The 233,346-nt window shown below is 40.0% G+C and overlaps 2 protein-coding genes across 3 annotated transcripts in view; one reads left to right on the top strand and one right to left on the bottom strand.

Moving 5' to 3' along the window:
- The first annotated feature begins 23,311 nt into the window (after positions 1-23,311).
- Positions 23,312-219,361, top strand: tmem8b (transmembrane protein 8B). The gene is made up of 13 exons (XM_057353725.1): positions 23,312-23,524; positions 71,312-71,501; positions 82,621-82,828; positions 111,085-111,218; positions 114,016-114,284; positions 181,655-182,034; positions 190,105-190,201; positions 197,760-197,883; positions 197,998-198,140; positions 202,052-202,230; positions 202,484-202,630; positions 204,276-204,392; positions 218,080-219,361. Exons 1-13 carry the CDS (start codon positions 23,440-23,442, stop codon positions 218,413-218,415), a joined length of 2,409 nt encoding a protein of 802 aa, XP_057209708.1. The 5' UTR covers positions 23,312-23,439; the 3' UTR covers positions 218,416-219,361.
- Positions 219,362-222,059: 2,698 nt separating this feature from the next.
- si:ch73-337l15.2 (glutathione hydrolase 6) overlaps positions 222,060-233,346 on the bottom strand; it is a 13,544-nt gene continuing 2,257 nt past the window's right edge. The window contains exons 1-4 of one of the 2 annotated variants that reach the window (XM_057323739.1): positions 227,346-227,353; positions 226,558-226,892; positions 226,281-226,394; positions 222,060-225,248 (exon numbers count right to left, since the gene is read on the bottom strand). In XM_057323739.1, the coding sequence (XP_057179722.1) occupies positions 223,987-225,248; positions 226,281-226,394; positions 226,558-226,840 (1,659 nt within the window). In that variant the 5' untranslated portion in view covers positions 226,841-226,892; positions 227,346-227,353 and the 3' untranslated portion in view covers positions 222,060-223,986. Of the gene's footprint in view, positions 225,249-226,280; positions 226,395-226,557; positions 226,893-227,345; positions 227,354-233,346 lie in introns of those variants that run through there. The other variant, XM_057323730.1, reaches the window with a different exon arrangement.

The raw sequence follows: 233,346 nt of genomic DNA, 5'->3' as shown, positions 1-233,346 counted from the left end.
TGGGGTGGTTTTACAAAAATAACATTAATGGGAGGGGATGATGTCACGGATGGCAGTGAGGAGACCCCAATTGCATGCAGGCGGGTTTGCAGGGGTTAACAAGACAGGATTTATTATAACAAAAAACAACAAGAAACCTACGAGGGGGTGTAAACGAGAACGAGAATACAATATAAGAAAACAGGGACGTAACTAACTAAACACTAAACTAAACATAACTTGACAAACTAAACTAAACACTTACTAGACTAGACAGGACAATCCAAACTGGAACACGAACATGGGAAAATAGGTGAGCACAGGATATATCAAAACGTAGAACGTAGCAAAACGCAGCACAAACAATCAACGAGCACAGGACAATGAAACAAGAGGATCTTTTAAAGGGAACACAAACGAGAAATAATAACACAGGGCAGGTGGGAAACATTAGACACGGCAGGGAGGCAATACATGAAACGAGAGGGGCGGGGCCAATGACAAGACACGAGAAAGCACATGAGATGTAAAAACATAAACAACTCATGGCTTTCTCACAAAAAACCCTAAGGGCTCTGTCCCGATCCTGCCACATGACTAGAAGTTCAGAAACAAGAAGGCAGAACCGTGACAGATGAGGGGGAATGGGTTGACCAAAACTGGGGACACTAGACAAGGGTGGGACAGAAGGAGGTGGCTTAGGAGGGACAGGGGCTCGCTTTGAAAAGCGGGGAGGAGCAGTAGGGGCAGGACGGGAAAGGCTAGGCTTAGCTGAGGAAGACTGGGGAGAGTGTCCAAGGGGAAACGTGCTTGGGGAGATGCCGGCTGAGGACAAGCCGGCTGGACTGCCAGCTGGAATGTCGGCTGGAACGTCGGCTGGGCGGCCGGCTGGATGCCCGCCGGACAGGACTGGATACCGGACTGGATGCCGGCAGGACCGGCTGGACAAGGCTGGATGCCGGCAGGACCAGACTGGATGCCTGCGGCTGGACCAGACTGGGTGCTAGCGTCACCGCCGGACTGGGACTGGAAACGAACACCGGCTGGACAGAGCTGGACACCCGCCGGACAGGACTGGATACCGGACTGGATGCCGGCTGGACCAGGCTGGACAGGGTTGGATGCTGGTGGGACCGGACTGGATGCCTGCGGCTGGACCAGACTGGGTGCTAGCGCCACCGCTGGACTGGGACTGGAAACGACACCGCCGTTGGACTGGATACCGGCATTGCCGCCGGACTGGGACTGGACTCTGATGCTGCTGCCGGACTGGGACTGGATACCGGTGCTGCTGTCAGCAATCCCCTCCTCCGCCTTTTCTTCTGGAAGCGAGCCACCGCGCTCATGGTTGGCTGCAGCGACGCAGTGGAGAGCATGGCCTGCTCCGAACCAGAGGAGTCCGACGCCGTCCACCAGGATTTTCTCTAATGCCTTTTCTCCAGAATTTCATTCTGTCATGAATTATAGACAGAATCCAGGTGCAGACAACAAGGGGTTAACGGAAAAACTTTTATTTACAAAACACAAACAAAAATCCATGGGGAGCAAAAACTAACTAAAAACAAGACTTTAAACAAAACACTTCCCACAAGAGGGCAAAACAGAAGGAGAACAAAATAACTAAAATAAACAAACCAAACAACCCGGCAGGCAGGACAGGACTAGGGAACTCGGACATAGAATATTTCATAAGGACAAGGTTTATAAAATTTACAAAACGAACAGGCACGGGACAGAGGGAACTGGGGCTTAATAAAGGGGAACACTAACAAGGGATAATTACACGGGGCTAGTGACGGGCAGGTGACGGGAATCAAATACAAAAGGAGAGATAACGGGGAAACAAGGGGGTGGGGCCAAAGCACGAGACAGGAGGACACGTGGCACAATGTCATAACAACAGTGTCTCCACACAGGATGCAACACACACACACACACACACACACACACACACACACACACACACACACACACACACACACACACACACACACACACACAAACACACACAAGACATGGTACTCTCATGACCCTGTCCACAAAAGTAGAAAACTCCAGACAAGAAGGACAGGATCATGACAATAACAACAATTTACAGGTATCAGTGCTTTGTTTCAACATACAACATTTGTTGTTGAGCCATAAATAAATGTAAGCTGTTAGTCATGGTGACCAAATCTGCTTAGAGCCATAATAAGGTCTAGAATAGATAACTGCCTTATCTAAAAGCTTTTAGGGGTTTGGGGATCAGTCCATCTCTAACTAAACTGTCAATAGCAGACTAGCAGAAGTAAGACCAGGTGCAGGCAGACTCAGAAATATATAGTATTTTCATTTTTCATTTTTTTTAATTACGTGTTTAAAGCACAACAATTTATTTTATCAGCATAGCCATTTGAAGGAAAAATGTTTAAATGAAAAAACATGTGGTTCAGAATGTTTTATTTCTCATATTTGAAATGTGTCTTTAATGACGGCGTCCATCAGAAACAAGGGAATCTGAACTTTTCTTAATAGGATTCGGTGCAACAAACTGTCTTTTTTTATTAGTGAACAAAAAGAGTGCAGAATATTAAATATTATTCACCATGTTATATAATAATTCACTCCTTTTGTTATATAATTTTTTTATTTTACATTTTTAAAAATCTGAAAAATGTTCATTCTAAATTAGGTTGTAGGTCCTTGAGTTTCAAATCTTAAAATGGAAAGCTATGATGAGCCTCTTGCCTAAAAACACTATAAAAATCAACAGAAAACCCCCCAGAAAAAAACAAGGCCTTGGCAGCAGCTTCATCCCCAAAAGACATGCATTTAAACACCAAATCCATCCATCTTCTAAAACCCCTGCTTAGTGCAGTCTTTATTTGGACTAATATAAAGCTTAGTTACCATAGCAATGAGTCCATAACAGGGCTAAATGCCCAGAGCTTGTTTTACTATTATCCTTTTCAAAACAACATGTACAGTGACAACTTGCAGATATCTGAAATTTTTTTTTCAGTTTCAAAAAGATTCTGAAAGGAAGTGTAGAGGTTTAAATAAAGAATGGATGGAAAATTCTCTATAGGAATGTAGAGGGTATAGGTCTTCCACCATGAAATGTGACTTCGAAGGGTTCGGCCAGCCATTCATTCGTAGCTCTCGTGAGTTCACTGGGCAATTGATGTTACCTCATATTTTACAGAAACCCCTTCAGTGGGTTGGGGTGGCCAAATAAAAGCCACATTCATTGGGAAAGAAGTTGTTGCATTTGATATACAATGGTCCAACACTAGTGCGTCTTTGTGTGGAACTGTTTTACACCAAATGTTGGAGGGTAATGAATGAGGCATTATCAAAGACATTTCCTTTAGAGAAGATTCCCAGTGCTGCTTTATCACAAAGGATCTGTTAGACTGTTATTATACAAATATAACAAATCAAATAACAAATATGTACAATATACAGTATGTATAGACGGTTTCAGTGGCAACAACATAAACAAACGTTATGTGGCCCAAACAATGAAAATTCTGTCATCATTTACTCCCACTCTTTTCATTTCAAACCTTTATGACTTACTTTCTTCCACAGAATACAAAATAAGATATTTTGAAGAAAGTTGGTAACTGAACAGCTCTTGTCCCCCACTAACTTCTATTGTGGGTGAATTCATTAACTTCTGGTAGACCTCTGCAAAGAATCAATAACTGTTGTGTTATTTTAATTTAATCAAATACAATGAATATACAGTAAAATATTATTATTATAAATGAATATTAATATAAATTAAATATAAAATAAATTGTTATATTATCAACCAAACACAGACCTGAAGTTAACTTCGGGCCAGGCGCACACGTCTTATGAAACTGTCTATATAGTACAGCTGTGGAAAAAATGAGAGACAATTCCTTTTTTGCCTTCAATCAGCATTTCTGCTTGTATTCCAGTATTCGAGTTCCATATCTGCTGAATTTCAACAGAAACAAACCTCAGGAATCACATACTGTAAAGTTGCCCAACAGCAATGTGAAAGAATGCAAAGATGCATGAAACATTTGAAATAAATCAGGCTGACTCCATCATACAGTATATTCATTTTTGAAATTTTCTTAAAATACATGTAAAGATATTAGTATTGTGTTGTTTAAACATGCTTTCCTTGCAGGATTCAACATCTGCAAACAGCATCATTTTTGTTACTTTGACAGAGTTTGTCACGTTTCAGTTTTCTTTAAATAAATGAAAAAAAAGATGTAGAATTTTGGGAAATGTTGTAACTAGTTAACAGAATTGAACAAAAATGATCATTTTACTTAAACACATACATATATATATACATTACATATTGTAACGAGCTCTCCGCCGCAGCCAGCCATGCCCCCCACATCAGCGCTATCTCCCAGTTTCACCTGTTCCCTTTCACCGGACTTTTAAACTCATGGACTACATTCCCCCATAATCCTTTGCACCCGTTCACACCATGATTGCACCCCACATGATCTTAATTCCCTGGACACTATATAACCCTTGTGTTTTGTTGTAGTCTTTGTCAGGTCTAGTTGTATAGTTGTGCTGTATGTTTGCTAGTGCAGAACTCTGTTTACTTACCCGTGGATGTACCCGTGGAGCCTACTAACCCGTCCCAGATCGACAACCCATGAGCACCACCACACTCATGAATGCATAGAGGATGCCTCTATATGTAATCAAGAAAAATTCTGAAAGATTTATTGCAAGCAAGATTTCAAGAGCCAATGACAGCTGGGGGGGACTTGCTGGTTTTGTTAATCACTGTCTCTCAACCAGTTAAGAGTTACATTTAGCCTTAGATGGCATATGTAGGCCTATACAATCCCTAAAACACAGGTTTTATCCTGCACATCTGTTATCCATGTAAAAACCTAGCTATAAAGTCATTTATTTGTGATATAATATTTCTACATAAACCCATCCTGCTAAAAATAGTATTACATAAGTTCTAGTGGTTTCCATTAAAATACCATATGGAACTACACATTTTTTCTATTACAAAATAAAAAAACTATGTTCCCATCTGCATCTATTGTGTTTTGGGCAGGGTTCTATTATTATTTTTAGCATGGCAACCAACATAATGTAAAGAATATCCTGTGAAAGTATAATCTTTATATTTTGACTGACTAAGACCATGTCAAAGACTTGCAGTAAATCATATTGAAATAAATGGTTAAAGGTGCAGTGAACTATAGGACCACAATTTTAACCCGAGCTTTTGTTATATAAGAGGGAATCGTATTTAAGCGAACATCCTGTAAGTGTCAGACCTGAAAACGCCCTTGTTACTGAAATAACAACTGTTATTGACACGAGGCTCAGTGAACGGCAGGTTCTGGAATGCACCTATATCATAGACAGGTTGAACACCGCCTCCCCAGAAGAATATCAACGCCTACTTCTCGAGCCCTGCCCACTGGTTCGCGCATGACAGCACTGAACACAAGCTGCCCGGAATCAGATAGAGCGAGTGTAAGCATCATGCCGTTAAATATCGCAAAATATTGTGCAGTGCCTGGTTGTGGAAGAACACAGTCGCTGCATAACCTTCCTTCAGATTTCAACAGTAGGAATGCCTGGTTGAAGTTCATTTTTAAAGACGTTCCAGCTCACGTGGGGAAAACATTGAGCGTTTGTTCGCTTCATTTCAATGCGGATTCCTTAAACAAGTCTTTGCGGAGAGACTAAAATTAAAAAGCAGTTCTGTGCCGTCAATATTGGATCCGATAGGAATGGCGCAGCAATCTTATGTGAGTAAAACATATTTGTATTATGCGTCACTATTGCTTTGTTAGAGATCGCTTGATATGCCCTGATAGTATTACCTGGGGACCTCTAGTCATTTTTAATAATTGTAATCAGCATCTCTGTGATTTGGTGGGCTCATATATCATTTTTCAAGGTTTTATCCACCGTTTGCGAATAATGGAGGCTGTTTTGAAGTGTTTTGATATTATTTCTGGTGCTGGGTCATTTTGGGAGTCTACCGTTTGTTTATTTCTCATGAAAACTATAACATTTGAGACCCGCGATCGCGGTATATATTCTGTCCGGTTCGCGGGTCTTAAATGCTGACATGTACGTCATATATCACTAAACACCATACAACTATAGGCTATACAAACTATACGCAAAGCCTTGCCATCACATCCAGGAAATAAGTCCGTAAATTTGAGTAAAATCACGTTACGTGTCTAACCAAATTCACAGAAGGCTCCAACTCAGTCAACTACACTGTTAACGATTTCCTTGTATTTTTACAGTAAGTTACTGGCAGCACGGTTGCCAGCAAGTTACTGTATTTTTATTTACAGTGCTGTACTGTAATACATTTTACAGTACAAAAAATATTACTGTATAGCTACAAAACAGTCTTTACTGTATTTTTACAATATTTTGTAATTTGTCTATTTTTACTGTATTTGTATTATACTGTAATTTACTGTAATACCTATATTGACACATTATTACTATTTAATACTTTTGGCAATAATTACTTTATTAGTTATTCATATTACAAAACTGCTATACTTGACATTATGAATCAAAAGGCAATCCAAGCAATATTTGCATCAAACATATTTTTTATTGAATCATTTCATTGAAACAAAAAGCATTAAAATATTTTTAAAAAATTAAACATTTGAAACAGTATTGAAGTATTATGTATTATATTAATAAAAACTGAATAACGACTATGTATATATTACAACATTTAAGTGACTAGAAATTTAAACATTACACATCAAAAGAAACAATAGCAACAAAGTAACAAGTGTCATTTAACTCTGGCTAAGAGAACACTGGTCTGTAGTTTAAAATGTTCCATTTAAACTTCATCAACGACTAAACTGTAACATTTAAATCTCGCAAAGAGAACACTGGCCCGTAGTTTGACATTTTCTATTCAAAGTTCATCAACGACTAAACTGTAACATATTTAACTGAGGTAAAGAGAACACTTGCACATAGTTTTGAATATTCTACTCCAATTTCATAAAGGACTGAACAGTAATGCATTAAACTGTGGCAGATAGACCACTGGCCTTTAGTTTGAAGTCTTCCATTCAAACTCCATCAGGGACTGCATGAAGCTGTTCACATGGGGGTTAATGGCCACTGCCTTTCTCTGCACCACCTTCCCTGTCTTTTTGCTTACTCCCTGTCTGGATGTGCATTTTTTCCCATCTTCAGGGTTGATTCTGGCCAGAAACCTGTTAGCAATATCATACACATTAAGTCAACAAATATGCCTATATTTATTATATTTACAAATATGCCGAAGATTCAAATACACAATCATCTGAACTCACCGTGCTCATGAATTTACTCACTCACGTGAGTAGTGTAGGGTGTGTGAGTGTAGTGTAGTGTGTGGGTGGTGAGTGTGTGTGTGTGTAGGTGTAGTGTGTGTGTGGGTGTGTGTGTGAGTGTAGTGTGTGGGTGTGTGAGAGTGTAGTGTAGTAGTGTGTGTGGTGTAGTGTAGTGTGTGGGTGTGTGAGAGTGTAGTGTGTGGGTGTATACATGGGTATTTAAAGAAACTGTAGTGGGAAAGTACAAACTTACCGAGCATAATGAGTCTGGGTGTCTCTGGTATCTGGTATGACCTGTGTGCCTCCACATCTGCCTGGGTTGCAGTGACCTGTAACATAGTAAAACAACATGAAGCAATACACAAAACTTGAAGTAACTACAGAAAACATGATGGCATCAGGGTCCAGTTCTTCAATCTAAAAATTAAAGGTAACTGCAAATGTTCTCTGGTGCTGCAGGCAAAACAAACAATGAATGTGTTGAGATAAAACAATACTTACATCAGTTAAGATGAACAGGGAGTCCATCGCCTCTCTGAAGAAGGCCATCAAGAGCAGGATGACTGAAGTCGCCATTAAATCTTGATCTAAATTGATTGATTTAAAAGTGTATTGCCAAATGTTAAAATGTATTAACATCCTATGTTAACAAATAGAACCTTATTGTAAGTGTTACTAAAAAGTCAGTAGTAAAACCAAAAACAAATTTGAATAAAAAGTTGTATTATTATGGTCAATACTTACAGAAAACCCATAAACCCAGGGTGCAAAAAGGGACCAAACTGTCACGCTAGAGCTGAAAGGAAAAAAATATGTTACTTGCTAAAATTTTGAAACCATTCTGTTTATTATATACGTTTAAGATAGCCAAGCAAAAATGTAGCAAAATTATCATTTAAATGTTATGCATTAAAATTAAGAGTTTAGATATTTGGGATTGCATTTTCGGTTACACACCGAAATAGTATGGGTGTAGCAAAATTCAATGTGGTTTTGAAAATGCTTTTTCAAGCTGATCTTCAAGCTCTCTCCGACGTACAGCGTCATTACGTAAAGGCGGAGCCAGCATCGCTCCTTACCAAAGTACGTGCATTGATTTGAGGCGTTGGAAACTTGTTGGAAGTGTTGGAAGCAATATTGCTACAAATATGCTACCACACAATACTTATTGGCCAACTGAATGTAAAACACTCTAAAGAACATCATCTCTGCTTTTGCTGATATACCGTAATAAGTAAACAGTAATAACACCGCGAACCCATTTATTCACCTGTTAGTGTATGAAAACAGCAGTAATCTGTATAGATCGCACTCATCGCAGTTAAATATTACGTTTCACTTCGTGTGGAGCAGATTGGTGCTGTGTGGGCTAACGTTACTTTACAGTGCCTTTGTTATTTCACATGAGATTTATTTGGGCCGAGTGAGAGCGTGAGATATAGAACCTGAAAGCGTGTCAAGTCTGGTCTATTTACAGACAAACTATGTTGATGTTCATATATCCGAACAGTATTTTTACATTTAAAAGAAGACGCAAATACCGATTAGTGATTGATATGAAAATGTTGTTTTAGCACGTGCACAGCTAATTCACGAGTTAGCCTGTCATACGAACTGAATACTGCTGCTGCTCCTCCCTAACCCTAACTGAACAGAGGAAAGCCAAGATAAGCGATCCTAAACTAGGACAGCAATACCGCACTCGCGAGGAGTCTTAAGCCTGGCTCAGACTACAGGAGTTTTAAAATCCTGACAGCACACACATAAGGAGAATCTTAACAGATTCTCTTATTTAAAATCTTAAACCCGGCTCAGACTACAGGAGTTTTAAAATTCGGAAAGATTAAAAATTCTGGTTGCAGCACACACATAAGGAGAATCTTGACAGATTCTCTTATTTAAAATCTTAAACCTGGCTCAGACTACAGGAGTTTTAAAATCCGGAAAGATTAAAAATTCTGGTTGCAGCACACACATAAGGAGAATCTTGACAGATTCTCTTATTTAAAATCTTAAACAAGCTCACACTCATCAGTGTACAACTAAATTACACATTTTTTACATATCCATAGGATATGCAGTTTTGTAAAAGGAGCTAATAGTAACCGTTTTAATGGGTTTACTATTTTTAGATGTTGACATCACATCTACATTTGAATCTCTTTTTCAAGTACTACAAAAATAGGTTTGCCCTTTGTAAACTTGCATTTATGAATGTGAAATGTCCAGATAAGAAAACGTTGGGGCGTAAAGTTGTGTTTATAAATAAGTCTAAAGGTAGCAAGTGCAAAAATAAAAATTTAGAAAGTTTGATTGTAAGTTTTTTTATTTCATAATTGAACATCAAAAGACATCCTAAGACACCCAAACTACAGGATAATATTAAGATTATCATACCAGAGGACGCCTCTTACGTCATCTCACCAGGAAACAGAAGTAAACAAAGGGACATCGCAAAGTTAATTTCACGTGATCTCACCTGGCAGCGGTTGTGTAACGTCTCTGTCGCTCTCTGAATGATTCTCTGTCTGTCTGTCCAAAGCCGCGGGAACGTATTTTGAGCAGGGGGTGCTATAATGCTTTTTGCTAGGGCTGAAGTTATGACTGTGGTTTGGGCGAGCCGCTCAAGTTTAATGTTAATAAATAACGGAAGAAAAAAAATAGTTGCTGCCGAGAATAAAGATGAATGCCAATGTGATTATAAGATACAGCATAAAAACAAACACATAAACGCATGTTATCTGTATGCCTATAGCCAAATAACAATCTGTTGAACGAAACTACAAGCTGCGCGTTAGCAGTTAACTTACCCGGTACATTTAAAACCGACGCGACTTCTCCCCCAGCTCTTTTCCTTATCTGTGCGGTTGTGGTATGTTTTGGAGGATACATTATATAGACAATCATGCTGTTGCCACAAGTTGTTCTTCCATCTCCGCTGTCCAACGTACCCTTGCAGGAGCTTTCGCGGTCGACATTTTTAAAGGTCTGTCAGTCACCTTGCAGATGTGCCTCTCATTGGCTGTTGCGAAAGTACCAACGTCATCACCCCGATTTAAAATCCTAAATATCAAACATGTTTGATATGATCGGGGCGGCCCCGATCTCTCTCGGAGCAGATCGGGAGGTGTAAGATTCGATCTGTGAACTCCTCACATTACGTGATAATCTGGGCCGAATCTCGGACCCGATCGAGGTTCTAGGACCCGATTTTTTCAAAGATTCTCGGGAGGGGAAATCGGGGTAAATTCTGGCCGAGAATCCTGTAATCTGAGCCAGGCTTTAGTTCAATTGGTTAACGGGAGTTTATCTATTGCCAAATACAAGTCATTTTACCTACCTTGCCATTGTAAACGAATTTAAACAATTCCACAGAAAATAAATTCACCAAAACCCTCATGATTAATTAAGTGGGATGTGTAAATCGGGTTTAAGCAGTGGGTAACAGTTAGACATCTAACGTAGTTTAATTTCTGAGGGAGACTGCAACGTTTGTTGGCGACCTTTTCTCTCATTCCACGTTTAAAACAACATTGTGACAAACTGTTGTGCAAAATACTAAAACTAAATAATAGCTTTGCATGAAACATAAATAAACCAAACTGCAAACTTACCGAACTGCCAGAAATCGAATCGAATATCCTCCTCCAGCTGCATCCAGGAGTTTTGCTCTGTGTGATTTGACGTTGTGGCGCACTTTCGCTACACCAATCCTGTATTATTGACTAACACATTACAGCAAGGCTACAGCTAGGTTACAGCGAGACCAAAATATACTGTAGAAGTTTCCCGCTCAATCAAAATTACCCATAATGCATTATGAACTGCAGTATTTTACTGTAATATACACATGCAGTATTGTACTGTGGATTTTTACAGTAATGTGCTGCTAAATCTACAGCGACATCTAACAGTGTACGCAAGCTGCTATCCAATCATAGCAGTGGTCGTTTACTTCCAAGTCTTCTATGCGGCCCGCCCTTAAAAACCGAGCGTTTCTCCAGCCGGCCTCAAAACCAGGGTAGAAAATAGCCTATTACTTATTGATTTTGATGTTTTCGAATGTAAAAACCATGCGAACGTCATAAGTAGACATCAGACAATTATATAAAACAATAAAAATGGCCAGTTCACTGCACCTTTAAAATCAAACTCTGATACTCGTCACTAATAACTAGATTTTTAGCCTAGTTTTCACACACTGGGTCACACTTATGAGTGCAAGTTACACCTATTATTGACATTAATAGTTAACTATAATAATCAACAATGAACATTTGTGCAGTTTTATCAAGCACCCGTTGCACTTGTAGATTGCTGGCAGTGTCTCTAGCCTGACTTTCACAAGGCTGGCCAGGAGTTCTCATTTCTTATCATCTAAAACAATTATATACATTGTAGTATAAGTTTTCTCTCCCTTTCTCCCACGTTTATTGATTCAACACACAAACTAGCGTTTGTGAAGTTGGCTAGTTAGATACAATTTAATGTGCTAACACTCCCCTGACAGTTATGTTAATAATAACAAATATGCTAATTTTATTAAAGAATACGCAGTGGTTTTAAAAGTGGGGGTGAGTTATCAGCAGAAAGTATAATACACCGGCGAACAGAGTATGCGACGGAGGGAGACCCCGCGTACAGTGTAGCATGAGCCTCGTCGGGCTCATTTTCTGTAACACCTGCTGCAGCTGCAGGCATCAGTAGCTTGCCGCTCCTGCTGCCACAACCACCTAGCACCCGATCCCCCTGTTCCAAGCCAAGTATCCAAGAACTCACCCGAATCTCCTGTTTACAATCCTGTTCCCATGAACTCTACCATGGTGGAAAGCCCTGAAACCCATCTTGATACCCAGATCCCCAAGGAATACGGGGCATTCCAGGACGTATTGTCCAAACAGCTGGCAACCAAACTCCCCCCTCATCGGCCATGGGACTGTGCCATCGAGCTGCTGCCTGGGGTCGTCGTTCCCAAAGGAAGGATCTACCCCGTATCGGTCCCGGAATGGAAGGCCATGGATGATTACATAGGCGAGGCGCTGGCGCAGACCTTCATCTGACCATCCACTTCCCCTGCCACTTCCATCTTCTTCTTTGTGGGCAAAAAGGATGGAGGTTTGAGACAATGCATCGATTACCGGATTCTCAATTCACACATCCGGAAGTTTTCTTCCCCTCTTGCCCTGGTCCCCGCTGCTCTGGAACAACTTAGGAATGCTACCATCTTCACCAAACTTGACCTCCTGGCTGGAGGGGGCAAAATATCCTTTTTTGGTGATAACGGACCATTGAAACCTCAAATAGCTGATAGACTGCAAGCGTCTGAGTCCCCGACAAGTAAGGTGGGCCCTGTTCTTCATGAGGTTCCAATTCACAGTTACCTACCGCCCGGGGACAAAGAATGTCAAGGCGGACGCTCTCTCCCGACAGTTTCACTCTGACCCTGAGTTTGCAAGCCCGGATCCCATTCTCCTTCCAGCCATCTTCCTGAGCCCCATTCTGTAGGAAATAGATGAAGATATTGCTGCAGGTAACCACCAAGCTCCGCCGGGAGGTCCTGAGGGTCAAACCTAAGTGCCCCAGAACATCGTGTTACCCTCATCGACTCTGCTCACTCCGTTCCGGGATACCCAGGCAGTCAGCAAACCCTCTTGCTCCTGTCCACCCGTTACTGGTGGCCAAAGATGTCTCAGGATATCTCCCAGTATGTACAAAGATGCTCAGTCTGTGCCATCTCAAAAACTCCACGCCGGATGCATGAAGGAAAGCTCATGCCTCTACCCATTCCTCACCGCCCATGGTCTCACCTTGCAGTAGACTTTCTCACAGATCTGCCCCTGTCCGATACCTACACCTGCATCCTAGTGGCCGTAGACCGGTTCACAAAAGCCTATAAGCTTATCCCCTTACCTCGTCTTCCCACACCCTTTAAAACTGCGGAGGCACTTTTCAATCACGTGTTCCGCAACAATGACCTACCTGAGGACATAGTGTTGGACAGGGGTCCCCAGTTCATCTCCCAAGTCTGGAAAGCATTCTTCCAACACCTTAACATCACTGTCAGATATCACCCCCAAGCCAACGGCCAGGCTGAGCATAAAATTCAAGATATTGGGAGGTACCTGAGATCCTACTGCCACGATCATCAACAGGGCTGGCAGTATGCACAGAACTCCCTCCGTCAGTCCTCCACCGGATTAACCCCCTTTCAGTGCATACTCTGCTACCAACCCCCCATGTTCCTCTGGTCAGGGGAACCCTCCACGGTGCCAGCCGTGGACCACTGGTTTCAGGAGAGCGAGACGGTATGGGACTTAGCTAACCAACACCTGCAGCAGGCTGTCCACAGAAGATTAACGTGGACACCCGATGCTCACCCACTCCCCAATACCAGCCGGGACAACTGGTATGGCTGTCCACCCGGGACCTCCGCCTGCAGCAGCCTTGCAAGAAGCTGAGTCCCAAATACATCGGCCCATTCCCCATCCTGCACCAGGTCAACCCAGTCACCTACCGTCTTCAACTCCCACCTCATTACATAATATCCCCTTCATTTCATGTCTTACTGTTGAAACCTTACCATAACCTTGTTTCTGTTCCCTCCGTAGAGCCTGATGCCAGGGATGAGCCGCTCTCTCCTCCATCCCTCGACATCTCCCAGCACATCTACTGAGTGGAATATATCCTTGACTCCAGGTGGCGAGGCGGCCACCTAGAATACCTTGTGGATTGGGAGGGGTACGGACCAGAGGAACAGCATGGGTGGCATGTGAGGACATTCTGGATCCCACTCTCCTCGCAGACTTTCACGACTCTCACCAGAACTTTCCGGCCCCTCGTCCCCGCGGCCGACCTCGTCGACCTGTGAGGTCCACTGGAGTGGACCGTGGAGGGTGGGTACTGTAATGAGCTCTCTGCCGGCACCAACTCCCAGTTTCACTCGTTCCCTTTCACCGGACTTTTAAACTCATGGACTACACTCCCCATAATCCTTTGCACCCATTCACGCCATGATTGCACCCACACCTGATCTTCATTCCCTGGACACTATATAACGCTTGTGTTTTGTTGTAGTCTTTGTCAGGTCTAGTTGTATAGTTGTGCTGTATGTTTGCTAGTTCCGACCTCTGTTTACTTACCCATGGATGTTTTATTACCTGTCGTTTGTTCATCTGTTGGCCCTTGCATTAATCCACTAGTTCACCTTACTCGTCCATCTGTAATAGTGTTACATATATACTGTATACGTATATGTACAGTATGTTTAACTATCATAAAGTTGTGTTAGTAAATTATTCTTTAGAATAAGTAATCTCAACATCTTTACTTCAGAGGATTATGACAAGTCTTACCAAAAGCTCTCCACACCTCTGGTCTTCTCACAAAGAATGTTACATTTCTCAGAATGCTGATTGTTACATTCCAGGAGAGGAACAGCTCCTAAGAAACAGACATGTGCCAAGTTTATAGAACTCTATTAAAGTGTGTGGGAGAGTGGGAGCTCATCATGGGGACTGCATTAAATCTAAGCACTTAAATTTAACAGAAAATTGCGTAGAATATAGATTATGCACATATACAGTGCAGTTTCATTGTTAGGCATGATAAACAAAAATGTAAATAATGTAAATACCGTAAATGTAAATATATAAGAAAAAATGTTTTTTTTCTCACTACGTCTTTTCCTCACTTCAAAAGTGACACAAGCGAGAAAAGAAAGTTTTATTCTCATAAACTATTCAACGTTTCCCCCACAATGCTGATGATGTTTTACAATGAATGTCCTGAAGGTGTTAAATCTCATTCACGGCAGATAGACGAAGAGTAAAAATGACAGAGAGGAATAAAGAAAACTCCCAAGAGTATAGGAGGTTGGCTTCTACATTACATCCTTTCCCAAATCTCTCTCTTCTCACTCACCTCTCAGAAGAGTTGTAACAAATACCCAGAAATGTTTTCAAAATGTTCTGTTCTTATTATTCGGGACATGAAACAAGATCATTTCCAGTATGTCCTGTGATGTTTTGTCATAAATTGCTGAAATCGTTGCATGTGCGTGTCAGTAAAAATCTGTGTTTGTTTGCCATCGTCATTTCCTGAAAAGTCATCACACAAGTGAACACTGAACAACCACACAGCCTGTGCCAAACTGGTGAGGAAAGACTTTACATCACAATTTCCCCTCACAAACACAAGCAGAAGAGTTTAGTAACAGCTCTCTTTCCAGCTCCAAAGAGGCTCTCTGTCTCCACAAGTGTCTTTGAGCGTTCTTCAAGTCACTTAGTGTTTTCATTTTCTTGTTAGAGGATAAAGCCGTGGTCTTTTCTTCTTTGAAGTACTGTATAAGGCCCGGCGGTCCAAGAATCCTGGCTCGAGTTGCCGATCTTACACAGCGAGCACAAAGGACTTTAAGCATTTATGTGTTTTTGTGGGTGAGAGTGTGTTCAAATCTAGTGACAATGCTGGCCAAACATGAGCAAAGTACCTTTTTACACCAAATAGGGGCTGTATTAGCGTATTAGGTAGAGACGTCTGGCTTGCTGCCCAGGCTACAACAGAGGCTGCCTTGTCAATGCTGAATAAAGTGTACAGCGTGCAGTGCGTCTCTCCTTCTACTCCAGTAAAATATTTCCGTGCTTGTTGGTGAAAAAAATCATGCAGGCCCACATGTGGAACTTGTTAGTGCTATAAGAAATCCATGAGAAATGCTATTGTAGACCTAGAGCACAAATTCACAAAGAGATATGAGACTAAAAAAGTGAGCGATGGTGGTTGTTCGATATTTACATGCAAATGACAATGCTAAATAAGGCAAAGTGGCATCATGTTTTGAGGAAATGTGTCAGGAGATTAATGGTTTTGCTGCAGTACCATTGACAAAATTTTGAGTGCCGACATTAACATCTGATCTGATGACAAAAGAGGCACCCAGAGACTTGCCGAGATCATCATGGACCAGCCGGGGACAGCAACTACAGATACATTTACAACAGGACTGCACCATCATTCATAATCCTAATTTTGCCTGTTATCACCTTTGAACAGTCACAACCCTCTCATAACAACCTGCAAAGAGTATTCCATTATAAAGAAACAGGATAAAAGCTTTCGTGATAGCAATGATTAAAAACAGACACTGTGATTTACTCCTTGGTGTAAAATGCCTTTCTTCGTTCTTCAGCAAATCTCAAAGTCTGACAAAGTTGTTTGTGGGTAGACTGTGACATTAAACAGTGCACTGACAACTATTACTATACTAACACCATAAATACCCCCAGCACATTTAAGAAGGAAACTCTTTCAAAATACCCATTTATAGTGTTACTGTGCTGTTTTCAGAAGGATTCAACTCAGGTTGGCAAAAACAGCACTAATTGACAGCTTGAGAAGGAATATTTGAGAATCTTGCCCTTGGTGGTCACAATAATTACAGTTAAAACATACTATGTGTGTTTTTATGAGTGATTTATGACACCCCCTTTCTCCGTTTTCATCTATCAACTATATCATCTTGTCTTGAATGTATTACAGAGAGACAGGTCATGATCAGGGCTGATTTGATATAAAGTTCTTCATGAGTTTTTGACGTTTACCTATACAGCAGGTACAGTAAGATTCAGTATACACTGAATATGTAATATATTTTTACTTTTTTTTATTCGCTAGAAATGCTGGGTTGTTTCATCCCATGGGATAAAACAAGCCAGCATTTAGACTGAAACAACATGACATAGGTTAATATAAAACCAAATGTTGAGTTTGTGCATATTTTATCCAACCACAGGTTGAAAAATCCCAGGTTTATTTACCAAATTTACCAAGTGACTCAATGTGATGCCAGCATATCTGCCCCAAAAAGCAGTGTTGTAGTGTAACGAAGTAAAAATATTTAAGTACAGTACTTAAGTATTTTTTGGGAGTATCTGTACTTTACTTGAGTCTTTATATTTCTGCAGACTTTTACTTTTACTCCACTTAATTTCCTGAACAAAATGTATACATTTACTCTGATACATTTCCCCTAAGCATGTTCATTTCTACAAAATAAAAGCATAGAAACAGAACTGAAATAGACAAGTTGGCGATCCGGTGTTGTGCCGAGAAATGCACCCCTGACAGATTATGCACCCCCCTCCCCACAATGGTTAGGGTGAGGATTAGGTGTTAGGGGAGGGGTTAGTATTAGGTGTGGTGAGGGGAGGGGTTAGAATTAGCCAATCGGACAGCGTGTTATTGAAGGAGGTGCATAATCTGGCAGGGGTGCATTTCTCGGCACAACACCGGTCACCATGACAGTGCTGAACCAATCATTGGTTAAAGCTCAATGTGCAAGTGCAAAAAGGTGCTCTCCGCGGTTAATTTCAACACAAGGTTTTAATGTGCTGCTTCTTTTAAAGATAAACAGCAAATTTTTCAGTTTCAATGAATTATCAAATGACTGGGTTGTTACTGTAAGGGAAATGCAAGGAAAGGAAGAAGTAAGGGCCAGACAGATATGTTACAAGTTGTTCTCTTAGAGGGAACAATAATATTAATCATAATAATATTGGGGGTTTGAGGGAACTATCTTTTTATAAAGTAATAATTTATAAAGTAAAGATATAAAGATGTGGTTTCTGGACTTGCATTTTGATAGTTTAGCAATTTGGCAACATGTTGTTCCAGATAAAACTACTGAGCTTGAGACAGAGCTTTTTCAAAGTTGTAAATGTCGATGTAAGCACCATTTTTGCATAAAATGCATAAATGTAAAAAACATTATTGACAACGTTTGCTTTAACTTTACTTTAAATACTTAAAGGGATAGTTCACCCAAAAATAAAAATTAATTTACTCACCTTTGAATTATTCCAAATCTGTAATTGTCTTTGTTCTGATCTGAAAAAGATATTTGGACGAATGCTTGTAACCAAACAGTTCTTGGTCACACCATTGACTACCATAGTAGGAAAAATAACTTTATATTTTTTTTTGTTCTGTTGAACACAACATAAGATATTTTGAAGAATGTCCATTATAATTATACGGTAGTCAGTGGGGTCCAAGAACTGTTTGGTTACAAGCATTCGTCTAAATAGCTTTGTCTGTGTTCAACCAAACAAAGATATTTATACAGCTTTGGAACAACTAGAGTGTAAGTAATTCATGACAGAATTTAATTTTTTAGTGAACTGTCCCTTTAAGTAGATTTAATATAAAAAGTACTTTTGATTCTTAAGTACAATATTTATCTGTTACTTTGAGACTTTTACTCAAGTCATATTCTAAAAGGTTACTTTCACTTCTACAAAAGTAATTTTCTGGCAAGATATTTGTACTTTTACTCAAGTATTGCTTTTAGGTACTTTATACATCACTGCAAAAAACACAATCAGCATGCACATTTCTGAAATGCAGGATGTTAGGCGAAGCACTTTAAAGGGATAGTTCACCCTGTCACGATCGTGGTGAGACACAAAGATACAAAGAACTGAGGACCCAGACGCAGACAGCGGGTAAGGGGTTAACAAGACATTTAATAAAATATAAATACAAAACAAAGACCCACGTGGGGGGTAACATAACAAAACAAGGGAAACTACAACAGGACAGGACTAAGACTAATTACACCTAACAAGACTAAGATTAACATATGACATAACTACAAAAGACTAGACTAGACTAGACTAGACTAGACTAGACTAGACTAGACACGGAACAGGCACTCACCATACAAATGACAATGAACCAGCACAGGACAGAAAACACAGGGATCTTATAAAGGGAACAAATCAAGAGGGAACAGGTGTGGGGCATGAACTAATTAACAAACAATAATGAGGCAACGAAAGGGCGGGAACAGAGACGCGACACCGGAGAGAAAGAGAATGTGGAAGGCCGAGTGGGCCAAAACTTCTCTCTCCACGTAAAAGAAGAGGTTCTGTCATGGTTCTGCCACTAGGTCAAGAAAAGCAAGACAAGATGGGGCAGAACCATGACACACCCAAAATGAATGAATTCACGACAAATTCTGTCATGAATTACTCACTCTCTAGTTGTTCCAAACCTGTATAAATTACTACACAAATTACTACACAAAGACGAATATTTGGACGAATGCTTGTAAGTTGTAACCAGTTCTTGGAGCCCACTGACTACAATAGTACGAAAAATTACCATGGTAGTCAAATGTGCTGCAGAACTGTTTGCTGTCCTATATTCTTGTTGTGTTCAACAGAACAAAATAAATATAAAAAGATTCCTACTATGGTAGTCAATGGGGTCCAAGAACTGTTTGGTTATAAGCATTCTTCCAAATATCTGTCTCTGTGTTCATCAGAACAAAGAAATGTATACAGATTTGGAACAACTCGACGAGGAGTAAATGATGACAGAATTTTTATTTAAGGTGAATTATCCCTTTAACACCACAGAAATTTGTGTCCCATATGAATGGACATCATTTAGATGTTTGTTTCCCAAAATGTTGTTAAACTTAAATTATATATGTAAAACAATTACAGAAAGAAAATGCTGAATGAATGTTTAAACACAGAATGTCCAGTATCAGTACGGAGTATTTGCAGTATTAACAAACCAGACAGTTGGTATCCTAGTGACTGCAAAGAGAACATGATTTTTATTCAAACTGGTAGAGGGCGCTCCAAACCACTGAAATGTTCACTTTGTAGATGCAGCGTTGAAGTGTAGAACAAATGGTTGGTGTCATCAGGAACACATCAGGAAAAATGTTCTTTAATCTTGTGTTTACAACTTGTCTGTGAGGTAAGATATATTACACTATCAACTAATGCATAGACAGACAGGCAGAAAAAAGACATGCAAGCCAGCAGGACTAAAACCATTATACAGTAAATTCAGAAACAAAGCCAATAATGGAAAACTGTATTTACTTTAAATGCCAAATGTACTGAAAAACTTTACTGTTGTATATGAGTCATAAGTTTATGTAGACTTACCAGGGAGGACAGAAGTGCTGAACAAGCATGCAGATGATGTGGGTGGCCTTACATAAACACCATGCGCACATGCACACATACACAGAGATTCCCACTAACCCCCATTCCATTCCACGGGCTGAATTCATGCAGGTCTGAAAACAGTCTGAGCACATGGGCTCTAAGCAGCGGGGTTGGTTTGGGGGTGCTGGGGTTATTGGTTTACTTTACTGGCCAAAGTAAACCAATATGAGAAAGATCCTCAGGCTTACAGAGAAGCATCTGGGATTTATTAACATTGATCAAAACCAGTGATGTTGTTTGACAGATAAACAATAACTACTCCAATGCTTTATGTATTCTAAACAAATGCATAAGAAATTCACTTATTTGCTCTAGAAAAAATGAACAGATCAAATATTAGTGTTAGCTGTTTATCTTTTTCATGTTCTATTTCCATTTACACTAGTGTGTTTAGTAATCAGTCCATAACTGATCCATGTTACACAGATGCAAGGCATTCCTATAAGGCAAAGAGAGAGCAGTGGCCTCAGAGTAAATGAAAATATCCTGGATGAACAGACCAAGCAAGATATCTATTAGCTTGAAGGCAGCTGAAATAAACAAATAGGTATTTATTTTTCCTTTATTGTTTTTGTTAGCATTAAATGAATGTGGATAATACAGCAGTGGCCCAAAGGGATGCCGGAGGGCATGCTTGCACATAATTTGATTTTAATGACCCCTCGGGTTTATTAAAATATCCAAATATGGGGTTGGCACAAAATGGAAAAAATCCTAAATGTGGTTAAGGTATTTATTCAGAAATCTGATTTGTATTTTAATACACAAAAATGCATAGAAAAACAAAAGTTTAGCAAAATCGGGGATAGTTCACCAAAAAATGAAAATTCTGTCATCATTTACTCACCCTCTTGTCATTTAAAACCTGTATGGCTTCCTTTCTTCAGCAGAACACAAAAGAAGATATTTTGAAGAATATTGATAACCGAACAGCGGTGGCAGCCATTGACTTCGATTGTATGGACACAAAACCAGTGCAAGTGAATGGCTGCCATCTCTGTTCGGTCAACAACATTTTTCAAAATGTCGTCTTTTGTGTTCTGCGGAAGAAAGAAACTCATACAGGTTTGACATGACAAGTAAATGATGACAGAATTTTCATTTTTGGGTGAACTATCACTTTAAAGTAGGCCTATAAGAATTTTAGCAGTTGTTAATATTTTATTGATTCATTGGACCAATTATTTTTAATTAAATTATCCTGCTTGGGCCTTTTATTTCAAGCTTTATTAAACTGCTGTGTGTAATTTTCTCGTAGCTGATTTGTGGTTTAGCCTAGAATTTTTTATACTGTTTTTTTAACATACAATATAACAACAATACAGAAGAGTAGTATTCTATGATATAATAATAATAATGAATAAAATATCATCAAGAAAGAAAACAAAGAAGAGTGTATGTCTACTGAGTTTAGTACACGAATGTAAAGCAACAGGTTTTTTCATGTCACTACAAATTATTGCTGGGCGAGTGCGACATCTTGTGGTGAGAATTAGTAAGTGCAGGCTGTGGATGACATTTACATTTACATTTAGTCATTTAGCAGACGCTTTCATCCAAAGCGATTTACAGAGAGTTCAGACTGTATGTTTATAAATCTTATTAATGTCTGTCCACTTTTTAAGGCTCGTGGCTGCGCTAAACATGGTTACACTGATAAATAATATTTTATTGATAATAATTCAAAACAGCCATATTCAAAATCATTATTTTTGCTTAACGGAACAAAAAAATAGAAGACAGAACAGAAATGTAATAGTTGTTTTATTTATGAGTTGGTTCTATTTTGTAACTTGTTATATATTGTGCTATCTTTACACTGAATTGTGTCTAGCCATGTTTATACCAATGACTTATTGTCTCACATTTAAAGACCAGTTGCTCCCCAAGGAAACGGATTACTATTTTTTTGCTGCATTCACTGCTTCTCACTGAACAAACCCTCTGTTTACGCAGAGGAGTAAAAAGATTGCTTATAATCAAGACATCTTCCTGGTTGCACATTTCTGACCCTGAAAGTGATCTATTGGTGACACAAGCTCATTTTATAAACATTAATCCTTGTGAACTCAAGGTAATGTCCATATATCTTCTGCTCGCTCACATGGTTGCCTCTTCATTACACACCTGGACTATACATATTACATCAATGTAAGTGGTCTTTCTATAGAATCAATCTAGCACAAATAAATCAGTTCTTTCCCAGGAGCTAATTTCGGGCTTTAAATATTATCAAAATTTTGCCAAGCTTTTGACTGGCTAAAACATCTTTTTATCTGTTTTTAACAATAGGCTAATGAATATTTACGTAACATTTTAACATCAATTCAGAAAAAGTGTTACTTTGAAATGCTGAAAAGAGAAATTTACACACAATTATTAGAACTAAACAGGAAGATTTACTGAAGTTAAGTCAAAAGTAAATGCTTCAATAGAAGCTAGTAAATATAAAGAGTTTTGTAAGTCATATTTGATAAGTTTATATCAGCAGTCAATAGGTGGCAGTATTTGCCCCCTCCTTGATATTACAACAGGTAATAATAATGCTTCAAAGATTATTCTAAATAAGGGACAATTTTTTGCTTTATAGTTAGCTACCTGGTCAGCAATAAAAGTATAGAGCCTACCATTATGCTATTGTAAAAATACAAACGCATAAGCGAAAAAAAATATCTAGCACATTTTTTTCATTGATTAAGATAATATTATGATTAGGCTAATTTAAAATTATTTTTCAATTTCTAAGAAATTTACGATTTAAAAATGAAAAGAAAAGAAACGAAACACTGTTGTTGTAAATTGTCTCGATAGAGGAAGCAAACTTGCGATGCTGCTTATTTGTCCGACAAACCGCTCATTTCTCCTACCAGGACAGAGAAGATAACAGTTCTCTTGACTGACGTTGTCATCGTCCAATGAATTGAATGGATGTGTGCTAAACCTCAAATAACAGCAGAGAAAGGGCGGAGCTTTCTCGGAATAGCCTCTTCAATATTACGTCATGCGGGAACAGCTGGTCCGTTGCGAGACCTGAAAATGTGGGCAAGCATAGCGATATAAAATCGCGTTCGTGCCGTCGGGGCGTAAACAGTCAGTTTATCACGATGTGGTGGCTGGACGGGTTTAGGACGGGAATGGGCCGCCTGGAGATCCTGTTGCTTGTTTACACCTTGCTCTGCTCTCTCGGAGGTGAGTCGTTCAGTGACGGTTCAAGTGTGTTGATGCAGTGGAGCTGTCCTTTGTGCTGGTGCTGAACTATTTCACAGAACGGCTTGGCCAAGTCGATTTCATTAACGCTAGTGCACTTCGAAGAGATGCTGGCCACGTAGCAGGTGGAATGCTTCTCTTCTTTTCGCTGTTGTCTTTTTTACATGTAATGTTGTCCTATGCACACCTATGCCGAGAATAAAGCGAAGACCACGGTGTAGTATTCTGCAGTGATTCTTGAGAAGATTCGCTTTTCGAGTGTGTGTGGTGGGAAATTCCGAGAAGTGGTTGATTCTGCATATCAGGGTCTTCTTATCTATAATATGGCCAAACTAAAAAGCAAAGTAAATGTGATAAACAATGAGTCTTTTGGGAAATATGGTTACTCACGAGACTGCTGCATTATCAAACATTTCATACGTCCCTCGTGGATAGCGCTCTGTACTGTTTTAATTAAACGTTGTTCTAGCCAATATGCAGTTTTTAGTTTGCCCGTGATTCACCAAGCATAAACGTGTTTGCCAAAGCGCATCACTTGCCTTCGGGAAATATGTAGGCCAATTATCCAGTTATCGCTTTTTAATGTCAGTATGTAAGTCTAGTGTCTTACTCTAGTCATCAAATGCTTGATAGCGCTAAAAGAGCAGCGAGTTGTTTCTTGTTTATCTCGAGACGGTGTGCATTTGTAGATCACATCGATAAGGAAGTTAATCTGGCTGCCAGAGCAAGACAATACCTGCTTTCGCGTGCCTGAAAGCGCATCTGATGGATTGTGTGCTTTATTCTTCTCCGTGTCAGGCGCACTTGATCTCCGAGACTGAGTTCAAATCTCGACCGCCGTTTACACTCTATTCTTTTTTGCTCTATAACAAAGATGATCACATTTAAATATCTTATATTATTTATTTGTATTTTTTCTTAATAAAAAACAACAATAACTGACAAGGCTGTATTTGTTGCCTAATAAACGTAAAACAACTCCTTGTAGACAGAGAGTGTGTTTTTTAAACCTATAGTGACCTCATAGTTCACTACAATATGCATTGAGCTATAATTGTCACAGCAATATTGTTGTTTTATCTCCGATGTTCTTATTGCAAATGAGATTTATATTGAACAAAATCCAAACATTACCTGATATATGTAACACTGAGATATGGCAGTCACAGGACTTTGCTGAAGGCTCGCATTGATCACATTATTGACGTGAGGAAGGACCGGAATGATGCTCTGAGGCTAGAACAAAGGAGCAAGACCAATGAGCCATCTAGTCTCATGGGAGTTTGAGTAAGAGCAGACCAAAGAAAACAGTTCAATGTGACAGATAGACAAAGAGCTGGACTGTGACTGTGAAAGCAAGAGAGGACCGCCTCAGCTGAGCCGCTTCTCTCTCTGTCTGAGTTGTTCAGTTTCAAATCTGCCTCTTAATGTGTTAATTAGGTTTGATCTGTTTCTGTCATTTTTTAACTTTCTTTACAACAAAGAAGAAAGCGCATCTGATATTGTCTTGCTCTGGCAGCCAGATTAACTTCCTTATCGATGATGCTGGACAAAAATAATGAGAAACAGCAGATCTATCGATCTATCTATCTGTGTGACATAGTGATGTCAAAAATATTCCTCACCTTAGTGCTTTAGGTGTGAGAGTGACATTTATGTTACGTAAAACAGAGCGTGCCTGAGGCCATTACGCAGATACATGGCCCGTGAAGGGATGCTTTGCATTGAGTGGTTGTACATTACTTAACGCTTACATTTACTGTGTAAGTAGGCGGTGTGTTATTATTGAATTTAACTCAGTTAAAGGGATGAGGATGACAGCAGTTGTTTCAACTAGCTCAGTTTAAATGAATGATCAACTGAGAATTACTTTTATTGTGCAATTGATAGAGAAACACTACTATGACCATAAATAACGTCTCATTTCGTTTTTTTGCGCAACGTTTTTTTGTATGACTTTAAATCACCACAAAGATTTCGAGATCATAAATTATCGTTTTAGGTAAGCGTCACCGATATTGTAATAACCCAAAACGATCTCTGCGTGTCAGTTTCATCAACTTAGAGTCTCGGGCCGCGCAGCATCGCATATCACCTTTACTCGTGAGCGAGTCCGAAATCAATTAAAACGCGGGAAGATGAACGGCGCCACAACAACCCCGCGGGGAGATTTAGGGCTTCATTACTTTGCGCAGTCCGATGAACACGCATCATTGCTTTCTGACGGATGCGACGCCATCGCATAATTCAATATGCGCCGCACCGAGCTGCTAATCTCAAAGTCTTTAATGGAAGTCTGCTATTGTGATGTCTAAATTGTACACGGGCTGAAAGTTCTTAAGATGGTTGATAAATGTTAGTTAGAGCTATGAGTAATGATGGGAAGGGCTTGAAGTCAGCAAAAAAAATATGGATAATACAATTTTCCATAAACAGTATGTGGGTCCCTGCATAAACTTTTATTTATTCAAAGTAAATAGTACGTGGGTAGTTGACAAATCAACTGTACACTTGTCCTATGGTGTGACAGCAAAAATTTAGATAAATTAAATAAATCTCTCCTTTATATTATTAATGTTGATAATATAAATAATATATTAATAACAGTTTGTTTTCTAATGTTTTTTAGCTGTCACACCATAGGACACATTTACAGTGTTCAGATTCACTTTCAGTTTTATCTCTCTGTCTCTTTTGTGTTTGGAAATCTTGTGTATGGGACAACCTTTTCTCTTTATTGAGAATAAAAATGATCTTCATTTGTCTTTAATGTATTGAATGCTTACAGTACAATAAAATCTTATTGCTTTTCCAAACCACTGAAGAATAGTAATCATCTGTCTCCTGAATATAAGGCAAAAACTGTAATTAAAGATTAAATTAGCTGATTCTGAAGGAAACTAAAAAATGTACACACAAGCAGGTGTGGTTTAAATGTGCATTTGGTAAACAGGAAAGTCTCCTAAAGCCTGGCACAAAGCTGATGGCACTAAGATGACTTTAATTAAGTCATAGCTAATATAGATTTATTGTAATTTGCTGATTTTCATTTGCTTCACATCTTTAGTTCCAGTGCAGTGAGGGACAAACAGGTGCCAAAAATGAGGAATTTCTGGTATTAGAACAGACATTTTCCATGGGCCATCAGAAACCTTAGAGTGTGAGATCAGAAGTTCATCCCTTCCAATGTTATTAAGCAAAAATGAATAATTATGAATAAATCATCACTGTGCTTAAATTTAGGCCAAGTTAGCTCTGAAGAATCCTTGGACATAGCTGACAGCTCTAAAGGTCAGCCCGACAGTGAAAATAAAGATCAGCTTCAGTAAAAATCCATAAAAAAAAATCTAAAAATAATTTACAAAATGTCATTTAAAAAGTTTTTTTTTTACCAACTTTTTGCCAAGGAAATTATATTCTTTGAATAATGCTGGCATTGACATACAGTATAAAGCATAATTGACCTTGTCGTGTTACATTATTGCACGAGTACCTTGATTTCAGTTACTGTTCATACACATAACAGAGTTCTGATACATGTTTGTATAGAAGACCTCGTTAAAAAGAACGCATAAATTGCAGAGAGAGAGAGAAAATTAAAATACTCAGATCTTTTCACTCGCTGCGTCAGCTGTAATGGCTGTCAAGGAGTGCAGTAGGTAATTGATGTAGCTGAAGACGTTCTTGGTTTAAGTGCGTTTTTTGAAGATGACAGTTTTATGACCTGGACTTTATTTTATCTGCATCAGATACTCTGTTTGTCATTCATTTCGTTTGTCATTACTGCCAAGCTATCTTTGCCATGAATCACTTGCCAGGTTCGCAAAAACATTGAAAACCAAAAACGTATTATAAATCCATACGTCGACTGACACTGATAGTGCTTGAGCAAGTGAGATCTCTTGAAATGCCTATCAAGTTGTTGCATACAGGAGGACAAAATCTGATTGATTGCATTTGTTTTGAGTTCATCATTTTGATGCAGCGCGTTTGTTCAATATTCTTCTTTCTATCGTTGGAATGACAACACATAAGGCGTGATGTTCCACTCATGCACCACATGGAGGCTTGTGTTATTCTGCTGAGGGCTGGTCTGTTGGCCTCTGCTCCTCTCGGTGTGATTTTTGGCATTAGGGCCACTTTGCTAATTGCACTCAGCTCGGTGCATCCGTTTCCTTACTGAGTCGCCAACTGCTACCAGGGGAAAATAGCTCTCCATTTCTCATCAGGATCTCTTCTGCCTGCTTATTCACTCGCGCTCACGCTCTCCACGGCACCATCCTCCAATTCATGGGGCGCGCTTCGAAAGGTTACCGCGACACATTTCTCTCATCCTCGAGCAAACATTAATTAGTGGAACTGAATGGAGAGGAAACTTCTTGCTTTGAATCTGAAAGAATCTGTTCTTGATTACAGAACATGTCGAAAATTGAGAGACTGTTAACAAGCGGCTTTGCCTCCAGAAAAAGAGCGCTAGGGCAAATTCCGATTTGAGTGAGTTGGGTTATTGTGTTTCCCGTTCAGTTCTTCTTGTTTCCGATGAGAAGGATTGATGGGAATTAGGGGAGATCAGGAGCCATTAGGAACACTAATCCATAAGTAATCCAGCACCAGCCAATCTAAAGTTTGCTCTGGGATCATTGTGATCGTTCTTGGTGGGGAAAAATGCACACCTGCTTTTGGTGTATATACAGATGGAATGAGAGAAGAATATACGGTCGGTGTGTGTGAGCTTAAAGGGAAAAATGAAAATGACTCACTCTCTAGTTGTTCCAAACCTGTATAAATCTATTTGTTTTTCCTACTATGGTAGTCAATGGGGTCCAAGAACTGTTTGGTTATAAGCATTCTTCCAAATATCTTTCACTGTGTTCATCAGAACAAAGAAATGTATACAGATTTGGAAGAACTTGAAGGTGAGTAAATAAATGATTACAGAATTTTTATTTTTGGGTGAACTATCCCTTTAATAATAAATCAGCGATATAAACAAGGGTGCTGCCACTCTTTTATTAAGACTTCTGTAAACAACATCTTTTCTCAGAAAGAAAGAGAGAGAGAGAGAAATAAAGAGAGAATGTTGATATGAATGCTAAGAGAGTGACACGGACAGGAAGGAGAAACAGAGAGAGACAGAGTAAGAAAAGCGAGAAAGCGAGGCTGACAGCTGCTTTGCCCGCGGCCATCCTGAACGGCTGGTTGCAGAGAAGCCGGTTTTTGCGCAACTGAGGCTTGACAGACAAAATTGCGGGCAGATAGTCTGGATTCTGAAGGGATAGGGACGAATCACTCAGAGCGGAAAAGAAAAACAAGAAACTTTTCTGCCGCCTATGCTCGCACAGTAACAACATCATTCATCATACATCTTATTATCATTAATTATTATCAACGCACCAGAGGCCCATTAACTTTAGGCTCACAGAGGGGATTCCTACACAGTCACAGAGCTGCTGCAGTCTGTGTGTGTGCGTAGGAGAGGGTGCCAAGTCTGTCTTTGTTGTGTCTTTTTGTGGAGGGTGTTGAGCTTATTTCCAGCAGGCCTAGGCAGGGCAGTGACATCTCCTCTTCTCTCCTCCTGTTTTGATTGCTTATGCAATGCCCATGCGTCACATGGATTTTCTGCTGCAGCCTTTTAAAAGGGCAATTCATAATGTCTGAAACAGCCCCAAGAGGGCTTTCTGAACTAGCCGTGTGTTAGCATATAGGCAGACCTGCCATAGAAATATATGTGAGTATTGAAATGTTTTATCGCTGTAATGCGATACTTGTCATACTGATTACAGATGCATCATTTATGATCATTTTGCAAGATGCTTAAAGCTGAAAATTTGTAGTTTACTTTTTTCTGAAGCGTTAGTCATGTAAATCTATCTTGATCGCTCTCTCTTTTAGCTTTGCTTTCTATAAATGCTAATATTTTAACAAAATTTTTTTCTAAATGTACATACATTTATATGCGCTGCTTACCATAACAATCCTGCATACTTACAATAACAAAATAAATAGGCTTATACATTTTTAATGGGAAGACAAAATACTTTTCATATCTTGTGCTGTTGATGTCAAAGGCTGCGCATGTCTAATCAGAATCCGTGGCTGCAAATGCATCTGTCAGCATGGACAGGTTGCATGACATGCCTTCTTCATGAACCATGAACAAAACTACTCAAGGCGAAACCCGTTACGACATAGAATACATTAAATATCGGTTCACTTGCAGCAAGGATAAGTATAGTTAGTGCTGACCATAATTTTCTTAGTAGCTGCAGTAGATATGTCATAAACAGAAATTTAAAAAACACGTAAAAACCTGAATTGTAATATTTCAGCCTATATCTAGTTAATGTTACATGGTTTGGTAATATATTGATGAGTAATATTAATATATTTGACTTTATTTGATAGTAATTGAGATTAAAAACATTTTCACTTACTTGTATTGTGCATCATAAACAGTATTGGTACTGTTTTAGTTAATACTTGACCATGCTGTAAAATCTGGTTACTTAAATGAAACCAGGTAGGAACCATTTTCTTTAAAAGTTTTACAATTACTTTTACAAAATATATTACCTTTAAAACAAAGAAACAAGATTAAAAATCGAATTCATCTTGTCTTTTTTTAAAAGACATTTAATCCATACATTTTAAAGCAGATCCAACCAGACTTTTAAACCTGTGCGGCCTGTTTGCGCTGCAGTCGATGTAGGTCTCTATTCAGCAGATGATGCCCTGAATGATTCATGACCTGAGTAAACTACGGGGGGCACCTGGGCTTGAGGAAACTCCCCTAAGGGGGTCTGCATGTGTCAAAAGAAGGCAAAAGAAGAAATCAATAGGGGGAAGATTTCTTTGGACTCTGAGCATTAGGTCCGAGTGCACTGACTGCATCAGGGAGTGACTGAAAATCAAAGGGAACTTTAGTATTGATTTAAAAAGGGGATATCTAAGAAGAGGCTCTAACAAAAAAGGATGTAACCCATCTCTTAAGAAGAGAACAGGTATTTTAACAATAAAATGGTTTGATTGTGTTGTCTTTAAGTGTTATTAGAGAACCGTCTAAATTTGTATTAATATTATATTGTTAGCATTATATAATTATAATATTATTATTAAACATCTTTAATCTAGAAAGCATTGATTTCTGTATTGAATGAGTATTTTATTCCTATATTAAAACATATAGCTATATTAAAACTGTGGCCTTATTTTTACAGTGAGTATGGCTACAGTGGATGTGCAACATGTGCAATGTTTAAATTTTCATCCCATTTTTATAGCATTTGAATATTGAATGATTCAAGTGCTTGGGTATTTTGCACACTCGCTAGTCACACAATCTTCAATCAGCCAATAACACCTACACTCAGCGTACACTCAGAACAGCCAGACCCAGCAGGTGAAGCGTTCTCCAATCTCCAGTCCTCGCTGACACCTCGTTTCATGGGCTCTCTGAGTGCTCTCTCAATTGCTCATACCTGATCCTACATCTCCATTTTCACCCTTGCTAACATTAATATTAAAACTTCACATCTTTTTTATTACGATCTTTTACCTTTCAGCAAGGCCACACCGAACTCTCGCTGCTGCTCTGCCAAGAAGCTGAAATTGGCTCTTGGTCTTTGCCCTGGGTCCTGTCAGGTGCAATATGCCAAACGCCAGAGACAAAGCTTCATTTTTGGCAGGAGTAAATGGGCCTGGCAGGACTGGTCTTTTTATAGGTTTGACGGATAAAGAGTGAAGATTAGAGATTTTTTTTACAAGCTTCATCTGTGAGTTTGTACTTGAAACAATTCTAAAATGCTTTTATAAAAGGCTATTAGTATACAACGGCTGAAAGGAAATGTAGTGTTGAGAGCCAGTGTACTATTACACTGTGCCTTCATATTGATAGAAAGTGTTCCTTATTTAATAGCTGGTGTATATTTACCTTTGTTTATACAGTTAGCATGTTTGATTAAAGTAAAAAAATTCTTCAAAACAGTTTGAAAGCAAAGCTTTTCTATTGTTATTTTTATAGATTTTTCACGTATGCTGTAAAGAAACTTAAAATTTTACAGAATTATTTTTTTTATTTCTTACAGATTTTAGACATTTTTGAAACACTTAAAAAACGTCAGAAAAATTACAGAAAAAAGACTGCAAATTTACAAGAGAAACGTGGAAAAATATGTAATTTTACTCGACAAAACTCTTATTTTATGGTATTGTACTGGCGCCCAAATTACTGTTTTATATGGGATTTCTATCTCAAATAACTAATAACAAAAATGTATGATGTTATACTGTTCAACCAAATACTGCTTAAATTATTAGTATACCCCAAAATAAAAAAAACTTCTTTCATTTACCAACACAATCTCACAGCAATTCGTAACTATTTTCATGTGAGTGAATTTTCTAATTCATGTGAACTCATACAATCTCATTGGTACTATGTGCTTTCACGCCAGTGATGTTAGATTTGTGGGTGGGGTTAGGGGAGGGGCTACAATATGTACTTTTTTAGTCGTATTCACAGTGTACGAATGGATATGAATTTGCCACCTTGTAAAACAATTGAGATGAAAAATCGTAAAATCCTGTGTACTTAATTTTTTCACTTTTGTCTGTGGTGCAAAATATGGATAGTCTTGTTGTTGCTATTCTTTTCTCCATATTGTACAATAAAATGAACAGGGCTAATCCAACGTGAGTAAAGTAACGTGAGTTTTCATTTTTGAGTGAACTACAGTATCCTTTATAGGTTATGAATTTTTATACACTGTGGAAGTGCATACAGTTTCATAAAGTGAGAACGGTGCATACTGTGAACATTTACATTTACGCATTTGGCTGATACTTTTATCCAAAGCGACTTACATTGCATTATACTATACAATTGTTTTTGAGTATGTGCAATCCTTGGGATAGAACCCATGACCTTGGTGTTGCTAGCGCCATGCTCTAACCACTGAGCTACAGGAATGCAAAGTAATAGACTCTTTTTCATTAAAGCTTATCCACGGATCAAACAGAATAAGAGCCCCACAACATAAGAAAAGCGTCCTCATTTGCCATAGATCACTAGAGTGTGAGTGGGTGTCTTTCTGCCCCTGCAGCTTTAGAACATATTACAGCCCTCATACCACCTCTGACAGATCTACATCTGAAGTCAACGAGTTGAGAGCCACTGGAAAATAACAAAAAGAAACCTCCCTTGTAGTCATCTAATTACGTTCATGAAATGTTATAAAATGCCTAATGACCTGCTCTGAACCCTAATAAAATTCTGAGCTGACCTTCCTCTAGGGATCTATTTAATTGGATTACTTTTCACCCCCATCATCTGCTTCTCATTTCTATGAAAAACCCTTGTCCTTCATTATCTCACATTTTATCTTTTACTCGCTGCTACCTTGTAATTTTATTAGATAAGTGTGCTCATCTTTCTTGATGGCCATGGCAGTTTCATCCGCATAGCTCCAAATACATCACGAGTGCCTGAAAAACACCACTGTGAAAAAGTGCACTTTTACAGAAAATGGAGAGAAATGAGAAAATTGAGCATGATTGGTTCTAACAGCTGCCACTCATCCCAAATCAGTACTGCTGAAGAAATGCTGCGATTAAAATAAATTAAAACCATACAATATACAGTATAACCGCAACTTTAAGGTAAACGTTTAGCTAAATGCTTTACTGTACTTTCCACTCTAAAATGTATCAAGTAAAACAGATTTGATCAATATTGTTTATTATGTCAATTTTTACCCAAGGTATAACTAGAAAGATGTATATTCATTATAGAAATAACCAAACACAAACACTTTTAGCTTATTTGAATGCTTGCTTTGTTTTATTTTATCAGTCTTATTTTATGTTACAAGTCAACTTGAGGCCCCCCTAAAAAGTTTTTTTGTTTTTGCTTAATTTACTAAAAATGATTTCTGATGGCCAGTGTCGTTGTCTCAAATATAACTTCGGTCTTCAATTTATCGCCAAGTCCTAAAATAAATAATATAGTAAATGCTGCAATTTTAATATTTAAATTACAGTTGACATGTGAACACACATGACAAGCTCCAACAGCTGCCACTCCACCCAGATCACTTTTTAGAAAAAGATCATAATGGCAGTGACCTTGAAATCTTGAAAAGCAGACCGAGAGCTTTTCCCCCAGAGTGAATGTTCGTGCAAACTTTATTAGATGAACAGCTGGAATATTAAAACTGATTGTTCCATAAAGTTTATTTACAGAGCACTGGGTCAACGCCAGTGCTTAACATAAAATCAAATTTACCCTTGGTTTTACACCAGCTTTGAGAGCACTTACCACTGTGTGCTCTGCGTCGTCTACCCCTTGCACAAGGTGCGCCTTAATGAATCACTTTGCCATTAAGTATAAAATATGGTCCTGTGCCGATCTGCGGTAATCCTTTAGGGTCTTAAAAGATGTTATGTCGTAAGTCCAAATCAATATATCCTCACCTCCTCTTTTAAAGTGCTGCATACGCAGACTTTCACCCTGCACATGTACTTTAGTTACAGTAATGAATAACTAAATCTTAACCTTTCTTTTGCAACTGATTTTGTTATTGCTGAATGTAGGAGCAGCAGGCTTGGGTCGAGTATCTTTGTCTAACAAAAACACAAAGACTTTGAAGTAAATTAAAAAGCCAGCGTCCTTCTCTGAATTAGAGATATTGCGGCTGGTCTTTCAAAGAAAAGTAAAGCTCTTTTTTATCCTTGCACAGCTTTCCCTGTCAAAACACTTTAGGTAAAAAGGAATCTAAACACGGAAACATAAATCTGACCTCTGCTCAAAGCTGTGACTCGCTTTTCTCGCTTCTACAGAGGCACTGACTCTTGATATGTCACAGAAAAAGCCCCTTTCCATCTAGTCAATTCCTCCATGTTTTCCAATGCCCTTATCTTTACCTCTCTCTCTCACTCTCTTTTAACTAAGGCTATATATCACCACATCAATTCTGAGCAGGTTGCCATGCAACACAAAGGCAAGGAAGGTTCCTCTATGTATAAGGCTTTGAGAAACAGCCAATGAAGTGTAGATTCAGACTTCTAGCAATTCGATATAAATGATGTGTTGCAGTCTGAGGCTAAAGCTTTTTCTGTTAGGTCTGCTGCTTAGCGAACATTGAAAAGGTGATAAGAAGCTTCGAGGGTGCTATGCATTGGCCTGTTTATTTATTTTCTTACTACATTGAATAGCAGTGATTAAAATTGTTCTCATAATGAATTCACTCACAAAGAATTTACAAAAGATACAAATAAAGTGTAAATAGGCCTGCTATAAGGATCTATACAGATTGTATAGCTACACTACATGTAGAAAAGAAACCAGTTTGATTTCAACTAGTTTTTGACATGGTGGTATTGAGGTTATTTTGAAAAGCAATGCATTGTTTGTAATGACACATTTCTTTGTGTATTTTGACCACATAGGGGTTGACACGTATAGCAAAGGCCTCTGATTTGATTTAGCAATTGGGTAGGCAATACTTCATTTTCACTTCTTAGAATTAATTACTGTTGCAAATATCTACAGCAAAGGTCTTCAGCTGCTAGCCTTAGGAGGTTAACCATGCTAAGGCAGGAGGTCCACCAATTATTCTTAGATCAAACATTTATAAAAAGATGTTGAACAAAATAAAACAAAGCTAAAGTTAAGAAGCCAAAGCAAAAATAAACTAACAACAACAACACAACGTCTAACAAAATAGGCAAGGTAATGTAGGTAATTCACAGGGTCAAATAGTAGTCGTGGTACACAGCACAAGACACGGTAACATCCAAAACGAACTCGCACAGGACAGCAAAAACAAGGGCATTAAATAGGGAGACGAACAAAGGATAATTAACAAGTGACAGGTGTGTGTAATGGAACACGCAGGGAAAGCTGAACGAGAGAACGAGGGGACGGGGCCAATGACGAGACCAGAGAGAGAGCATGGCAGGTCAAATCAAACAATGTCATGTCTCTCTCTACACTAAACATGAGGGATCTGCCATGATATTGCCACTAGACTAGAAAACCATGACCAAGGGAGGCAGAATCATGACAGAGCCCCCCCCCCTTAATGAACACCCCCAGGTGTTCACCAAGGGGCAGACTAACGAGACAAGACAGACTGGGACAGTGACAAGATCAAACAAAACATGGAAAACAGAATCAAGGGCAAACAGGCAAGAATCAAAAACGGGTTGGGATGGGATAACAAAAATAACAAACATGGGAGGGGGTGGGGAAACAACAAAGTCTGTAGGGGGCAGTCCAAAGGGATTGGGGCTGGGTGGGGAAGTCTTGGCCCGGGGCGGCGCTCGGGAGCGCGGAGTCCCGGGGGCTTGGTAGGGGCCGGGGCAGGCTTGGCTGCCGGCCGGACACGGCTAGGGGCCGGGCAGACTGCCGGTTGGGGTGCCGGCTGAGTAACTGGCTGGAAGGCCGGCTGAGTCGCCGGCTGGAAGGCCGGCTGAATCACTGAATTGGACACTGGACTGGACCCTGACTGCGCCGGCCGGGATGCCGGCTACCCCGGACGGGACATTGGACAGGACGCCAGACTGGATCCCTGCTGCGCCAGACTGGGAGCCGGCTGGACCGATGCTGTGGCTTGGGGTGCCGGCTGGATGGGGCTGGACCGGAGAGGAAGAGCCCTTCCGTCTCTTATTCTTAGACCGGACCACCGGACTTGTGACCGGTTGGAGAGGAGCGGCGGAGAGTACGGCTGGCTCTGGGATGAAAGCATCGGATGCCGACTCCCACGACTCTCTCCTACTGCTCTTGCCACGAAGACCAGTACAGGACCTGCGGATCCAGAGGCGGATGAAGCTGAGTCCCCCAAGGTTACAGTGGCCAGGATGCGGTTCTCCGGGATGGCAGCCAAAGGTTGCGAGACCCACGTTGGGACGGTGGGCCAAGGCTCATCCCGGTTCTCCACATACCTGACCATGTCCCCAAAGTACAGGGGCCTCAGCATCCTTGTCTCCTCCCGCTTGAGGGGTTCATTGAGGCAGCCATTAAAGATGGTCTTGCGCTCTGCCTCTTTGAACCCCATCTCTCTAGCCACGGCCAGAAACTCAGGGGCGAAGGCCCGAACGCTACGATCTCCCTGGTGTAGCCTGAACAACAGATGGGCCTGACGAGATCGTGCGCTGTCCATTCTGCTGCCTGCTGGGTTCAGTTTATTGGCCAGTTTGTTCTGTCAGGGATTGCGGAGAAGAACCCAAGTGCAGGCAGGCGGTGAAGGGGGTAACAAGATTTAATAACAGATGGAAACAAAACAAAAGCCCACGATGGGGTAACAAAGACAGGACTAATAAATAATATATAACAACAAGAAACAAAAACCTTCACACGGGGGGAAAAAATAAACTAACAACAACGACACAATGTCTAACAAAACAGGCAAGGTAATGTAGGTAATCCACAGGGTCAAATAGTAGTCGTGGTACACAGCACAAGACACCGTAACATCCAAAACGAACTGGCACAGGACAGCAAAAACAAGGGCATTAAATAGGGAGACGAACAAAGGATAATTAACAAGGGACAGGTGTAGGTAATGGAACACTCAGGGAAAGCTGGACGAGGGGGCGGGGACAATGACGAGACCAGAGAGAGAGAGCATGGCAGGTCAAATCAAACAATGTCATATCTCTCTCTACACTAAACATGAGGGATCTGCCATGATACTGCCACTAGACTAGAAAACCATGACCAAGGAGGCAGAATCATGACAAATATAGAAATTAGGGCTGTCAAATGATTAATCATGATTAATCATGTCCAGAATAAAAGTTTGTGTTTATATAATATACGTCTGTGTACTGTGTATATTAATTTTGTATTTATAAACACCTACACATACATGTATATATATTTAGTAAATATTTAAATGTATTTATTTATATTTATCAATAATTATAATTATATGTAATAATTATATATACATGTTTATTAATTTTTATATTTCATATTTTCTTAAATATGCATGTATGTGTATGTTTTTATAAATACAACATTAATATGCACAGTACACTGGCATATATTATGTATACACAAACTTTTATTCTCAAGAAGAAGACTTAAATAAGACAAAAATAAGTCTTAAAGTCAAAATTAAAAAACAGAGAGTGGTGTCAGCAGACTATGTGTTTCAAAACTCCCAAACCATCTCTAAAATATGATAAAGGATTCAGACACTGGGAATTCATATCCTGAACTACTTTAGTAATATTTCTAATGCAAAACCGTATGCTTTCACAACCTGAGAAAAATCTCCCGGCACTGACGAACAATTCTTTGTTCTATGAGGACATATACATAGACATTTTCATCCTTCTGTTTATTTATTTGGATTATTTATTTATTCAATGTAGTTTTCTCTGGGATGCAGAAAAGGCAGTCTTTGTTGTCATTCTATAATAAGCAAATATGCTTTCTTTGTCTTCAGAATAGTACAGTCTGAATAATTCAACTGGCACATGAAGGTAGCACTGATTTATGGTCCTTTCCTAAACAGTACACAGTGAAATAGCTTACACTGCATTACATTGAGTTTCTATCAGTACACTGAGCCAGGTGGCTGCCCTGGGTTGTCCACTCAAAAGGCTACACGGGACACGGGACATACTTTACTCTGTATCGTAAGCTTTAATAGGAAATGGAAGCAGTATTAAGCCAAAGAGTAAAACTTTTATTCTGCATGTCATGTACTATAGTAGGACGGTCATTGTTTTTCATGGAAGATTTCTGTCACGGATGTGGTGTGAAGAACCCAATTGCAGGCAGGCAGTGAAGGGGTTAACAAGACTTTAATATTACAAAAAACACGCAAAACAAAAACCCACAGTGGGGAACAAAACACGATAATGAATGGAAGAACAGAACAGGCACATAAACTGACTAAACTAAAATACAAGGACTAAACACCACACTGAACAAAACTACAAAGAACTGACAATAACTAAACTCACACAACAACCAGGAACAGGACCATACAGCACTAGGCACGGTGGTAGTACACAGACAAGAACCATATACATACAATGACCGAACACAGGACAAAGAAACAAGAGGGTATATATAGGTAAGACAAACAAGGGATAATGACATGGGGCAGGTGTGGGTAATTAAACACTCAGGGGAAGATGACAAGGAAACGAGAGGAATGGGGCCAATGACAAGACACTGGAGAGAACGTATATTATTGTCAAACGGTCAACAATATGTTTCTCTCCACACATAACCTAAGAACTCTGCCCCGATCCCACCACACGACTAGAATTTCATAAACAAGACGGTGGGACCGTGACAATTTCATAGAAGTCTGTAAGTCCGTAGTCAAATGTCTGATGGAAGGACTTTGAAAGACCAGAGGTATTTGGCTGTCTTTGAGCTTTGCTGACCAGGGATGGCACGTGGGATTTCATCCAGGTCCCACTGTTCCTCCATGTGTTCTTTCTTCTAGACAGTTTAGCTTTATCCCTGTGTGCTCTCTGACCTAGTTTGAAACTTCGACTCGACTTGATTCATCTCTGTGTGAGCTTTCCTTGCTTGTTGTTTACCCTCAAAAAGAGAAGCCACATTTTTTGGAAGCAGTGAGAAATAATTACTTATTTGACAATGCCACTTTTCACATGAGCCTTAAATCGTGCTGTTTAAACAAGCATGATGTCTTTCTCACAATGTACTTTTACATGTATCATTAATTCACACAGGGTGCAAATATTATTTTTAGGGTATTTTAGGGTAGTTTTGTAAAGCTAAATGCTTGCCATCCAGTTATGCAGAATGTACACTGCCTTTGGTGTAAGGTGCTTGTAAGGATCAAGTCGTTTTAATTTACCAGAAAAAATGTTTCTTCCCTATATAATAATGCATATAGGCTATCATACTTTTTACTCAACTACATTTGATAAATACATGTCATTTTTTTACAAACACATAACAATATACTTGTATACAATATAATGTAGTGAAGAATACTTTTCTTGAAAAACGTAATTGAGTAAAAAGTACTTTTACAATATTTTTGTATATTTGCTAAATATGTTTTTATGATTCATCTTGACAGAATGTAAACCAAAACAGAATTCATCTTTGATTAAACAAATTTGACAAATTTACCTTACTGTGCACATTGCAAAATTAACTTCTAAAGCACTGAATAATCTTGCAAGCTGTATTCTGAATGGCTGACTTTATGCAATCATTTGTAGCACACTGATTTGATCAACGTTACAAAATATGAATACAACTTAAAGGGATAGTTCACCCAAAAATGAAAATTCTGTATTAATTTACTCAACCTCAAGTTGTTCTTTCTTTGTTCTGCTGAACACATGAAATATATTTGGAAGAATGTCAGTAACCAAACAGATCTCATCCCCCTTTAACTGCCATAGAGTAAAAAAAACTATGGGAGTCAATGGGGTATGAGAGCTGTTTGGTTACTGACATTCTTCCAAATATCTTCCTTTGTGTTTAGCAGAACAAATAAACTTATACAGGTTTGGAAGAACTTGTAAATCATTTACTTGGAACAACAAGTAAATGATGACAGAATTTTCATTTTTGGGTGAACTATCCCTTTAATACAATGGATCAACTCAATAAATGATATTTAGAGTTTTTTTTTTGTGTTAACAGATATTCCCTATAGTCCTCTTTTTTTGTTTTGAGTTATGTCTGTAAAGTTATCTGTTTTTATTTCTTTGGACAGACTAAAATTCACATCCACAAAGTCACACATTTTACACTTGTTTTTGGTAGTCATTCTTGGACGCAAGCTGCAATGTGGATCCGACCTTTTGCCATTAGGTCAAATTTCTGGATGAATCCGCTGACAGCTACCCATGGGCATGCATGCAAAATATGAAGTGATGCTAACTGAGGTCAACTACATGCAGTATATTTTTGCCTTAGACATTTTGCTCCTCTCTAACAAACCACAACACACACTGTAATGGCAGAGGTAGCTTGGCATGTCTTCATGTTTGACTGTTATTATAGTAAGCCACAACCACAGTCATATATCCTCATGATGGTCACTATCGATTTAAAGAAGGGATGGAGTGAGACTGATGGCCGTTCTCATGTCAAAGCCCTTGGCCCGACTCTGCAAGCAGTGCAATAACACAGAGGGTCCAGTTTATCAAACCACCCTCCCCCTTCATATCATGGCCTGTTTATCACATTGGCCAGCCTCATAAAGACAGAACTTCATCCTCTCTTTCCTCAGCCTTCTCAGTTCACTGACCTCCAGCTCTCAGTGACAATCACATACAGTTATAGGCGCATTTAAATAAGGAGCTTTTAAAACAGCACAGGCAAGAAATCAATGGATGTTGTCCCAAATGCATAATAAGTATACAAGTATTTACATACGGCAGAAAATATTTTGAGAGCAGAATGTGAAAATCTAAATAAAAATGCTGGGTAAATTTTATAGGACTATAGGAATACAATATTTGTTGTTTATCGAGCTATTAGAGGCTGTGCATTACAGTGAATTTACAACGTTGTGCCTGTAAAGAGTTAGAACACCTCTTAAAGGTATAGTTCACCCAAAAATGAAAATTCTGTCATCATTGACTCACCCTCTTGTCATTTCAAACCTGTATGACTTGCTTCTTCAGTGTCAAGGTTTCAGGAAGGACAGAACCCAAGCGCAGGCAGACAAGCAAGGATGACACACGGGTTAGGGTGGTACAATAAAAATAACAAAACATGGGAGGGGGGGTGGGACAAAACAAGGGTTCATGGACTCGGGGGAACAGTCTTAGTCCCTGGGGGCGCTTGCGTGGGTGGAGTCCCCAGAGGTTTGGTGGCGGCCGACTTGAGACGCCGGCTGGAACGCCGGCTGGAAGGCCGGCTAGGACACCGGTTGCACCAGACAGGATGCCGGCTGCACCGGCCTGGATCCCGGCTGCACCGGGATGGATCCCGGCTGCACCGGGCTGGGTACCGGACTCGACACCGGACTGGACACCGACTGGGGCGCCGGCTGCTGCACCGGCTGGGATGGAGCCCGCGCTGCCCGCCGCTGCCTCTTTTTCTTCAGCCGAGCCACCTGCCTGGAGGTCGGCTGAAGAAAAGAGGCAAAAGGCATGGCTGGCTTCGGCTGGGACTCCTCGGATGTGGACCCCCAGGATTCTCGCCTCCCCCGCTTGCCAACGAGGCTGGTGGACGGTGGAGAGGCTGCAGAGGGTGAGGAGGATGGTGTGGCGGTGCCCACAACCCCGATCTGCAGGGAACCATCCTCAGGCATTGTGACCAGCAGAGATGGTTAGCTGTTAGACGGGTAGACCGTGGACTCGGCCTTGGCAAGGCAAGGTAATCCAGAGAACGTATAAACAAACGATTCCCACACGACTTGGTAACAATACAAACACAACGAAAGAGCACAAGACAATGAACACGAGGGCACTTTATAGGGGAACAAACAAAGGAAGATAACGAGGGGCAAGTGAGGAACATAAGACACGGCAGGGAAACAACACAGGAAACGAGAGGGGCGGGGCCAATGACGAGACACGAGAAAACACATGGAATGTCAAAAGATAAACACCCCATGGCTTTCTCACACTAAATATAAGGGATCTGTCACGATCCTGCCACAAGACTAGAAAATCCTGAACAAGAAGGCAGGACCATGACACTTCAGAACATAAAAGAAGATATTTTGAAGAATGTTGGTAACCGAACAACACCAGTTTCTACACAGAAATAAATGGGTACCACCATTGTTCGGTTAGGAACACTCTTCAAAATATCTTCTTTTGTATTCTGATGAAGAAAGAAAATCATACAGATTTGAAATGACAAGAGGGTGATAAAATGATGACAGAATTTTCATTTTTGGGTGAATAATGGTAAAACCATTGTAATGCATACAGTACATTCATTAAAATGTATTTAAAAATATTCAGAATAAACATGTCTTCTACATTTAGTGGATACATTGAATATTTGTATTTTAAAAAATGCAGGTAAAAATAAACTTTCCAAGAATGTTGGTGTTGATGACCATAGACACATGTGTCAACCGTACCAACAATAGAGCATTTTGACTCCAAACAACATATTTAGTTTGTTTATCTTATGTTTTTATTAAACTTGGTTTTATTTGGGTGTTAAAATCCATCTTGAAACTTTTCAGTTCTGGGTGTCCAGAAGTGATGCAGAAAATCAATTGCTTTTTTAAGAAGTCAATTCCACTATCTATTTCAGCATATTTGTCGATAATTGAATGGCCATGGACTATTTCTGCACCAAACAGAGGCAACACTATCCAGTAAGTAACCATATAGAGAAGGACACTCTAGTGTATTTTTCAAGTAAGCCAATATGTCTGTGTTGCATGACTAGTGGGTTTGGAGAATGAAAAAAAACCCAATCCATATCATCCTAAAATGTTAAACAGTAATAATAAAGAATGCTGTCACTGTAAAAAATGATTCTTGAGGGTTAGTAAATACTACCCATGCAAATCAGTTAAATTTTATTTAAATATATTAGGTAGCAAAGTAAACTATATGCAAATTTACTGAATCTACTCAATAAAATTGAGGCAACAATTTGCACTCAATTAGATTGAGTAGATTTTGGTCCATGTTTTTAAGTAAAGTTTACCTAAATTCAGTCATGACACACTAAAAGAAATTATATAAAGTATACCTAATATTTCTAAATATTAATTACTTGTAAAAATTGAGTAATGTTAGTTTATATAACAGACAACAGTTCATCTACTTATTATGAATGATAAATATTGAATAATGAACCAATAAATATGACTTATTCAGAGAAGCTTGAATTTACCTAAAAATGGTCGGAAACAGGAGATCGCATCAATTGCTTTTATTGACCAAATAACAAACGTCTAAAAACCCTTTTTGACAATGAACACAAGATTAATTTGATATCACCATTATTGTGATCAGTGTTCACTTTAGTTGAGCTCTTGACTCTTACATATCAAAGCTTGTTCATCTCTGACTGTTTAGATGTAAAAATATAGAATAAAATCTACTCAGTCTAATTGAGTGCAAATTGTTGCCTCATATTTATTGAGTAGATTCAGTAAGTTTGCATATAGTTTACTTTGCAACCTAATATAATTAAGTAAACTGATTTGCAGGTAGTATTTACTAACCCTCAAGAATCATTTTTACAGTGCATTTAAACGGCATTTAAGTTTTTAATCAGTATGTGTGTTCTCTGGGTGTCAAACCCATAACCTTTGTACCGCTAAACAATGGTCTACCAGAAGAAGTAGTGGAATGTATATGGATTTTTATTTTATTTTATCCACAGTCAGGAAGAAAAAGGATATTTTCACACACCTTGTTCCTTGTAATTGCCATGTTGTGTTTAAAATAAAAACAGTTTCTTATGATAGCTCTTTATGCTGTATTGACAGAGTAATATCCATAGATTGCGAGCTCAAACCCCTCAGAAGATTAAACAGTTATGCACTGTCCATCTCCACAAATCAATAGGACTCTGTTAGAAATGTATGATTACGTAGATCAATAGCATGGAGATAAGAAGAGGTGAGATGCAGTAAGCATCATCAATACCTGACACGTATAAACTATATATGAATCATCCAGGATAACTCATTATTTTTATTTGTGCAAGGCCATGCACATTTCATATGTGCAAATGTAATAAAATGCTGCACGGTCAACCTAGATACTGTATAACTTTTTTGTGGACAGTACACTAATATACGGTATATGTATATGTATATATATATATATATACAAAGTATATATATATATATAATTAATTAAAAACCTTGCAAGTTTTGCCTTTAATCATAATTTCTGCATGTACTGTATTATTGTGCCATGTCCAGTCTAGTGTCTGTCGAATTTTTTTATATACCCACCTGAAATTATGAAAAGATTTAGTTTTTCCCCAATTCAGTAAATAGACGCTATATATTTCTGCCTAAAACAAAATACACAACAAGGACCTGAGGGACTGCATTACATTGAATACTTTTGGCATTGGTGCATTATGTTTAAAGCATGTTTTATAGCATATGCATTTGTATCTAAAGGACAAAAACAAATAAATAAAGCTTGTAGCATTAAATGCCGCTGTCGCAGTCATAAAAGTCAAAAGCAGAAGTAATGTTTGGAATTGGAAGAGGGAAAATGTCCATAAAATCTGTTTTCGCAAGTTTTTAAAACTATAAGAATTGCATTTTATGAGGCCATATTAATTTAGATTTAGCAGATGGGTGCGCAGTGAGAATGCTAAACATTAGCTGCCTCCACAAATATTCATCTATCCTATAACACTGCTGAGCCATAATTATACGCTCTGAGTGAGCGCTGCACTATTTTTGGGGTGAGCTAATAAGTACCACATTAGTAATGATCCATTTACTACCAGACAAGCAAATGTTACTGTGCTAATAGTTGTTAGCACGTAGCTGTAAAGTTGTTTTTGACTGTTGCTGCTCGATGTTTTTTATAAGAGCAAGAATATAAAGCATTTCCTTATATTTCAGCTTATTCAATATATAACCATAGTCATAATAGTTAGTCACTTGGTTCTGATGTAATGTTAGGCTAGTTATTGGCTAGGCTAATGTGTTCTGTTGGTGTAGTGCACAACTTTGGTGTAGTGCACAACCTTTCTTAGCTAAAAGTATTGCTGTTTATCAGTTACAATTTATATAAATCTGCTAAGCTAAAGTTATTATTTGAATAATTAAAAAAATTATGGTATGTATAATCAACTTTATTTAGCTAAAATTAAGTATAGCTGTATCTGTTGGTATCAAACATGGTGTGAATGCCAACCAATATTTTACAAAAAAGGGCTGTGGTTTAACCATGCATGGTTTTAGCTTTAAATCTTATTTTTTGCACTCATCCTAAATGATGTTATTGTATTTTATTATATTATGTCTACTAAATGCACTATATAAATAATACAATTGCTTTTGTTGTTATGTAATCATTACCCTGTAGTTCTGTTTTCATCTGTTATCAGGCGTACATGGGCTTTCTGTTAAGAATATACCACGTTTCTCTTTCTCCTCTATTTGACCTGCCACACACTTTACAACAGAAACTTGTGTGTGCATGTGCGTAAGAATGTCCCTTATTTCCCCTATCTGACACACAACATTGGTTATTTTGACATGCAGTGATGCCCTTTGGCATTGTGCCATTTTTACCTGCTAGATCTTCATACCCCTGACCCCCTTCTGCCAGCCTCTCTAACAACGTGTCTATACCGCGCCATGACAAAAGACATTAGAAACGCATTAGAACCCTTTATAATTTCAAATTTTGTCCACACTGGATGCAGTGCGATGCAACAATCCCATTAGAACAAGCGGTGTGTCGTGTCGCATCGCGTCCGGTGTAGACACGGTGTAAGCACTTACATACCGGGTCAGTTGGGCTCCGTTCCCATTGCATTCCCATCCTCTTAGTTTCTGCACGAGACTGTACAGACGGTTACTGAGAGGTTATGGAAATCCCAAGCTACAGAGAGAATTTGTCTTTTCAAGGTTAGTGTGTGAAGTGGATGAGGAGAGTTGGGCATGTCATGTTTGCTCAGAGAAGTGTCTACTTCAGCCACTCTGCTGCTTTAATCGAGAATGAGCTGTAGAAATGCTTCTGGAGGAAGAGAGAGAGGGAGAGAGAGAGAGAGAGAGAGAGAGAGAGAGAAAGAGAGAGAGAGAGAGAGAGAGAGAGAGAGAGAGAGAGAGAGAGAGAGAGAGAGAGAGAGAGAGAGAGAGAGAGAGAGAGAGAGAGAGAGAGAGAGAGAGAGAGAGAGAGAGAGAGAGAGAGAGAGAGAATTTAAAACACAAATGAAAGAAATGTAAAAGAAAAAATCTTTTGGGTTAAAATAAAGCGCTGTGAGGTCTTGAATTCAGGGTCATCATAACAATCCTTCAAAGGACACATTCATTATCAAATTATTTAAGCCTTTTCAATCACATTGACCTTAAAACAATGCATAATAATTAAGAATAAAACAAGCTGCTATTCACACATGACATTTTCTCTGAGATTTGAAGTGACCATGTAATGAGCTTTAATTACCAGCTTGTTTGTGTGTGGTTGTGTGTGTTTCCAGAGCTTTTTAAAAATCTTCAACCTCTGAAGGGATTTAAATATATTATTTTGCTGCCTACTTTTATTCTAGTCTAACAAATGTACCTTGTATAATATATTCCTTTTTCTACATGCACACATTGTGCAGTTTGGATCAATGGAACCTTAATGCATATTAAACTGGAGGTGTCACAAATAATGGCTATATGTGACATGTTGTTAAAAGTCCTTCACCCTGAAGCACAGAAGCAAGTTTTAGGTGTTTAATCAATTCCGAGGGCAAAAGCATGTAATTAGTGAGTCTCTTTTGTTTTCAGAGGATGACCTTGCAATGCATGTTTACAAGCAAACCGTCTCAGAGGGGACAATGGTGGATTTAAGGCAGTTTACCTTGGAGGTCATTGTGCGTGTTTTGTGCCTCTGGGGGTTTGAGTTAGAGACAAAACTACATATTTACAAAATTGGCTTGTTTGCAGCGCGTAATATCAAACAAATCTTAAACCAAAGGTGATCAAAAGTGTTTCTTACTGGGCTATTCGTATAGCATCGGTTGTATTCGTATAGCAATACGTTTTGTTTTGACAAAATGGGTAATGACTTATACCCATAAATAATAATGTCTAAAACTAAAAACTATATTTGTAAAACTTCATTGTTAGGTGACTAGATCATTGTAATCTTTTTCTTATCTTTTGTGTGTGTTTGTACTTTTTAAAAAACTTTTTTAAATAAACATAATTTAGTTTTATTTATATAGCGATGTAGAGTTATCTTCACTGTAGAGAATATCTACATGGTAAATATATATATATATATATACCGTAAAAATAACATTGTTTCCCTGTGAAATTAATTGTTTACCCCCAGGGCTGGCCAGGACTAAAAAAACGGCCCTGGACTTCTCGGCCCAGAACAGCCCTCCGTCCGGGGGGTTGGGGGGCTGTGTTGTTGTGGTGCGGCGCACCGTCCGTCGGGGGGATGCGGTGGCCCATTTAGATGACTGGTATGCAAGATGGCAGTCCGCCCCTGTTTATCCGTTTTTCTTGTAAATTTACAGTCATTTCTGTAATTTGATGGTTTCTGACCCTATTTCAAGAATATGTGTAAAATCTGTAAAAAAACAGTAACATTTCGTAAAATTACAGTGCGTTTTTTTACAGTGTACTGTAGCATTATCAACAACCCCATGGTACCTAAGTCTTTTCGAGATGCACATATATTCTTTGCATGATGTTTATAGTTGGCTTTTTCTTTTTGAGATCTTAGATTGATGAGTGCTATGATAGATAGTGAGAGAGGGCGAGACAGAAAGAGTTTGGCAGGCCTGTTTGTTTGCCCTTGCCCTTGCCCAAGCCAAGGCTTGTGTTTACAGCCACTGCTGATCCACTCCACAGCACTGCATAGATGAGCGATATGAGACTCATTAGCCCTGATTGCATTTATCCACTTCTGTGCTCCACTGGCCAGTGACAGCTGCAGGCTCAGTGATTGATAGAAATACAACAGAGGTCAAAAGCAGAGAAATTAGACCCTGTTGAGTAAAAGATGTAAACGTTTTGTCAGTCAGCTATGTGAGTGTTGCACTGTGTCTGACAGGAATTTTGTTTTATTATGTATTTAAACAAGGGGACCATTGCATCTGTATGTAAGGTATATTGTAGCCTGCTGTAACCTACATTTGGATGAGTATCAAGGTTATTTTAGTTTACTAAAATTAAAACTTTAAAAGTTAAAAGTTTTTGTTTATTGAAATAAAATAAAATATTGGCCTGTAAATGAATGGGAAAAAATTTAAATTTAACTAACAAAAAAATAGAAATGTTGCTTCAGAAATAAACTGAAATAAGTTTAAAGCACTAAAATTATAATAAACAAAACAAAAAATTAAACCAAAGTTAATTAATCTTATATAGCAGCATAAAAAATAAACAAATAAATAATAAAATATTTAATATATAATGCTAAATATATATTATATAACTAAATATAATATATAACTAAAATTAACATATAAACAAAACATCTAAAAATAAATTTTAAATACATTTAAAATATTAATAAAAATGAAATGAAACTAAAATCAAAATTATAATAACTCTGATGAGTATTACTAGATATTTGTGCATTGCATCATTAACTTACTGCAGTTGAAACACGTTCCTCTATAAAATAACATTTTATTGAAGTTTCAGAGCAGGACTAGAAGTTCGATTAAAATAACAGATTATTGAGCTCATGTTTTGGGTGACACACTTTATTTCTTAAAACATGTGAATGTGATGTCTAGTGAAGTGAAAGTGAAGTGAAAGTGACCTATTTGTCAGGTATGGTGACCCATACCCGAAATGTGACCTCTGCATTTAACCCATCCAGAGAGTAGTGAACACACGCACAGCAAGTGGTGAACACACGTACACCCGGAGCAGTGGGCAGCTATCACTGCAGCGCCCGGGGAGCAAGTAGGGGTAAGGTGCCTTGCTCAAGGGCACCTCAGTCATTACCCGCCGGCCCTGAGGATCGAACCGGCAACCTTCTGGTCACGAGTCCGACTCTCTAACCATTATCTCAACTGCATGTATGTGTCAAAAATATATTTACTTTGCTTGTGCATGCCAGTTTTTGGAACTGAACTGAATGTGTCATATACTGTCCCTGATTCATTTTAGAATTGTGTCATAAGGTTAAAACCAAGATGAAATGCATAGCTTGTCCAAACGTGTTTACAAATATAAAGGCTGCTCATTGGCTCAAAAACATTAAACATCATACAGTATTTCTTGAATACACACTACACAAGGTTGCTAGGACTTGACCTAACTCAATTCAAAAACTTAATTCCAATTCTTTCATATAGTGTTTTTTAAAAAAATTGCATTGTTGCAAAGCAGCTTTAGAGAAAATACATTATAGAAACAGTAGACGAAAAATAAAGAAATCATAGAAAATAGGAATATTTAGATTTAATGAAAAATGGTGCAATTCATCACTCCCATTACTGTGCAAACTATCACCATTTCTAAAAATAACTTCTCTTAACTTCTTTTACCTACACCTAAAAGTTTTACTTTCACATAATTAGAGCAAAATGATTCTGGGGAAATCTGTATGTGGAGACTGTAAGTGCTCAGGCAATTCCAGTACGAATCTCAATTAAAAGCGTGGATGTATATTACATGATCTTGCAAACGCTGTGACACAACCTCATGATTTTAAGCAAAACCCCAAGCCTCCAGTGTTCATGCTTTTGGCTGGAAACACATCTTTTCATGTCAGTCTGGGTCAGTCATTCTTGCATGTGGAGCCTAGTATGAATGCTGTCATGTCAGGCAGAATGTAAAGGGCAAGTGACAGAGCCGTGGTAAAGAGCTCCAAGACAGGAGTATGTGCTTTTATCAGGGATAGAGACCCAGAAACACATGCACGGAAGGCAGACAGAACCGCACTCTTCTCACTGCCATTAATTATGGAACAGACAGCGATGGTGTGCGCAGACAGAATGTGCTTAAAGCAGATAGAATAAGTTGTCAGTCTCTGGGCTGCACGTTACCGAAACCCTGGCAGCACTGGCGGTTCCCGAGAATTCATGAAAAGCACTTTCCACGAACTTTAACAAGGTGGTTTTATAGCGAGCAGAAAATTGCTGCCTAGGTACAAGGTATCATGACTGCATGATCAGGGTTCACCAAGGAGTAAAGTGACTGATGCTTATGGGGCGTTTTTTAATGCTTTGTATCGCCTTGTGCTCTCTCGTGCATGCTCTTATTGACTTATTTGACAAGAGCCTGCACACTTTCAAAGTCCATTTTATGTTTTCATGCCTCTTATAAGCTTCGTACGGCATTTGACATCCATTTCAACGTTTTACTCTGTAGGTAACCAGAGACTGACCTGTGACAAAAGTAGTAATTTCTCCTGGGAGGAACACCCTTTACACCCCAACAGGCTTTGTTATTTTTCTGGGGGTGACTGGAGACAGTGTGTGATGGACTTCATCTTCTTTGCTCTACTTCTAGTTTCTCGTAAACTGGTTTTCTGTGGCCTGTGGCCGCCTCTGTTTAATCTGTGTAATGAGTGTCACTACATGGCCAGACCTATATGGACACTTTCTTGCAGTTAATGAGTTTTAGCTACATTCATTAACATTGTGTTCTTGTAGCTCGATTGGTAGAACATCGCTTTAGCAGCACAAAGGTCATGGGCTCAGTTCCCAGAGAACACTATGACAGTTTCCCTCAATGTGTACATTATGAGGTCCATAATGAAGTGGTTTACTGTGTTTGTTTTGGAAGTTTTGGAAGTGTAAATTTCTGGGGGTAATTTACTAACAAGGCACACATTAAAAACACATGCGCAATATCTCATTCCCATAATCACCAACGCAATCTACTAAGAGCAGTGCAAATTAGCGCAGGGTTTAAGTCATGTCTTTTTTGAGTGTTAAATAAAATAGCAAATACCAGTACAATGACGAGCGCAAACCTTAGTAAATCATGTTGCATGATTCATTTAAATACTCTCCTCCCATTAAGTTTGCGTCTGAAGAGGAAACTCCCTTAAATGCATATGCAATAAGGTCAGTCGCAAAAACAGCTGTGTCCACGCATTTTCAGTGCTAATTTTCACTGCGTGTCTTTAGTAAAAACAGACAGTAGTTTTTTTAATGCCAAAAGAGGCGTTTGCGCTGCCGCAAGCTCTTGTTAAATCTGGCCCTTGGTGTATTTGCATCTAAACATTGGCTGAGAAGCCAGAAGGTACCTTAATGATGTATATGGGTAAATTCACTGCTATTTAAATGTTTCAAGTAAGATGATTTTACTCAGAAGAAAAAAATAATAAAGCTAAGCTTGAGGTAATTTTCCTTTTTGACAGGGATGTGTTGAAATACTAGAAGTTTAGGTGTGTGTGTGTGTGTGTGTGAGAGAGAGAGAGAGGGGGGGAGAAAGACCGGATGATGTTGCAAGAGCAGATTACACCAGACTTTGCTTGGAGTGTCTCTGTGAGCATCTCTTTGAAGGTTGTAATCCATGGATTTGGGCTCGGATGTGGGAGATGAACGGGGAGAACGCAAATTGAACTCTGGGAGGAGCATCTACCAGGTTGACCTGCCTCTAGAGCTTAGTCTGAGAGATTCAGACATTGCTTGGAAGGTTTGAAGGATGCTACCCACACACAAATATTTGTTTGATGCAATACAGAAATCTGATTGCCAAAAGCCCTGAAGCAAAAATTCTTTTTTTTCACGAAACCACTTAACTTTGAAACATGTAAGGCTGGTGTCAGCTTTTGCTGCATGGTTAAACTGGAAGGGAAGCTACAGAGGGTCTGTGACCACTGTCAAAGCTTTCTCTATCTAGAATCAGTAAGAAACATGCTGTTTATTTGTCTTTAAAAAGTGAATATTGAGCTGTTTCTTTTAAGCGAAAAAAGGAAACATATTGTCAATATTAAATCAGAGTGTGCACTATGGTATATTATTAAGAGTTTTATTTAATTATAAGAGATTAAGTACATTTCATTAAGTAACATTATTCATGTAAAGGCTCTTTTCTTATTAAAAGGTGCTGTGTGTAATTTTTTGGAGGATCTATTGACAGAAATGCAATATTATATACTTAACTAGGTCTTTAGAGGTGGATAAAGACCTTACATAATGAAGCGTAACGTTTTTATTCCCTTAGAATGAGCTATTTCTATCTACATACACCGCGGGACCCCTTGCATGGAATTCGCCATGTTGTTTCTACTGTCGCCCTAAATAGACAAATTGCTCTTCGTAAAAACGTTAACTCCTTTGACAAAGAAGTGAAAACGTGACAACATCTTAGCATTGTGTCAGCCACCGTGGTTTGAAAAGGGAGGGTTGGAGTGAGCCGTTGGTTGGTTCACAATCTCATCGCTAGATGTCGCTAAATTTCATACACTGGACCTTTAAAAGTGCACTTATGAAAGTACTTTTTGTAAATGTCAAATGAAAAAAAAGACCATATTCATCAGAATCAGAATCAGAAGAGCTTTATTGCCAAGTGTGCTTGCACACACAAGGAATTTTCTTTGGTGTTGGAAGCTTCTAGTACAGACATTCAACACAATGACAATACAATATAATACGATTCATCGTGCAACTACTGCAACATATACAATTTACTGAATTACTGTCATAAAAAATGGCCAAAAATTAACCCAAGCTGTCGCCCTTTTAAAAGGTCCAGATATAATATTTACTGTATAGATATGTTTACATTTGGTGCCAAAGTGTACCTTTGTGGTCAGTGGTGGCGTTTCACCAAAACCTAGGGTATGGCAAAATTGTCTCTGGTCATACAACAACCACATTCCAAAGTAACGGAACCATAAATTTTACCACATCATATCTAAATAAAACGTGTACAAGAATCCACGAAACTGAAAGAATGCACGAACATGCACAGAGACTTACAGATAACAAACCCTACCCTCATATCGTTTAAAATGTGCTTTTTAAAGCTCTAGTTTCTGCAGCAAAAGGGCGACACCATTTGTACTGTGTGTGACAATCACTTCAAACCCACAGCCATGATGTTGTCATTACAACCACCAACGACAACGTTAATGGGGTACGAGTCTAAAATATTGTCCAAACATGAAATTAACAGCAAACAGGATTAAATATAAAACATGTCTTACCTTGTCGCAGTGCAGTTTATTGCATAAGTAGCGGCGAGGTTGAAGCAGTGCAAAATCTGTGACATCCAAATAAATACAGGTAATCCAAAAGAGGCGCGGATACAGTGCAATGAACTGCGACTGCGCAACACTGGCACATGGAGTAACGTTACATTTTTTAATTATCCACAGAACGTAACAAATAATATTCATCTTGCAATATTTATACATCTGGCTTGGGCAGATGAGATTGTTATGTGACTGTTAAATAAAAAATAATAATTGCCAATTTATTGGCATATGTCGACAATAAACACATGCCTACTACCCCTTACCTTACTATACATAAGATATACAGCAGTCTAAAATATTTTGATTATCTTTAATGAGCATCATTATGCACACTTTGTTTCCACTGTTTTGTCTGAATGCTGTTTTGCCATATGCAAACTCTGTTTGGGGAACTTAGTTGCACTCTGTAAGTAGTTATATGCACTCTGTAAGTGCAGAAGTGCACTTACAGCTTTCCTGTGGCTCAGTGGTTAGAGCATGGCACTGTCAAGGTCATGGGTTTGATCCCAGGAGATTGCACATAGTCAGAAGCAAATGTATAATACAATGCAATGTAAGTCGCTTTGAATAAAAGCATCTGCCAAATGTATAAATGTAAATGTTTTAAAAGGGTACTGCACTAGTGTCAGCTTGGATACATTTTTTGCCCATTTGTTCTGACAGCGATGGATTTAAAGATACAATGTATAGGCGAATTAAAGGAATTACTCTAATTTATTCAGTTGTGTTTAATGAGAATGATTATTTCAAATATATTTCACCAGAGCAGAGCTTCAATTTAGAATTTTTTCCTCAGTGTACTACTGTAAACACACTTTAGACCAGTGCCCACACAGGTGTACGTTCATCCACTATACTGTTAAAGAGTACTGGCTTCCATCACTCCTAATGTAACTGTAGCTAAAGAGAAGCATGTGCCTCTTTTTATTGTGTCAATTGCACTTTAGAACAACAGTTCCCTATACTCTGCATAAATTAGTCATGTTTCTATCAGTCTGTATACCCCAATTACACATGCACATCCTCTAATCTCAAATGCTCTCTTAAAAACACTTTCTCACTTTCTATTCTCTATGCTTTTGCTAAAAGCAACATAAGCAGAACTGCAGGGTCAGTGGTTGGATCACTTTTCCTCTGGAGATGCGATGCGAAGGTAATTCTATGATGCATATGTCACAAGCCATCTCTTCATCGCGACGTTGCAACATGATAAAATATGACTGAGCAGCTTCTGCCCTGATATGATATTCAGGAGATGTTAGAAGGGAATTAACACACTGGGACTGAGTAACCTTGGGGAGAGGAATGATTTTCTCTCCTTACAGCGCATTCTGTGTATAGAGAGTCCTGTTTATGTGTGTGTGTGCATGTGTTCTCCTGCTAAAAGCTCTGTTGAATGTTGGCTGTTTCTCCTGGATGCGTTCCCAGTATGGCATCTTAAAAAAGATGTTTGAGAGTTTCTTTATCTATCTAAAGCATCCTTCCAAGAACTTCAGAAGTCTGAGATTTCGTCGCTGCCTTCACATTCCCTCCATATCAGGTCAGGTCAACTTTATTTGTACCCGGATTTGTAGACTTGTTTTGCAATGTGAGTTCACATATAAAGACATCACAAACATTGAATATAGGGAATAAAAATTATTATAAAAAATTGCTGAAAACCGCATGGATTAAGAACATCATATAACAATATAAAAATACATACATGCATTAAATACAAAGACCTATAATTACCTATAACCTATAGACCTATAAACCTGTCCTTATTCAGCTGAGTAATAGCTGCCGACACAAAGTTGTTTTTATACCGCTTTGTTCTACAGTACGGGACTGCAAATCTATGTCTAGATGGTAAAAGTTGGAATTCATCGTTTAGGGGATGAGAGTTATCGTTTAAAATTGAATTAGTCACACGCTATAACTGTCTAAAATGCAGGGATGCTGTGCATTACACATTACACACATACTACACCGTGGCTCCCCAATCAATTTACTAGAGTATGTAACAATTTGACTCTATTTGAGTTTCTATTCTTAACAGACAGGTTTACAAACCAGGATACCAGAGAAAATATTAAAAGTGACTCAATAAAAGCACTATAGAATAAGATCATAATGGTTTTGTCAATGTGAAAATGAGCCAGTTTTCTTAAACAATACAGACGCTGATGCCCCCTTTTACACAGTGCTTCACAGTTTGCTTCAAAGGTCCATTTTGAATCAATGATGGTTCCAAGGTAATTGTAGGCTTGCACAGATTCTATTCTCTGACCCTTAATATATGTATCTTCATGTGATTGGGCTTGTTTCCTAAAGTCAAGTATCATACCTTTTGTCTTAGATAAGTTGAGTTGAAGATAAGACTGTTCACACCACTTTATGAAGTCATTTATAATCGCGCCATGGCTAGTCTCATTACTATTAAGCGCACTAACAATAACAGTGTCATCCGCATATTTTAAAATAGTCCTGTTTTTCCACTTTGACACATATTTGTGTAGAGAATAAATAATAGTGGGGAAAGCACACATCCTTGTGGGGAGCCGGTAGAGGAACAAACTCGATCAGACAAGATTCCGTTAACACTTACTCTTTGTGTTCTATTAGTTAAAAATCCAAAATCCAGCCCACCAAATTATTACTTCATGTAAATTGTTCTAACAGTCTGCTAATAAGGACATGGGGCTGGATTGTATTAAAAGCGGACGAGAAATCGACAAATAAAAGTCGAGCATGCAACCCATTCCTTTCCAAATGTTTAGCAATTAAATTCAACAATGTTACTGTCGCATCCTCTACTCCTCTGTATGACCTATAAGTGAACTGCATAGGGTCAAGTATGTGTTCAGTTTTCCTCAGGATTTCTGCTCTTACCAACTTCTCAAAGGTTTTCATTAAAATTGATGTGAGGGCTACTGGTCTAAAATCATTTAAGGTACTAGAACTACTAGACTTGGGCAGCGGGACTACCACTGCGTCTTTCCAAACCTTAGGTATATGTTGTGCCTGTAAGGACTGATTTAAAATACAAGTAAAGATGGGACTAAGTTCCTTCACACAGGATTTAAGCAAACGCCCACAAACATTATCAGGCCCGCAGCTCTTATTTACTCGGATTAAAAAGAGGGCCTGTTCCACATCATCTTGATCTATCTCAAAGTGCTGATTATCCCTAAATGTATCACTCATTTCCTGGATTTCATTACTAAAATCAGAAATGTCAAAACGATTAAAGAAAGAATTAAGAGCATTTGCATATTCAGTATCTGAGTTAAAACCATCCAGAGTCACCAGACTGCTTTTCTGTGCATTGAAGCCCTGTTATAGTTCTCAAACTATCCCAGGCTGAGCCATGGTTATTTGCAGCCATTTTGTTCTCCAGTTCGGTTTTATAGGTTTGTTTCGCTTTCTTAACTTCTATTTTCAGTTCCTTGGTAGCTATATGCAGATCAGAAGATATTCCCTGCTTGAAAGCCAGTTTCTTTTTGTATATGCTTGACTTAACAGATTTAGTCACCCATGGTTTGTTATTAGGGTAGACCTTAACTCGCTTACAGGGAATAATCATGTCTCTACAGAAAGTAGCATATGCACACGTCACATCAGCAAGGAGATCTAAATCATCATCACAGGATTGAATAAATCATAGCATTCCTGCAGACAGAGCACTGCTTCTGCAGTCCAGACTTTAATGTTCCTTGTTTGCACCTTTTCTCTCCTTAACACAGTTTTATATATAGGCAGTAAGTGCACACAATTATGATCTGAGGAACCCAGAGGAGGAAATGGAAGTGCTTTATAAACATTCTTTACTGTCCCATAGCAAAGATCCAATGTCTTATCCCGTCTAGTTGGACACAACGCGTATTGATAAAAAGTTGCAAATGTCTTTTTTCAGCGATACATGGTTAAAATCGCCCAATATGAAGTTCGGTGAGTTGGTTGAAATCGACTGCAGTCTTTGCACCACTTTAAAAATAGTATCGGAAGCATTTGCCTTCGGGTGAATATAGACTACAGTCATAAACAGTTGCGAAAACTCCAGAGGTAGATAAAATGGGCGTAAGGATACTGATAAAAGTTCGACATTCGGCGTGCAAACTCATTCTCGAACCCTTATAGTGCAAATCCATCCTCAGATCTACAGATTTCATCTTCACTGCAGTAATGAAGCTGTTGGAAAAAATAACAATGCTGTTGTTTATACCTATGGGGTTCCAAGCCTGTATGTTCTTTGGAACACAAACGTATATGTTTCTGAAGAACTGCTGCACAACTCGTAACATTAAATAACAGATCATGGTGACCAGGGGTTGCCAAGCTCTTAAATGGCCAAAAAAGCAGTTTTTGAGCAAAAAACGTTTTGTCATTATTCCCAGATATGCTTGTCCTCGTCTGAAGGTCATATCTAACCTACTATACGTTTATGTTCAGAATTACAATATAATGTCATGTTTAGTTTCTATACAAACTAGGGCTCCAACAACTAATCGATAAAATTGATAATAATCGATAATGAAATTCGTTGTCAACGAATTTCATTATCGATTAGTTGGTCTGTGACGTCACTTGCGAGCTGCGCCGTTATAAATCAAGCGCATCTTCTTCCCTTTTAAAATTACCATTTTAGATGTGTCTCTCGTGCAGCATGAGCTGCGCAGTTTTAAAGTCAGACGTGGTTCTCCGTGGATGCGCCTCTTCGTGCAGCGCGAGATGCGCAGTTTTAAAGTCAGACGTGGTTCTCCGTGGATGCGCCTCTTCGTGCAGCGCGAGATGCGCAGTTTAAAAGTCACACGTGTCTCTCAGTGCAGCGCGAGGTGCGCAGTTTTGAAGTCTCTCCGTGCAGCGCGAGGTGCGCAGTTTTGAAGTCTCTCCGTGCAGCGCAAGGTGCGCAGTTTTGAAGTCTCTCCGTGCAGCGCGAGGTGCGCAGTTTTAAAGTCACACGTGTCTCTCCGTGCTGCGCGAGGTGCGCAGTTTTAAAGTCAGACGTGTCTCTCCGTGCAGCGCAAGGTGCGCAGTTTTAAAGTCAGACGTGTTTTCAGAATCAGAATCAGAATCAGAAGAGCTTTATTGCCAAGTGTGCTTGCACACACAAGGAATTTTCTTTGGTGTTGGAAGCTTCTAGTACAGACATTCAACACAATGACAATACAATATAATACGATTTACAGTCTAAAAGATTCTAAATTGTGCATATATAAAATAAAGACTATTTTACAGAAAATGGGGGATAATAACATATAAGAGACATTGTACAGGGTAGTATATAGTAGAATAAACATATTGACAGATTGTATGTACACTTGTGCAAATGGATAATTTAGTAAGTAGAGGTAGTGTTATATACATGTATACATAAGATGTAGATATAATAAGGCACTATAGTGCACACTATAGGAGTAGTGGAAGTGGAATATTGCTCTTAAGGAGCAGTTATCTGTTTAGGAGGGAGATTGCCTGGGGGAAGAAGCTGCTTCTGTGTCTGGAAGTCCTGGTGTTTGGTGCTCTAAAGCGCCGGCCAGAGGGCAGCAGATCAAAGAGTTTGTGTGCTGGGTGTGTGGAGTCAATGATGATTTTTCTTGCCCTGTTTTTCACTCTGGAATCGTACAGGTCCTGAAGTGTGGGCAGAGGAGCACCAATAATTTTCTCAGCACTACGAACTGTCCGTTGTAGTCTTCGTAGGTCTGATTTGGTGGCCGAGCCATACCAAACAGTAATTGAAGTGCACAGAACAGATTCGATGACCACTGAGTAGAACTGGGTCAGTAGCTCCTGTGGTAGGTTGAACTTCCTCAATTGACGGAGGAAGTATAACCTCTGCTGGGCCTTCTTTACAATGGAGTCTATGTGGGACTCCCACTTCAGGTCCTGAGAGATGGTGGAGCCCAGGAACCTGAATGACTCCACAGTATCCACAGTGCTGTCCAGGATGGTGAGGGGAGGAAGTGATGGAGGGTTCCTTCTGAAATCCACTATCATCTCCACTGTCTTGAATGCATTCAGCTCTAGGTTGTTTTGACTACACCAGGCAGCCAGCTGAGCAACCTCCTTTCTGTAGGCAGATTCATCACCGTCTTGAATAAGGCCAATGACTGTGGTGTCATCTGCAAACTTCAGGAGTTTGACAGAAGGGTCTGTAGAGGTGCATTCGTTTGTGTAGAGTGAATATAGCAGTGGAGAAAGAACACATCCTTGAGGAGCTCCGGTGCTGATGGTACATGTGCTGGATTTAAATTTTCCCAACCTCACTAGCTGCTGCCTGTTCGACAGGAAGTTAATAATCCACTGACAGGTAGAGGTTGGCACAGAGAGCTGGGTAAGCTTGGGCAGGAGGAGGTCTGGGATTATGGTGTTGAAGGCCGAGCTGAAGTCTACAAACAGGATCCTGACGTAAGTCCCTGGTCTGTCTAGGTGTTGTAGGATGTAATGCAGTCCCATGTTTACTGCATCGTCCACAGACCTGTTTGCTCGGTAAGCAAACTGGAGGGGATCAAGAAGTGGTCTGGTGATGTCCTTCAGGTGGGCCAGTACAAGTCTCTCAAATGACTTCATGACCACAGATGTTAAAGCAACAGGCCTGTAGTCATTAAGTCCAGATATTTTGGGTTTCTTCTGTACAGGGATGATGGTGGAGCGTTTGAAGCATGAAGGGACTTCACACTGCTCCAAAGATCTGTTAAAAATATTAGTGAAGATGGGCGACAGCTGCTCCGCACAGACTTTCAGGCAGGAGGGTGAGACATTGTCTGGGCCTGGTGCTTTTCTGATCTTTTGTTTGCGGAAAAGCTGGCAAACATCCTCTTCGCAGATCTTAAGTGCAGGTTGAGTGTCAAGAGGAGGTGTTAATGGTATAGCAGAGATAGGGTCAGGGCGGGTGTGAAGGGTGAGACTCTGCATTTCAAAACGACAATAGAAGTCGTTCAGGTCGTCAGCCAGTCGTTGATTACCCATAGACTGAGGGGATGATGGCTTGTAGTTGGTAATGTCTTTCAGGCCTTTCCACACTGATGCAGGGTCGTTGGCTGAAAACTGGTTCTTCAGCTTTTCAGAGTAGCTTCTCTTAGCTGCTCTTATCTCCTTTGTCAGTGTGTTTTTGGCCTGATTATACAAGACTTTGTCCCCACTTCTGTAAGCATCTTCTTTGGCCTGACGAAGCTGTCTCAGTTTCATTGTAAACCATGGTTTGTCATTGTTGTATGTTAAGCGAGTCCTGGTGGGAATACACATGTCCTCACAGAAGCTGATGTAGGATGTCACTGTGTCAGTTAACTCATCCAGATCAGTGGCTGCAGCTTCAAAGACACTCCAATCCGTGCAGTCGAAACAGGCTTGTAAGGCCCGCTCTGTTTCGCTGCTCCATCTCTTTGCTGTTCTTGCTACAGGCTTGGCAGATTTAAGCTTCTGTCTGTAGGTCGGAAGAAGATGAACCAGGCAATGATCAGAGAGACCCAGAGCTGCTCTGGGAACAGAGTGGTATGCATCCCGTATTGTGGTGTAACAGTGATCCAGAATGTTGCTGTCTCTGGTGGGGCATGTGATATGCTGCCTGTATTTTGGCAGCTCACGGGAGAGGTTTGCTCTGTTAAAGTCCCCAATAATAATAATAAGAGAATCCGGGTGTTGCTGCTCCGTGTCAGTGATGTAATCCGCCAGCTGTTGCAGCGCCGCGCTCGCACAAGCATGTGGAGGAATGTAAACATTCACGAGAATAAATGAGGAAAACTCGCGTGGCGAATAAAAAGGTTTGCAGTTGATAGAGAACGCTTCTAAGTACGAAAAGCACATCTTCTTCAGTGTTGTTATATCTCTGCACCAACCTTCGTTTATATAAAAACATAATCCACCACCACGTGTCTTCCCTGTTGACTCGGCAATGCGATCCGCTCTGAACAGCTGAAAACCCGGCAGATGTAACGCGCTGTCCGGTATGGTGTCATTGAGCCATGTTTCTGTGAAACACAGCGCAGCGGAGTTGGAAAAATCTTTGTTTGTCCTGGTGAGTAAGAGTATTTCGTCCGTTTTGTTGGTAAGGGAGCGGACATTCGCCAGGTGTATACTCGGCAGCGGGGTCCTAAATCCGCGTCGTCGGAGTCTGACGAGCGCACCCGCTCGCTTTCCCCGCTTGCGTCTTTTAGAGCGTTTGTACAGAGCTGCCGCTCCTCCGAGTAAAATGTCCAGTAAGACGTCTGAATTTTCAAAATTAGGGAAAAGATTGATAGAAGGGCATTGCTTAATGTTAAGCAATTCGTCCCTGGTAAAGGTGATAGAAGAAGAGTAGCTTAAAACAAGCTGCGCAGTTTTAAAGTTTAAAGGGTAGTTTTAAATGACAAAATTAAAGATTATATTAGTAAAACCCAATTTGTGGCGTTTGCACTTTGCAAAGTACATAATAGTCTAAATACCCTGATTTGGTGGTTTATTTAGTTCAGAGGTGGGTAACGAATTTACTTGAGAACTGAACTTAAGTACATTTTTTGAGTATTTGTACTTAAGTATTACTTTTTCTGTTTACTTTTTACTGTACTTCACTACATTTGAATGACAAATATCTCACTTTTCATGGCACAAAAAAATGATTTCCGTCCCCTCGCTCCCACGTTTGGGAGAGACTATTGTCAGTTGCTTCTAATATGACACACATGAATCAACTCACCAGGTGTGTTAATTATGGAGACATTCACAACATTTTGGGAGAAGGCTAATGAGTTCAGTTGTGTATACTTTCCCCATATCTGATTTACTTATTATAAGCAAAAGATGTAATTACATTTTATCCGATTAAACGAAAAAATAATTGCCCAACTAATCGATTATCAAAATAATCGTTAGTTTCAGCCCTAATACAAACAAAAAGTTGTTTTGGTGTACATGATGCTGCAGAAATGGGCTTGATTCCAGTTTCAATGAAGAGACGAAGATTTTGTTATTCAGTGATGTGATTCCAGTCACATAAAGCTGTTGTATGCCTTTAAAAAACTTTATTAGCACACAAGTCATGGACTAGTTTTATGGTACTTTTGAGGTGTTTTGTCTGGCATTGTGTTCCACTGAAAAAATAACAGCATACAGGTTTGTCGTTCCATCAGGGAGAGTAAATAATGTTACATTTTAATTCAGGTGGACTATTCCTATAATAGTCTTGTCATTTACATTTACGTATTTGGCAGACGCTTTTATCCAAAGCGACTTACATTGTATTATTGTCATGGCTCTGTCTCACTTAGTCATGTTTTTCTTGGTCCTGTAGCAGAGTCATGACAAAGCCTTTGGTTATGTGTGGAGAGAAACATTGTTATCCTTTTGACAATAATATGCGTTCTCTCCAGTGTCTTGTCATTGGCCCCATTCCTCTCGTTTCATGTATTGCTTTCCTTCTGTGTCTAATGTTTCCCACCTGCCCTCGCTCGTTATCCCTGGTTTGTCCTCCCTATAAGATGTCCTCATGTTTCTTTGTCCTGTGCTCGTGGATTGTACGTTCTGTGTACCTGTACCTTGTCTTTTGTTTCGCTCCATGGTCGTGTGCGTCGTGTTTTGCCTTGCTCCCGGATACCATTGTCTCACCTTGTCTAGTTTTACATTTCTTGTTTATTTAAGATGTTGTGTCGCTGGTTGTTTTTGCCCCCCGTGGGAAGTGTTTTGTTTCAGTTTTTATTTTAGTTATAGATCTGGTTGTCCCCATTGTGGGTTTTGTTTTCTCGTTTCGTCATTAAAGTCTTGTGTTTAACCCCTTCACTCCCGCCTGCCTGCAATTGGGTTCTTCTCCTGCTGATCGTGACAATTATACTATAGATTATGTATGTGTATGTGCAATCATTGGGATCATACCCATGACCTTGGCGTTGCTAACGCCATGCTCTAACCACTGAGCTACAGGAAAGCTAGTCGTAAACATCTGTGTGTGGAATTTGCGTAAAATACTTACATCTTAGATTTTACAAGAGAACCAGACATGATAAAAGAATGAACAATTAACCTCTTTTTTCCTGTAAATACATTGTTTGCAGGGAGGCCTCCATAATTTAGACGAAGTACACCTTACGTAAATGCTTGCCTAGATAGACTCAATTTAAAAGCAATATGACCTCAATATTTATTACATGCTCCTCATGTATAGAACCAATGACAGTGGGGAATATGGGGCTCTACATGAGAATGAAAGTGAGAAAGAGAGAGACATCATTAATTATTGATCCCCCATCACTGCTGGAGAGGTAATGTGACTGGAAGAAAAAAATGTATTCATTTTAATGCTCCTCAATCTGAAGTCTAGATTGAAAGAAGGGAACCTGTATTGAACGGCAGTAAACTTTGTTGTGTGGAGAATATCGACATGAAATTTAATAAAAGGGTTTGTGATTTATTACTTGTTTGGTCCATTGAGAAACATCTTTTGTGGGACAAAATGTCAAAGAGAAGATACAATCTCTGTGTTCTCCAAAGCACCCTTTGGCTTTTCTAACAATTTCTGTTAATTAGTGTTTCTTCTTTATTGTCTTTACAGTTTTTTTTTATTAAACACTGATTAAATTCGGTAATAACAGGTGCTGAGGAAGGATTTGTGCACTATGGGAATGGGAAGAACGAGATGTGCTTGAAAATGAAGGTTTTCATCCTATTGCTAAATAGCCCCTTCTTACTGTTTTAAAATAAAAAGCTTAATTGCAGTATTGCAGAAAATACAAACTAATAAAACACAAAATGAATCAATAAGGTTTTAAATGAACAGAATTTTATTTATTTAACGAGAAAAAACATCCACTTCATTATGCTTATTTCAGAAATATTCTCCAACTGCCCACAAATGCCTTTAAAATGCCACCAGAAGCATTTAAATTAACTTTCAAAATCAAGTAAGTAAATTACATTGCCAAGCAGGGGCGGTGCCAGGACGTTTTTCTTGGGGGTGCTAAGGGGGTAACAGTAGACGGTGGGCTGATAAAATTACTAAATTAATAAATGCTTTATCAAGACAATATGCAATTTTGCCGTTTAAATACAGAACAGCTTCTTAAAAATATTGTTGTAGTGCATTAGCCCACACATCTCCCATGGGTGCACTTAGTTATAGTTATTGTCAATTCATTAAGATTTTGTGACCATTTTAGAACAAGCTTACCTTATATGCTGTGCTTTTTTTGTTATAAACATTATGCAATGTGTAAAGTAGCATACGAAACAAATGTATATGAACTAAACTAAAAAAACAACAACAGAAAAAGCAAATGAAGAAGAATACAGCAATGAACATATAATGTACTGTAGCGTACAATCGGCGTATGGTTTTGTTATAAAAAAAATAGCATATCCACAACAGGGCTCTAGATTGCAACCAAATGGTTTATTAAATGGTACTATTTTAACTGCCAGGGCGACCAGTTTTTCTTAAGTGCCAGTGCGACTGCCAAACTGATCAATATATAATTTTTGCGTATTTTAATTTAATGCGCAGAAATATTATATTGCGCAAGCGGCGCATTCATCACTCATTTTCATCTCCCCTCCTTCAACCATTCACTTATCTATCAGTGCCCCCGCCTCCAAAGACGTAATTCCTGTAAAAAGAGGCGCGTGTGCGGCGCGTTACCCCTCAATGCTAAAATGAAGTGCATTCACAGAGGACCGACAGAGCAAACGAGTGAAGTGCTCAATCTTGCAACTCAAATATGTTTTGCTGCCTGCAGAGTACAATAATTTCCCCGGCTAAGGTACGAAACAGCAAAGATAACGAAATGTGTTGTGTGTATTGTATGCATGTGAAGCTAATGCAGGAAACATGTGTTTAAACTTTAAGCACAATACTATTGTATAAAGTTCTCTAACAATACTGCAAAGCATACAAAATGTTAACGTTATACATCACGTTAAATCCTATTTATTTGTGAGTCTATTGAGAAAGCCAAACATGTATCAATGCAGCTTTCATGAAGAATGATCACTGGAAAGGGATACTTCACCCAAAAATGAAAATGCTTTCATCATTTACTCACCTTCAAGTTGTTCCAAATGTTCCAATGGTTGCCAAAAGTGCCCCAGAACTGTTTGCTGTCCTACATTCTTCAAAATGTCTTCTGTTATGTTAAGAGCAAAAAAAACTATACTTTAAAAATAAAGTAATTTTTCCTATATGGGAGTCAATGGGTGTTGAGATCTGTTTGGTTATAAGCATTATTCCAAATATCTTTCTCTGTGTTCATCAGAACAAAGAAATGTTTTTTGGGTAAGCCTTCAGGTTTCGTGGGTTGTTTGAGATATGCGCATGCCCAGGGAGTCAGAGCACAACATACTAAACTAAAGCCTAATTTATGGTTCTGCGTAGGACCGTACGTAGACGACGCCGTCGTGAACATTTATGGTTCTGCGTTGAGAGTATGCGTCGTACTGCAATTACACCGCCGAAACGCTAGTTGGCCCTTTGTGTTTTCACGGGTTTGCTCTTCTTCGCCGATGTTTTGTGTGTATGCTAGTGTATGCAAATGTCAATGGAGGCTGATCTTATCTTAATGGAGTTGGAGCTGATCGAAACAGAAAAATGTGTAATCCGTTATATTATTAACCTTACTTTCATGTTAGAAGTTAAACAGATGTTATATTAAACTTAGTCTTGTCCACATTTTGGATTTTTATGTGTGTTCATTTAGATATTGTTGAAAAAAAGTATACTTTTCAAAGGGGTGTACTCCGCAGAGCACATACATAGATGTCAAAACTGTGTATTGAAATGATACCCTGATAGAATATCATATTTTGTGATGGACAACTCACCCTATTAATTGTTTAGTTAAAAATTAAACGAAATGCAACCAAGATCTGGAAGTGTCACAATTTTGTTCTTTATTTGCAAAAGAGTCAAAGAACAGAATATGTAAAAGTGCAAACTATGTATAGATGAGTATACAATGCAATATTAACACAAATATAAAACTTTCAAAAAACTAGTAACAATAAAAGGTAAAACAAAAAATAAAACTATAAAGCCAATAAAGTGCAAAAGATCATGCACAGTGTTTATAAAGTGCGAAGTTCTTCATGTCATTTGCTGACACTCTTCCAAACCAACGTTAGAGGAAATCTCTCTCCAAGAATTCGCCGCCATCTGACAGTCTTTATAGTCCACCGAAGAGGAGTCATACAGATGCGTGCATTTCCGAAACTCTTCAATCAGACGCTCAGTACTTGGTCGATGTCGATGCTCGCCATGTTGTTCTTTTGTGGACTCTGAACTTGCCGGAAGAAGACGCCAGAAATGCATAGAAGGAAGTACGATGCTGCCAAACCGACCAATCACAGCGCTTGCGGTCCGCGTAGGGTCCGCGTTGAGTTGACGCGTTGTTACATTTTTGGAGAGGTGCGCGTCAGGCTACGGCGTAGGGTACGCACAGGGTACGCGGCTCTGCCTAGGTAGGTCCTACGCAGAACCATAAATTGGCCATAAGTTCTCTTTCACGCCTTCTTACAAACGGACATATAACAACAAAATTACATAAAATTTCCTATATTAACAAGAATCCTTGTAAAGGTAGTCTGTTTCGTGAACAAACTGTTGGGAAACAAAACGCATGTGTTACAGTGTAGTGAGCTATCTCTTAAAGGGGCAGCAGCATAAAAAAGACATAAGATGGAAAGCTTCTCTTCCAGGTCAATGCAATTTATTTTAAGTGATGTTTTATTGAGTTCGTTGCTATCCAAAAGTCACATTTTCTTACACTAAAGTACTGAAAAAGTTAGCCTGGGCAGATGCCAATAAAGCATCCAAAAATGCATTTGATTTATTTTTTATTGATTTCGGATGTTATCAGTGTCTTTGTAATTATATGAAAATCAATAAAGTAATAATATTTGAAGAAATAAAATATTTATATAAAATATCAGTGGGACTATTCATCATTGGTGGGGAGGACAATATGCCCATCAGGTCTGTTTAGTTGCGTTGCCAGTCGTTCACCCCAACCTTTCCCTACAACTTCATTATTAAACACTCGTTAGCCACTTTTCAATCTTTTTTCTCATTTTATTAAGAATAAATGCTTTTATGATCTGATATGTGATGGGGAAAAAAGTTGCGGGTGGCAGATTCAAACCTGCGACGATATGAAGTTAACATAGACTTTACTCTCTACGCCACTGGAGACTGTTGAGAGACTGTTGGCCAGCGTCATTTTTACATCTTCTCTATTCCAATCAGAACCTGGTGGGCAGAGTTAGTGTATATAGCTTCTGCTTAAGACGGGCAATTTGCAATGAGCGTAAATAGACACCCCGTAAAAGATATTAGGAAATCCATGGGGGTGCTTTGCCAGGGCTAAGCAGTTTTCTGATGGGGCTATAGCCCCAGCAAGCCCCCCCCAGCACCGCCACTGTTGCCAAGGAATTTTTAATGTTTATTTTTGTACATTTTCCTTAAGTTTTTTTCATTTAAAAAAATGTGGAATCAGTGTGTCTTAGATCATTTAAATAGCAACCGCCTGATACATGTCTTTAACTGTATGGAGATAAAATACTTCTCCTTTAGAGTTGTTCAGTTAGAATTATATATTACTAACATTTCTTTGCACAAAATATTATCACTGAATTGGATTTCCAGTTTCTCAAAAAAGATGAGCACCACAGCACCCACATAAAATGATCATTTGTTCAGTCCATTTTAACCCAAGTTTGTGGAAGTGCACTGCAGTTTGGTATGTTGTGTATCATCAAACTCCATCTGAGTACAGCTATAGCAATATGACTAAATAAAGGCTAAATCGTTCACCACTCTAAGCATAGCCAATTTACCATGAATGCTAAAACAGGGAAATATTCGGCTCGGTTTTCGAACCAGAGTGTCATGCTGCTTTCAAAACATGGATATTCTTGGCTTGTGCTGTTGACAAGAGGACATATATTCGGACATGTTGTACACATCTGCATCACATCAACACATGTAATGGCCAAACAACATGACTTTGGTTCTGCTCCATGACTGACAGGAAGGGCAATCAGCCCAGTCTCATTCTGGAAGATGTGGACTATTACTGTAGGCTCTTAATCTGTATCTTTTGTCTTTTTAAAATATGTAAACATCATTAAAAAAGATTAAAAAGCAAAACTGTTTAAAATGCTATAACATAATAAACAAAATAGTCAAAATATCAAAATAATGTACTGTATATTATTTATAAATATATAAAATATAATAATATAATTTATAGACTACTATACAAAAACTTACCAGAAAAACAAGATTTTATATTTATATTAATAAATATTATTATATGATTTCTACTAGAAAATAAGAAAAAACATTTCGATTAGAAAAAGGATTTCTGTGTAGTGCACTAGTTAAGGCCATTGCACATTGAGTCCAAAATTTGCACCCGGAATTTCTGCACGTTAAAAAATAAATACGACCTCACGTTGTATCAACCACATTCACACACTGCCTCCAAAATTTTCGTCCGTCATAAACAGACACCGTACAAATGAGTGCCAAATACGAAAAAACGCATACGAAAATTTCGGACTGTATGTGCAAAGACCTTTACTGTTGAAAACTAAAGGTTCCTAGTTACTTCCACTACGATTTTTGAATAATTTTGCACTTTATATGCATTAATATTTTAAAGCAAGAGAGGCTATTGGTGCTATAAGTGCTATATTCCAGCCCGTCGTCGCAGTTCATACAGTACCAAATGATGTGGGTCCATCTACTATATTTCACTTGGTAATTTTATTCGCACTGTAAGTGATTGTGCATGAACCCCATCAGTGGGATGTGCTGTGGCTGTCTGAGCTAACAGATGAAGAGGCCATACTGGCATCGTACCTCTGAGAGTCCATCAGCTTAATAAAAGTGTCAAGGCGGTTGATTTGTTATGTCTGTTAATAACGGAAGCAAAGGGGTCTACGGGAAAGAGATTAAACAGAAGGCTAGGACTGACACGCAGGTGCTGTCATTGGTCTTCACTCATCTGGCTTGCCAACCTTATACACTTCTTATTTTCATTATATCTCAAACACAAACATTCAATCTCCGGAGATTGCACCTGCTACACCGCCGCTCTGAGCCTGTATAGATATGTAGGAGACTTCTGTCCTTAAAATCTTCCCCAGTCGGGGAGGTTTGGGCTGTTCAGTTGTTGTCAGAAGTTGATTGTTTTTGCTTGTTAAATGTGAAGCGTGTATTTTCGGTGTTATTGCGTCACCTAAAGCGACCACAGAAGTATTGATTGTTTTTCCTTGTATTTTCATCAGGACAAAGATTCAGATCTGTTCAGTTGTAAGCATTCTTCCAAATATCTTTCTCTGTCTTTATCAGAACAAAGAAATTTATACAGATTTGGAACAACTCGAAGGTGAGTAAATGATGACAGAATTTTCATTTTTGGGTGAACTATCCCTTTAAATGGATCATTGCGTGTACAAAATCGAATTTAGCTCTCAGAAGTGGAGTGACAAACATGTTTAGCTGCAGTGTGCAAGTGCCCTCTGAAAGATGTATCCAAGTCTGGTACAGGATTGTATGGTCACTATACAGTATATGTATCGACATGGCATGTGGCTTAAAGTAAAAAAAATCATTTCAATAATTTATTTAACATGTCATTCCAAATCTGTACACTATGACTTTAACCATCCACAGAAAGTGTTTTAAAATTGGCATGTTATATAGTTAATACATATATTTTCAGGGGAAAAGCAACCATGATTTGTGGGGGTGGCTTTGAATCACTTTGAATTTTGAATCCCTCTTCCGCCAAATAACCAAGTTTAGGAAAATATGATATATTAAGCATTTTAGCCATTTTAGTCGGGTTGGGAAGGTTTGCTCACTCTAATTGGCTATCGCCGGAGGCAGGCGATCAGGAAACCTAAATATCAAACACCTTTGCCATATCAAACAGATCATTAGATATTTCTAGGTCTGGGGAGGGCTCTTCACGATCTTGAGCAGTAAAGTAATTGTAATGACACCACCATCTAAAAGTGATAGTTCACTCAAAAATGACAATTCTGTCATCATTTACTCACCCTCTTGTCATTTCAAACCTTTATGACTTTCTTTCTTCCGAAGAACACAAAAGAAATTATTTTGAAGAAAGTTGGTAACCGAACAGCACTGCCCCCCATTCACTTCTGTTGTATGGACACAGAACCAATGCAAGTGAATGGGGGCCAGTTAACAACATTCTTCAAAATATCTTCTTTTGTGTTCAGCAGAAGAAAGAAAGTCATACAGGCTTGAAATGACAAGAGGGTGAGTAAATGATGACAGAAGTTTCATTTTTGGGTGAACTATCACTTTAAGGATTTTTGGACAGAAAGTCAAAATGAGCGTCCCCCTTTCCCTAGATGCTTAAATGCTAAATGCAGACAACTGTGAACTCCATAACATCTCCTGAGTTATGAAATACCAATCTCTGAGCAATACAAATTTCCTATGGGTGGCAAGGCAACCATATAGAGTTTTGATGGACTGTGATGGATAGGCAGTTAAGACCCTGACTGAAGATGTCCATTACAGCTACATTTATCTGGGAAAAGCAAATTGCAATAAATTGCACCTATACATTGAACACACATGGAATACATGAATAACACTGAAGTAACTGGATGGCAGGGTATAAATGTTTCTCACTACAAATCACAAGGAGATCGGAAGCCATTAGACTCACTGACGATGGAGCCATAGGAAGCCACGGCTCATTAAGCCAGATTGCAAATGTCATTTTGGTGCTTCCTCCCTGGCCCTGCATTGAAAGATTGCAATGACATTAATTTTGCATAGAGTCTTGGTTTTTGAATCAGAGCCAAGGCACGTGGCACGTGACCCAGACCAAGTGTTATTAAATCACTGGTGAGGCTCTCAGAAAGAAGGTCAACCAAACTGCATTAGGACCGATTCCTCCAAATCTATCCCGCCCATATTCCCCCCATAAAAGCTGTATTTCATCTAAATACCTCTCTCTTTGTTCCATTCCATAGATTGCCTGTTTGTAACTGACTATTTCACCCGGACGCCTCGCAAGCTCAACGCCTACCGCTCCTTTGCCAGTGTGGAGCTCTTCCACTTCAACGTGCCTGAAGACACCGTGGTGGCTGTTTGGAACCTCATCACCTTTAAAGAGCAAGGGGGGACTTTTGGAGACAGCTGCCCAGACCGCAACGTGACAGTGTGAGTTGACTATAAACTTCTAAGTTACGTCCCTTGAAAGGGTGCGAGCAAAGACGAACACATGATGAGGTCAAATATGTCTAATCAGCATTGGAGATGAGAGAAGGAGAAATGTAAAAGCCAAATGTCAAATGTGTGACTATAATGACCTTTCAAATGCTGGCAGTGAACAGCGCTTTCTCTTCGCCCTGATAAAATATGTTTGAAACCACGTCCAAGGATCATTTCCCAGATGCTGATAATTTTCTGCACTCTCCATAAAAAGGCATTTATCAAATGGGCTGCTGGCGGAATCACATCATAACTGCACGCTGGAGATTCATAAGCATAAAAAAACCAAGTGATACAGTTAAGATTTAAAATCCAAATCTTACATTTTTACCAATTTTCAGAGGGTCACATTCAGTGGGATTGTTTTAAGAGATCTAATGAATTCCAAATGTCCTCTAAAGTTAGAATGGTGATATACTTTTATTGGTCATAAAAGACTTTCAAGCGATCGAGTCCTTCAGTTATTAGCTCAAGGTTGCAAAGCAAAAAATGACCACTTTTCATGAATGAAAGTGTTAAAAACGAAGTAATTTACACTTTAAATCCTCATCACACTTCATGTTAGAGAAACCCAGCGCCACATTTCCACGCTTCCTGAACACAGACGAAGCCTAAATGTTCTGAAATGAAGTGTGAAAACACAATGATATCAGCCCTTGCACCCTGAAACTTTCAGGAACTCTGTAAGGTGCTTTTAGGCTTAATTTTTCTGTCCATTTCTTTCAAGTCATCCTTGAGTGATCTTAGCACACTTTCGTAGCCAGTACATTGTGTGCTAGCACCAAAGTGATTGTTGAAGTTAGTCTCGGCTCTTGGGTAATCAAAATGCAGAATACTTTTCACTGAATACTCAGGTCTTCAAATCCCAGTGCGCTGGCTGTCATTAAAGCTCCATCAAAACACTGACCTTGTTATTGCCTGTCCCTGAATGTACATCATAAGTGGTGAGAAAGCAGCTCATGATCCTCTTTAATGTGTGACATTATAAAGAGGACAGAGTGTCCTTGACGAATGTCCTACGCTGATTTCTTGTGAGGAATAGGTTTGTTATTTATGCTTGCCGTATATTTAACGTTAGAACTATGACTTTAAAGGTAGCATGCACATCAGGTTACGGTGCTTTAAACATCCCCTTTCAAGTGTCCTTTGACTCTTTCCTGCAATTGATGTTCCGTCATGAACGGGGAGGGAAGAACCCAATTGCAGGCAGCGATACTGAACACAAAACACTTTATTAAACAAAACCCCATGATGGGGAGCAAAACAGGACGAGCACTAATATAAAACAGAAACAAAAAGACTTCCCACGAGGGGGCAAAAACAAGAGAACAGGATGACTAACTAAAACTACACAAGACTTAGCCAGGATAAAGACTAAGACTGACAGGCATCAAAAACAAGGCAAGGACTAGATACATGGCATTGTACTCACAGGATACTTAGCACAGGTTACAAAGCACAACGAAACAGCACAGGACAGCAAACACAAGGGCATTAAATAAGGGAACTAACAAGGGAATATAACAATGGGCAGGTGTGGGTAATGAGATACAGGCGGGAAGCTAAACGAGGAAACGAGGGGGCGGGGCCAATGACGAGACCGGAGAGAGCACATGGAATGCCAAAACAAACAATTCCATGTCCCTCTTCACACTAAACACGTGGGACTGTCATGACCCTGCCACAAGACTAGAAAATCATGACAAGAAGAGGCAGGATCATGACATGTTCAGAAGGACATTATTTTCAACTCATAATGTCAGTCATAACTCCACGGAAACATATTGCCTTTCATAATTACAGCAAGTACGCCCATGTAACAGTTTGAGCGATTATATAATGTGTGTCTTCGGGGCCTATCATAGAAAATAAATGACCTGTCTATGATTTAAATATTGCTTTTTCCTTTTTTTGACAGAATTGAGCCTCATCTTGAGGGATATTGCAGGTAGCTGCATATTTAAGACTTTTTTGATTAGCTGGACCAGAAAAAACAAGTGTCTTAACTTTTTACTCATTCAGAAGGTCACAGGAATTCCAAAATAATTTCTATAAGAGAAATGTTAAATGTGCTAGAGCTCATTATGCAGCTTTTTTTTTAAATATAAAGAGGATGAGCTTATACATCAACATGAGATTGCAGCATCTAATTTGGAATAATTTGAAAGAAAGTTTTATTTTGTTAACTAATATATTTTTAGATTTTTATGTTAATTTTAGTGAAATATTTAGCAACTTTGTAATATGCTTTTGTCATTTTATTTGTTTGTTTATTTTTATGTTGCTATAAAGGATTAATTCATTTTAATTTTTATTATTTTAGTGCTTTAAACTTATTTAACATTTCATTTTTTTGTTTATTTTTTCCCAATCATTTTTAGGCCAATACTTTATTTGATTTCAATAAACAAAAACACTTTCAAAGTTAGTATTTGAGTAAACTAAAATAACCTTGATTTCCACATTACTGACAGATTGTAAAATCATGTTTAGTAAATGGCCATAAATGGCCTTACCATAAATGAGATCATAGATATGACCTCTTGAGCTTTGTACTATTAGTTTCACCGCAAAGAGTGTCAATGTACAGTATCGGTGACGAATGGATGATATTTAATGATTGCACTTTAATAAACATTTGTGCCTTTAATATTTTTATTATCTGCTAAATAAAAGCAAAAACAACCCTCTTCAGCTGACGCTATATTCAAAATACAGCATAGTCTCTAGCAACTTACTGCTTAAATCCTTTTGCGCTTGCGCAGATTCCAAAGTCCGCAAAATTTTAGAATGGAAGCGATACAAAGTTTAATCACAAGGCCCCAGGTCGTCTTGCTGTTTTCATAATGAACGAGGCAGGGCTCCATTCTGTCGATTCAGCTGTCAGATAGCAGGCAGGGGGGGGGCATAGAGAGCTGGTAATTAAACAGGCTGTAGTCAGTGCCGGGGGAGAGATAAAGTGGGAGGATAAGAAAAAGAAGTAGGAGACAGCAGGACAACTGGGTCTTGTGGATAACAATTCACACTACGGCCTGTAGATCAATATCGTGCTGCCGGACCAGCCATGACAACTCTAATTGCACCCAATACAAACCAAGTGGCCAGGGCAGAACTTCAGCCGTGAGCTCCTGAAGTCTTCTCAGCAGTGTCTTTTCTCTGTCTTGAAACATCAAACAAAATCTTTTGGGAAGCCTTCTAATGTGAAACAACACATTAGATAATCAATGTTTAAATTTGGGATGAATCATGTAGTGTTGGTATTGATTTTGTTTTTATAAATGTTGGCGGTCTTTTAGGAAATAAAACCCCTTATAACACACTGTTCACATTGTAACTAGTTTTATTTATCTAATAACAGAGCCCAGAAGTGGTTCTGATGTTCTCTGAACATGACTAAAAATGAATCAGGAAGCCATAGTAGACAATGTTAGTGTGATCTTTATCTAACAGAATTAATACAATGAAATTGAAATCTGTTTATTAATAAAAATCAACCCCTGAGACATAAAATGTTTCAGAAAGTTTCAGAAAGATGCAGTCACTGAGAGGAATTGTGTGTTCATCAGTGACCTCATCAATTCTAAGATGGTGAATGTCATGCACATTAATGATCGTAAAATCTTATTCCTCCCACATGGTCACAGAGGGACCAGCCACTCAATGCAAGAGGCATGGTAATGCGAGACAGCAGAACAATGATGGAAATCGCCTCACCTCTATTAAACTCCAACACTCAATCTGCATTTCATGCCTGTTTGTTTAGACAAATACAAGAACAACAAAAGCAAGATTTATGCCATTCATTTGCATAATGCAGGATCTAGGGAATGAGATCGTCAACAAACCTAATAAAGTCGTAAACTACAATGACAAAAACACAAAGGCTGCATGTTAGATTTTTAGTTTAACCTCAAAAGTTTAGCAAAGGTTACTGCCATTTATGGATAACAATGTCTTGCCAAGCTGTACCTGTTGGTGAACTATAGGTTTAAATTGATTATGATTGTCTTTTCACAGTTTAGAGGGCTCAGCGTAGTCCAGGCGAATTGCGCTTTCGTTCTGCGTTTTGGGGTAAAACGAAGCTCGAAAACGTTGAGAGACGGTATAGTGTTTTCGAACAATCCAACACCCCTTTGTTTCTGGAGGCGGGGTTTACATGACGTATCCAAATAGCTTCTGCGCACGTGGCCACACAAACAACACACCCACCTATTACGTAATGGCCATGGACCAATGGTGGCTCGAGGGTGTTTACCGGCCAACACGAACTTTCCCGGAGAGTTCTGTTTGGTTTGTTGCGGCGAACTAGTGAAACGAATTGTCGCTTGGACCAGATTTTGTTCGAAATCAGGTCACAGATGGTCGTTTTTCGATTTCGAATGTAATATGCTGAGCGCTTAAAGCTGCAATACATAAATTCTTCTTTTGGGAAAAAAATCTGCTGTGCTCTTTCTTTAATCTAACTCACAAAGACAAAATTGCATGATTTCTAACTGATCTGTCGTGTACAAAGTCACAGAAAATGTCAGTTTGATGTAATGTGTGTTTGCATGGTTATGCGATGTCTATAAGCAGAAAATAGAATTTCCAGCTACAGTATGGCGTTTGTAGCTTATTCTTTCAACAGTTGTAAGATGGCCTACAATAAGACACTGTGATAGAACCTGTACTAAAACACGAGTTACATCAGCAGTGCTTTTGAGCAGTGGCAAAATCTAAAGAGGTAAAAACGAATGCAGATATGCTTTTTCCCTCTATGGGAGGCAAAATAAATGCTTCACATTCCGAACACGAATACACCTTCATCCTTCAGAGAAAACATCCAGCCTTTCTGTCATATTTTACAGCCCTGCATTGTTGGTTCTAATGGCAAAATGTTAAATGCTCCTTTAGTTGTAAGTTGCATTTGATAAAAGTTTTGCTAAATGATTAGATGTAAATGTAAGATCGTCCTTTCAGAGAGCAACAACACTGAAGCAACCTGACAAACAAGCAATGTGTGGAGTTTTGTCAACATTGTTGACCTGTCTACCAGCAACACACTGTCTGTTGCTGTCCATGGTTCTGAAACCATAAGGAGGAAACTCTGATCTTTTCTTAAAGTTGACAAAAATAAGAACATTAGGGACACTGTCCGTAAGCCATTTACTCCTTTGTAGGCATACAGCATGTGTATCATCTCCCTTCCTATAAATCAAAGGTGTAACAATTTGTTGCCTTGGAATTATAAGGTTATATCTGCGTTCTGATCAGTTTTGAGATAACAAGCTTCAATGTTACTGCATTCCATTTGATTTCGTAGGTAAAACCTTTTTGTTTTCTAAAAAGTCCCAAAATGTACACAACAATGTGCACAAATGTATCTGTAATATAAATAAGTTGTCACAAATAATAATATGTGGATTCAATGCAACAAATTTTAATTCAATTTGTATAGTACATCCTCTTTAGATACAACTCTAAGTTAGCTATTGTTAATTTAATTTACCCAAAGAGTGTAAACAATTGGTGCAGCTATCAGAACCTGATTGTTTTAGCATCCTGACCAAGGTTGCGTTTACCAAAACCTTCTTAGCGCTACGTCGTTCTATATAATTCTTATATATCGCTACCACTGTTAAGGTATAACTTAAGAATGATGTAGAGTTAAGAAGGTTTCGGGAAACGCAGTCCACCTCCATGTTGGCTCAATTTTTAATGACCAGCTGCATACATTTCGGCATGTTACCTTCTGTTTGCTGACCAATGGCATCATTAATCTTGCATTTTATTTGGTGATGCAAGTGGGCTAAGAAATTGTACACTTCTGCTTTGAGTGCTTGTCTGATGTTTCTTCTTATCAAACTTTTCCTAATTAAAAGCCCTTGTTTTCAAACTAAAACTCTTTAGTCTAATTGACAACTGAGGCTTAATAAACAGTGTTTGGAGTTTGGAGTAAGGAATTTAGACCTTAAAGAGGGTGAAGTATCGCACCCACTACATCAGAGGATGTTAATCCATCTGCTCAAGATTGAGTTACATTGTCTCTGATTTTAGGTCAGCTTCATGGTGCTCTGATGAGCTTGACAGTAAAATCCTTAAGCATGTGTAGATGCATAACTATTTGAGTCATACTAAACTGCATGCTTTGCAGTGGATATAAAACCAAGCTTTTGGAGCAATGTAGTACATATTGAACACAACATTTCTACCAGAATCACAGAAAGTGCATATGGGTACAGTATAAATCTGTCTCTATCCTCATTTTGACTTTTGATGAAACCAGATTATTGTAACTGTCTACTGTAACTGTTGTAACTGTATTGCAGAGGTGGGTAGAGTAGCCAAAATCTTTACTCAAGTAAAAGTACAAGTAACTAGAGAAATTGTTACTCAAGTAAAAGTAAAAGTCACTATTTTAAAAATTACTTGAGTAAAAGTAAAAAAGTATGCAATGAAAAAACTACTCAAGTAGTTAGTTACTTAGTTACTTTGTATCTGATTATATCACCTACTACATAAAATTAATATTAACGCAATATTTTAATATTACATTTTAATCAATATTTTTAATTATCATAAGCAGATGCAATATACTAGAGAGACTAAAGAATAGACAAACACAGAAGAGACAAGCATTTCTGTAAATTTCATCTAGTCCTGATGTCAATGTAGTTTACACAATTTATTTAGAATAATAGACCATGTCAAACTAAAGCATGAACTAAACTCAGAGCATTTCCTAAGATGATCTAGAACATCTGCAGTGCTCTCTTAAATGAAATACACATTTTTGAACAAAGCTCATGTTTTCTCGTGTTGTGTCACGTGTGTGTTGTGAAATGCTTTTACTTGTAAACAAACAGTAAACAGTGAACCACACGCCCATCAACACGTTTTCTTCCTTCTGTTCTTCAAATGTATATTTCTGCAAGCCCACGTCTCTGTGTCTGACAGGTAACGCGCATGTTGCTGTGTCTGACGAACAGGTCGCGCGGGAGCATTTATCATTGCTGGCAAACAATATGACACATTTGCAGTTTTGATTGTATAGATATAGATTCATATCCACTTCATCCAACGCTCTTTGTGTTCTGCGTGTTCTTAAGTTTCGCGCTACGAGGAGTGAGTAATCCTGCTTCAGATGATTCAGATCGTGCTGCGAACTGAACAAATCATTTGAACTGATTCATTAGCCTATTCAAGTGGTTTTGACCATTGTTCAATTAATGCTTTCAAAAGAATCGACTCAAAAGAATCGATCACTCGGGAATGCCCGTAAAAAGAGACGTCAACCTTGAAATAAACAACGCGTTTTAAAAAGCATATTTTAAAATGAAGGAACGAAGGAACGTCATGCAATGTAAGTTATGTAACGAAGTAAAAGTACAGATTTTCTATTACAAATTTACTCAAGTAAGAGAAAAAATTACACACTTTTAATTTTACTTAAAAGTACATATTTTCCAAAATGTTACTCAAGTAAATGTAACAAAGTAAAAGTAGCGCGTTACTACCCACCTCTGCTGTATTGTAAAGTTTGAAATTATATCTTACATTTCAAAATACACATAGTGCACAAACGTCATCAATTGTGATTTTTGCATAAAAATTACTGCACAGACGTATGTGTATACAGTTTGCATGGTTAGTAAATAAGAAGGTGACACAAATCTGTGAATCAGATACAGACATTCTGTCCCAGGGAAATGATCCATTTAGATGACGTTACACAGATGAGCATACAAACATCTTCCGTTCTTCTTAAATCATTGGTGAATTTCCAAGTGCTGTGTCACTAGATTACCAAGGGCGTTTTTTTCATCAACACAATCCATGAATTAAAACCCTCCAAGAAAAAGTTCATGACTCAGTACAAAACACAACCTAAACATAAATCCTTACCCAGCACTCAAATCATCGACCTGACAATACACAACTTAGGGTGTACTCTCACGAGGCAATCTGAACTGTGCCCGAGCACGTTTGACCCCCAAAGCCCGGTTCATTTGACTAGTGTGATCGCTCCGTATCGCGCCGTTTAGCGGTCCCTGGCTCGCTTGGAAGAGGTGGGCCAGAGCATGGTGTGGTTGGGCTCGGGCGTGGTACACATGTAGTGTGAGAGCAAATCACGCCGGAGCGCAGAACTGAAAGCATGATGTAAATTATGCGAAATTATATTTCTGCCTGAGATCCAGCTGTCACCGTAAAAAACTGATAAACAGCGCACTTATACGTGTAGGCGTGTGTCATCGCAGCCAAAACTACTCCAGGTTTGTCAAACGATGTGTGTAACGATAGGCTTTACCATAATAAAGTACGAGAGGGTGATTTAAAAGCATAATGAGCCGTTTACTCTCGTATCGCTTTTGTATGACAATGACATCATTTATGCAGATCGGTCAGTGCAGCGCACGCATGAAGTTAAACACCTCTAATAAGCCCCAAACTGAGCATTGCACTGGATTCCGTTGTGCTGAGAGGGATCTCTTTGTTTACGTTTGCTTCGAAGCAGTCACATTGTAATGATGAAAGCGTGCCCGGGTGTGGATGGTAAAGAGCAATGTGAGCGCAGGCCAGGAGGGGGGACAATCGCGCTCGGGCACAGTTGAGACAACCGGGCTGCATGAGAGTACGCCCTTAGCCCTAAGTTTGGCACTTAAACCTAACTATATTAAACTTGCCAGATCATGCACGCGAGCATGGCGCCCTCCATCTTGAAATAAGGCCCTGAATGATGTGACATCTGTAAGGTACACCAGGTCCTTCAGTTCAAAGTAAAAGAAGGGCAGGATGACTTATCTAATAACCCTGTAGAGCACCAGCAACAGTAGTTTGAGTTATTACCTGTCAAGGTTCCCGGGCCCCTGGGTTAGCACGGCCCCCTAAAGATTGCTTGTCCATTATGGGAAGGAGAAACACACAAAGAAAACTATGTATAGATTGGTGTAGAGGTGTATCGGTAAATGTGCGCAGTGACTGAGATAAATCCGTTTTTTTTTAGCACCATAGATATTTCATCAGCAGACACAATAGCAATATACATCTCAATCGTTACATGAATTTATTACAAACGCTATAAAACACATATGATTTTGCTCTCTTCTCCAATGAAAAATGAGCGAGAGAGAGAGAGAGAGAGAGAGAGAGAGAGAGAGAGAGAGAGTAATTGATAGTCTTTGTTGTAAAACCCGATACACAAGGCTTTTATTCCCCAAGGATTGTCAGGGTTGCGACTGACAAACTACAGGAGACACAAAGCAGTGCATTGAACAAAAATAATTGCAGACACTGAGGCCTTTTAGAAAAAGTTTCTTGACATGATTTGTTGCAGGCGTCCTCTGTCTGGCTGTGCATTGACTGACAACAAAGAGACACTTGGGGAAGATTTTACTTTCATGCGCTCCCATGTTGAAATAAAGAACAGTTTTGTGTTGAATATGAGTCTGATCTGAGTGAATGATTTTCTTTCCCTTCTTTCTCTGCCTTTTTTTGTAATTGCAGCCCGGTTGGGGCACTGTTCCAAGTCAGTGCCTCCTAAATTTGTAAGCATTGCTGAAAACATTAACGGTTGAGTTAAATGTTGGAATATTTTTACGATTCACTTCATGCATAATTTAGTATTAGTCACTAATGCTCCATTTCCTTTTGTGTGAGAGATTGTTTCGTCTCCTGGATTCTAATACGCCCTTTTCACAATGACGTCACTTAACTTCTGCCTTTTTGCAAAGCAGTGTATCATAACATCCGTCTTGCAACAAACAACAAGAAGAAGAACTTCCGTTTTGCCGTCGCGCTGGAATTTAACAACAGTGAGAAAAAAAACTGACAGAACACATATTCAAGTACTTATCCTAGCACCTTCGCTAACACAAGAAGAAAACAAAACACTTACCTTCATAATCAAACAGGTACTGTTCAACGAAGAATTTGTATCCTTTCTCTAGCTTTGATCTTGTCGTTAGCGAAAATTTGTCTGCAATACGTTGTACATCATCTAGCCGTATTTGTGGCAGATGTGCAAGCCACTTGGTAAACTCCATTCTGAGGTGCTAGCGGAAGTAACTTCTTCTTCTTGAGTTTTACTGGCGGTTGGCAAATCAGCTTATAGGTGCATTACCGCCACCTTATGAACTGGAGTGCTAGCGGAAGTAATGATACACTGCTTCGCGGCAGAACGGAAGATGCGTGACGTCATGTGAAAAGGGCGTATTGATTCAGGCTACTTTATTTCAAGATGTGATTTGTCTCCTGTTTTTATTTCACCAAAATGTACACAAATACATATACATTTGTGTGTTTTCCTTTCTTCTATGGAGTATTGCCTTACCTATTGATGTCTGTTGTGCCAAGAATAGTTATAAAGCAAAACAGACTTAAGGTGAGTAGTTCAAGTTACCATTTACTCACCCTCTTGTCATTTCAAGAGGGTGATTGTATGACTTTCTTTCTTCCGCAGAACACAAAAGAAGATATTTTGAAGAATGTTGTTAACTGGCCCCCTTTCACTTGCATTGGTTTTGTGTCCATATAATAGAAGTGAATGGGGGGCAATGCTGTTGGGTTACCAACTTTTAACAAAATAGATTCTTTTGTGTTCTATGGAAGAAAGAAAGTCCTTAAGGTTTGAAATGGAAAAAGGGTGAGTAAATGATGACAGAGTTTTCATTTTTGGGTGAACTATCACTTTAAGTGCAAGCTATTGAATAAAAACCCTGCTAAGGATATAAAAACGTGATTTTTATTACCTGATTTTATTACCTTTAACTGTACTGTACATAGGTTTCATATTCATTATAAAAGTGAAAACATTTCATAGACCTCATTGTTTTCATGGCATTTTCATTTCATTTTCTATTCCTTTACCCTGCAATGCAAGAGTGTTTGAAAATTGTTGAAATTATGTTAGTGCTACAGAAATCGCATGCTTCAACCTTACTAAGAAACTGAAAGCCAGTACAGCACATTGAAACAGAAATAATACTATTCTTACAATGACGGTCTCCGATGCATTTTTGTCTCATCCAAGCAGACAGTCCACAGCATGACAAAACGTTTGAAATGTGAAAACTGTCACTTTGGTTTACAGGTACTTCAGGGCAGGAGCTCCACCCGTGATCAACCCCCTCCAGACTCGGTATCCAAAGGACACCATCATACCAGACTCTTTCACTGTCACTTTGACATGGACGCTGCCCAACCGCACCACAGGGGTTTTCAATGTCACCAGCCCCCTCCCGGGAGACTGGTTTCTGGCTGCACACTTACCAAAGGATGAAGGGAAGATCTCTGTCAAGGTGAGTCAATAATAGGATAAAACACCCGACAGTGATCATGAGCACAACTTCAAGATGATAGATTAATTTCTGTTTTTATCAAGAGCTAATCTTCAAAGGATGAGATGTTCTTTCCTCTCGACTTTTGTACATTTATAATTGAGGCTGCTCACTTCCACACTCATCAGTGAAAGTGTTTCATGGGTAGTAATTTAAAAGTGAATGCTGTGATTTCAAAACTAGTTTTTTGCACACAAGATATGTATTTCCTGTCAGCGTGTTAATTATTTTGCTTGAGGAGTCATCTAAAACAGGGGTTCCCAAACTTTTCAGGCCACGACCCCCAAAATAACAGTGCCATGGACTCGAGACCCCCACTATCCTAGGAGGTGGCTAGAGTATACAAACGCTAATTAGGTCTATCCAAACACGCGCATAATGACAACACAAAAGAACACAGTTTAACATAATGACTTCATAGTTAATTACTCATTATTTTTGTCACGGGTGTGTGTGTAATGATGAGCTTGGTCAGGTGGGATCTAGTTGCAAGCAGTATTTAATTCAAACGTAAAATCCAAGGAATACAAAGGCAGAAAACAAAGGCAGAGAACAAGGCACAACGAACACATCACAATATGAACAATACCGGACAACTCACAAGAAACACAGGCACTATATATACACACACGATAACAAGACACAGGTGAATGCAATGATGGCTGACGAGTCCGGGCAAAGGGTTATGGGAAATGTAGTGTGAAATGAAAGTCCAAGTGATGAGGTGAGTGCCCTCTTGTGGAGGCGCAGGCAGGTCTGGAAACCTGGGCATGGCAGGCAGGTCTGGAAACCTGGGCGTGGCAGGCAGGTAGGCAGGGATCTCAGGAAGATCACAGGAGTATATCTTGAACGAGGCAGGGCACTCAGAAGTGTCCATCCCGGACGAGGCAGGGAACTCAGAAGCGTCAATCCCGGACGAGGCAGGGAACTCAGAAGCGTCCATCCCGGACAAGGCAGGGAACTCAGAAGCGTCCATCCCGGACGAGGCAGGGAACTCAGAAGCGTCCATCCCGTACGAGGCAGGGAACTCAGAAGCGTCCATCCTGGACGAGGCAGGGAACTCAGAAGCGTTCATCCCGGACCAGGCAGGGTACTTAGAAGCGTTCATTCCGGACGAGGCAGGGAACTCAGAAGCGTCCATCCCGGACGAGGCAGGGAACTCAGAAGCGTCCATCCCGGACGAGGCAGGGAACTCAGAAGCGTCCATCCCGGACGAGGCAGGGAACTCAGAAGCGTCCATCCCGGACGAGGCAGGGAACCCAGAAGCGTCCATCCCGGACGAGGCAGGGAACTGAGAAAGACCGGACGGGACTGCCTCAAAAACCACTGGAAGACCTTTGGAATGGGAGAACAGTGCACAGCCCAGACACACCCCAATGCAGCAACCACCACCAGCAGAGCAGATTCAAACGCAGGAGTCTCAGGATCATCCACCTCAGGCACCACCGAATTCTGGACTCTGGGAACACCTGCCCTCCAAGTAGACATCAGATGGGTGTCTACCAGGCTTGAAATCAGACACCTGTACCTTGAACACATCTTACGAGCGGGCTCTGGACTGGCGGCCATCTTGCGAGCGGGCTCTGGACTGGTGGCCATCTTGCGAGCGGGCTCTGGACTGGCGGCCATGACGGCTGGAGACTCTGGCTTTGCGGGCTCTGACGGCTGGGCAGCGGGCTCTGGCTCCATGGCCTGCGGAACCTGAGGCCTACTGCCCCCCCAGACCTGCCTGCCACGCCCAGGTTTCCAGACCTGCCTGCCACGCCCAGGTTTCCAGACCTGCCTGCGCCTCCACAAGAGGGCACTCACCTCATCACTTGGACTTTCATTTCACACTACATTTCCCATAACCCTTTGCCCGGACTCGTCAGCCATCATTGCATTCACCTGTGTCTTGTTATCGTGTGTGTATATATAGTGCCTGTGTTTCTTGTGAGTTGTCCGGTATTGTTCAAAGCTCATCGCTCTGAAAAGTGAGGTGTGCTATGATTGGCCAGTTAACCAGTGCATAGTGATTGGTCGAATACTGCTAGCATGTGACAGAAATGTAACGCCTCTTACCATATTTGGAACATCATTTGGAACACGAGGCGTTTTAGGCAGGTCTGGGTGAGCATTTGCTTTTGGATAGAATGCATCTTTTGTTCCGACACTTTAATTTTTGCAATTTTATGTGTCTAATACATGCATAGGCAACTTATAACACACCAAAGACACAAAAAACACGTATTCGTGCCATATGACCTCTTTATAGACAACTCTGAGGCTATCTTAAGTTTAAGATAATTAGGACAGCTTTTGTTTCGAGAATTTGTATTGTTGGATTCTAAGATCGATCTTGAGACTGTCTTGAGTTTTTTTCGGGATCACATAACATTACTTCTTTTTCTTAAAAAACATAACTTTTTTCTTAAATTAGAATTTAATGCAGTTAAGAACATTCTTCTTCTTAAGAATGTTTTGTGAATCCGACCCCTGGTTCTTAAATGGGCAAGTGACTTTCTTTTTGTCTGCCAGGAGCAGTCATCATTCTCACCACCATGTTGTTTCAAACCTGTATAACTTTCATTTCTAAAAGGGTATCAGTAAGAACATGCTACCAAAATGTTTTTTAATTACTTGGAAAAAAGCAATTACTATTGAAAGACAAGAGGTCAATCATGCTACATAAGATATGTGTAGATAATAGTGTGTCTGTAGCTGAGTAAATTAGGGCCTAATCATGTCTCTCTGTAAGCAAATAAAACTTACAGCAGACTGTAGTATTTTATTAGGGGTAATAATGCCTGAAGGGAAAATTCAAATAGGGAAAATCAGCCAGTGGAAAATCTTTAAAAGGCTGCCGCTGAGCCCACCCAGGACTCATACAGTAGGCCAATGTGCTGCCCCACAACAAGATTCATTTAATGGTTACATATATTGCTTTTAAATCGACTCAAAGTGCATGTAATGGACAACACAATATCATAAATATATCCATATAATGTATATATAAACATATTTTCTGATATTTAGACTCTATCAACAAGGGTTTAGTAAAATATAAACAGATGGTTCAGTACATTGGTAACAAATACATTCTCTGAGCGTTAATATTGAATGTCACATCCATAACGCTGGAATTGCCCATATACGTAATGTATATGGATACTGCTAGTTGCTATGTGTTCACTGAAAATCTAAAAGCTTAACTGACCCATGGTGACGTTTCACAAAAAAAGTAACTTGGCATGCTCCAAGCTGTTATTTTATGCTAATAGCAGGTTCGTGCTTCGAAGTGTGAACTCTTGGGAGAATATTCATCTATATACATATATTACACACAACTCCCTTTTTCTGGAAAAAACTGGCTTTAGATGAGTATGCAAAGATTCAGTGTATGTCTGACCTACAGAACTATAACTGGGTACTTTCCACTGGTTTGTATTTGCATGTAGATAGAGTACTGTACTTGTTTTCTCTGTTTCATAGAGACTCACATCTGCTCTAATTGTGCTGCCATGCATAATTTAGCTAATATCTGACAGTTCTGTGAAATGGAAGAAAAGAGCTTTTATGCTGTGGAAAAATAGGCCTAAAATACCATTATGAGCCGGCTTTATTTGTATTAGGAAAACATTGCCAAATTGTGTTCCACATATATTTTCAAACTGTCCAGCAAAACTTTGAAAACTAAAATATATAGGACAAGGTTGAGTAAATAATAACATAATTACGTGCCCTGCCTGGTCAAAAGGAAAAAGAATCTAATAGTAGATCTAATATATGTAATGAATTGCATCTAGTGAATTTCACATAAAAGCATAATCCTTACATATATTAATTGGAATTCTCAGTTCCACTTCAGCACAATAGCATTATATCAATCTCTCTCCATCATCTCTCTCGAGCATCGTCCTTCGCCTCTCTGACTTATCTCAGTCCTCCCAGGCCTGCACCTCAGCCATTTCTTTAATTAAGTGCAAAAGGTTCGGTCATAGCCACGGCCATTCTCCTGGATTAAGAGCAATAATTCTACTCTGTGTATGCTGCATTTGAGGACACGTTTTCCTCTGAGGCCACGGGGCCGTACAGGCAGCCAATTAGACATAGACAAAGCCTGACGGGATGAAGGCACCTGTGGAGCAGAAAAGCTCATGGCCGGACCTACTGAGATGAATAATTGGAGGAAGTGTGGAAACCAGGACCATGGAATGTCAGAGGAATCTATTTTTCATTTATTACACTGTGTAGTGCAATTGTGAGGGTTTTGTCGTAGTGAACAGAACTACTGTGCAACTGGAGGGATTTAGAGACATTTAGACAAACTGTTTATACCACAGTGAATTGAATTGTCACTATAGGGAGGTTGACTGAGGCATTTCTGTATTAGGCACTATAATGATAATGATCAATTTAATGGCTTGCATGGAGCTATAGTAAAAGAAAAACACATTACAGAAATACTGAAGAGGTGCAGTGAACTAGGACCACAATTTTAACCCGGGCTTTTGTTGTATAAGAGGGAATCATATTCAAGCGAACATCCTGTAAGTGCCAGACCTGAAAACGCCCTTGTTACTGAAATAACAACTGTTATTGACACGAGGCTCAGCGAACGGCAGGTTCTGGGATGCACCTATATCATAGATAGGTTGAACACCGCCTCCACAGAAGAATATCAACGCCTACTTCTCAAGCCCTGCCCACTGGTTCGCGCATGACAGTACTGAACACAAGCTGCACGGAATCAGATAGAGCGAGTGTAAGCATCATGCCGTTAAAGATCGCAAAATATTGTGTAGTGCCTGGTTGTGGAAGAACACAGTCGCTGCATAACCTTCCTTCGGATTTCGACAGAAGGAATGCGTGGTTGAAGTTCATTTTTAAAGACGTTCCAGCTCACGTGGGGAAAACATTGAGCGTTTGTTCGCTTCATTTCAATGCGGATTCCTTGAACAAGTCTTTGCGGAGAGACTAAAATTAAAAAGCAGTGCTGTGCCGTCAATATTGGATCCGATAGGAATGGCGCAGCAATCTTATGTGAGTAAAACATATTTGTACTATGCGTCACTATTGCTTTGTTAGAGATCGCTTGATATGTCCTGATAGTATTACCTGGGGACCTCTAGTCATTTGTAATCATTGTAATCGGCATCTCTGTGTTTTGGCGGGCTCATATATAATTTTTCAAGGTTTTATCCACCGTTTGCGAATAATGGAGGCTGTTTTGAAGTGTTTTGATATTATTTCTGGTGCTGGGTCATTTTGGCCGGGAGTCTACCGTTTGTTTATTTCTCATGAAAACTATAACATTTGAGACCCGCAATCGCGGTGATCTTCTGTCCGGTTCGCGGGTCTTAAATGCTGACATGTACGGTCATATATCACTAAACACCATACAACTATAGGCAAACTATACGCAAAGCCTTGCCATCACATCCGGGAAATAAGTCCGTAAATTTGAGTAAAATCAAGTTACGTAACGTTACGTGTCTAACCAAATTCACAGAAGGCTCCAACTAAGTCAACTACGCAAGCTGCTATCCAATCATAGCAGTGGGCGTTTACTTCCAAGTCTTCTATGCGGCCCGCCCTTAAAAACTGAGCGTTTCTCCAGCCGGCCTCAAAACCAGGGGTAGAAAATAGCCTATTACTTATTGACTTTGATGTTTTCGAATGTAAAAACCAAGCGAACGTCATAAGTTGACATCAGACAATAGTATAAAACAATAAAAACGGCCAGTTCACTGCACCTTTAAAGAGATTCCTTTTAAAGGGTTTGACTTAATGGTTGTCCTGTACCTATAGGGTCCAAAGTAAACTTAAGATAACAAAGATAACTAAGTTAAGTTATTAGGAACTTCAACAGTATACAGCTGTGGAAAAAATGAAGAAACCATTCTAAATTTTCATTTCTAGATGTGTTGGGGCCATTCCAGTCCAGTCCAATTTCAACAAAATCAAACCTCAGGAGTAACAAAAGGTCACCCAACAGCAATGTGAAAGACTGACAGCATGACAGGACACATGAACACTGTAAAAAAGATGAATATGAATATGAACTTTCTTTGCAGTATGAGGTCTGAAAAATACAGAGTTATCTTGACATGCTTCTCCAGTTTTCATTTTCTGCAAATCAATGCAAATATAAACAATATCTTTATTTGAAATTTTGGAGACCTTATCATTTTACCTAAACACATACCTATAATAGGAAATTTAACACAATTTAAAATAATTTTGAAATGGTCTCTTAATTTTTTGCAAGTAATGTGAGCAATGAGCAAAGACACGGATCATGTTTTTTTCTATTAACTTTTAAGTTATTTTCTTCAAAATGTTTTGTGAAGACATGTGGAAAATTCCTGCATTAAGCCATTAATTCCAAAATATGAGGAACAAAATCACAATGTGTCCTCGTATTGTATGTCAGGTGCCACAAGAGACAGAGTCTGGCTCATCTTGTCCAAGATGCTGTGAAAGACACAATGACAGGCACTGTTTATCCCACAGGTGCAAAGAAAAAAGTCAAACAGTGATACACGTAAAAAAAGAATAAAAACGAGGGAACTTTAAAATGGTTTAACAATAATCTACGACCTGGCATGGGCTGAACAGGTGGCTACAGAAAATAAATACAAATTCAAGAAATTCAGTTTTGGAGTCATCACGGCGGTAAACTGATATGACCCGAGTACAAGCCAATAACTGACTGTCAAGTAACAGCTTGCAGGATCGCAGCTCCATGGACACATGGTGCACAGAGGTGAATCTCATCAGAGCAAAGCTGCAGTGGCCCTCAGTAAAGTGCAAGTCTGTTCTCTCTGCTGATGAGCTCCACGGTCTCTGTGAGGCTTATCAGAGAGCAGTCGGACACTTCTCTGCAGGCACACAGTCACACAGGCAGATGGCCAATTGGAGAGAGAGAAGGAGAAAGTGAGAGAGAAAAAGAAAGGGGGCTGGGTTAGTAAGAGTCAAGCACACGGCAAAGATTACCCGACCTGCTCTGCTGGATGGAGCTGCCGCAGAAGATAATCAAGGACCAGAAGCAGAGCATCCTGACAGTTTGCCTTGCACTAACTAAACTCTCGGCTTAAATCAATAAACTAATTGGAAACTGTCAGCACTTGGAGATATGTTATCGTTCAGTGCATCTTTGTTTATTTTTGTGGTATGGTCTACGCAGTCGGGTAGGTAGGCTTGTCAGTTTTGTGGCTGCATTGAATTTTTATATTATAGATAGTGACTGGGCCATTGCACTCACAACACAATTCAAAATTTTCAGTTTAGTCAGCACAGTTGATGTTTAAGTTTTTTTAATAAAACATTCCAAGTCAGATGAGGATTAAGGGCGCACTCAGTAATTTTGCTCTCATTAAACAAGTTGTACTCCAAAAGAAACACTTTTGCCAGGTGCTGTTAAAATGATGCCAGTCCTATCCAATTTTATCCGACTGCAATATCGGAGGCTGCACTCTCAGGACCGTACTTCTGGGGCCGCACTTCTAGGACCCTAATTGTTTTTTTACAGCACCACCTACCGAATCGGGAGTTAGGAGAGAACCAAGGACCCTAGTTTTTGAGGACCGAAAAAGTGCAACTAAGACAGTATATCCACCCAATTCTAATTACGTCGTTTTTAAAAGGTTTATTACACCCAAATACTATATTTCATGCAATTAAACCTTATTGCTAACATTCAGCTAACAGCTGAATGTTGAGTAATTATTGTGACTAACTAGCATGATATAATAAGTACAAATATTAAAATAAACAAGAAATCATGGTATAGCCTTTCAGTCAATAGATCAACCACATTTCAAGTACAGAGTGAAGACACAATGATGACTCTGGGTGCAGATTTAAGATTGTGTTCATATTATAAAATCACAACTGAACAGTTGAATACACACACAAACACACACACACACACACACAAAAAAACTATATAAATAAATAGACTTAAATTAGGCCGAAGCCTAGTACTTGACCAATTTATTTATTAATCTTTTGTCATACTACTGCCTGCACTGAGCTGTGTCCTTGAATAGACACACAGTACATTACAAAATCTAGCACAGGGTATTTTAACAGACAATTATTATGATGTCAAATGTAACAATCAATATTACAGAAACAGTGTCAAAATGAAGAGACATGCATTTGTGGGATTAACAAGTTGACTGTGCGCACGAGACAATTAAAACATTAAGATTAATTTAAATGACTTAAAATGGAAAAACAATGAGTAATTAACAAGGTTTCACAACGAAGAGTGCTACAGTTTATTGTGCTGGCTAGGTCTAGAATTAATACTCATCCCATAGTCACAAAATCAACATAAGCTTGCCAGTCGTGCTACAGTTTCGCTAAACGAATATACTTACAACTCGTTTTACAGCATTAGAAGCTTATTGTGGCTATATATTGCATTCAAGACTATTTAGCAACTCACTTAGGCTACATTTACTTTCCAATAAGATGTTAAATGTTTTTAATGTTGAACTAATAAAAATTCATCCAAATTTGACACTCACACTCTGATTGTCGTCCATTCTGGAAATGCACTCGATGCACTCGACTCGTCACTTCCGTTGTCGCAGGGTCCTAGAAATGCGTCCCCAAAAATGCAGTCCTGAGAGTGCAGCCTCCGATATTGCAGTCAGATACTACTCATCCTATCAACAACCTTATAAAAGCTTTTTTTGTATACATGTGTAAGTTGCCTCATGTGGGCGATCAACTTGTGATAACATGACCAGCCAAATATAACTCATTTTGAGCCCTTGGGTGTATTGTGTGTAATATTTTTGCATATAATTTACATGCACTACCGGTAAAAAAGTTTTGGCACACTTGAGTGAAATGTTTCTCATTATCAAAGGTTCATGAAACCCCCCTTTTCAGCTACAGTCTCACTGTCGTTTTGAAAAATGCAACTAAAACGGGCATGAACGCTGTGAGAAGAAGAGTGGGGGAGTGGGCGGGGCACTAGAGAAAGTGATCCGATTCCACGTCTTAAGTCATTACCTGTTTTATACAGTTCAGGTCATTACACGAATCATACTTTCAAGCCACATCGGTTTTACAGAAACCACTAAATGTAATATTAGTATTTATTTTTAACAAAATGCAAGTATAACTGTTAGTTAAAATATGACAGTTACCGCATTTGAAGAGATGGAAAAGTCCTCAGGTCACGGTACCGCATTCCTGACACAGACTACCTTCATGAGCGAGTCCAAAAGTCCACTTGTCTTCCTTTCTAAAAGCTTTCCCGAGTAAAACACAGTTTGCTACTGTTTCGGCCTTACTCGCATCCATGACGAGCGGGCTTCAAAGCGGATAACGTTCCGGTGTCCTGACATTTCTTCCTACCCGTCAGATTATCCGACCAGGCATGCGCACTAGGGGTGGGCGGATCGATCCTGAAGTATCGATACTATCGATACAGAGGTTGTATCGAAAAGGATCGATCCTAACATAAAAATATCGATACTAATGTGTTTTTAGTACTGATTTTATTTATTTACTAATGTAGCTAATAATTGTATAATATAGAAAACCTTTTCCCCCTACACCTAAAGCATGTTCAAGCTCAAACCGGTGCGCAACATTTTGCTACGGTTTCCGGGTTGAACGACACGTTTCCTGGAAACGGTTTGCAACGGTGTGCATTGCAACAGGGTTTTAGATACGTTTTCTCTTGTTTGGTGGGTGTGTCAAGAATGTCAGCAGCAACATGTATATAACCCACGCGGTATTAAAGAGACAGCTCGCACAATGGGTCCAACTAAAGTTGTTTAAATGTTTCTGCTGCAGCTCGGTATACGCAACAATTGAAGATATTAGAAGAGATGTATTTTGTAGTATTCAACACGTATTTATACCGATTTCATCAGGCTCCGAAAATTCTTCAAAAAGAACAAAAAGAATGGCCTTCTCAGCTGCCATAGTTCAACTCTTGCGTCATCACAACAGGGTGTTCAACCGCACCACCGTTTCTGTTTAAAAAACGTTTTGCAAGGTTTTGTCGGGGCTGAACGCAGCCCTAGTCTTGCACACGTTGCTCCTCTCTGCGCTGCCATGTTTTGTTGACTGCCATCATGTGACTCAGCAGCGCCAAGTGCAAACAGAGCAAAGTCCGTTTACAGAAGTCGTCCACTCGGCGGCCATGTTTGCAACGCCTCTGGGCAGCTATTTACGTCACGCACGTAAGTCCACAGGCCTATCTACATGAATGGGGGAAGGTAGATATTTCAAAAATTGCTGGCAAAAAGCACAACTAAACAGGATATGTCCGATCAATAGTTAAACATTTACCATAACTTTGGTTTGCTAAGCTTAAATTGTGCTAAAAATCACCTTTTTCGAGGTCGCCTCATCTACTGCGCCTGCGCACAGGCTGTCATTCCTCCCCATTCATCGTAACGGCAGTGGCGCATCTTGTTAATATTAATATCTTTGAGCAGAGAAAGAAGAGGAGCATCGTGTGGAATTATTTCACTGCCGTGAATAAAAACACTGCGATGTATGGCAGTAGGGCTTTGGGAGTAAAAAGCCAAAGATTGTGAGTTAACATACTTTATTATTTAAGCACTTTATTTACTTTGTTTTTCAAACAATTGTGTGCACTTTGTTCATAAATTCACGTAAACAAAGGGTAATGAAAGGGAAACATGTTAATTTGTTCTATTAGTATGTCTAAATATAACACTGAACAAAAACGGGAAAAGAAGTTTTAAAATCTTTGTTCTTCAGTAATAATTTTGTGCACTTTGATTTTTTTAAAGCTAGAGATGTAGTACTGAGATAGGGAGAAATTGTTTTGTTATATATTGTTTTTCTGTCCTGTCAATCTGTTATTATTATTACTATTTTCCAATAATAATTTGGTGCAAAGTTCATGTGTGCAAATTCTATCAGAGTAATAAATAAATATATTTATTTGGTTTAAAATATGTCCTGTGTTTTAACATGCACATGATTAATTAGCCTACAGGCACATTAAGAGCAAATCACAAATTATTTTAGTGGTCATGAAAATGTATTCAGATTTAGCATATTAATGATGCATTCATCTGATAAATCATGAAACTTCATTTACAGGAAAGTAAATGTAAGTTCAAGTGAATGCTTCTAAAAGTAAAAAGTATTGTTATCGGTATCGGCAATACTGGCCTGCATTTACTTGGTATCGGATCGATACCAAGTGTTACAGTATCGCCCACCACTAATGCGCACATCAATGTTACGTCATTTTTTTGTGCTATAAAATCATCCTACCTGTTTATTTTACACTGCTACTGGAATCTGATATAGAAATCATTCTACATATTTATTTAATACTGGTAGTACAATTTGATAGGGTATTGCTGTCACGATTCTCAGGGTGAGACACGGAGACAAGGATACATGGACAGAGGACCCAAGTGCAGACAACGGGTAAGGGGTTAACAAGACAGACTTTAATTATATCTAAAAATACAAAACAAAGACCCACGTGGGGGAACATAACAAAACATAGCAACAAGGACAGGGACTAACTAGACTCGAAATAATAACAACACTTGCCATAACCACAATAAACTAAACTAACTACAGAACAGTAACTCACCCACATGACACAAACACAACGCAACAGAACAATGAACCAGCACGAGACAGAAGACACAAGGGCATTATAAAGGGGATAAATCAAGAGGGGACAGGTGCAGGACATGAACTAATTAACAAACAATAACGAGGAGACGAAAGGGCGGGAACAGAGACGCCACACCGGAGAGAGGGAGTATATGGAATGCCAAAACTGACTCTCTCCACATAAAACAAGAGGTTCTATCATGGTTCTGCCACTAGGTCAAGAAAAGCAAGACAAGGTGGGACAGAACCATGACAGAAGCCCCTCCTTAAGGAGCAGCATCCTGATGCTCCTCAAGGAACAAACAAGACTAACAGACTGTGACAAAAAACATAACTATACAAAACACGACCAAAAACGTGATACATAGAAAAAAAAAAGTCCAAACAAAGCATGGTGCCGGCTGGAAGGCGGCTAGACAGCACATGGCGCCGGCTGGAAGGCCGTGGACAGTACATGGTGCCGGCTGGATGGCCGGCTGGACAACATGCGCCGGCGGAAGGCCGGCTGGACGACATGGCGCCGGCTGGATGGCGGCTGGACAGTACATGGCGCGGCTGGAAGGCCGGCTGGACAACATGGCGCCGGCTGGATGGCCGGCTGGACAGACATGGCGCCGGCTGGATGGCCGGCTGGACAGGACATGGCGCCGGCTGGATGGCCGGCTGGACAGACATGGCGCCGGCTGGATGGCCGGCTGGACAGGACATGGCGCCGGCTGGATGGCCGACTGGGAGACCAGCTATCACCGGCTGGGCAGGCCTGGATGTCGACATGACAGGACAGGATGTCGGCGGCTGGGCAGCGCTCTCTGGCAGCTGGGCAGCATCTCCGACGGCTGGGCAGCGCTCTCTGGCAGCTGGGCAGCAAACAAGAACAAACACACACAAACAGTCACTCGACAGGCCTGGGCACCAGCTGGGAGGCCGGCAGGGATCTGCAGCGGGAACAGGACACCGGCGGCCTCAACCCTGGAGGGGAATCCGACGACCTCAACCCTGGAAGGGAGCCCGGCGGTCTCGATCCTGGACGGGGTTCCGGCAGTCTCGACCCCGGAAGGGAGTCCGGCGGTCCCGACTCTGGACTGGAGCCCAGCGGCCTCTACCCTCCAAGGGAGTCCGGCGGATTCAACCCTGGAAGGGAGTCCGGCGGCATCGACCCCTCCCGCTGAGATCCCTCTGTCTGCTGGGTCCAAAAGGGCTGGTTCATTCTGTCACGAGTTCTCAGGGTGAGACACGGAGACAAGGATACAGGACAGAGGACCCAATGCAGACACGGGTAAGGGGTTAACAGACAGACTTTAATATATCTAAAAATACAAAACAAAGACCCACGTGGGGGAACATAACAAAACATAGCAACAAGGACAGGGACTAACTAGACTCGAAATAATAACAACACTTGCCATAACCACAATAAACTAAACTAACTACAGAACAGTAACTCACCCACATGACACAAACACAACGCAACAGAACAATGAACCAGCACGAGACAGAAGACACAAGGGCATTATAAAGGGGATAAATCAAGAGGGGACAGGTGCAGGACATGAACTAATTAACAAACAATAACGAGGAGATGAAAGGGCGGGAACAGAGACGCCACACCGGAGAGAGGGAGTATATGGAATGCCAAAACTGACTCTCTCCACATAAAACAAGAGGTTCTATCATGGTTCTGCCACTAGGTCAAGAAAAGCAAGACAAGGTGGGACAGAACCATGACAATTGCGCTGTAAATTAATCCTACATGTTTCTTTAATGCTGGTAGGATAATCTGACAGGGTATTTACAGTGTAAATTTATTTTATATGTTTATTTTAAGATGTTAGGACTATCTGACAGGGTATTTTGCACTGTAAAATCATCCTACCTGTTTATTTTGTCAATGTGGTTTATATTATATTAAGTTTTGCCCTGCGGTAGGAAAATCTGACAGGGTAGGACAATTCGACAGAACACCGGCATGGGATATGGTGCGAGGTGACTCGTATTCCACTGGTCGGGAAACCCCCTTTCGTCAGTGTCGGAAGTCCCCTCTGTCTGTTTTAGTTCCGAATGTGACAATTTGAGCTATACTGGTCCACATGAGCTCCGGCCCACCATGATCTCCAAATGGCCATTCGCGCCTGTTTCTGTGCGCCACAATTTCAACAACTGTCATGTTTGATCACTTTCAGTGGAGAAGCCCTTCCCCCCACATCTATACAGCATATAGTGTATTTCACATAACATATACTTTTATATATACATATCGGAATATGTCTTTTTGCATCTCCTGGTAAGTGTTCTGCTTTTTCTTCATTTATCAATCAGATTACTATCATGTGCCATGAACGCCTTTCTCTGAAGGGTCGGATAGAAACACACCAGGGCTGCCTTCAGCCCTGACAAAACGTTGCAAAACATTTTTTAAACGGAAATGGTGGTGCGGTTGAACACTCTGTTGTGATGACGCAAGAGTTGAACTATGGCAGCTGAGAAGGCCATTCTTTGTTTTCTTTTTGAAGAATTTTCGGAGCCTGTTGAAATCGGAATAAATACGTGTTTAATACTGCAAAATACATCTCTTCTAATATCATCAATTGTTGCGTATACCGAGCTGCAGCGGACACATTTAAATGACTTTACTTGGTCCCATTGTGCGAGCTGTCTCTTTAATACCGCGTGGGTTATATACATGTTGCTGCTGATTGGGCCGACATTCTTGACACACCCACCAAACAAAAGAAAACGCATCTCAAACCCTGTTGCACACCGTTGCAAACCGTTTCCAGCAAATTGTTGCGCACCGGTTGGAGCTTGAACATGCCCCAGGTGCTGTCATAAATAATTAGGAGAAATGTCTTCACATTGGTCAAGAAAACACAGTCTCATGAATAATTATGAGACACTGACGCATCATCTATGTCAACCCGGTCTCATGAATTGCGTATAAATAACATGCTGTTGCATTATCGTGTAATATGTACGCCAAAGTTAGATTTTGCGTACATATGATACGCCAATGTTTGCGTGCACCTCGCTGGAGAGCAGCCATTTTGAAACGTACATCAAGAGGAAACACTGAAATAATTAAAATAATACTGTTAGGTTTAGGGTTTGGGTAGAGGTTATAATATGCACGCACGCTAACATTAGGTTTAGGGTTTGGGTTAGGGGACAGGTTAATAAGACAAATTGCCGGTTAATATGCACGCGCGCTAAATTGGCGTATCATATGCACGCAAAAATAGGCGTATCATATGCACGCAAAATCTAACTTTGGCGTACGCATTTCACGATAATGCAACGCGCGTGTTATTTATATGCAATTCATGAGACTGGGCTCTTTATGTATACTATCCTACAAGCCACGTCACATCCTTTGACGTTGGCCAGATGAGGATTTTAAACCCGGAAGGCAAAAATAGCGCAAAAAAGCTCAAAATTAACTAGTTTTCTCTACTGTAATAACTTACAGTTGCTAACATTGTTTTCTATGATGTGCAACACAACAAACACTGTTAACATCTAAATAAATGTTGTTTAGTGTTTTGTAACGCTTTAAAAAAAAACGTTTTATCTGAAGGTGTATGTTTAAATGTCAGGGTGAGACCTTAGAAGCTGCTTGATAAAAGGACAAGAAAACATTTCTGCAAATTTTAGTCATGATAAAAAAACCCGTTCATTTAAAAATAAGTTACCTGGTTGCCTTAAAATTTTGAGTCAATTCAACTTAAAAATATTGAGCTAAGCAAAAAGCGACAAATTATTTTTAAGCAATATTGAAGGCACAAAGTGACTAAATTAAAAAAATTAAATAATAACAAAAATTGAATTCATTTAGTTTGTTATTGCTAATGGGACAATTTTCATATTATAAAAAGCCCCAACTGGCACTGAAAACAGACCCTAAACAAAACACGAAAAAAGAAAAAATACAAATAACAATAAATAATAATAATAATAATACCAATCCACTATTGGTGCTACAGGTATGCAGTGATATGCATTGAAGTTGGATAAAGTTGTGAATATAGCAATTGCCGTTTCTCCAAGTAGCAGGGCCGGATTATCCAATGGGCATTATGGGCACTGGCCCAGGGGCCCATGCGCGCTTGGGGCCCAAGAAGGGGGGAGAAAATTTAATTTTATATTAATTCTGCCGTGCGCCTCTCTGGTCCGCACACACGCAAGTGCACACACAAAACAGTGTTTCTAACGTATGCAAGTCTGTCTCTTGATTTAGTAACTTTTACAAGCCCTTTAGCAGCTTTTGTTCAGGAGAAGCACAAAGCGAAATATCCAGTGACCTTCCGATAAAGCTTTCATTCAGTGGGAAAATGTCGCCAGTGCTGTCCCGCGAGCGCAATGTCTCTTTTCCCCCGCGCAGGGATCTCAGTGAGCGGCAGGAAGAAGCTGTCACACCGGTGCGTGGAAAGAACCCAGATGCAGGCAAGCAGTGAAGGGGTTAAACAAAATACTTTTAATACAAATAACAAGACAAAACAAAAACCCACGAGGGGGTAAAATAACAAAGACAAAGGGATAACAACTCAGACTACACAGGCACATGAACTAACTAGAACAACACTAGATAAACACTTACACTGACTAAACTTAACTGATCAAATGACACGGGCAGGAACACCAAGCAATCATACACCAAACAGACGTAGTACAGACTTGGTATAATCCACAAGCACAGGACAAAGAAACAAGAGGGTATAAATAGGGAAAGACAAACGAGGGATAACGAGCAGGGGCAGGTGTAGAACATAAGACACAAGAGGGAGACAATACAGGAAACGAGAGGGGCGGGGCCAATGACAAGACCTGAGAAAACACATGAGATGTCACAAAACAAACATCTCATGGCTTTCTCACAAATAACCTAAGGCTTTGCCATGACTCTGCTACAGGACCAAGAAAAACATGACTAAGGAAGCAGAGCCATGACAGAAGCAGCACATTCCACAGGTGACTCCTGAATGAAATAAGTAAAACAGCGTTTCCAACAACCTGTCACTGCTATCGACTGTTTGAATGTATAAACATGAACACATTTTGTCTGTAAATATGCATATGGTTACCTAGACAGAAGCTGTGTGAAAGAATATAGCCTAAATCGCCGCTTTTTATGGTGATTTGTTAGATCTTGCGCTAAAGCCTGGCTCAGATTACAGGATTTTCGGCCATATTTTACCCCGATTTCCCCTCCCGAGAATCTTTGAAAAAATCGGGTCCAGAACCTCGATCGGGTCCGAGGTTCGGCCCAGATTATCACGTAATGTGAGGCGTTAACGGATCGAATCTTACACCTCCCGATCTGCTCCGAGAGAAATCGGAGCCGCCCCGATCATATCAAACATGTTTGATATTTAGGATTTTAAATCGGGGTGATGACGTTGGTACCTTAAAAATGTCTGACAGACCTTTAAAAATGTCGACCGCGAAAGCTCCTGCAAGGGTACGTTGGACAGCGGAGATGGAGGACGTTAACTTGTGGCAACAACATGATTGTCTATATAATGTATCCTTCAAAACACACCACAACCGCACAGATAAGGAAAAGAGCTGGGGAGAAGTCGCGTCGGTTTTAAATGTACGGGGTAAATTAACTGCTTGTAGTTTCGTTCAACAGATTGTTATTTGGCTAGAGGCATACATATAACATGCGTTTATGTGTTTGTTTTTATGCTGTATCTTATAATCACATTGGCATTCATCTTTATTCTCGGCAGCGACAATTTTTTTCTTCCGTTATTTATTAACATTAAACTTAAGCGGCTCGCCCAAAGCACAGTCATAACTTCAGCCCTAGCAAAAAGCATTATAGCACCCCCTGCTCAAAATACGTTCCCGCGGCTTTGGACAGACAGACAGAGAATCATTCAGAGAGCGACAAAGACGTTACACAACCGTTGCCAGGTGAGATCACGTGAAATTAACTTTGCGATGTCCCTTTGTTTACTTCTGTTTCCCGGTGAGATGACGTAAGAGGGGTCCTCTGGTATGATAATCTTAATATTATCCTGTAGTTTGGGTGTCTTAGAATGTCTTTTGATGTGCAATTATGAAATAAAAATCTTCCAATCAAACTTTCTAAATTTTTATTTTTGCACTTGCTACCTTTAGTTTTATTTATAAACACAACTTTACCCCCCAACGTTTTCTTATCTGGACATTTCACATTCATAAATGCAAGTTTACAAAGGGCAAACCTATTTTTGTAGTGCTTGAAAAAGAGATTCAAATGTAGATGTGATGTCAACATCTAAAAATAGTAAACCCATTAAAACGGTTACTATTAGCTCCTTTTACAAAACTGCATATCCTATGGATATGTAAAATATGTGTAATTTAGTTGTACACTGATGAGTGTGAGTTTGTTTAAGAATTTAAATAAAATAATCTGTCAAGATTCTTTTTATGTGTGTGCTGCAACCAGATTTTTAATCTTTCCAGATTTTAAAACTCCTGTAGTCTGAGCCAGGTTTAAGCTTTTAAATAAGAGAATCTGTCAAGATTCTCCTTATGTGTGTGCTGCAACCAGAATTTAAAATCTGTCAGGATTTTAAAACTCCTGTAGTCTGAGCCAGGCTTAAGTCACTAAGTCAAGAAGCTGAAAATATGTAAATGAAAACGGCTTTATTGTTGTAAATATAATCTATAGGCTAGAATACCCTCACGGTTGTCTTTAAAATCTCAAAAGGTAAGAGTTTTTTACATGTAGGCCTATTTGGTGGTGTTTCTTTGCCAATAATGAATTTTGATATAATCAGAGGTGGGTAGAGTAGCCAAAATCTTTACTCAAGTAAAAGTACAAGTAACTAGAGAAATTGTTACTCAAGTAAAAGTAAAAGTCACTATTTTAAAAATTACTTGAGTAAAAGTAAAAAAGTATGCAATGAAAAAACTACTCAAGTAGCTAGTTACTTAGTTACTTTGTATCTGATTATATAGGCCTACTACATAAAATTAATATTAATGGCAATATTTTAATATGACACTTTAATCAATATTTTTAATTATCATAAGCAGATATGTTTGCAATATACTAGAGAGACTAAAGAATAGACAAACACAGAAGAGACAAGCATTTCTGTAAATTTCATCTAGTCCTGATGTCAATGTAGTTTACACAATTTATTTAGAATAACAGACCATGTCAAACTAAAGCATGAACTAAACTCAGAGCATTTCCTAAGATGATCTAGAACATCTGCAGTGCTCTCTTAAATGAAATACACATTTTTGAACAAAGCTCATGTTTTCTCGTGTTGTGTCACGTGTGTGTTGTGAAATGCTTTTACTTGTAAACAAACAGTAAACGGTGAACCACACGCGCATCAACAAGTTTTCTTCCTTCTGTTCTTCAAATGTATATTTCTGCAAGCCCACGTCTCTGTGTCTGACAGGTAACGCGCACGTTGCTGTGTCTGACAAACAGGTCGCGCGGGTGCGCACATATGGCGGGCATTTATCATTGCTGGCAAACAATATGACACATTTGCAGTTTTGATTGTATAGATATATATATTAATATCCACTTCATCCAACGCTCTTTGTGTTCTGCGTGTTCTTAAGTTTCGCGCTGCGAGGAGTGAGTAATCCGTCTTCAGATGATTCAGATCGTGCTGCGAACTGAACAAATCATTTGAACTGATTCATTAGCCTATTCAAATTGTTTTTTCCATTGTTCAATTAATGCTTTCAAAAGAATCGACTCAAAAGAATTGATCACTCGGGAATGCCCGTAAAAAGAGACGACAACCTTGAAATAAACAACGCATTTTATAATGGATATTTTAAAATGAAGGAACAAAGGAACGTCACGCAATGTAAGTTATGTAACGAAGTAAAAGTACAGATTTTCTATTAGAAATTTACTCAAGTAAGAGTGAAAGTACACACTTTTAATTTTACTTAAAAAGTACATATTTTCCAAAATGTTACTCAAGTAAATGTAACGAAGTAAATGTAGCGCGTTACTACCCACCTCTGGATATAATGTTGATCAGGTCTAACTGCCTTACTTTACCGATTTTTAGCCTTCGTTATTAGAAAATCCAGAGTGCTTTGCAAAATGTTTACTTACACAGACTCGTGTAAGTATACCTATAATATTCGCTTACATGTAAACATTACACGCTTACACAAGAACGTGAGTCGCGAGGTGCTTGGTACACAAATAAAGTTTAACCAAAGGACAAATTACTCTTATAGTATAATCAATGACAAAGTCTGCCCTTTTATTCTTAGACAAATTAAAATGTTTATAAGAAAATATTTGAGAATTACACTTAAGAATATTCTTAAGAACGTCCTATAATTTATCTTAATAAAGTTCTTATATTTTCTCTTAAGAACAGTTTTGTGAATCCGGCGTGTTTGTGTGTGAATTATGGAAGAATCTGATAGAACTGAATTAATAGGTAGAGGTGAGGCAGTGTGTGCTTGCAAATGCCAGTGAGTTACAGTATGCAGGGAAATGTCTTGATGTTGCTGCTGGTCCAGAAAAGCATTGTTGCAATCATGAGGTGTAAATCTTGTAAGATGGAGGATGTGTACAGGTGTTGACATTGTCCTTCAGGTTGTGATCATATTTTGTAACTTGGCAATGTAATCATGTATTAGATAGAGGTGCTTCCTACACGTAGTGCCCTAGGCTATTTCAAAACTTTATTGTGCGCACGTGCGTATGGGGGGGGGTCTACAAGACACTTGTGCCCAGGGGCCCCTGAATTCTTAATCCGGGCCTGCCAAGTAGCATCTATTTATAACAAAGTAGTATTTATTTATAGCAAAAAAGTTTTAGCTTTAATGATTCTTTAAAGATTTAAAATCATATGGCAAAATTAAGTGTACATTATTTTAATATAAAAATACTTCCTAAAGTGGTGTTAACACATTGCTGTTTGTTTTAGCGTTATGACCATCTTGGCATAACAACATGGTCTTAACCAATGGCACGAGTCAAAGGCGGAGCTATGTCACATTTTCCGTAAGCTGATATAAGCTTTACCCTTGTGATAGTATTTGCCCTTTTATGACTACAATTTTTCCAACCATAAAGTCAATGCAGAGTGAAGATGAGTTTCTACAATCTCTCAACTGTTGATAGTAAAGCAGAGCTTTTCTGCTAATGCATTTCTGGACCTGATGTGGCTCAGAAGAGGAATACTGTGGTGGATATGCAGGGGAACACCAGGTTATACCAAATGAGAGTGTGGATCCCTGCGGTTCTGTTCCTTGACAAATGATAAATGTTTTTCATACCAGGCTAAAAAGCTATGCAGGAAAAAGCTTTGTGCAGCATATGCAGTGGGTTCATGCACAAATACATTTTCAAGTACAGTGTCGTATTTAAAGAGGAGGAATTTCAAGGATTTTTGGCTGGGCTGCTCGTATTACCAGATACACATTTGGAGACCCAGAGGAAAATTATATTGCTTAGAGTTTGCTTTTTTATAGCTTAGCACACTTAATAGACTCAGTTATATTTCTTCAAAGTCAGATGCTTCTCCAAAACTTTCTTAGGAATTGACACAAATGAGACATTGCATTGTCTTATAATCGGAGATGCAGAACTCTCCATTTGTTGTCCATTCTTATTCTCGACCAGGAGAAACAACCGGGGTGTCAAAGAGATCTCATTAGAATTGTTGTTTCCTTTGGGCTGTGATCCACAGCGAATAACAAAGAAATAATTTTCTCATTTAGTCCTTAAATAAATCTGGCCATGTTTGCCATTAGTGGCAGCATATGTGCTTCTCCTCCACATTCTGCATAAACAGCATGTCACAGATATTATTCCTCGCACAGCTGGAGACCACATTAAACACGTGAAATGCCAAATGACAACAATCCCCTATCAATTACGTGTTCTGTTTGGGTCTCACCAAACTTACAAAGAAGGCCACAATTATTTGTCTGGTTGCTCAAATTTGCCAAATTCTGTCTCTAAAAGGGGAAGCAATTAATTGCTTTTTTTCTCCCTTCTCATCCTTTTGTCTATGCTGTGTCTCTGAGCTGGCAGTGGCACACGAGTTGCAAACATCCTCCCTAATCAAATCAGATCAATGAGGAATTGGGAGGACGCTGAGGCGTACCCAGTTGACAAATCTAGCATGTCAGAGACAACGCAAAAGCAAGGGCTGGGTGGAGGAGAGGTGGGGGTACAAAGGCAAGGCAGTGCTTCCTCCAGCACCAGCTGTGCCTGGGCTTTATGTACGCAACCATGCACAAACAACAGATGGGGTGTCTTCTCCACTTTGTTATTTAATGGTAGCGGTTTTGATTTTCTTTCTTATTATACTGCCTACAACTCAGTGACGCGTGCTGGACTACTGAAATGAGGCAAAGTCTCATCTCTGGGTTTGAGTTTCTTTGTACAATTCATGTCCCACAGTTTCTTGGTTAAAGACATGAAAACAGCCTTTATCATAAAAGAAGCAACCAATAATATAACATTCATGTGTTTAACATATATTGTTTTATAAAACCAGACTGGATAAAACACAGCTAACAACAGTTTGTGGATTTAAAATAAATTATGGAGAAAATTCTGCTTCCAGGAAGACAGCAACAAGTAAACAGCAGTAAACTGTATATGGGTACACTGTAAAAAAAAATCTTGTAAAAATGTTTCTGGCAGCTGGGGCGCCAAAAATATAGAGTTGCATAAAATAGGATTTTTTTCTGTAAAATCAGTTACATTTACATTTATGCATTTAGCAGACGCTTTTATCCAAAGCGACTGACATTGCATTATACTATACATTTGTTTCTAAGTATGTGCAATCCCTGGGATCGTACCCATGGCCTTGGAGGCATGTTATGATGTTATGAAGGAAGTTTAGAATATGACAAATTTGTCATTATTTAGAATTTTTCATGCTATAAAGCAATTAAACAAATTTCGTTATATCTCTTGACCACTAGGGGCGCTGGCTTAAAACATTACAGGTACTCTCAGAATATGCATAGCAAATAGCAAATAGTCATTGCGTTCATGAAATACTGCATTTTACAACACATTTACTGAAGAGTGACGGCCACAATGGCTGACTAATGAACACTGGGTACAAAGGGACAAGTATGTGGACAAACGTTTTTTTGAAAAACATCTTCAAAGCAATTTAAAAAAAAGGTGGTTCTGTCACCAAATTTCTATGGGGCGAACAAGATGTGCCAATGATGATACGTGCAAACTTTTGTGTGAATACACAAATTTTTGCAGTGTCAATTTTGAAGTCAATCAGAACCTATTTAATGTTTTGTTTAATTATAAGGCCACTGGGTGGCACAGCCCCACCACATTTTTGTGTGTTCTCAGACTGTGCCAATAAATCAAGGTGTAAAATTTGGTGAAGATATCTCACTTTGTTTAGAAGTTATAAGCATATACACTTAGAAAAATTATAATAATAATACGAGCCCAGTTTTTTTTTTGCATTTTTGGGCCACTTACTATGGAAATTTTGTCATTTGGCCCGTGACATATAATAAACAACTAAAAGTTCTGTGTTTCCTACGTCTCGATCGGAGTAACGGTTGTGAAGTTATTCGCATTTTTTTTTGTTGCAATAAATCACACTACAGGCCAAACCGTAAGGCAAAACCTGGCATGTTTGGTATCGTTGGACTCGGGAAAGATTCAGAAATCTCAGGACATGACAATCAGTCAGCCGCAGACAAAGTTATAGGCCTGTAAATATATTTTCTCACCACTAGGTGGCGCTGGTCGGAAACTTTACGGGCTCTCTCAGGGCATTGTGCTGATGAAACATTCCGGATTTCGTAATGACACGCTTATGCATTCGTAAAATACAGCATTTTACTACGTTATTCAATATGGCCGACACCCAAAATGGCCGACATGGGAAAACTGGATATCGTTCGACTCAGCATGACACCCCGCATCTAACGAGACCAACTTTTTTATTTTTGGACAAACCGTTCGGAAGTTATAAGCAACAAAAATAGAAAATTTGTCATAGGGTGCATTCGAATTGGTGTGAGCTCAGGATTCAGAGGAATTTTGTTTCTACGCTTTAGAGTGAAAATGTATGTGAAACTTTAGACTGTTGGTGGTGCTAAAGGGTTTGAGTTAGAGACTCCAAATTTGTTCTGCATAATGAAGACACTGTCCACTATATGTATGCAAAATTTCATAACTTTCCTGCGTAGGGTTCTATGGGCTGCCATGGCGGAAGAAGAAGAAAACTAACGGATACAATAATAACAGTAAAATTCTGTAAAAAAGTATTTTTTGCAATAACATTTGTAACATGTAACATTTTACAATATGATTGAATTTGCTAACTTTATGCATTAGCTGACATGAACTGACAATGAACAATACTTCTATACAGCAATTATTAATTTTAATTCATGTTAGTTTCAGCATTTACTAATACATTTTTTAAATCAAAAGTAACTGTTCACATTAGTTATTGCACAATGAAACAACATTAACAAAGATTAATAAATGCTGAAAACTGAATTTGCTCATTGTTAGTTCATGTTAGCTGATGCATTTGTTTATGTTAAGAAATACAACCTTATTGTAAAGGGTTACCAAAAACCTTGCTTTGCAAATGTAACCGGTTCTACTCACCCCCTCTACGCGGCCCTCTAACTAGCATCGGTCCAGTTGGGAGACGGGCGCTCTAACGAGGAGGCTAAAGACAGCAGTCTCTAGTGTCTGTCGCTAGAGCATCTCTGTTGGTCGCGGAGTGAGGTTTACACCACTGCACAGCTCTTCATTAGCTGGCCTCCGTTACACAAACACACAAAAAGCTAATAGTTAATCAATGTAGAAAATGTGAAAAAAAAGAGGAAAGGAAACAAAAATGCTTTTGATGCTAACATTGAATTTCTCTATGTGAGTCCATTTAAATGTCTTATTTATTTCGTAGGAGACCAGACTCCACACCTCAAAGACTGTTAGTGCTGGTGTATTGCTGCAGAAATTACTTGAGGAATAGTGCAGGCTAAAACGAGTTTTATAATCAAGCTGAGAGCGAAGCAGATCTCGGTAATACACCAGAGATAATGAGCGACACAAGACTTCACAATGATCTATGACACCTGCCCAGTGGTGCACATCCATCAAATGGACCCTAATGAAATGACAGTAGAGTCTACATTACAACAAATACCTTTAGTGTCAAGGCAACTAACAAAACCCTGAAAGGTTTTTACATTAGGTGCATTAAGAATTATGTCAATTATTATAATTCTGTATAGCTACAGTATATTAAATATAGTGGTTGTTACAACAACAGTGGTTGTTATGAATGATTTTAAGAGGTCCATGTGTTGATTGGATGATTGAAGAGCAGTAAAAAGTAACAATTAAAAGCACCAACATTAAATTAATTATGAATTGTCAACACAAGTAACACATTTAAAAGATTAAATTGTTGTTATGCGTTGATTATTCATATTATTATAGTTTGTGATAAGTGTTTATGTTTCTATCACTTTAATAATATAACTGACAGTTTTGTGTCACTGCACACTTGTTCAGTTTCTTAGCTACAGTGTAGGAGTCAGCTCATTTGGTTCATTGGCTAAAAGTAACTGTTCAATTTTAACAAAATAACAAAAATGCATGCTGACAAAATTATGGATCCATTAGTGTGAGGCTATTATCATTTTTGGTATAAACTAAAGGGAAAATATTTATACAATGTACACAGTGAAGTTTTTAATTACCTTCTATTTGGCTTTTTAGGTGGTCTGCAAAATAGAAAATCATTGAAAAGATTCTTATAGCTTAAATGGAAAGCTGTACAGATTTAATAATGTTAATGTTGTGCTTACATATGCATGGGGCATAAACAACATAATCTCATGACAATTGACAATTTGCAAATTTTTAAAGGTGGCTCTCATTCATATGTTTCAGTATAACCTGCTTTTGCCCAGAAGATGTTAGGGTTAGGGGTGGGGCTTCATTTGTGCTTCTTTCTAATATTTTTACATTATTGTATGATTCACTTGATAAACATTTGTATGAAATCTGCACCTTGTAAGAAAAACGTATGTTTTGCTGTGAGATTTCGTTGAGAATACACAGTGTAGCCAGTCATTTTATTATATAAAAGAACGTTGCTTTATTGAAAAAAAATGATTCAGTGTCTAGTGGATAATGCAAACACATTATTTTTTGACATTTTCCTGAATAAAAAAATTCTGTATAGATAAATATAGAAAGAAGTAACTATGTGATAAACATGGACACAGTAAAACCGCTGCATAATTAATCACACACCACTGCCATCCAATTAGATCTTTCTGCCGCCCGCCCTTTTTTCTTGCTATTTACATCTTTTGAATAGCATTTCAATATTGAAAGAATCCCTTGCTGCTGTCGACTTATTGTTTAACTGCATTGAACTGACAGTTGCGCTGACAGATGCGCTCTCTACATTATGAAGTAATAACATGGCTGACTGACCTCAACAGGAAGTCAGCACTGATATGCGGTTGACATCTGACAGAACTGTGGGTAGATGCACCCGTGAGAATGACCCTGCGTCTCAGGTGGTAGTACAGTACAACAAACAGAATCAGCGGACAGGGTGGAAAAAGCAATGCATTCCTTTAGTTTGTTGATTCCCAGATATTTAATTTCCATGTGTTGTGTGATTGTGTTTTTCTGTGACAACGGCAAGAAAAGAGGTTGGGTTGGGGGAGAAGCTTATACTGCACTATTCGACAATGATGGATGTGTTTTAGGGCAGGGGTACCTGTGCGAAAGAAACCAGAGGTTTCGGATATAACGCTGTGTTATAATTTGCATGCGCGTGCCATAATAAATAAAAAGAGCTCTTTGTTATTTCACACCTCCTCTGTCTTTTTTTAGCCTTGCCCCCACTATTTCCACACATTCACTGCGAAAATCTGTTTGCAGATCTATACAACTGATCTGATCTTTAATTGGAACATACTGTACGCCACAACATCTGTCACGTTAAAACTAATGCTAGCTGTTTACAGCTACAATGACAAAATAAAACAGTTCACTTTTGAAAGATTTTGTTATATGAAGTATTCTGGCAGGGGTTCCCCTTTTCTATTTATGCCTGAAATATACTGTAACTAGGTGCCGGTGTTTTGTCTTCCTAACAGCAAGAATTCTGAGCTATTTGTTTTCAATGTGGCTTTTTCTGTGAGTAGGATCGTTTTATTTCTGGCGTAATTAAAAAGATTCCGCTAAATAAATGCCTTAGATTTCCCCTGTGTCAGTTTTTAGACTGCTATTCATCTATTTAAATTCTCAACACGGTTTTCTTTTTGTTTCTCAAGAGAAATATTACTGTCTCCTTAAGATGAATTGCCCATGTTGTCATATCCCTCATTAGTAAGACATTTTGATTAAAGTATGTGTTTAATGAATAAATATAAAAACACAAACTATTGGTTGCATCACATGCCTGTTGGATATCAGTAAAATGAGGAAAAGTGGAAAAAAACAATATTGTTTGATGTTTTTCTGGTGTGAGGTGGGTGTTGTTTTGCATTTGGGCGTGAACAGTATCGCACAGCAAACCATCAAAAATGATGCAAATGCAACTGCAATTTCTTTCATTTGAAGTGATCATAAGGCTCTCTCTGTCAGAGTAGATTTTCTTCCACGTGCATTTGCATATGATGACAGGCATGTCATTGATTGAACTTAATCAGTTTTAGTTCTGTAAAAATGAACATTTTGTAATCATTTACTTACTATTATTCCAAACCTGTATGGCTTTCTTCTATGGAACACAAAAGGGAAAATACTGAGGAAGTTTACAGGTCAATGTTACTGTTCAATTACAATGAATAAGGACTGTGGCTTTCAAGCTTCTAAAAGAACAAAAAATGCAAAAGCACCAACATTATCATGAAAGTGGCCCATTTGACTCGTGTGCTATATTCCCAGAGCCTTTTGAAGTCATGTGATAGTCTTGTGTGAGGAATATACCCAAATTAAAGGTGTTATTCACTGATATAATTTAATGTAATACAATATAATTCACTAATATAATAGAATATTCCCCTCCAGTGAGCTGTAAACCACTCCGTCTGGATCATTGAGTTAAACCTGAGAACTGGATCAATCCGATTTGTGAAGAATTCATTCAGACCAGTTCTGTGAAGTGGATCAACTGATTCATTGTAAAGATCTGATCCAAATGAACAATTTCTTCAAGACTTCTCTCATGAATGTGCCAAAGAGAATTAGGATGGATGCCACCCTAGATAATGACTTACAGTTTATTCTGTTCATCACACCAGCTATCGTACGCATGCAGAAAGACCTGCAATACAATGCACAAGTCATAAAAATTGATACTTTTACAGTGCGTTTGTTGTTTTTGAGGTCTGAAAAGGCCTATTACCTGTTTCAATTCCATGGGAAATAAAGACCACTACGAGTCTTCATTGCTGTAGGTGTTCCAAGGAAAATTGATATAGTATGAATGCAATCAGATATAAAAGTGTATCATATTATATATATCACATATCAATATACCATACATAATTTTGGAGTGAAATATTTATTTGAACTAACCAATGAATGTCTTGCTTTCTTCTCCTTTATTATTCAGGGACTTCATGAGGAATGTCAGTACCTCTTTCAACCTCAGCTCATTGTTCAGAGGCTCATTGGGATTTCAGTTCTGTATCCTGGTTACTTCATTGACCAGATGATTCCACTTCACAATAGATCTGTACTTTACAAGTGAGTGACCATTTTATTAAGGTGGAAAATACTGGGGACAAAACGGTCTGAGGCCACTAAAAAAAATATTTCGCTAATTTAATATTAAAGTTTGAATTTCAAATGACATTTTTAGTATTATTATTTATTTTTGAAATCATAAACATGAATATATTATAATATTATATATATATATATATATATATATATAATACATTCATAATGTTTATGTACATAACCATACACAGTATGATAGTGAAATGCTTTGTTAAACAATTAATTAAACAATTAATAGAAAATGTAAAAATGTTCCTAAAAATCATAAAAAATAAAAAAGTTGTATACAACTATAATATTTGCTTCAAAGTAATGTGCATGTGATGCCATATTTTAGTTTTACACTTTATCAGTGACCTAAAAACAGTACTAAAAAACAAAATCCTAAAACTATCAGTTTATGCCCAAGTTTAAAATAAATCTTTAGCCCCCTGTTAATAAATAAGTCATATGAAAATAAAGCATGCACATTTTAAAATCTAAAGAAATCTTTCAGATAAAAACGGACACTTGTTGTTGTTTTGTGCAGTCAATTTAGATTACTGTATTTAGATTTACAATACGCCAATTTTTTTCCCAGAATGCAGTGGAAACATTACAGTAACGAACTGTACACAGCTTTCACAGCAAGAAACTGTTAAGAAAACAGTAATAATACTATGAAATCAATGAAAATCATTTACAGTGTGGGGTATCCATTCTGCCCCAACAAGAAAATCCAACAATTAAAATGCTTTTCCATTTGAAAAAAACATTGCATGTCTTTTAGTCTTGTGGGAATGTGCGCACACACTAAAATCTTGACTGTATTGCATAAAAGAAACACGCATACTAATAACTCTTTTCATGTCTCTCCCTCTTTCTACACTAAGCACTTTACCATTTCAAACACATCGTTCTCAAGCATCCCTCTATTTCAGCTTTCTACTCTCATTAGTTCCCGATATTAAAGCTCTCCTCTCAATTAGCAAATAAGGTCTTTCTAAATGAAAAAGAGGAAATTGGAGGGGGAGGAGAGAGGTGCTGAAACATTCATAAACAACAGGAACGGCCTTCAGTACTGGACATTATGTAGATGAGTTTTTATTTTTCATGCCATCAGAAGTTCTCTTGATTTAATGAAAGCTCCACACTCATCTCACAAAGATACTGTATTACCTTGAAAAGAGATGTTTTGAAGAAAGAAAGTTGATCATACCAGACATAAAAAGAATAGTCTCTGTAAAAGTGCACAGTACACAGTGCCTTGTAATTTTATTTGTTGAAACTGGGAACAATTTTCAATAAGGTTTCACTCATTAACATCTCGTCGCCTTCGAATTATAAGAATCTATCATTTTTTGACATTTTTGTCAAAATTGAGTTATTCACATATTCTGATTTTGTGACAACTTTTTTATGTGATGTTTTATCTTTACATTGTGTACATTTTGGGACTTTTTTAGAAAACAAAAAGTTTCTATCCTTAAAGATAAATAGAATGCAAAAACTTTGACTCTCAATACTTAAAAACTGTACAGAATGCAGATAGAACCTTATAAGTCCAAAGAAATAATTTGTTACATTACTTACATTATGTAACATAAGACATTAGCTAACGTAAACTAACAATGAGCAGGTTCTTTTTTCTGAAGTCATAAATCCTTGTTAATGCTAGTTAATGCAAATTTTATTGTTCATTGAATGTCAGTGTTAGTTAATTGTGTTTAACAATAACTGCATTAACCAATACTATTTTGATCTTTCTTGTTAGTTCATGTTCAATGTTAACTACAGTAGTTAACTAATGTTAATAAATACAATTCCTATTTTTTCATGAAATATTGCAGCGTTTATTGTAAATAGAAATGTGGGTCATTCTCTTCATGTGTCCTCATATTCTTCAGTTACAGTAAAATCTGAAAATGCACTTCTGCCCTCTAGTGACTATCCATCTCAAATGACATATGTTAGACGACTTGGGCGGAGCATCCGTTAACAACTCCCCTTCAACTGTCAGTCTGCTACCAGTTCCATTTCAAAATGCAACAGCTGTTTTATACATCCAATCAATTCGCAGTGAAAACCGCAAGCCTCTCCTACTATTTTTTTTCATTCAATATTCCATTTCACTCAAAAATGCTTTAGAATATGGAAATAAAAACAATCGCTACTTCTGGTTCCTGGGGACTTTAATGTAAAGTATTAGCAAGCATTTGAATTATTGGGATACAATTTCATTATTCAGAAAACATAACTGATTTGAAAAAAACAATGGTGCTTTATCTGGATTTTTCTCTCCAGTGAATCTGTAAACAAATAGTGTTCAGTTTAATTGGTGTTTGATGTACTGTTTATATTGTTAATTATAGAAAAGGCAACAAATAGCCAATACAACCAATAGTGCCAATTATTTATTATAATTGTTAAATTCAATTTTTTTTATCTCAATCTGTTGTTCTCTGCATGGGGGCTGGGGCCCTAATTTTACCCCAGGATTCATGAATTCAGTTCATTCTCAATATAGTCTCTATATCTTTCATCACTCTCCTGGGCAGGAACTATTGTATGTCCTTTATTTTTATAGCTAAAAACATTTCTGAATTCTGTAGCTAAAACAAAACAATTCTGAGGTTAGATCCACTGCTTTAAAGTCTAGATGTTTGTTTTCATTCATTGAAACACTGCACTTTTTGCTGTTTTTGAATATCTATGATAGGATAGTATGTGCACTATATAAAGTGCACATTTCCTCTTTGTTTTTCTCTCTTGTACCTGGCAGAGTGTTCATTCCAAACTACATCTCTCGGGTGAAGGTCCAGCTGGTGGACTGCAATACAAAAAACAGGAGTGGAGAGAGCTGCCCAGTTCTACTTAAGATTCGCTCAAGGGCCCCACCAGTGCATAACTCCAGTGCTGTGGACTGCAGAGAGAACATGCCCTGTGAGCTGGATGTGCCACTACCGTCCTGGGAGCAGTGGTACTATATTTTGGTGGAGCGTTACCTCAGTAGCTCAGATGTCTACTTCCGCATTGGTGTTCATGTTAAAGGTAAGTCTTTGGAATAAACTTGTTATAATAAACAAATAGGAAGAAAGTTATATCAAGATTATATTAAAAATCCTTTCATTTATGAACATGAAATAAAATTTTAACATACTCCAAACAGATATGCCATCCAGCCTTAGTGGCATTCAGCCTAAGTGGTTGAGGGCACTTTACTGAATGCCAACACATGCAATCATGGCAAACTGGTGGAAATATTTGATAGGGCAACAGCTTGATGATTTGATCTAGGCTTGATTAATTCCTTATTGGGATTTATTAGTACAAATGTTACAGGCATATGGCTCCTATAGTCATTGTTTGGTTTCCGATTATCCTGCGATGAATTGCATTTGAGCGTATTAAAGCTGCATGGAATGTGTTTGGACTTTACCGCTCAAAGGGATTTTTCTCTGACAAAAGCAGATGTTCGTGTGGCCCAGGTGGAGATGGTAAATTAAAGTGTTTGGAGAGGCAGTCATTGTTATGAATCTCTGTGATGAATTAGAACCTTGGAAACTCAGATGAGGACGCTGTCTGGGAATAGAGCCTCTGCTTTTATTCTGCCTGATGTTACAATGAAGTGGTGATGAATTCCTTACTTTTCGGGGGGGGGGGGGGTCACTCAGTCTGATAAATATGGCAATTGGGCTGCTCGCAAAGTGTGAAATAGATGGAAGACTCTGTTCAGTCACATGAACCATATTATTTCAGCATTGGGAAGTATGTTCAACAGACCTGCTATAAATCTTATACAATCCTGCTAGTTCGCCCCAATATGAAAATTCTGTCATCATTTACTCACACTCTTGTCATTTAAAACCTATATTACTTTCTTTCTTCTGCAGAACACAAAATAAGATATTTTGAAGACAGCACTGCCCCCCAATTTAATGGGTGCCAGTTAACAACATTCTTTAAAATATATTTTTTGGTGTTCCGCAGAAGAAAGAAAGTCATACAGGTTTGAAATGACAAGAGGGTGAGAAAATGTTGACAGAATTTTTATTTTTGGGTGAACTATCACTTAAACTTTTGTTTTCTCTCATTCTCATTGAATTTGTATGTTATGTTCTGCATTTCAAAGCTGTTATGAAAAATTATTATGCACTCAGAGGGATTAAATATTATAACTTTGTTTTGGTATTTCATGATTTTTTCACAAAGGCAGATTGACACAGTTTAACTTTCTTTCTCTAGTTTATAAGGTCAAAATGCCTGTTTGAGTTTCCTCTGCAAGAACGACACGATTATCAAAACACAAAAACACTCTGCTTCTGTCAGATCGATTTTCTCGATTCTTTCAGAAGTTTCTCTGCTCATCCGTCTTCCCCCCCATTTCTCCCGAATGTCCTGCGGTGCAGCAGAGCCTTTGTTAGAGCCAATGATGCCAGGGGATGTTGGTGCTGATGGCTTGGTAAGAGGGGATGAAGAGAAGGACCATTGATGTTCAATGAGGCTGAACAGTCTCAGACCAGCTTAGATAAAGCATTCACAGGGGAAACAATTGGCCATGATGAGATGGTCCACCTGCAGAGCACATTATCGGTGTACAAGAGGAGCAGAAAAAAGCAAAACCTGTCTAGCTCCAAGTTATTGCTGTTCTCCCACATTCAAGGCCGACAGTCAATTTTCTCACATCGATCTGTTTTATACATTTATATTAAAAAAGCGTTTGTGCTGTATGTATTACTGCTGTACTGCTGTATGCATTACAATGAATCTTATAACAAAGGTTTCTATCACTAGACTTGTGGTCTTCTTGTTCTTTGATCATAATTTAAAGGAACATTATGTAATTTTTGCCACTTTAGGTCGCATATTCAAAACAATAACAAAGGCATAGCTTGATGACATGGAAGTTGTCTTTTTCACCTAAACTCGTGATGGAAATCAATCTGACGGCACTCACAAATCATGTTCATGGATGATGTAATGAAATACAGTTAAAGGCAGAATAGGTGATCCTGTCAAGAATTTTTTTTGTCATGCTGGTTGGAAATCTCTTTACATCCTGATAGCAATCAAGAAGTACAGTATAGTGGTCAAATAATATTTTTATAATTATATATTGTCTGTGAAAGGCGTAGGACCAAAAAACGTTCGCCCAATCAATTAATCAATTAGCCCTTGTTAGTGTTCCACATATCTAGCCCCAGTTCCCTCTGTCCCTTGTCGGTTCATTGTTTGTACTATGTATTTTTGCTAACCCGAAATCGTTCGCCACCCCTGTGAGTTTCTAGTCTCGTTCCTGCCTTGTCTTGCCTGTCATTTGAATGATTATTTATCGTTTTGGACTCCCTTGTTTTGCATCCTTTTCCCCCCAGTGGGAGGTGTTTATTTGTATCTTGTTTAGAGAAGTTTTCCCCATCGTGGTTTTTTTTCTAATAAATCGTGACAGAATGAACCAACCACAAGAGAACCCAGCAGACATCATGGAGGAGGATGCACGGTCCTCCCTGCGGTCCCACTTATTGTTTGGGATCCGTCAAAAGGACCCGGAGGTGTGGTTCTTCGCCCGGGACTTTCTGACAGTGGCGGTGGGGACGAGCTTCAATGACTACGAGCTGAAGGTGATTTTACACAGCGGCCTCATTGAACCCCTCACCGCCAGGGAGATGAGGATGTTGAAGCCGCTGGACTTCTTGGACATGGTGAGGCAACCGGGAGGAGATCAGGTCCTCACCTCAAGTCTGGTCCCCCCCTCCTTTGGCATCTATCCCAGAGGGAATTGCTCTGGGCGTGGTGTCCTTGGGGAACTCAGCACCTCCATCCGCCTCAGCCCCTGCAGCATCTCCTCCACCAGCCGGCCTCCATGGGAGACGGGAGTCATGGGACTCTCCCGCCGACTCCTTTGGTGCAGAGCCTGACAAACCCTTCGTCGCTTCCCGTCAGCCGGTCACGCGTCTGGTGGCGCGCTCCAAGAAGAAGAAATGAAAGAGGGGGTCACTGCAGTCTGCACCCAGGCCGGCAGTCCAGCTGGCCATCCAGCCGGTGTTCCAGCCAGCAGTCCAACCGGCGATCCAGCCAGCGGTTCAGCCGGCGATCCAGCCAGTGGTTCAGCCACTGGTTCAGCCGGTGATCCAGTCGGGGGTCCAGCCGCAAACCAGCCGGCGTTCCAGCCGGTGGTCCAGCCAGCAAACCGGCCGGTGATCCAGTCAACATCCCCGTCGGTGTTCCAGCCAGTGATTCAGCCGGCAGTACAGCCGGCGATCCAGCCAGGGGTCCAGCCGGCGATCCAGCTGGGGGTCCAGCCGGCGATCCTTTATGTTCCCCCTCCTTTGTTGTATGGTTTGTCTGTCGTGTCTGTCTTGACCCTCTAGGTTTTCCTTTGAGACGCCAGGGGAGTCTCTTAGAGCGGGGGTACTGTCATGATCCTGTCCTTCCTGTCTGGAGTTTTCGAGCCTTGTGGACAGGGTCATGACAGTACCATGTCTTGTGTGGAGACACGTGGCTGTTTGTTGTGACATTGCGCTGCGTGTCCTCCTGTCTCTCGCCTTGGCCCCGCCCCCTTGTTCCCGTATTCTCCTCATTAGTGTTTATTCTCGTCACCTGCCCGTCACCTTCCCTTAGTAATTAGCCCTTGTTAGTGTTCCCCATATCTAGCCCCAGTTCCCTCTGTCCCATGTTGGTTCATTGTTTGTAGTACGTACTTTGTAACAGTGTTGTCGCTACCCCGAAATCGTTCGTCCAACCCTGTGAGTTTGTTGTTGTTGTTGGAAACATTCAGGATAACGTACTGTATTTACACTTTATGGCGCCGTGCTCTACCGTACATATTGTGCCTTTAATTCTGCCAAAGACTGCAGACACTGCATGTGAGAGTACTGCAACTATATTAAATTTTTAGGCACCATAACCGTTGTCATTCATTTCTCCTCTGTAGTATTCTTCACCATTATTTTAATAGCCTGTACCCTTTATCACAAGACCTTGTAGTATCACCTGTGTCTGAAGGTTTTGGTCAGCGCTTCTGTCAGCCTTAATTCAATTATTCTCAACCCAGCTCCCCTTCTTTGATCAATTTCACTGAAGAGCAGACATTGGCTTGCTGCCATCACTCTCCTGTCTCACAAGCCACCCTGACTCCTTAGCTCTGTTGTGAAGCCCAGTCACCTGACCTGCTGTTTACTGCCTACATAGGCAGCTTCCTTCTTGGACCAGTATCTCTTAACTGTTATGGATGTGACTCATCATGTGACACGCAGTTGATTTTAATAATTTGATGTTAGCATGTTGCAAAGCTAATGGTATTATAATTAATTTATTATATTAATGTATATTTAATTAATAGAATTAAAGTATAATAATGCATAATAGTACTTTGTAATTTTTTCCAATAAATTATTTTTATACAGAATATTATATTTTAGTATTGAATGAAAAAGGCTTATAATTGATATTTGTCTTAAATTATCCTCCATCTTGCCTCTGTGAAGAATACAAGTGATGCTATCTTAGAATTTGGTCATCAATGTGTCTTAGGAGCCAGCATAACCTTTTTAAACAGCATCTAGAATGACTATGATGACTTAAAGGCCCAGTCAGTAATATCTAGCGGCAAGGTTGCGAATTGCAACCAACCACTCACTCCACCCACCCCCCCCTTTCGAAACACTACAACGGCTGACAGAACATGGCGAATTATATGCAAGGGGACCTGCGGTGTAAGTAGACAGAAATAACTTATTCTAAGGTAATAAAAACATAACGCTTTATTGTGTAAGCTCTTTATACACATCTGAAGACATAGCTATGTATATTATATTGCATATATAAATCACCCCAAAAATTTAACACTGGACCTTTAAAATGCTGTCTTCATAGCTTAGGTTTGGAAACAGGACAGTTATGTCTAGACTAGACAGTGAATCTTAGTCTTGTCAAACAGTGTTTTGTTTGTTTGTAGTTTGCTTCAGGCTGTCTTCTGTTGATCTCTTGTTCAGATAACAGCCACTCTTATGCTCATATTTATAAAAACACATGAACCCCATAAACTAATAATTTGATGAAGCATATCTCTGCACAATAGCAACACAACATTCAGTGAATAATACTGTCCTTAGACAGTAAATATTGACATTGACCATTTACTTTCACCGTAAGATCAGGCATCTTTTGCATTTTAATAAAGTTGCATTTACATTTATGCATTTGGCAGATGCTTTATTATTATTTATTATTGTTTAATCCATCATATTTATTATTACTGCATGTGCATCTCCTAGAATCTATGAGCTACAGAGAAAGTTCTTTATAAATCTTTATTCAGATGTTTCTGTGAATCAGTTGTTAGAGTATTGAGTTGGCAGAGCCCATTCTCATCAATTGCATATAAATAACACGCGCTGTGTCAATATCCTGTAATACGTACTCCAAAGTTAAATTTTGTGTGCATACAATACGCCTATTTCTGCGTGCATATGATATGCCAATCTTAGCGTGCGTGCATATTAAACCGCAGTTTGTCTTATTAACCTTTCCCCTAACCCAAACCCTAAACCTAACAGTATTATTTTAATTATTTCAGTGTTTCCTCTTCATGTATGTTTAAAAATGGCTGCTCTCCACCAAGGTGCATGCAAACATTGCCGTATCATATACACGCAAAATCTAACTTTGGCGTAGGTATTACACGATATTGCAACAGCATGTTATTTATGCGCAATTGATGAGAACGGGTTGGTTGGCAACACCCCAGGGAACACGTACCTGTATATTAATGAAAAAAAAGTATAGGGTAGATGTGCACTATAAGCTTTTTTTTTTTTTTTAAAGCATTTACTAGATGCATAAATGTAATTTCTTGTAGTGCATATAAAACTGAGCAACTATGTGTTCATTCTCAAAGTGTCATTCATTGTGGTAATTACTCACAAGCTCCAGGCATCTCACATTCTAGTTTGAAAAACAGCCTCTGATTTGAATTGAAACTACCCGTGGTTTCTAAAGCCCAATTTATGGTTCTGCGTCGGACCTATGCCTACGACATGTCCCCACCACTTTTTGGAAGAAATTAATTAAATGCTTGCGGAAGGTGTGTATTGTTTAGGGGCCGTGGAAAACGTCTTGTTTACGGATGTAACCTCTGTTCCCTGATGGAGGGAACGAGACGTTGTGTCGAACCGACAGATGGGGTTTGACTTGAGAACCTCGCATCTTCTGACTAGTTTTGAAAAGGCCAATGAAATTGGCGAATGAAATTTGCATGCCGGACTTCGCCCAAGATATCCGGGTATAAAAGTAAGATGCCGTGCTGCATTCATTCACCTTTTGGGCTGAGGAGCCTGAGAGCATCCCTCGACCGCTGCCGCGGGTGGCCAGCATTGTGGCATGAAGGACACAACGTCTCATTCCCTCCATCAGGGAACAGAGGTTACATCCGTAACCAAGACGTTCCCTTTCTGTCGGTCTCTCGACGTTGTGTCAAACCGACATGGAAACCGACCTATGGGAAACTCCATGGCGCTGTGCCGCGTCACAATCTCTAGCGAAGCGACGCTGACTGGCCTGGGCGTGTCAGACGTGAGCGCTAGCACGAAATTGTGACCGTCCAGTGGAGAGGAAGGGGGACCCAGAGCTTTGGAAGGTGGGGAGCCCTGTCACCGGCCGTCACGGGCGGAGGCCTTGTTTCTCTAACAGCGAGAAGCCGCCCGACGCCGTAAGGGCCACTGGGGAAGCGTTATTTCCTCACTGAGAAACACACTACAGAGACCACTTCCTACCATAGGGAGGAGTTTAGTGGAGACAGCATGGTCTCGCCGGCAGGGGAGAACTCATGGGAGGAATGTGCGGACTGGAGTTTACCGCAAGGTGGAGGTCCACCTAGGGAAGGTCATGGGTTGCCAAGGTGGGAACCAATCATGAGGATACATCAGACGAACCGCCCTGCTGGGGGGTTACTACATCTGGAGCACTAGGTCCGGTTAGAGCTATGCATAGATAACTCAGCTGGTACCCGGCCTAAGGGGATAGGGCTGCTCTGCCCATCCCGCCCGCAGGAGGTGCTTAGTAATGGATGGAATGCCTGTCCTTCACCCAGTGGGGAAAGAAGGGAGGCGAAAATAGCACGCTGACCCACCTAGGAGGGGGGAAGGGGCTTTCGCAGGCGTACGCCCTACCGGCCATCGGTCTTACCTGATGCTCTGCAAGACTCGAGCTGACACCGGTTTTACATGGAGGCTGTAGAACCTTGCAAAGGTGTTGGGCGTAGCTCTGCAGATGTCTGCCAGAAAGGCGCCCTGAGCCAGTGCCCACGAGGAGGCTATACTCCGGTGGAGTGAGCTCTCACTGCCAGTGGGCACGGGCGGTCTTGGGACCAATACGCCGTAGTGACGGCGTCCATGATCCAGTGCGCCAATTTCTGTCTTGAGACAGCCCTCCCCTCTGCTGACCTCCAAAACAGACAAAGAGCTGCTCAGAGCTCCTGCGGCTCTGCGTGCGGTCCAAGCAGAGGCGTAATGCGCGTACTGGACACAACACGGATGGGGTTGGGTCTTCCTCCCCGGTGGGGAGCGCCTGCAAGTTCACCACCTGGTCTCTAGGGGGAGTGGTGGGAACTTTGGGCACATAGCCGGGTACGTGAGAATCGTGAGAATGACCGGGCCCGTGTTCTAGGCAATCTGTGGACACGGAGAATGCTTGTAGGTCCCCTACCCTCTTGGAGGTGAGCGCCATGATGAGAGCCGTCTTCATCGTGAGGTGAGAAAGAGCAGCATCTCCGAGGGGCTCGAAGGGGGGCCTCTTGAGGACCACATCAAGGTCGCAAGAGGGTACGGAGCGCGGACGAGGCGGTAGCCTTCTCACGCCCCTTAGGAACCTAATGCCCAGGTTGTGCCGTCCTAGAGACTTACCAGCAACTGGGTTGTGATGAGCGGCAATGGCGGCTACATACACTTTAAGTGTGGAAGGGGAGAGATTACTCTCGAGTCTCTGGAAGGACAGTATGGAAGGGGCTTTCGCAGGCGTACGCCCTACCGGCCGTCGGTCTTACCTGATGCCCTGCAAGACTCGAGCTGACACCGGTTTTACATGGAGGCTGTAGAACCTCGCAAAGGTGTTGGGCCTGAAACTTGATCAAGCAACGCCGTGGGTCTTCTCTTCGAGAAGAGCGCCAGGATGAGAAGAGGCACCACTTGCAGGCGTATAGCCACCTAGTGGCCGGGGCCCTAGCCTGATTGATAGTCTCAACCACCGCAGGGGGTAGGCCACTCAGGATCTCCTCCTCCCATCCAGGGGCCAGACATGGAGGTTCCAGAGGTCTGGCCTGGGATGCTATAACGTGTCCTTCCCCTGGAAAAGCAGGTCCTTCATCAGGGGAATCGTCCAGGGGGGAGTTGTCGTCAAGAGCATTAGCTCCGAGAACCAAGTCCGGTTGGGCCAGTACGGTGCAACTAGTAGCACTTGATGCTCCTCTTCCTTGACGTTGCACAGAACCTGTGCAATGAGGCTCACTGGGGGGAAGGTGTACTTCTGCTTGTCCTGCGGCCAGCTGTGCACTAGAGCATCCGTGCCGAACGGGGTCTCGGACAGGGAGTACTATAGTGGGCAATAGGTGGTGTCCAGGGAGGCGAATAGATCTCCCTGAGCCTGCCCGAACTGCACCCAAATGAGCTGGACTGCGCGGAGAATCAGTGTACAGCATAAATACCTTGTCAGATTTCCCTACCAGCATAGAATAAGCATGTAGGATTAATTTACTGCGCAATACCCTATCATATTGTACTACCAGTATGAAATAAATATGCAGAATGATTTAACAACGGAAATACACTATCAGATTCCCGTAGCAGTATAAAATAAACAGGTAGGATGATTTTATAGCGCAAAAAATGAAGTAACATTGATGTGCGCATGGCTCCGGCGTTGTCCCCGCACTAGTGTCATCGGCAGCTAATGAAGTGTGGGCACTCGGGATGCGCAACGCATCAAACACGGTGCATTCTTGTAATTCGATACGATGAACCAACTGCAGATGCTTTGCCATATTGCTGGTGACTCCCATCTTGCAACATAATAGTTTGTCACAATAATTACACTTAGCTTTGTCTTTTGTGATTTCGCAAAATGCAGCCACACTTTAGTGCGCCTTCCACGGCCCATCGTGTGAACTGACTTGTAGTATTCGAGCGGAAGGTCCTCGCAGATGGCTATGTCAGGTCAGGTGACTCAGGTCTTGACAGATGATGTGAAAATTATGTGACCGTGTGGTCCGTAATTTTTTTTTTTAAAAGGATCCGATTCCTTTCTTATGGATCCGATTCCAGAATTGGAATCGAATTTCGATTCCCAACCCTACGAACAAATGATGCCAGCTGATAAAACCTGTGCTTTTGGGATTGTATATACCATCTAAGGCTAAATGTAACTCTTAACTGACTGATTTATACAGTGATTAACAAAACCAGCAAGTCCCCCCAGCTGTCATTGGCTATTGAAATCTTGCTTGCAATAAATATTTCAGAATGCTCTTGATTACATATAGAGGCATACTCTATGCATTCATGAGTGTGGTGGTGCTCATGGGTTGTTGATCTGGGACGGACGAGTAGGCTGGGGGGAATCAGAGTATGCTCACTACAAAAAACTAGACTACACCACTGACTGAGAGCTGGAGGCAAGAAGCGAGTAGCCAATGGACCACCCATATATATATATGATAAATATTCCCAACGATATTTTATATATTATTATATTATTACAGAAACAATTTATTAAAGTATTGTTTTTTTCGTCTTTGTCTACACCACTTTTAAAAACAAAGTTACGCCACTGATTACATGTAGAGCAAGCTGGCTTATTCTTTTCTGTACTGAACTAATATCTTAAAGTTTACTTTCGTTTCCACAAAGAAGGATCACAGCCGACCAAAAAAAACGACCAAAATTGTCATTACTACAAATTTCGGTGTAAATATAAACACTTAATACACTGCATTTGAAAGTAGTAGCCTACTGCATTGTGCAAGTTTAGAATTAACGTAACGTTATCGTCTGCTGGTGTGGACGCAAATATGGTAGTACTAATTGTTATTAATTATCTCAAATCCTGAATGTATCCCTCGAATGCACATTGCAGACCTTTCTGTCTGAAATCAGCGTGTCATTTTCCCAGAAATTATTCACTGTTTCCCCAGGGAGTGCACAAATTTACACTGGGAGCGCATGGCTGATACCGAAAGCTTGTCGGACATAGCAACAGGAATGAAGGGGGGCGGGGTTTTGCGAAGGGTCAATTGAAGTGTCAAGAGAACGGGTTGAAGATTTAGCAACATATGCTATGGCTCCTGGCCAACATGTTTGGAAATAAACACACATCAGTGCCAATATGACATTTTGGTTTGTTTTCTGATGCTCATTGACTCCAGTTAGTCCTCAAGGAGACAATAACTTCGCGACACAATTGAGGTCAAAATACATTAAGAGGAAACGTAATTGAGACTGATGCATTCTTATCAACATTAATGATGAGCTACAGCCTCCTAATACCCTGATACCACTGTTAATAGATATAGACCTTGCAGAGCTGCAAGCACTGAAATGAACTAATTCCACATTGAATGAAATAACTACATTCTCCACCGAGGCATATTTCTTCTCGATAATGACATCAGCACTAATGTTATTGGGAGCCGTAACAATGAATGGAGAACAAATAAGGCAGTTAAATAGAGTTGTGTTTTCGAAGAGCCCATCTTATTGCTATTGATTTTTCAGCGAGTCTCCTGAACATCTACAATTTTCTTTTGCGTTGAACTTTAGTTATGGTTAACATCTTTTGGGGTAGTCTTAATGTAAATTGAGAATTATTAGTTTAACAAACCATGAGTTATTGTCCTCACAGCTAAAATCTTCTGCATGAATGAAAAGTGTATGACCATATTAAAGGGCTTTCCCATTATGAGAATATTGATACTGTGACCTTAAACAGGTCAGCATCTTAAATGCACACCATAGTGCATTTTGCCCGACAGTAGCCATGACTCTGCAATGACCAACCTTCATGGAGCCATAAATCAATTTCACACAGCGAATTGTATTTTTATTGACTTTTTACAATCTACTTAAAAGTCATGAGAGGTAAATTGTTCCAAATGCAGGGGTTAAAGGGGTTAAATTAGATCCATATATTTTAATGTGAAAGCTTAAAATCTGTTTAAAGGCCAAATCTGGACACCAAAGTCAGCGAGCAGTCAGCGTGTTTGCCAAACTGGCATGTGTCAACAGTTGGTTGGTGGCGTCTCATGCAGAGAGTGAGCAAGAATAACCATCTGTGTGCTGAGAGATCAAACACCTGTGTGGAGACAAAGAGCTGGTTATCCTTCTTGTTGACATACTGACTGGAGATAATGACAGAGGATAATGAGGGAAGACAAATCTGCACTGCATTGCTGCCATTAATAAGTGAGATGTTCTGGACACGTTCCCTGAAACCCCTAGACCTGTCAAATTACAAGTTGAGATGAAATTCATTCTGGCCCCAAGAAGCACAATATAATCATATAAGGGAAGTAAACAAAACATTAAAACATTGACCAAACGACGAGAAACAAACACTTGTCAGATAATCTTGGATTTCAGGAAAAAGTAACAACATTAATACAAATACATTTTTGTTTTAGAAACCATGCAATTCTTGTTAACTCGCACCAGATATTTCCCACACCTCTAGAGTAGGTACTGTATATCTAATTTAAACAGTATTGCAAGCATTTTATTGTTAAAATGTAAACGGCAGAAATCGTTGTCAGAAATGTTTTATTTCTGTTTATGGCCTTCTGGTTTAACACTGATGTTTTGCCAGTGTTTGTGAGCATGGCAAATGTTGTTGTGTCCTGCAGGGCCCCTGTGGGAAATTTGTGAACATATCTTAATCCAAGCCGCTGTATTTGTTATAACTACTGTTTACACACTGAAAATACAATGAATCTAGAGATGGGCCAGAAAATTTTGTTTCATTATTTGTCGCAGTACAGATTGTGAGACATTAGCCATTTCTTAATTTTTTAAAGGGATAGTTCTCAGAAAAATAAAAATTGTGTCAGGAATTACTCAACCTCAAGTTGTTCCAAACGTGTATACATTTCTTTGTTCTGTTGAACATAAAAAAGATATTTGGAAGAATGTTAGCAACTGAGAATGCTGGGGCACCATTGACTACCATTAAAATGGTTGTCAAAGGTGCCCCAGAACTGTTTGTTTTCCTAAATTCTTCAAATTATTTTCATTTGTGTTCTACCGAACAAAAAAAATATATATATATACTGTGTATACAATAATTCTTTCTATTAGACAATGGTGCCCCCAATGGTGTCAGTTGCTAACATCCTTCCAAATATATGTCTTTGTATACAACCAAACAAAGAAATGTATACAGGTTTAGAACAACTTGAGGGTGAGTAAATGATGACAGAATTATCATTTTGGGGTAAACTTTCACTTTAAAGCTTTTAAAAAGCTAATTTGTTTGTTGCTAATTTTTATTCGACCAGTAGAAACACGAAAGAATCATCTCATGAATATGCCATTTTTTCATTATTATCTATAGACCTATAATTAATTTTGTATTCTTGTACTGATTAAACAAAATGACTTATTGTTCTAACAAACACTTGGGGTTAATGGAAATTATTTTCATATTTTTCACTGTGGCCTTTACCGTTGTAGAGTGAAGTGGATCAAGGCATTTTTGTGTTGAACACCTCTGTGACTGAGAAAATAAACAATAAGAAAAAATTTCTTCACACTCACTTAACCTCAAAAACCTGCAATCATTATTTCTTCAAGCCATTCATGTGAATACATTTTGTGATAAAATAAGAAAGCATAAATTTCCATAATTAGATGACAAGATTGGATGATCCATAATTAGATGATCAAGGCCCTGTGAATAACTTTTTAAAACCAGATTTTACCTTCCACAAGGGCAAAAGTTTGAATTGTTAATGAGATATAGCTATGATTTTAACAGTACATTTTTAACCTATATTCATATTTCCATGTTACTAGTTTTTGAATATTGGTTTACCAACATTCATCCAAATATCTTTCTTTGTGTTGAAGAGAACAAAGAAAGTAATTAACTTGAGGGTGAGTAAATGGTGATTTTAATTTTTGGGTGAACTATCCCTTTAACTTTTAAGAAATGCATATTCAACAAAATCCCCAAATTTATATTAGTAAAACATAAAGAAAGATAGAAGTTTTTAGGGGACCAAAAATGCTTGAAGAAGAATAAAAAATCATTTCAAACTTAAACAAATCATTTTCTTAATTTACAATTTTAAAAACTGCCAATAGCCAAGAAACTGCTGTTTAAATCTATATAGTACAAATGCCCTTCATTCTCAGCCAAGTTACTATTATTAACAGCAGTTAATAAAGCATGTCTTTTGACAGGTGTCAGTATAAAATCCAGAAACAAATATAAACTATTTTTAAAAATATAAACTGTTCTTGTAAAAATAAAGAAATAAAGAATAAACAAGACAGGTAGAGTGATTCTCTTTATCCTCCCGGTAATGAAGAAAAAGGCCCTTGGTCAGCAGGCTGGTATGTTGATATGGCTACGCAAGCAGTTTAATTACTCAGTCAATTAGTGAAGTGAAACAGGACTTTGGTAACACAAAACATTAGTTTCAGTAATCTACTAGCAAAACAAGCAATAACAAAACCGTCAATGGATTTGCAGAGCTTATTTCATGCAGCAGGTGGGTAACAGCCAGAATAAACACTGAGCTTTACCTATAAAATCAATTGTATGGATGGAAATGCCTCGTGATTTTTATGACTGTTCTAGTTTCTTTAAGGAATTGTTTGGTATGAAGAATTATTACTCACTCATTATAAAAAGTATAAAACTGGCCACACAATAAGAGCTTAAAAGCAACATTAAACCATGCTAAGCAGGTGAGGAAAGTGCCCCTTAAATAAAATTAGATTTCAAAGTTGCTGCCAACTATTACTATATGTATATCAGTTTATTCTCATAACGTTCATTTTGGTTATATATTTATTTCTTTATTTTTTGGCATTAAAACCAAGTATTTTATATGCTTATAAAAGTTTTAATTTTGTTTGATGGTAATGTTGTTGTAATAGTCTGTCAAAGTGCAATTATAAGAGCTTCTGAAAGAAGTCTCATTGACTGTAATGCAATAAAAAGGCAATAGAAAACTGGATTATTACATTCTCTAAACAAAATGAGTGCTGCTTGGCCACGATTCTACAGTATAAGTTGTGGGTTGCTCTGAGAGGTTTTTAAGTCATTGCCATACTAGACTGTTCTGGGCTGCGTTTCCCGATAACGATGGATCTTAGCACTTAAGAGCGTTTTCTACGAACGATTTTGCGAATGTTCTTCATCGTTTCCCGTGCGTTTCCCAAAAATGCACATAACGCAATCGCACGTAGCAGTGCTTTAAGTACTACTTACGAGTCGCTATCCGTTTGTCAGGTGGTGAAATGTCACCTTATACAATGGCTCGTTTTTGTAGCACGCGCTTGTTTTTGAAATGTTTAGGCTGATTATTTTCACCAGATGTGCATGTGGTAGGCCTAGGTGAATATTGTTTAATGTTGCTTAACATATTTTTTGTGCAACGTGTAATACTTTTTCTATGTGTAGATAGGACTTATCTACTGTAATTGACCAATGTATTTATCACGTTCTAGGGAAAATAAAAAAGTTTAAATCAAAAGTAAAAAAAAATGCTGTATGTGTTTGTTGAACCACATTTTATTACACTTTTGGGTGGTGTGAAGGTGGCAATTTCAAGTTAAGTTTTTATTAGGGCCTATGTATTATCTAGCTTTCCAGCTCCAAACAAAATGTTTATACATACATTACCAGCACTTTATTAATAATAAGCACATTCATTATGAATATGAACCTTTCAATTAGAGAACGATAAAGGGAAGAGCTAATAAGCAAATCGGGCATTCAGTTTCTTTAAGTATTGCCTTCTGCAGTTGTTGGAACATATGATAGGCAGTGTGTAATGTATAAGGTTTGTAACAGCCTGAAAACCTTTAATCACATGGTTCCTCTAAATAATTAGAGGATAGTTCACAATAGTCTCAAAGAAGAAATCACAGCTGCACTAGGCTACAGCAGCAGGAGAAAGACAAAGACACTCACAATCACCAAGTACGCATTTTGACCATAACCAGTTTCCCCAAAATCAAAGATAAAGACATTTCATTGTGATACAGTGGAGACATGGCAAGTTGAAATGTCTTATTTTTCATACAATTTCCATTCAGCAATGGAATCAACATAAATGTAAAATAGTAATGATCACCACACAAATTTTGGCTCACGCCTACAGTATTATCAAATCATTTCTCCCAGATAAACCATCCGCAATTATGACAACAATTGCTTTCCACATGCAGCGCTGCATGAGTCTATGAAGACACTAAAAATGTAATTCTTACCTAACTTTCACAAAGTAATTGCAATGTTTAAGAAATACAGAAAGAACAGCAAAAACATACAAATCAGTTTCAACAAGGGACACTTCTTTACAAAATATTCATTGACCAGGGTGCCAAACTAATGAAAACTATGTCATGAACACAAATATAAGGGCATTTCAATTTGAGAAGAGCAAAAAGGTTGACGCTAAAAGAAAGCACATGTGTTTACGACTGATAAGCCTTCGTTTGACACCGGCCCTCCTGCGGTTTATTGCCGCAGCAGAGCACGGGTGAAATCCAACAAGAAAGAAAGAATTTATAATGGTCTAAGGACAGAAAATAAAAGCAGCCTAACCTGAATTCTGCATCTCAGCTAGGGATGAAAAAACTTCTCTGAGCCTGTTGACCCGTTGTTATCATGAGTCTGTGGAATGAAAAAAGCCAAATAAAAAGGATTTAGAGTGTGCTTCATTTTCCACTTGTGTTAGTGAACAGAATGAAAATATTGTGTGTTGTACTGGAGAGCCATGTGCAGATGGTTGGAGCAGGAAACAAACCTGTTGTAGAAATAAAGCATGTGCATATTTTGGTATGTCACAATATTTGGTTTAAGAAGACATCCTTTCTGGTTTTTTTGGTTTGTTTTTCAAAAAAATAAAAAGAGAAACGAATAGATTAGGAAAACAATAGACTGATCCTGGTAAACACCAGAATATTAAGGGATGATGAACAGTCAGCCTATTATTATTGCAAACTGACAGGGTCATCAGGACCCAGACACTACTATTCTATGTGCATGCAAGCAGTTGGAGACAAAATGATTGATTTGATATTAAATCTTTTATAAGGTACTTTATAATATGAAATGTTTAACCAGTGAAGTTGCCAGGATGAGATGATGATATTCCTTAAAAGCACAATATGTTCGATTTTTGCATTAAAATATCCAAAAACCATCAGTGCAGCATCATATATTTTGTTCAGTTGTGTACTTGCATTATTCCAAATAACTCCAACAATGTAAATCTAAGTATTTAGCATTGGTATACCACACTGCACAGCAATGCAATGCAGCAAACTCAGAGGTTGAGAGTACCTAGCAACTAAAAAGTCTTGAGGTTTGCTGTAAAGATGCTATAAGTAATCTTGTGTCATATATAAGAAGATGATGATTCATCTTCCAAAAATATTCTTGGTTTACTTTTATCTTTTTGCCCCTTCGTGCCTGCTCTGAACTCCTCACGCATTAAACTTTAAGCCCACTTTGCGCAGACAGGCATTCTGCATTAGCCTGCAAAGATATTTAATAATAACCCCATCCATCCTAGGAGATAGACGATGACCTTGTTTAACATCGTTCTGAGATAACGGTCAGATGTTGGCAAGAGCTTTTCATTCCCTCAGACAATAAAGCAGAGCGGGGCAGAGATGATTGCATTTTTCAGTACAGCACAGAAATCACTGTAAGTACTATTGTCAGGAACATGTCTATAGTGAGAGGAATCGTGTCACCTAGGAGGACAGAGGACCAGCCTGTGCCCAGTGTCTTCAGCCATCGAGATGTCTGGATGAATGTGATCCATAAGTGCATTTGCTATTCTTTTGGGAGTCAAGAGACAGCAGTTCCTCCTGCCAGCTTGTTTTTTCAGTCTGTACTTTCCTCTGTCTGTGATTATTGTGTTTTCAGAGAGACACCCTTGAGGACCTGTATTTAAAAAAAATGTGTTAATATTGTTTCCATATACAAGTCCAAAGGAACCACTAGTGAAAATGCTTCTTTTTTTGTATTTTTCAATTTTGTTAGCATTTTCTTGTCATTACAAATTCTATTCATTTTACAACCCAATCTTCTGGAAATAAGAACAATAAGTTTTCTCCAATCTTGTTTGTGAACTAGGATACAAAGACTTGTCATTTTGATGGCATTGCATGTTCATTGATGTAAAAATGTACATTTGAGAGATAAACTTTTTTTGAACAAGTGACAGGCTTTTCGGGCAGTTTGTACAAATTGAAATGCACTTACTATTTTGCACATTTTAAGAATTATTCCAGAAATGCACCAAAGGGACCATAAACAGAATTTAACAGTGGTAGGTTAGCTATTCCTGTTGAAAAAACAGCATATGCTGGTTTGGTATGTTTTGAAGCATGGTAGCTGGTTTGAGCTGGTTTAAGCTGGTCATTGGCTAGGATCTAGGGGCCGGATTCACGAAACTGTTCTTAAGACAAAATATAGGAAGTTCGTAAGAATGTCCGTAAGTGCGATTCTCATACATTTCTTAAAATGTTCTCAATCTCATATTAATCTTGAGTACCTATAGAGTAGTATTGCATACTTCGTATCTTCGAAGAGTATTTAGTTTGATCACATTTATAAAAGATAGATACAGCTGTACGAATCTTTCCGAAAGCATACGGTGCATGCGGGGGGGGGTAGGTGTAGGCTGAACTAAAGCACGTGCGCACCCATTGCCAACAGAACACATACATCAGTTTCACTCACCGCATGCGGTTCATGTCCGGCATCTTTTAGCGCTGAGACGGCTCCATATATCAGTTTCAAACCATCTCCAAATCCAGCGTTATATCCACCATGTATATAACATTCATCACCCAAATGCAGTGAACAAACAAACACCGGAACTTCGCGAACGTATGCTCTCTCTCTCTCTCTCTCTCTCTCTCTCTCTCTCTCTCTCTCTCTCTCTCTCTCTCTCTCTCTCTTCCTCTCTCTCTCTCTCTCTCTCTCTCTCTCTCTCTCTCTCTCTCTCTCTCTCTCTCTCTCTCTCTCTCTCTCTCCTGCACACAAGTGAAAGTGACGTCTGCGCATGCTCCTTCTCCTGCTCTCCTTGCTGCCGGTGCTTTTCCGGGAGAATTGTCCAATAAGGGACTAAGAAAAATTGTTACGAAACAGTTTATGTCACCATTCTGCCTGTCATGTTTTGTTTTGGCCACTAGGAGTCCCCATTGTGTTCTGGTTTTGATCCCTGTTTAATTTGAGTAGTTGTTTTCACCTGTGCCTTGTTTTCCCGTGTAGTACTTAAACCTTACTTTTTTCCTCAGTTCCTTGCACTAAGTTTGTATGTTGTAACTCAACCTTGTGTGTTCTACCCGTGTGGACTATTGCTTGCTTGCTTCCCGAGACTGGATTTCTATTGTGACCTCCATTTTTTGGTATGTGTTTGTTCCCCTGGAACCCTGCCTTTTTTGAGTTTATTCTATTTTTGATCACAGGTTTTTTGATTTTGGACTCTGTGGATTTACCTCTCCACCTATTGGATTATTTACTTTTGTGAAGACCTGCGTTTGCTTTGGCTTTTTTTTTATTAAACTGGAATACTAACTGCTGTGTCTGCCTATATCTTCTGGGTTCCATCTGATACCACGTGGCTCGACTGGTGTAGTGATATCCCTTACACCAGAGACCCGAGTTCGAGCCCGGGTCCTGACAGAAACTTAGTGCCATCATGAACCCAGAGGCAGCCAGCTCACAGGAGATCCTCTCTACACTGTCTCGCCACGAGGGGGCGTTTCAACGCCACGAGGCCATGCTGGTACAACAGGAGACTTTAATGGCACAACACTCCCAGCTATTGTCACAGATGCTGGAGTCCGTTCAACGGATGTCGGATCGACTTCCCGCTGCGCCTGCCGCTCAAGTCCAGTCCATCCAAGTCCCCATGGCACTAAACCCCGGAGTGGAACCTCGCCTTCCACAACCTCAGCGATTTTCAGGTGACCCGAGTTCCTGTAAAGGTTTTTTAACCCAATGTTCACTCTCGTTTGAACTGCAGCCCTCCTCGTTTCCCACTGACCGGTCTAGGATTGCATATATCATCACGTTGTTGTCTGGGAAAGCTCTGGCTTGGGCCACCGCTGTGTGGGAGGCTCAAGGTACCTGCTGCTCCAGCTACTCGGCCTTTTCGGAGGAGTTCAAGCGAGTCTTTCGACACCCTGCCAGTGGCCCAGAGTCGTCCAGGAAGCTACTAAATCTCCAACAGGGCCATCGCAGTGTGACTGACTACGCTATCCAGTTCCGGACGATTGCAGCGGGGAGCGGCTGGGATGATGAGGCACTCATGGCATGCTTCCTGAACGGTCTCTCTGGCTCAATTCAAGATGAACTTGCTACCCGGGAACCATCAGAAGGTCTCGAGCACCTGATCAAACTAGCTTCCCGCATTGACAACCGACTGAGAGAAAGGGAATTTCATCGCAGACCTCTCTGCCCATTCTCCACCAGTCCCAGTCCTGAGTTCCATCCATCTCTCTCACAAGCACCTCCAGAACCCATGCAACTGGGATGTACCCGCCTCTCCCAGACAGAAAGAGACCGTCGGATGAGGGAACATTGCTGCCTGTATTGTGGCAGACCCGGCCATCTCCGTCATACCTGTCCCGAGCTTCAGGGAAACGCCCCAACCCGTGCAGACCAGGGAGAACTGTAACGGGGAATGTCTGCACCTCCCATCTGTCCAACTCCCGCTTCCTTCTTGCAGTCACCCTCTCCTGGGACAATCAAGAGCTACCCCTACGAGCGCTGGTGGACTCTGGTGCTGCAGGAAATTTTATGGACGGTACCTGGGCCAAAGAAAACGACATCCCTACTGACTCTCTTACCTTTCCCTTGAAGGTCTCTGCGCTGGATGGGAGACCTCTGGGGCCAGGCCTAGTTTCCCGAGCTACTACCCCTCTTCGCATGACTATCCTTCGACACAAGGAGATGATACGGTTTCATCTCATCCCCTCTCCCGAGTTCCCCCTCATTCTTGGATACCCCTGGCTCTGTGATCACAACCCGGACATTGACTGGGCTGTGGGGTCCATCAGCCAGTGGGGCCCCACGTGCCATGCCAGATGCCTATTCTCGAGTTCCCCTGACCCTTCTCCCGAGGTTCTAGAGTCCATTGATCTGTCCCAAGTCCCCAAGTGTTAGCCATGACCTTAAGATGGTGTTCAGCAAACAGAAGGCCACCACGTTACCACCCCACAGGCTCTACGACTGCACCGTTGATCTGCTTCCAGGCACCTGCCCTCCCAGGGGCCGGATCTTTTCTCTGTCTCCGCCAGAACGGCTTGCTATGGATTCCTATATCCAGGATGCCCTAGCAGCTGGCTTGATTCGTTCGTCCACCTCACCCGCAGGGGCAGGTTTTTTTTGTGGCCAAGAAGGATGGGGGACTACGTCCCTGTATTGACTACCGAGGGCTCAATAGCATCACAGTACGTAACCTGTACCCTCTACCCCTCATGGCCACGGCCTTTGAGTTACTGCAAGGAGCATCCTTCTTCACCAAGCTGGATCTGCGGAATGCATACCATCTTGTGCGGATCAGGCAAGGCGATGAGTGGAAGACAGCTTTTAACACTTCCACCGGTCACTACGAATACCTTGTGATGCCCTTTGGCCTGACCAACGCCCCAGCTGTTTTCCAAGCCCTTATTAACGATGTGCTCCGGGATATGCTCAACCTCTTTGTGTTCGTCTATCTGGATGACATCCTCATCTTTTCGGCCTCCGCCCAAGAACATACGGAGCATGTCAGAAGAGTCCTCAAACGTCTTCTCGATAACCACTTGTACGTCAAGCCCGAAAATTGTGAGTTCCATGCCTCTCGAGTACAGTTTTTGGGATTCGTAGTGGAACCTGGCCGTGTCCAGATGGACCAAAAGAAGGTTGAGGCGGTAGCAGATTGGCCCACCCCCACGTCCCTCAAAGAAGTCCAACGCTTCCTCGTGTTCACGAACTTCTACCGGAAGTTCATCAGAAACTTCATCTCTATAGCAGCTCCTCTCTCTGCCCTCACCAAGGGTGGCGTCGCTGAGTTTCGGTGGGGGGCGGAAGCTGAGGCAGCCTTCGTGAACCTAAAGCAGCGGATCATCTCTGCTCCCATTCTGACGCTTCCCGATACGGACAAGCCCTTCGTGGTGGAGGTAGATGCATCTGAAGTGGGGGTTGGAGCAGTACTGTCCCAGAGAGGTGACGACAAAAAACTCCACCCTTGTGCCTTTCTCTCGCACCGGCTCACACCCACAGAGAGGAACTATCACGTAGGAGACCGTGAGCTCCTGGCGGTCAAATTGGCACTAGAGGAGTGGAGACATTGGCTCGAGGGGGCAGCACATCCTTTTCAAATACTCACAGACCATAAGAATCTAGAGTATATTCAACAAACCAAACGGTTGAACTCTAGACAAGCACGTTGGTCCCTCTTTTTTAACCGGTTCCAGTTTTTCCTGACCTTTCGGCCCGGTTCTAAAAATCTCAAGCCTGACGCCCTGTCCCGAGTATATGCTCCCACCACTCGAGAGGACACTGACATACCCATAATCCCCAACACCAAGATCGTGGCACCCGTTTCATGGGTTATTGAGAGAACAGTGCGACAAGCCCTAGCCAGGGAACCGGATCCTGGAGGGGGGCCTCCCAATCGTCTGTTTTTCCCTAATGCTGTACGTGCTCAGGTTCTCTTCTGGGGACACTCTTCCCGCCTCACTTGCCACCCTGGCATCGATCGCACCCTCGAGTTCCTCCGAAGACGGTTCTGGTGGCCCAAGATCAAAGAGGATGTCAGCACCTTCGTCAAGGCATGCCACATATGCAACCAGAATAAGACCTCCAGTCTCTGCCCTCAGGGGTTACTCCATCCGCTGTCCATTCCCCATCGGCCCTGGTCCCACATCTCACTGGACTTCATCACTGGTCTTCCCTCATCCCAAGGCAACACAGTGATTCTGGTCGTCATTGACAGGTTCTCCAAGGCAGCCAGATTTATCCCTTTGCCCAAATTACCCTCTGCTAAAGAGACTGCTGACCTGATTATAATCCACGTTTTTCGGGTTTTCGGTATCCCCAGGATATAGTTTCGGACAGAGGCCCCCAATTCACTTCTAGATTCTGGAAAGCATTCTGCCAGCTCCTTGGAACCAAAGCCAGTCTGTCGTCTGGGTACCACCCTGAGTCTAACGGGCAGACGGAGGGGATGACCCAGGAACTGGAGACTACTCTCAGGTGCATGGCCTCGAGCAACCCTTCCACCTGGTCTTCATTCATTGTTTGGGCAGAATATGCCCACAACACCCTACGCTCTTCTGCCACTGGGATGTCTCCCCATGAATGCCAGTTTGGCTATGCTCCCCTGTTGTTTCCTGATCAAGAGGTGGAAGTTGGTGTTCCCTCAGCCACATCATTCATCAGACGCTGTCGACTCACATGGAGAAAGGTCTGTCACAATCTTTTACGTGCCTCTCAGTCTTACCAACGGCAGGCCAACAGACGCCGCTGACCCGGTCCCACCCTTCGCCCTGGTCAGAGGGTATGGCTCGCCACAAAGAACTTGCCCCTACGAGTGGAGTCCCGCAAACTTGCCCAGAAATACATCGGACCCTTTAGAGTAGCCAGGAGAGTAAACCCTGTTACTTACCGGCTATACTTGCCCAGTTCACTTAAAATTAACCTCACGTTCCATGTATCCTTGCTAAATCCTGTTGTGTCTTCTCCCTTTGTCCCGGCAGGCAGACCCCCTCCTCCACCTCACATCATCCAGAGCCAACCAGCTTATACCGTCCGCCGGATACTGGATACCCGCCGAGTGCAACGATCCGTGCAGTATCTGGTGGACTGGGAGGGTTATGGTCCTGAGGAGCGCTCCTGGGTTCCTGCCAAGGATATATTGGACCCGGACCTTATTCGACAGTTCAAGGCCCGTGGTCTCGATAGACCCGGTGGGAACGTCAGGAGTCGTTCCTAGAGGGGGGATTCTGTCACCATTCTGCCTGTCATGTCTTGTTTTGGCCACTTGGAGTCCCCATTGTGTTCTGGTTTTGATCCCTGTTTAATTTGAGTAGTTGTTTTCACCTGTGCCTTGTTTTCCCGTGTAGTACTTAAACCTTACTTTTTTCCTCAGTTCCTTGCACTAAGTTTGTATGTTAGTACTCAACCTTGTGTGTTCTACCCGTGTGGACTATTGCTTGCTTGCTTCCCGAGACTGGATTTCTATTGTGACCTCCATTTTTTGGTATGTGTTTGTTCCCCTGCGAACCCTGCCTTTTTTGAGTTTATTCTATTTTTGATCACAAGGTTTTTTTGATTTTGGACTCTGTGGATTTACCTCTCCACCTATTGGATTATTTACTTTTGTGAAGACACTGCGTTTGCCTTTGGCTTTTTTTGTTCATTAAACTGGAATACTTAACCTGCTGTGTCTGCCTATATCTTCTGGATTCCATCTGATACCAAGTGGCTCGACTGGTGTAGTGACTATCCCTTATACCAGAGACCCGAGTTCGAGCCCGGGTCCTCACAATTTTATACAGTATGTTCGAAAAAAACTTTCCGAAACCTGTACGATTGCTGAGGGAGTGTATCGAGCACAGAAATACTAATACGCCCAACTCGTTTTTTTCACAAGTTGACCATGTTAAGCATAAGAAGACAGCACGTTTAACATTGTAAAGAAGTCAGAATGCATGACACACCGTTGCAGCACCCCTTTAAGAACATCTTAATTTTTGTCGTAAGAATAAAATAATATGATTACACTCGCTTGCTTATGTGGTAACTTGGGAAATCTCTTTATTGTCTAATTTAGGTATCAGTCTTCCCATGTTTCTCCTAAATTCCATTAGGAGGAATAAGAGTAGACACAACTGAGACATGAGAAATATCTGAGACTTAGTTGATATTCTTATTTATCTCTCATTGTAGTATCACCAGTGTCTCAGATGTTTCTTCTAAAACTCCTTAGGATAAATAAAAGTAGACACAAGAGAGACATGAGAAAGTCATGAAAAGATGAAAAACTGCATTCATTGGACATGACCATAGGATGAGAGACAGGAAGGGCAGAGGAAAGTACCTTTAGCTGGGATTCGAACTCATGCCGTCTGAGGTGCTGCTGTGCTTCGATGTTGATAGTCTGCCCACAAGGCTGTTTCTGACAGGGATTTATCTTAGTTCAGGATACTAAGGGCTGATTATTCTCTTACATGTCTCATTTATGTGTCAGCTTTGTCTTCCGGTGCCAGCTGCATATACTTAGTTGAATAGTTACTAAAGAACAAGTAGTAGTTGCCCTAGTAAAAAAAACAATTAATTTAAAATGCATTTACTTCATGCTAAGTATAGTTTAAATGTATTAACATATTTACTGACATGACTGATATAAAATTATAATTAAACTTTATTTGTAGAACTATTTATACACAATGCACATTTCTTCATATTAAGCCTGTGTTTAAATAAAAATGTGTTCTAATGTCACTTTTGATAAGGACTTTATGATTTTTTTAATAAAAATCAATCTTTGAATGCAAGATATTTAAAGTGTACCTGAAGCCTACTTGCAATAGTTCCACTCTAGCGAGATCTCTTATGAAACTTTAGAGGAGATAAATGTGACAATGTTAGATTATCTAGTTCTAGCTTTCCTGTAGCTCAGTAGTTAGAGCATGTTGTTAGCAACGCCAAGGTCATGGGTACGATCCCAGGGATTGCACATACTTAGAAACAAATTTAGTATAATGCAATGTAAATCACTTTGGATAAAAGCGTCTGCCAAATGCATACATGTAAATGTAGCTAAGGGGAATAATCTGAGCACAGTGTGGGATGTTTTTGAGATCTCTTATGAAACTTTAGAGGAGATAAATCTGAGAATGTAAAATTCTTTATTGAAGGAGAATAATCTGAGCACAGTGTGAGATGTTACGGAGATCTCTTCTAAATTTCAGTGGAGACAAACATGAGAGAATGACATTTCTTTTGTCTCAGTAGAAATATGTGAGAAGCAGGAGACTTAACCTTATGTCTTAATTTGATGTTCATTAGATCTCATTTCTGTCTAGGAGAAAGATGTGAGATGAGAAGGAGATCTCTTGTTTGATTTTCCTTTCGTCTGAGTGTATACAGTATGTTTATCTAATAAACTTTGTGTGTAACAAGCACATCGCATTCTTATATAGCCTTAGCATGTGGTGTGTTAAACTGCATTTAGATCGCATGTTAGCTAATATGTTAGCAAGCGTTAAAAAATATACTTATTATAATACTTTTTATGTGTTACTATGGCATAATACTTGTGACCCTCTCCGTTTCGAGTCACTTTGTCCCAGAATAATGTAAAAAGCACTCTGTGTTAAATAATGAAAGCTAAAGTAAGGAAGCTAGACCTTAATATTATTATATCAAAATAAATATTCCTTAATGGCAAGTACACGTCAAAATTATGATTCTGGCTCAATACAATAAAAAAATGGCAGTTAAGAAGAATTTTCTTCTTAAGAATGTTTTGTGAATCTGGCCCCAGTTTAGGACCAGCACATGATCAGCTTAAACCAGCTCAAACCAGCTACCATCCTTCAAAACCAGCATATGCTGTTTTTTCAATAGGGATAGAGGATATCTCAGGTGAAAACACAAAAATGTCTGTTTTGAGTTTCTTTCTGATGTTTGTCATTGTCTCAGCAGTTTGGGTGTACATTATTTTGAATCATTATCTCAATTTTGCCATTAGTATTTTATTGTGGTTCCAGACACATTTCCAGAGAGCACAAACAAACTTTAAGGTTATAAATAGGTAATATACTTACTACAAACTTTGATGAACTGTCCAGTCACATACAGCTTGAACACACTGTCTGCTTCAGGTTAGCCTTCAGTAATGCCCCAGTCATGCAATATTTCTGTGAAAATTTTCAATCTTACATGTTAAATATGAAGAATGTAACCGTTACATGTGGTCATGCTGTTTTACAGCATTATTTGGCACGTTCTGTTATCTCAAAGGAAGAACTGAGGAAGAAATTTAAGGGGCTTCAGGCTTCAAATAATTGAAATACATTTTTAAATCTAGTAGCATACCCAAGGGCTTTTATCAGAACTCCCACTTACAACTTAAAGGGTCCGGCAAAAAGCAAAGGCTAGTGCTTGTTACGCACTGGTTACATTTTTAACCACGCTTTGCTTTTAGTGGGTGTGAAAAGAGTGAACGTTAGAGATCACAGCGAGTCTGCCATGTGTTGCACAAAGGTCCACAGCTTCTGTGAAGTTAAAGGGTCATGAAATTCCTCATTTCAGTGCAGGTCAGTTCCCACCACAGTTTTTAAAAATACAAGTAGCTGGCATACAGTAGCTTTCTAAGGAAAGAAGTAGGTGTGTAAAGTTGTAAGTTTTATAATAAAGTTTAAAAGTTACTTTAGCTGTTTTAAAGATTTAAAAGAACAATACGGCGTTTTTAGGAGGATCTATTGATGGAAATGCAATAAAATATACAAAACTATTTCTTCAGATGTGTATAAAGACCTTACATATTAACCATTATGTTTCTCATACCTTAGAATAATCTGTTTATGTACAGAGCGTGTTATGCCAGAAGGACGGGAGTCAAATGCAGGATGAACAGAAATGTACTTTATTTCACAGAGTGCAGAATCTCACAAACGTGTACTCAAAAAAATGGACCAGAGTCAAAAAACCGGGAAGGGGCTCGAGCGCTCGGCCAGGAGATAACAAGGGAAAAATAGAGAGTCTGGGTGAAGTCCGTAGAACCGATCTCATTGGGGAAAGTCACGCGAGGTTCTGTAGCACACACACCCCCTGAGGGGGGAAGTTGATAAATGTTGGGGAGGGACGGGTCGAATGCTGGAAGGAGAGAGGGATGAATAGATCACAGGTTTAACCCTGGAAACATGAAAAACAGGGTGAACCCGACCGAGAGTGTGAGGAAGTCTGAGCCTGACTGCCACCGGATTAACCACCTTGGAAATGCGGAACGGACCAATGAACCTGGGTGCCAGCTTACGAGAAGGTACCCGGAGAGGCAGGTCCTTGGTGGCGAGCCATACCCGCTGACCACAGACATAGGTAGGAGGAGAGGACCGGTGGCGGTCGGCTGCTGCTTTGGTCCGTCCTTCGGTCCGGACCAAGACCCCTCTGGCCCTTCTCCAGGTGCGTCGGTAGCGTTGGACGAAGGCCAGAGCGGACGGGACCGTAGCCTCGGGTTCCTGTGATGGAAACAAAGGAGGATTATAGCCCATAGAACATTCAAAAGGGGACATACCTGACGCCGCCGATGGATGGGAATTGTGGGCGTACTCTACCCACGAGAGCTGAGAGCACCAGGAACTCGGGTTGTTGGATGTCAGACAGCGGAGCGTTCGTCCAAGATCCTGGTTGGCCCGCTCACATTGCCCGTTGGGCTGGGGGTGGAAACCTGAAGACAGACTCGCAGAGGCCCCGATCTGTCTGCAAAATTCTCTCCAGAACCGGGAGGTAAACTGAGGACCCCTATCGGAAACCATTTCGATCGGCAACCCGTGGAGACGGAAGACGTGGTCCACCATCAGTTGAGCGGTCTCCCGGGCGGAGGGGAGCTTGGGCAGAGGAATAAAATGAACCGCCTTGGAGAAACGGTCCACCACTGTGAGAACCACGGTGTTACCACTTGACCGGGGAAGCCCTGTGACGAAATCAAGAGCAACATGGGACCAAGGGCGGGAGGGAATGGGTAAGGGACGGAGCAGACCAGTGGGGGGACGATTGGATGTCTTGCATTGAGCGCAAGTCGGGCAGGCCAACACGAACTGTCTGATGTCTTCGGCCAGTGACGGCCACCAGAAACGTTGGCGGATGGCCACCGTCATTCCCCGAGTACCTGGATGGCAAACCAGCCTGGATGAGTGACCCCACCGAAGGACCTCGGAGCGCAGCGCTGCCGGAACCGACATCCTGCCCTCTGGACACTCTACCAGCACTTGCACCCCTCGACCGGCCTCCATCACCCGTCGTTCGATGCCCCAGGAGAGAGTCCCAACCACCACTCCCCTAGGGAGGATGGTTTCGTTGGGTAGTCCTCCCCCAATGGCCTCGAACTGGCGGGAGAGGGCATCGGGTTTGAGATTCTTAGACCCGGGCCGGTACGAGAGGGTGAAGTTAAAACGGCCGAAGAAGAGTGCCCAGCAGGCATGGCGCGAGCTCAGTCTCTTGGCTGAACGGATATATTCCAAGTTCTTGTGATCCGTCCAGACCAAGAAAGGCTGCGCTGCTCCCTCCAGCCAATGGTGCCACTCACCCAGAGCCAATCTCACCGCTAACAGCTCTCTGTTGCTGATGTCGTAATTACGTTCAGCAGGACTGAGGCGGTGAGAGAAGAAGGCACAAGGGTGCACCTTCCCATCACAAGGAGACCATTGGGATAAGACTGCGCCGACCCAGACATCAGATTCGTCAACCTCTACAACGAATTGGAGTTCAGGATCTGGAATAGACAAAATAGGTGCAGAGACAAAATGGGACGTAAGTGAGTCAAAGGCTACCTGAGCGTCTATATCCCACCTGAAGGGTTCCTTGGTGGAGGTCAAAGTGGTAAGGGGCATGGCCGTTTGGCCGAAATTCCTGATGAATCACCGATAAAGTTGGCGAAACCCAAGAAACACTGCAGGGCCTTACGAGAGTCAGGGGTGGGCCACTCGGCGACAGCCTTCATCTTAGCAGGGTCTGCCTTGATTCCTCTTGAGGAGATTATATGGCCAAGGAACGTAACCGACTCGGCGTGGAATTCGCACTTCTCCGCCTTGACAAATAGCTGATTCTCGAGCAGGCGTTGGAGGACCTGCCTAACGTGCTGGGTGTGCGCCTGGAGAGAGGGGGAGAAAATTAGTATGTCTTCCAAATACACAAAGACAAATATATTAATCATGTCACCCAGAACGCTATTGACAAGATCCTGGAAGACAGCTGGAGCATTGGTTAGACCAAAAGGAAGAACCAGGTATTCGAAGTGTCCCATGGGGTGTTAAATGCTGTCTTCCACTCATCTCCCTCCCTGATGCGGACAAGGTGATAGGCATTACGGAGGTCTAACTTAAGACCCGGGCTCCCTGCAAGAGTTCAAAGGCTGAAGACATGAGAGGTAGGGGATACCTGTTCTTAATAGTGATGTCATTCAGCCCTCGATAGTCAATACAGGGTCGCAGGGAGCCGTCCTTCTTCTGGACGAAGAAGAACCCTGCACCAGCCGGGGAGGAAGAGCGATGAATGAGTCCGGCTAAGAGTGATTCTTGGATGTACTGGTCCATAGCCTCTCTGTCAGGACCAGACAAGGAATACAGGCGACCCTTGGGCGGAGAAGTGCCTGGGAGGAGGTTAATGGCACAGTCGAAGGAGCGGTGCGGAGGAAGCAAGGTGGCCCGGGACCTGCTGAATACCATGCTGAGATCGCGGTACTCCACTGGAATGCCAGTGAGGTCAGAGGGTTGCACCTGCGGAGCACAAAACACAGAAACAGGAGAAGAGGCAGGACCCAAACAAGACACATGACAAGACTGGCTCCAGGAACGAATAGAACTGTTCCTCCAGTCCACGTGAGGATTGTGCTGTACGAACCATGGATGTCCCAGGACGATTGAGCACTTAGGGGAATTGATGATGTACAGCACAATGTCCTCACAGTGGTTACCAGATAAGAGCAGACTTACACTGGGAGTGATGTGAGTAATGGTTGTGAGGAGATTTCCCGCCAGCGACCAGGCCTCAATAGGTTCGGCGAGAGGAACCGCCGGGATCTTCCATTGTTGGGCCGTGGTGGTGTCAATAAAGTTGCCCTCGGCCCCTGAGTCGAGTAAGGAGTGGCCGGGATGGGAGATACCCTGGAAGAGCAGCTTGAAGGGTAACTGAGCTCGTCCGAGAGGAGAGATTGAACAAAGCGTTGCGCCCACCAGGACTCTCCGTCTTACCGGTGGGCACAATCTTTTAAAGGACACCGGAGAGCGAAGTGACCCGCCTTCCCGCAGTACAGGCAGAGACCCTGAGCCATGCGAAGTTGCTTCTGCTGAGGGGTGAGGCGGAGTCGACCCAGTTGCATGGGCTCGGAACCGGAATCAGCAGCCAAGGGAGTCTCATTGGAAAACAAGGGTAGAGGTCGCCAGGGAAGATTGGAGGAATGGCATTGTTGACGTCAGACGAGTCGACTCTCCACCCGAAGAGCGAGACTGATGAGTGCCTCAAGTTCACTAGGCAGATCTAGGGCGGCCAGCTCATCAGCAATGGCGTAGTTAAGGCCTTCCAGGAAGCATGCGCGTAGCGCACTAGTGTTCCAGTCGCACGCCGCCGCCAGGGTCTTGAGACGGATGGCGTAGTCTGTTACCGAGCCCTCCCTCTGCGTGATACGGGATAACAGAGCGGCGGCCTCATCCCCCTGAACCGAGCGGTCATAAAGTCTTGCCATCTCTGTGCGAAACTTCTCAAAAGTGGAGCAGAATGCATATGCCACCTTAGAGGTTTCCGAGGCGTAGCGGCGGGGCTGGAGAGTGAAAACCAGAGCACACTAGGATAAAAAGGCCTGGCACGAATCTGGATCACCGTCATATACCAGGGGGTTATTTGTGTGAGGTTCGGGCTCGCGACGGTCGGTTGTAGTGGTAGCCGAGACCAGTCGTAGCTCGTCGAGTCGGTTCGCAAGCTGATTACCCCCACCTCCTGGACGGTGGCGCTGATCTGGGTAGCCTGCTGTCCCAGAAGGACCCCCTGTTGGACGACAGCGGTGCGGAGATGATCTGGTCCTGCTGACTCCATTCTGGTCAGTCCGTTCTGTTACGCCAGAAGGATGGGAGTCAAATGCAGGATGAACAGATATGTACTTTATTTCACAGAGTGCAGAATCTCACAAACGTGTACTCAAAAAAATGGACTGGGCTCGAGCGCTCGGCCGGGAGATAACAAGGGAAAAATAGAGAGTCTGGGTGAAGTCCGTAGAACCGATCTCACGGGGGAAAGTCACGCGAGGTTCCGTAGCACACACACCCCCTGAGGGGGGAAGTTGATAAATCCACTAGAACAAATCCCGGATGAAGAATCTGGCAAGTCCGCCCGAACAACCCCGGAGGGAAGAATCTGGCAAATCCGCTCGAGCAATCCCGGAAGGGAAATCCGGCAAATCCGCTCGAACAACCCCGGATGGAAAGGAAAGTTCCCACGATCGACCCCACAGTAAGAGAAGAGTCCACCAGGGAGAGTTCCTTCGGGCCGTCAACCAGCAAGGATGCCACGGTCGCCGGCGCAATGATCTGCATGAGAGTGGGACATCAAGCAGGGTGCAAAAGAGAACTGGAGCCTAGACAAACAATACTAATTAGCCAAGAATATAACCAGACTAGACAAGACAAGACAAGACTATAATATTCACAAGACTAGAAGTCAGGAGGGTTAGAAGTCTAACAGACTGACGAGGAACATAGGAATTCTGGGGGTATAAGAAGGAAGAGAGGAGATAGCGAGAGTGGAAACCGGTGTGGTGTGATTAGCACCACGTAAAGACCGAGCGCATGTAGAGCTGTTAAAAAAGGTCTCTCCCACGTGTTCGGCGAGAAGAAACTTAAACAAGACACATAACCCAACAGGTGCTCAGACCCGGGACCTGACAGAGCGGCCCTACATATATTGAATTCGCCGCCATGTTTTGAACAGCAGCCCTAAACGTACAGACAACTGTTAGTCAACAACTGCGTCTTTAAAGATCGGGTAACAGTAACATGCAGTTTCTGCCAATCTCATATTAATCTTGAGTACCTATACAATAGTATTGCATACGTCGTATCTTCGAAGAGTATTTAGTCTGATAAAATTTATAAAAATTTCTACATTACGGTAAAATACTGCAGTTCGTAATGCATTTTGGGTAATTTTGATTGAGTGGGAAAATTTTACAGTAAATTTTGATCTTGCTGTAACCTTGCTGTAGCCTTGCTGTAATATGCATGGCAATAATACAGGATTGCTGTAAACCGCAAAAGTGCCCCACTCATCGTCAAGTCACACAGAGCACAACTCCTTTCTGCAGCTGAAGGAGGACGTTAGATTTCTGGTAGTTCGGTAAGTTTGGTTTATTTTATGTGTTTCATGCAAACTTATAGCATTTAGTTTTAATATTTTGCACAATAGTTTGTCATGGTATTGTTTGAAATGTGTCAATAAGCGGGTTTCCATCACTCTGGTTTTATTCGCATTTTGAAGTTTCGCATCAGAAACGAGTGATGGAAACGCCAAATTTCGAATTAAAAACCCTTAATTCGCAAAAAGTTTTTACGCTCGCTTGAGGTGGTTTTTCATTTTTGCGAAAAAGGGTTAATGCGACTAATGGGAGATGGAAACGCATTTGCCGAATAAATTCCTCCAAAAAGTCACGTAATTGCACTATGAGACGGCCGGTGTAACCTGACTAACCAGAGTACTGATCTTGTTACACAGCATCAGAAATATTGTTATGGTCATTCTTAAATGCCTGAGCAAAGTCGTCAAGTATTTCTGCAATTGCCTCTTAGAACTGTCACAACTGTGTTTCCCAAACAGCAGGCATCCACAAAAGCACCGCATTTATTGTGTTTCATAATCGTCTGCTTGCGCAAGTATTATTCTATATGAAAATCATTATATTCAGTGGCTTCTCTTACTTTTCTTACTGATATTTAGTGGTGGTTGTGACGGTTGACTATTAGGATGGAAACGGTGCTTATTCGAAAATGTTTTATGCGATATTCCAGTTTTGCGCATAAGATAAATTCGCAACTTTGGATGGAAACCCGGCTACAATAGGTATTGCAGTAAATTACAGTATTATAAAAATGCAGTACAAATGGACCAAAATACAAAAATACAGTAAAGTACCGTTTTGTAGCTATACAGTAATATTTTGTGTACTGTATAATCTATTACAGTACAAGGACTGTAAATTGAAATACAGTAACTTGCTGGCAACCGTGCTGCCAGTAACTTACTGTAAAAATACAGGGAAAACAGTGTATAGCACGAGCACACAATACATCATTGCATCCCTTCGTGTTTTTTACATTATGCACATACATGCCGATTGCCAACAAAACACAGACATATGACAAAAGCCCTATTCGCACGGGATTAGAATTATCTGGGGACCTCTGGTCATTTGTAATAATTGCAGAGATTGTCTGTGATCATGTTGCGCATTCGCACTGGATAAGTGAACTCTGTGATTTTACTGGAATTTACTGACTTATCTCCCGGAAATGACGTGAAGGCGCTTCCGTCTTTCTAATCATAAACTCACGAAAGAGAGCTTAACACGGATGCGCTGTCTGACAAGAGATTCACCGAGGCAGCCTTTAGCCCCTTACTGTACACACCAGACTGGACCTCGCGTTGCGTGTTGCCGCGTCCCACAGTTTAGAAACTATCTATCTTCATTGAACATGTCAAAGCAACTGTTTCAAATCGCGCTTAAGTGGTTTAAAAGCCTGTACATGAATAAGAGCGTGATTACATAATGTAACGCTAGACAAAGGATGTCAAAACAAACGGATGCTGCATTTATTGCGTTAAATATTTTTCACGCGTTAATTTGAAATAATTAATCGCATGCGTTAACGTGTTACCGTTGACAGCCCTACGTGAAAGTCTTGTCGTTGTAGGTGTAGTTGTATGTAAACCGAAGAATGTTCCTTACCGCATGCTGCCATGCATGTCATCCATTTCCATATATTCCTTCTTTTTTGTTTCGCTCTTCTGATCCTGTCATGTTTTTTTACAGTGAATATTTTCTCTCTGCCAATATTATTGTTGTCTGGTATGTAGAGACATAACCCAGCACCCAAAATACTGTGAAAACACTCCAACGCAGCTTCCATTCTTTGCGTAAGATGACTAAAAAGGCGCACAGAAACCTTGAAAAAATGAGATACGATCCCGCCAAATCTTGTTCAAAATTTCAAATCGCAGAGATGCCGATTCGCACTGGACTAATATTATCACAGGACCTCGGTGTTCATCAAAATATGGTAGGTAATTTGTGGGGGAATTTTTACTTGACAAATTACAGACATGGCCGTTTCGCACGGGATTAAGATCACAGACAATCTCTGCGATTATTACAAATAACCAGAGGTCCCCAGATAATACTAATCCTGTGCGAATAGGACTTTAGTTTGACTTTTCTGGGAGAATTGCCCAATAAAAGGAATAGGATCCCTGTTCCGAAACAAGGTAGAGTGCTGGGGGAGGGTATCAAGCACAGAAATACTACCAACGCAGGCTCATTGCAAATATGTACCTCATTGCAAATATTTTTACCTCCAGGTACAAATCGCTGCATCTTTCGGGTGGAATGGTCACTAGTGGCGCATGGGTTTTTCTCCGTGTTGATGCAGGTACATTCAAGGTTACAAAGCAGACGAAACGGAATATTATTGATGTACTGTATATCCCGTGGCGGATAAACTGACTGACTCTGATGTCATTACTGTGAGGATTGATTGTGTTTGGCTGAGGTAAATCAAGAACTTGTTGTTTACTTAAGCTCCAATAAATGAATAAATGATCAAAATGCATTAGTATTTTGTACAGATTCTGATTATTAAAAAAGTGCAATTATTCCAAGCGTTCCGAGGCTGAAGAATTAAATCTAAAGCGATCCCCTACTCCGTCTGCCTTCCGATCCGCGCACAGTGACAGATTAAAAAAATTTCCACCGGAAAGGTGGAGTTACGTCAGCTTCGATTTTGAAATGGCATCACTTCAGTCTTGTGACTGGTTGCGTCATTACGTTCGCCTACGTTATGAAATGGCATTGGAAGTCCCGCTCCAACTGCGTCACACGCTAACCTCTGGAGCGCAATCATCGGAAATTAAAACCTTATGTGCTCATCACACAATGGCAGGGCCGTGCACAGAACCTTTGAGGGGCATGTTCTGAAACTTAAAAAGGGCACCCCTGACCCCTTTATTGGTCACATCTTAATGACAAATTAAATCAAACAAAATAACAGTCTCAAAAGCTTTAGATTTACTCACCGTTAATAACAGAGAGTATAACAGGTAGAAAATATAAAGAAATTGAATGAAATTATCAAACACTTAACAGTCTTACTAAATTCTAAATTAATACAGCAAAATACTCATTAAAGATACAAAAAACATTGATTTCTTATTTTCTTTTGTTCTTAGATTATCATTAGTGACAGAAGTCACAGCAGCAAGTTTAAGAATGCGGCCCCTTTAAGAGCCGACGCTCTACGCAGATCTGACACATTCCCCAATTTGCTTTGTGCTTACACAAATACTAAACAAAATGTGCTTTAAGTCATAATCTTGTGTGTTTTTGTTCATTCAAGCACGAAGGAGAAGTCTTGGTTACGGATGTAACCTCAGTTACCTGATGGAGGGTTCTGTAGATTTCTTCTAAATTAACCCAAAACAAGCTGCATATATATCTGAATATTTAAACATAACATTTCAAGGGCAAATACTCTTGATGTAAGTCATATTAACTAATAACTGGTGATATGCTTTAGTTTTTTTTATCCTATTCATCTGCATTGCCTGCAAGTTAGCACATTTTAATTACTTAATGCCTACATATCAATGAGGCGATTCTGATGACGTTATTATTATACTGTATTCAGCTGTCGTTACTTCATTTAGTTAGCATGTAAGTTAATGATATACTGCCTTAGCGAAACTTTAGCTAACTCAGCTCATAAGTGATGAATGTTAGCAAAACAATATTTGTGGGTTGTCTTTTGGATAATTAGCTGTGAATTCGAGGTACATGTAGCTAGTCTGTTCATCACCACTCACCTCCACGCCAAGACTAGTCTCGCGTAGCCAGACCTTCATGCCAAAGGATCGTGGGCGTGATGTCTGAGGCTGAGACTACGCCAAGACAAACGCTACTGGAAAGGAGGGCTGAGCCGTGCTCAGTGTGCTGCGCGTGCGCGTGATTTCCTGACCTGACCTGAGATGTTCTATTTGTTTGACAGGGAAAGCTGTGCGCGAACAGAAACACATACGCGCGCACACACACACATATATTCATTTATTTAAAAAAATCCCAGAAAAAAGGGCACTTTCTCTCAAGGAAGAAAAAGTGCCTGGTCTCAAGCCCCCAAAGTCCCCCCCTCAGCACGTGCCTGATCCAGTTTAACATTTAAAGTTGATTGATTTGAAAAGTGACTCTGTGAGAACCAAGGGGGAAAGTATGACCTGTCTATTTTCTTCATGGTGTCATGAATATTTATGAAACAACACATTCAGGTTGAGGTTATGTTTTCATTAATGTTATTAATAAGATACTGCTGATGTAGGCAAGCCAGTTTATGTGTGTTAAAAATGTCACATCCTGTGATTAGCAGATGCTAATACTGTGCTTCATTATGTGCAACATGTATCTGTTAAAAAAATGTTGTAGTGTTTCATCACAGGTCCTCATTGTTATTTGCAGAAGATCATAATTTGTTGGGAGAAGAACAAATTCCAGTTTCTGCAGTTTGAAAATTAAAAGCTTTTAGCCCCTGAAGAGTTCTCAATTCCTCCTAGTTGTTTTTCAATGCTTCTCTGCATCATCTTCTGATTATCATGTTTTGTTGACTTTCATCAGTGGACCAGTTGTTTAAAAAATAATAGCAAAATTATATTTTCTTCATATGATGTTGAGAGTGTTTTTAATTTCGTGGGGTGGCAGGCAAATCTTTTTGGAATACACCTAGATACCAAAAAATGTTGAAGTGTCCTTTGAAGTGCAAATGTCTGAAGTTGTACAATAGGTGCCATCAGTGGAATAAAAGGAACCTGTTGCAAAACTGGCAACATTGAGCTTTCGAAAAATATTTATTGTACAACCTTAGGGCAACAGCTTTTTATATTTTTTCTTTGAAATAAAAAAAAACGTGGTGTCTTCATGCCAGCAGTTTCTTATACAAAATATAGCCAGAATCTAGAACCCATTTCACACAGAGCGTTGATCCCAGAAAGTCTCTTCTGTGTGAATGCAAACACGTTCCAGGATTAATTCCAGGATCAATCCCAGTATGGAGACCACGTGTTAGCAATCTAACATAGTCTGGGAATATCAATTGAAGGTAAAGGCTTTTATAAACTAGATTAGAAATATGTATATTGGATTGTGAAAAGGGTCTCCATGTCTAGCCTGTTTCTGTTGAGCCTGAGGCATTAGCTGAATGATAAATTATCAGAAAAGAGATTTGGCAGATGATCGGTGTTGCTCACTTGCGCATTGTAAAATGTGAAAATCTTTAAAATTCCTCATTAACAAGTTTCTCCATTGTTTTCTCACTTTCAATTTTACTGATGTGTCTGCTAGAGTGTTAAATGCCTCTGCATTCGGTTTTCTGAGATTATACAGGTTGACATAAAGGTCTCTCAGAAGATTGTACTTCTTCTAAAAAAGTTGTGCTGATGATAAATTGAAATTGTAATTGTGGTTTGTCTGTTAAATTTCTGACTAGCATAACTTCAATACCATTGAACGTGCCTTACCCGTAATGTAATTTAATGACAGGTTTTGATATACTTTCATGCAACTTTACTGTGGTGCATGTACAGTAGATATTATGGATGGTCTTCAGAAAGTAAACATGTATTTTTTCAGAAATCTGACTGATATCTCTTCTAGTAAATTTGCTTTGCATTTGCATGCACATTGCGACAAGTTGTAATACTTCTCCTGGCCTACAGGCAACGGCGGATTAACCATATGGGCAATTGGGCGAGTGCCCAGGGGCACCAAGACTTTAGGGGCACCAAATAAACCAGCAATACAAAATACAATTTTTATAAATGTACACAAGACTTAAGTCATGCATCTGCGCTAAATAGGCGTGGCACCATGTGCGGGAATACCCCCAACTTTCAGATAAAAATAGGCTTGTTCGAGCTCATGCGGCACTTTGCAGACCGATCGGCAAAATTAGCCGCTTGCAGTAGAGGGAGGAGTTTAAAAAGGAGCAGTCAAATCGGACACCTGGGGCCTCATTTATAAAACAGTGCGTAGAAACCTTCCTAAAAGTGAACTTACACCAGAATGCTGAAAAGGGCGTACGCAAACAAAAATTGAGATTTATAAAACCTTGCGCACGCACACCTGCACGCAATTTTCCCTTTATAAATCACAGATTACCTCCAAGTGTGCGTACCTGAATCAGCCTCATATCCCGCCCTGTACACGCCCATTTTTACCCATAACTAGTCAATGCAAAGCAGCTCATGAATGCTTATTCGTATATTAATAAGCCTGACATCCAATTCGCTTGTTAAGCCTGACGTCACGCACCATTATGGACGTATACCGTTTCCGGGTTCAACCGCTATCAGATGCCATAGAAAAATAACAAAAACGTATGTAAAACCCCCGATCCTTTATCTCCATAACGAAATCACAAATGGCCACACATATGAGATTCACTGAGATTTCCATATTAATAATTGTTAGAATTATAATTATAATTATATTAAAGCCAAAGAAGGTCTCTGCAGCATTTATATGTTTACAGCATTTAGACTGATCATTTACACCTCATTAAAATCACATCATTAATTAGTGGTGTCCTTCGCCTCAGATAAAATTTGAAGACATAATTGTTAGAGACGAATGTTTCTTCATTCCGGTTTTGTTATGAACATAGTTAAAACCGATAACGAGGACATTTAGAGTAACGATTGTGCGAGAGTTTAATGGCTGTATTTCCAGACTTTGACATTCGATGATTATGCAGGAAAATATATTTAGCTATTTATTTACACTGTGTTATTTGATGCTGTCCTATATTCTATGCAGTCGGATCATCTCCTCCTCATGCGCTCATAGTGTGATGGTGAGACAGCGCTGATTAAATATTTAGATTGAATTTTTATTTTTATAAGATTTGAGTTTGATTTTACAAGAGCTGCATGAAACAAGTATCACCCAATACAAGCGCAAATAACTGCGGATTTAATCTTCGTGATAATGAGGATATTTAAGGTAAAATTAAATGTGTGTGAGGGATTAATGCTTATAATCATTTTTATCACACTTACCTTTTGCAATCTAACTTGAGTTCACTAACTCACCATCGGTGTCGCCAAACTGCTCTGTCTCCAAAATGTCCATACGCATGGGTCAGAGTTTGCCTGCAGGTGCGCACATTTTTCCGTCAAGTTTGTTTTTATAAATCCCATCTTTTGCGTGGGAAGTGGCGTACGCCTCTTTCAGGGAATGTTTTGTGCGTACGCAACGGTTATAAATGAGGCCCCTGGGCTGCGTTCAGCCCCTACAAAACGTTGCAAAACGTTTTTTAAATGGAAACAGTGGTGCAGTTGAACACCCTGTTGTGATGACGCAAGAGTTGAACTATGGCAGCTGAGAAGGCCATTCTTTGTGTTCTTTTTGAAGAATTTTCGGAGCCTGATGAAATCGGTATAAATACTGCAACAATACGTGTTGAATACTGCAAAATACATCTCTTCATATCTTCAATTGTTGCGTATACCGAGCTGCAACGGACACATTTAAACGACTTTACTTTGACCCATTGTGCGAGCTGTCTCTTTAACACCGTGTGGGTTATATAGATGTTGCTGCTGATTGGGCTGACATTCTTGACACACCCACCAAACAAGAGAAAATGTATCTCAAACCCTTGCTGTGTCTCGTTTTGTAAGGCTGCGTCCTTGTGTCCTCCAGAGGTATCATCCTCTAAAGGATGCGGTATAACAGAGCATGTGAGCGGAGCCGAGCAATGAGAATTTCCGCTCCCCGCTCACGTGGGTGTCCGCTCCTCCCCGCTCACGTGGGTGTCTGCTCCTCCCCGCTCACGTGGGTGTCTGCTCCTCCCCGCTCACGTGGGTGTCTGCCCCCCCCCGCTCCACAGCTCAAAGTCGCATCAGACCGCTCCGCTCAATTCCGCTCCCCGCTCATCTACAATTTCATCCCGCTCTGGTGAAATCGCTCCACGCTCCCTCAAATTTAAAATTCCTCTGCATGCCTAACACCTGCCGTTTTCAACCGAAGCCTTACCCCTCGTTTACACCGCACGCATCTGCGGCACGTTACAGCTCCGACGCGGCTACCAGAACTGATTGCGATCATTCTAGTCTATGCTTGTGTTTACACCAGACATCTCTCCTTCACATAGAAATGATTTTTGAAGTGTAGGCTGACAGTTTTGTTAATTGTTGAAGGCACATGTGAATTCTGGGTGGATTTATGCATGCCCTAGACTCGTGGTGTGAACGGTATTAGAGCGGAACCGGAGCGAGACAGAGCGATTGCTCCGGCCTTTGGATAAAAACCCGCTCCGCGCTCCGACTATATTTCGCACGCTCCGCTTTGCTCACATGCTCTGCAGTATTTGGAGGCTTCTCAATTTAGAACTAAACGAGACATCCTTCGTAGGACATACTGGCAGAAAAGGAAAAATGTTGCTATGACAACACTTTGAACATTTTCGGTGGCCGAACATTCGGTGCATCCCTATTTTAAAGTGAAAGTGAAGAACGGTGTCATCACTATAGCAACCAATTCATATGTGTACTAAGGCTGTCACGATTATGAAATTTGGCTGACGATTAATTGTCTAATGAATCATTGCGATTATGAATCAGAATCAGAAGAGCTTTATTGCCAAGTGTGCTTGCACACACAAGGAATTTTCTTTGGTGTTGGAAGCTTCTAGTACAGACATTCAACACAATGACAATACAATATAATAAGATTTACAGTCTAAAAGATTCTAAATTGTGCATATATAAAATAAAGGCTATTTTACAGAAAATGGGGGATAATAACATATAAGAGACATTGTACAGGGTAGTATATAGTAGAATATACATATTAACAGATTGTATGTACACTTGTGCAAATGGATAATGTAGTAAGTAGAGGTAGTGTTATATACATGTATACATAAGATGTAGATATAATAAGGCACTATAGTGCACACTATAGGAGTAGTGGAAGTGGAATATTGCTCTTAAGGAGCAGTTATCTGTTTAGGAGGGAGATTGCCTGGGGGAAGAAGCTGGTTCTGTGTCTGGAAGTCTTGGTGTTTGGTGCTCTAAAGCGCCGGCCAGAGTGCAGCAGATCAAAGAGTTTGTGTGCTGGGTGTGTGGAGTCAATGATGATTTTTCTTGCCCTGTTTTTCACTCTGGAATCGTACAGGTCCTGAAGTGTGGGCAGATGAGCACCAATAATCTTAGCACTACGAACTGTCCATTGTAGTCTTCGTAGGTCTGATTTGGTGGCCGAGCCATACCAAACAGTAATTGAAGTGCACATACCAAACACATACCAACAGATTCGATGACCACTGAGTAGAACTGGGTCAGTAGCTCCTGTGGTAGGTTGCACTTCCTCAATTGACGGAGGAAGTATAACCTCTGCTGGGCCTTCTTTACAATGGAGTCTATTTGGGACTCCCACTTCAGGTCCTGAGATATGGTGGAGCCCAGGAACCTGAATGACTCCACAGTATCCACAGTGCTGTCCAGGATGGTGAGGGGAGGAAGTGATGGAGGGTTCTTTCTGAAATCCACTATCATCTCCATTATCTTGAATGCATTCAGCTCTAGGTTGTTTTGACTACACCAGGCAGCCAGCTGAGCAGCCTCATTTCTGTAAGCAGATTCATCACCGTCTTGAATAAGGCCAATGACTGTGGTGTCATCTGCAAACTTCAGGAGTTTGACAGAAGGGTCTGTAGAGGTGCATTCGTTTGTGTAGAGTGAAAATAGCAGTGGAGAAATAACACATCCTTGAGGAGCTCCGGTGCTGATGGTACATGTTGTAGTGTATTTCGGGAAAACTATGAGTTTAACCACAGTAACATATGTATAATTAATGGTGATTAACCATTACCTATTTTATACACTTTACCTGATGCAGCAGAATTAATAGCGACAGACAACGTACTCGTCCAGCGAGTGATCAGCAGATCGTATATTAACTCTAAGACATATTACTTTCCTGGCCTTGGAAAAACAATATTCTTACTGTAGTACAGTACCACTTCAGAAATCTTAACGAAATCAAGCAGTTTAAGTGATGTTGATATGTGATAAGTAAACACAGAAACGATTCGAGCGTAGATACACATGCGGTTTATTTATCTACACTACGGGGAAATAAAATCAACTAGCTAACAAAAACCAAACATTAACAAACAAACATAAAAACGTAAAACAGTAGAGAATGATAGAAATAGATACAGCAAAGAAAATGGCAGTATTAAATCAGCTATTCACATCTGCACAAACCATCGAGGACAATCTCCTTATTTAAAAGGGGCAAAGCTTATACGCAACTAGTTAGCAATAGTTCAGATACTTGCATTGGCTTCTTTGTTTCTCGGGACACGTGCTGGCGTGCGTATCAAAGGGTCCTGATGTGTTTGGAGCAAGCCGTGAGTCCGTCAGATTTAGCTGAAGCAAACTGCCGGAAGAAGCTGTCTCCGAGGAGAAACAGGTCTCAAGAGGTTGAAAGAAGACGAGCGAGCGAACGCGCACGACCGCGAACACACACAAGCGAACGAACATACACAAAAGAGCGAGCTTTCCTTCGTGTTCAGATGTTTTAACACAGAGGGCGTCATGCCCCTCCAAGGTGGGCGATCCAATGTGATGAGATAGTTTTGGGCGCGAAAACATGTTTCTTTGTCCGGCACACTAACTCATTTGCATTTATGGTCGCCGGGGGTTTGGATCAGGAATAGACTTAGAATAGAATAAAATGAGTATGGTATAAAATACATTACTGTGCTATACACCATATTCTAAGACATGAAAAGGGAAACACGTAGATATGAAACATGAAAGGGTTACTGTAACAAAGTTCAATGTAGGGAAGGAAGGAGGCGGGAACCGGCGAACATTTAACAAACTTTAATACAAAATAAACAAACAATAATTCAGCAAATAAAAGGCCGGCAGCCACCTCACGGTCGACTGCCGGCCACACGAACATAAACACACTTAACTTCCGGGCCCGGTCCTCTCTCGTCGGCAGTCCCGTCGCTCGTCCTCTTATGCTCCCTAGCTCCCCGTGAGGCATGCGGGACCGGTGCACGTACAGCTGATACTCATTATCACTCACGCCACCGGCCCCGCCTTCCTGCCCCACGGCTCTCGTCCCGCCTTCCTCGCTACATACCCCCATCGCCCCTCACAGGCCGGGGTACCACCGCGCCTGTGCTTACTCCCCCCGGGGGGCCCCCCCTTGAGAGCCCCAGCGCCTGGGGGTACGCACCGACGAGACGAGAGAACGGAGCCGGGAGCACCCCGAGCGACAGGGACGAGAGAGGGGAGAGAGAAAAAAAAAATAGTCCGGTTCCCCGACACGCCGTCGCTCGGTCCTCAGCCAGCCGAGAGGCTCTTCCTCGCGGTGCTATGCTGTGGTGCTGGACGTTCGGTGGACGGCCCGATCCTCCTCCGCCTCCTGGCGGCCGGCGATGGCTTCTGGCTGAGGGCAGCCGGCACTCCCGAGCTCCCTCCATGGCCGCCATCCCACCTCGTCCCAGGAGCACGGCCGCGGGCTCTCCGTCCCCACCTAATCCTCTTCGATCCAGCACCACGATCTCGGGCAGTCGCTGGCGGACGCCCTCGTCCGCGCTGCCCGAACTCCTCAGCACCGCGAGGCCGCTCGGCGGCGAGGGCTCCTCGGCAGCATGTCCCTCCTTCCTCCCGGGTTTCGGCACCAATGTAACAAAGCTCAATGTAGGGAAGGAAGGAGGCGGGAACCGGCGAACATTTAACAAACTTTAATACAAAATAAACAAACAATAATTCAGCAAATAAAAGGCCGGCAGCCACCTCACGGTCGACTGCCGGCCACACGAACATAAACACACTTAACTTCCGGGCCCGGTCCTCTCTCGTCGGCAGTCCCGTCGCTCGTCCTCTTATGCTCCCTAGCTCCCCGTGAGGCATGCGGGACCGGTGCACGTACAGCTGATACTCATTATCACTCACGCTACCGGCCCCGCCTTCCTGCCCCACGGCTCTCGTCCCGCCTTCCTCGCTACAGTTACAATTACATTGACCTGTAGTTTGGACAAGAATGTAAATATACACAGAATACCACTAATTGCACATATGCCTTTGAGGTTATAGGTGAAGGAGAATAACATAGAGACAAGCATACAATGTGGAGATTCATGTGTATACACTTTAAACCAGTCTTTTGTGGCTAAGGAAAGAGAAAGAGACATTCTTTTGGAAGAATTTGAGGCTCTCAGTCCCTGGGGGCCACATGGCTTTTCTCACTTTGGTGAGCAGTCCTGTCCTCCCCCAAGAACCTCCTTTGAAGTCTAGGGGAGAGTATACGAATCTGTCCTGGTCAGTGATGAAGGTGTTGAGAATAGGACAGTTGGCCAGACTTGTTGGTGCCTGGTCGTAGTCCTGCTGAGAGGTTACTGTGTTTTACGATCACAGATGGTAAACTTTGATCCGACCATACCCTACAATGTGCTGGATTTAAATTTTCCCAACCTCACTAGCTGCTGCCTGTTCGACAGGAAGTTAATAATCCACTGACAGTTAGAGGTTGGCACAGAGAGCTGGGTAAGCTTGGGCAGGAGGAGATCTGGGATTATGGTGTTGAAGGCCGAGCTGAAGTCTACAAACAGGATCCAGACGTATGTCCCTGGTCTGTCTAGATGTTGTAGGATGTAATGCAGTCCCATGTTTACTGCATCGTCCACAGACCTGTTTGCTCTGTAAGCAAACTGGAGGGGATCAAGAAGTGGTCTGGTGATGTCCTTCAGGTGGGCCAGTACAAGTCTCTCAAATGACTTCATGACCACAGATGTTAAAGCAACAGGCCTGTAGTCATTAAGTCCAGAGATTTTGGGTTTCTTCTGTACAGGGATGATGGTGGAGCATTTAAAGCATGAAGGGACTTCACACTGCTCCAAAGATCTGTTAAAAATATTAGTGAAGATGGGCGACAGCTGCTCCGCACAGACTTTCAGGCAGGAGGATGAGACATTGTCTGGGCCTGGTGCTTTTCTGATCTTTTGTTTGCGGAAAAGCTGGCACACATCCTCTTCGCAGATCTTAAGTGCAGGTTGAATGTCAAGAGGAGGTGTTAATGGTATAGCAGAGATAGGGTCAGGGCGGGTGTGAAGGGTGAGACTCTGCATTTCAAAACGACAATAGAAGTCGTTCAGGTCGTCAGCCAGTCGTTGATTACCCATAGACTGAGGGGATGATGGCTTGTAGTTGGTAATGTCTTTCAGGCCTTTCCACACCGATGCAGGGTCGTTGGCTGAAAACTGGTTCTTCAGCTTTTCAGAGTAGCTTCTCTTAGCTGCTCTTATCTCCTTTGTCAGTGTGTTTTTGGCCTGATTATACAAGACTTTGTCCCCACTTCTGTAAGCATCTTCTTTGGCCTGACGAAGCTGTCTCAGTTTCATTGTAAACCATGGTTTGTCATTGTTGTATGTTAAGCGAGTCCTGGTGGGAATACACATGTCCTCACAGAAGCTGATGTAGGATGTCACTGTGTCAGTTAACTCATCCAGATCAGTGGCTGCAGCTTCAAAGACACTCCAATCCGTGCAGTCGAAACAGGCTTGTAAGGCCCGCTCTGTTTCGCTGCTCCATCTCTTTGCTGTTCTTGCTACAGGCTTGGCAGATTTAAGCTTCTGTCTGTAGGTCGGAAGAAGATGAACCAGGCAATGATCAGAGAGACCCAGAGCTGCTCTGGGAACAGAGTGGTATGCATCCCGTATTGTGGTGTAACAGTGATCCAGAATGTTGCTGTCTCTGGTGGGGCATGTGATATGCTGCCTGTATTTTGGCAGCTCACGGGAGAGGTTTGCTCTGTTAAAGTCCCCAATAATAATAATAAGAGAATCCGGGTGTTGCTGCTCCGTGTCAGTGATGTAATCCGCCAGCTGTTGCAGCGCCGCGCTCGCACAAGCATGTGGAGGAATGTAAACATTCACGAGAATAAATGAGGAAAACTCGCGTGGCGAATAAAAAGGTTTGCAGTTGATAGAGAACGCTTCTAAGTACGAAAAGCACATCTTCTTCAGTGTTGTTATATCTCTGCACCAACCTTCGTTTATATAAAAACATAATCCACCACCACGTGTCTTCCCTGTTGACTCGGCAATGCGATCCGCTCTGAACAGCTGAAAACCCGGCAGATGTAACGCGCTGTCCGGTATGGTGTCATTGAGCCATGTTTCTGTGAAACACAGCGCAGCGGAGTTGGAAAAATCTTTGTTTGTCCTGGTGAGTAAGAGTATTTCGTCCGTTTTGTTGGTAAGGGAGCGGACATTCGCCAGGTGTATACTCGGCAGCGGGGTCCTAAATCCGCGTCGTCGGAGTCTGACGAGTGCACCCGCTCGCTTTCCCCGCTTGCGTCTTTTAGAGCATTTGTATAGAGCTGCCGCTCCTCCGAGTAAAATGTCTAGTAAGACGTCTGAACTTTCAAAATTAGGAAAAAGATTGACAGAAGGGCATTGCTTAATGTTAAGCAATTCGTCCCTGGAAAAAGTGATTAAAGAAGAGTAGCTCAAAACAGGAAAAACAAACAAAAATACATAAGTACTAGAGCGCTCCAAACCGAGGCAGCCATCCACGGCGCCATCTTGATGTTCACGTCAATGATGATTATGATGATGATGATTAATTGTCTGTTTTAGAGCTTTAACTTTTAATTCTCATACATTTTTTATTCAGCTTTGAAACGACCATATTGTTCTGAATATAAAGACTATGTTCTTTTTCTTGGAAATACATAGGAAAAAATTGTGTCATCATACTTAAAGGAGTCATTCGCCGGAAGTATGTGTTTTTCTTTATCTTTTGTGTGTTATAAGTTGCCCATGCATGTATTAGACACGTGAAATTACAAAAATTTAAGTGTCGGAACAAAAGATGTATTTTATCTAGAAGCGAATTCTCACCCAGACCTGCCTGAAACGCCTTGTGTAACCACACCCCCACAACTTGACGTCAGCTCGTGAAGTGATTTGACTAAAACCTCCCAAATCTACTCGCAAGTCAAGTGGGCGGTCTTGTAACTCTCATTGTACCTCTGCCGGAGCAGACATGTCGTGGAGACGCTGTGTGTTCCGTTGCCAAAAGAAAGCCTCTTTGTTTTCTCTGCCAAAAGATGAGTCAACAAAACACGAATGGTTACATTTTATTTTCAACACTGTTCCAGAGAAGTACAATGAAAAAGTGCTAGTTTGTGCAGAGCATTTTAATGACAATTGCTTCACTAATCTGGGAGCGATCAAGACCGGCCATGCATTGCAGCTTCTGTTAAAAAGTGGGGAAATTCCATCGGTTAAAACTCTGCGAGGACAGTCTGGCGCTTCAGATTCACAGCCTGTAAGTATATTTTCATTTAAAAGACTTTGTTACGGACTAAGACATAAGACACCTACACATAAAAGGTAAAATAATAAAAGTATGTTTTTAAATTTTGTTATAATTCGTTATGATTTCATTACACTGACGATAAATCTTTATAACGTTGTATATAAAAGGTAACACAGTTAGCTATAGTTTTAAACTATTTAAAGTAGTTTTTTAATAAAAACTTAACAATCCTTAACATCCTGCTTGAGTCGCGCTGGCAAAGTTAATGTATCGGCATGATCTTCATTCTCCGGATCAGATTTGGGCTTGAATTGATAGGGAAGTATCGATGCCATTTTATCACCTGTCATTAGCTTTGAAACCTGATGTTCCGAATATGGTAAGAGGCGTTACATTTCCGTCACACGCGAAGACCAGTCGCACGTATGTGTGGAGCGCTGACTAGCCAATAGGAACAGGAGAATGTCCCGGGAGGCGTGACGAAAAAAATACACACAGTAGAGGTTCGAATCCCACCTTGGCCACAAATATCAAATGAGCTTGTGATCATTTTTCTTATCTCTATGCACTCAATGCATTAAAAAAGTAACATTGTGCACAAGACTATAAGTAATCTTGTAAAAACTACTTGTGTATGATGTCCAAAATGTAAAGGAAATTTATTCTGAATAAACTATTACATTATAATAGGGGTTAGTTATTATTGTTTATTTTCTATAACATATTTGAATGTGAATAAATGAAATGATTGAATGGATGAACATTCTGATCATGTTTTAGAAACATAAGTCATCTTTATTTGTAAAGATCCATTCACTTTATTTTGGACTCATTTGTAAATGGTTTTTAAAAAGAAATATGTACAAAAAACAAAGAAAATGTGTTTTTTATTAACAATATTAAGGAATGCAATAGAATATTAGGTGATCATGGTTCCCTGTCTTCCTGTGCCAAATTTGTAGTACTTTTTACATTTTTATTTTGATAAGTAATTAAAAAATGATCATTATCCATTCATTGTGGTCTAGAACAAAAAACTCTCTCAGTTTTGAGCTGCGTTGGGAGAATGGGCAGTGATAGTGTTCTCAGCATCTGAATTACTTGTTTAACTGTTTTTGTGTATTTGGAACGGCACTACAATGCTCTGTTCCCTTCCATGCCTACATGAACACATTGAAATAAAGGAAATAAATAAATACTACAAGTGTAACAATATGTTTATTTATATATAATGTACATACATACACAAAATCTTGCACAAGAATGGAGACTGCTGAAAGTCTCTCCATGACATTTCTTCAGTCATTCCCTGAGCCTGATACAGGAAAAACACTTTAGCAGGACAGTAAATGTATTTGCCTGCCACTCCAGGGAAACCAGTGTGAATATGAGGACTGTTCGGTCCTTGTTTCAGTGGCTGGTGGCAGAATCTGCAGAGACGACCAGTAGGATGCTCCACTACTGACTTCTTCTTGCTTCTCTCCTCAATCACCCTCTTCCTCTCTGCCCCTCTCTGTTTTGAGGCCTCCAGTTCACGCTGAGAGAAGGAAGTGCTTGCAAAATCTTCAAAAGACATTCTGGGATTTGTCAAGCCTTCTGCTGAGTATTTGTCAAATACTTTCTTGGAGCAGAAGTACTTAACATCACCAGCCTGATAAAATAAATGTACTGAGGAGCCATCACCCAGGTAATGAGACTTTAGCTGGCCACAAGCTTAACAAGATCTAGTTAGCGTTTTTTTGGAAATGCTGCTGTTGTTGTTGTTGTTGTTGATGCCGTACTGCCTGCTGCATCTCTACAATGTCCTTTACCATCTTCTCAAGCATTGCCTTGTCCAGGGGGACAGCCTCAGGAACGCTCTTTGCTGGTGGATTAAATGGGGCAGGTGGCAGTGTTTTCACTGGAGCACTAATGGTTTGCTTCCTGAGTGAAGACGCTGCCATAACTGCTGTGTCTCAAGAAGCTTTTCTGGGCTGGTGTTGAGAGAGGCGTTTGTGTTCTTCTTTTTAGCAAGGTGTTTTATGTACCTGCTTATGTGCTGCTTTGTGGTTGGGTGTAGAAGGCTGTTGGGGTCAGTGCAGGCACTCTGTACCATAGCAGCATATTCTGCATCCACCTTTTTAAGGAGATCCTTGCTCCCATGGTGCTTGGCCAGCAAACCATCAATGGCATTTCTCATTGGCTCTGGCCATCTGTTATGGTCCAACACAAAGACTCCTCGACCTCTTGTCTTAATAGGTCCAGTGCGGGCTGCACGAGGAGAAGCAGCAATAGGCAGAGGCGTTGTGCTCGGCAGTTCTAAAGGAGATTCACAAAATGACAAAATTACTGAAAGTATTAGGGTCTTTTTGTGCATACTGTATATGAGGCAGACAGGTTACACACATGAATGCCTGTGTCAATAATGTAATTACCTCCATCCGAAAGAAATTCCTCAGACCTTTGTTCCTTCACTGTCACAGGACTTGAAGTAGAAAATGGTTGAAATAAGACAGTCTGTGGGGTGGCCTCTGGTTCTGCAGCAAGAGGGGTCTCAGCAGAAGAGGGATCATCTGAGCATTCCTGAAATTGAGCAAAATTCGTGTAATAAGTTTCTGAATTATAATGCGAGTCTGAAGACTTAAGTAACGATGCTGAAAATGAAACTTTGACATAACAAGAATAAATTACATTTTATTTGTGTGTGTGTGCGTGTGTATGTGTGTGTGTGTATGGGTAGTTTACAAATAATCCATGCATGTCCTACTCCTATGGTGTGACATAGCAAGATTTAGAAAACATAATACATATTAATCGGACACATACACACTTATTTGTCAACTACTCATATGTATGAGATAGATAGATAGATAGATAGATAGATAGATAGATAGATAGATAGATAGATAGATAGATAGATAGATAGATAGATAGATAGATAGATAGATAGATAGATAGATAGATAGATAGATAGATAGATAGATAGATAGATAGATAGATAGATAGATTGGTAACGTTACTGATTAATATTACTTTTTAAAAAAAACAAGGTTTTAAAAATCATGGATATTTTGTGGTAACCATCGTTTTACCACAGTAAGCATGTTTTTAAAACTGTAGTAAAGCCATGGTCTGTTTTCATTAGGGTATGTTTGCAAGTATGGAAATAGATCAATAGACAGATAACGTTAGACAGATAACGTAAGATAGATCGCTAGATTACATAATAAGTATCATAAACTTTATTGCAAACTTTCATTTGATTAATAAGTATCATATACTGTATTGCAACCTTTCTCACCTTACAAAATTTAACCATGTTTTCAATTTTAACTGTAGTAAAACCATGGTCAATTTTCGGAAGGGTCAACATTTCATTTGATTAACTTACATATTAAGAGATCGAGGAAGAAAGAAATAAACTTTCAACTTTACAAGCAAAAACATTCCAATAAAATATAACAGCATTACCTGCTTGGTTCATCAGTTTATTGTCATGGTTCTGCTTCTTTTAGTCTTAGATTTCCTGGTCCTGTAGCAGAGCCATGACAAAGCCTTTGGTTATGTGTGGAGGGAAACATATTATTGTCCTTTTGACAATAATATGCGTTCTCTCCAGTGTCTCCTCATGTTCCTCTCGTTTCCTTGTGATCTTTCCCTGAGTGTTTGATTACCCACACCTGCCTCCTGTCGTTATCCCTCGTTTGTCTTCCCTATAAATGCCCTCATGTTTCTTTGTCCTGTGCTCGTGTATTGTATGTGTATCGTGCCTGTCAGTGTTCCTGTGATCCTGTTTTGCTGTTTAAAGAACCCAGTCCAGTATTAGTAAGCGTTTAGTTTAGTTTGTCAAGTTATGTTTAGTTAAGTGTTATGTTAGTTTAGTCCAGTCCAGTTCAGTTTTTCCTGTCAAAGTTGGTGTATTATTTATTCTGTTACTGTCGGTTTTTCCCCCATTGTGGGGTTTTTGTTTTGTAAGAATAAAGATCGTGTTAACCCCTTCATCCACTGCCTGCCTGCGCTTGGGTTCTTCTCTCCATGCTCCATTCGTGACAGAATACACGAGCCATCACTGAACCCAGCGGGCAGCACCATGAACAATACACCCACCGAACGATGGTCTTGCACCTCCAACCCGGTGTGGTGGGAGGCAATAGCCTCCCAGTCACACGCTGGAAGAGGACCATTCCCCGCCCAGCGTCAGCGTCCCTTGCTGGACTACGCCCGGGAGGTCGAAGCCAGGAAAGGTTCCGTCCCCGAGGTGTTGGTCCGGGCCTACCTGGTGGCCGGGATGGACGACCCTCCACCTTTTCCGGAGCGAGAGGAATGGTGTATCAGCCGTTCCCACAGTTAGTGGAACGGCTGCAGCTTCGAGAGGAGTCAGTCAAGGACTCCTTCCCCAGCTGCCATCTGACCTCCTCTCGCCCCGGTCTGGTTTCCATCCCGGAGGGCAGCATGGTGGGTACCCTCACCCTGGGGGACTCTGCGCTTTCCTCCGCCAACTCCGCAGCCCTTGGTCCTCCTGCGACCCTCCGCGGCAAGCGGGGAAGGAGGGCGTCCGGGGAAGTGTCTACGGACTCCTCCGGGGCGGAGCTAGCCACGCCCTCCACCGCTACCTCGCAACCGACCACAGGCCCTGCGGTTCGGTTGAAGAAAAAGAGGCAGCGGAGGGGGGCACGGACTCCTGCACAGCCTGAGTCCAGTCCAGCATCCAGTCCGGTGATCCAGCCGGCGTCCAGTCTGGTGTCCAGTCCGGTGCAGCCGGTATCCAGTCCGGTGCAGCCGGCATCCAGTCCGGTGATCCAGCCGGCGTCAAGCCCTGTCCAGCCGGCCTTCCAGCCGGCCTTCAGTCCGGCAGCCAAGCCGGTGCCTGGGAAACTCCCAGGGTCAAAGACTGCCTCCCCCAGGACTCCCCCTAAGTCCCCCAGGACTCCGCGCCCTCGAGCGCAGCCGGGGACTGGGACTATTCCCCCCAACCCTTTTGGACTGCTCCCTATGGGCCCTTGTTCGGCCCCACCCCCCCTCCCATGTTTGTTGTTTTTGTTGGCTCACCCTAGTCCTGTTGTTGTTTTGTCGTGTCTACCATTGATTTTGTTTTGTCTGTTTTTGTCATTGTCTCAGTCGGTCCTGTCTCGTCCGTCTACCCCTTGGTGAGCACCTGGAGGTGCTCATTAAAGGGGGGGCTTCTGTCATGGTTCTGCTTCTTTTAGTCTTAGATTTCCTGGTCCTGTAGCAGAGCCATGACAAAGCCTTTGGTTATGTGTTGAGGGAAACATATTACACTGCGTTCCAAATTATTATGCAAATTGGATTTAAGTGTCGTAAACATTTAATTTTATATTGTTCAATTAAACTTATGGATGGTATTGTGTCTCAGTGCTCTTTGGATCACTGAAATCAATCTCAGACACCTGTGATAAGTAGTTTGCCAGGTGAGCCCAATTAAAGGAAAACTACTTAAGAAGGACGTTCCACATTATTAAGCAGGCCACAGGTTTCAAGCAATATGGGAAAGAAAAAGGATCTGTCTGCTGCCGAAAAGCGTCAAATAGTGCAATGTCTTGGACAAGGTATGAAAACATTAGATATTTCACGAAAACTTAAGCGAGATCATCGTACTGTGAAGACATTTGTGGCTGATTCAGAGCACAGAAGGGTTCGTGCAGATAAAGGCAGAATGAGGAAGGTTTCTTCCAGACAAATTCATCGGATTAAGAGAGCAGCTGCAAAAATGCCATTGCAAAGCAGCAAACAGGTATTTGAAGCTGCTGGTGCCTCGGGAGTCCCGAAAACCTCAAGGTGTAGGATCCTCCAGATGCTTGCAGTTGTGCATAAACCTACTATTCGGCCACCCCTAACCAATGCTCACAAGCAGAAACGGTTGCAGTGGGCCCACACATACATGAAGACTAATTTTCAAACAGTCTTGTTTACTGATGAGTGCCGTGCAACCCTGGATGGTCCAGATGGATGGAGTAGTGGATGGTTGGTGGATGGCCACCATGTCCCAACAAGGCTGCGACGTCAGCAAGGAGGTGGCGGAGTCATGTTTTGGGCTGGAATCATGGGGAGACAGCTGGTGGGCCCCTTTAGGGTCCCTGAAGGTGTGAAAATGAACTCTGCAAGGTATGTAGAGTTTCTGACTGAGCACTTTCTTCCATGGTACAAAAAGAAGAACCATGCCTTCCGTAGCAAAATCATCTTCATGCATGACAATGCACCATCTCATGCTGCAAAGAATACCTCTGTGTCATTGGCTGCTATGGGCATAAAAGGAGAGAAACTCATGGTGTGGCCACCATCCTCCCCTGACCTCAACCCTATTGAGAACCTTTGGAGCATCCTCAAGCGAAAGATCTATGATGGTGGGAGGCAGTTAGCATCAAAACAGCAGCTCTGGGAGGCTATTCTGACATCCTGCAAAGAAATTCAATCAGAAACTATCCAAAAACTCACAAGTTCAATGGATGCAAGAATTGTGAAGGTGATATCAAAGAAGGGGTCCTATGTTAACATGTAACTTGCCCTGTTAGGATGTTTTTGATTGAAATAGCTTTTGATTTCAGTAAATATGACCTCCTAATGCTGCAAATTCAACAAATGACCATTTTCAGTTTTTTACAACCTATGAAATGTTTTCAAACTCTGTTGTGCATAATAATTTGGAACAGTGCATTTTGAGTTTTTCATTTTTTAAATAAATACTGTTGTCAGTGGGAGGTTTGTTCAATAAAATTCCAAATGTACCCTAACTGTTGATTACTTGAAAATTATACTGACTGTCATTTGCATCGACAAATTAGGAAAACCAGAGAAAGATATCATTTGCATAATAATTTGGAACCCAGTGTATTGTCCTTTTGACAATAATATGCGTTCTCTCTAGTGTCTCGTCATTGGCCCCGTTCCTCTCGTTTCCTTGTGATCTTTCCCTGAGTGTTTGATTACCCACACCTGTCCCCTGTCGTTATCCCTGGTTTGTCTTCCCTATAAATGCCCTCATGTTTCTTTGTCCTGTGCTCGTGTATTATATGTGTATCGTGCCTGTCAGTGTTCCTGTGATCCTGTTTTGCTGTTTAAAGAACCCAGTCCAGTATTAGTAAGTGTTTAGTTTAGTTTGTCAAGTTATGTTTAGTTAAGTGTTATGTTAGTTTAGTCCAGTCCAGTTCAGTTTTTCCTGTCAAAGTTGGTGTATTATTTATTCTGTTACTGTCGGTTTTTCCCCCATTGTGGGGTTTTTGTTTTGTAAGAATAAAGATCATGTTAACCCCTTCATCCACTGCCTGCCTGCGCTTGGGTTCTTCTCTCCACGCTCCATTCGTGACATTTATTGCATTTATTTTTTAAGTAAAAAATCTCTCTCTGATCGTATTCTCCGATTGTAAAATGGGTCTCCCCTCCTCCACACAGTGAATGACTGACAGATGACTGTTCGACACTTAAATGCCCCGCCACGGAAGAGGAGAAACAGCGCCATGAAATTTATGTGTGGCCAAAAATATATAGCATCCGTAGTGTTAAGCACTACCATAGAGAATGAATGGGAAAAGTTAAGGGAAGTTAAGCTTAACCATTTTCTGCTTCCGCAATTAGGATTAGTGAACTGGCCAATCATAGCACACCTCGCTTTTTAGCGCGATGCGCTTTGTAAAATATCCTCGCGTTTCAGAGAGGCGGGGCTAAGAAGAGATACAAACATGCACGGTATGTGGAAAATACAGCATTTTTTGACCTTAAATTGTGTATACACACTGTAATACATCTAAAGCAAACAATAATATGGTTTTAGCCGCATAAAATGACCCCTTTAAGGTTTAGGCTTTTACCTGTCAATAATACAACCGCCAAATAAGCAAATTGACACCACCATTAAAATTAGAGATGCACCGATTGCAATTTTCTTTGCCGATTCCGATTTCCGATTTTATTACAAGTGAAACCTGCCGATTCCGATTTTCTATCCACAAACTATAATTGACAGTATACTGTATATAAAACCATATTAACTTTTCTTCAATACACATTTTTTTTATTTTCATTGAATAAATGATTGAACATTACAATTTCCCCAAATTTCCCTAAATGCAGTTCTCCAAGCTGCATTAAATTACAGAATCTTCTCTTTCCCAAACAACTCTTAAATTGAATAACTCTGTGACTGAAAAGAAGTACAAATAATAAAATATAACTAAACATGTCACTTAATTTACCTTTTTCATTTTTGTACTCATCTCACAAAAGTCTAAGATAACAATAAAATACATCAACTTTATTCTGTCTGTTTCCATTTATGAAAATAACATTGCTTTATTTCATTTTTTTCTGAAATGTAAAATAAATTGTCTTTATCTTGTGTCTGTAGTATTAAAAGAAGTGGGTTGATTTTTGCTGCAACTTCAATAAAAAAGTAAAAAATCTTATGAGTGAATTCTACTCTAAAGATGTATATGTATTTACATTTATGCATTTGGCAGACGCTTTTATCCAAAGCGACTTACATTGCATTATCCTATACATTTATACATAGGTATGTGCAATCCCCTGGGATCCTACCCAAAACCTTGCGTTATTAACGCAATGCTCTTTCCACTGAGCTACAGGAAAGCTTATTTGCAGTTTTTTTGTGTTAGTAAAGAACTCAATCACATAAATTGGTTGATTTATTCATTTTTTTAATATTTTGGATTTTTAAAAACAAGTAGAAGTCGTGTTGTATGTCATTTTACCTAGGTGAAATGACCACAGTTTTAATGTAAGACAAGGAATCAGGTTGAATGGAATTTACATTTGTTTTACACAGCGTGAACGACTTCAACATGAGTTTAGCATGTCAGAGTTTAGCATGATGCTAATAGCATCACTGTTGGCATACATACCCCATGTAGACGGAGCAGCGAGAGATGAACTACAGTGCACCTTTTTGTCTGTACAGTACATGATGCGTGTGCACGCGCGTGCAGTCAGCGGATATGAGAGATGCGCGTCAGTCGTCACCGGTCGGGCCGATCATACGAAAAACCGTCCGATTCTCTGGCCGGTCAATCGGTGCACCTCTAATTAAAGTGCTATCAGTCATAGAAAAGCTTCTAGTCTGGTTTTTTCTCACTTGCAAGACTACAATAAAAGTTTACTTCTATGTTAATGAGATTTTGGTAGACTGGTTTTCACATTGTACTGCAGGTTATTTTTATGGTATATGCATTAGTTTTTTTATAGAGTGATTGTGTTGTGGTGGTACATTTTACATGTATTACCATGCTTTAGTTACAATATATATAATAAAATATGCAATATGCAGATGCAGTACAGCTCCCCCTAGTGTCTTCTATAGAGATGTGCAATAATTGCGATGATCTGAAACCATCGCGATGAGGTCAAGCAATCGCGATGAGACGGTTATTTAATAATCGTGACAGCCCTAATGTGTACTTTTTAGTGGAGTACACTTTTGTCGCAGTACTTACGTGGTCGTTTAGGAGTCTATAAGAAGAATAGACACATACTCTGTGTTTAAAAAGAGCGTTTGAATAGCTGTATGTGCAATTGAAACCCGTCTGTTTTGCACGTCTCTCTAGCAGTTAAAATAGTAATAATAACGTTTCATGTTATTTTTATAAATAACCTTGCTATACACTGTAATCTGCTGAATGCCACTTTGGTGAATTAAAGTCCCAATTTCCTGAAAATCTGTACATTGTTCCATTGTCCCCCTAATGTGAATACATATGTAAACTATACATAGGTTATATATATATATATATATATATATATATATATGTCCCTGTACCCCCACTTTGTGGCATGCACAACATTTACACCTGTTGTTAGTGATTTTACAAAATTGTTAGTGATTTTTTAGTGGTAAGAGCATTGCGTTAACAACGCAAAGTTGTGGGTTCGATCCCAGGGATTGCATTTGCCTATGTATAAATGTATAGGATAAAGCAATGTAAGTCGCTTTGGATAAAAGCGTCTGCCAAATGCGTAAATGTAAAATAGTTGTTTTTTGTGTTCTATTCTACGAAAGTGTCATGTTAATGTGTAATTCTTGTAAAATAGTATATTGTAAATTTGCTGAGTTTCATTCTTATAAAAACTTTTAATATATAATATCTTTTAATGAGTGGATTCTTGCGTGTGGGTGGATGGGGGGCACCTCTGGGGCTGTTGCCCAGGGGCACCATGAGGTCTTAATACGCCTCTGCCTACAGGGGTCCGTAGGGAGCAGTTAAGCAGGTCTTATGGTGTGACAATGACACAGACACGGTTTCCATTTTGTGGATCAAATAATTACTGCAAAAAAATGGAATGTGCATGTGTGACCTATGTGTACAAAGTAAACACTTACAAAAACTTGGCAGTACGTTTACTATAGCCACATACTATTCTGATGATGAAATTTGCACCATGTGCACTGTACGCTGATCCTCACAAATGCCTACAAAGTAAAGCATACTTTAAGCTTAACTTATCCGTCGGCCACACTTTAAGAAAAAAGGGAAAAAACAAAATGAAAATGATAAACTGCAACCAGTGTAAATTCGCAGTTTTACAGAGAATCAGAAGTGTCTTGCATTTAGTCATGTTTTAGTCCTGCAATGTACTGTAGTTTATTGTAGTAATTTTGGGTGTTTGTTTTGACATCCCTCCTCCTATTTTTTTTCTAAAATCTTTGTGGTCTATGATTTATATCGTAACTGTGGAAACTGCTTCTCTTTTGCCATGTTTTGACATAAACTATCTTGGAATACTAAGTATAAACACTTAGGTACGGGCGGCGGTTAATACCTTAGTTGCAACACTCTACACTCACAAAGAAATGACTTCCCTTAGGGATTTCCCCCTCAAGAAAACCCTCATTTAAGGGTTTTCATGCAACCGGGCACCCAAACAGAAGATATGGGTGAAGGGTCTTTATACTTTCAAGTACAGTAAATCCTTATTTTATGCTAAGGAATGAATAGCACTCATCTAGAAGCACCGACACCAGTAGAAGCCTTGTTCTGCTCTCTTAAACCTTTCCCTTCCCAGAGAACAGTTACCATAGCAATACAGCAGGAGTTGCTTCACCTCCTTTACTCGACCTCTGTCTCAACAGAGGGTCTCGACCACCCCTGATCTTTGAAGAGAGACATTTGCATAATTTCCACTGTAGTACAGTCATGTGCTGCTTACCTCCTGTCCTTCCACCCAGAGTTCTCAGCTGCATTGCATAGCCTCATGACTTGGGGTGTGATTTGCATTGGCAGAAGTCTGGGGGAGGAATTTATTTGAGGAACGTGCACGTACCACCCACATCTCATCTGTCCACTCCCCTTATTCATCTCCTCACACCACTGTGGGAGTAATGAAAATCTCAGCTTGTGCGCAACTGTAAGATCTGATGTTTTCCTCTTTTTTTTTTCAAATCAGCATTGTTTGAATACTTTTATTTTGCTTTGCTTTGGAGTTTCACATTAATCAAACCCGGTGGCCATAGCAGCCAATCACTAACAGGATTTTCCATGGTATATAAATAGGATGTATATATAGATTGGCTGATTTCAAAGATGGATGGATAGATTGTAGCCCACCAACCTGCTAATATATTGCCGTCATATTGCCTTCTTAATCTCAATGACATATTGGCTCTTTTCACATTGCATTTAAATCAATACTGGGTCCAGCACACTTTCATTAGAACGCACAGGATAATGCACACCATGCTTTATTGGTGCCCCATGTGGTATGAGACTTGCAGTGGAAGGAAATGAGAAACAATAACATAGTGAACCGCAGTGCCTGAAATGACCATTCTCTCCTGTGCTTTCACCATCATAGATAATAATAGGTTCCTTCAGTAACTCAACGTGAAGGAGGGTCCGACGCACTCTCACTCTGCCTACAGCACCACAGCGATGCTTTCTTTCTTTCTTTGCAGTTTTTTTTTATTGCTACACAAAGCTTTTGAACTTTTATATTTCATGACTGACTGTTGACGTATACTGTTCCACAGATGAAAAGCGTAGCCACGATCCTTGAAGTTACAATGAAGTATTCATGGTAGATTTAATTGCGTACGGTCTAATAAACAAAAAATACCTCATTAATTGAGCACCCCGTCTTTGCCTTGAGCTCCAAAAATTCACCACATGAAAAAGAAACATTCGTTAGCGGAGGTGAGCATAATGTATTCAATGTTGAATAACAGTTGAGACTCATTCCCTCTCCAGGCATTCCATCTCCTCTAATTTGTGGAACATTTGATCATACATATTAGCAATGCCATTAAAGCGTGGCTTTGTTAAACCGATGCAGCATTAGCTCGGAGCGCTAGTCAAAAAGTGAAACTTTGATCCAACTCAGAAAGGCAATCTCAAACTACTAGAAGGCAGCTTTTTCATTTACATAACCAGATGCTGGGTTCATCAAACGGTCAAAGTGACGTTTTTAACTTGCGAACAGAGCCATGGACAGAAGTTGTGAGTAATGTTAAGCATTGGCATTACAAAGATATGTTTTCTGATTTGGTTAAAATTCTGACGTTGAGTGAAAAATGTACAAACATTCACTGACAACCACATCAGTCTGTTTTTGCTGCTTGACTCTGTCATGTCTATCAAAACACTTTTTCAATGCTGTGAAAGTCGAGCATGTTACATCTCAAGAGAGACTTATTAGAGACGAGTGGTCTTTTTTCAACTTATATTGAATATCCAATGGGAGGCAGGAAACGTTTTCCATAGTGTTTGCGAAAGGTAGCTCTGAACGCTCTGAAGCGCCCCTTGACAAACACATCACAGAGCTTTTAAATCTTGTATGTTCTTGAAGAGCTCTTGCGAAAGGGATACTAAAACACAGCTGTGACAGTTCATATGTGTGGGCTATGTTCGTTGTGAGTAGCACAAATCTTGCTAGCACAGACTGCAATAAACATTCCATCACCTTAAAAACAAACTGCCCTTTGACACCACATTTTAATTTTCAGATTTTGTATAATTTAAACATGTCTTTAAAACAGAAATAATTAAATCGAAATTTAATTACACCAAAAGTATTTTAGGTGGAATGCATTTTATATGTAGCGTTATCCCATAAATAATCTACACTTTTATTGGATAAAATTGGATAATTTTCACGGAATCGCCAGGAACCACAGACGAGGTAGAATTTCCAAAATAACACAAGTCCAAAAGAAACACGTAAACACAGGTAATCCCAATTTCCAAGAACACAGCACGCAAAACAATGTAAACAGTAGACAAGACAATGAACAATGGAAAGGGCAGAGTATATAAGCAGTCCAGTGATGAGGCTGATGACGGGCAGGTGCAATGATTACAAATGAGGGAGCGTGGAGGATGATGGGAAATAGAGTACGGGGGGAACAGAGGAGAAACAGGCAAAGGAAAAATCAGGAGGCAGACAGGACCGTGACAATAATTTAAATCTGTTGTTTTCCTAAAGCAACACCAATGATCACTGGATTATACTACATTTTTCATACGTGTAAGCATACAAAAAGTTATACTTTTTCCTGAGAAAACCTTCCCTGTGACACACTTTGATGTTGATAGGGACTTTCCAAGCGGATGGATGTTTGGTTGCTAGGTAACCACCACTTGACAAAGAAATCTTGACAATTTCCCCATTTATAACGTTCCACATCTGTATCTATATAAAAATAGGTTAGCGAATGTCAGTGATCACTGATGCAGCTCTCACGTGCCATTTATGTACCCTGACCTGTTAAAAGAAGGTTTCAGTGGCAGTGAAAGCATCGATGGCTAAACAGCTGCTGTTCAGAACACGTGATGACACATTCTCATGCCAAACCTGACAGCGTGTTCATGTGCTAGTCCTTAATGATGGCCTCCACTCACTAATTGTGATATTTTGCCCATCATTGCTTTTGTCAGTAAGAACTATAATGACATTTCATGACAAAAGTGAAGTAATTACAGAGAAGCAAAAAGGCTTGATTTGATCAGACGGGAAAGCCTGGTAAACATTGCAGGATTTGCGCACTAATCGAGTCTTGGCCAGGCCAGATTTCAGTTTCAGTATTCAATGTCACTATTAAACAGGGCATTTACAACTTTGGCCCCTGACATTTGTCCCCAACTAATGTGCATGTTTGCACTTAATGACCACTAACAGAATATGTGATGGGAATGAAATTGCAAAGTGACTTTTTTCAATGAACTGTAATAACACAACTAATGTCAAGCCTTTCCAATAAGAACATTAAGTACTGTATAAAATATCCATTTAATATTACATTCCTAATGCAGTACACACTGTATATGCCTTGGTATACTGATATACTGTATATAGTGGAAATATACAATCATTCAATAGTTCTGACCTAGATTTTTGTAGATTCAGGTTATGATGCATTGATAATGATTAGCAATTCTGCTTTGATGCTACATAAAAATTGGGTCACCAGAAAGCATCCATGTATAGAAGCTCTGCATAGACTGACATTTAATTACAATTATCCTACTTAACCATGGTAATTGTCACGGTGCTCAGGGTGAGACACGGAGACAAGGACAGAGGACCCAAGTGCAGACAGCGGGTAAGGGGTTAACAAGACAGACATTAATAATAACTACAAAAACAAAGACCCACGTGGGGGTAACACACCAAACACAAGGGTATAAAACATGACTAGACTAACTACACTTAAACAAGACTAAAGTTAAACATTTAACATATAACTAAACTAACAAGAACTCACCAAACAGGACACACACGCAACAGTACAATGGCACGACACAAGACAGAGAACACAGGGGCATTAAATAAATAAAGGGACAAATCAAAGGGGAACAGGTGTGGGGCATGAACTAATAAACAACCAATAACGAGAGATACAAAAGGGCGGGAACACAGACAAGGACCGGAGAGTGTCTCGAAGACCAAAAGGGTCAAAAATGACTCTCTCCACACATAACAAGGGATCCTGCCGTGATTCTGCCACAAGATCAAGAAAGACATGACAAGATGAGGCAGAATCACGACAGTAATATTGATCCTGTTGTAAGCATGGTGAGCTACTCCTGTGCTGTTTTTAGATTTCCTGTTGCTTAAAAGGATAGTTCACCCCAAAATAAAAAAACTGTCATCATTTACTCACCTTTGAGTTGTTCCAAATCTGTATAAATTTCTTTGTTCTGATGAACACAGAGAAATATACTGTGTTTGGAAGAATGCTTATAACCAAACAGTTCTTAGACCCCGTTGACTAACATGGAAGGAAAAAAAACTTTTTTTTGAAGAATAATGGACAGCAAACACTTCTGGGGCACGTTTGACTACCATTATCATTTTTCCTACTATGGTAGTCAATAGGGTCCAAGAACTGTTTGGTTACAAACATTCGTCCAAATGTCTTTCTCTGTGTTCAATCAAACAAAGAAATGTATACAGGTTTGTACCACCTAGAGAATGAGTAATTCATGACAGAATTTTCATTTTTGGGTGAACTGTTCCTTTAATCCAAAATCCAGCCACAATTGTTGAAAGCATTTTCTCATCCCTGGTTCAAGGGTTGGCCATACAATCAGCCACTTTTGTCAATTCTAGTAGTTTGTTTTGTAACGTTCAGTGTTTTATTGAAAAATCCAACAGTTTTGCATCTTATTACTGCTGAAACTTTGGGTGGATTCAGTTTAATTTGCCCACTTTCTCATTTATTTCAATGTCAAAAATTGGCTCGTTCTGCCTGAAATAACGCTACCTGGTGGGGAATATTCTTTTTGTGAAGGTGCAAACAATTATGTTCTATTGAAACACCATTTCACTGACTGAAAGTGTCATTAAAATGAGCAAAGTCTAAGTGCTCAATCAAATGAAACACTAATCACCATAATGGTGTCTTCAAACAAAATAAATATTTTCAATAAAACAACAGCAACGTTAAAAGCACTAAGCCTCTAATAATTCTGAATAACAAATCACCTATACAGTGTGATGATGAGTAAATGTGGCATCAATGTTTAAGAGCTTTCAAGCACCCTTTTGTGAGACATTACAACATTTAATTGTTTATGTGTGTACATGCATTATTTAGTTAGATGCACAGCATGTTATTCATGGAGTTAACCATTTTATTAGAATTTTTAGGTCTCTTTTTTTTATTAAATAACATTTTTCTCCCAGAAATTTCAGTTGGATTGACTATAAAAATTCACCCTTACTTTGGAAATAAATGAAGGCAAATGAAAACCAAGAATACTCGCATTAAAGTGTTAGAGACTTATGTAATACATTCGGAAACAGAGCTGTGTAAATAAAGTGACACAACATTTTATTAATAGTTTTATTAATTTCCACCTGTTTACTGCTTTTGTAATAGTAAGCGTATGAGAAAAAAATATCTTTATAAAAATCCTGAGACCTCATCACTGAATGTTCAAAGCCCGGAGATAATCAAGAAACAATGACATGAGATGTGGAGGATTTCCTTGTTGTCCTCATCAGTACCTATTAGATATCTCAATTCTGCTGCATTGGCAAATTTATATTTAATCAAAGTGTGATTCATAATGCCTTCTAATTCGCAAAGTACCATGTCACAACAAAGACTGCAATTAAAAGATGTTAAGAACAATTACGACCTCAATTTTCTGTGTATTGGGAGACAGAGATTTCGTAATGCGAAGAATTACTCACAATTCAAATAAACACTAAATCTTCACAAGGCTTCGTAGATTTTCTTGTCTGGTGTGAAATATCAGATAGACATATGCTCTCCTCCAGGACCGTAGCAAGCCTTGTGGAAGGGGTGTTTCTTTTTCTCAAAAAGTGGACCTTTTTGTCCACGTTCGTCATCGTTTCACGTGCGTTTCCGAAAAATGCACTTAACAGGACTGCACGTTGCAGTGCTTTAAGTACTACTTACAAGTCGCTATCCGTTTGTCAGGTGCTGAAATGTTTTTGTAGCACGCGCTTGTTTTCGAAATGTTTAGGCTGATTATTTTCACCAGATGTGCATGTGGTAGGCCTAGATGAATATTGTTTAATGTTGCTTAACATATTTTTTGTGCAACGTGTAATACTTTTTCTATGTGTAGATAGGACTTATCTACTGTAATTGACCAATGTATTTAGCACATTCTAGGGAAAATATAAAAGTTTAAATCAAAAGTAAAAAAAAATGCTGTATGTGCTTGTTGAACCACATTTTATTACACTTTTGGGTGGTGTCAAGGTGGCAATTTCAAGTTAAGTTTTTATTAGGGCCTATGTATTATCTAGCTTTCTAGCTCCAAACAAAATGTTTATTGTACACATACCTTACCAGCACTTTATTGATAACAGGCACAAAGTGTGTTCATTATGAATATGAACCTTTCAATTAGAGAACGATAAAGGGAAGAGCTAATCAGTCCAATTTCTCTGCAAATCAGGCATTCGGTTTCTTAAGTATTGCGTTCTGCAGTTGTTGGAACATATCATAGGCAGTGTGTAATATATAAGGTTTGTAACAGCCTGAAAACCTTTAATCAAATCACATGGTTCCTCTAAATAATTAGAGGATAGTTCTCAATAGTCTCAAAGAAGAAATCATGGCTGCACTAAACAGCAGCAGGAGAAAGACATAGACACTGACAACCAGCAAGTAAGCATTTTGAACATTTCTCTTTTAAACACAACATTTTTACTTTGCATTAAATGTGGAGTAACTTTAATACAGCAATCCAGCGACAAACATGCATCCCTTGTTAGAACCAACAACTTGCCCATACTATATATATTTTTATTCTTTACTTTAATAACGTCATGAATTACGCTGGAAGAACCCAATTGCAGGCAGCCGTGGTGAGGTTTTAACAAAAAAGGGTTTATTTACAGATAACAAAACAAAAACCCACAATGGGGAGACAAAACACTATAACAAAGAGAGATTTCAAACGATAAACAAAAAACTTCCCACAAGGGGCAAAACGAGAACTACAAATCATAAACAAAACCAAACTTACAATACAGGCAAGGTAGGGCATGAAAACGAGAACTACACGAACGAACAGCATACAGGAAACAATGAACCGACACAGGACTAGGAATACACAGGGTTTATAAAGGGGAAAACAAACGAGGGATGATAACACAGGGAGGGTGACGGGCAGGTGACAGGGATCAAACACTAAGGAGAAGCTAACGAGGTAACGAGAGGGCGGACACCGGAGAGAACGCATATTATGTTGTGACAGACAATAATATGCTTCTCTCCACACATAACCAAAGGCTTTGTCGTGACTCTGCTACAGGACCAAGAAAAACATGACTAAATGAAGCAGAGCCATGACAAATAATGTATGTTCAGTCATTTAATTTTATTGTACTGTATTTTTATTAATTTAGTTTAGTAACTTAAAAGATTTAAACAAACAAAAAAACAAAATAAATAAAAACATAAGTCACATATAGGCGTTTAAGTTTAAGTGCAATTCTCCGGTTGTCCTGCAGGTGATCTCATAAATCTGTTTTCTTATGATGTACTTATTAGTGCGTTACGATTACTCCAGAGCACTCATAGATCTAAGATGATTTTCAAGTGCTACTTACGTTACTATGCTTTTGTAACAGACCGTAATATTAATATCACTCGTACGATCGTTTTTACGATCAATTTAGGCTTACGATGCTTTTGGGAAATGCAGCGCTGGGCAGTTTTATCATATGAATCCTCATGACTCCAGTATTACCTAAGGTTAGCCCTTTCATGGCCGTAGCCAGGGTTTGAAAATTAGTGAGGTCTGTGGTGGTCTAATGTTACCAATAAATGCTATAAATCATTCAACTTTAATAAATATAATAAATAATAAAGTTAACAAATGATAAACATATACCTATAAACAGGGCTTGATACTGTGGTAGTGGTTTTCCAAATAGACTAACTGCCCCTACTCTACCCTTTCCGAGCGGGTCTCGAACAGAATGGGAGACGAGCACTCTAACAAGGAGGCTAAGCATCTGTCGCTAGAGCAACCCTTGAAGTCGGGGAGTCAGGTTTACTTAAACAGCTTTTTCTCGCTGGTCTCTGTTGCATTTTCACTGTCCACAATTTTGGTTTTGGGAAATTATTTTATGTGACTAAAGTTAAATAAAAATGAAAATGTTCCCGTACGTTGTTGAAAAATAAATGCCTTTACGATGTGTGATGTGAAAATGTACAAGAGTTAGTTTGGCAAAAGGTGGATTCGAACTTGGTTGATAGCGTCAAAACCAAATTTACTTGTCACACATCTTCCTCACTGCACAACTGAAGCTGCTGGGGAAGTGATGTAATTTTTGCACTCACGTTTTTTGTGCTTCCGACGCCCATGATCCTAATTATTGGCAGTTGTTATTTAAAAGGACACATTTTCATTAAAAAAATTCCCATAAAAACTGACTTAAATTCTGGACCTTTGACAGTGAGGGGTGTGTCGTTCGAACCCCCCCTGGCTACGGGCCTTTCCTCCAACATTCCCTTGACCGTTTTGTGGTCCTACATATTGTAAGACACAACATACGCCTCACTTAGATCACTTCAGAATTCACAGATGCTTTTAGCAATCATTTGGCAATCTGTCATCTCCATGCAGACTTTTAAAGACATGCAAAGTATGTCTCTACTGAAAATGCTGATTAGATCTAAAAGGACGGCGAGATGACATGAAGATGCTTTTTGCCTTAGAGTAACCTGAGTGGATAGTTCAAGCTGTCAGCTCCAGTCCTGGGATTCGTCAAAGTTGAAGACATCTTTGTTTTATTTCTATAATACATCCCTTTCAACTAGTTTAAAGTTCCTCTGTAGGAAATGTGTGGTGTTTCAATTTTAAATACCTCCTTTGATCTTTTCTTTGCAGATTGTTCCAAGCCCACTATTACCAAAGGCTCCTCAGCCATGAACATGCCTCAGTCGTTTGGCACTGCGATGGGCTTCTCTCTGTCGGAAACTCTTCCTGCCGCCGGCCTGCCTAATTTGCCCCAGAACAATTCAGATCAAGGGACTTTACTGACTTCTGAAGACAGCATCACTTATTTAGCACCAACAGCTGATACAAATAAATGTTGGCCTATCAGACCAACACTGCGCAACGAGCTGGACACCTTTTCAGTTCATTTCTACATCTTCTTTGGACCCAACATCTCCATCCCTCCAGACAGGGCAGCCATATTTGCCATCAACCTGATGCCGGTGTTGGATAGCGGAGGTGTTCTGAACATGGAGCTTAAACTCAATGTGGTAAGTTTTAATGCCTTAAAACGTAAAAAATGTTGAGTTTTTGTAACGTTGCTCTCTGGTGACAACTGTAAATTCTCATTTAATTTAATTACACGTAATCTCATTAGTTTTTATACTTTCTTATACATATTGCATGAAGCTTGATTATTTTTTTTATTTCTATTTGTTTGATTTTGTTTAGGTGTAAACTTTTAAAGAGCATTACTGTGAAACTTCCTTTTTTAGATGTGCCTAATTTATGTTAAGGATTAGCTTGTTTCAGTCACTGTGGTTCTTGGTGTAAATCTGTAATCCCCCTTAATCTGTCAGAGTATTACTAGCCAAATCTCCATCAGAAAGTATCTTTATTCTTTATAGATTTACTGGAAAACGCAGGTAAACGGGAAAACAGCAAACTTTGCTTTTTATAATGTTGACAGAAAGGTCTACAGTTATCATTAATGACATACAGAAAAACGTAATCTCTTAGATTACACAATTCTTGTAACTTAATCTGACTACTTTTTGATTACATTTAGATTACATTTGTTTACAAGTGCCTGTTTTATCTTTACCTGGTGTATCTGTGTCAATAACAATTTTCTTGTTACATTTTAAAACATTAAAATGATATTAAATTAAATTATATTAAATTATAATGAAGTACTAGACGTTAGTCAAATGCCTTTATACTGAATGATTGCAATACAACAGCACATGTAATTACAATGAAAATTGTTAAAGAATAGAAAAAAGGCCTTACAGTGTAGATATCAAGTGTAGATACCAAATCAATGTAAATGGGTGTAATAGTCATGCAGTGATGGGCAAAACAAAAAGTATTCAGATGGCAATCTGACAATAAGATTTTAATCTAAACAATAAGCTTTTGTCTACATAATTGAGATTCATAAATACCTGCATATATTATAGCCACATTAATAACGGTTTGCTAATAGCAAATGTAAATGTTCACAATAGACTGGATTACAAATGACAGATACACACAGTCACCAAACAACAAAACCAAGATGTGAAAGATTAAACTTCTCACTGTGCTTGTGATTATTTTATACAAAATCCAATTTAAACAATGGAGAACATATCAATATTTTTCACATGTATTACCTTTGTGAACAAAAAGTTTTTAACTGGATGATATATTGTGAATGCTGGGCATGGACAATTCAACAGCACAAATCTATTTGGATTTATGACTAATGCAGTTTCGCAATGAATGTTGTGATTTACACTAATCGCACAAATCAGTCAAAGTATTTTTAAATGTAACGTAATTCAATTACAAGTACTTGATTTTTGGAATCTGATTGCATAATCCAGATTACAAGCAATCAATTACTACCCAGCTCTGTGAACAACCAATCATATACTGTATTTATGAATTTTGCAGATGCTTTTTTTCAATTTACAGTGCAGACATCTTATTACTCTAGGAGTCAAATCAGTGACTTTGGTGTCGCTAGTACTATACCAGCTGACAGGTCTGGACTGGGAAGAAAAATCGGCCCTGGCATTTTTAGTCCCGCATCAGCCCTCCACCGAATCTGTTGACGGTAGGGGGGGGGGGTGGAGGGGTGCATGCACATGCATACGTGTCTTTTGCATTCGCGTTGCGTGCATTCGCATTTATAATACGTCCATCTAAGTGGCCAATGCCTCCGTTACGGCCCCATACGTTAGCGGCAAACGCGTCCGTTACGACCCCATACGTTAGCGGCCACCGCCTCCGTTCCGGCCCCATACGATAGCGGCCCACCGGGAAAACGCCCGGTACGCCAGATGGCCAGTCCGCCCCTGCCAGCTGAGCTATGATAAAGCCACCCAACCATTTCTAAGGTGATTTTGTTATCAAAAGTCATATTGCTGCATTTCTCTTTAAACTGACTGTTATATGACTAATATTTAAAAGATTCAATAATAGAACTTTGGATCACTTCAGCTTGTGGGAGGCAGAAGCTCATTGCACCTAGTCTGATTAATATGCAATGTTAGCAAGTGCTTGCCAGCACCCAATTGCCTGAGAGGTGCAAACTAAAAAGGATCTAGCAAATGTCACCATGTCCTTGTTTGTCTTACGTACTGTAACTTTGACTTGATATCAGGATTTTAAGAGTATTTAATCATTGAGATGTCACTTAAAACTCATTGAAAGTTTCCGTATTAAGTCAAGAAAGGAACATGGACCTATTCATTAGTTTATAACTCACACCACAAGTCAAACCTTAAATTCTGGTGAAGGCCACAACTCTCGGAACAGCCTTTATACATCTCTCTCTCTCTTTTATTGCTGCATTTAATAGATGTTTGCTGGAGTGACATTGAGCAGAAGAAGGAGAGACCTCTGTGGCTGAGGTTATTGTGAAAAAGCCGCATGTGAGGCTTTTAGTAGCTGAAAGATGCTGCAGAGTGAATGAGAGTTATTACAGCATTGCTGAGGAGGAAGTGTTGCTAACATGTTTCTTTGACAATTTAAATGTCTAAGATTAGGTGAGACGTTTAATCGTTTCAACACTCTGAGAGTATAATGAGTCTTTTATTGAGATGAACACTTCTTAAAAGATGTACAAAAATGTCAAGGTAAGCTTGAGAGTGGGAGAACAGATATAAGTTAGGGATGTTTACTGTCCTTACTTTCTGGTCAAATCTGACTGTTTGCGCAATCTGGTCCCCTATCTGAGAAAGGTTCAAAACCCCTTCAAAACCAGCAAACAGACCAGTTTGGTCTGTTGATTGGTGAAGTCTGGTTGTTAGACTTCCCCAAAAGCAATGGGCTGTTCATTGACTGTCTCTGGTGAGCTATATCAGGTCATTTGTCCTCGGTTATGGAGGCGAAGATTCAATTTCTCCAACATGCACTTTGGTGAGTATCTGATGATTGGTGGTATTTTTGTCTTTTACTGGCTGAACTGGGCATTTACAAAAAGGTTCTTTTACAGGTACAGACGGGCCCCTTGAGTGGGCGCCACAGCCATAAACTAAATTATTTCCATTTTCAAGCCATATGCTGCCATCTGGGAAATATCTTGATAGGACGGATAGATGATGGATGTCTGCACTATTGACATAGCTCAGGTTTATAAGCACACTGCTTAATAGGAGCCATTCCTGTTTCCACCAGCAGCCACACATCCTCTTGTGGACTCAAGGGCTAATAGTCAGAAAGCTGGACAGACCACACAATGAATGTCTTTTTAAACAGCTTGTGTGATTACATTGATGCATTTGGCAAATCAGAAGCAACTTCAAATATATTCTAGGTCTACATTTTATCAGTACAAACCTTTGGCATTGGCATTTGTTTCGGCAAGCAGGGACACCTGAAGTTCAAATTCCCCAGACAATGAATGCAGGGGAGAAATAACAGCGATGCTGACAGGAAAACAAACAAATAATTGTGCTCATGTTTGTATACTGTATGCTAGAAAGTCTTGTAAGCCCTGATATTACTTTCCTGACCACACATAAAATGAATTTCCACTCCTGATTATCCTCGTTTGCTAAACTTTTTTGAATGATTTTCAGAAACTTTGTTACACTGTAAAAAGTAAAGGTTTTTCGAGGAACCATTTGGGCTTCTTCACACTGGCAGAAGCCTCATGGGAAACTCAAAGCACCGTTTAACGAAGGGCGGTTCTCTGAGGAACCCTCAAGGCTTTTTGAGGCACCCTTTTATTAAAATGGTCTGGAACCACCTTGGGTGCTTCAAGGCACCATTTCACAGTTTATCCTATGTTTTGTTTACCCCTGTAGTGTATTGTTCTGCTGTATTGCTATTCGCAATATTTTAATAAGCATAAATACTAAAAGCAAACACAAGCACACAGTTTATTGATAAACAACAATTGACACTGAATAAATATTCACTGAATTGTCAATATTGTACATGACAATTCTAAATTCATGAAATCACATGTAGAGTTAATAAGGTGTTAGTGATATTGTTATAAATTAAAAGTTTTCATCTTTAAAAAATAATTTGACTTAACTCATATATGTATTTAAAATATAAATACAGAAATATTTCAGGTACCTTTTAAAATGTACAACTGCAACAAGTATGATTCAAATTTACCACAATACAATCAGTAACATTTTCACTGGACATTGACAAAATTTACATAGGACATTAAGACAGCTGAAGATAACTTAATAATCTGCTTCTGAAAGTCCAGAAAAAGGAATCTCTCATAGCAAGGCCTCCCCATGATAATTTACCAGGTGGTGTAAGGACCCATATGGTCAAAGTGTGACAAGCAGTTACAGTATAGACAGGCTCAAAATGCTTTCAGAAAGAGGAATTATCTTTCAATTAAAGCAAAGTGACAATTTGCTCAGAGGGTCAGAGAAATGTTTCACAGCACAAATGACATTCTGGATCATTTAATTTAAAAAATCCATATGATAGCACTGATGCCCTGATATAATGATTACTGTATGTGCCTGATGTTTGGAGACATTTCAGTTTGTCTGCTGGCAGTATGACAAGCCACCTGGCAAAAAAGTTAAATATAATATTATAGTCATTCATGCATTCTTCTTTATTCAGACTTTATTTTCATTAGAAGCAAAGTCTGATTTTGTACGTTTCCATATTATTTTTACATGGGATAAATAGCATGATGATACAGTAAATTGGCAGCATGGTGGTGTTTATGAATCTTTGATGAATAAATAACATTTTTGCTAGATTTAAATAGACTTTTATTTAAACATTTAAATAACTTGTAGTTTTTTTAAGAATGTCATAACATTCGATCACATTGCAAGATCACATTTGATCACACTGGTAGAGTAGGTGTTATTAAACCACTTTGTTATGCAGCGTACAGTAGAATGCAACTATAAAGGTCTTATTTCAACTTTCTCTAAATTTTTGGACTTGTGAACTGTTCGATTCAACTGCTTGGCAGCCTTTCTGGGAAAAACATACAACAGCAGATGTACGCTGTGCCCTCAGCTCATGAGTTTGTCCTCAACATGCACAACTGAGAGAAAGCCAAGAAAGGTGCGAGTTGAGCCAGGGCATCATGCTAATGAGCTGCAGGAAAGGCCACGAGATATAAAGAGTGTTCTTGTGTTTTTGTGTGCAAGGAATCTATCTTTTGTGAAGGTGAGTCTGTGTCCATGGGGGTGTGTTTGTCGAGTAGTCCCCCCCTCCAAGGGTGCTCTGAGTGCATCTCATGGACAGTTTGAGGTCAAGTCTGATTCAGGCGTGCCATCAGTTCTTAAGTGATTTCTGCAGCAACCAAGTTCTTCATTTTCCCTGGATAATTACGTCCTTCAAGTATGAAGGCAGCGAGCGGATGCGCTTAGTACCGCAACTCTCAGAAGACAGGCTGCTGGACAAAATGTCAGCCTCTAGAGAACAAACAAAATTAAAGATTTAAAAAATTAAAGATTTTAATTAAAGAGTCAGTGGAGGTCTCAGACAGAATGTGAATAACTAAATTGCATTCTCAGTGTTTATGAAATAATAATTGTTTATAATGGACACTACATTATGAAGGTATGAAATATATATTGTTTATAATACACTACAATATTATATATTATAGTACACTACAATATATTGCAAAATTGCTCAAGGAACTGTCACATGAATAGAGCTAAACAGATCTACGCCTTTTGCATAAAAATTCATAAACCTTCATATGAATTAGTCTTGGTTATGCTTCTCTGAGCAAACAGGGCTTTATTTAGTGTACTGGTCATTTTTCACACCTTATTCAGAAATTACCACATGGGTTAACATGTTATTCTACGAAGGCGCTAAGAGGAATTTTATTAGGAGCTTGATGTGTAAAATGTTTTAGTGATGGATGGTTGATTTTTCAGTCCCATTAAAGATTGCATGTCTGTTGCATCCTACATTAGTAAGAACTTACAGCAGATGCCTGATTCGCATTACTGAAAAGGTGAGAAGTTACAAAAACGTGCAAATAAAGGCAATATCAACGGGTACAATTCATTCCCTTTGAATTCCCCCAAAGTCTTTTTTTATCTGATTTACCTCATTTGTCCTCCCATTTGTCTGTAATTGTTCTTCTATCTTTTGTTCTTCAATTTATTGACCTCTCCTTGCATCCTATTAGATTAATTCAGTCATTTTAAGTGTTCCTATTCTCTATGACAGCCTTGTCAACATCTACACATTAAGCACAATGTGCCATCAATTTGGTTAACCTCTAAGCAGTTATTTATATTGATCGTTTTGGTATACAGTAGTTTTAAGTTACAAGCATAATGCAGAACAAAACTTATTTATTTTCTCCCTGTTATTGACAATATTTGTTTGCAATGACAGTTTATCATTGCTCCTCTTGTATTTGCAAGTCATCAGGTGCTACCCTTTCTATTAAACGCCAATACTGCGGTACATGTGGCTTTCACATTAGACAACCTTCGGAGTGCAGAATTAAACTTTTGCGGCCCGTTAATTTTGAAAGCGGCTTGAATGACAGCCAAGAGCTGCCCTGAGTGAACCCAGCTGGTCATCCATCATTGTTCAAAATTTACATTCCAGATTGGGGTTTGGTTGGAGGCCAGCTCAACACAGGTGCTTGGCACAGCATTGACATTAAAACACTCCACGTTGACTATTGAGCACAAGACAAGCCAGGAAATTTCAGATGGTGTTGTAATGATTACTGAAAATACCAGCTTGAAGTTTTTGTTTCAGAAGATGGTGGTTTAGATTAAGATTACAGGCGTTCTTAAATTACAGAGAGTAGTCTTTTTGCTGTTTTACGGAGCTGTCAGGCTTCATGAGGAGAGAGAAAATGTCAGAGATTTCCAAGTGACAAGTGGAAACTAAAGCCTGACAAAGCCAAGACTTCATAGCTTGATATTTGAAATTTAAATTGATTTGGGCGTAACAGGGGCACATTGTCACACTTTTATTCACACTTATATTTTAGGGTAGCATTGTATTTGAAAGTCAACTTCGATATAGACACATAATGTAGCCTACTTCAAGTCCTGAGTAATATATTAATAATTTAGTTTAATAATATAAATCCCTTAAAGCACATATATCTGGGAGATGTCTATTTGACATCTGCATTTTCATCTGCAAAATGCTTTTTTTTATTGTTTGCTCATCTGCATCTCAGTCTCAGAGATCTGTCACCTGTCAGATGTCATATAGACATCTAGAAGATGTCTGTTAAACGTTTATGATTTAAAATGTATGTGTATATATATATATAAATATAAAATGTATGTAACAAATTAAATAAATGTTATTTACGTTTCTAAGGGCAGTAATCATGAAATATGGAGATACAATGTTTCACAAGGACAGCAGCGATTTACTTTAGAATTTGGGGATGCAAGTACTGCAGAAATGGCACACTTTACCTTTGCATATGAACACAACCTTGAATATTCCTTTTTACATATAGAAAATGGGATTCACATTTTATTCCTTGTAAATTTTTCAGGCACTGCATGAGCACTGTTAGATATCCACATTAGAGGGTGAAGCTTACGTTTCTAGAGGCCAGGGGCCCTCTGCGGCTTCTTTGGGATCTGTTATGTGCTTTCGCACTACGACAAGAGACAAGTCATTTAATTATTAACCATCGTTAGGCTGTCCAACTGCTTACTGTCTCATAGAATGTACTGAACATCTCTGATTAGCCAAACGAACATGGCAGTCTGCTTCAAAGTGCCTATTTACCCCTCTCTCTCCGCAATTTGCGTGTGAGGGAGAGAGTTTGCTAATTTGCCTTGTCCTGGATTCGCTTATTCATCAGGCCTCTCTGTATTATTTATGAATCGTGTGAAAGGCGAACATCTTCATTTTCAGACGTCTGTGGATAGGGGATTTGCGGCGCAAGATGATTGGCCTTTCACACATCTACAAAGAAGCACTTTTCCTTTGATATTCCCATGAAATTATCACATCTTGAACGGTTATATCACAGGCTTCTCCTTAGCCCTCCAAACCCTCTTTTGACCTGCTTTGTCTCGCCCGCTGTCTACGGTTCAAAGTAACTTTTAATTGGCTTCGATGTCCACTTATCTTTACTGAGATTGAAACTTATTTTATCTCTGTTTTTCTTACAGTCTTCAGTGAGAGGGGAGAATATTACAATCTTTGGCTGCTTGAATCATGGAATGCCGCTGTCTCTTCATGACAACTCATCAGTCAGATGTGAATCTGGTAGGAGAATCTTACATTTAATTTACGCTCTAAAACTATTGGCTTGTTTTAACCCATTGTTGGTTCAAATATGGACAAACCCATCCGTTGGATTATATTGAGATGTTTTTCTATTTATAACCCAACAGTTGGGTGTAGGTGTCAGGGTCACACGGAAAAGAACCCAAATGCAGGCAGAGGCGGTGGTGAAGGGGTTAACAAGGAGTTTATTAACAAATAAAACACCCACGAGGGGGGAAAACTAAACAAAGGCAAAATACAACAAAACAAAGACTTCCCACGGGGGGCAAAACAAACAAGGTAAAAATACTAAGAATACTATAAACAAGGAATACACACACCAGACGGGAAGCAGGAACAGGAACAAGGCAACAGACTAGGTAACACACTAACATCCACGAGGTACGAGGTTTTAACAGCACGGTACAGGGTACAAGGTACACACAAAACGAACGAGCACAGGACAACGAAACATGAGGGCATTTTAAAGGGAGACAAACAAAGGAAGATAACGAGGGGCAGGTGAGGGTAACGAGACACGGCAGGAGAGCTATACAGGGAACGAGAGCTGCGGGGCCAATGACGAGACACGAGAAAGCACATGAGATGTAAAAACGTAAACAACTCATGGCTTTCTCACATAAAACCTAAGGGCTCTGTCCCGATCCTGCCACACGACTAGAAGTTCAGAAACAAGAAGGCAGAACCGTGACAGTAGGTCTGGGTGGTATGACGGAATATGCCGTTACGGCAGAATAAAATGTCAACCGTAAGAGATTTTTCTATTCCGTGTATTCTGTGGAATGTAAATAAGTAGGCGTGGTTAACTTGGCGCTCTGCAAGTTGGGCATTATGATGAAAAAACCTGTGAATTAATCCGTCTATAACAAATTAACAAATCAAATATTCTTTTGACCTTCTTTCAGTCTTTCAGTTTCGTGATCCACTCCAGTCCGGCGCTTTCTCTCTCACCCGCAGTGCTCATGGGTGCAGGGATCTGCGCATGCATATAAAAACGCTCATTCTCACATATTTCAGAAGTCAGATCGCTTTTTAAAGCTGTTAATAGTTTTAATAAAGTTAAATTTTAGGCGAGCCGAGGCGAAACTTGTGTTGAAACGCTCGATGATGTGCATGAGCGCTTTGACGTGATGCACCGCTAACCCTCGTTTTGGGAGACACGTGTAGAGTCACCAGAGACTCACAATGCAAAGACCAGCATGAGAATAAACAAACCTAAAGACAGAGAGCCGCAAGAGCGATGAAGACCAACAGTACAGACCATACTGCATTGTTATACATGTTGTCTATCTTACTTCTACATATGATATAGCCAGAAGATAAATATAAATAAATAACAAATCTTATTATCAAAACTTAATTTGATATCTTTAGTACATTTTCATAATTTGCCTACATTTAAACTATGGTGAGCATTTAAATGAACTGTAATGAATAAATAATTTAAATCAATCTAAGAAAAATTAGGTATATAAGATATAGAATTATAATGGGAGATTGTTACCGTGAAATATATCGTTACCGTGAAATAAAATTACTCATTCAGTGAAATTCCGCCCACCCCTAGTTGGATGTGTCCATATCTGACCCAAACATGGGTTGAAACAACCCAACATTTTAAGAGCGTAAAAATCTTAATCATTGTCATGTGTAATAACACTGTAGTCTGAACCAAGACAAAACACCTGCGATCCATTCATCCCTAAGATGCTTTAAATGGAAATTACTTTCCCAGTTTGGCAAACTGTAATCTGATTGTCTGGTTTTGCATATTGTCTGGGTTTGCATAATGTCTGGGTTTGCATAATGTCTGGTTTTGTGTTAAATTTCAAGAAAATTTCATGTTTTTAAAGTATTTTGATGGGCTTTTATGTTTATAAGAGAGTAGTTAACAAGAAAGTAGCTCCGACAAAACTCATTGTGTTTTGAATTTGATTGAATTTGCTAAAGTATGTCAGGATAGACATATCCTGTTGATAGATTCTGAGCAAGTTAACTATTTCCATAACTTCCATAAATCAATACGTATTACTTTGAATGGCCACACATTTTCAACTATTATAATCTATTAAAGATTAACTCTTTCCTAAATTTAATGTAGAACCATAACTATAGTGTTTGATCACACAGTGATTTTTAGCTTGAATAGGCTGTATTGTGGACCAGACCTAATGGCGTTCAGTCAAAGGTTTGGATGTAAAAATGTGAAGGGAAAAGCAAAGTCTACATTTATTTCCAGTTGTCTTTTAAATTGGTTTGGGCTGATGCCCTTTGCTGTAATGTTCGTAAGACAACTGTGAATTTATTATATTGCATGAAATTCCCTCAGGCTTTGATCCAAAACGCTACTGAAAACAAAAAAGAAATTAAATGAATTTTTTGGAAACAACTCAGGTCAAGAAAAAAGATGTTGCCATTTATATGTAAATACCACATAAATTGCATCTTTTTGTTGGAGGTGAGATGTGGTAAACTTGCTTCTTTTACATAAATACAAAAATTACTGTTTTTGAAGCTGTTGCCACCGATCTGGACGAGCTGAGAGAAACTGTAACTTCATATATCAGTTTCTGTGAGGATATGTGCATCCCTACCAAGTCTTATCTAACTTACAACAACGAAAAACAGTGGTTCACGGCAAAACTCAGACAGCTCCGTCGGGCCAAAGAAAATGCTTACAGGAAAGGGGACAAAGTCTTGTATAAACAGGCGAAATTCACACTGGAAAAGGAGATCAGAGGGGCAAAGAGGAATTATTCTGTCAACTTAAGGAACAAATTCTTTTCCAGTGATCCTGCTTCAGTGTGGAAATGTCTGAAAGATATCACCAGTTACAAGACACCATCCCCCAGCACTTTAGAGAACCAACAACTAGCTGACGACTTGAACAAGTTTTATTGCCGGTTCACACAACCATTCACACCTTCAGCAACCCCCCTCTCTCCCACACCTACAATTCAGATCGCTGAAGAAGATGTGCACCAGGTCTTCAGAAAGAACAAAAGAAGGAAAGCACCAGGCCCAGACGGTGTGTCACCAGCCTGCCTAAAAATATGTGCTGACCAGCTGGCCCCCATCTTCACACAGATCTTCAACAGATCACTGTAGCTGTGCGAAGTCCCCTAATGCTTCAAACGCTCCACCATCATCCCAGTCCCAAAGAAACCCAAAATTACTGGACTTAATGACTACAGACCTGTGGCTCTAACGTCTGTGGCCATGAAATCATTTGAAAGACTGGTTTTGACCTATCTGAAGGACATCACTGGTCCCTTACTGCAACGGTTCTCAAACTGGGGTCCCCGGACCCCCGGGGGTCCGCAAGCCATAGCTTGGGGGTCCGCGAAATAATTTGCAGTAAATTATTAAAGTTATGCCATATCATTAAAAATAGCGTAAGTACACATGGGAACCACTGCGCCAATAAAACAAAAATACTGATCCAATTACTCCCGCTTACGTTAGCTTTGGGCCAATCAAAACTCAAATGATTGTATCACGTAAATCTGACACATCACTCACTCGCATCACTTTGCTCAGGACGCACTTAGCACAGCTCCTGCTGATGTTTAGCTAGCTAGTGGTGATGGATGCCTATTTAAGACCTTCCACTTCATCAAGTGATGCTAAACCCAAACCAGCTAAACTGAGAAGATATGTCGACAATTATCTCAAGCTTGGTTTTATTCAGAGCAGCGACGGAAGACCAAAATGTGTCGTGTGTCTTCAGGTGCTAGCTAATGAAGCCATGAAGCCGGCCAAGCTAAAGCGGCATCTGATGACGAAGCACCCGGGGCTTAAGGACAAAACAATGGATTTTTTCCGCCGAAAGACTGAGGAATACATGCTTCAGAAAACACGACTGGTGAACCTGGCCACAACTTCAGAAAAAGCACAGAGGGCTTCATATTTGGTGGCTCAACGGATCGCAAAAAGTAAGAAGCCGCACTCAATTGGACAAGAACTTCTTCTTCCAGCGGCAGTTGAAATGTGTGAAGCTGTGCTTGGGACAGAGGCAGCTAATAAACTCAAAGCTGTACCGCTTTCAAATGACACCGTGAGAAGGAGAATTGAAGAACTATCGGCTGACATTCAATCACAGCTACTGGATAGACTGCGTTCATGTGAGCAATTTTCTATTCAGCTGGACGAATCAACAGACATTTCCAGTGCAGCTCAATTGATTGTTTTGGTGCGCTATCCCTGGGAAGGAGACATTTTGGAGGACTTTCTGTTCTGCAAGGAGGTGCCAGGCAGGACAACAGGTGAGGAAATATTCAGACTGCTGGATGCTTTCATGACTGAAGCGAGACTGAGTTGGGAAAAATGTGTGGCCGTTTGTACGGATGGCGCAGCGGCGATGACCGGCCGAAAGAGTGGAGTAACGGCGCGGATAAAGTCTGTCAATCCGAGGATTATGGCGACTCACTGTATGCTACACCGGCAAGCACTCGCTTCCAAAGACATGGAACCAGATCTTCACTGTGTTTTGAACACAGCTGTGACTGCGGTTAATTTTGTGAAGTCAAGGGCACTGCAATCACGTTTGTTTGGACAACTTTGCCGGGATATGGATGCTGGACATGACGCACTGCTATATCACTGTGAGGTGCGATGGCTTTCTCGTGGTAAAGTTTTGCAGCGGGTGTTTGAGTTACGCAGAGAAATGGCAGAGTTTATGACAGAGGAAAAACCCAACATCGCACAGTTTTTTACAGACCCGGAGAGTATGGCCAAGTTGGCATATCTTGCCGACATATTCAACATACTGAATAGCCTCAACCTCTCCATCCAAGGAGGCCACACATCCATCCTTGAAGTCAGCAACAAAATCACTGCCTTCATGAAGAAAACAGTCCTATGGAGAAGGAGGATACAAGACGGGATAACAGACATGTTCCCCCAACTGAGTGAGTTTCTCCACACAAACAACTTGTCTGTGGCCACAGTGAGGAAGGTTACGACCTCACACCTCACTGAGCGAGCACTTCAGCTCATACTTCTCCGATGTGAACACTGATGCCTGGGACTGGGTGCGCGATCCCTTTGCACCAGCTGCAACAGCAAATGGCCTGACAGGTAAGGCAGAAGAGCAGCTGTTGGACTTATCCTGTGATAGGACATTGAAGGCCCGATTCCAGCAGGTTAATCTGGCAAACTTCTGGCCCTCCCTCTCACAAGAGTATCCCGAACTCACTGCTGAGGCCATGCAAATATTGCTCCCTTTTCCTACAACATACCTCTGTGAATCATCATTTTCCACTTTGACTGCAATGAAGAATAAGTACAGGGCTCGTTTACAAGTGGAGGATGATCTTCGAGTCTGTTTGTCAACCATCACTCCAAGAATAGGAAAACTATGTTGTGAGAGACAGGCTCATCCTTCTCACTAATTTAGTGAGTTATTGATGTGAGTGATGTGTGAATTGATTTGTGTGTTATAATACTTTAATAGAGCTTAATGCAAATGTTTGTAATGTCTATATTTATAAAAATTTGAAAATATGTCATCCTTATAAGGCTTGAATGGCCCTACCATGTAAATATTTATTCCTTTCCTTGAGAATGTGTTGATTTTTCAATTGTTGGTTTTATATAATTCCTCAAAGCGCTTTAGCCATGAAACTTGAAAAATTAACTGTGTTCATTAGGACTTTGCCGGTCTTGTTACTGTTCATTTTCTGAAAGCTTTAAGATCTGTTACTTGAAAATTAGAAATGCTGTGAGGTCAAAATGTAATCTGAATAAAAATGACCCTGTGTTCAAAAGTATAGAAATGGTATTAACATTTATTTATTCAAATTCAATTTAAGTTCATTTCTATGAAACTCACCTTATGTATTTAGGTTGAAAAGTTTAAAATATAAATAATTCCTACGGCATCTAGGAGTATAAATGTCAGTAAACATTTGTTTAATCGGCATGAGGATTATAAGGGGGTCCTTGGAAAATTTTCTCCCCTGTAAGGGGTCCTTGGCCCCAAAAAGTTTGAGAACTGCCTTATCTGGACCCCCTGCAGTTTGCCTACAGAGCAAACAGGTCTGTGGATGATGCTGTCAACATGGGACTGCACTTCATCCTTCAGCATCTGGACAGACCAGGGACCTATGCGAGGATCCTGTTTTGGACTTCAGCTCCGCTTTTAACACCATCATCACGGACACCCTTCAGAATAAACTGGCACAGCTCTCCGTCCCCACCCCTGTCTGTCAGTGATCAACAGCTTCTTGACAGACAGGCAGCAGTTAGTAAAGCTTGGTAAATTCAAATCCAACACCTGCACCATCAGCACTGGAGCTCCTCAGGGCTGTGTTCTCTCCCACTGCTCTTCTCCCTTTACACGAATGATTGCACATCTAAAGACCCCTCTGTCAAGCTCCTGAAGTTTGCAGACGACACCACACTGATCGGCCTCATTCAGGACGGTGACGAGTCTGCTTACAGACAGGTGGTCAAGGAGCTGGCTGTCTGGTGCAGTCTTAACAACCTGGAGCTTAACACGCTTAAAACTGTGGAGATGATCGTGGACTTCAGGAGAAAGCCCCCTGTTCTCCCCAAACTCACCATCATGAACAGCACTGTGACTGCAGTGGAGTCATTCAGATTCCTGGGCACCACAATTTCTCAGGATCTGAAGTGGGACACTCACATTGACTCTATTGTTAAAAAGGCCCAGCAGAGGCTGTACTTCCTTCGCCAGCTGAGGAAGTTCAACCTGCCACAGGAGTTGCTGAAACAGTTCTACTCTGCCATCATCGAATCCATCCTCTGCACTTCTATACCTTTCTGGTTCAGCTCAGCTACCAAATCTGATCTCAGAAGACTACGGAGGGTAGTCCGGACTGCTGAGCGTATCATTGGTTCAACCATCCCCACTCTCCAAGAACTGTACTCATCCAGAATGAGCAAAAGGGCTGGTAAAATCACTCTGGACCCCTCACACCCAGCACACTCCCTTTTTGAACTGTTACCGTCTGGTCGACGCTACAAAGCACAGAGCACCAGAACGACCAGACACAGGAACAGTTTCTTCCCTCAGGCAATCCATCTTATGAACACTTGACATTAAACGCGGAACACACAACTCTATTTTACATTATTTATTCACCAAATTTGCACATATCAGACCTGTACATACATAATTGTCTATATTGTATATTGTGTTTTTGCTGTTTTGTACATTGCCTATTTCTATATTATTGTATATTATTATTATATATATATTTTTTTTTAATCATCTGTGTTCTGTCCTGTTGCTGTCTTTCTGTTGCACTGTGGAGCTTCTGTCACTATAACAAATACCCCGTATGTGGAAACATACTTGGCCAATAAAGCTCATTCTTCTTCTTCTTCTTAAATTTTATTTTATGGTCTGTAATGTAAGGTTTGCTTTAAACATCAAATCACAGACATTGCATGCAGGGTTTTCTCTTGAACACTCACAATAATAATTGTAAATTATCATTCCCAAACCACACAACCACTGGTGATAATGTGAAGTGTTTTGCTCATCCCTTACCACCTTGTCCTTTTTCAGATTCGGTTTCAGGATTTCAACTCTCCATTAACACCACTGCAAATATCACAAAGCTGAGGATACCGTACCCACAGACCGGCACGTGGTATCTCAGTCTGCGTTCATTGTGTGCCACTGAACATGGGTGAGTAGATTTACATAATAGAAAGTGGTTTAGAGTGCAACATAAATATAACGTTAAGTTAAAAAAGTGTATATTTTGCCCATCGCCTCAGTTTATTTTTATTGTCCGCTGTAGGTTTGAGATGTGCATTAATGTTACAGCCGAGATTTACCTTCGTTCTTACCTGACCCCCTGCATCAATGACTGTGGCACGTATGGCCAGTGCAAACTCCTGCGTACCAACAACTACCTGTATGCTGCATGCGAGTGTAAAGCAGGTGAGCAACCATATATTTCCATATGAAAAAAATGTGGTTAGTCATATAACACTTGTGCCTAGACCTCAGAGACATGATTAAACCTATTGTCTGTGAATTCCCTGCTCTGCAAATAAGTGGGAGATTGATTCAGTGATAATTCACATGCCAGTTTTTAAAAGACCTATAATTTTCTGTTCTGGAAATAGTTCAGACTGAATCCAGAGGATATTATTTCAGTTTGGGAATCAGCAGGGACACACCAAATTTTCTAATGTGATTTTGTTTTTCAAAACTGTGATGTGCTGTACTATTATACTTACATTTGTTGTTTAACTTTAATCTGCATTATAAATTATATATTCTAATCTTGTTCTGAATTGATATTGGTTGAATTAAGGAAAATGAATGTGCATTGACCTAACGCTAGAGTACGTTTTACTTTCTCATTGACTGATTTTGGGTAATTATGAATTAAAACATTTTTCAGTTTATTACCAAATTATATGAATAAAAGAAAACTGAATAAACTACAATCATAATCTAATAATCTGTCATTTGGATGCTGAAATTGTGTCACAAAGCATTATTGCTATCACAAACTGTATTGCTCAGAGGTTGCTCATTCATTGTTCAGGAGATTTGAGTTCTCAGTTGTGTTTCATTTACATATCAATGTAGTCTCTTAGAATTGCTTAGAAGATATAAAAATGGGAACAAATGAGATACTGTTAAAATACATTAATAGTATGGAGGTGTAAAATGAATTTATCTCAATTATTTTTTCTAAATGGAAAGATAATGGAAACCTTTGCTTTGTCAAATCTCTTGGATCTCATTTCTCTCCATATTTCTCCTAAAAAAAAGAACCAGATGTCACACAAATGTCTCCATTAACATTTCAGAAGAGATCTCAATAATATGACAAACTGAGCTCAGATTTGCCAAGTATGCGATTAAAAGGCAATATTATTGATGATATTAATATGAACTTAAACATTTCTTATCAGATTTTCCCGAATCCAGATTTCATATTTTTTTATGCACTTTAAAAAATCTACTTAAAAACTTAAGCTGAAAAGCTGCCCTAAATTTTTAAGGTAAATCAAATTAGCTTTATGAGTCATTTGAACTGAAATCACATTGAACTGACTTGAAAATCTTGTATTTATATCTTGTAATTTGTATTTCGTAATTTTATAATTTACAACTAGATTTTTAAAGTAAATTCTACACAATTTAAGTTCAGTTGACCCATAAAGCTAATTTGATTTAATTTAAAAATTAAAGGCAGCTTAAATTGGTGATTTTTTTATAGTGTGGGCAACAGCACATTTTTATTATAGTCTAATGTTACAGACGTGGTTTAAATCCATTTAATTTTTCTATTCACTGTTCGTTCACACTGCCAGCGACACCCAGCGACAAAGCGAGGCGATGTCATTCATTTCAATGGAGAGCCGGTGACTTCCGGCGACAGTGACCGTTGGCGACAGGAAGTGGGCGTGTCTAACGACCCAACAAAGTTGAAATTTGCTCAACTTTATGCAAATGATGAGTGACTTTCGAGAGCGACTACCAATAGCAGTAAAGCAGCGGAGCTCACGTCATACATCTCTCGTCAGTTATTGCAGTTTGTTTATAAATGTTACTAGAGCAACCAAAGCTAAGAACGCCTTCTAACGACCTCGTAACAAGAGACTAGCACCAGAGTCGCTGGCGGTGTGAACACACAGTAACCATTAACTTTGCTAAATAGATAAAAGAACAGAAAATTTGTAATTTTTTACTGGATGATTGAAGTCTATTCCTGCACCCGTAGGTGTTATCACCTTTGTGCTTAATATGATGTTAATCACAGTGATATTTCATAATTCCATTGTTATCTTTCTCCTGTACTGTCAGATGCCAATCACACCTAATGGGCTTGTTAAATGATTCAATTACACATGTGCCAATCTAGTCTCCTTATAACTATCAGATTCGCATATCAAGTGGTTTTTAATTACAGTACGTACAATGATCCTTCAAAATAATCACAACCTTTCAATTAGAGCCACATTATGAGGCTCTGGTGCCTTGTTCCCCCTCTCCCCCTGGATTCTTACCTATAGTTTCTTTTGTCATTAGCATAGACAAATTTACCCTTTTGATGAATATTTCCCGGCAAATAGCCGATAGCCGTGATACTGCAAGCATGCCAAGCTTTTCGCTGTTCTCACGTGTTAGGTTTCCAACACTCATTTGAACTTCAGTCACTTTGAGAATATCTGAGGACCTCTCAGGATATTTGTTTTAGGGCGTTGACTAATAAAGGCTTCATAATCAAAGAGATTTGTGGGATGTTTTCTGGCATTTTCTATGAGAGGTTAAAGGTGCAGCATTCTATTTCCTTCATGGTGTTTATATAACAGTAGGCATTCCGGATCCAATCTATATTTATGAAGCTGTTTACAAGCACTGACAGATGAGGAACAGAATGTGTGTGTGAAGAGAGGGCAAGATAGTGCATGTGTATTTCTGTGTGATGTCTTTTTCAAAGCGTGTAGCTGTGCGTTTGCTCAGCTCAATTAGTTTTCTTTGAGTATCTAGACTGTAGTACATTTTACATACAGCTGAATTGGGCCATTTCAAACAGGTTCCTAAACACTCCACTCGGCTTCCATTAATTATTGTCCCGCCCCAATCTCATACTATTGGTTGAGCCTGTGTTGCTGTGGAGGGTTGGTTTGGGGGTAGGTTTGGATTCTCAAGCAAATGAAGAAGTGTTTATAATTTTCAAGGGATCAATCTACAAATGGCTTATGTACAATAGCTGATTTAGAATATTAAAGGGATAAAGCTCACTGAAAAGAAAGATTATTACTGAATGATTACATTTTAGTCTGCTTCTTACACAAAGGACACGGAACATAGCACACAAGTAAAACAAAGGTTTAAAGGAATAGTTCATCCTAAAATGAAAATTCTGTCATGAATTACTTAACCTCAAGTTGTTCCAAACCTGTATAAATTTCTTTGTTCTGTTATACACAAACAAAGCTATTTAGAAAAAATGTTAGCAACTGAGAGGCCATCCACACCGAGACGCTTAGCTGTATACGTAAAGATTTTGTATTGTATCGTCATTTCGTCCACACGGATCTGGCGTTTTGGGAGCCTGAAACCGCTATTTTTTGAAAACGGGTCCCAGAGTGGATAAATCTGAAAATACCACCCTTGCGTTTTCATGTTTACAGCCGATCCGTATATTTTCTAAAACGATGAAGTCATCACCCCAGCATGCTCCAAGTCTTCTTCTCCGTTTTAGTGTATCACTGTGTGTATACTAACAAAATCGTTTTGAGTCGGTTTAGCGGTTTCGTGTGTATGCAGATATTTCTTGAGACGAGGACATGAAAAGGAAAAAAAGACCAGATAGGGAAGCTCTGGCTTCGTGTGGCTCTGGCTTCGTGTGGATGTGGCCTGAGATTTCTGAGGCACCATTTGCTATTGTAGGAAAAATAAAAAAGGTCAAAGAACTGCCCTAGAACTGTTTGTTTTACTACATTATTCAAAATATCTCATTCCATGTTCAACAGAACAAAAAAAAGATATAATTTTTTTTCTGCTATGGTAGTCAATGATGTCCCAGAAATGTCAGTTGCTAACATTCTTCCAAATATCTATTCTTGTGTTCAACAGAACAAAAACATTTATACAGGTTTGGAACAACTTGAGGGTTAGTAAAGGATGCCAGATTTTCATTTTTGGGTGAACTATCCCTTTATTATAATTCATAATTCACTATAATTCAACTTTAAAAACCTTCAGGTATAAAGTTATTAAGGGCACTTTGTGGTGAAAGTTAATTGGTTAGTCTCAGCCTGTAGTTTATAGTTTGCAGAATTATGTTATAATATTGTCACTAATGTGTATGTGCACTCCTTTAGGTTGGGATGGCTGGGGTTGCACAGACAACACTGAGGCATATTCGTACGGGTTCCAGCTGCTCTCAACTCTTCTCCTGTGTCTCAGCAATTTGATGTTCGTCCCACCTGTGACCATCGCCATCCGCAGTCAATACCTGCTAGAGGCATCTGTCTATATTTTCACCATGTTCTTCTCCACTGTGAGTTTTATGCTTAGGATTGAAATGCTCACAAATCAATTACATATGCCCTAAATGAGGGCAACACAAAACATTTTACTTACTACTGTAGCTGCCTAGCAGGTAATATTGTTTAGAAACACCAGAGAAACATAGACTATCTGTTGTAATATAGTGTGTATCAAACCCATTATTTTTAACAATGACACAATTAGCTTAGTGTAATTTTTGTGTTTCTTCTGACTTTGTTTTTTTATCTTTCACCTCTAAACAGTTTTATCATGCCTGTGACCAGCCAGGCATTGTGGTCTTCTGCATCATGGAGTATGATGTGCTTCAGTTCTGTGATTTCCTCGGCTCACTTATGTCTGTATGGGTCACTGTCATTGCCATGGCCAGACTAAAATCCATCATCAAACAGGTAGGCTATAAATCAATCTGTTGCAAAAAAACAGTCACATTCAGAGCGCATGCATTTCCATTAATATTATGGTCCACTATGTGCCACAAAAGTGTAGTCAGGTGTAATACTCAAGTCTTCTTCAATGAAAAATGATATACTATAGTACTCTAGGACAAAAATATTTCAATAATTTCTGGTTGTCCGTAGCTATTGTGTAATTAGACTGTTTACTTACTCTGCTAGGAAATGTGCAAACTTGATAGGAATAGATTAAAAGTATAGACAATAGAAAAATATTATGTTGAATGTACTCTAAGATTGGAAAAAGCGTCTGCCAAGTTATAAATTATGTTATTTGAGAGCAGAGGTTTTGTTTTTCCCATTTGTTTGCGGTTGTTGGTTTTACATTTATTGTCTAATGCACTGTAAATTCACAAATTTAGGGCCCTATCGTACACCCGGCGCAATGCGGTGCAAGGCGCAACGCGCAATGCAAGTGTTTTTGCTAGTCTCAGCCCGACGCAGTTCTCATTTTCCCGTCCTGCGCCACCTTGTTTAAATACGCAGCTGGCTCTTAAAGGCAATGAGAGATGAGACTCTGATTGGTTTACTGCACGTTGCGACCAAAAAACACCCATTACTCATTAAGAGATAAGAGACAACCCGTTTAGACCATGCGCCGGGCGCACCGACTGTTTTCCCGTCATTAAACTAGCAAAAGTGGATTCGTACAAGCCCTGAGTGCACCTGCGCCGTGCGCTTTAGACCATGTGCTTAGATCGTTAAAATAGGGCCCTTAAAGTGTGACTTAAGCAACCAAAAGCAATCCATTTACTTTTGGCACCACTCTACAGTATATTAGAACCACTGATGGAACCATCTGATGGCTAAAATTACATATTAAAGCCCTGGGGGCCTAGAATTCAGGATATTTCATGTGTCATCGATTTCTATGAATTCATTTTTTGTGATTCATAGAGGCCAGTAGTTTATCATGGAATTTATTGCCAGAACAGAGCCTACCAAGATGTGCAAGAGAGCACATTTTTTGTCCACCCCAGTAAACAGCTTACATAGAGTGTAAAAATATAAGTGTCAGCAGTCTGTCACGTCTATCTATAATGATGGTGTCATCTCGCTGTAGAGAAAAATAAATATAGGTAGACAGCTTCAGGTGCGTGTGTGTGCTTTCTTTTTAGTCATCAGATGCTCACAGAAGAAGAGAAAGATTATTTAACAATCAAAGTGAGAGAGTAAAAAATGTGAATAAGGGTTTGTTATCTAGAAACAAAAAAGTTAGATGACCTTTGTATGAGAAGTATCTAACAAAGAACGGGCGAACTATCTTTACTCCAGGGAGCATGTTTCTATTTATGTAGTATGTGATTGTGTGTGTGTGAGTGTGAGTGTGTGTGAGTGTGTGTGCATGCCTGTGAATGTTTTTTTGCTGAATTCTGCAGTTTGCAGACACTAATCAAATCACCCATGTCACGACAGTTCTAAACTTGAAGAGAGAGAGAGAGAGAGAGAGCAAGAAAGGCGTTTTTAGCTGTACATTGCTTTGCTTCCTGTCTCCCTGCAAGATGCCCCTAATTGGGCTGGGATTCACTATCGCCCCTGGGCATGTCTCATATTTTCCCTTTTCTGCCCTTTTTCTTGCCAGGTGCTATACTTGCTGGGAGCAATGGCTCTGTCCATGGCCTTGCAGCTGGACCGTCATGGCTTGTGGAATCTGCTGGGTCCCAGCCTTTTCGCTCTGGGCATCATGGCCATCGCCTGGGTAAGCAACAACTGAACGTATTACTCACATGTATAGAGGTCATGTCTTCCAGAAAGCACCGTAACGCAGCTTATAAAATGTTTTATTCATCAATAACACATGCCAGAGAGCAAGTCAATTAATATACTAGACATGGATCGGGCAATCACAGAGCATAAAAAATTAACAGATGTTGGAGCTGGAGTTGTGAGATAGGGATGTTGTTGTTTGTTACGGATGATTATGTTAGCATAGTTTCATTTATTTGCTTTTGAACGCTATAACAAATTTTCCAGCTTTGTAAGTAGATAGCAAAGACATGTAGGCTTGTATACAACAAGTGGTAGCTTGTAATAGAGAAGTATGAGACAGTATGGCTGATATACAGTTGCAGAAAAAAATAAAGACACTCTAAAATTATTTTAAGTTTTTCTGAATTTACTATTTATAGGTGTTTAAGTACAGTGAGAATTTTGATTCATTCTGTGAACTAGTCACAACATTTCTCCAAAATCACAATGAAAGTATTGTTTTTTTATTTGCAGAAAATTGCTATGGGACAAACTGGTCAAAATAACAAAAAAGGAGGCAATGTTTACAGATCTTAAATACTGCAAATATCAAATTCATATTCATGTGTAAACAACAAAATACTAATATTGTTAACTAATGTATTGTAGGATCCGTTCAAAAATGAATATGGCAGATTTGTTAAATACATTTCATGCGTCTTTGAATTTTTTTGTGTTTCACATTGCTGTTGGGTGATTTTTTTGTCACCCCTGAGGTTTATTTTTGTTATAATTTAACAGACACTGGTGCATTTGTCACAGAAATGCTGATGAAAGGCAAAACTAAGACAATATTAAATGCTTAAATGTTTTTATATATTACCTGTTAGTTCTCATTTGAATATTGATTCTGATCAATTTACAAATTAGTTTGACTAAACATTATTCTGTCAGCTTTCTCTTGCAATCATGTACTACTAAAAATCACTTGGACTATCATGCTTGTGGGAAAACACACTTTATAAGTAAACTGATTTACAAAAAATGTTACATTTATCACTTTAATTATGTTTATTTTTAATACAGAATGTACCTGAGGGGGCTTTGAAACATTTTTGTTGTTCTCAGATGCATAAAATTGGAATGTAACACGTTCCTGGTGTCTAAAAATAACCTCAATATTGTATTCTGTAATGATTCTCGGGTGAGGTGAGAGACAGAGGACCCAAGTGCAGACGGGAGGTAAGGGGTTAAACAAGACTTTTAATCAAAACAAAAACCCACGATGGGGTAAAACAACATGACAAAGGGAAGACAAGAACAGTAACAGGAACGAAGACTAACTAAACTAACAGGACTAGACTAATAACACATCACATAACTAAAAAATAAACTAGATTTACTAACATCAGGAACTCACCCACATGACACAAACGCAACAACAGTACAATAATCCAGCACAAGACAGAGGACACAGGGGCATTAAATAAGGGGACAAATCAAGAGGGACAGGTGCGGGGCATGAAGTAATTAACGAAGCAACTAAGGAGACGAAAGGGCGGGAACAGAGACACCAGAGGGAAAGAGAATGTGGAAGGCCGAGTGGGCCAAAACTTCTCTCTCCACATAAAACAAGAGGTTCTGTCATGGTTCTGCCACTAGGTCAAGAAAAGCAAGACAAGATGGGGCAGAACCATGACAGTATTCAGTCTGGAAGTCTGTATTCGCCAGTTCAATGCCGACATTAGTTTTCTAAATGACAACATACGTACAGTACTCACCACAGGACTACTGAGTGACAACATACTGTATACTGTAGCACCTCTTCAATATCGATAATTTATAAAGGCATTTCGAGTAGCTGGCACAGCGCACAACCTTTCATTCTGAGCACGCATGCAAGGCAGCATTTATCTGCACATTAGCACAGTGTGGCGTGGCATTAAACATTTCTCATTCTGTCAGTAGTGGAAATGCCCGTACTGTTCCATTACCAGACAGCTTTTACTTTATGCTAATATCTCTAGCGACCACATTGCTTTTCCTGAAGTGAGAAGATAAAATATAATGGGTGTTGGACAAGCAAAAGTCTTTGCCAGAGCCTCTGGCAAGTGAACGTTAAACGAAACAACCGTGTCCTCCCTTGTGGGGGTTACATTGGCAGAGAGGAGTCAACTGTGAACTTCTACTGGGGGAGACAAAATTAAAGAACTTTGATTCTTTACTTCAAAAAGATAAATAAAGCAGTCGAGCCTCCACAACAAATTGTGGGGGGAAAAGAGTGGGAGAAGAGCATAATCATTCTAACACTTTGTTGTTTGCTCAATTATTAAGATAATGTTTAACCTAAACCATGTAATTTCGCCTCAAACAGCTTTGACATATTAGCAGTCGTTACCGTGTCAAGTCAATTTATAGCTTAATCGAGCTGATGTTACATTCATAACAACCAGGCTGTGTAATTGTAATAGTGGGATGTAATAAATGAAAGACTAAATAACAAAGTTGTGTGTTGCAAATTAATATGAAAATGAAAATGGGAGAAACAAGTAAAAATAACAAAAAAAAGATGCTCTGTATTTTTTCAAACCTCCATATTACAACAGTAATATTTCTACACGTATTTAGGAAAAGTTCGAACTTATTTTATGTGATAACCTGAATTTTTTCATGTCTCATTATGCTGTCAGTCTTTCAAATTGCTGTTGGATGACTTTATGTCACTGCTGAGGTTTGATTTTATTTAACACGGGACTGGAATGGCCACAATATATCTAAAATGCTGATTCAATTAAATGTTCTCTTAATTTTGGGTGTTTAACATTACAAACTATGACTTTAATAAAACCATCTGTCAGCATGTCTAGCAAGCAAAACACATACAGTGAGGGAAATAAGTATTTGATCCCCTGCTGATTTTGTAAGTTTGCCTACTTACAAACAAATGAAGGGTCTATAATTTTTATGGTGGGTTTATTTTAACTGATAGACACAGAATATTAAAAAAAATCAGGGGGAAAAAATGTTATATAAAGGTTATAAATTGATTTGCATTTCAGTCAGTGAAATAAGTATTTGATCCCCTACCAACTAGCAAGAATTCTGGCTCCACAGATTGGTTATGTGCCTATATGGACCACAGATTAGTCCTGTCACTTTAAGAAAGTACTCCTAAATCAGCTTGTTATGTATATAAAAGATGCCTGCCAACAGAATCTGTATCTTCCAGTTCAACCTCTCCAACACCATGGTCCAGACCAAATAGGTTTTAAAGGATGTCAGCGACAAGATTGGAGACCTGCACAAACCTTGAATAGGCTACAGACAGAAGCTTGGTGAGAAGGAGACAACTGTTGGTGTGATTATTTGGAAATAGAAGATATACAAAATAACTATCAAATGCCCTTGTTCTGGAGCTCCCTGCAATATTTCCCCAATGGGGTAAAGATGATCATGAGAAATGTTAAAGATCAGCCCAGAACTACACGGAAGAAGCCTGTTAATGATTTCAAGACAGTTGGGAACACAGTTAGCAAGCAAAACATTGGTAACACATTGGTAACACGCTATGCCACAGTAGACTGAAATCCTGAAGCACCCGCAAGGTCCTCCTGCCCAAGAAGGCCCGCCTGGCTCGTCTTAAGTTTGACAATGAACATCAAAATGATTCAGAAAAGGCTTTGGCGAAAGTGCTGGCACTGCTGTGAGACCAAAATGGACTCCTGTGTTTGGAGGGAGAGAAATGCTGACTATGAGCCCAAGAACATCATGTCTACAGAGAAGCACAGTGTTGGAAACATTCTGCTTTAGGGCTTTTTCTCTGCTACAGGTATACAGGATGACTTCACCGCATTGAGGGGCTGAGGGACGGGCCCATGTACCGTAAAATCTTGGACGAGAACCTCCTCCCCTTAACTAGGTCACTGAAGATGGGTCATGGATGAGCCTTTAACATGACAAAGACGCAAAACATATTGCCAAGACAACCAAATAGTGGCTTAAGGAGAAGCACATTAAATGTCCTAGCCAGTCTCTAGACCCTAGTCCTATAGAACCTCTGTGAAGGAGGCTAAAACTCCAATTTGCTGAGCGACAGCCAAGAAACCTTAAAGATTGACAGAGGAGTGGACTAAATGTATCCGGACACATGTGCAAACCTGGTGACCAACTATCAGAAATGTCTGACCTCTGTGCTTGCCAACAAGGGTTTCTCCACAAAGTACAAAGTTATGTTTTGCTTGGGGATCAAATACTTATTTCACTGACTGAAATGCAAATCAATTTATAACCTTTATATAACATTTTTTTCCCCTGATTTTTTTTAATATTCTGTGTCTATCAGTTAAAATAAACCCACCATAAAAATTATAGACCCTTCATTTGTTTGTAAGTAGGCAAACTTACAAAATCAGCAGGGGATCAAATACTTATTTCCCTCACTGTATTTTCATGAACTTAAATGTAAATGTAATTAAACCCCAACGATTTGAACTTGATTTTAACAGTGCAGTACAACAGTAGTTCAAAATCTTCATCCATGTTTTAACACTAACAGTTATGACAAATAGTGTAGATGTTGTGTTGTCCTTTGTGTGCTGTATTCTTCATGCACCAAACTCTTATTGCCACTGGCACCTCTTCATATACAGACAGAAAAAATGCAGTGTATTTTTTCATCACTTAAAGCCCCACTGCAATGCCTTGAACGCGCAGCGTTATATGATGTGTTGACGTAATTTCAAATGAAAAATGCAGAGAGCGTGAGACATATCGAGTGACCCCATCCCCTTTTAAAATAACCAATAGCGTTTCATTTACAGCACACAGTCAGCCTGGCAAAACTGCATTTGACAACGTAATAGCCACAGTGGTGTAAAAGTCTATCGAAAAGAATAGGAAGATCAGTGATGTGTCATTTGAAGCTTGTTATTTATGTTGGTGAGTGACACCATGCCATTTGTCTTCTCCTTTACTCATCAAGGGTGCGATGTCCGATCTCTTACATAGAGCCTTAACATACAACATTCTGTGTAGACTTGAAACGAGGCCGGTGTTCTGTCAATTTATGCTACCCATAGAATTTTTCTACCCTGGTGTTGTGATTGGGTTGGGGGAGAGGTTAGTCCTTTTTTGTATGGAGGTAGCAAAATTTAACAAGGTAGCATAAATTGGCAGAACACCGGATATGTTTTGTTTTCTCAGCAGATTTGCGCGTATGATCAGCTCTATATGCTATCATGTCTCTGAACCAGAGGACACTCACGTGCAACCGCTCTTGTGACACTAACGCGAAATTAAGACTTTTAATTTAATTTAAATTTAAAATATACTAAAGTACTAAATGACTCTGGTGTGAAATACCAGTATAACGCTGAAATGATCTTTTCTATGTTAAAGCTGGCATGAAACGGAAGTTGTGGTGGTGTAAGTTGAATTTATCTGAGTGAAACGACTTCTGTATTAGGAAAAAAATGTAGACTTTATTTTATTCTTTGGGAATTGATTGGATCGTTGGAATTTGGAAGCCTGACCATTGGATAGTCAGAAGACATGTCATTTGGAGGCCGAGGGGAGGTTAATTACAGAAATATAGAGTTTATAACCAACTCTGTACATGTAAACATTTACTATAAATACAGTATAAACACTGTAGACATAATAAGACTATAGGGTCAAACTGATTTTGCCAGAAGCGAGATGTTCTGGGGCAACCTTTGTTGACCCTGGAACAAAAATTTTGTAAAAAAAAGCCTGCCCAGGCCAAACCCTGACCAAAAACCAGAGGTAATTGATAAGTAAATGACAATGGCATAGAAGCACTTACTGTATACACTGTAAAAATATTATATCTACTGAATTAAATTAGGGCAATACACTGGGTTCCAAATTATTATGCAAATGATATCTTTCTCTGGTTTTCCTAATTTGTCGATGCAAATGACAGTCAGTATAATTTTCAAGTAATCAACAGTTAGGGTACATTTGGAATTTTATTGAACAAACCTCCCACTGACAACAGTATTTATTTAAAAAATGAAAAACTCAAAATGCACTGTTCCAAATTATTATGCACAACAGAGTTTGAAAACATTTCATAGGTTGTAAAAAACTGAAAATGGTCATTTGTTGAATTTGCAGCATTAGGAGGTCATATTTACTGAAATCAAAAGCTATTTCAATCAAAAACATCCTAACAGGGCAAGTTACATGTTAACATAGGACCCCTTCTTTGATATCACCTTCACAATTCTTGCATCCATTGAACTTGTGAGTTTTTGGATAGTTTCTGATTGAATTTCTTTGCAGGATGTCAGAATAGCCTCCCAGAGCTGCTGTTTTGATGCTAACTGCCTCCCACCATCATAGATCTTTCGCTTGAGGATGCTCCAAAGGTTCTCAATAGGGTTGAGGTCAGGGGAGGATGGTGGCCACACCATGAGTTTCTCTCCTTTTATGCCCATAGCAGCCAATGACACAGAGGTATTCTTTGCAGCATGAGATGGTGCATTGTCATGCATGAAGATGATTTTGCTACGGAAGGCATGGTTCTTCTTTTTGTACCATGGAAGAAAGTGCTCAGTCAGAAACTCTACATACCTTGCAGAGTTCATTTTCACACCTTCAGGGACCCTAAAGGGGCCCACCAGCTGTCTCCCCATGATTCCAGCCCAAAACATGACTCCGCCACCTCCTTGCTGACGTCGCAGCCTTGTTGGGACATGGTGGCCATCCACCAACCATCCACTACTCCATCCATCTGGACCATCCAGGGTTGCACGGCACTCATCAGTAAACAAGACTGTTTGAAAATTAGTCTTCATGTATGTGTGGGCCCACTGCAACCGTTTCTGCTTGTGAGCATTGGTTAGGGGTGGCCGAATAGTAGGTTTATGCACAACTGCAAGCATCTGGAGGATCCTACACCTTGAGGTTTTCGGGACTCCCGAGGCACCAGCAGCTTCAAATACCTGTTTGCTGCTTTGCAATGGCATTTTTGCAGCTGCTCTCTTAATCCGATGAATTTGTCTGGAAGAAACCTTCCTCATTCTGCCTTTATCTGCACGAACCCTTCTGTGCTCTGAATCAGCCACAAATCTCTTCACAGTACGATGATCTCGCTTAAGTTTTCGTGAAATATCTAATGTTTTCATACCTTGTCCAAGACATTGCACTATTTGACGCTTTTCGGCAGCAGACAGATCCTTTTTCTTTCCCATATTGCTTGAAACCTGTGGCCTGCTTAATAATGTGGAACGTCCTTCTTAAGTAGTTTTCCTTTAATTGGGCTCACCTGGCAAACTACTTATCACAGGTGTCTGAGATTGATTTCAGTGATCCAAAGAGCACTGAGACACAGTACCATCCATAAGTTTAATTGAACAATATAAAATTAAATGTTTACGACACTTAAATCCAATTTGCATAATAATTTGGAACGCAGTGTAGATTACAAGCATAAATTAAATACAACTATGCTTAGAATCAAGTAAATGACAATCACTTTTATTTCAATTTTATTAGGTTAACGTAAATTAAAAATGAATAAGTTAATAAGATTGCACTCAGAAGCAATGCATGCTGGGAACTACAGATGCTGCACCCAGTTAGTTCTGTCAACAAAAACCATTTATGTAGCCCCAAAACAAAATAATGAAGTTAACTCTATTTGACTAATTTAAGTGCATGGGAACATGATCAAATTGAGTTGGATTTAGTCAATCATTTGTTTATTACAAATTACTTAAACAAAATTGTTATAATGTTAACAAAACATTGTAGACTTTGTTCCAAAGATTTTTTTTACATTAGTTGACTCATTTCACTAAAATCTACTAAGGTATAGAATCATTTTCTACAGTGTAACTCCCGTTTCACACCGCACTCTTAAGCAGTGCGTAGGCGGAGCAGCACCTAATAGACTCGGCGCTGAAATGATTGCTGCACGCACTTACGCGTGCGGTATGGATGCTCTCATCTGTTAACATGTGCGCCGAAAAAAAATATGCGCTGCTTACGCACTGCTCAAGCGGGATTAGCTCCGCTCTGCGAGCCTCAGCTGACTGCACGCGCCCCTCCGCAAACGGACGAGGCGTTTATATTTGACGCGCATGCCGTTGTGCTATTCTTTGAAACGACAGAGGGCGACTCAGAGTAATACTAACTAATACGAGTCAACTAACCAGCACGTATAGCGTGGAAAAGAAGTAGTATGCTTCAACAACGCAATTTACCATGGTTTTACTTTTGTATTTATAGTATAAATCACAGTGACCACAAATTTACTCTCACTACAGAAATATTAGTTACATGATGTTATATGATGTTTCTGTTAAAACTATGGTAATAGAAACAGAACAGTCCCCCCAAAACCTCACATATTAAACTTCACATATGTTATTTAAAACGTATTGGATAAAGAGTTTGCATTGTTCATGTACAGACGTGCCTGCTCGGCTCGTATCCCCCTCGTTTGTTTTAGGATGCGCTGCCCTGCGCGCAGTTACGAAAAAGCTGTGCACACCGCCACGCGAACTTGCGGACGCGTCGAGTTTAAAGCAGCCTTCACGAGTGCGTTGTGAAACGGGAGTAATCCTGATTGTAAACTTATACCTCAAATCGGATTCAATCGATTGAATCAGAGCCATTCCAATAAAACTACACTTTACTCTGATTTTTGTGCACAAAATGTGACATTGAATAATTGGTAAAAAAAAGATGTCTATCATCTACATGGCAGGCAATGGCTCTGTGTAATTAAAACCTGCCAACTGACATCATTTCAATACTCAAGAATCTGGCCCACATAGGCTCAGTACAAAGCATCCCGCTGTGTGTTTCTAACATTCCTTTTTACACTGATGAAAAGAGCTACAATTTATCTAACTTGAAACATGCCACATCCCCTCAGTATGTTTACGGGCCGTTTACCATTTCAGGACTTCTATTTTCCTTGTGTTGTGTTATTTTTAAGTTCTGCGTTTCGAATGTACATAGATGAGCTGAAATTAGATCAGTCATGCAGAGCAGAGTAGATGAATAAAAGTGTAGAGCTCCACAGCGATTGAGAGACAAAGCAATGTTGAGTGAGAGAGAGAGACAAATGTTCAGGGGGTTGGGGTCTGGTCTCTCACATTTACAGAGAATGTATGAAGTTTGAGTTTCATCACTTATCAAATAACAACCACAATTTGAGTTTGAACACTTGAGCTGTGTCCCAAATGACATACTATGCACAATGCACTTAAACTATGCACTATGCACTCAACCATATAGTATATGGATTTTAGAAGGGTAGTGTCCCAAATGGAATACTAGATTGTTTTATACTAACCGAAAGTATATCGGTTTTACAGACGAGCGCAAATGACGTCAATCGCAAGGCACAATGTGTGTGAATAAAAATCAACTTGTACCTTGTACAATTAATTTAGTTTTCATCTGTTTTGCCCAGCATTACTTTAGTCATCATCAGATTGAAGCGTTATCACTCGTTATGAGTGCATGAAGTGTCCACAGTTCCACGCTTCATATTTTCGGTTGAAAAAGTGCATTATCCGGGTACTTAAAAGGCACTTCTTTTTTGAGGATTTTCAATGTGAACGCACTACTCACACTATTCATACTACAAAATGACATAGAATAGTGCATACTAAGTGCGCGATTTGGGACGCAGGGTTGATTACATTCAATTCAGTTCAATTGCTTCTGGCAGAGCAGTGATTCCCAAGAAAACAACCAACTCAAGCAGGTTCCAGAGGTTACTTCAAAAGATATTGATTTTGCTTTGTTACCCTTATAAAAACGAAATTATGACTTAAAATATTTCTGTCAATAGATTACTTCTTATGAAACCACTAACAAGGGTGATTCCTGTGGATCATAAGTCTAAGTCTATTTTTACCCACAGTATCAATTATTTTTGTTTTAAATCTGGCTTTAAAAATATAAATTATTATTTTAAATCGCACCCAGTCTAATATAAATACAAAGGAACGCATCTGGTTTAGTGTTGAATAGGTACTTTAAACTTCTTAAACGTGAAATAGTGTACAAACACACAGGCACAGCCTTTCCAAATGTTCCACATTAGGGATGAGGTCTTGGTGTTGGTATGCAGTGTTTTCTGAAAATGTAACACTGAGTACGCTTGCCATATTTTTTTCATTGTGGAACATCCTGGGGGTCTTTGGCACATGGTGATCAGCAGTCATTTTTAAAGGGGTCATATGACACGGCTAAAACGAATATTATCGTTTATTCTAGATGTAATGCAGTGTGTCAAAAACACTGTATTTTCCACATACCGTGCATGTTTGTATCTCCTCTTTGCCCCGCCTCCCTGAAACGTGCAGATTTTTTAAAAAGCTCATCACACTGAAAAGAGAGGTGTGCTATGATTGGCCAGCTAACCAGTGCGTAGTGATTGGTCGAATACTGCAAGCGTGTGACAGAAATGTAACGCCTCTTACCATATTTGGAACATCAGGTTCCAAAGCAGCTGTACTGACAGGTACGCCCACCTTACTTGCGCATATATTTGGGCGGTCTTAGTCAAATCATACCACAAACTGACGTAGATTTGTGGGGGTGTGGTTCCACGAGGCGTTTCAGGCAGGTCTGGGTCTAATACATGCATGGGAAACTTATAACACACCTAAGACACAGAAAAACATGTATTTGCACCATATGACGCCTTTAAACAGCAGTGGTTTCCTCTGTGGTGACCTTGCTTGGCCCTGTTCTGTACCCAGTGAACCCAGAGTCACATATTTTATTGTTATGAGCTTTAACTCCTCTATATAGATCCCTTAAGATATTGCAGGAATAGCATCTGCAGTACAGTATAAAATATATTGCGCATATAGGCCCACAGAAACAATACAGTGACCCTAAAAGTATTTGGACACTTATGGACACTTAGGTAACACTTCAAAGGGTACAATATTACTTGATGGCATTACATGAAACAAAATTTCAAACCAATACATCTATAAACAAATAATGCTAGACCTTTTCTCAGAACTAATTTTTTGACAATTATGTACTTAATACTAACCAAATAGTCTCAGTGGAATTTTAGTAGATGTATTAAGTCAGTTCACACATATTTTTGTGAAATCCTTGTATTTTGAGATCACATAAAAGGATTTACATTTTTTAGTTCATATAAGGATTTTGTATTCTCAGTTTAGGCGGCATGTTTGTATTTTGAGTTAATAAGCAACAAGACTTTAGCCAGATTTTTTCTATGGCCCATTTGGATGAATAGTGAAAGACCCTGTAGTTGTTTTAATTACAGTCAAACTTATTACGATAACAAGGCCACCACTGTATGTGCAGTTTGTTTGATGTGCATATATTTTGTTTATTCTTTAAAAGCAATAAAGAAACCTAAAATACTACTATTTATTATAGTTTATTATTTCCAAATCTTGTAAATAGTGATGACCTAGATTAAATGCACAATTCAGCACCAAAAGGGCAAAATGATAAATAACTGCTGAAAAAAACAAAACTATTGTGTTGAATAGCAGCACACTTGGTGAAAGTTTAGGCCCAGTGATAAATTCCTCGCTTGTAATTTAGCATTTCTCTCAAAACAATGCTGCAAAAGCATGCTAACTAGATGTGAGGCCTGACCTATTGTGTTCTTGCATGCCAAGTGTCCAGGCGTCATTGATTCATGCATCATCTAATCAATATCAGAAGGCATATTTGGCTTTGCAGATGAATGCTGTGAAATATATTAGTGCGTGTCCCTCAGAGGAGGTTAAATAAGTGATTTATTTTCAGGAGCGGTCTGTACTATTTGGGGATGTGGACAAGATGAGTGTTGGACATCAAGCCTTCACGCCAAATAATAGGCTTAGAAAGTAAATTATATATTTGAGTCGGCTTCAATGAAAGCCAAAAGGAACATGTGAGAGTATAAAACACATTTAGGGAATGTGTTGTGGAGAGGAGTTTGCACACAAATGTCTATATAAGTGGATTGAGGAAAGGTTGACAGAAAAAAACGTTTCCTTGTCACAAAAGTTTATTTAAGATATAAATGTCAGGTTGCCTTAAATTAGGTAACCTAACTTTGTATAAATCCACAGTAAATTAAATGTTCTATTTAGGGTGAATTGAGATATGTTGCCACCAATAGCAATGTCTTACTATTTTTGTTATAATTACTTCCCGTACCTTGTTTACTAATCTAGGCCAGTTTTTCTTGCATTTGATGCCTGCCTTGTGTTAAATCTGAACCCCATTTCCACCTTCAATATCTTTGAGGCCAAAACTTTACATTGACACAATCAATGGATGGGCGTGGGTGTAAACAACAGCTGGCTGAAGTCAAAAAAGGAAGATTCAGTATGTACTCCTTGAATTGTATGAAAAACTATTATGGTTTGAGGGTTTAGTACGACAATTTCAGACAATAATAAAGTTTCACAAATTTACTGTGTGTGCTGAAATTTCCCTGGAAGCTGCGCTAAAGCTGGAACACAATTAGTAATCCGGGGGAATATAGGATTGGAATAGTCTCTGAGGACCCACAGTGTTCTATATGCAGCAGAAATGTGACTGAGTCATCAGAATCCACAAGTTTCTTTGATTGACTGCTGAACGTTTTCCAGTTGGACAGGACAACAATGTAGAATCATGTCTTCTGAAGTGTCTCTGAAATATAAATAGACATTTCAACTCCATGCTTTCAATACTGTGCTGTGCTGTAATGGGATATAAAAAATCTGCTCTGAGTATGTGCTAAGATTCACATTGTATATTGCACTAATGCATGCAAGTAAAATTATAACCTGGGGCAAAGAACTAGTCTACAGCAGTTGTCTAGTTGACTAGTGCCGCGTTACAATTGAAATGTCATGACAGATGGAGAAAAGGAGAGAATTCAATTATATGTGCGCTGTCAGGAGGCAGTTAAAGAATGATATAAAGAATGTGGCTATAGTCTGATTAAAAAGATTAAGAAAATGTATTCATTATTACTGTAAATACCATAACTGACATTTTTTCAACTATTAAACAAGTTGTTCACCCAAAAACAAAAATTCTGCCATCATTTACTCATTCTTGTATGACATTTTTTCTTCTGCAAAACACAAAAGGTAACCAAAAAATGTTGGTCCCCATTGACTTCTATTATTTGAATACAAAACCAATGCAAATCAATGGGAACCAACTGTTTTCGCTTACCAACCTTCTTCAAGATATCTTTTCTTGTGTTCTGCAAAAGAAAGTCATACTGGTTTGAAATAACAAGAGGGTGAGTAAATGATGACAGAATTTTCATTTTTGGTTGAACTATCACTTTAAAGATATTATGTATTTTACACATAAATACCCTCTTAGACTACATCTGAATACATAGATTTAAAACAGTATAATGAGATTCATTCCAGCATGAGCGATGTAAAGCTTGTGTGTGCTGAGTGTGCTAGGACAGCTTTATCGTGTTCATAAATATCAGGATCTCTAGAGGGTGCAGAATTGAATTTCTATGAAGTCTGTAAATTGTATGTCCAACATTATAAGTGTGTGCATTTGGATCCAAGCCCCAACAGTGGCTCACGATCATCAGCGTGTCTCTACGGGTCTGTGCTTCCCATTTATCAATGCTTCTTTCTCCTTGTGCCTGTGTTGTTTTGCTTACTCGTGCCTAAACGTGCCTTCTGCTTTGTGTCCTTCAGACTGTGCGCACCATCCGTCGGCGCCGCTGTTACCCACCAACCTGGAAGCGCTGGGTGTTTTTCCTGTTTCCTGGCACCACCATCGCCACATCAGCGGTGGCCCTGTATGCCTTCGTGGAGACGGAGGAGAACTACTTCTACATCCACAGCATCTGGCACATGCTGATCGCAGGAAGCGTCGGCTTCCTTCTGCCTCCCCGTGCCAAACCCGACGTGAAAGTCACTCCGCTGAAACGACGGCGAGGCTGCGGCTACCAGCTCTGTGTCAATGAGCACGAAGAGATGGGATTGGTGGACCCAGCTATTATTACCATTAACAGCATATGCACCAGCTGATGATGTTCAGAGTTTAGCGAAGTTGACTTTTTTGGAAAACAAAGCCAGAGAACTTACTGATGCACTGTAAATAACTTTCGACTGAAACACACATACACCTAAACGTACAAGTTTTTGGTCATTGTTATTTGGATTACTATTATTGTTAATATCGTTTGCATTGTTAGTATCTTGGAATGGTTCGTGTCAGTGCAGCGATGCACTGTTACTAGTGCATTATTTTAAAAGTCAATGCTGATTTCGCTGCTGCTACATGACAGTGACTGTAAAATTGAAAAATGTGTCATGTAATTTATTCATTGTTTTCTGGCACTGAAATGACCAAATGTTTTATTGTGTTTAGAGGATGCAAAGGAAGAACTTTTTTTCCCGTGGCTATATCAAGGGCACTGCGTTTTTAGTTTTCCTTTCTTTCTAAACATCTTTTGCACTGAGACACAAAAATGTGATACTGTACATTTTTTTAAATATAAGTATAGTTATGATTAAGTCACAGTGTGTACATGTAAATGTATAGTATAGTTGTTCTAAGTGGAATGTCTGATTGTACTTTGGATTGCATTGTATTGCCTTTGCAGCATAACTGATTGTCGATTTATAGAGGGTTTAGGAAAGTGTCCATTGCCAAGACCAGGTTTTATTAAGAAACCTCAGATAATAACCTCATATTTCCTGTTGTATTTACCTAAGGATCAGGTCAGAGGGAGACATTTTAAATCAAGCAAATGATAAAGCAAATAAACGTTTTATTTTTTCGGTATTAAATCTGATTCTTTAATTCCTCGAGAATAATGTTGTAGTCGAGACCACCAAAACCGAGACCAAGACAAGACCGAGACCAGAGGGTGTCGAGACCAAGACAAGACCAAGACTTTGTGGGGCCAAGACCAAGGCAGGCCGAGACCAGCACTCCCAAAATTCATTCAAAAGAGCCACAAAACATTAAAAAGTCATAATAAAATAATAATAGAAGTAACTTGGGTGATTTATTGTGCAGAAATTTATGTGTATGATGTTTTATGTTCCATGTTGTATCACCCACCTACTGTAACGTATTAAAATTTTTGTGCAGGTAAAAATTCCAACAACTAAACATGAAAAAAAACGGTAAATACCAAAGATAAATTTAAGTCTGTGACCTTCAACAAAACAAAACATTCAGTGACTTAATTAGTTTTATTGCTTTTTTTATTTAATCAATACCAAAATAACTGTGTGTGCTCAGAAATGCACAAAAGTTCATTTGTTTGGGACTAGCCAAAATAGAACAAAACTTGTGTTTAATTGTGTCTAAAAGTTAAGTCACTTACTAACTCAAGGTTTATTGAATAATTATACAAAATCAACATCACATCAGATGTTATAAAATAAAAAAACAAGATCTCATACAAATATACTTTTTTGCAATCACATCTCGGATATTGTGGGCCTTTGTGTGTATTCATTTTGTTGACAGATTTCTTTAAGACAATCCCCCATTCTTCTCTTACCAGCACTAAGAGTAACAAAAGTAACAGAAGAATCTTACATCCAATCACATGAATGATGTTAACACATAAATCAGACAATGCACCAGCAATTTAGTGTAATACCGACAGTTGTGGTCTTGAAATAAAATCCACTAAGCCTGAGACCCACTAAAGACCACTAAGCCTGAGACCAAAGACAGAGTACAACACTACTAGAGAACTTTCAATTTTCGAAAATGATTTGGAATTTTTAGTGTCCCGTTATTGTGGTTCCATAGTTTGTTCCTCAACACTATTCCTAACTACTAAACAATGCTACATTATTGATCTTGCAAACAAATTTTTACTCTCTATGATCTCCAGATTATATAATTTTTCCCTAACCAAACTGACGTGAATCATACACTCTAAAAAATAATTAATGTCGCTTAGTAAATATCACAAAACTAAATGGTTATATTAACTTAATAAAATCTTTTAAAATCATTAAACTGATTTTTAAAGTGGGACATATACATTTTTTTATTAAAAATCCAGCAGTTTTCTCAAATGCTAATTTCCAAAAACATGTACACATATTATTTAATCTTATTTCATGAAAGAAAATAAGTATTTAAAGCTGCAGTTTGTAACAATTTTGCAGTAAACTATCAAAAAACCACTAAGCTAGTGTTATATATTTTGTTCAACTGAGTACTTACAATATCTCAGATGTTTCCAACTACTTGTAAATCGTGAGAAAATCGCCATTCTAAACAGTGACACGGGGCTGTGCAGTCGCCTGTCAATGGCGTCATATCTGCGTTCCCCTTTGTTACCGCCTTTACTGACCGCATGACAACAGTGTCGTGGACAAATGTGGAAGTAGTGTCTAGCAAGCCACTAACTTGTTTCGAGCAATAACTTATTTATGGACCACAATTATTCGCAAGAATTATAAAACTTTACTTCATCTGCTAACATGATTTCTCGTTCCTGTCTGATTGATGGCAGCACGTCCCATCATTCCACGCTCCTTCACAGCATCATCAAGCTACGGCATTGTTGTTGTTTTGAGCGTGCAGTTTAATTAACAAATTATATATTTAATATACACTTAATATTTTTGGTGAATTATAATATAAATATTTGAGTTACATTTACTTACTTTTTTTACTTACATTTACAATTTAAACAGTATATTTGATTTCACCGCTTTAAAATTTACTCAATTACTTTTGTGCAAAGTGTTTCAATTAAAATCACTGTAAAATCTTTTAGAGTGTATGGAAAATGCATTGCTGACCATCTTGAATGTACCACCACTGGTGTCTGGCTCCTCCAGGCGATATGAAATAGATACCATCATTCTACTATTGCGAGGCAAGCTTCTGAAAAGAGGTCATATTTATGCCTGCCTGCCTCGTAATCTTTTATTGAACATAAACAAAGCAATAATCCGTTTTTATAAATGAATGCTATGGCCTGAATTAGGAATATTTAGCATATATTTATTTACAAATGACTTCATAATAATAGTAATTATTCATCTGCACATTAATGGGACACTAATGGGACACATACTATACAAAGACATTTCATTTAGCAAAACACATCCACCCACATCCACAAACAAATCAAGCCATCCTCAAACCTAACATTCTGAAAGTATCTACTCTGTGTCCCCAAGTCTCTGTCACGTGTTAAAAAGCTGTTGAGCTATTTTTCCAGTCTGAATGGATGAAAGATGTCACGCTGAGATGGGAGAAACAGTGAGATGGGGTTTCGTTTTCTATTGTAAATGAAGAGTATATAAATAACTGAGGTAAAGGTTTCTAAGCTAATGAAAGCTGTTGAAATTACTCTTTTAAATTCACAAAATGTTCTTTAACTGTGTCACAATTCACAGTGTAATTAGGATGTGATATTAAAATCATCTGCAGTAACTGTTTTGATATAATAAAAATCTGTATTGCAAAGGAAGTGGCTCAGCAGGATTTCAGACTGACAGCAACCAAACCAACAGCATTCAAAGGAATAGAACAGAGTAGCATGTTTTACTGCAATCAAGACACGCATATGCATTAGTTTGTGGCCACGGAGAGCCCAAAAGTGCCAGCAATTATAAAAGTCTAAAGAATGAGCAACACTCGGCTCAGCTGACAAACAACAACTCTGACACAAGTTTAGTGGTGGAACAGGAAACGTTCCATAATATATTTTAATACAATCAATTCTACCCATAGTTGATTTACATACATAAAATATTTTGTTTTGTCATTTTTTTATTTTAATACATTTGCTTTGTAAATTCAGTGCATTCAATAGTCTGTACATAGTGAAATCTTCCAAAAAAAAAAAACTATTTTATGCATTCATCATCTTGCGTTAAAGTGTTACAGTATTTTTGTATTAATGACTGGGAAACTTGAAAATAATTATTTCTACACCATTATTGTCACCTAAATGAAAGAGAATTCAATTTTAATTAAAGACAATGCAAAAGATAATGATTATTTAAAATAGGTTTCCCAAAAACCTTTGTAAGATTGTACTGCCTCAAACTGATGCAGCTGGTTTAGACAATATTGCTGTATCAGACTGCTTAAACAAACAGCAAAAACAAAACAATGTTTTGTTTAAACAAAACCATGTTTTGATAACACCGCAGTGTTTATTCTTTCCCGAGGAACAAAGCTAAAAATGCTTATGCCATCTCTGCATTTTAAACAGGGACAGACGTATTTGAACATTCAAACATTTACACATGCAGCTTTAAACAACTATGACAGATTCTAAAAAAAGAATGGGTGGTTGCTGGATTATTTCACAGTGGATTCAGATTGTGAGACATGAGGAACAAAGTGGCAGTCCTTTGCTCATTTTATCGATTTGCCTTATAGTCTATAATTTACAGGATCAAACAGAAAAATATCAATTAAAAAGTTGTCACTGTAAATAATAAAAAAATAAAGAAAAGGGCATTTAAAGAAAATGTGTTATTTTTTTAAAGGTCACGAAATCTTAAAAGGTAACAGTAGACATTAAACAACTGAAAAATACATTCACATTTTTGGTACACTCAAAACTAAAGGTGCTACACAATGCCATAGAACAACCATTTTTGACTGTAGGGTTCCACCCTTTAACATTCAAAGAACCTTTCTGTTTCACAAAAGGTGCATTGTAGTGCAAAATGGTTCATTGGATCATAAAAAGTTAGTTAAAAACTAGTTCTGTAAACATTTGACTGAACCAAAATGGTTCGTATATGTGACCCTGGACAACAAAACCAGTCTTCAAAATTGAGATTTTTACATCATCTGACAGCTGAATAAATAAGCTTTGTATTGATGTATGGTTTATTAGGACCATTTAAAACTCTGGAATCTGAGGGTAAAAAAAATCATAATACTGAGAAAATTGCCTTTGAAGTTGTTAATCAGAGACGCTAGCAGGCTGTTGCTAAGAAGAAACAGGTTTGTTTTAACACTCTCTATTGGCTTACCGCTGTAATGACGTTGTGGAGAGTAGATGAACCCAAAAGCAGAAATTCTAAGCTTTACATAGATATCAAACTTGAGTGGGTAATTCCCAAAGAGCTGGCAGTTTGTAGGCATGTTCCCTGCCATTTTTGTTAGCAATTTTGCTGCATCCTCACAAAAATAAAGTTTAGCTAGGAAATTTACAAAATATCTTCATGGAACGTGATCTTTACTTAAGAAAAATCGATAAAAGATCATTTTGACCCATTCAATGTATATTTGGTGATTACTAATGTTACAAATGTTCACGTGCCTCTTTAGACTGGTTTTGTGGTCCAGGGTCACATATGGCATCACTGTGAAGAACCTGTAACTGCACCTTTATTTTTAAGAGTATAGTTGTAAACTCAAGGTAAAGTTCTTCAGTCTTCACTCATGGAGAGAGAGTTTGAAGTTTGAAACGGCAGAACAATGAATACACATTCGGACGTTATCCTCAATGCTGCGAGCAGGGTTTTTAAGTGCCATTTCATTATATTATAGTATGTGAAGAAATAAACCGGTAATTGGATATTAGATCATGTTTCACCATTGGCAATACGAATGTGTTTAATACCCAGTGCGGAGGTGTTTTTCCCTCAGTCTATGCCATCAGCATGGACCTCAGTGGTAGGTGCTCCATAGACTCCTACATGTCCTGCTTTCAGCTGCAGCAGCATAGACAAAAAGTGTCCTGAACATTCGCCCACCTCCTGTAGCTGTCCATTTCCCTCTGAAAGCACAAAGCTATTTGTGACAACAGACATGCAGCCAGACAGAAAGTTGGGCTCTCTCTGCTCTATATAGAGAAGAGGGCTCTTCACAGTTTCCCGAGCAGACAAGTCAAAGTCAAGCAGGTTCCTTATCATAACCACAGACTGAAACAGAGCAGAAAGACCTCCAGTCACAGCAACCAACTGCATCTCATGTTCCTCTTCTTCATGCCCAACATCACTGTGATGATCATCTGCATCATCTTCCTCATCTATCTTCACCACTAGAGGAAAACTAAAATAAGGCAGCTGAGTGATGTCTGCGGTAAAATCACTGAGAATTACTCCACTTTGTGGTAAGTATTGCCCAGATCCCCAAGTGCTGTTGAGCGAGGTAGAGATGACTATAAAATTATTGTGACTATCAAGGACCCCTATGTGACTGCATGACGTGTTTAATGCCAATAGCTCTCTCAGGTTAGAATGATTCTGACTTGCGTTGAAGAATTCATTTGCCAAATTTAAGAGAGCGTTGTAGGAGGCAGTGTCATTAAGTTCTCCATCGTTCTGAAAAGAGAGGTTTCGCTCCCTGACTGTATCTAATATCCTGGATACCATTCCGCCTGTGAGCTGGGAGGCGGCTGACAGAATGGTGTATTTCTCCTGTTTCACAATAAGGGGCTCATTGATTTCTCCAGTCCCGGCCCGAGCAGCAGCAAGAAAAGCGGGTCTCTCGGCTTCAGAAATGTCTTGAGCCAATTTTACGGCCAGCATTTCCGAGAAATGGGAGACATTTTGCCCGACGCTCAGCAAAAGTTCCGATAGCTTCCCATTGGTGACATCTGCACCCTCTGATTTCACACGGCCATCCGCATGGCAAAACACATCGCACAATTTTGAATGGAGTATTTTGTCTTTGTGGGTTTCCAAAGCCCTGGAGAGGATTCCATCGACACTGAAATTTTTTGCAAGTTTTGCAGCGCCTTCGAAAAGTGCACTCCATTCTAAATGTCCGTAGTTAGAATGTAATAATCTAAGGCCCTGCAACAGCGAGGGAGCTGCATAAGCAGGCAATTTTTGAGAAGTATCATGTATTGCTTTAAATGATTTCAGAGTGTGGTTGTACAAAATAGCTGAAAACGCTCCACCTTAAAGAAAAGAAGAAAAAGAATCATTCGGCAACCTTGATAAAATGTTTACAACATTTTGCCCTTTCAGAAAACCTTGTGAAAGGCAAATCCATGGCTAACTAAAGTTTTCAAGACTGACAATATGCACTGGAAAACAAATTGCTAAAATATTTCTAAAGAAGGTTTTCTGGGGAGAGGAAATAGAGTTGTGTTTTGTGTCCTGAGACTAATTTTCTTTGTGATATGTGATAGAACTTCATATTCTTCTATTTTAACTTTAAGGGGCGGTTTCCCAGACAGGGTTTAAACCTAGTCCCAGACTAACAGAAATGTTAGAGGCGTCTTAAACGAAAACAATTTACACTGGCATATCTTAAAATATATCAATGCGATTGTTTTGTCTCAAGATGCACACCAGTAATATTTTTTTGTAAAGTACGTTTTTTAACACAATTTAAATATCCTAAAGGCCCAGTTGTGGCTTAAGCTAATGCTTGCTCGGGAAACCGCCCCTAAGAGTATATCTTATTATGCGTATACGTTGTACTATCTTGAGAGGATAGTTGACCCAAAAATAAAATTCTGTCATTAGTTACTCACCCTCAAGTTGTTCCAACATTGTAGGAATGTCTTTGTTTTGTTGAACACAAAAGAAGACATATTGATGAATGTGGGAAACTAAACAGTTTTGGGGCACCATTTCTACTATGGAAGTCAATAGTGCCCCAGAACTGTTTGCCTTCAAACATTCTTCCCATATCTTTCTTTGTGTTAAGGAGAACAATGGAATTTAGGCAGGTTTGGAAGAACTTGAGGGTGGGTAAACGATGACAGAATTTTCATTTTTGGGTGAACTATGCCTAAAAGAGTATTCTTGTAATTGAAAGATAAGTATTCAGCCCAGGAAATTACATCAGTGTTTAAAAAGGACAAAAAAACTGATGAATTGTGTATATCAAATAGCAGTGGACTTATCTTGCTAACCAAGACTGTACCAATAAAATATTTGATTTCTAGAAAAGTACAAAAATGAAATAATGCTTAACTGACCCAATCCTGCAGTGTGTGGGTGGACAACTCCGAGGCAAAGTAAAGCGGCAATCGCTGCATCTACCACATTTCCTCTCGCCTCCAGAAGCTCTTTACCCATCCTAGAGCAGATTTCTGTAAAATCACCACAACACACATCATCAAGATATGTTCCAAAACACATAAATACATATTCTTCATCTGAAATAATACTATAATATTATTATATATAAAACATAATATTTTAATTACTATTTTATTATTATACGGTTACATCTACAGTCTAATGGGGTCTTGCCTGAGTCTGTAATGATAGCAGCATGGTGGAACAGAGGTTCACTGTGCTCATGGGTGTGACTGTGGTGATTATGATGATCATCTCCCTCTTTGTGATTATGGTCACTGTCGTCATTATCAATTTCTTGGATATAGTGGTGGTCATGCTCATATTCCTCAGAGTTCCCATTTGTCATGTTGGGCTTTTGGTAATGGTCCTGATGTCCCTCAATTTCAGACCAATGCCCATTCCACTCATACACCATAAATCCACAAACTATTCCTAGAAGAATCAGGGCCACCATGACCCTGATATAAGTGTCCCTTTTTCTTCTCCCTCTTTGCTGATTTAAGGGCCTGTATAATATAATAAGATATACAAATTAACAAATTTGAAAAATCTAATTTTGCAGAGATATTTTCTGTCAAACCAAAAGTAATTTTTTTGCTGGTTTTCATACAACAATGTTCAAATTTTTGTCTGTCACGTTTCAAAAAGACAAACACATTTTGATGTGTCGACTACAGTACATTACAAGTCATAGGTCATAAGTAACATTGTAGAGCATGGGCTGAGAAAAGATCATTACTAAATCAAAATGTGCATTTCTAATATAACCAATGGATCGTTTGTAGCGTTGCGTCCTTATAACCTGCTGCACAACATTTAAGCACTCACACTGAAAGCAGCAACAATATACTGTAACGAGAAGATCCATTTCACGTGAAAATGAGCATATTCTGTTGCTAAATCGAATGTAACGTGCACAACAGGCGTCAAACAAAGATTACTTTCATATTGTAACTTACGACTGAAAATGTATAGTATTTTTTAACCTGTTAGTAAAACCACAATAGCCTGCCCTGTTATACGTCCTAATATAATCAATGGCTCGTTATAGCACATGAGGGACGGCTTCTCTAGGGATCGTTTGTAGCGTTGCGTCCGTATAACGCGTCAGCGCACCTGCTAGCCCCAGAGTGCAGGCTGGACGATGGGGCGGGGCAACACATTTGGGAGGGCGACATGCCACTTCACCTTTCATTGGTTGATGATAAGAAGGAGCTTATTGGTATAGAGAAGTGTGATGCTTTTACAGCTTATTGGTTTGAGAAGTATGATGTCAGTACAAGGAGAGTAAAAATTGTTTCTATTTATTTAACTTTATATTTTAACGTTTACCATGACCAATTTAATGTGGCGTAGCCAGTTACTTAACAAACACTGCCTCCGAAGTCATTGTGTGACAGGAGGGCAGCAAGGCAACATGCTTTCGGACGCAGCTCATACCACAGCGTCTCAGCTCATAACACGTGCCTATTAACCTATAAAATTAAAATGTTCTTTGTTTTTTCCACTTTAGAAAATGTCAACTATCTCCAACAAACACCACCATTTAAACCAGAGAAGAATATGTTTTTTATCTATTAAACTGTGCCCGTAATTTTACAAACAGTGTCATGTGGTACAGATCCATGTGCGTGGATGATTTGGAAACTGTAAAAATGGTTTTGCAGCATGTTTGGAAATAACACATCTGTAAAAAATGGAGAAAACATCACCTTCTTTGTGATGCAAAACGTTTCAAACGTTTTGTTCACGTTTTTTCACATTACTTCTATTTAAGGCAAGGACAAACATTTATTGACAACATTGTGACCGTATGCTATGTGTTGTTATAAAACCGTAAAGCATTAAAAAATCACATTTAAATTTATGCATTTAGCAGAATCCATAGCTTACCCAAGCTATACGTTTTCATCAGTTTGTGTGTTCATGGAATCGAACCCACGATCTTTTGCTTAACCACTGTGCCACAGGAACACACAAATCCTGGGCTGCGTTCAGCCCCTACAAAACGTTGCAAAACGTTTTTTAAACGGAAACGGTGGTGCGGTTGAACACCCTGTTGTGATGACGCAAGAGTTGAACTATGGCAGCTGAGAAGGCCATTCTTTGTGTTCTTTTTGAAGAATTTTCGGAGCCTGGTGAAATCGGTATAAATACGTGTTGAATACTGCAAAATACATCTCTTCTAATATCTTCAATTGTTGCGTATACCGAGCTGCAGCGGACACATTTAAACGACTTTACTTGGACCGATTGTGCGAGCTGTCTCTTTAATACCGCGTGGGTTATATACATGTTGCTGCTGATTGGGCCGACATTCTTGACGTATTTCAAACCCTATTGTTGAAAACCATTTCCATGAAACGTGTCGTTCAACCCGGAAACCGTAGCAAAACGTTGCGCACCGGTTTCAGCTTGAACATGCCCCTGTTAACCAGGCACGTGCACAGATAGGGCTCAACCTGTGCAGAGCACATGCCCTTTTAACCTTACACTCTGAAGTGCCCTTTTATGGTGGTGTTTTTTTTTCAATGCTATTGGTCACCCTTTACGTCTGTCTGCATGTTTTACAAATATCTAGCCAATGAAAGGTTAAAAAGAGCTTGTGACTAAATCTGGTTGGATACGCTCAAACTGTCAGTAAAACCTCATGGCTTCACCCCCTTCTATCTTGACTGAATTGCAGTTCATTTTACACACAGCAGCTGAACGTCTTGCAAGGGTAATGTTGTCATTAAATAAAGATCTTGTTGTTTGAACTAGTACAGTGTTTTCTTTACGCAAGAAACAATATGTCTAAAATTTGACCAACTTTATGGAGATGCAGATTTAATTTTCCAACAGGACTTGGCTCCTGCTGTAACTCCACGCCAGCAGAGGGAGCCCTCTCCCGAGTATTGACTGGCTACCGCACTCGCTGCCTCACTGGTTACTTCCTGTTCTTGGACTATTTAAGCATGCCTTTCCATTTACCCATTGCGAAGTATTGCCAGTTTATCCTGCCTTACCAAGCGTTTATTGTATCTGCCTTGTTTCCTCTGTTATGACCATTGCCTGTCCTGTTCGGTTTACGTCTCCTGCCACATCCCTTTGTTACGTTGTTTGGATTGGACTGCTTTATGGTATTTTCCCTCTGCCTGTTTCACGTTTACGCTACCTGCCTATCGATTTGGATTTGTTTGCTGTGGATTTTAATAAACGACTGCACATGGATTCTGATTCGGCTTCAGCCTCATTACAGAATACTTCGCCAACAGGGGATCCAGCAGAAGTTTCTAATCTACAGATGGCATTTGCTCACCAAAGCGAGATCCTCCAGGCATACCAAGAACAACTGAGCAAACTACAAGTGGCCAATGAGTACCTCACGCATTATATCAGATCGCTACCCCCCACCACTGCCAAGAAGGTAAGCCTTGCCATCCCCAATAAATTTGATGGTTCAGCAGAGCAATGTAAAGGATTTCTTCGGCAAGTTGAAATTTTTTTTAATCATCAAGGGGAGGATTTTGAGTCTGATGAGAAGAAATGTGCTTTTCTGATGTCTCTGCTAACTGGTAAAGCGATTGACTGGGCCTCAGCGGTCTGGGAAGCGGACCCTTTGTTTCAGAGATCATATTCTCATTTCATCAAGCAGCTTAAAGCGGTGTTTGAATATCCAGCGGGGGGTCAGGATGCTTCAACACAACTTTTGCAAATGAATCAAGGCTGTCGTACAGCTGCGGATTTCGCCATTGAATTTAGAACGCTTGCAGCTCAGAGCGGGTGGAATGATGTTGCACTTAAGACTGTGTTTCAACGAAGCCTGAATTTGGAACTACAGGCAGAACTTGCATGTAAAGGACAAGATCAATCATTTTCTGAGTATGTGACACTGGCAATCCAGATTGATAATCTTATACGCAATAACCCCCGTAAATTCAATTTACCCTTCTCCAGAAGTACTCCTAACTCACAAGCTTCACTGGCTTCCAGTTCTTTCATGCCTCATAACCAACCCGACTCAGAACCCATGCAACTTGGAATCACCAAACTTACCACCGAGGAGAGGTCACGTCGATTTGTACATAACCTTTGCTTTTATTGTGGAGAGGGAGGTCACCGCAATGCGATATGTCCTCAGAAAGCACGGAGGTCCACCAATCAAACTAACCGGGTGAGTGCTGACATTTTTTCCCTTTCTTCCACAAGGCCTCTCACTATCAATGTTCAGTTTACTACTGATAATGGCCCTATTGTTTTCACAGCGATGATTGACTCCGGGTCCGCCCTAAATCTTATACATCAAGACACCGTCAAGCAGCACAACATTCCCACACAATCCTGTGATCCACCACTCAAGATCAATGCCGTTAACAACCAACCCATTGGAGATGGGATTACCCAGCAGACTCTACCTATGCGACTGCAAATAGGACTCTTTCACCACGAAACCATCTCGTTCTATGTGATCGACTCCCCACGCCATGAAATCATTTTAGGATTCCCATGGTTGTCTGTTCATGATCCAGTCATTTCTTGGCATCATTGTGAGATTAAACACTGGTCTCCTTTCTGTTATTCACATTGTCTTGAGGCCCCAGCCATCAAACCTTGCTTAGCTACTAGTGTGGAAAATCTTGAGTCCGAGTCACAGTCAGTCACTATGCCATCTTGTTACCAAGAGTACGAAGAAGTTTTTAGTAAAACCCAAGCAACCCTACTTCCACCTCATCGTCTTGGGGATTGTTCCATAGACCTTCTGCCTAACGCTATGCCTCCTAAAAGCAAGATTTACCCCCTGTCACGCCCAGAAACTCAGGTAATGGAGGATTACATAGAGGAAGCTCTCAAGTATGGTTTTATTAGAACATCCACATCTCCAGCAGCGGCCGGCTTCTTCTTCGTGGAGAAGAGGGATGGTGGACTACGACCTTGCATTGATTACAGAGGATTAAACAATGTTACAGTTAAGTTTCCGTATCCTCTACCACTAGTACCGGCTGCCCTAGAACAACTTCGAGAGGCAACCATATACACAAAGTTAGACCTCAGGAACGCCTACAACCTTATCAGAATAAAGGAGGGGGATGAGTGGAAAACTGCGTTTCTGACCACCAGAGGGCACTACGAATACCAAGTTATGCCATTTGGATTAGCCAATGCACCGGCTGTCTTTCAATCTTTCATCAATGAGATCTTCAGAGACCTCCTGAACAAGTACGTAGTAGCTTATATTGATGACATTCTGATTTACTCCAAGTCTGAAAGTGAACACAAGAACCATGTCAAGACCGTGCTTTCTAGATTGCTAAAGAATCAACTCTTCGTAAAGGCAGAGAAATGTGAATTCCATGTCAAACGAACATCATTTCTAGGATACAATATTAGTCACCAAGGTGTAGAAATGGACAATTCTAAGATTACAGCAGTCACTGAATGGCCCCAGCCAACCACGGTCAAGGAACTTCAACGCTTCTTGGGGTTTGCCAACTTCTACCGGCGTTTTATACGTAATTATAGCATTATCGCGACCCCATTGACATCACTGCTGAAAGGAAAACCTTCAAAACTCAAATGGAATGGACATGCCAGTAATGCCTTCACTAATCTCAAGAACAGTTTCACGACAGCACCTATTCTCAAACATCCCGATCCTAATCTACCATTTATCGTTGAAGTTGACGCTTCTGATTGTGGAATCGGTGCAGTGCTCTCTCAACGCCATGGGCATCCAGGCAAGCTCTATCCGTGTGCTTACTTTTCAAGAAAACTTACTGATGCAGAACGCAACTATGATGTTGGGAATAAGGAGCTCCTCTCTATGAAAGCAGCAATCGAGGAGTGGAGACATTGGCTTGAAGGCGCCATTCACCCGTTTCAGGTCATCACTGATCACAAAAACCTTGAATATATCAAGAGTGCCAAAAGACTAAACCCACGTCAAGCCCGCTGGTCGTTGTTTTTCACACGTTTCCAATTCACAGTTACCTACCGACCTGGCAGTAAGAACAGTAAGGCTGACGCCTTGTCACGAAGATATGATGCTCCTTACATGGAGCCCATGCCGGAGTCTATTCTACCCTCATCTGTTATCATAGCACCTATCTCATGGGACTTGATGGAGGAAATTCAAAGAGAACAACAGAATGAGCCTGCTCCACAAGGTTGTCCGCCCAACAAACACTATGTTCCTCAAACTCTCCGGTTACGAGTCTTGCAATGGGTACATGCCTCACTGTGCTCTGGACACCCAGGCATCTCAAGAACTCTTCATCTCACACGAAACTCTTTCTGGTGGCCATCCATGGTTAGAGATGTGGTTAATTATGTTAAATCGTGCTCCGTTTGTGCACAGTCCAAGACGCCCAAAGAATTACCTTCAGGTTTGTTACGACCATTGCCCATTCCTCATCGCCCTTGGTCACATCTTTCTATAGACTTTGTTACTGATTTGCCCCCATCTAATGAATTCACAACAATCTTGGTTATCATAGATCGCTTCTCAAAAGCTTGCCGTCTAATACCCATGAAAGCCCTTCCCACTGCCATGGAAACCGCTCTAGCCCTGTTCCAAAATGTCTTCAGAGTTTACGGTATACCTGAGGATATCGTTTCAGACAGAGGTGCGCAATTCACTTCACAAGTGTGGCGGTCTTTTTGCAGTCAAATTGACATTAACATCAGCTTAACATCTGGATATCACCCCCAGTCCAATGGCCAGGTGGAAAGGTTGAACCAAGAGATTGGCAGGTATCTACGGTCGTATTGTGCCCGTGAACAGCACCGTTGGTCAGAGTTTCTTCCATGGGCAGAATATGCGCAGAACTCTTTAAGGCATTCGTCCACTGGTCTAACCCCGTTTCAGTGTGTACTCGGGTACCAACCCCCTATGTTCCCGTGGTCAGGAGAACCCTCTATCGTACCGGCAGTTGACGACTGGTTTCGTCGGAGTGAGAGGGTGTGGGATAGTGCTCACTT

Source organism: Triplophysa rosa, linkage group LG2, assembly GCF_024868665.1.
Source record: "Triplophysa rosa linkage group LG2, Trosa_1v2, whole genome shotgun sequence".
Lineage (NCBI taxonomy): Eukaryota > Metazoa > Chordata > Actinopteri > Cypriniformes > Nemacheilidae > Triplophysa > Triplophysa rosa.
The sequence above is the reverse complement of the archived record's forward strand: the minus strand, read 5'-3'. Positions and strand labels throughout refer to the sequence as shown.

What these genes read in the sequence shown, in the direction of transcription:
- tmem8b (XM_057353725.1), top strand. Translation starts at nt 23,440, where the DNA reads ATGTGGTGGCTGGACGGGTTTAGGACGGGAATGGGCCGCCTGGAGATC. An exon ending in AATAGATCTGTACTTTACAA is followed by an intron (nt 111,219 to 114,015) that starts GTGAGTGACCAT and finishes TGTACCTGGCAG; the next exon opens with AGTGTTCATTCCAAACTACA. An exon ending in TGGAGCTTAAACTCAATGTG is followed by an intron (nt 182,035 to 190,104) that starts GTAAGTTTTAAT and finishes TTTTTCTTACAG; the next exon opens with TCTTCAGTGAGAGGGGAGAA.